Below are 279,908 nucleotides of genomic sequence, written 5' to 3' on the forward strand. Positions count from 1 at the left end.
GCTGCCTGAGGTGCTGGCAGAGATGTCCTGGCTGCTGCCAGCTGCTGCATGGGACAGTGAGGCTGCTCAACCCCACAGGTACCGTGGTGCTGGTCCCGCCTGTGCGCTGAGAGATGGGCTCAGGTGTGGTGGTGTCTCTGCTTGTGCATAGGTGCCTGTTGGGCTGAGCTGAGGTTCACAGGAATGATGAACAAAGGTGATGAACAAATCTTTGGGGTACTTCAAGCTTTTTTTCTCATTTGGGGTGACAAAGGGATGAATTCCTTGGCATTTTAGCTGAAGGCAGCCTGTGTGTTCGTACACTGATGAGAGCAGGTGTAGGAAGGAGCCTGTTCTGTCACACACTTCTGATGCTGCATTTAGGTATTTGACAGGGAGAAGCACTGACCTCAGTGCCTTGTGCTCCACCATCTCCTCTCCCATGGCAGCTGGTAACTGATGTAGAAGTTTCAATTTCTGATTCCCTTTCTCTTTTGAGCAGAAGGTGTTTCCCTCCTGTCAGTGAGGAAAGTGCCTAGCAGTGTCTGTGCAGAGCATGTGCTGTGAGTTATTCTTCTCACCACATTGACCTCATGAGGTTGGCAGTTTGGGGGGTTTTCTGCTGTGGAACGTGGCTGCCATGCTGGGCCTCCTTCCTCCACACTGCAGGCAAGGTGTGCTCTGCTTCCCCTGTGTCCTGGCACAGCCTGACAGACCCCAGGGGGGTGTATGTAAAAGGTGTTGCCTTACAGCTGTTGTCCCATCTCTTTAGGGAAGGGCACTGAATTATGGAGGGAACCCAGTGGATCCTTGACCCTGACTGTTTGGCAGAAACTCCCTTGACTAAACCCTCTGGCCAGCCAGCACTTAGGTGCTGGGGTTTGCATGTGCTGGATGTGCAGTAGTTATGGGGCCTTTCCTGGTGTGGTCCAGGCTCTGGCAGGATCCTAGGATGCTTTGCCAGGGCTGGAGTGTTGTCTCGCTCCTCAGGGCACAACTTCACATTGCTCATCTCCTGGTGGGTGCTGGGGCAAGGTCCAAACCCCGCAGCCCTGGAAGGAGCCCCCTCCTCCCCTGCCCCTGTGTCGGGTGCAGTGCTTGCGTGGCCGTGGGATGAGTCAGCTCACTCTGGTGCTGAGGAAGTGTGGTTGGACTCGGTTGTGTTTTGGTTCAGAGCAGATCAGCTGAGCTGACTCATTTCTGCTCCTTTCTGCTTGTGCTGGTGTGAGTTTCACAGTGGGACACCAACCAGTTCCCATCAGCCTGCACAGACACCTCCCTGGTGTTCCTCTTCCCTCTGTCAGCACGGCAGCGCCCTTTGAAGGCAGCAGCGGGGTAAAGGTAGGAATAGAGGTGGGAAGGGCTGATGCTGCAGATAGTGCAGGATGCCAGGGTCTCCCTCCTCCTCTGCCTCCTTTCTCACCCTGGTCTCACCACACAGGGCTGTGGTGTCGGGTTTGAACCATGTGTTCCTGGCGTGAGCATGACGTGAGCATGTGGGGCAGAGTCCTGGAAGCAGTCGGGTTCCTCAGGGCTCACACTGGAGAATGGGGGGCTTCCTGGGACCCCGGTGTGTGGCTGCCCCATGCACAGCTAATCCCACCAACTTCCAGGGCCTGTGGGTGTCCCTGAGGTGGCAGAGCTCAGGAGCTGCTGTGAGTGCCCTGAGCAGCTCGCTGACTGGAGCTCTGTCCCTGCTGCCTGCATGTGGGCATGTGAGCAGGGACAGCAGTGCCTTGGAGCTGTACGGCAGCAGAGCTCCTCTCAGGTGAGGAGTCTCACTATGCAGCTTCTCATTTTGGTGGCTCTGACCATCTGGGTAATTGTCTTTGTCCTGCCCAATGGGGCTTTAAACATTTTGCCTATATTGTGAAGGATTGGATGTGATCTGCTTTGTCAGTCTTATTTTCCTGAAATAAGTCGAAGTATTTGTTTTCCCTTGGGTGCTATTTGGGCTCTGTACTCTGGCAGTCCTGGAGGTTTTAATTTTACACAACTAGCATTTCAGAAGTTTTAGAGGTTTGTTTTGACTTTGTTTTAATTAAATTGCTGTAACCTGGGGGAAATCTTTGGCCTTAATTTAAATGGAAAGCCTTATTCTGAGTAAATCCAACATCCCTGTCTAGCTGGTGATTGTGCTGTTCAGAGTTTTGACAGGAAAAGTTAAAATTTGACTCCAGGCTTGAAAGTTTGCAATCATTGACTGCAACAGGCGGAGCCGGCTTGGTGGTGTAAGAGGATTACGTTAATCTATTGTTTGGTAAAGAAGTAAGATCTTAATAGATTCTGTTTTATGCAGAAATGGGATAATTATTGGTTGAGAGGTGAAAAGAAAACAGTTGGAAGTAGAAATGGTGCCTGGTGTGGGATCCTGGGCTTGTTGAGGATGTCTGTGCCCCTCTGGGCCTGTGCTTCCTGAGGGATGTGGGACTTGTTCGGGGAGTAGGGAGGATTCAAATTCCCGTGGGGTCTGAGCACTGTCTCCTCCTGGCACAGCCTCTCCACCACACAAACCACAGCTGCCAGGCTGGGTCTGCTGCTAGGTCACAAAAGTCCAGGTGAGCTTGAGTCGTGAAACCCTGGGAAGGGGAGGTGCTCAGGACGGTGCCTCCATGTCCATGGGATCAGTGGAAGAACTTCACCCAAATCAGAGGGAAGCTCAAGGCCATGGATGAGTAATTTCCCAGAGAGGCTCTTGCATCTTAGGAAGAGATCCTTCCCTGGGAGGGTGGGCAGGCCCTGGCACAGGGTGCCCAGAGCAGCTGTGGCTGCCCCTGGATCCCTGGAAGTGTCCAAGGCCAGGCTGGACATTGGGGCTTGGAGCAGCCTGGGACAGTGGAAGGTGTCCCTGCCCATGGCAGGAGTGGGATGGGATGGGCTTTAAGGTCCCTTTCAACCCAAACCATTCTGTGATTCCATGATTCTGTGATTTATCCATAATTCCCTTCCAAGCAGGCCATGCCAGCTGCTAAGAGGGAGCTGGTCAGATGCTCATCCTGCTCATTTGGTTGTGTATGAGGTGATCTCCTATGCCTGGCTGTTAATCTGATTTTGATCCCTCTTCAGCCAGTGGCCACTGGTGCCACCTCCCTGCCCTGGTGAGCCCCAGGAGGGGACACAGCAGCTGTGGGCAGTGCCCAGCAGTCACAGGTAGTTCAGAAAGCTGGGGCACAAGGCTGGGGTGAAGGGAGCAGCAGGGGCTCCCTGAGCAGCCACCACGCTTGTGTACACCCTGGTGTGTACAGGACCGGGAGGAGCGGGTGCAACACACGGTGAAAATGGTGTGCCCGGGATGGCTTTGCCCACGGGCTGGCAGCTGGGCACAACCCCTCTGTCCCTTGTCTGCCTCCTCGTTCTCCGACCACACCACTGCGAGCCTGGCCCCTTTTGGGACGCCTTGGGGGTTGTGTGCCTGCTAAGGAAACCCTTGTAAGAGCCCCCCTGGGTCTGACAGGGGTGCTGGGGGACGCCGTTGTTGGGAGCAGCTGTGGGAGGGCTGCTCCTCCTCGGAGCTCTGCTGTCTGTGGGATGCCGGCAGCTGCATCGATCCGGTCCCTTGGCTCTCCCAGGCTGGAGACTGCTTGCTCCTTATTGATTATCATTTTTTTTTTCTGAAGACTGATGAAGTTTGCTGGGCTCTAATTGCATGAATTATTCTCCTTTCCATTTTCTGAAATCTTTGATCATGTTAATGAGTTTTCCAATTTTTGCTTCGGGTTTTGCCAGGGCTGGCTTTTCAGGGAAAAAGAACAACTGGTGTGCAGTGAGCTGGGTCTGTTCCCAGGCTGCTTGAGTGTGTGGGGATTATACATGTCCCAGTTTGTCCCATGTGGGCAGGATCTGGGGTTTTTTTCCCTTTTCATTTGAAAGAATCATAGAATTAAACCACAGAATTACAGAATGTCTTGACTTGGATGGGACCCATGAGGATCATCCAGTCCAGCTCCTGGCCCTGCACAGACACCCCAACAATCCCACCCTGTGCATCCCTGAGAGGGTTGTCCAAGCGTTCCTGGAGCTCTGGCAGCCTTGGGGCTGAGATCGTTCCCTGGGGATCAAATGAATTTCGGGTGGGTCTCAAGCAGTGTGGGGGGGCAGAGCCAATGTGGCCACTTTTGGGAATGGTTCCGCAGAGGCAGCACCCGTTGCCCATGAGACAGCCCTGCCAGCTCCAAATGTCCTCAGATTATCCTGTCTTTGTTTCTCCTTCGGCTGTGTTTCTTCCCATCACCTCACTGTTGATGTTGTATACTTTCTTCAGTCCTTTTGAACTCAACAAATTATTTTTAGGAGGTATCAACAAATTTTCTCTCTCTTTTTTTTCACTTAGCAAGTATCTAGAAGCCTGTGTGGCTCCTGCAGCTGCCTGTGCTGCTGGCTGCTTTTCCCTGCCCTTATCTCTTCCCTGCAAGCCTGAGCCATGTTTTTGTACAGCCATCAGGGAGCAGCACCCGGGACAGCCCTGCTTTGGGAGGTAATTATCCCTGTGTGCCCGTGATTTAACTGCACAGGGCTGCGAGTGGGGAGAACCTTTTGAAGTGGGATGAAATAACCTGGCAATTTCCATCGATCCGGGGGGTTAAAAAGGGAATTGGATTTCAGGAGCATGCACATCCCACGCTGCTCCAGGCAGGGACAGATGCTCATCAGCTGCTGCAGGTGGATCAGCACCGGTGTCTCTGTGCTGGGGGCTGGTGCTGCCTCTGTGCTGCCCCACTGGATTTGCTGGTGGTTCCACCTCTGCTCCCTGGGTGCTTCTCCGGGAAGGTGAATTTTTGTAGAATCATAGGAAGGACCCACGAGGATCACGAGTCCAACCCCTGGCCCTGCACAGACACCCCAACAACCCCACCCTGGGCATCCCTGGCAGCGCTGTCCAAACGCTCCTGGAGCTCTGGCAGCCTTGGGGCCGTGCCCATTCCCTGGGGAGCCTGGGCAGTGCCCAGCACCCTCTGGGGGAAGAGTCTTTTCCTAATATCCAGCCTGACCCTCCCCTGGCCCAGCTCCAGTCGTTCCCTGTCACAGAGAGCAGAGATCAGAGCTGCCCCTCAGGATGAAGCTGCAGCCCCGGTGAGCTCTCTGCTTCATCTCCTCTTCTCCAGCTGAACAAACCAAGTTCCCTCAGCCTCTCCTCCTACAGCTTCTGCTCCAAACCCTTCCCCATCCTTGTGGTGCAAGGCTCTCCCTGCATGATTCTGTTACTTCCAAGAGAGAGGGTATTTTAATTTAATTCGAGAATGAGGGTATTTTACCTTAATTTGGGCAGCACATCTGGGTTTGCTGCTGGAATTAGAGTAGTTGTGCTAAGTGATACATCGGGTAAATCAGTAAATTGATGTGGCTGGCTCGTGGTAGGTACCGGCACGGAAATGTGTGTGTAATGCAATAGAGCTGGCAATTACTGCAAAGTGCCTGCTTAGGCTGAAATTATTGAACCTCTTGCACACTCTGCACTTTATTACAGCTGTGTTGAGATGTAGCACTTCCCAGAGGGCTTCACAGCTCTGCCAGCAAGTGTGCCTCGCTCCCAGGGCTGTGCTGTTCCCAGGAGTCGGCTCCAGGAGCCTCCAGCCATGCTTCTCCAGGGCTCTGGGCACCAGGGAGGACCTGCAGTGTTGTGCTGCTGTGGGCTCCTGTTTGCACAGAGCATGGGCACATTTAGACTCAAGATGAAATGCTTTGGTGAATTCTGGATGGAATAACTTAGGTTGGAAAAGTCCTCCAAGATCGAGTCCAACTGTTACCTCAGCACTGCCAAGCCCACTCATGTCCCTTCACAGGGAAGAATTCCTTCCCAATATCCCATCCATCCCTGCCCTCTGGCACTGGGAAGCCATTCCCCCTTGTTCTGTCACTCCAAAGTCCCTCTGCAGCTCTCCTGGAGCCCCTTTAGGCCCTGCAAGGGGCTCTGAGCTCTCCCTGGAGCCTTCTCTTGTCCAGGTGAGCACCCCCAGCTCTCCCAGCCTGGCTCCAGAACAGAGGGGCTCCAGCCCTTGGGGCATCTCCGTGGCCTCCTCTGGATTTGGTTTGATGTCTCTTCTGCATTTGTTTCTTAAATCAGTTCATACTTGCCTTTAACATGTTTCTTTGCATGCACATGTTGATAATTGGTTTTGAACATCCTGTGAAATAATGTATTCCAGTTTTATTTTTATAGCTATCCCAAAACATTTGATGGTTCTCTGGTACACTGGGTTAACCAGCAGTGCAAAACAGGGTCTCAGTCACTGTGGGTGTATTTAAAATAGGGTGGAAGAAGTTTATTTCCTAAACACCAAAAATTAGTGCTCAGAATTAAAAAAAAAATAGTGATTATCAAAATTCTTCAGTATTGGCTGAAAGATGTGTCAGGGAGCTGATGTGTGACATCAGTGGCCAGTTTTCAGCAGTTTGGAAAATTCCTGCTCCAAAGCCCTTTGAAGTCCCCATGGTGCTTTCAGGTGCCTTCCCAGGTGCCTTGGAGAAGCTGGTCCCTCCCCAGCTGCACTAAGAGAAGGCTCATGAGAAAGCCTCTTCCACCTGACCTGAGGACACAGATGTTCTTGGGGGATTGGGAAGCTTCCTCTCACCCAGTTTTGGGGCTCTCAGCAGGTATTTGTCCCTTGTGGGGAGAGGACTCTGATGACAACAGATGGAAACTGGGTTACCAGGGCTCCTGCAGTGACATGAGCCCTTTGCCACAGGACATCCTGGGATGAGCAGGCAGCAGTGCCTCCTGCTCCAGGCTCTGATTCTGATGAGCTGCTCAGGCTCCAGCTCCTCCTTTGGCCCATCTGGCAGCTTTTCTAGACTGTTCTGGTGCTGTCACTGCTTAATGTCACACCTCCAGTCTAAGACTCCACTTGTGCATCCTCTGTGTTGCTGGAGTTCTGCTCTCCAGGAATCAGCCAGCCTGGGAAAGGAACAGAGGGAAAGGGAGCCTTAAACCAGTCAAGGTTTCACTTGTAGAGATGGGGTGGCTGCTCTCGCTGTGGCTTCAACCTGTTTTAATTGCTTCCCCCAAACACTGGGAGGTTGGGTACTGGGGAGCATCTCCCGTGCTGTCCTGGCGGAGGGATGAGCTGCTGGAAGCACGGCTGAAGGAGGAGCAGGATGGGCTCTGCATCAGCTGCTGAGTGGCTTTTGGAGATGCAGCTCCCCAGAAGGGCCAGGGCTGGAAAGTGGGTGTGTTTAACTGGTGTTGAGTGGTCTGGGTGTGGAGTGAAACTGGAGCCCTGGAGAAATATAGCTGGGGTCCTCGTGGACTGTGTAGGAGTGGATGGAGGAGCTGTCAGGTCAGAAGAACCCCCTTTTCCTCTTTCCCTGCTTCTGCCTATCCATATTTAAGAAGTGTAATTGGAGCAAAAGCTGCTTGGGGAAGCCACAGAGATGTAACCAGATCTGGTTTGCTCACACTGGGCTCAGGAGCACAGGGGCTGGGGGCTGCAGGGAGTCTGGGAATGGTGCCAGGGCTGGCTGGCTTGTCCCACTGTGCTGGCTGGCCACAGGAGCTGGCAGAGAAGCTTCCTAGTTCACACTTAGGATGCCTGAGCTGTTGGGACGTAGCTGTGATGACTTCTGCCTGAAAAAGCTTTGATGATGTTTGCAAGCTGAGACTGGTGCTGGTTTCCACATCTGCCGTGGCTTCACTGTGTTTGGAGGGCTCTGAAATGGGGAATGTTGGTCTCTAGGGCCCAGGAACGTGTGAGGTGACCCAGCCAGCCAGGCTGTGTTTGACGTGTGGGTGTTTTTCTCCTCCCAAAAGCTGCAGCCAGAGGTGTGAGATGCCTGTGCCAGGGCTGGGTGGTGGCAGCGCAGCTGTGCTCGGCATCCCCCAGGTCCCAGTGCCGCGTGGGTCCTGATTCCTGCTTTAACATCTCCTCCACAGCTCCTCTTAAAAATCAGTTTATGTCTCCGCAAATTAAACTACTGTTTCGCTTATGAAGTGTTTCATGCCACTGATAAGTGGAAGTGGGAAGCTGTCGCATCTCTGAGTGCGTGGCTGCAAACCCCAGCACAGCAGATTGTTAATGTGAAATTAGAGAGTTCAGCAATATCTTGGCAGATTGCCTCTGCTGCCTAATAGGATGCACCGAGCTCCTCTGGGAGCCAGCTGGTGTGACAGCCCTGTCTGAAGGGTTGACCACTCATTCTTTGAGCAAGGAAAAGCCTGAGGGCTGTTCCATGTTCTTGGGGCAAAGGAGACAGCCCTTCCCTTGCCCCAAGCCACCAGCACAAAAGCAGAGACTAACCCAGAGGAGAGATGTGGGAGCTTGTGCTGCCTCTGACCCAGCACTGGTTGTGCTTTCAGCCAGATGGGTCCCAGTCAGCCTGGTCCAGGGTGATGGGGTACGCTGGGGGGCTGTAATCCCGTCTGGAGTATCACTTTTTGGGCACAGATGGAGGTGTTTATGGAGCTGTCTGATCTTTCAGGCATTGGTACCTTCAATGTCACCATCCCCAGCTTATCCAGAGGTTTCATGAAGGTAGCGTTCCCTCCTGTTTGTTTTCAGGTGCTGGCACTTGTTGGGCTCATGGACTAAGCTCTGCAGCCTCGTTGGGAGCCTGACTCCCTGCCAAGAGCTGTGGCTCCTACCTACCCCCCACCGGAGGGGACTGCAGAAATGTGTGGTGTCCCTGGCTGTAGGGCTGTGCCCCATGCAGCTGGAATGCTGGACAAGTCTGGCTGTCGAATCCTCCTGCTGTTTTTACCAGTCTTCCAAATTGCACTTTTGTCCCTAAACAGTTCTGCTTTGCACATGCCAAAGGAGGATCCCTGGGGCAGCACCGCTGCTCCTCTGCCCTCCCAGCAGGTGGTGGGAGGAAGGGGACAAGAGAGGGATTCAAATTAACGCCACTCTTCCTCTCCACTCCTCTTGCTGCCCTGTCCAGCCCCTCTCCTGTTGCCTTGGCATAGCTCGGGAGCAGGTAACATCACCGCTGCCAGGTGACCCCGCTGTCCTCCTCAACTCCAAGGTGTGTGTGCCTCAGCCCAGTTCCCTCCGGGAGAGCCGGTGCTGTGCCGTTTTCCAAGCAGGGAAACAAGAGTTTGTCCCCCTTCTGCCTCTCCTTTTCTGATCTCCCCCTCGGCTGCTTCCCGCTGCCTCCCGCCAGCCCCCTCTGCTCTCCCCCGGCTCCTCCGCTCTCCTCCGGCTCATCTGACCTCCTGTGACGTGTTGCATTTCACCGCGGTCGGTAACGGGGAGCCGATGGCAGATAAGAGGGGGTTCAGTGTTACCGGCTCGCGCTGCGCCGCACAGAGCCAGCCGGCGGATGCTCTGCCCTCGCCACAAACCCATCGATTTGGGGAAGCGCCCTGGACCCCTCCCCGGCTGCGGCGGAGCCCCTCGGAGGGAGAAGGTGGGAGCCGGGGGTGGGTGGCTGTGCGGAGCAGTGCGTGAACAGCTTTATTTCCCCAGCTGCGAGAGGGGAGCAGCCCCCGCTCTCCCTCCCCGTGTGTGCCCGGCAGGGAGAAGGTGGCCGGGGGGCCGTGTGCCTGCCCGGCGGAGGTGCTGGCAGGGTCCCCCACGGCCGCGGAGCCCCCCCGAGCATCGCCAGCCCCCGGCTTTGTGTGCGGGTCTGCGGCGGCTCGCTCTGTTTGCCGGGATGGATGTCAGCGCCCGGAGCGGGGAGCAGGGATGGTGCAAACAAATGATCCCCCCCAAAAAAGCGCGGGCGGGGACGGTGACGGTGACGGGGACTGTGACTCTGCCGGTCACAAGCAGCCGGCGGGGGCGGCCGCCCGGGTGTCCCTGGGCCGTGCTCCGCGGGGCGCACCCGGCTGCTCAGGCATTTAATTCCAAGGGGAAAGCTGAGCCTGAGTCTACAGGAGAAGAAGGAAAATAAGGGAGGAGGGAAGTGGAGGTCAGGAAGGGTTTTCGGCAGCGGATGGCCGTCCCTGGTGGCCAGGGAGCTGCTTGCAGGGGATGGCTCTAAGCAGGGAAATAGCAAGGAATGCAGGTTGCTTATTTTTTAACATGGCACCCACACCAGAGTGATAAAAGGTTGTGCAGGGAGCTTGGGGCTCTGCCAGCTCAGTTACCACCAGTTTCCTTGTTGTTTCCTCTCTTGGAATGGCTAGGAGTCGCCGTCAGACACCCCTTCCCCTGGATATGCTTCACTGACCTGATCTGGCTTTGCTCCATGGGGCTGGAGCAAGGTTTGGGCGGTTTTTTTCTGAAGCCCTTGTTTTTTCTCCGCCCAGCTGGCGTCAGGCGCCGAGGATGCAGAGACAAGTGCTCCTGACTAGGGGAGGGCTGGCAGGAGGATTTCCCTTCGGGTTCGCAGCATCCCCGTGTCTGCTGTCTGCTGTGGAAAGGCTTTGTGCTGGAGCGTGGGGAGCAGAGCTCACAGGTGACCTCTACCTGGATCAGCCTCGCTTGCTTTAAATGCCTGTCCCTCTCCTTGGGCTCAGGTGTTTGGTGACAGGCTGGAAAGTCATGGTAGGTAGGTGCTGCTGGCAGCTGAGGGTGCCTTCTGCTTTGGAAAACAGGGAGGGAGGAAAACTGGTCGACTCTGAATAGCCTTGGGAAGAGCAAGCGGGGATCCTCTCCATGCTGTAAGAACAGACCCTTTGGAAATTCATCCGAGCAGCCGATTTCTTGGGGTTTCTCATCACCTCTGAGATCAAACCCCATCCTCTTCCTCAGCCAAGGGCCATCACAGCCACGCTGGGCCACCTCCTCAGAGGGCAGCTCCTTCACCTGCCCAGTGGCACTCGCCGTGGGGGCTCGCAGACCTGTGCCAGCGCTACCGAGGGACCCTTTCCAGCGAGCACTTTCAATTTTTCCTCTTCCTCCTTCACTCAGCTCTGCAGCATCACATGAAATACATGTGCCACCGCCAACTGCTCTGAGCTGTGACCTGCGCTTGGCTCAGAGAGACAGGACTTAGCACCCTCCAGATCTGAGGGCTCACTGTGCACGCTGTGGACTGTCCAAGTAATTCCTGGCTGAACTCCTGCCCTGTGCTGGGTCCATCCGGCCCCGCTCCCTCCCGGTGCCGAGGGCTGGCGGAGCACGCGGGGCAGCGGGCACGGCCGGGGTGTAGCATGCACGAGGGTGCAGAGGGACACAGGGACGCCAGCGGGAGCCATGGCTTCGTTTGGGAAGCTGACGGAGTATTTCAGCCTGAGGAAGTCGAGGCCAGAGCTGCGCTCCAGGCGCTGGGGCCGGCGGAGCGGGAGCTGTTGCTGTAGTGTCACGGAGTGCAGGTACGAGGTGGCAGTGACCCGACTGTCCTGGTGCCTCCGTGTGTGCCCAGGGGCTGCGGGATGGGATGTGCAATCCTTGGTGCTTTGCTTTCTGTTTACCTCTCTTGGGGCTGGGAGGGGGCTGGGAGCAAGGCAAGGGCTCTGGAAGCATCACCCTGTTCCTGTCTGGGGCTCCCACAGAGCTCATTGCTGCGGGATGTCTCCGGCAGGCTCTGGGACCTCGCATCTGTTTCCATGCCCAGGGCATGTCCCAGGTGTTGGTGGCACATCTTGGGTGTCTGCTGGGTGACCACGTGCACCTGTGCCTGCCTGCCTCTGCCTGGTGCTCTCTGCTGTGCCACTGCACTGTCCCCTCATCAGAGGAGCGAGGTCATTGCACCAAAGTCACCCTTCCCTGCACCTGCCCCGTGCAAAGGCCTCTGCAGGGGCAGCAAGAAGTGGCTTCTCAGGTGAAGTGGCATCTGTGGGTATGAGGTGCTGATGGAGCATCCTGGCATGCAGGAAGGGTCTGGGCAATGGAGAGGGGAGCTCCTCTGGGAGCTTGTTTGGGATATGGACCAATGAGGGGGTCGCAGTGGGGATGGAGAGGGTGGCATTTGGGCTGACTGGAAATCCTCTGGGAGTGTGTGAGTGCTCAGAGTTGGGGGGGGGGGGGGTGCACACATCCTTGTTTTGCGTGTAAACACAGTTACTGTAATTAAGAAAATTGCTCTGTGCCTGGGTGGCTTCTCCTTGGATGTTCTGTGAGGCCTGTAGGACAGGGCTAGCACTCAGTGCTGCTCTGGGCTCTCCCCCATTTGAGTGGGCTCAGCCTGAGCAGCGTGTCCCCAGATCTCCTGCTGACCTGCACACGGTGCCTCCCTGCTGCTGTGGGGTGTAGGTCTGTGTAGGGACACACAGGGCGAAAAATAGCACCAAGCTGTTCACTTACCTTCTTCCCTGGTTGTTGAGCACTTTGTAAAGGTTATTAAAATATCTACGCATTCAAATGAAGTTGGAGCCCCTCCTGCTGCTGCCCGTGTTGCTGCTGAGACAGTGAGACGTGCACAGCCGCCGCCGTCTCCCCTCTTCCCTCGGTGGCTGAAGAAGAGTCTCCTCTTCTCCACTCAGTCGTTTCTCCGGAAACGTTCCTGGCAGAGCCAGGAGCTTTGTTCTGCTCCTTTTTGGCATCGTGGACAGAAACCCTGGTTTCTGCCCTCAGGATTTTGCTGTCCCGGTGTGGAGCTGGGTGTGAGGAAGGTCTGTTGTCCGGCTGCTGCTGAGCACAGGACGTGCCTGGGGTTTGCTGTGTGCAGCCAAGCGTGTGCCAGTGCCTGGCCCGAGGGAGAGGAGGAGGTGCACCCCCATGCACACGGTGCTATGACCATGGACCTTGGGGTTTGGGGTGAGTTGGGTGGTTTCCTCTGTAATGGGAGATGTCATGGCACCTTCCTAGCTCTGGGATGTGAGCCACAAAAGCATTGCAGGTGTGTAGCTCATGTACCAGATTTTCCAGGGGATGCTGGCTGTGGGTGTGGGACTCTGAGCAACCTGCTCTGGTGGAAGGCATCCCTGGCCATGGCAGGGAGGGGAACGGGATGAGCTTTAAGGTCCCTTCCAACCCAAACCATTCTGTGTCCGAGTTGTCCCCTCATGCAGGACTGTGGCTCACTGCCTGTCAGGGCTCAGCTCCTTGTGGGGCTGGTGGACACCCTTCCCCCAAGCAGAGATCCCCTGTGTGCCCCAGTGCTCTGGTGTGGCCCAGCTCGAGTTGCAGGGATCTGTGCCCTCCCTGTTCTGCCCCCTGGGCCATGCAGCTGCTCCGGGGCAGCTCCTCTGGGCTGGATCCAAGTGTGCAGACAGATTTCCTGGTGTCCCTGACCCCCACAGTGACAGGGCTCGAGTGCACCTGTGGATACTGAGCCCATTCCCTTGATTGCCGCAGTTGATTATGAAACTAAAACTAAGGGTTGATTGAAGCGTGGGGTGCTTTGAAATCAGTGTCACTTCTCACCCTGGCTGCTTGAGCTTCTGCCTGTTCCTGCCCCCTCAATGTCTGTATCTTGAGAAGCCCAGGAAATCTCCACGGCTGAGATCCAGAAGCCAACACAATGCAGCTGCTGCAATGTCTGGCCCTGCCCTTGCTCTAGATGGTGCTTCTTCCAGCTCTGTCGAGCAACTTTCTGCTTTTCCTGCATTTCTTCACTCTAATGTGGGCAATTGAAGCACGGAGAGGAGATCCTCAGCTCCCACGTTTCCATGCGTGTGGAGGTACCAGAGATCCTGCACCCCAGCCTCAGCAGGGTGATGTGTAACAGCCCTCAGCACAGCCCTGCCCTGGTCTTGCTCAGGGCAGCCAGGCTCCCACCACTCTTCCCAAGGCTGGATATTCCCCTGGGACCCCGGGGAACAGACGTAGGCAGGTCCTCAGTCGAGAGCATGCACTGACTGGAGTTATTAAATTCTAAATATAGTGGTCCCACGCATTCTCCTAGGACCTAACAGAAATCAGCAGGTGTGCAGTTATGGTTTTAAATAATATTCCTGCATTTTTAAGCTACGCCTCCAGATACAGCAACATGAGTGAGCTGGGATGAGTAAGTCGGCTGGGCTTGAGAATTTGTAGGCTCAGACTTGTGCGCAGAAGCAGAGCCCAGCAGGAGATCATCTCACTGGAGGTGCTTTTGGGCAAAGGTGCTGCTTGCAGGAGCTCTTCAGCCTCCACCCCCACCTGTGGCACAGAGTGTGTCCCGATCTGTACCTCTGTGTTGTGTCAGCTGGAGGCTCCTCCAGCCTGAGCCCTGCTGCAGGAGGGGCTGTGGCACAGCTGTCTTCTGTTATTAAATTGATCACCTGGAGGCCCCAGGTGTGACAAGGTGGGGATCAGGCTGTCCCCTGTGCAGCTGTACTGGGACAGGGACTGGCAGTGTGAGTGAACACCCCCAAGCCCAGCCCAGGGGAGCAAATGATTGATTTGCAGCAACTTTTTTCCATCTAGCAGGAGCAGTGATGGATGAACCAAAAACTCCAGCAGACAGGCACTGGAGCAGGACTGCTTCATGAGGGATGGAAGCCTGGAGCGTCGCAGGGATATGAGGATGTGTCCGCAGAACGGGGTGCAGGTGCCTGTGGGTGAAGCACAGGAGGGGCTGGGGGTGCTTGCTGAGGTCTGAGGGCTTGTTCTTTGTGGCATCTGGTGGTGCCAGCCTTGAGGTGCTCGTGCCCAGCTCTGTGTTGGCTGGAAGGGCACAGAGGATCTGCTCTGGGATGGAGGAGAAATGGAAGGGAAAGGCAAGTTATATTTAATAGCTCTTCTCTCAGTGAGCTATTTGTAAACTGAAAGGTCTGGACAACTGATTTTGGGTTCCCGCAGCTTTTGCAAAGTGGATCAGGACATCACTGTCATGTGAGGGCTGTTGTGCTCTAACTGGGCTGAGAGAATGGCCCTGCTGTGCTGTGAATGAGCCAGGGAGGCTCCAGGGTGGGCTGGAGCTCTCAGGAACAGGATGGCACTTGCCAGGCTGCTGTTTTCTGCCAGGGCTGCTTAGCAGTGAGCCAGGCTGGCAGAGCACTGGGCTGGGACCCTGGGGCCTGCAGGGATTCTGGGAGAACAGGGATCCTGTGCTGGAGTTAACAGGTGTGGGAGAATTTCTCAAGGATGCTCTTGGAGTTGCTCTCAGCCTGGGTGCAATGGGGGAAAGCAGAACTGCCTGAGAATTGCAGGGCTATCAGCAGAGAGGTGACCTGCAACAGTCACTAATTCAGTAAAAAAATCATCAAAAATCCCAATGAAAAGTCATTAAGAATCCCAAGTCTTGTCCAGGGGTGGCTTTTGAGAGAAATTTTCTCCTCTAGGCAGGGACTTGTGGACTGGTTCAGTGGCTTTCACTGTTGGCCCAGGACTGTTCTGGGATAGATCTGCTCCCTGGCTTCAGGAAGTTGATGCCTGTTCCCTCTTTGACAGCTGCACCTCTCCCCTTCTCTGTGGTCCTCAGAGCCCCATATGGTCCCCACAGAGGGGCTTTGATGAGCTCCTCAGGAGATCACTGCCTAGTTATGGAAAAGAAGATATTCAGGATGGGGGACTAGAGGGGGAGACTGGTGCCTGGGGTTGGATGCTGCATCCTGCTCCTGGGGGTCACCTTCAGCCCTGCAGGCAGCAGAGCTGACACCCCCCAAAAACCTGCGGGGTGAAGATCCTACGTCCTCAGCGGCCTCCAGGAGAGGAGCTTTTCCCTGGCTTGGGGTGACCTGTGGTGAAACCCAGGGAAGCTCAGCGTGGGGAAGGGGGAGGAGAGGAGCTTGGCTGTGCTGGGCCTGCAGGGTGTCAGCTTTAGGGTTCCGCTGCCTTTTTTCTCTCAATAGCCGAGTTGGAAGTTGGTGTTAATTAACAATGAATTAGATTATATAAGAATTAAATTACATAAAAATTACAACTTGCTGGGCCTGTTTTTGTCCATGTCATTAGATAATCTGAAGAAGGGGTGCCAGGGTGATGCTTCATCTTTGCACTCCTGGGGGGCAGAGGTGGGTCCAAGTGTTCCTGTTGCTCCCAGGGTCAGAGCCTGTCCCCAGCCTTGTGGGAAGCTGGACCAAGGAGCTGCTCTTTGCCATGGGGAACTGTTACCTCCACTCCTTTGGGGGTCTTTTCCACACCGATGTCCTGATCCATGTCCTCGCTGTGCAGTTTGATGGGCTTTGAGGTGGGGAGGGGTAGTGGGGAATGTTTTCCTGGCAGGATTGTGCTTAGTTGTTTTTGGGTGCTTAAAAATATCTCCTCAGCTCTGGCAGCACGTCTGTGTTCAAGCACACGATTGTGATGGGGGACGGGAGGAACTGGCAAGTTCTGGGGCTGGGAAACTGCACTGAAGGAACAGCTCCTGTGTTAGCAGCACTCAGCACGGGACAGGTAAAGATGGCACGTAAAGATGCCCAAAGGGGCGTCTCTGAGGGGCTCTCCTGCATGGCTGAGAGTTTGACTGACTTTTCCTACTTTGTTTTTTGGCACGTTTTAAACAAAACCTTTCTGCTTCCAAATGACATGTCCATATAGAAAGATACCTGCATTGTAAAGGAGAAAACTGGCAAGGAAATTGGAAGTGTTTTGGGTTAAGCGGGAAGTTTCCACCTGGAATTAGTCACTAAGGTGTTTGTGACGCTTGTACTCCAAGCTCTGCAGCGCTCACACCTCCCTTGCCTGCTGAGATGCCAGCAGGACAATGTGTGTGGCTGCACGGAGTCACATTTTCGCTGTGACAGATCATTGTAACCCATTAACAAATCAATGTCCATCGCTACTGCACGCAGGTGGTCAGTGCTGGTGCTGGAAGTCCTAAATCCAGTGGTAGTGACTCAGGCTGTGCCTGCTTCGTGGAGGTGCTGAGCATCCGCTAATCCTCTAAACTGGAGCAGGCAGCCGAGCCTCAGCGCCTTTGCAGCTCGGCTGGGCAAGAAGGAGGGAAAGAGCTTCAGGGGAACTTCAGCCTCATTGAGCTGGAGGTTGGGAATGTGCTGACAGGTTTTGGGGTGCCTGAGGCTGCTGTGTGTGGGGCTGTCCTCAAGGGCAGCCTGTGTGCTCTTGGGGGAGGCTTGTTTGGAATGATGCTCCAAAGACTGGAGCCCCTCTGCCGTGGAGACAGGCTGAGAGCTGGAGAAGAGAAGGCTCCGAGGAGACCTTAGAGCCCCTTCCAGTGCCTAAAGGGGGATTCTAAAAAGAGGGAGAGGGACTTTTTACATGGGCAGAGAGTGACAGGACAAGGGGGAATGGTTTTAAACTACAAGAGGAGAAATACAGATTAGCTGTTGGGAAGGAATTGTTCCCTGGGAGGGTGGGCAGGCCCTGGCACAGGGTGCCCAGAGCAGCTGGGGCTGCCCCTGGATCCCTGGCAATGTCCAAGGCCAGGTTGGACGGGGCTTAGAGCACCCTGGGCCAGTGGAAGGTGTCCGTGCCCATGGCAGGGGTGGAACTGGATGGGCTTTAAGGTCCCTCCCAAACCCAAACCATTCCATGATTCTGTGCTCTTTCCCACCTGCCTTGTGTGGCTGTACCTAGCGGGGTCACTTGTGCCCTTCAGCTCACACAGGTGCCCCACGTCCCTCTGTGCTGGTGATCTGTGCTGGGCTGTAGGGCTGAGCCTTCCTCCCCTGCCCTCGGTGCCAGCCTTTCTCCAGGCTGTGTCCCCGGTGTCTCATGACGATGACAAGCTGTCAGACGTGAACGGCTGTGAGCAGAGTGGCAGTGCCACGGGAGGAAATGACATTTAGCTTTTGTTGCTTGATTGAGCTGCCTGGGCTTTGTATATTAAACCTAAAGAAGCTTTTTGGCTTTGTTCTCCCCACTGTTTGCAGCACCGTGCCCAGGATCTGTGAGGAGAGGGGGCTTGGGGAGCAGCACGGAGAAGAAATCTTTCTCCCCATCAAACCTGTCCTTGCAAGGGGTTCTCCACTGAACCTTGACTTATCCTGGTTCTCCGTGGTTTCTGTGCACTGGGGGACACCTGGGTGCATTCCCGGTTCCAGCCCCCAGTGATGTGGGCTCAGCTCCAGAGAGCTCCTGGTCTCGCTGTGGGCTGTGGCTCTGTCCCCTCCTGCGCTGTCGGGGTGCAGGGGGAGGTGGTGTGGACAGAGCCAGGGATGCTCTGGGCCTCTGCCTCCTCCTGCTGCTCCGAACCCTGCTCCCACGGCTGTGCGTGGAGGCATGTTGAAGATCTATCCCATAAAAGTGCATGTATGTGTGGCCTGGGAGCTGGCAGGGAAAGCTTCCTGGATCTGACAGACTCAAAAAGCACACCCGAGCTCTCAGGGTCATCTCTTTGGGGTTTGGGCCATGCTTTAGCTAAAGACAAGGTTTGCACCCGGTGTTCTCCCTTTCTGCCTGGCTTCCAGTCTCCTTTGAAAGCCAATCTTTGGGATGGGAGATGAGCTTGGGAGCTGCCTAATTTGTGCACAAGCTGAAGCTCATTTTTGCCTGGATTAGGCAGAAAAAGATGAATGGACACCCTTTATTTTGGAGTGGTAGTTGGATGGGGTAGTGGGAGGAAGGGAATGATACTGGTATTAAGGGGAATTACAGACGGAGCGTGACTGCAGGAGCCGGCTCCTTCAGCAGAAAGCCCTGGCCTGTGAGTCACGCTTTGCTCGAAAGGCTGCTGGATTCCCAGGTCCCACTGTTTTGGCACTGAGTCACAGCTGGGTGGGGGCGCAGGTAGGAAACAGAAGCACCAGCAATCCCCACTGGGATTTGTGCACGGAGATGAGGGAGGAAGTGATTCCAGACAGCGGTGGGAATGTTAACAGCTTCTGAGAGAAGTGCTGGCTGGCACGGGGAAGATTCTGAATGGGCTTGTCCCTGGGTGCCCTCCTCTGCCTGCTCCTGCCTGTGCAGGGCAGTCCCTGGGGGGTGTGGGGACACTGGGCAGCCCCTGGGATGCATGGGCACGTGGGGCAGCCCCTGGGATGTGTGGGGACATCAGGAAGTCCCTGGCGTGTGTGGGGACACCTGTGAGCCCCCAGGGTGCAAGGGGACACTGGGCAGCCCAGCTCCTGGCTTGGGTGGCACAGGTGGCTTTGTCACTCTGCTCCAGGTGGGAGTGGGAGCTGGGGGGGCCGTGCCAGGCACAGGGCAGCTCTGAGGGTGCTGCCTGCCCCATAGCACCTGGGCAATGTCCCGCTGTGTCGGCATCACCTGGGGGTGAGGGGAAGGGGCTTGGTGTCCTCGGCACGTGGGGACAATGGAAGGATGGACGCGTTGGAGCTGTGAGTGCCCGCGGGGCAGTGGCAGAGCCCGGGGGCAGGGAGGAGATGCCACTGGGATTTGCAGGTGGCTGGGCACAGAATATCCTCTGTCCACCCCCTGGTGCAGGAGCCTGGCACCCTCCTGCGGGGCAGTTTGGGTGGGTTATGTCCTTCAAACAGCCCCTCGGTGGGGGAAGAGCCCCTCTAGGAGGAGAGGGCTGCTCCAGGGAGAGCATCCCGGTGATGCTGTCCTGCGGGAGGTGGGCTGGGGCAGCTCCGGGAGAGCTGGGGAGGAGGGGAGAGGGGATATGTGAACAAAAGAGATTTTCTCTGGAGCCAGGAAGAAGCATTTCAAAGAGGAAAGGAAAAAAGGACACTACTGTTGGGAATATTTCAAATGGGAAAACCAGAATTCTTACTTTAATAATTAAAACATTTTTTTTTTTCCTCACAAAAATGCTGTGTTTTTTCCTGTAGGAATAGTTGGCGATTATACAAATTAATGCGAGATATTTTTAGTTTGCATTTTCGGATTTTTTGATGGAAAGAATGCAGACAGGAATAAGCAGCTCCTCCTGGTTCCCCGGCTGTAGCAGCCACTGGTGTGGGGGGAGCAGAGCAGAGCCCCACCCTCGGCAGCCCCTGGGTGTGGGTGCTGCTGCCTGGAGCATCCATGTGCTTCCACAGGTTTTTGGAAGCCACTGGAGCTGGCATTTGTTCCTGTTGGCTGCTTGGATGCTCCGGGCCCTCTGCTGCCTGCCCTGTGTGCAGGATTTCTGTGGCTGTCTCTGGTACATCTATTTTTTGGCTGCAAATCCATGTTTGTAGAAAAACTGGAAAGCTCCAGTGCACTTTTATGTTGCTCTAAAGAACAAATAGATAAAATTTATCTCAGAATCCCAGAATGGTTTGGGCTGGAATGGAGCTTTCAGCTCACCTCGTTCCAACCCCTGGGCAGGGACACCTTTCACTATCCCATCCAAGCTGGCCTTGGACACTTCCAGGGATGGGGCAACCACAGGTTCTTCACTGGGAGAGTGGGAGCTCGTTCCAGCTGAGGATTTTGGGGGACGTTTTTCCTGCAGCAGGGATGTGTTTCCCCTGGCAGAGCCTGGCTCTGCCTTCCTCTGCGGGTGCTGAGCTGCAGCTGCTCGTGGAAGAGGCAGAGCCCCTTTCCCTGGAAGCAATGAAAGAATGTGTGGATGTGGCACTTGAGGACATGGAAAATGGTGGTGCTGCTGGGTTGGGTGTTGGATTTTCTAATCTTAGAGGTCTTTTCCAACCTTGATGATTCTGTGATTCTCCAGACAGCCTGGCAGCTGAGGCTGTGCCAGGGTTCTTGCCTGGAAACAGGAAGTTTTTGGGCTCTGCTGCCTTGCACCCCATGACCAGCCCCCACCCCAGCCCCGTGGGTCGGTTCCTGATGTGCAGCAGGGCCCTGGGGCTGGCTGGGACCCAGACCTGGTTCTGCCCTGGAGGAATCCTGTCCCCGAGTGCCTCTGCCCGGGCTGGGCTTCCTCTGGGCTGTTTGGGGGCTGTTTGCTCCGTTCTTCCCCTCACAAGATGGATAAAATCCATTATCGTGGCCACGAGCAGCTGCTGGCTGTGCTGCTTTTGCCAGAGCTCTGCTCCCAGCTCCCCTCAGCCCCCATTGCTCCTGCACCAAAACCCATCTTTTTAAGGAATTTTACTGGGATACACTGGGAGCATAACGAGTTTTTTCTGTTCAATGAGCTTGTCTCTCTGACCGTGGTGGTGACCCGCCTCTTGTGCTTCAGAGGAAAATGAAAACCAGCCCAAGGCTCTGGTTGAAAGGTGGTGCCCAGGAAGGTTTAAAACAACAACATGACTATGATTGATTATAAATCTGCTTTTTGACCAAAACACATACATAAATAATTATTTTTGCCAGGGATTAATAGTCAGAGATGGATCAGCTCGGCCCCTGTTTGCCTCCAGTGCTGGAAAACTTGGTCATGGTGCAGAAATTACAGGATTTCAAGCAAACCAAGCAGCTCTGCCAGCTGTCTGGAGTGTCTTTCTGTGCCGTAGCACGTCAGGCTCAGGCCTGAAGCATCTCCCCTGTGGTTGTCAGGAGCAGCAGTATCCTTTCCAAGATGATCTCAGCAGCTTTTTGTCTCCTCTGTCGTGTGACTCGGATTTTGAAACAACAGGGGAGACCAGTCCTGTGTCATGAGACTGGGAACGGGACCAGGAGCTGGGGGGTTGTGGTGCGGGAGCATCGCGGCTCCGGTCCTGCTCCAGGGATTCTGTTGGGAATGGAGGGGTGACGGGAGGAGGGCAGGAGGTGGGTGCTGGAGGTGGCTGTGATGCTGGACGCCTTCACATCCTCCCCGGAAGGTGTTTGTAAATGCAAAGGAGGCAGTTACGTTATTTATCTTGTAAATTAGCCAACCTTTTCAAATCGGAGCCGCGATGTTTGTCATCCATTGTGCTCCCTTCGCTTTTGTCTCCGAAAACTTTCAGGGGAGACAGGAGATACATAAACACCGCAGAAGGAGCGCCGGGAGCCAGGGCGCAGCGTCCGCGGCTGTGTCTGCTGAGCCCGGGGAGCCGGAGGTGTTTGCTCAGTCCTGGCCCTGGCAGGTCACCGGAGCGTGGCTCCTGCCGGCTGCCACCGGGGCTCTGCCATCCACAGCCAGAGCTGTTCCTGCCTGCCCTGCTCTGCTCGGGGCCCCTTTCTCTGCCCATTGCTGCGTTCTCCTGCCTCGGGGCTGGCCAGGCGCTGCTGCGTCCCTGGGGGTCACGTCCTGCTTGTGAGCTGACTTTCAGCGTGCAAGATCTTTAGCTTGGGAGCTTCGTTCTGCATCTCAAGCACCCTTCTTTGTAAGCCTCAGACCTATTCCTTCTGGAGAGCGATCCCTGAGCCTCTCATGGAGCATCCCAGATGCCTTTGGCCATCCTCTCTGCTTCATCTGGATGGCGTAGCCTGGCTACAAGCACAGGGACCCTGGGTCAGTCACCACACTGGTCCCTGAGGATGCAGGTCACGCTCTGGAGCTGCCAGGGGGGAGGATGCTCGTCTGCTCCACTGTCGTGCTGGGATTCATTTCACCTTTGTCTGCCATCTCTCCCCATTTATCAGAGAGAACTCCGTGAGCAGGATAAATGTTCGTGTTCCATGAATGTTCCTGTTTCTTTTCCTGGCCCTGGGGAATTTTTGTCTTCAGACTTTTTGTTGTGCAGGTGCAGCTCCAGCAGGTCTGGGCTCTGCCAGAGCCTTCCCAAGCTCCTGGTCCCTGCTCTGCCCCTGTTAATGGGGGGTGACCAGGGCAGCAGGTGGGCAGGGAGTGTGCAGGGCTCCTCTCTCCTGCGGGCTGTGGAGGGGATGGTCTGGTGGCACCACAGGGACAGAGCATGACAGAGAGGGCAGGGTGACCACCTGCAAGGACCCTGTGGGCTGCTCCTGGGCTGGGGGGTGAGGGGAGCACGCCCCTGGATGGGGTTGTCATTCACTGCCTGCAACAGAGCTGGAAAAAAAGGTTCTTTTAACAAAGCAACCAGCATACTTTTGAATGAATGAATGGCAGTGTCTGGCTCCAGTGTATTTCCTTATCCGTTCAACAATTGGATTCCAGTGAATGGTGAAATGGAGGCGTTGCTGCAAAACACAGCCACAGTGCATAGTTTGGGAGTGCTGACGTGAAGGGTTTGTGTTTTTTCACCTCGTTTCCCTGGGGATGGCTTTGCCCAGCTCGGAGTGCCGGGATGGTGTCATGGTGCCAGGGGTGAGTAGCAGCAGCAGGTCTTTAGCACTGGGTAAATACCTTGTGGGAGAGAGGCTGTGGGCAGGGGCTGGTGTGACACCGGCTGTCACACACCCGAGCACTCGGGGCTTTTCAGGCAGCATCTGCCACAAAAAGCACTTCTGGCCCTTTTCAGGGCAGTTTGCTACTTGGCTCCCAACCTCCTGGGTGCTGGGAGCAGGGCTGGGCTTCGGGCACAGGGGGCTCCTAGGGGGAAATGGTGCTGAGTCCTTCTTCAGGCAGCTCTGAAATGCTGAGGGCTGCCCTCAGTACAAGGGGGGTGTGACCTCCTGTCCTGCCCTCCTACACCCCTCCGAATCAAAATGCAGTTTGTAGGGACAGGAGCAATTATTCCCTGGATGCCAGTGGTGTTCAGTGCAGCGCTCGGGCGATGGCCCTGCTGCAGAGATGCTCTGCAAGTCGGAGAGGTGGCAGGAGGAGAAGGTTTTGGAAGCCAGCTGGTGGGAATCGTGGTATTTACCAGCTCGCAGCTGAGCCTGGGAAGGTATTTTTATAGCTTCACACGTTGTTTTTTTCATTTTCTGAACTTGCACGCTGAATGCTGTTTTGGGTTTTGTTTTGCTTTGGAGCTGTCTCACAGTCAGATGAAAGATGCTCTGTTTCAGCTCTCCTTTTCCACTCTTCACACACGAACTCTGGCCAGCCAGAAAGGAAGGTGTTTTGTTTGGGTGTTTTTTGAATGCGAAGGGAAGATTTCTCAGTGATTTTCTCTGGCTTTGTGATCCACAGGGTCACTGGAAATAGTGCCAGTGACTCAGGGGTTTGCTCACAGCTGGTAAGGTTTGCAGAGCAGCTGGTGATTTGAACAGGTGAGGATGCCCTGCGAAGGCTCTGCTCTGCCAAAATCCTTGGGCTTTGGTTTCCAAGGCTACTCTGTGTGTTACCAGTTGATTTCTTCCTCTCACCCTCCTTCCCTAGGCTTCACCAGTGCTGTGTGATCCCCTTAAACTGCATTCCCTGCCCTCCATGGGGTCCTGCCGCTGCTGTGGGCATTGGACTGCACTGAACCACATCCCAGGGGCTGCTGCTTCTGTCCAGAAACAGCTTCTGAGGCACAGCAGCCTCCTGTGCTTCCCCTCTCCTCCCGCTGCTGCCTTCTCCTGCAGAGCCCCTTTGCAGAAACCAGCTGCAGGTAGATGTTGGCTTGTCTCCTGCTGCTGTCAGGATGGGGATGGAGAAGATCCTGGCTCAGATCTCTGCTCAGCCCCGTGACTCACAGCAGAGCTCACACCCGGTGAGCACCCTGCGCTCCTGGGGTGTCAGAGACACACTCGTGCCTTGCCTTGGGCTCTGGGAGCTGGGCTGGCCTGGCAGCAAGTTCTGTGTCTGCCCTGGGCAGGGGCACACAGTGGGGTGAGGCACCAGGGCAGGACAGGATGAATCCTGTGCTGTGGAGCTGTGGGGAAATCTCACAGAATCCCAGAAGGGTTTGGGTTGGAAGGAGCCTTAAACTCATCCAGTGCCACCCCCTGCCATGGGCAGGGACACTTTCCACTGGCCCAGGCTGCTCCAAGCCCCAATGTCCAGCCTGGCCTTGGGCACTGCCAGGGATCCAGGGGCAGCCACAGCTTCTCTGGGCACCCTGTGGCTGTCCCACCCTCCCAGGGAAGAATTCCTTCCCAATCTCCCATCCATCCCTGCCCTCTGGCACTGGGAAGCCATTCCTCCTTGGCCTGCCACTCCAAAGTCCCTCTGCAGCTCTCCTGGAGCCCCTTCAGGCCCTGCAAGGGGCTCTGAGCTCTCCCTGGAGCCTTCTCCTCTCCAGGTGAACACCCCCAGCTCTCCCAGCCTGGCTCCAGAGCAGAGGGGTTCCAGCCCTCAGAGCACCTTTATGGTGTCTCCTGGCCTTGTTCCAGCAGTCCCACATCCATCTTGTGCTGAGGCCCCAGATCTGGATGCACTGCTCCTCCTGCCCTGGCTGTTTAACACCCTTGTTTGCCTTTGCGGCTGTCAGCCCTTTGGAACCTGTGTTCTCACCTTGCCTCTGTCACCTTACACCCAGCTGCACCTCCACAGGCTGTGTCAGGAAGGGATGTGGGTGTTTTGTTGGTTTGTTTGCATTCTGCAGTCATTGTTTCATTGTTTGCACTGCCATGGGGCTCAGGCTGTGCAGGAGGTGCTCCCCCTCCCCACGCCCCGCTTGGAGAGGGGATTTGCTGGGTAATGGCTCCTCCTGGCTTGGATGCATCTCTCATTTTCCCGAATCCAGCTGGAACCCTTGCCGAGTTTTTAAGGTCAGGTTGCTAAGTTACACCTCCTTGGAGGAGTGGGCTGAGAAGTGAGTTACAGGCTGGAGCAGCCACGGGCTAGGAAGATCTGGGAGCGGTGTCCCTCTGCAATAACTGGGCTCTCCTGGTCCCTCTCCCTGGCACCCTCTCAGCCTGTACCACATTCAGCTGTTCTTCCCCAAACCTTCTGCTTTATCAACTTCCTCTGCTCGGTAGATTTAGGGAATTAATTGACTGAGGAGGTAGAGGAGCCCCCTCCAAAGCAGCCCTTTGTCTTCTCTGTCTATTTTTGGTTTGAATTTTGGGGCTGTGAGCTCTCTGGGACACGTGTTGTCCCCATTGGAGCTTGGAAGTGGCCTCACATGTTCCTTACAGGGCATGTGGCCACCACCAAGCCAGAGCTCTGGAGCAGGAGGGCGAGGTCTGGAGGAGCAGCTGCCCTGCTGCTCTGCTCCTTTCCCTCCTTAGCCTTCCTCCCCAGAGTAACCTCCTCCTCCTCTCCTTGCTGTGTTCCACCAGCAGCCTGTCTCTGCGAGGGGATTAGCACAGTGGCTGCTCAGGTTTGTGTCAGAGCTGCTGGGACTGGGGGCTCTGGCAGGATGAAGGCTTCCCTATTCACAGTAATGGGACACCTCTGGAGGGTCACCATCCTCGGGCGTTTCCAGGACACGTGCAGGAGGTTTCCTTGCTTAGTTCCTGGGCAGATAATACAAATCAGTGAGGCTTATTGGGGTCCATTTTGGATCGTGAGAGCAGTGGGTTTAGGGTTATTTTCCCCTCCTGCCGCTCTCTCTGGTGCTGCTGGGGTTCTGCTGGGGCTGCTGTGGTGACTCCCCCATCCTGCCCTGGGAAGCTGCAGACTCTGTGCTCCCTGGGTTGGGCTGGAAGTGCCCTCCGGAGAGCAGCTTTTCCCACACAGAAACCAGCTGGGAGGCTGGAGGTGTGTGCAGTTTGCTCCCAGCTTGCAGGAGCTGGCTGCAGGAGCTGGCTTTTTATTTGCATTAACCTTTTCTCTCTCCCTCTCTCCCTCCCTGCTGTGTGAGCCCTTCCCCTCTCTTTCCTGGGGTTGGAGAAGGACATCACCGTGGGGAAGGTGCTGGACACAGCACGGCTTTGGAGATGAGTTCCACTTCTTTTCCTGCCGCGTTGCTGGGTCAGGGGCTGTGGCGGGGATGGGGGAGCTGGAGCAGCCTCGCACCCTGCCTGGCACGGTCCCTCCTGCCCCACGGCTGTCCCAGAGCTGGGGGCAGGGACCTGGCCCTGCTGATGTTCCCCCAGTTCCCCATCTGGCTGCGGACTGGCAGTGATGGAGCTGTCACTGGGCTCCTGCCTGAGCTCTCACACCCAGCCAGGAGGATTCTTCCACCCATGTCATGACTTGATTATGTGCTCTCCTCCCTACCCAAATGCGAACGGCAGTTAAATATAGGCTGTAAAAGCATCGATGATGGCTTTTCTAATTGAGCTTTACACTCCATCAGGGGTCCTTGCTAATGGAATGTGGCATCCTTGATAGCACCCAGCTGGGACGCCTGCTTGGGAAGCAGACGGAGATGCAATGTGACTTCCCAGTGCTGTCAGGTCCCGCCTGGCAGTGGCTGCTGAGGTTTCTGGAGCTGTGCACACAGCTCTGGTTTGGGCTGGGATAGAGTTAATTTTCTTCCCATAGCTGGTCCAGGGCTGTGTTTTGGATTTAGGATGAGAACAGTGTTGATAACACACTGGTGCTTTGGTTGTTGCTGGGAAATGCTCTCCCTGAGTCAAGGACTTCTCCATTTCCCATGCTCTGCCAGCCAGGAGGTGACAAGGACTGGGAGGGATCACAGCCAGGACAGCTGATCCAAACTGGCCAGAGGGATATTCCAGACCCTGGAATGGCGTGCCCAGTGTGGAAACCGGGGGGGTTGGCCAGGAGAGGTTTATTGCTGCTGTGGAACAGACTGGGATTTTTGGGTGGTGAGAAACTGTATTGGGTACCACTTGTCTATCTGGGATGTGATTCCTCTCTCTCTTTTTCTCATCTCCATTTTCATTACAATAACAACAATAATAATGATAATAATAATAAACACCACCAACAACTGTATTTCAGTTATTACCTCAGCTCCTGGGTTTCACCTTTTCCTGGTTCTCCTCCCCACCCCACTGGGGGGTTGGGATGAACGAGGTGCTGTGTGGTACTTATGTGCCAGCTGTGGTTCAACAATGACAGGTGGGACAGTAAATCCATGGACCTGGATTGTGCTTGGGAATTTGAGTTCACATTTTAGAGCTAAACAGGTTTCCAGTTGCTTTGCTCTTTCTGACAATATAAATCGCTGCCTGAAGATATACAGCTTGAAAATTGCTTCTCTAACAGAGTGAATTCTTCTGTTTTTCTCCCCATGTGACTCTTGTGAGTGGCCCTGTGAGCACAAAAGGAACGGGAGCACTAAAATGCTAATGGGGTTCTGCAGGTGATGGAGCTGTACACAGGTATCCTGGGATTTACATGCACAGAAAAAGGAATGTTTTGAACTCATTTATGCAGCACAGCGATGTGTTAAGCTCTGTCCCTGTTGCCTTGTGCCAGTGAAATATGTTACGATGAGAGGTACAAATGTTCTGCTGGGATGGAAACTGCTTGGGATGCTAATTCTGGCTTTGTATCTCTTGGCACAGCTTGTTTCCATGCTGATCCCACTGAAGCCTGGGGCCTGGGCTGGGCAGGATGGTGCAGAGCGCCTGGCACGGCTGTGGCACTGCTGCTCCAGGCCTGGGGCACTGCTGTCCCTGCCCCACCCCCGGAGTGCAGCCGAGCAGCAGCACCTGGGAATTGAGAGAGAATGTGATTGATTTATAGCAATAAACTGCTGACCTCGTGTCAAAGTGTGCTTCCCACCACTGCTCTGAGGGAGGTGCCTGTCAGGCTGGCAGGGGGTGCCCGGTCCTGCCCTCTGCCCCAGCTGCTCCCCGCGGCCGTGTGCCCCAGGGGTTGGTGTGACCGACCCTGGGAGGTGGCTGCACGGCGCTGTGGCACTGCTCTGGCCCTGTGTCTGCTCTCCTGAGTGACATCAGACGGGCACCACTTGGGAGCTGCTGCCGCGTTCAGAATGGGAGTGAAGAGCCGCGGTGACAAACATCACAGTGACAGGCGGGCACCGAGGGTCAGGAGCTTTGGCATGATAGACTCTGCCTGTGTGACCCTGAGCACTGGAGTGTGAAATAGGATAAAATTTAGTGGTGAAAGGTGCAGGGAGGCAGAGGGGTTGCCCTGCTGTCTGCACCAGGAGCTCAGGTCTGCATGATCACAGGGCTGGAGCCCCTCTGCTCTGGAGCCAGGCTGGGAGAGCTGGGGGTGCTCACCTGGACAAGAGAAGGCTCCAGGGACACCTCAGAGCCCCTTGCAGGGCCTAAAGGGGCTCCAGGAGAGCTGCAGAGGGACTGGGGACAAGGCATGGAGGGACAGGACACAGGGAATGGCTTCCCAGTGCCAGAGGGCAGGGCTGGATGGGAGATTGGGAAGGAATTGTTCCCTGGGAGGGTGGGCAGGCCCTGGCACAGTGTCCAATGCCAGGCTGGACACTGGGGCTTGGAGCAGCCTGGGCCAGTGGAAGGTGTCCCTGCCCATGGCAGGGGTGAAATGAGATGGGCTTTAAGGTCCCTCCCAACCCAAACCACCCTGGGATTCTGTGATGCTCCAGGACAGGTGGAGAATGCTGAGTCCAAGATAAGAGGGAGGACAGTGAGGGGTGTGAAAACATCCATGGGGAAATGAAAGCTAATTTTGTGAGAGGAGACTGGAAAAAACTTGTGTTAATCAGCCTTGAAAAATGCAGGCAGAAAGGGGCTGGGACTTCATTATAATGGAAATTAATCATGGGAGCAAACACCGTAGAGGGACGATAATTATTTAAGCTAAAGGTTAATATTGGCACTAGAACAAATGAGCATAAGCAGTGAAGAATTGAATTTGAGATGGAAATTTGAAGTATCTGTACCAATCATTATGAGATTTGCCCATGGCAGGGGCTTGGAATGTAATCTTTAAGGTCCTTTCTAACCCACAGCATTCTGTGGTCCTACGATTTTGGAACAGCCCCTTGCGCTGTGCTGGGGAGCTCATTCGGGCTCAGCTCTGGGTTCTGTGAAAGCAGGGGACAAGGGACAGCCTTGGGGTGACCCTCAGCACAGGACACCCCACAACAGTGCTGGGCTCTTGTAGATGCTGAAAAGGCTGGCAGAGAAATTTTCCTATATTTTACAGCTGCTTGTGAGAGTCTCCTTTCTCAGGCAAGCTAGCTGTCAACAGTGAAGAGGGTTTTGTAAACCAAGACTTTATCTCACAGGTGCAAACTTGTTATGCATAGTCTTGTTTTCCACACTGAAGAAAATATTTTGAAATAGGCGTTGTAGCATTCAGCCAATCACTCTGGGAGGTGCATGGTGGATGGTATGTTACACTGCTTTTGCGAATAATGCTATATAAACGAGTCTGAAATGAATTAAATAATCCCACTTATCCTGGACTTGTGTGCCGTTCTTCGCGCCGTCCCTGCGGACAGCAGCGACAGGCTCTGCTCCTTTTTATTGCATTTCTGGGAGCCCTGGAGCATGGCCTGGGCCAGTGACATCCCTGAGGCAGGCACCTGAGGACCATGCCTTGGCTCTGGGTTGGAGCAGGAGGAGGGGGACCTGCTCCCCTGCCCCTGCAGGCCTGGGCTGCCTCTGGGCTTTGCAGAGAGGTGGCAGCGCGTGGTCATGCTGACACATGGATGGGTGTGGGTCCTGGCCACCCCTGCAGAGCTGGAGCCCCATCATCAAACTCGGTTAGTTTGGACCTCGCAGAGACCTTGAGTTTATGTTCTACATGTTCTGTGGCACCCTGGGGACCTCTGCAGTCCCTGCTGTATGAGTGTGGCTTTCTGGAGTGTGGGCCTTCCCTAGTACCTGTCCAGTGACCTGTTTTCTACCGCAAATCCCTTTCTGCTGTTGTGGATGATGTTTAATGGGGATTTCACTGTCTCAAAGGAAATTTTTATCCCTTCAGTCTTGAACCACCTGGTTTCTTTATTTGGTTAATTCAGATTATCTGGGAGTTTTGAGGTGGGCTGGGGGCTTGAATTCTTTTTGTGCTGGTTGTGCCTTGCAGCTCAAGATGCAAATCCTAATTACAGTGCCTGGCCAGGGGAGAAGGCTTCCCTGGCACAGCAGCAGCTTTACTAACAGAGGGTGCAGTGTGGTGCTGAGCCAGGTGTACCCAGGTGGGCAAGAGGCCAGTGACACCTGGCTTGTACCAGCAGGCCCAGGGCAGTGACCATCCCCTGTGCTGGGCACTGCTGAGGCACCTCCAGTCCTGGGGTCAGTTCTGGGGTTCTCACAGCAAGACAGACACTGAGGGGATGGAGCAGGTGCAGGGAAGGGAACAGAGCTGGGAAAGGGGCTGGAGCCCCAGGAGCAGCTGAGGGAGCTGGGAAAGGGGCTCAGCCTGGAGCAAAGGAGGCTCAGGGGGGACCTTGTGGCTCTGCACAAGTCCCTGACAGGAGGGGGCAGCCGGGGGGGTCGGGCTCTGCTGCCAGGGAACAGGGACAGGACAAGGAGAAACAGCCTCAAGCTGTGCTGTTAGGGGAGGTTTAGATTGGATCTTGGGGAAAATTTCTTCATGGAGAAGGTATTTGGGTATTGGAACAGGCTGCCCAGGGCAGCGGTAGAGTCACCATTCCTGGAAGTGTTGAAAAGACCTGTGGATGTGGCACTTAGGGACATGGTTTTGTGCGGGGGTAATGGCCGGACTTACTGATCTTAGAGGGCTTTTGCAACCTGAACAATTCCGTGATTCCCTGAAGGGCGCTGTGCTCAGCCAGGGGCTGCGTGTGTGTCACGGCAGGGTCCTGGCCTGGGGAGCCCCTCCCGCCTGCTGACAGCCCGTGCCCTGCGTTCTGTCCCTGCAGGTCTCTGGACAGAAAGCTGCAGCGGCCGCTCCTGGGCAAGTCGCGGACGCTGCCCAGCATCCCGCAGTCGCCGGTGCTGAGCCGGCTGCCCCTGCTCGAGCCCGCAGCCTACAGGGACGAGATGCCGGAGCAGAAGCCCTACAAGAAGCACTCGGCCCCTGAGCACCAGAAAGGCTGCACGGTCCCATCTGCCGGTGAGTGTCGGGGTGAGCACCCACCCCTCTGTGTCTACAGCACCCCAGCAAAGCTGTCCTGCTTCTCCAGGGGTGCAAGTCCAACTCCAGCCTCTGCAGGGTTTCTTCTGCTCTCAAAACAGCCCTTCTTGGGGAACTTTTGGGGTTTTTGCCCCTGGTTGAGTCTTTCTTTAAGCTTGATATTTAAACCTTCCCATCCTTCATATTATGCTGGTGAAAAAGAAGAGTTGGTTGTTGGAAGCCACCCAAGGCGGGGAGGTGATGCTCGGAGCCTTCTGCCTGTGGGTGCTGGGGTGAGATACCACCCTGGGGGCTCCTTGGCCAGTGCAACAGGCCCAGGTGTCTCTTTTCTATGTCACGAAGCAGCTTCAGGGCACTTGGAGCTGGTCTCTACCAGGAGCAGTGGCAGGAGCATCATCCCTGAGCTCTCCCCACAGCCCTGGCCTTGGAGATCTGCAAATGCTCCCAGCCTAGCACTGTGTGTTAGCCTTTGGGTCAGCCCTGAGGATTTTTATCGTGTTCTTCTACTCATGCTGATCCTGATGAAATACTAATGTGGCTGGGCCAGCTGCTCTGAGCAAGTTTATTGGCAAAGCTGCTGATGGCCAAAGCGTTTCAGTGCTTTTGGTGCCAGCAGAATCACACTGGGACTATAAAAGTGATGGGAAAGGGGATTATTAACACTGAAACAAAGATAAGGCCTGAAAGCCAGGGCTGACAGTCCAGTGCTGAATAAAATCCTTATGAAACAGCTCCCTTCAAACAGCACCCTTGGACTTTTTTATCTTTATGGTTTTTTAAAATTATCCCTCTCACAGTCAGATCCCTGTGTTGCCCAGCAGAGCAGCTGTCCAAACCCTGGATTAATTTTGATGCTTTGCAGGCTGCATTTCATCTCCTGGTGCTACTAATTCTCCCAAAAGTTGTGCACAGAGCGGATCTTTGCACATCGCTGAGCCCGTCCTGCTGCTCCCATCGTGACAGAGCTCCTGGGTGTCCTGCAGCACCCGAGCCGCTGCTTCCACGTGTGGGACCTGCGGGTCTTCCTTCAGCCCATCCAATTGTTAGAGTGGGTCTTGGGATGGGAGGAAAGCTGTGGGAAAGCTGTGTAGCCTCCACCACGAAGGACGTGGCAGGCAGGGCTCCCTTGCACACCCACAGGTCCCCAGCTGGTCTGTTGGTGCTTCCAGGGAGCTGTGCTGGAGGTGAAGGGAGGTGGTGGGAGGCTGCTGTAAGACCGTGGGGTGATGGTGCAGGGTGAGTCAGACCCACTGCAAACACCTCATCTTCTGCTGCAGACACCTGCTGTGCTGGGAGTGCAGACAGGCTCGTGCTCCATGGAGCAGCCATCCTGGAGCACATCCTGTGCGCTGTGGGAGTCAGGAGAGCTCTGAGTGCACATAGGAAGTGTTTAAGATCTTACTTTACTCATGGCTGGAAGGGTCTGAGGATGCCAAGAGGAGAAGGAGTAGGAAAATCCTTGGAGACTGGAAGGCTCCCTCCACAGCCAGAGCAGTGGATGAATGAGTGTGTTGTTTTCTGTCCAGATTCTCCCAGGTTCTTTTCCTGGCTCAGTTAGGAACTGCTAATTAGTTACTGATGAAGGCTATCAGGATGCTGTCCTGGAGGAAAAAAAGAAGAGATGGCACTGCTGGCAGGGTAGGATGTGTGGACAGCACGATGGGAGTGGAGCAGCATGTGGTGCTGCAGGTTAATGAGCCCTGGGATGCTGACAAGGAATGCAGGATTCCCATAAGGATTTGTGAATAAGAGCTGGGCTGCTGGGTATCAGGAGGGAGAGAAGTTGGGACAACTTGCCCAGAGCAGCTGTGGCTGCCCCTGGATCCCTGGCAGTGTCCAAGGCCAGGTTGGACAGGGCTTGGAGCAGCCTGGGAGAGTGGAAGGTGTCCCTGCCCATTGCAGGGGTGGGATGAGATGGGCTTTAAGGTGCTTTCCAACCCAAACCATTCCATCATTCTCTGATAAGGTCCTTTCCTTAAAGAAGTGGTGAATTTGCTGTGAGCAGGCACCAGCACTCCCCGTTCAAGGTGGGGGACACATGACCAAAACCAGCTCAGGAGGAGGCTCGTGCACAGGGACATGGCAGGAGCAGGGCTGTCCATGGGAGATGTGATGAGCTCATCTTCAGGGAGAGTTCTCGGCTCTCTGGGGAGGAGCTGCACTCTGGCTCGCTGCTGTTTTGGGGGCCACGAGCAGAGGAATCACCAAGCAAGTTGGCAGAAGTGATTATCTTCATCATGGGTGAGATGTGGCATCCTCATCTGACCACTGGGACGTGTTCCTCAGCCTTTTCCTTTGTGTTCCACGGTTCCAGTATGGCAGAACTGGAGGTGGGATTTGCCGTGGCACTTGATGGGAGGTCACAGGAGGTTTTCCTGTGCACTGCTCCTCTGCAGGTCCTTGTGAGGACACCAAGGCTCCTGGTGGGGAACTGGGGCTCTGAAGATGGGCAGAAGAGCTGGGCCTGTGGCTGCTGAGCCCCCCAGACCCCTTCTTTCCCTTCAAAACAACCTTCCACCTCATTCCATGAGCTCAGGAACTGGCTGGGCTGGTCAGCAGGTCTGGGTTTCCTGCTGGTCTGGTTTTGTTTTTCCTCTGCAGGTCATCCATGACAGTGCTGGTGTGGTCAGCTGGGACAGGCTATGAGCCCTTCCTCTCCATCCTATATCCTTCAACCCCTTGCTGGAGCTGCTCCAGGATTAACCCCAAATCCTTATGGCTACAAGCCCTGAATGTAGAGAGGGGAAACCGAGCACAAATGGAGCTTGATTGAACAGGGACAGTGCCTGCCCTGTCCAAGCCATTATCCCTTGGGTGTCACGCTGCACTCTGCCAGGAGGTCTCACACGTGCTGGTGGCACAGGGAAATGAGCTGCCTGTTGCTTCTCATCCCTTCTTCCCTGTGAAGATTTAGGAGTGCGACTGAGGAAAAGCTCTCCTTTGCTCCCTCTCCTCTTCCTTCTACAGCAGGCAGGGGCTTCTTCTCAGCCTTTGACCACCTGCAGCCCTCAGCTGCAGCCTGCACAGAAAGTCACTGCATGGTTCACAGGCCTGGTCCCTTGCAGTTCCCTCCTCTTGCACCTGGAAGGAGCAGAGCAGTCTGGAGCACTTCCCTGCCTCCAGTCTCCCTTGTCTGACAGGCAGCATGCAGAGCTCTTTGGGAACTGGCTCCATGCCCCGCTGTGGAGCTGGGAAGAAGCTAACTCGTAGCATGGTTGGGGTGAGTTTATTGGGAATTGTGCCTGTGGGAGGAAAAGAAAGAAGCCAGAAGGAAGCAGCTGGATTTGAGCTTAGACCAGGACCTGGAATTAATTTTTCTTCTACTTGTAGAGAGTGTACTGGAGAGGCAGCGGGTCTCTGTCCTTGCTGTCCCCTCCATCCTTGCGTCTCCTCTCCAACACTTCAAATTCAGAAAGGAGAAAGGCTTTGCAGGAATTGTTATTGTTAAGCCCAAGGAGATGGTCGGAAGATCTTCCAGAGGTGCTGATGTTGAGGGCACAGCTCTGAGTGGCAGAGGGGTGAGCAGCTCCAAGACACAAGACCATGAGGATCGTTGGCCTCCGGTCTGTGGGCTTGCTCCCATCCCTGGCATTTCCTCTCCAGGTTGGGTGGGACCCTGAGCAACCTGATCTAGTGAGTGCCATCCCTGCCTGTGGCAGGGGTTGGAATGGGATGAGCTTTTAGTTCCCTTCCAACCCAAACCAGTCTGTGATTCTCTGACTTCTTATCTTCCCCTTCTGACCATTCTGGGCTTGATCATTGATTTACTTGTTTGGTAGCAATGAGGACAAGCTCCTTCAGCAGGTAGAGAAGCTTTTTGGGGTAGACAAGGTCCAGGCTCCCTCCTGTGGTGTCTCCCTGTGCGCAGGGAGGAAGGACCCAGTTTGGTGAGGATCACCCCTTGGGCCGGCCAGGGAGCAGCTGCCTCTGGCGCAGCTCCCGGCCTGCGCTGGGGAATGCAGCTCCTGTAGATGAGACCAAAAGCAGCAAAATCCTTGGGGACCTGGGATCAGTGAGACCAGATGTGGCCCAGCTGCTCTGTGGGATTTGAAACCCAGCTCCTCGTCCTTGGGTGAGGTGTCCTGCACAGAGAGGTGGGTACAGCGGGTGGGTCCTTTCCCTCATTCAGCACACGGCCTTGGCCCTCCCTTGCTCAGGGCAGCAGAGCAGTGGGGGCTGTGTTGGGTGAGCTGTGGGGCTGGGAGGGGACAGTCTCGAGGACACAGGGTGGCACAGGCAGTGGCTGGGCCAGCTCAGGTGAGCAGGGTGGCGGGTTCCTCCTCCCAGGCGCGATTTCCCTGCGTGTCCCCTGTGTCTCCTGGGTCGGTGTTTCCTGCTGCGCTCCAGAGCGATGCTATCTCACAATGGCAGCCTGGATCTGCCTCCGATTGACGTGTTTGTGCATGGAATAATCACAGCTTTCAAACAGCGGTTCCTGTGTTGTGTGAGGTGACATTTGGAGAGCAGCAGCAGCAGCTTATTAAATTGAAAGTAGGGGAGGAAAAATCTACATGATGCTCAGAGTGCTGTGCTCTGGGTTGCCTCTTTCTTGGAATGGTTTGGGTTTAGGTTGGAAGGGACCTTCAAGATCATCCAGTGCCACCCCCTGCCACGGGCAGGGACACCTTCCACTAGCCCAGGCTGCTCCAAGCCCCATCCAACCTGGCCTTGGACATTGCCAGGGATCCAGGGGCAGCCACAGTTGCTCTGGGCACCCTGTGCCAGGGCCTGCCCACCCTCCCAGGGAACAGTTCCTTCCCAATATCCCATCTATCCCTGCCCTTTGGCAGTGTGTGTAGGTGGTTCCTCTGCTGGTGGCTTGTAGTCCAGCCTGTGTCTCATCATATTCCATGTAAACCCCACAGCCTTGCTGGGTAAACTGGACTGCACTGCTGAATTGGGACTTAGGGCCATTATCCACTTTAAACCCCAGAAGTGTTTTGCTCCTCAGCCCTGGTGTAGTGGGATCATGGTTGTTCATGCCCAAAGGTGCTGGTTTTTTCAGAACTGAGAGGTGAAGGACGTTGCATTGGTAAGAGGCTGCAGGAGGGGGAGAGCCTCTGAAGGCAGTCCTGTGAGATGCCCTTTTGGGCTAATAATTGAGCAGAGGCTTTTATTGATTGTTTGTCATGGCTTGAGCAATGATTTTGGCTGAGGGGAGGAGGCAGGGCAAGCTTCAGATGTAAAGAGGATATTGGCAGCAAAAAGCAGGCGGCGTCCGAGCCGAAGGGAAAAGAGTGGAGCAGGGATATTCTGGAAACATCTCCTGTTGTTTTGTTGTTTTTCCCTTTTGTTGCAATGAAACGTGGCCAGTGCTGCCCTGGGATCACCAGCCCTGCCCAGTGCCAACTGTCCTCTGCCACTGCCACCGCTGTCGCAGTGCCAGTGAGGTTTGTCCCCAGGGCTCTCAGCCCTGCACTGCTGCATCCTGTTGCTGCTGGCGACGGGCGGGTGGAGAAGGGAGGTCTGGCTTCTGTCCTTCATGGCACTGTTGATTTGCTCCTGGCTGTGCCAGAAAGGGTTTTGGTTTTTTTTCTCCTGGAGGAGATGGCAGTAAATCCTTTTGTAATTTATAACACTTGTGATACCTCATTTTTCCCATTCACAAAGCAAGACTTCAAGGCCAGGTTGGACAGGGCTTGGAACACCCTGATGAAGCGGAAGGTGTCCCTGCCCACGGCAGGAGGTTGGAACGAGATGAGCTTTAAGCTTCCTTCCAACAAAAAGCATTCCATGGATCTAACTGTATTTGGCTGATTCCTGCCTGGAAGGTGGTGGGGACTGTGGATGCCTGGGGCAGGCAGGGTGGGAGCAGGGGCTGTTGCCCGGGGCAGGGGGTAAGTGGGGATTTGCGGGAGGGACATACCCTCTGAGTGAGTTCCCAGCATCTGTACCCCACAGCTATGAGAAGGGCAGAGGGGGTCCAGGATGCCCACTGAGCATCCCCAGAGCTGGGCTTGAGGGGTAGGACGTGTCTGGGTCGTGCTCTGATGGGGAGGCATCTCCTTCTCCTCCGCAGGGGAGGCCTGGCGGCTGGAGGATGACTGCTCGGAGCCCCCCAGGGCCCCCCAGCTCGGCACGGCGGTGCAGGACGCCCCGTTCAGCTACTTCCGCACCCGCTCCTTCTACATGAGGAAGAGCCTGTCCGTGGACAACCACCTGGGCTCCCTGAGCTACGCCGTGCACCCGGCCGAGAGCAAGGCCGAGCGCGTCAGGACCAAGCTGCGGCGGCAGTTCGTGAGTATCGGCCTCTGGCCCCACACGTTCACACACACGTGGCTTCCCAAAAACACTGACATCTTGGAGAGCTATTTTTGTACCCAACATTAGCAAAACAACAGAAAGAGAGGCTGCTCCAGCGTGCTGGAGCAAGTGGTGGCTGCAGCTCGGCTTTGCCCAGCCCGTGACAGAGCCCCTCTGCTGGGGGGTCCTGTCCCCCCGGCTCCCGATGGGTCCCCACTGGCTCAGGGCAGCTGGTGCTCAGCCAGGTGGAGTGTGGGACGAGGGCCTGGACTCTGGGCACTGCTGTCCAAAGCATGGAACAATGCTGAAAGTAGGAAATGAGTTTTCTTGTCCTCAGCCTCGTGTCCGTGAGGAACTGCACCTTCCCAAAGGTTTGCCCGGGGCCAGCAGTGTCCCTGGGGCAGCTCAGACCTTCCTGGCCCTGCAGAGCTCCTGGTGGCAGGACAGCAGGGACATGGCAGGGCTGCACCGCAGCTGTGGGAGCCTCTGATCAATGTTTAATGGGCTCTGCCTCTTCTCTTTCACAGAGACACCCAACCCCGGGGTTCGGATCTCCTTCCCCCACCTTGTTACCGGCTCGGGGTTGTAATGAGGGCTCAGGTGTCGAGGTGGTGAGGAGCACTCGGTGTTGATTGGCAGTGGCTGAGAGAGCTGGTACAATGGGAACGGAGCCGGGAAAGGGCTGAGGCAGCACAGCTCGCCCTGCCCGGGCTGGGCACAGACACATCTGCTGGGACCCTGCAGTTGCCGCCTTCCTCTGCCCCACAAGAAGGGCTGGTCCCTCCGGGCTCACCCGCACCGGGGTTTCTCCTGGTGTGCCTGGGCAGTGTCCCAGCTGGGCAGGGAGGGGCTGGGGGCTCGCCCTCCCTGCTCGTGCCCGCGCTGTTGGATGCAGCCGCCGCGTTTGCCCGCGGGAGGACAGCCCCGGTCTCGCAGTGTGCCAGGGGCAGCAGTGGGTGCCGTGGGCGAGTCTCTGGGAGCTGGTCACTGTCCCAGCACTGCCAGTGAACCTTCTCTGTGGGAACTGCTGCCTTAGGCTCAGGAAGCGCTCAAAAGCTCAGGGATGGAGATGAGCCCAAGCAGGATGGGGCACCTGATGAGCAGCTGAAAGATGTTGGAGATGTTTAAGATGAGGCGGCCCTGCTGTGGGGTAAGGAATTGTCTGCTTTTTCTCTCTGCCTGGATCTGTGGCTCCAAGCTGTGTGCAGGAGGGCGCTGAGATGTTGGGAACCGTTGTCTTTCAGGGATGTTTTTCCAGTGTCTCTGTGGGAGCTGTTCCCCAGAGCCTCCCTGCTGCAGTGGACATGGGCACAAAAGGTGTGGAAGCACTTGGGTTTTAAGCACAGTGTCCTGGTACCTGCAGAGAACTGGGTTCTGCCCTTCCTGTGGGGCAGCCCCCTGTCCCTCCCTGCTTGGTGCCAGCACCTCTCCGTGCTGTCTGTGCCCGGTTTGATTTGGCCTTTGACTTCCTCAGGTTTTGGGGGCCTTTGGCTTTCCGTGGTGTACCCACAGAGCTGACTGTCAAGGAACAGAGCAGGTTTTTTGTAGGATGTCGGTTTTTTCCTTGCTAAATCATTCCTGGTTTGTTCCAACGGGTAAAAGTTGTTGCTGTAGACTCAGCCATGGGCTCTGACCTTGTGAGACCTGCTGAGAAAAGCAGACTCGCCCTACTGGGAAAGGGCTTCCAGAGGGCCCTTCAGCAGAGGCAGAAAGTGTGGAGGAAGGTGACCTGGCAGCACTTGGCTGAGGCTTGGGCCAGTACAGGACCAGCATTCCTGCCTGGTTTGTAAGTTCAAAGTACAGATCCTGCCAAGCTGGGAAATTATTTCCAAGAACAGTTCTGGGCTCTGTGTCCTCCCAAGGCTGGGGTAGTTAATTTCCATCTCAGTGCTGGAGGTGTTGCAGCTTCCCCTGGGCTCGTGTTGTGCCCTGGCCCTGTGTGATACTGGCTCTGCCCAGCCCTGGCTGGGGGAGGAATCGCTGCCAGGTGGGATCTGCTCTCCTCATGCACGGCACAGCACGTACAGGAGAGAGCATGCTTTGCCTTATCACAGTGGCTCATGTTTTAGGGAAGTCCATGTTTGAAGCCGGATTCATTTTTCTGGGCTGTTGCACTTCCCCAACCTGTGATGTTGATTTCTGGCTTTCCTCTTTGCATGCTGACAGTCTGAGCCACCTTTGCTGTGTGATGCACCTGCTTGGCTTGGTTTTAAATTTCCCCAAAACCAGAATTTTGGGAATTGCTGAGAGAGGGGAGAGGCTCTTGAGGCTTTGGGTGGGACCCTACCGTGGCAGGGGGGATGGTGATGGGGCAGAGCTGTTGCCCACATACCTCCAGTGCCGTGTGGCCACCTCACATCCATGTGATCAGCTGCTGCCTGATGAAGGCTTCGTGCTGGTCATGGGCACCTGAGCTTGTCCAAGGGAGAATTTGCTATAATTTATGTGAAAACACTGGAGTCTGGCTTCCCTGCTCCCCTGGCTGTGACATGCTGGATGCTGCTGGGGCTGCTGAGGCATCTTTCAGTGCAGAGGGAGCAGCTGCAAATCCTGCCTGGCCCCACTCTGGGAGCAGCCCCTCTCCCCGTGCCTGCCCGAGGCCAGCACACCTGCCTTCCTCCCAGAGCTCTGGGGAGGGTGGCATTTCTCCAGCCATGTTGCTGGTGGCATGTGTCTGCTGGGTGATGGATCTGCACGTACAGATTACTGGAATTTGCATAATCTGAATTTTAAATGAATTCCAATTTTTGTGATTGTCAGAACAAGTTTTCTTTCTAATAAGCCTTTCCTTTTAACTCCTCCAAGGCCTGTAGTGCTGTCAGCACTCCTGCCTCGGAGACAGGGGAGCGGCTGATTGCTTTTGACATCTGTCTCTCACTCAGATCCCCTGCCTTGTCCCGGTCACTCCAGCTGTGACAGAGACAACGACCATGGCCAGGCTGGGACTGTGCTCTGAGACCTCAGGCATGTTGTTTAGGGTCACTCGGGGATGGCCAAGGGACTGTTTGGGTTTTGTGCCCAGCTGGCTCCTGATGAGAGCAGCAGGAGCAGGGATGGGACCTTCTGCAGTGTCCCTTGCTGGGGGAGGAGAAGAGAGACATGGCTGAGTTACAGACTGTGCTGATCTCCTTGTCTTCACAGGAAAACTGGTTGTTAAAGGCAGAATTAACCCTGTTAAGCTCAGCATTAGCCTTATGGAGCATTAAAAGAGGTCACCAGGGCTGAGTCACTCTCTGTGGTGGCTGCTGGGACAGTCAGTGCAGATTGTAGCAGGGCTCTGAGGGACTTGTGCTCTTCCCTTTTCCCCATGGGAATTGGAAGTTCTCAGTATCTAGGCCAGTCGTTCCAGCATTGCCCACTCACTCACTTTGTGATGTTATGGCACAGATCCTGCTGCCTCTGGAAGAGCCAGCAATGCCCAGGGTCCCACATGCTGACCCAGCTTGCTTTGAGCTCTCTCTGCTGACCCCTCTGCTGCTCTGATATGATGTGCTGCTCTCTGAGCGAGGAGTCACCCGGTTTGTGCAGTGGGGGTGGGGGAGAGCAGCCCTTGGCATTGCCGTGGCATCCCTGGTGCTGCCCCAGCTGCCCTGACTCTTCTGCTTGCTGTAGTTCCTGCAGGTTTCAAGTAGGTGACTCAAGGTTGTGTTGCTTTCCTGCCTCTGCACTAATTAATTTTACTCTGTACTCTCACGCACTGATTTATTTTTTAATTATTATTATTTGTGCATGGTATTTTTCCAGGCAGCGATTCTGATATGAAATGTCTGTGCCCTGCAGGAAACTCTTAGACTCTGTTTGTCTTGGGAGTTCTACAGATGAGTTGAGCAGAGGAAACCCCTGCCTGACCAAGCGATGATGACAGAGACAAGGTGAATTGGGATAGCAGGGCCTGGCAAGGGAGGCAGTGAGGGGAGGAACTCACTGTGTGGCAGAGATCTGGTCACACCTGGTGCTCACTGGAGCCACTGACAGCACCTGGGCTGGCACAGCTGACAGGTACCTGTCCAGGTTTTCCCATTCCAGTGAACAACGATCAGCCCAGGGATGCCTCCTGTCCCTGGTGGTCACGGCACTGATGTTGGGGAGTGCAGAAACTGCCTCACCCCAGAGCAGCACCAGTCCATGGGGTGTGATTATCCCGGTCTGGGTTTCGGGTGCCAGGTGAGCTGGAGACTAAGTAGGACCTTGGCAGAGCCCATCTGTGCATTATCCCAGTGGTTTGGTCTCGTTCCCAAGTGAGCAGGGACCTCCCAGGTCTGCTGGCTGCAGACAAAATCAATTGTCTCCTGCATGCAGCCGGTGCTGGAGGCTCTGGTGTGATGCTTGTGGTGACAGCGAGGTCATGCTGACCCTGCCATGGATCCCACTGGTGCCAGTGAAATCCCCCTCTCTCCCTGGTGCTGGGACTTCTCTTCTTGTTCTATTTTATTGCTATGAGCCACACGCTCCCATACCTGAATTCAGAAAGGATCAGCAAACACACAGAAGATTCCTGGCTGTGCCTGTAGTTCAGTGTGATAAAAATAAATAAATATATAAAAATAGAATCATAAAATCCCAGGAGGGTTTGGTTTGGAAAGAGCCCTAGAAACTGTCTCATCCCACCCCCTGCCATGGCAGGGACACCTTCCACTAGCCCAGGTTGCTCCAAGCCCCATCCAAGCTGGCCTGGGACACTTCTAGGGATCCAGGGGCAGCCACAGCTGCTCTGGGTTGAATAAATGACCATGTGAGAGGCAGGTCAGCCGTGCTTGGTGAGGAGGTGGAGCAGAGTGATGAGAGTCATCCTGGACCTCCACACACTCTGCCTCAGCTCCCTGAGCAGTGGCAGTGACTGCCTGAGGGAGGTAATTGCAAAGGCAGCTGATGTTTGAGCTCTGTGTATCACTCCTGTGCCCAGCCCTCCTCCCCACACTGTTCACTTGCCGGCTGTTGTTCTCCGAGTATTTACCAGAAAAACCCAAACCTGATAAATAACGTGTTGTTGGAGCCAGAGAGCAACTCATTCCCTGGAGGGCAGTCCCTGGGAGCTGGGAGGAGGCTCCCTGTGAATCACCCCACTTTGCAAATTAGTGTGGGAGTCAACAGGCACAGCAAAGCTCAAAACCAAAATATACCCGGCTTATTTCTCTGGTGAACGTGGTTTTATTTACAACAGCAGCTGGTGACGTCCCAGCTGGTGCTTTGTGGTGCCTCTAGTAAAGCAGGGATGGCTTGGGAAGAGCACAGCGTCTGTGGGACTGCTCTCAGCGTTCCCACACAAAGGCAGATGTCTCCTGTGGGAGGAATTAGGAAGTAGAGGAGCAGTTTGCGGGGAATGCTGCAGGCCAGGCTGGTAGAGAGGAGGTTCTGGTGGGGGTGGGGACAGTGTGAGACATCCCACTTTGTCAAAGCCAGGCTGGGACCAGGTGTCTGTGACAAACACTGTGAGCTGGGGTGGGTGAGGCCTCTCCTGTTCGATGTGAGCAAGGTGGGCCCAGTGCTGGGAAGGTTCAGGGCACAGGGATCTAAAATTAACACACAGAAGATGTGGGATGCTGAGCTTGAAACTGGAAGGGGTTTATTGCTGAGGACCAGACTCTGGGTTTGATTTCAGTGCTGCTGTTGCAGGGTGGGTACTAGTGAGACCAGTGTGTCATTTCCCAAGAAAATATGCAGGCTGGGTTTGGTCCTAACCTGGGCCTTTCCAAATATCTTATGCAAACTCCCATGAAATAATCTCTAGATTCAAAATAGAACAACCACAGTGAGAAACCACCGAGCTCTCCCTGCAAACCCACAGTGTTTGCTCCCTCTGCTGGCTTCGCTCTGGGGAGGAGAGCCTGCATCTACCTGCCAAGGGTTGGGAATGCTGCGGAGCATGGAGCTGGCTTGGGAGGTGGTGGAGGGAGCATCCCACAGGCTGGAAAGAGAGAAGAGCAGCAGCTTCAACCAGCCCCAGTGCAACGTCCTGCACCCAGGTCAGGGCAATCCCAAGCACAAGAGCAGATTGGGCAGGGAATGGATCAAGAGAAGTCCTGAGTAGGACTTAGAGGTGTTGGTGGATGAGGGTTGGACATGTCCCGGTTGTGTGCACCCAGAGCCCCCCTGTGCTGGGTTGAGCCCCCAGTGTGGGCAGCAGGGGAGGGGGGATTCTTTCCCCTCAGGTGAGACCCCACCTGCAGAGCTGCCTCCAGCCCTGGGATCCAACAGCAGAGGGACGTGGAGCTGCTGGAGAGAGTCCAGAGGAGGCCACGGAGATGCCCCAAGGGCTGGAGCCCCCCTCTGCTCTGGAGCCAGGCTGGGAGAGCTGGGGGTGCTCACCTGGACAAGAGAAGGCTCCAGGGAGAGCTCAGAGCCCCTTGCAGGGCCTAAAGGGGCTCCAGGAGAGCTGCAGAGGGACTGGGGACAAGGCATGGAGGGACAGGACACAGGGAATGGCTTCCCAGTGCCAGAGGGCAGGGCTGGATGGGATATTGGGAAGGAATTGTTCCCTGGGAGGGTGGGCAGGCCCTGGCACAGGGTGCCCAGAGCAGCTGTGGCTGCCCCTGGATCCCTGGCAGTGCCCAAGGCCAGGCTGGACACTGGGGCTGGGAGCAGCCTGGGCCAGTGGAAGGTGTCCCTGCCCATGGCAGGGGGTGGGATGAGTTTTAACATTCCTTCCAAATCAGTCGGTTCTATGATGCTATGAAGTTTCCAGCCTCTGATGCGTTACTGTTGATATTTCTGCACGAGGAACATCAAATGCTCAGCGAGCAGCAGGGCTGAGGAGGAGCAGAGCAGAGTCGTTTGCCAACTTCCAATTTTACTCTGCTTCTACAAGCGAGACTCACCAAAAATGTGCACTGTGTCCTTTGGTATGTGAAGTTTGTGTGAAAAAAGAAAATAACCACAGTGATTTCAAATAAGGGAGACACTATTTTGTGAGCTGGAGTATTCCTCCTCCTTGGCAGGACTGGAGTCTCACGTGAAACTCAGAAGATTTTTTGGGTTGGTGCTGCAGCCCTGTATGGGTTCTTGACAGTGCAGGGTGGGCTGGGGATGCTTTGGGCTGCAGCCAGCAATGGCCCAGCTGCCTGGGAACCAAATGCTTTTGGATGGCTCCATCCTGCTGAGCTGAGGGCTTCTGCTGGCACAACCCAGATCAGTGTCTGGTTGGTGTGAGGGGGTGCTTCAGCTTCTCCACCTGCCTTTGGCTGCTTGTCCCCTCCCAACAGCTGGCTGTGATGGTGACAATGGCCACAAGTCTTCTGCCCAGGCCCTTCCTGGCCTCGACATCCAGCCAGAGAGGTCCTGGAAGTTGCACACTCTGGTGGGTCTTTTCACCCTCATTTCTCTTTCTTCTGGGGTTTGCCAGCAAGAATGGTTTTGTGATGGTAGGCCCCTGGATCCAGCCTGGTCACTGGTCACACCAGGTGTACTAAATCCCATCCTCTGCTGCACATGGGGCCTTTTAGTCCACCCACAGACCTTCCTTGTGTTTCCCTGGGAGATCTGTTCCTCTTCTCTTCCTCTCAAGCCCATTGCAGTTGTTTCCCAGGTCTCAGAAAGCAAATCTGGCTGTTGTAGTGTGTCCCCTTACAGCTCAGACCCACAGTGTGCAGCTTTTTTGGTCCTCTTGGTGTGAGGGAGACTGGTGCCCCAGGTTTATGAGCAAAGGGTGCAATCCCCAAATGCCTTTCCTGAGCAACTGGAGCGTGCCAGCCAAGGAACTGCTTTGCCAGCCTGAGATTTAAATCCTTCAGAGCACTTTCCCTACAAGCACATTCCTGCAGGAAGGTGCTTGTGCCTGAAAAAGCCCTTTGGGACACGGCTGTGGCTTCCCAGAGGCTCAAGTGGATTCAGCTGCAGGGCTGGGAGCACTTGAGTGCAGTGGCTGTGTGGAGGTGGCACTTTGCGTGTGCCGGATGCCATCAGCTGCTGCTGCTGCTGCGGAGCCTCTCCGGGTGCAGCCTGCCTGGGACGCGCTGGGTAAATCTCCAGGCAGTTTTTCCTTTAAGAACCGCGGAGCTCGGAGCTGCTGGGCAGTGCTGGAGCGTGGCTGCAGTAGCAGCTGTGTGCTGCAAGAGGTCTCTGCAGCACCGCTCTTCAGGCACCCACCCCGAGCTGCTCCTTCCCTTCCCTTCCCTTCCCTTCCCTTCCCTTCCCTTCCCTTCCCTTCCCTTCCCTTCCCTTCCCTTCCCTTCCCTTCCCTTCCCTTCCCTTCCCTTCCCTTCCCTTCCCTTCCCTTCCCTTCCCTTCCCTTCCCTTCCCTTCCCTTCCCTTCCCTTCCCTTCCCTTCCCTTCCCTTCCCTTCCCTTCCCTTCCCTTCCCTTCCCTTCCCTTCCCTTCCCTTCCCTTCCCTTCCCTTCCCTTCCCTTCCCTTCCCTTCCCTTCCCTTCCCTTCCCTTCCCTTCCCTTCCCTTCCCTTCCCTTCCCTTCCCTTCCCTTCCCTTCCCTTCCCTTCCCTTCCCTTCCCTTCCCTTCCCTTCCCTTCCCTTCCCTTCCCTTCCCTTCCCTTCCCTTCCCTTCCCTTCCCCCCTCTGTGTTTTACCTACCCCTGCTCTCATTACAGAGCTCTGAGTTCTCAGCCTCTGAATCACAGAATCCCAGGGTGGTTTGGGTTGGAAGGGACCTTAAAGCTCATCCAGTGCCACCCCCTGCCATGGGCAGGGACACCTTCCACTGGCCCAGGCTGCTCCAAGCCCCAATGTCCAGCCTGGCCTTGGACACTGCCAGGGATCCAGGGGCAGCCACAGCTGCTCTGGGCACCCTGTGCCAGGGCCTGCCCACCCTCCCAGGGAACAATTCCTTCTCAATATCCCATCTATCCCTGCCCTGTCAGTGGGAAGCCATTCCCCCTTGGCCTGTCACTCCAAGTCCTTGTCCCCAGTCCCTCTCCAGCTCTCTTGTCCCTCACAATTTCCCCTTTCCTTATGCCTGGGAGTCTGCGGGAAACTCCCAAAGCTCCCCACAGCACTGGGGGGTCCCCGTGTCAGCACCCAGCACCCACATCTGACTGTCCATCATTAGTGAGCACTGTCAGGACTCCATGCTCTCCCTGCACATGGAGCCAAGGCTCAGCTCTTTGCTGCTGCCCACTCTCCAGTGTGACCGGTGACCAGGGTGAATGGGGGACATGGCACTGGTGCTCCCGGAGCGTGCTTGTCCTGCTGCAGGTCCCAGCACCTCATGCAGGGTTTGCTGCCAGCTGGGTGCTGCTGATCTCAGCTGGGGCAGGAGGGACTTTGGGGGGATGTTGTCGTCTGTCTCCTTTCCCCTTTGTTGTGCGGTGCCCACGCTGGCACACGGGAACGCATGGGCACCATGAGCCTGTTGGGGCACACACTGGAGCTGGTTCAGCTCCTTGGGGAAGGCTGACAGAGGAAGGTCTGGTTGGGACTGGGGATGGGGAGAGCTCTCTGCCATCCCAGGGGCCCTGGCAGGCTCCCCAGAGCTTCTCGCCCTCTCCAGGAGGCTGTGGGGAAGCCTGACACTTCCCGAGGAGCACGGCGAGGCAGAGGTTCGGGAAGGAGCTGGCAGCGATCTCAAAGGGGACGTTAAGGTTGGAGATTAAGTGGAGCATTTCCGGTGGGAACAGGCTGATGTCTGGGCTCGGGTGTCACCTGGCTTTGACTGCAGCAACAGCCCTGTTGCACTTGGGAAGGATGGAAAAAGAAAGGATCCTGAAACCTAAGAGCTGTGTTGCTATTTGCTTTGGTTCTGGTTTTACTCCAGGAATAGAAACAAAGACGATGGATTTGCATCACCAGGAGCAACTTGAGGAGGGAGGAGGAAGCGATGGGACCTCATTAGTGACAGGAATGTGCTGGCAAGAGGAGGGCCCTGGTGACAGGGAGGCGGTTTGACCTGAGGGTTCCTATTAGCATTTTGTTCATCTGACTTGTGTTTTATTTTTTAATGATGAGATGGTGAGGTTCAGCAACTGAGCCTTATCTCTGTAAGGGAGCGCTTGCAGAGGCAGAGGGTGCCCAGGCTGCTGCACAGAGGAAGGTGCCTTTGGAGGTGCCCCACTTGAATAATTGGGTCTTGATCTCCTGGAAAGAAAAGGAGATTTATCTCTCTCTGCACTGACTGTTCACATGTCACATGTAAAGCTGTTTTTCCTCCTTCCTGCTGCTGCAGTCACACCTCCAGTCTGAGCCCAGTCCCACCAGAGGACTGAGAACAGCCACACTGGGGTGGTAGAAGGGCTGCTGTGAGACCCTCAGACCCTCACCCTGGGGGAGGGAAGGGTGGGATGGGATGGATGCTTTGTCTGTGGAGCTCTTGGCACCCTTTAATGGCAAGGGGAGTGTTTGTTGCCAGCCCGCTGAACCTGTCCTCCTGGAAGCCTCCAGGCAGCCCAGAAGAATGGGACCCAGCACCCAGGAGCAACTGGCAGGGGAGCAGGAAGGCAGAATGATGTTTTTGCAGGAGAGAATTGCCCTGTTTCTTTGGCTGTTACAGAGGTGACTTTCGAAGGTAGAGAGGAGCTTTTCAGAGATGTCCAGCTATCAGCATGACAGCATTCAACATCTGGATGTCCCTGTTCCCTGACAGCAGAAATGTCCAGCCTTGTGATAAGTTTCAGCACTTCAGGACACTTTCAGGGAAGCAGGATGAAACTGCTGTCCTGGAATGACCCAACATGCTCCCAGTGCCCCTGTGGGGTGGTGGGGTCCTGGAAAGACCCCAGTTTCAACTTGGGGCGTTGGCGTCTTGACAGTCTTGTCCAGGCCCCTGTTAGCTCGTGGGGAGGAGAGGGAGGAAACTGATTACTGGAGCAGATCGGGGATGGAGCTTCACGTCAGGAAGCTGCAGGGGACATTGATAAGTCCCTGCTGGACCTGGGCCCTGGTTCAACCCCCGCTGCCTTCCCCCCTGGCAGTCACTGGTGCATGCGGAGGAAGAGCCACGCTCTGGGCTGTGGTACCTGGGCTGGGAGGGAGCTCGTGCCCACTCTGGTTGGGGTTTGTGCTGCTGCCCCTCTGGGGGCTCATTCCCTTTCAATAATTGGCCTCTGCATCTTTGTGGATGGGTTTCTCTTTCAGGCTTGAAAGTCAGCAGGAAATGCAACCTATAGCTCTGCTGACCATCCGGGTTTTGGCCAGATGACCACTCACTGGTTGGTGCTTGTGGCCACCAGGTACCTCTGGTGACATCTGTGGCATTGGCTCTGCAGCAATGTGTTGAACAGTGGGTGGTAGGAGGGAGCATTGGCTGCCCCAGAAGTAGGGAAAACAGAGCCTTAGTGCCTGCTGCTGGCCTGGGAGGGGGTTTGTTCTGACTGCAGCTCTTTGCTTGCTGGGAAAAGGCACCAAGTCCTTTGCGCTGGGATTGAGCCTCGCGATGCTCCAGAAGGAGCACACAATGCACAGTTTCCTGGGAGCCTTTCTGTTGTTGAGCCCATGGGGAGGATTTGGGCAGGAAGCAGGAGGTGTGCTGGAGAGTTCCAGTGGGCTTCAGGTGAATGCAGCCTTTCCCCCCAGAGCCCTGGCTGGTCTGGGGTTCTGGTGTGCTCTTACCAAGAGCCTCAGGGTGACGTTTTGTTCATCTCACTTCTGGAGAGCACTGAACAGGCTGCCCAGAGAGTTTGTGGAGTCTCCCTCGCTGGGGATATTCAAAGCCCACCTGGACACAATCCTGTGCCATGTGCTCTGGGATCACCCTGCTTGAGCAGGCAGGTGGGACCAGATGACCCCTCCAGTGGTCCTTGCAACCTGAACTGTTCTGGAATTCTGTGACCATATTGGTGGTCTGATCCTGCTTTCTCAAGCTTTCTGCATGGAGCCTGTGAGGAGGCACCTTCTCAGGGAGGTACAGCCCTTCTGCCATCCTTCATCTTCTTCCTGAGATGGCACCACCACCAGAGAGCCTTTGGATGTGATTATGCATTGCCTGGAATATCAGCAAAGCTGCTTTGGCACCTGGGAAGCCAAGTGGGCACCCTGCAAACCTTCAACTTGAGTGTCACTGTGAGATAATAACTGCACATTGCCTCTCTGAGTCCTACAGGACATGTGGAGCTGGAGCAGCTGAGCACAGCGTGACCACAGCTCTGTCAGCTGGGCACGTTCTCCTGGAGGTGTTCAACCAACCAAACAAACTGGGTCTGATTCCTGACACATGCAGCAGATCAGAGTGTTTTCCTTACCTACAGTGGCCACGGGCATCCACAGATGATGGCACTGAGCTCTGCGGCTGCGGTGTCTGTCCTCCTCCTGGGGGGTGTCTGTCCTTCTGAGTGGTGTCTGTCCTCCCTCTGGGGGAGGTGTCTGTCCTCCCTCTGGGGGAGGTGTCTGTCCTTCTGAGTGGTGTCTGTCCTCCTCCTGCAGGGTGTCTGTCCTCCTGGGGGGTGTCTGTCCTCCTGGGGGGTGTCTGTCCTCCCTCTGGGGGCGTGTCTGTCCTCCTCTTGGGGATGAGTGTCCTCCCTCTGGGGGGGATGTCTGTCCTCCTTCTGAGTCGTGTCTGTCCTCCCTCTGGGGGGGTGTCTGTCCTCCTTCTGGGGGGGGTCTGTCCTCCCTCCAGGGCAGGTGTCTGTCCAGCCAGGGTCCTGCTTCTGGGTGTCCTGTTTTGGCTCCCAGTGGTGGCTGGGAACGCTGAGCTGCAGCCATCCGTCTGTTTGGGCTGGATTCCCATGGGAATCCTCAGGAACTGTGGTGTGGTGAAATAGATCCACCCCAGCACACGTGCCCGGGGGTACGGATGGACCTGTTTGTTCTTGGGGAGTTCCTTTCAGCTTTGCCAGGCTGAGCCTGCTCCTGTCAGGCCTGCAGCGCTTGAGACAGCGGCAGGCATGGCTCCCTCAGGGTCAGGCTTTGTCCCGCTTTGGGGGAGCTCTCGTGGGAGCAGCCCTGGGCTCTGCTGGGCAGGATGGGCAGTGCTTGGCACGCAGAGTCCCTCTGGTGCTTTTCCCTCCCAGCTGCAGCTGGTTTCAGTTCGCTCTCCTTGTTGTCTGGGTGAGGGTCTCACAACAGCCCAGCTGCCTCCCTTAGGAGAGCATTGGGGAGGCCATGAGAGCCACAGGAGCTCCAAGTGTGCTACAAAGTCTTTATTGGGGAAATCAGTGCCCTTGCTGAGGAAAGGCAGGATTTTCATCCTGGGAAGGAAATAGGTGACAAAGTTGAAAATCCCCTGCATTTGGAGACCTCTTCCAAACAGTGACAAGCCACCTCTTTTCTGTTCAGGCCTCCTTGGCCACAGAAAGGCATTTAGGTCAGCAGCAAAGGCAAATCTTGGCCCAGGGACATGAAGGGTTTTACTGTGCAGGTTCTTTTTGCATAGGGTAGACCTTTATTTAGTCTTGGTTTTGTTCAGCAGTTCCCATCACACACAGACTCACACCCTCACACCCTTGGACGTGTCTCCTTTCTCCAGGACCATCCAACACCCCCACGGGCATCACTCCCCCTTCCCAAAAAGTTATTGTTCCTGGAAAACAGAGCAGCTCTGCTGGAATGTTAATTGGGGGAAGTGAATAACCAGGGCTCCCCTCTGCCTAACCTTCCCCAGCCCCCTCTTAACGAGCAAATTGCATTTATTTAGGCATTGAAGGTCCTGTCTCTCCTCCCCTGGGCAGACTGAAGTGTCCATTGTGCAGCTCTGCCTTGGGATTTGCTGCCATTTGTTCAAGGAATGTTTTTTCAAAGAAAGGCAATTTTTATGGGGGGGGGTCCAACACCCCTTTCTCTCTTGCTGCAGGGAGAGATGAGTTACGGTGGGCAGAGGTGGGCACCAATTTGTCATTGGTGCTGTTCCCAGAGTCACTCAGGCTAAAGGCATGGGAGGCAATGTGAGTATTTCCCTGTCTTTCCTTGTTGAGGCCGTGGAGGAGACAGGGAATGTGAAATCCAGCCTGTGTCTGCAGTGGGAAGCAAATTGATCCTGTGTGGGTGCTCAGGGGGCTGCTCCCTGCCAGCCTGGGTTCCCATCCCGCCTCCTGCCAGCCCAGTCAGCGTGGCACTGGAGGGCTGGCACCGAGCCTGTGCCTTGGGGAGAGCTTTTCCCAGTGAGGATGAGGTTTGAGGCCACCCCCAAAAAGCCACTAACCCGTCCCAGGGGGACTATGGGTTCGTGTCTGTGTTTCTCAGAGGCCAGTGCTCCACTGAGTGCAGCCCTGACAGCCCGTCCAGCCCAGGCTGTGGTTTGTGGCAGAGGTGACAGCTCCCACAGGTGTGCCCAGCTGTGGGCTGGGCTGGGGCACCCCGTGGTGGGAAGGCTGCAGGTCAAGTTTGCCTGCAGGCTTGGAGGTGTGTTTATCCATGAAAGCATCAATATTTTTGTTTTCCTGCTCACTGGGCTTTGGATTCACCAGCTGAACCATTGGAGGGGTTTTAGAATCACAGAATCATGGAAAGGTTTGGGTTGAAAGGGACCTTAAAGCTCATCTTGTTCCACCCCTGCCGTGGCAGGAACACCTTCCACTGGCCCAGGCTGCTCCAAGCCTCATCCAACCTGGCCTTGGACACTGCCAGGGATCCAGGGGCAGCCACAGCTGCTCTGGGCACCCTGTGCCAGGGCCTGCCCACCCTCCCAGGGAACAATTCCTTCCCAATCTCCCATCCATCCCTGCCCTGTGGCACTGGGAAGCCATTCCCTGTGTCCTGTCCTTGCATGCCTCTTCCAAAGCCGTTCTCCAGCCTTCCTGCAGGCCCCTTTAAGTTACTGGAACAGGCTCTGAAGTCTCCTTTTGGTGGTGGCTGTAGGGATGTGGATGCCCTTGGATATCCACCTCATGCTGGTTATGCCCCAGATGTCACAGCCCAGCTGGGCTTGGGCTCGCTACCCCTCCCCATGTGGAGCAAGTGCTTTTCTGAGATGAAACCCTGAAATTTTAGTTACACATGGGATTGGCTGGCAGAGGATCTCTGGTGCTGTTTATTCTGACCCTGAATTTGTCATGCAGGATGTTTGCGTGGTAAATTCCAGTCCCACAGCAGGCTCCTGTGTGGGGCTTGCTGGGAGGGTTATGGCAGAGAGGGGGGTCCTGGCATTGCCATGAGGTGCTTCTGCCCAGAGGACCAAGGCTGATGAGCTGTGGAATCCTGGAGGCTCCAGACTGGCACTGGTGGTACTGGAGGGGAGAGGTTGTTCCTGTCTGGTTCCTTCCATGATAGGGAACTGGCCTTTTTTCTTATGTGCAGTGATTTGTATTGTGTCAGCATTCTGCATTTGGTGGTGTTTGGCGGCCCCAGGATTGACCTGGGAACCTGATGTAATGTTTGGAGGGCGCTTTGCCTCGTGGTCCTGTGGTGGAGGTGGAGGCAAGGGTGTGTCAGGAGCGGGCTGGCCCTGGAGGTGCTCCCCGGAGCTGGGCTGGGGAGAGGGAGAGCACCAGGAATGGTGCTCTGGGGGTCTGGGGAACCTCAAAGCTCAAATATCCCCAGAGAAAAATCAAAAATCAAACATTGTGGGGGAGTCTGCAGAAGGGGATGCAGAAAGTTTGCAAGTTCGAGGGCTCAGGTGAACCCCCTGGAGGAGCTCTCTCCCTCCATGTGCAAACCCGTTTGGGGATCATGGAATGATAAAGATTGGAAAAGCCCTCCAAGATCACTGAGTCCAACTGTTAACCCAGCACCACTGTGTTCACCACTAAGCCGTGTCCTGAGTGCCACATCCACAGACTTTTTAACTTCCCCCAGGGATGGTGACTCCAGCACTGCCCTGGACAGCCTGAGCCAGTGCCTGACCACCCTTTCCATGAAGAAATTATCCCCATTATCCAATCTAAACTTCCTCTGGCTCAGTTTGAGGCCGTTCCCTCTCCTCCTGTCCCTGTTCCTGGGGAGCAGAGCCCGACCCCCACCTGGCTGCCCCCTCCTGTCAGGGACTTGTGCAGAGCCACAAGGTCCCTGAGCAAGAGAAGAGGATGGATCCCTTCCCAGCAAGGGGCAGCTGGGACCCTCCCCTCTGGAGCCTGATTGATGTAGATGCCCTGTTGGGATCCAAGAACTGCACTGCAGTGGGCAGCAAAATGGATTCAATTCTCCCACTGCATGAGAATATGAGCACAGCGTGGCTTTGAAGGTTGATGTGGAGCAGTTTGCAATGACACAGGAAGCTCTTGCTGGGACTGACTGCTGGAGCCATGCCTTGCACAGATTTTGGTCTCCCAGGCTGCCAGGACTGTCCGTGTGTCCAGCCTGATACCCCACCCACAGCCCCAGTGCAGCCTGGCAGCCTGAAGGAGAGGCTGGGTGTGCTCTGGGAGGCTCAAAACCACTTTCTTCCCTGACTGGTTTGGTTATTTTTATTTCTAGAGCTTTGGAAGCACATCACCCTCACCCCATCACTTCTAGGCAAGCGATACTCCAGACCAAATGAATAATTCCACAGCATGGTTAAAGCAGGTAATTCTGCAGAAATAGCACTGGATTGAAAACTGAGACCTCAGCCCAGATCTCTGACACGATGCCCTGCAGGATCTCAGGCCCTTGGAAAGCAAATTCCTTGTGATGTGTGCTGAGTTTTGGCAAGCAGGCCTGGGAGGTGGCGAGCAGTGCACAGCTCCCAGCAGCAGGAGAGTCGTGGTTTGTGCTGGGCTGGTGCTCAGCCCTGTCTTATGCTCGGTCCCTGCCCTTTTCACAGAATCACAGAATATCCTGAGTAGGAAAGGACCCAAAAGGACCATGAGTCCAACCCCTGGCCCAACAACCCCACCCTGGGCATCCCTGGCAGCGCTGTCCAAACACTCCTGGAGCTCTGGCAGCCTCGGGGCCGTGCCCATTGCCTGGGGAGCCTGGGCAGTGCCCAGCACCCTCTGGGGGAAGAACCTTTCCCTGCTCTCCAGCCTGAGCCTGCCCTGGCACAGCTCCAGCCGTTCCCTGGGTCCTGTCCCTGGCACACGGAGCAGAAATTGAAGCTGCCCCTCCACTGCCCCTCCTGAGCAAGCTGTAGACCTGATGAGATTCCTTCTGGACAACCCTCTGGAAGCTCTGGGTAGCTCCTGCTCCCCAGCTCTCTTTCCCACGTGGCACACAGTGCTTTGCACTGATGGGTATCGCTGCCTGCCCCGTGCCCAGTTGCTCACCAGCTTTGGAGCATCTGAGCATGCAGAAAACTCCTGAGAGGCATCAGAAGCAGGTGTTGGATGCTTGGGAAGGGTCCTGAGCCTGCCTGGCAGCAGCAGCCCTTGCAGGACCCCTCTTTAGCAGGGTTGGTGTGTTTGATGTTGAGTGTAGCATCAGCAGTGGCTGCCTGGGCACTGGCACCCCCTCCCTTGGGTGCACCCCCTGCCCTGCAGTGCCATCCCCACACTCTGCCCGGCTGAGGCTGCACAAAGTGAGCAGTTCCCACCTTCTGCATGGATTAAACCCCGTGTTTTCCTTCCCAGATCGAGTGCCTGTGCAGCTCCAGCCCCTCTCTGTCACCCAGCCTCTCCTTCCCTCCAGCCCTTGCCTCTGCCCCTCGTCCCTCTCCTCTGCCCTTTGCTCCCCTCTTGCAGCCGCTGCTTCCCGCTCAGTGCTGGGCAGGCTTTGTCAGAGTAGGGTGAGGTGCAGGCAGCATTCCCATGTCTGGAATTCAATGGGAGAGGCACTGTGGTGGCAGGAGGAGGTGGCAGGTCCTGGCTTTACCCATCCCCTCCTTTTTTCAGTGCACAGGAGGGAGAGCTGCAGCCAAACCAGACCAAATTCTGGGTCTCGGCTGTTGGGTTCGGAGACTCTTTGTTGTTCATGTGTTGCTGATTTGTATATTCATGATTAAACCTGCAGCTGTCCAGTGCTGGGAGGATTTGGGATGAATTAGAATGACAAGAGACATGGTCTTCACAAATAAAGTAATCATTTCTCCCTGCACTTCGCATTCATCCTCTTTCAATGGGTCTCTGTGTGACGCAGATTTGCTGCACTTTGATGCCGGGACTGCTGGGAGGTGTCTGGATCTTGCAGTGCTCTTTATTCCCGTGGCAGCCGTGGGTGCAGTGACGTGGGAGGAAGGGGCAGTGTGTTAAATGCTCTGATAGTTTCTAATGGTGTCAAATTCTGCCATTTAAATTGGGACTTTCATGCTAGAGAAGAATTGAAAGGGGAAGATGGGCGTGAAAATTGCTGCTGTGGGCCTCCGTTCCTCCTCAGCGTCCCTGTCGGGTGCTTGTTGATCAACCTCCCTCCCCATGGTCCCGCTTCCCCTCCCGCTGGAGCTTAATCCCTTGCCGATGGCATCCCTGTGTTGCCATGGTAATTGCCATCTGGCGGGTCGGGCGCTTCACCGCTGCCTGCTGGAGAGTGGGAGCCGGGGTGACCCAGTGGGGAGGTGGCACGGTTCCTGCTGGACCTGTGGTTGCTGCTGTGGTGGCTGGAGGTCAGCACGTGCCCTGCAGCAGCAGGGGACTGGGGTACGGGTGGCATCAGCCGTGATCCCATCTGGCACGTTACAGGTGTGGCTTTGACCTTCTGTTGGTGTCTGAAGTTTAACAGTCAGGAGAGGTGGTGGCAGTGCTGCTGGTGGCAGTGTGGGTGGTCACTCCCTGGCCCCTGTTTTCCATGACCAAGGTGTTCTGCCTCCTCCTGTTCCCAGGAGTTGTACCCTACATCCACGCTGCCATTGCCTTAGGGTGAAGTTCTTCCAGTAAATCACCCATTCTAAAGTTTCCTGAAGTGACTGCAGCTTCGGGTCCTCACCCTCCTGGAGTCTGAGAGTGTGAGCTATTTGCTTTTTGCTGTTTGCTTTAAAAAATCCCCAGAGATGCCTGGGACCTCTCCCTTGGGTGCTGGACAAGTTCCTGGTCCCTTCCTGAGGTGGTGATGGGGGCGGCTGCTCCATTTTCCTGGCGTGGCATGAAGGGTTTGTGTGGGAGTGGTGGCAGAGGGCAGGTGGAACTTGGGATGAGCCTGGCCCAGGGCTGTGCGGTGGTTTAGGAGCCACATTCCCAAGGCTGTGGGCCCTGCCTGCCTGGGGGAGCAGAGGGAAGCAGAGGAGTGCGGGTGTGATGGTACTGAATGTTCTTCCCAAGCTCCACCGAGCAGCGTTGAAGCTCCTCTGGCGTGAGAGGAGGGCTCAGTGGGGACAGTGAGGTTTCTGTGGGTCCCTCTGTAGGGATGGCAGTGTCTGGGAGCTCATCAGGGTGATCTCTGACCCTCCTGTGCTCACCGTGGTGGCAGGGGGCTCGTGGGCATGTCTTGTAGGAGGTTGGTGGTCATGCCTGAAGGCCTGGGCAAGGGCAGCTCTGCCATAGCTGGCACAGACTGTTGTGGCACTGGTGGGTGACAGATAAGTGGTGCAGAGTTGTCTTAGGCACCAGGGCTGGGTGGAAGGAGATCTGCTGGATCATGGTCTTGCTGGTGTCCAAGGCCAGGCTGGACGGGGCTTGGAGCAACCTGGGCTAGTGGAAGGTGTCCCTGCCCATGGCAGGGGTGAGATAAGATGGGCTTTAAGGTCCCTTCCCACCCAAACCATCCTGGGATTCTAAAGTAAAGATGGATAGGGCTGCATGGGAAAGCTGGAAGTCATGTAGTAGGTAGGACAACATGGAAAGTGCTTTTATTTCTGTGCTTTCTAATTGAAAGCCAAACAGATTATAGTTTTACAGTCATCCACCTGATTTAAATGAAGCATAAAACATCACCATTTCCCAATAAAAAGCTGTTGACAAAGTAGCTGCAAAGCTCCCAGGGACAAAAATACTCTTTGAAAGAAATGCAGGGCACACGTTTGGGAGGAGTGGGTTGAGTAAGCCTCCAAGCTGTTTTTTCCCCCTTTAAATAGCACATTTGGAAGATAGGAAAGTAGAAGAAACGTTATTTGATAGTAGGTCTGTTCCTGGAGGGAAGCACATGGAGCACGTGGGGTGTTTGCTGTGCCTGTGGTGCAGAGCTGGAAGGATGTGTGGTGGGGAGGGCTGGGCAGGGCCGAGATCTTCATCCCCCTTTTTAGGCAGCACATGTGTTGTTGTTAGAGGCTGGCTTGGGAAGCCATAAACAGAGCAAAGTTTGCTTCGTTGCCAACCCAGATGAGATAAAATAGTTTTACAGAGATTTATGGGGATAATAAACTATGTAGGGAAGTTTATGACACGTCTAGCTGTGATCAGTGAACCTTTAAAGGGTTTATTGGGCAGGGACGTTGTCTGCCATGGACAAGCCTTGCGTGGTGTTGGAATAGTTGGAATTGTGCTGTTGGCATAAAATATTTTGATTTAAATCATTTATTTGCCTCTTCCCAGAGCCTCTCCATAAATGAGCCTGGCAGAAACTGTGTGCAGGGGGAGGGCTGGTGGTCAGTCACCTCCAAATTTTCATCCAAACGAGAGATGAAGCTGAGGGAGATCAGCTGCAGGAGCACATCACCGAGCCCCTTGTGCAGGACAAGGGTGTGCTGGCTTCTAGTGCTTAAAACAGGGATAAACTGAATTTCTGTCCCTAAGCAATTCATTCAGGGTTTCTGATTGCCTAGATGAGCATGTGTCTCCCTGCAAGTAATCAAATAATACCATAGATAAAGTCCTGGAAAAAAGGCAGGAGTGGAAAACGTGGAGGTTGTGAGAGCACAGGACAGCACTGCTGGGGGAGGAGTCCGAACTGAGCATCTCCTGCTGTGCCCAGGGAGCTCAGATGTGAGAACAGTCTGGGATTCTCCATGTGGGAACCTGGACCTGCGTTGCACAAGAGATCTGAGAGCAAAACCACCGACTCTGGCAAATCTGAGATGACAAATGTGCATGGCTGTGGGAGAAATCCCAACTCCCCTTTTAACAGTACCACCTGGATACTACGGCTTTACGCAGACTTGGTCTACTGCAACCTTGAAGTAAAGGCAGCCTGTGTTGGGTTTTAGGCAGGTTGGGGGTAGAAAAAGCTGCTTTACATTTAAGTTAAGTGACCACAGGAGGTGAGAGGTGGCTTTGGAATGGGTCTGTGTCCTGAGGTTGTCCCAGCTCACTCCTTGCTGCCCACCAGCAAAGTCCCAGTGGGACCCCTGGGCTCTGCAGCAGCCTGGCCACATCAGCTCTCGCCTTCCTCGTCTGTGTTCCATATCCAACAAGCATTAAGTGTCACTAATTGCTTTGATTCTTGCCCACAGCTGGGGGATTTTGTGGGGAATTGTGTTCCTTTCCATCTCTTGCTGTCTGTGTGGAGCAGAAGGGAACTGGGAAGGGAAGAGGCTGCCATGGGAGGGACACGGCTGCCCCTGTCATTGACTGAGCACCTGAGCATTTACCCAGGGCAGAGGGGGTGGGCAGGTCATGGGGATGGACTCAGCCTCTGGTTGTGTTCCCCATCCCCAAATGCAGGCATGTGCCCCCATATCTCCCTCCACTGTTTCACCTCACTTTTCCTTATGCTTGGTGCCTTAGGAAACCTTTTTCTTCCTCTTCTGGATTTTTCAAGCAAGGGAAAGCTGGCCCTGATGTCCCAAACTGGGACAGTGATTTTAGATCACATTGTCATTTCTGCAGAGGGTTTTGCACAGATGGGCCTGTCCCTCTTGCACCCTCTGCTCACCCAAAGCACAGGTCCCCATGGGCACTGATGGCCTGGTTAGTGCTGCCTTCCCATCAGCTGGAGCTTCCCTGCCCTCACGCTGTGCTCCTGGTGCTTGCTGATCTGTAGCTCTGCAGAATTCTTGGTGCCTGCTGCAGGCAGGATGTTTGTTTGTGCTTTTCAAGGAGAATAAGGCATCTGTAGTTCTCTAAGCACAAAATCGATTTACATGAGCAGTTTTCCTCTGCAGCTTTGGGAGGTGAGCTCCGTTCGTGGTCTGCAGGCTGCCTGGAGGCAGAAGCAGAGCTTGCCCGTAGGAGGTTTGGCAGTGCAGGGCACTGGGATGGAGCTGCATCCTCTGAGCCTGGCAGGGCTGAGGCAGGATGGGCTCCACAGGGACAGGCCAGTGTGCAGCTGGGACTCGGGCATTGGCCAAGGGAGACCATGGAATCATAGAATGGATTGGGTTGGAAGGAACCTTAAAGCCCATCCCATCCCACCCCTGCCATGGGCAGGGACACCTTCCACTGGCCCAGGCTGCTCCAAGCCCCAGTGTCCAGCCTGGCCTTGGACACTGCCAGGGATCCAGGGGCAGCCACAGCTGCTCTGGGCACCCTGTGCCAGGGCCTCCCCACCCTCCCAGGGAACAATTCCTTCCCAATCTCCCATCCATCCCTGCCCTCTGGCACTGGGAAGCCATTCCCTGTGTCCTGTCACTATCTACTCGCATGGAAAGTCTCTCTCTCTCCTTTTTATAACCCCCCTTCAGACCCTGCAAGGGGCTCTGAGGTGTCCCTGGAGCCTTCTGTTCTCCAGGTGAGCACCCCCAGCTCTCCCAGCCTGGCTCCAGAGGGGCAGAGGGGCTCCAGCCCTTGGGGCATCTCCGTGGCCTCCTCTGGGCTGGCTCTAACAAGTCCCACACACGGGCACTGAAGGTCTGGCTGGAAAGGCTCTGGGACTAGAAGGCCCCTGATTCTCACTCTAAACTCTGCTTTCTTTTTTTTTTTAAACTTGTCCTTTCAGAGGATTTTCTCTCGCAAATCACGAGGATTGTATGAAATGCCTCCTGTGTGGTGGTCCCTGCAGAGGTTCAGTGTGTGCCCTGTCAGGAAGTGTGGTGGTGGTGGTGGTTTGCTTTGCTCATGTTGTCACGTCTTCCTTCAGTTATGGGATAAATATTAACACCACAACCACCCACTAACTAGGCACTGCCTGCCATGGCTTATCATCCCAGCCTTGGGCTCTTGGAAAAACGTTACAACACCCTTAAGTTTAAAACAAACACACGTGAAACCCAGTCCCTCTGGGTCTATTAGGGCTGACCAGCAAATGTGCATTTCATTACCCAAAATATGCTGGTAGACCCAGCAGAGTGAGTGAGCCAAGGGGCATTAGACCTGCAAAACACTTTGGATAAAATACAGAAAGTGTTTTTTATTTTTCCACCCCTCCCCTTTCTCTTCTTGATTTCTCCTGCCATGAATTCCTGGGTAAAGACTTGCGTTTCTGAGGGAAGCCCGGGCGCCAAGCTGGGAGACAGATTGTGCAGCCCAGGCCCAGGAATGGCAGGAGTGACCCAGTGGGCGGTCAGAGAACACTGTGTTTTATTTTTATTTAGTTTTTCTTCTTAATGGTGTCAGTGCTTGGCTCCAGGTGCCTGGATGGGAGAGTTTCTTGGTGTTGTCCTTCCATGTGGTTCAGAGCCCCCTCAGGGTCCTGCAGTGGGAGCAGAGCTTTGCTGGACTGGCACCCTGGGGGACAGCACAGGGTGTTCCTGCTCCAGTTGGCACAGCAGGGACCTGCATGGCTGGGGACCACAAGCTTGGGTCTGGCTCATCCACCACCAGGAATTCTCTGTTGTCACCTCCGTAAGTGGGAGGGAACAGTTTTAAACTAAAAGAGGAGAGATTTAGATGAGACACTGGGAAGAAATTCTTGGTTGTGAGGGTGGGCAGGCCCTGGCACAGGGTGCCCAGAGAAGCTGTGGCTGCCCCTGGATCCCTGGCAGTGTCCAAGGCCAGGCTGGACATTGGGGCTTGGAGCAACCTGGGATAGTGGAAGGTGTCCCTGCCCATGGCAGGGGGTTGGAGTGAGATGAGTTTTGGGGTCTTTCCCAACCCAACCATTCTGGGATTCTGTGATTTGCATGTGAGCAGCAGGTGTGGCTCCAAGGTCTGCCCCATCCATGCAGAGTGTCTGGGATGGGAACTGGTAACACCCAACCCTCCATTTATCCTGCCTGGTGCAAATTACAGCCATCAGGGCTCCCCTTTCATCCCTTCTTGGTGGGCTTGGCAGCAAAAGCGCCTGCCTTTTCCAGTGGGGTTTTGAAGGCGTTCATTACTTTGCAGTGTTGATGATATCTCCTGGTGCTTGGAAGGATTTTGTCATCCGAGCTGTGCTGCACAAGGATCCTGTGTTGGCCTGATGTGCAGGGGAGGCCGAGGCCCAGCCCATATCCACGGGCTTCGGAGAGCCACACAGCAGAAAGTGTCTAAAGAGCTATCTGCTTTTTGGGGGGGGGAAATATTTTGCCTTTGGATGACTGGCTCGTTGTTCATGTGGAGCAATGATTTTTTATTCAGCAACGTCCACATATCCCACTGCTCTCCCTCCAAGAAAAACACGGCGAGCTGCCTCACCAGTTCCACCAGACTGGTCTCACGGAGCGGAGCCAGCTGGTGGCTCCACGCAGGGAGTGTTATTGCATGTGAGAAGGTGAGTCACCGTGGGCTTCGGGCAGCAGCAGCTCAGGGCATTTTCTCTGGCTGCTTTGGGACAGTTTAACAGAGACATGTCAACTCTGCCCCATTTTTCAGATGGAAAAATAGGTGGGGAGCCCATAGTTGATCAAATTAAAGAAAATTCCTCCATTCCAAGTAATATGAAGAATGGTGGTGGCCACACTCATGAGCTCTACTGTCAGGTCCTTCATCTTTATTTGGTGGTGCTGGGAAAGGTGGAATTTGGTCACAACTGGGCACAGCCTGTAGAAGAGAGCAGCGATGGGAGAGCACCTGGGGACAGCTTCAGGAGAGGCAAAGCAAAAACCACCCCCCAGGTGTGCAAACATCATGGAGGGGTGCAAAGAGCTGAGTATCCCAGTGCCTTCCCATCCCGTGCCAGTGGGAATCAGGCTGGACGGGGCTTGGAGCAGCGTGGTCTATGGAAGGTGTCCCTGCCCATGGCAGGGCTTTGGAATGAGATGAGCTTTAAGTTCCCTTCCAACCCAAACCAGTCTGGGGGTCTGTGATTTTTGGCTTTGCCCTTTGCTCTGGGGGTGAAGGAGATGCTGAGCAGCACCAGGACAGAACAGCCCATCCCTGTGGTGGGCATCAGCCCAGGCCTTTGTCTTCCTCCACAGAGGATGAATCTCTGGAGGGAGAGACTGGCCTGCCAGAGCTCTGAGCCCCTGGGGATGAGCAGCCAGAGTGGGATGGGCTGGGATCTGTGCCAGCATCGCTGGCATGGGCTGTGGGAGAAGCCCACCCTCTGGATCTCATCTTGCAGTCCTGCATGACTGCTGTGAATGGTCCAACCCAAGCACGGGGAGCTGTGCAGGAATCTCTGGTGCCATGTGTGCAGCTGGGTGAGCAGGATGTGTTTTACTGGCTCTGGGCAGAGCTGCTGCTGCTCGGGCGCTGCCTGCCCCGGGGGTGGCTGCAGTGGCTGAGCACTGGGACACTGGTCTTGCACTGGGCTGCAAAGGGTCCCTGCTTGAGCACTGACTGCATTTGTTAGAATGGACTAATTTAATTCAGCATGCAGAGTTCCTGGCATGCTGCTCTTCGATACTCACCTGCAGTGTGCCATAAGGTGCTGATCTGCACACCTTAGCAGGTTTCTCTATTCCAAATTAATCTATTTGACTCACAATACACCTTTCAGTATATACCTTGGTCTAAACCCTCCACACTTCCCAGTGCAGCAAGGTGTGACCTGGTGCAGGTGTCAGTGCTGACCCCGCTGTTGGGCTTGGGTGGCCCCATGTGCTCCTGGTCGTGGCTCAAGCTGTCCCTGAGCTGCCCCAGGGGCTTTGCTGGTGGCAGCAGGAGGTGCTGTGTCCTTCCTTTTGCTTTTAGGATCCTAGGATTTCTAGTGCCAGAATGTTAAGAGGCAGAATTTGTGGTTATTTTTTTCCTGTCTGTGGAGTGGCTGGGCCGAAGTGTACTGGGTGGAAGTGGGAGGAAGAACGGAGACTGGGATGCTGCCCTGAGTTAGTGCAGGTGGAGAGCAGAGCCCAGGGATGGAGGATGTGCTTTGCCTTCCTCTGGAGTGCAGCAGAGGAGCAGCGGTGGGACTGGAGAGGGAGGACAAGTGCAAGGGCCTGTGGGGCTCCGCGAGGGTCCCCAGCAGGGGCTGTGGTTGCTGGGTGCAGCCTCAGCTCTGGGAGCAGCCTTGGTGGGGGAGGGTTTCCCAGTGACCTGTGCTGCAGTGCGGGGAGGAGGTTCTGGGAGCCCCAGCTGGCTGGGGGCAGCCCTTGCTTTGGCTTTGGACATGCTGTGCCTGTTTCTTCCCTTGCTGTCTTCACTCCACTCGTGCTGGACCAACCTTCTCCCTGCTGGCAGAGCCTCCTGATCATGTTCCCAACACCCAGCTTTTTACCCTTTCCTGCACTGGTGGAAACGGAAGGGTTTAACCCCCTAACCCAGTCTGTGCAACAGATGGTCCTTCTTTCTTCTTCTTCTCTCTTTTCACATCCTTCAGACCTCCAACAAGCACCTCCCCTCTGCCAGCCCCTTTTGGAGCGCTGGGAGGAAGATGCCTGTGTTGGGGGCACAGTCCCAGGATGATTTGGGTTGGAAGGGACCTTAAAGCCCATCCAGTTCCACCCCTGCCATGGGCAGGGACACCTTCCACTGTCCCAGGGTGCTCTAAAGCCTTACACTGACAAGGCTTCCCCAGTGCTGGAAGAGCATCACTGTGAAGGGTTGGGCTTGCTGAGGGCAAAGACCCTCCCCTGTGTGACCCAGAGGGCTCAGCAGCACAGCTGTGGGGCTCGTGTGCCCCCTGGGCTCACAGGCTGGCATCCTGCCCCTGGCCATGTAAGCAGGTCAGGGATTTGGAAGTGATTTTTGGAAGCTGGATTCTCCTTTGAGGAGAACACAGCAGCACAGATCTTGGTGGCTTCAGTACATGTTTCTTGGAGAAGCACACAGGCTGCCTGGGCACACAGGCTGCTGTCCCACCGAATTTGATCTTTTTCCTCTAAGAAACAAAGTGGCCTGCTCTAGAGCCTTCCCAAATCTCCTGTTGGGATCAGGAGCCTGTGTTTCCTCTTATTAAAGCAGAAGGGATGTCATTCTCCACGGGCAGAACCACAAGATCTGTTCCTGCACAAGGTGGTGGCTGGGAAATTCCTTCCTGGGTCTCTCCTCCCCAGTGCTGCTGCTTCTCATGTTTTAACCTGGCTGCATCTCCTGCCATCATCCGCTCCTCCCTCCTCTGTGTGGAGAAAATGGACCTGTAGGTGCAACCACAACAAGGAAAGGTAGAGTTGCTGTGGTCTGAGCTGGTTTTTGGGGTTTTCCCAAAGCAAATAATCCTGCTTGGTGGGTAGTGGGTGCCTTGTTACGGTTGCACAAGCTGGGGCAGGATAGAGAAGGGATTTCTTCAAGGGATTTCTTCAAGGGATGCCTGTGGCAAAGACCAGCCTGGAGCCTCTGTCCCCACTCTGAGCTGCCCAGATGTTGTCATTCCTTGTGGGGGAACATGAGCTCAGTATCTTGCCCAGGACCACATGCACAGAGAGTCCAGACTCGCAGTCTCCAGGTGCGCGAGATCCAAGTTTACTCAGCAGCCTGCGCTGCCTGCGGGGAGTTCCCCGTGTGAGTCCAGAGTGGGTTTAGTTAAACACCCTCCCGCAGGAGCTGTGTGTGGGGCTGCTCCTGGGAGCCAGGAGTGTCTGAGCGGGGTGCCTGCCTCTCCAGGGGGGTGTTACCCTACAGAAATAGTTTCCTATAAACAAACAAACAGAGAAAGGGGTTGCTGCTGCGGAACGTCCCTGCACACAGGCTCTGGTGTGGCTGCAAACCCTCGTGTGTGAATGACCTCGCTGACAAGAACAGGGCAGCGGGGCCTGTCTGGGGAGGGGTCTTTGAAGGGAGGATGGGATGGTGGAGCAGGTGGATTCCTCCAGAGCCCACAGTCAGGTATGGAGCCTCCCTCCTCTCCCTGGGGTGGATGGAGGGTTTGTCCATGGTGGGGGTGGGGTCCAGTGGCGGCCCATGCTGACAGCATGGCTCAGACAGAGCCAAGAAGGGAGGAAGGACTTCTGGTGTCCTGCTTTGCTGGCAAGGAGCTGGTTTGTTGGGTTGCTGCTCCTGCTCCCACTGCGCCCTTGCAAGGGAGGTGGCCGTGACTCAGGGCAGGGTCAGGTCTGGGGGCAGCCCAGGGCCAGGAGTGCCTGGGACAGGGAGCTCTGCTCCCAGCTGTGACCATGGCTGTGGGATCAGGAGAGACACAGCTCACGGTGCCCAGAAGGAAGCCTGCTTTGTCTTTAAGAAGCACAGCTGGACTTGAAGAGATCATGGAATCATGGAATGGTTTGGGTTGGAAAGGACCTTAAAGACCATCTCGTTTCACCTCCATGTCATGGGCAGGGACACCTTCCACTGTCCCAGGCTGCTCCAAGCTCCATCCAGCCTGGCCCTGGACACTGCCAGGGATCATGGGGCAGCCACAGCTTCTCTGGGCACCCTGTGCCAGGGCCTGCCCACCCTCCCAGGGAACAATTCCTTCCCAATATCCCATCCAGCCCTGCCCTCTGGCACTGGGAAGCCATTCCCTGTGTCCTGTCCCTCCATGCCTTGTCCAAAGTCCCTCTGCAGCTCTCCTGGAGCCCCTTTAGGCCCTGCAAGGGGCTCTGAGGTGTCCCTGGAGCCTTCTGTTCTCCAGGTGAGCACCCCCAGCTCTCCCAGCCTGGCTCCAGAGGGGCAGAGGGGCTCCAGCCCTTGGGGCATCTCCGTGCCCTGCTCTGGACATCCCCAAAGCTGGAGGCAGCTCTGCAGGTAAGGCCCTTCCAGATGGAGCAGAGGGGCAGAATCCCCCTGTGGCCCTGCTGCCCACGCTGGGGGGGATGCAGAGTGGGGCTGCTTCCAAAGGGTGAAGTGCAGATTCCTGGGTCGGGAGCCTGGCTGCTCCTGTGCTTCCCCTGCTCAATGCAGGTGTTTGTGCCAGTGCCAAATGGAAATGCTGGCCCTGCCTGGTACCCGAGGGCAGTGCCTGGGCACTGGTGCAGGAGAGCTGTTTCCCAACCCAGAGCCCAGAGAGCCGGGATGTCCTGGTGGTTCCTCCCAAAAGGGAATGAAATCGCTTTTCCTCCCGAAATTGCTGGTGAAGCCCAGCAGCTGTTTGGCTAAACCAGGGCACGAAGGGCAGGGCCTGCTGGGGATGGCTCTGGGCTCTGCTGGGGGAGTTGGAGAGGGGTTTGGAAGAGGAACGGTGGGAAGAGAGCAGGGAAAGGAGAAAGGGGGTTCAGAGTGCATGAGTCCCTGGGGCAGGAGGAGTAGGAGGAGCACCCCACGTTTGGGACGCCCATGGAGGGGCTTCCCATCGCTTCTCTAGTGCCACTCATCACTGCATCTTTCAGAACCGTGAGGGGGCTTATAAAAATGAGGGAGAGGAACTTTTTGTATGGGCAGATAGTGACAGGACAAGGGAGAATGGCTTCCCACTGCCAGAGGGCAGGGCTGGATGGGATATTGGGAAGGAATCCTTCACATGAGGGTGGGGAGGCCCTGGCACAGGGTGCCCAGAGCAGCTGTGCATCCCTGGAAGTGTCCCAGGCCAGGCTGGACGGGGCTTGAAGCAGCCTGGGCTAGTGGAAGGTGTCCCTGCCCATGGCAGGGGTGGGATGAGATGGGCTTTAAGGTCCTTTCCAACCCAAACCATTCCATGATTCTATCTCAGCTGTTGGGAGCTGGCAACTCGAAAGTGCCCCATCCCCTCCCAGCTGGTTCAGACCGTGCTCCATGAGCGGAGCTGTCACAGCAGCCCAGCCCCTCTGCTGGCACAGGGATACAGCTGGGCCCTCTCTCAGCTCCAAGCTCGCTGCAGAGTCCTTTATCCCCGTTTGCCACTTGTGTGTCTGTACACTGGGGAGCACTCTTGCCTCTCCCTGCACGTCCCACACGGGATGCTCAGAGTGTGTGCAGCTCACTCCGGAGGCATGGGGACACTTTCCCATCAGTGGCGTTGCTTTTCTCCTGCTCTTCACAGACTTGGTTAGAAGCAGTTTTGTGGGCGAGCCACAGTTTCAGGTTGCAATTTGTTTGTCAGTGGCTCTGTGGGCTGAAATTCCTCCATTAAATGGTTTTCCCTGGCTGTGTGTGTTTCAGGGCAGAGGGAAGAGCTGATGCTCAGGTGGGCTGGGAGCTGTGCACCTGTATGCTCACAGGGGGGTTGAAGATCCCTTACCCAGAGCAACTGCTTGATTTCAGGACTCCGGGTGCTCAGTGGGAACAAGCAAAGAGGCACTTGGACTGTCCTGCTTTTTCTTTCCCCCTTTCTCAAAAGAGACCAGAAGGAAGAGAGGGTTAGATGACCACAAGTGTGCTCAAGTGGTTGTGGAGCAAAGGCACCCCTTTGGAAGAGCTGGCACAGATCCATGTTCTTTGCTGGAGCTGCAGGGCCTGGCGGTGCTCAGTGCTCGACACAGCAAAGCTGTCCCTGCCTCTCACACTGCCCCTTCCTGAGCTGCCCCCAGGGCCCTGTTTCAGAGGTGACCATCCCACAGCAAGCCTGAGTCTGAGCTGGGTTTTGGCTGGCAACCACCCCCCTGCCCAAGTGGCGAAAGGCGGGTGCTGGGCTGCGTTCCCCAGGCTGCTCCCAGCCCAGAGGGTGCTCCAGGTTTGTTTTCCTTTCATGGCTCTGCTTTTCTGCCACAGTGAAGGGAGAAATGCAGTGCATGGGTTGTGCTGATTGGTTTGGCTCAGCAGAGGACTGTTCCTCAAGCTGGGCACTGCTCTGCCCAGGGGACAGGGACCTGTCCTTCTCTGTGCCTGCGTGGGTGCGTGGCAGCTGCTTGACCCTGGTGCCACCAAAGGCATGGGATTAGAGGGCTCTGGTCTGCTGGGAGTGAGCTGGGACCAGAGCTCAGCCTGGCGTGCTGAGCCTGTGGGTATCTGCCACCAAAAATGTTTCTTTGGAGCACCAGGAGTGGGGCGGGTCGCTCTTTTTGATGTGTTTCTTCCAAGCACATGCCAGGGATGTGGACTTGCAGAGTCTTGGGCAGTGGGGAGAAGGGGGTGAGGTGCTTTTCCCTTTGCCAGTGCCATTGGTGGCAGAAGGGCCACCTCCCATGCCCAGCTGCTGGTGCTGGCAGTGTGGGGAGGAGCCATGCGGTTTGGGCTGCCCTGAGTGGGATACAGGGGTCTGGAGACGGGATGCTCTCTGTTCCTGGAGTTTTCCAAATACCATTCAGCTTTCAGGGTGGTTCTGGGAGATGAGAAACTTCCCCAGTATCAGCACAGTCAGCTTGGGTGCTTGCAGAGGGGGTGGGAGAGGAGGGGTCTCCTCGGGAGAGGTCTCCTTGGCAAGGCCTTGGCTCTCCTGTGCTTCCCAAGCTCTGGCAGCCCTCTCTCTTCCCACCACATTCACTGATTGCTGCGTTTGAACCCCCTGTTCTTCAGCCCCTACCTTTTGGGGAACACCCAGTGATGGGTCCTTGACAGGGGCTGGGGGCAGAGGGACTCCGTGGGGCTCGGTGGAAGCTGAGCGTGGATGTGTGGGACACAAAACACGCTGCAAGCCCCAAGAGCTCCGACTGCGATGTTCAGAGCTGTCATAAGCTGATCAAAGCCAGATTAGCTGCATCCATCAGAGATCTTAAAGGGTCCTTCTCACTTCTGTGGACTTTGTTATGAGGCCATGACTGCCACCTCCTTGTCTGGTCCGGGAGGAGGAAACGCTGAGCTGAGGGGAGCAAGGGGTGGGAATGAGAGCCGTGGGGAAAGCGCTGGTGGTCCCGCTCCGAGGTGTTCCCGGCGGCCCGGGGGAGCAGCACGGTGTTAAATGTCATTTTAATGGGGACAGCAGCCCCCTAAATGCAGCAAAACGCAACATGAGATGAATCAAAGCTGCGTTAATGGTGGAAAACGTCCATGGCTTTTAAAAATGAATATTGCTGTGGGACTCGGGTCACAGGAGACCCCGAAGGGTTGGCCCTTGGCTTGGCCCAAGAGAATGGGAGAAAAGCTCCCGGTTGCAGGAATGTCTCTGCTGAAGTTAGGGTGGTGGGGCAGAGGAGGGAGGGAAAGGAGCAGTTACACAGGATTTGCTTAAAGGATACTCTACCCTGGGATCAGCAACGATGGAGGAAAGGGAGCAGGGAGAGGGGAGGGAGAATCTTTCTATCACCGTAGTTGTGGGGGGTAAAGGGAAAGCCAGACCTTCCCCCTCCTTTGGAGTACCCCATCCCATGGATATAAACACTGGCTTTAAAAGGAGAATAAAAAATAATGAGGACATGGATAGATGGTTTCTTTTTATCTCTACAACTGAAGAGATAAATGTGACATTAATTATGTGACACAGCTTTGAAAATCATTATGTATCTCTGTTTTTTTTTAAAGGGGGTTTCAGATTTCTGTCTGGGACTAATAAAGAAGGACAATTTAAAAAAAAAAAACAACTTTAAAGATGATCTGTAGAGAGAGTTTGTTGTCTTAATTTTCCCTTCTGTAGATGAAGCTTGTTCAGCTCTCCTGTCTCTTGCGTGGCGTGAGCGCGGGTGTGCAGGAGCTGCGAGGGAGGGGAGAGCAGGAGGGTGAGTTTAATAGGACAGTTTGTGCTTTGGGATGGGTGGGGCTGAGATTGGACCATGGGAGGGGGAAGCATTGAACTCTGCACCCCTCTGCCCCCAGGAGAGAGGAAATGACCGCAGTCAGCAGCACTCAGTGAGTTTGTAATGTCCTGTCGAGGTCTGCAGGCAGCTGCCTCCGGAGCTGGGTTGGGATAGGGCAGGGATGAGGTTGGGGAGCTTTGTGATGGCATTTGAAGTGGTGGTTGTAGCATCCTACAATCATTTAGGTTGGAAAAGCCCTTTAAGATCAAGTCCAGCCATAAACACAGGACTGCAAGGCCACCACTAAACCATGTCCCCAAGTGCCACCTTATCACAGAATCATCACAGAATCCCAGGGCAGTTTGTGTTGGAAGGGACCTTAAAGCCCATCCCATCCCACCCCTGCCATGGGCAGGGACACCTTCCACTGTCCCAGGCTGCTCCAAGCCCCAATGTCCAGCCTGGCCTTGGACACTGCCAGGGATCCAGGGGCAGCCACAGCTGCTCTGGGCACCCTGTGCCAGGGCCTGCCCACCCTCCCAGGGAACAATTCCTTCCCAATATCCCATCCAGCCCTGCCCTCTGGCACTGGGAAGCCATTCCCTGTGTCCTGTCCCTCCATGCCTTGTCCCCAGTCCCTCTGCAGCTCTCCTGGAGCCCCTTTAGGCCCTGCAAGGGGCTCTGAGGTCTCCCTGGAGCCTTCTGTTCTCCAGGTGAGCACCCCCAGCTCTCCCAGCCTGGCTCCAGAGCAGAGGGGCTCCAGCCCTTGGAGCATCTCTGTGGCCTCCTCTGGACTCACTTTCCTGGGGCCTCAGATCTGGAGGCAGCTCTGCAGGTGGGGTCTCACCTGAGGGGTCAGAGGGGCAGAATCCCCCCCCTCAGCCCAGCACAGGGGGCTCTGGGTGCACATGGCCACTTTCTCATAGCCACTTTCTCATCCATCAGCCCCCCAAGTCCTCCTGCTCAGGGTTCCTCTCAATCCATTCTCTGCCCAGGCTGTTCTTGTGCTTGGGGTTGCTCCAACCCTTGCCACAGGCACTGCGCAGTGCCGGGGATTCAGGTTGCAGGGACCAGCACATTTCATGAGCTGGAGCTCAGGATCTGTGACCTGTGTCTCTGCAGGGCTTGAGCTTACACAGCATGGTGCTGCCCAAAAACCAGCCCACCCCAAGGTTTACCGAAACTTCACTGAGGTGGAGCTTGGATCCCACTGTATCCTGCTCCACACCTGCAGCAGCCTGTACACGGGGAGTTATTGTTTCAGAGGGCAAAGCTTCCCAAAGCTTGGGACTGGCTTGAAATCTTGCCACTGCTGTTTTGGTGAGGAACCTGCTGCCCTGTGCTCCTTGTATGGGGCTGGGGGAGCCGTGGGGCACTGCAGGTCCTGCTCCATTGCCCAGGGATGTGGGAGCTCTGACCCTCCTGCCCAGGGTGCCCCCCAGGCACCCATGGCCCTGCACCACTGCTCACCTGTGCAGCCAATGCAACTCTTCAGCCTGGCATGAGCGCTGCCTTGAACCTGTCCTGGTGGGATCTTCCTGTCCCCTTTCTCCATCTCTCCATGGATGGGCATTTCTACTGGGCAAGCAGACACCTGGGCAAGGAGCAGAGAGGGCTCTCTGGTCACTGCTGCCCATCAAAGCCCATCCTGTGGCAAAGGGTCACTGCCTCTGTGGTTGCCATTGGGTGCAGGGTGATGGGGGCACAGACAGGACAACGTCACGGTCACCGCAGGGAAAGGCAGCAGGGAAACACCCCTGTGAGAAAACAGGGAGGTTCCTGCTGGTGTCAGTGCCCTCCCCTCCAGCACCAAATAAATTCTGGAAACACATCCCAGAGAAATGCAGCCCTGAGTTTGGGTGGTTTGAGTGTCTAGAGTACATGGTGGCTTTGGGATTTTTATAACATTCATCTGCACGCTGGATGATGAAAGGCTAATAACTCCCGGATGGGAGCTCTCCAGGGAATTCCATCTTGCTACCAGAGATGGGCTCCAGGGAAAAGCCGGGCAGCTCAGAGCCCTTCTCCAGGGGGGATTTTTCTCCTGCCTCATGCATGGTGGCCAGGAGTCTGATGCAGCCGAGCCTGTTCCACCTTGGCATCTTCCCAAGGCAGGATGGTGCCCTGCTCCTCCTCCTCCTCCTCCTCCACCCTGATGGGTGGTGGCCGGGCCGCTGGAGGACCTGCAGGATTATGTCACCCTGTGCGGTGGCTCCCGCTGTGTGGTGGCTGTGCCCGGCCGCGGTGGCCCCGCGTCACCTCCAGCGCAGGCCCTGCTAATATTTGCTTTATGACACATCTCTGATAGCGCTCGGTGTGTGCTCAGCCAGTGCCTCGAGCTCAGCAGCGCCGGCAGGACGTCGGACCAACAATAACAAAAATAAATCACTCCACACTTGCCGTCGGGTGTGTGTTTAGTGGTTACTGTGCACGAGCCCCCGGGAGAGCCCGATGTGTTTATTGGGGCCAGCCCTGCCCCTGCCAGCGCTGCCCCCGCGCCGGGGCTGCTGCACCCCCCGAGGCTCGGTCACGCCGGGCTGCAGCAGAGCCCAGGGCACCCCTCCGGCTGCTGTCAGCAGCTCCGTAAATCGTGGAGCTCTCCGTGCCCTCGCCCAGCGTGGACCTGAACTTTCCTTGGAACGCAGGGGATTGGCAGAGCCCACCCAGAAGGTTTTGCTGAGGGGAAGGGGGCGGCCCAGGGACACCCAGCCATGTCCCTTCTCCTGCGTTGCCTCCCCAGCCTCTTCCCAGATGGAATTTTAAACACTCCAACCCCAGTGGCCGCCTTTCAGCTCCAAGGTTTTCTGAAGAAGTGGAAGTGTGTGAGCTGCAGGGTCGTTCTTCCCACTGCCCTTCCCTGCACGCGCTGTCTCCAGCCTGTGCTCCGTGGCAGCTCGTGCTGAACCTGCTGTTCAGCTTAAAACCCTCAGCCCTACCAGTGCCCTTGTCCCTGGGCCAGCTGCCCGTGCCACGGGGGCTTCCAGGGCCCCTCTCCTGCTGGAGGATGCTCTCTGCATGCCTTCACTCCTCTTACACTCACCTGGGCAAAATCCCTGTTCCCAGTGTGCCAAACTGGCACTTTTTTAAAGGACCTGGCAGTATATTTTTCCTCCAGTAGAACTGGGCATGGTGGGAGATTATAGAACCCCCTTGAAATGCAGAAACCTGTGTGCCCTAAATCCTCTGTTGCTTTGGGACACATGGATGGGGAGGTCTGGGAGAAGAGGTAGGACATGGCCATTCCTGTGGGCAGCACCTCCACTGGGAAAGGCTCTGGCGTCTCCTAGGGGAGAGCTCATCTGTGGTAGTGCTTGGGCTGCAGGGGCTGAACCTTTCCACATGGTGACGATTTTCTCTGTTGTTAAGATCTGGTGTGTTTTTCCTCCCATTAAGGATACAGACAAAATTGTTCTTCAGTTTCTTTGCCATGCATGGGACGAGTCCCAGTGCTCACACCAATTCCCTACCCTGTTTCTTCTTGGCTAAAGCCCTTTTTGCCAGCTTGTGGTCTGCCGCTTCCAGTACCCAACCCTTTGGCTCATGGTGTCGTGTCAAGTAATGTGTTTCTGAGGAAGTCACCTCCAGGTGCCTGTGTGTCCTGGGACACCTGGCTGTGACCCCCATGGCACACGTGGGGCTGTGATCCCATAGCACACGTGGGGCTGTGACCCCATGGCACACGTGGGGCTGTGATCCCATGGCACTCCTGGCTGTGACCCCATGGCACACGTGGGGCTGTGACCGCATGGCACATGGACACACCACCTCACGTGTCCTTCTTGCCCAGAGATCAGGGTGTTACTCTGGGCTTGAGCTCTGCTGCTCCCAGTGCTCTGAGCTGCTGGGATCCTGGAGGAAGCTGCAAAGGCCTTTTTGCTCTCCATGCCCCTCCTGTGTTCCCCACTGGGCTGAGGAGGGGGCAGCCCCAGCCCTGATAATGCTCTCAAGCTGTTGGTGGTAGCTGTGCCTGTGCCCGGAGCTGCCTGCAGACAGGACATGTCCCTTTTTGGTTTCCAGCTGGGTGTGGATGAACCCCTGTGTATCCAGAGGGAATTCCCACCAGCTCCCAGCCTGGTAGCTGCAACAGAGGGTGGGCAAAACAAACCCATACCTTCTCCATGCTGGTCCCCAGGTGGGCACTGGTGGAGCTGGGCACGGGCACATCCCTGGTGCTTGCAGGGCAGGCCAGGGCTCAGCCAGGCTCTGCTTCACCCCACCATGGCCCCCAGACATGCTGTGACTGCCCACCCAGGCCTGGAAAAGCACTGAGGGTCGGGACAGCCTGGGAGGGAACGCCCGTGCACGTGGGGTGTTGAAGCCCACAGGCCAGGTGTGCAGGGAGCAGGCAGCAGGCTGCATGGCCAGCTCAGGCCAGCTCTGCTGGTAGCCCTGGGCAGCCACTGGGCTGCTGAGGGCTGCAGAGCTGTCTCCACGCTCCCACGCCAAGCTCGTGGCAGCTGTGCTGGTGGCCAGCCTGGAGCTGCTGCCCACTTTGCTGGGGTGGAGCAATGCTGGAGCGTGAGCAATGATCCAGAGCAAACCAGGACTTGGCTCTTCTGCCTGCAGTGAGTCTCTGGCCTGATCTTGCTCTACGCTCTGCAAAGTCTTTTTTCCGCCAGGACACCCCTCAGGAGGGAATGCAGGAATGGTTTGCACTGTTTTAAGCTCAGTACAGTGTTAGGACCCGGCTTAATGCAAAACTTCTGAGGGTGTTTTACCCACCATGGCACCAGCTGATCTTCTGAGTCAAAGTCTTTGTTCCTCTGCTAACCTTCATCATAGTGGAGATTGTCACCTGCCTTCGTTGAGCCCCAGTGGGACCTTGCTGTAAGATCTTGCTTTAAGGTACACTGCCAGGACACGGGGGAATGGCTTTAAGCTGAAGCAGGAGCGATTTAGACCAGATGTTGGAGTGAATTGTTCCCTGCGAGGGTGGGAAGGCCCTGGCACAGGGTGCCCAGAGCAGCTGTGGCTGCCCCTGGATCCCTGGCAGTGTCCAAGGCCAGGTTGGACACTGGGGCTTGGAGCAGCCTGGGAGTGTGGAAGGTGTCCCTGCCCATGGCAGGGGTGGGACGAGATGAGTTTAAGGTCCCTTCAACCGAAACCCTCCTGGGGTTCTCTGATCTCCTGAGGGTCCACCAGAGGAGAGAGTGGGGATGGAGAGGGCGCATTCACCTGGGCAGTGCAGGGCAGTCGTTTGCTCGTGGGCAGCTGCCACACAGGCCCCCTCCCCCAGGTGGGCAACATCACCGTGAGGGACCAGCTCAGGGACAGGAAACGCACCCTAAGGAGGATTTGCTTGTGGGAACATCTTGCTCTGGGGTCGAGGCAGAGGTTGCCTCAGGAGCCCAGTGGATGAGGAGGTGGCCGTGGCCTCCAAAGCCCCCGGGAGCCCCATGGAGTCACCTTTGAACGTGGCTGGTCCTTGCTTCCCTTGGGCCTGGCTGTCCACACCAGTGATGGGTTTTCCAGCATCTCCTCCTCTTGGCAGCTCAGCCTGGATCATGCCGTGGGCTGGGCCTGCCCTGCTGCTTACATGGATCCTCCGTCTTTGCTCCGAGGCCTTGACAGGGCGGGCAGGGGCTTTTCCCCAGCAGCCTGTGGAAGCCAATGCCAAGGTTTCTCTTGTCATCAGTGCATTTCAGGTAAGAGCTGGAATTGCTGCTCAGCACTGTAAACCTCAGCTCTCTGCTCCCGAGCCTGAGCCTGCCTGCCTCGGACTGGGAATGCCGTGGAACATCTGCATGTCCTGATTGCTGCAGGGCTGCTCCTGAGCCCTGTGCTCAGGTGTCTTTACAGGAGCACGGTGCCAGCCCACCAGCAGCGAGGCTGGCTGGCTTTGGAAGCAGTCTGTGCCCTGGCATCTGGCAGTGCAGCTGCTTAGAGTCACTGAACGCTGCACTGAGTGGGTCCTTCACCTCTGGAGTGGCAGAGCTCATGCCAAGGGGCAGGAGGCTGGGCAGCCCCAGCCACGGAGGAATGTTGTGCTGTGCACAAAGGGCAGCAGCAGGCACAAGATCTTCATCTGGTAGGAAAAGCAGCCCCTGCCATGGCAGAGAGCATTATTCCAAGATCCAGCAGTCTCTGAGGTGTCTCTGGAGCCAACCCACGCGGTGTCTGCGTGGCTGGGGGCAGGGATGCTGCGGGATCTGCATGGTTTGTGCTGAATGGGTCCTGCCATTGTAGGAGATCCGGCCTTCAGCTGCGCCTGCTCAGCTCTGGAGCCTCTGGCTCCATCCCCAAGCCATGGGCTGATTCCCAGAGTGACCCTGCCCTCATCCTTATGGACCTACACGGTAGCTCCAGGCTTGATCCTGCCCCTGACTGTGTCTTGGTGTCCCAGCATGACCTCAGAGATGCCCCATCCCACCAATTCACTCGTTACCTGGACTCCTGCTTGAACCTGGCCATGACCTGCAGGTCTTCCCTGCTTCTCCCAGGGGAGTGATGGTCCTGCCATGAGGTCCCCCCAATCCCTGGCCCCTGCTGCACCCCAACACTTCCCACTGAGGTTGGGAGCAAGTTGGAAGTGTTGCCTGGGGCTGGCAGCAGCCTCACGAGCATCTGCTTCACAGAAAGCTGTGAAACCACAGAGCTTTGGAGGGATCACCCTCAAAACACTTCCAGAATCTCCAGTGTTGTGGGAGAGAAGGTTCTCATGCTGGGTCGTGGCAAGGTCTGCCCCCCAGGAAAGATGTCGCAGGTTTGCTCTGCCCCTACCCCCGCCTGCAGCTGTGCTGGGCACGGAGCCTGGACACAGCTGACCAGAGAGCAGCACTGAGGGGCAGCTGGAGCAGGGTGTTCTCCACACCAGACATGGTCCCACCTCCTCGAGGTGCAAGAGAGAGCCAGGCCACCCACGGAAACACACGGGCACCTAAAGGCTGCATGGAACTCCGTGGATGGCTCCGAGATACCTGCTGCCTACTGCATCCTGACAGGACCTGCTCTTGCCTCTCGCCTTGGAAGGGAGCAGGAATGCTGCTGGAGAGGCATGGACTGATCCTGCTGGATGCAGGTCTGGAGTATTCTGGCCACTCTAGGCCTTGCAGCTGACAGAACATCCCAGGGAGCACAGCTGACAGACAGGCATTGGGATCTGCAGATCCCACCTGAGCTCTCAGGGCCGCTCCCCTTTGGCCAAGAGCTCGGGAGCACGAAGCAAAGAGCTGGGGGTCCAAAGGAAAGCAGACACTGCTGAACTCATCGTGGCTTTATGGAAGGAGCCTGTCCTTGCTGGGGAGCCCAGGCACAGGCAGGGTGCCCAGGGCCCCGCACTGTCACCCTGCAGAAGGTGCTGCTGATGCAGGACAGAGCTCTCCCTTGGGTGTCTGGGGTGTGTGGAGAGGAGGACTTTGTTCTCCACTGTGATGAAGGACCGGACCATCCTGCTCCCTTCCACCTGCCTGGGGTAGAGGGAACTGCTCTGTCCTCCGTGGCCACTCCAGCACTCCTGGAACAGCAAGTCCTGAGTGTGCACACCCAGGGCAGGCTGGTATCTGCTCTGCTTTAAAAATAACCCTTGTGGAGCTCTGTTCCCACAGTCTCCTTGGGAGAGGAATTTGCTACTAATGTGCCTGTGAAATGAACTGAGTGGTTTTTTTACTCCCCATCATTTATATGAATGTGGCAATGACAAGCAGGAAGGTTTGGTTCCCTCGGGAGCAGATCTTTGCGATGGCACAAGTGCTGATCAAGGAGTGGGAAGAAATCAGTCCCTGGAGTTCTGCCTCTGCAGGAAGAAATCGATGAATCTGTGCCTCTGACGTGACAACAGGAACCCCAGACCTCCAGAGACACCCCTGTGCTCTGCCACACGCCCTGTGGTGGGGCTGCACTTGCACATATGTGCAGGTCACAGCTCTGCTCAGGGGGTGTCCTCAGCTGGGTGTTGGTTTTACACTAGAAACATGGATTTTTGCCTCTTTTTTTCCTTTGCTTTTTTTTCCTCTTCAATAACTGAGAAAGACCCATAAGATTTTTTCGTTTGTTTGTTTTGCTTCTAGGTTTAAAGAATGAAAAGTCTTCATTTTTAAAAGTCTCTTTATTCCTTAAATTGGTTCTTTAGGTCTTTAAGAAAGATCCAAAGGATCAGGTTTTCCCTCCTATTCGGTGCCTCATTCCAGTTGGGATGCTGCATCTCTTGGTGGTTTTTAAATGCTCCAGGATTAAGCCAGGAGTGGAGATGGAGGTGGTTAAAAGACATCTCACCTGTGGGGAGGTTCAGCAGGTGAGGTGTCCTTCAGCCAGGCAGTGACTCTCACGCTCTTGCATGTTTCCTGGTCCAGGACTTTCACCAAAGGCCTGGAAAGTGCTGGATTCTGGTTTCCAAAGGCACAGGAGAAAGGTTTCTCCCTTCAGCTGCTCCGTTGCTGCAGGACACAGTGGCCCTGTGGTCCCAGCGCTCCTGATGTGCTCCCACCCGGCGTGGGGCTGGACCCTTGGGGTCACTGCTGGCCTCAGCCAGCTGAGCAAGGTGTGCACTGGCTCTTGGTTTGTTGGGTGTCCTTGGGACCAGGAAGCTTTACCTGAGGAGAGGTGGTGTTTTAAACCAGCTGTGCTCATCCAAAGGTTTCTGGGAGCAGCAGGTAGGGGTATCCCCCTCGGTCAGAGCAGGAGAGATGTCTCTCAGCTGGCTCTTGGGCCGGCTGCCAGAATCCACCTGAGGGCTTCTCTGTCCATCCCGGGATGAGCACTCTGGGTGTCTCGTGGTGCTCCTTGTCTGGGAGGGAGGGAGAGCCGCCGGCTGGCACGGACACAGCTCCTGTCTGTGTTCTGTCCAGTCCTGACTGCAGGGGTCACTTCTGTGTTTGTGGGGTTTTCTGACATTTTCATGCTGGGTTTCGTGGCCTTCAGCTGCTCTGTTGGAGGCAGCTCCTGTGGGCTCTTCTCAACACAGCCCAAGCACTTTCTGCCTCCTTCTGCCCAGCCAAGAGCAGGGCATTACCAGACACCTTCATCCCATAGGAAGTGCCTCCCTCTCAACCCCTGGGGGTTTGCATGCCCTTGTTGCTTTCTCGGGTGCCTGTCTCTGCAAACAGGCTCTGCTTCACCCAGCTGGCTCACCCCTGGGACAAGCAGAGAGCACTTTTTTGGGAATGCCAGCATGAGCCGCAGGCTCTGTGCTTGAGTCACCTCTTTCCTGGTGGGCCACAAGGTCTGCTCTGCATGTAGCTGTTTCCTTTCTGCATCCCTGGGATTTTTGGTGTGTTTTTGGACTTGTCAAGGCCCTTGGGGTACCCTGGCTGTTAACCATTACCTGTATTTGGGCAGGAGTGGTGTGTGGGCAGGAATGAGTGGCCACCCTGAAGGTGCCTTGGCTCCTGTGGCTGAGATACAGCAGCTCAGGCAAGCCGGCATTGCCACTTCTACATTTCTTTAGCATTCAGCCCAGGGAGACCCAGATTTTAATTTAGGCACATCACTGGCCACCCTCAAGCTGCTGAACCCTGCAGGGCTGTCACCTCACCCCTCCCTACGTGTGGTGATGACTCTGCCTGTGCCCTCATTGCTCACGCAGAAGATTTGCTCTGCAATTTGTTTTGTTGCAGTAGCTCTTGCTCGTAATTACAGGGAGCCTGTAATCAAAGCAGAAGTGTCACAAGCCCTGTTGCTGCTCTTGCCTGTGACAAGCAGCAAGGGCAGCAAGGCAGCTTCCATGCCCCACCCCCCTGGAAGTGTTCAAGGCTAGGCTGGACGGGGTCTGGGGCAATGTGGAAGGTGTCCCTGCCCACGGCAGAGGGTAGAATGAGATGAACTCAAAGGTCCCTTCCAACCCAAAGCAGTCTGTGATTCTGGGATTCTGTTTCCGCTTTCCTTTGCTGGTCAATGAGAAGTGCAGGAAGATCCCTTCTCCTGCAGGCTCTGCTGGATCTGGGTTGTTGGCACCAGCTGGAAGCCAGGCACACACCTTTCCCAGGGTGCTCCCCCCTAGTGCCTTTGCAAGGGCGTACACAACCCCTGGGTGAGAAGAAAACCCCATTTCCCTGTTAAATGGAGCGTGCAGATGTGTGAGTGCAGATGCTGCACGTCCTGCTGCCATGTCCTGCAGCTCCCCAGCATTTGGGGTTAGAGTGTTTGATGGGTTCATTCAGCCTGGAGTTCCCATCCCAGTCTCAGCTGCTGGATTGCCCAGTGCTCACCAATGTGTGGGGATACCCAAAACCATCTTGCTGCGAAGGTGGAGAACCAAATTTACCCAGCCAGCCCAAGTCTGGTGTGTGAAAGCAACGTGTACTCAGCTATGCTCTGCCTGTTGCCCCTGGCTATCAGCCTGCCTTGCCTTCCTCTGATGATGCCTCTGATACGGGGGAAAATGGGAATGGAAATAATGGCTTGTTACCAGTTGTACACAAACAAAACTTGACTGCTGGGTAGCTGCAAGATAATGACCAAAATTTGGTGCTGGTATCGCATGGAAGCATCTTGCTGTCGTAGATAAGGATCGGAGACAGCACCTCCCTGCCTCTGGCACCGGGATCTCTTCAGCTCAGCTTGCAAGGTACAAGGCTTATCTCAATATTAAAACTGATAACGATGAGTGTTTCTTAAATCCTCCCAACTTCAAACACGCTCGTGGTTTGTAGTGCTGCAGTGCCTTTCAGCTGAGCCAGCTCCAAGCTGTCAGCAAGGAGGGAAGCAGAGAGCCCTTGTCCTCCTTGGGGCAGGAGGCAGCTCTGGAGCAGGGGTGGGACCTGCTCAGCAAACCCACGCAGGGCTGGGGATGGGACCCCTCTGCTCCTGCTGTGTAGGGCTCGAGTATCCTCCACTTGTAACACAGCAGGAGTGGAGTCATTGGATAGGGGCAGGTGAAATAATTCCAGACTGAAGTAGAAATGATGGGTCCAGCCTTCCAGGGCCTAAAGGGGCTCCAGGAGAGCTGCAGAGGGACTGGGGACAGGGATGAAGGGACAGGACACAAGGAATGGCTTCCCACTGCCAGAGGGCAGGGCTGGATGGGATATTGGGGAGGAATTGTTCCCTGGGAGGGTGGGGAGGCCCTGGCACAGGGTGCCCAGAGCAGCTGTGGCTGCCCCTGGATCCCTGGCAGTGTCCAAGGCCATGAACAGCATGGGCCAGTGGAAGGTGTCCCTGCAATGGGGTTGGAACCAGATGATCTTGAAGGTCCCTTTCAACTCACCCCATTCTGTGATTAGTGTTGTGCTCTGGGTGTAGATTTATCCTTGCTTCCCAGAGGTGCAGCTGGTCAGGAAAAGGCTCCTGAGGATGCTCTGCTGTCTGCCCAGTGACAGGGCTGAGGCTCAGGGGCTCTCATTGCCCAGGGTGGGCTCTGCAGGTGCTCGTTTGTCCCTCCTTACACAGGCTGCCTCCCTGCTGGGGATGCTGCGTGGGGTAATGAGGTGGAGGTGGATCAGAGTAAGACCTGCCTGGCCTCCCTGTTGCAGGCAAATGGATTTTTCAGCTCCCAACAGTTTGTCGTGACTGTTGGGACACCCCCATACTTTCTCCTGCTCTGTGGGTGCCAGAAAAAGCTTTGTCTAAAGCAGCTTCCCATCAGGGAAGGATGGGTTTCAGCACAGCCTCAAGCACCAGGCTGCAGCAGGACTGAGTTTTGCATTTATTTTTCATCTTCACTGAGCATTTGCTCAGATTCTTCTCTGAGGTTATCAGACAGTAACTGCTACCTTTTCCAAAATGGGATCACAGCCCTGTTTTGAATGTCATGGAATGTCTGGTGCTTCCAGCCTGTTCCACCCCAAACAGCAGCTGCTGGGAGCCCCAAAATGAAGGGGGACAGGATGACAGAGGGCTGGTTCTGGAGGGGAACTCTCCTCCTGTAGGTAAGTGCTTTGAAACCCATGCTGGATACCAGGAAATTCCCCACCTCCCTTAGTCTGGGCCTTCATGAAAGCCAGTGATGGTTTTGCTCCACAGGGAGCACCTGCAGCCAGCAGGGTCGGGGTTGTCCCTGCAGCAGCTGTGAGTCCTGGGTGGCTGGAACGTCCCCACAGGCCTGGGACTGGAGCTCTGCAGTGTTTTCCCTGTGTGGAGGGTTTTCCCAGCCCGTGCCCTGTGCTGTGCTGCGAGGGGCTGGCCAGGAGCAGGGCCTGGAGCCAGGGAGGTGACAGCAGGTGCCCAGGGATGGGACAGGGCCAGACAGCTGCTGTGGAAGTAAAGGCAGGGAAATGTGCTCCTGCCTGCTGGGCACCCACCCCTCCTGCCCCAAATACCCCGAAAATGAGCTGGTCCTCAATGCTCGAGGTGGGGGTGGAGCAGTGCTGCAGCACCCAGCCAGGAGCCTGGATCATTTCAGGCTTGTTTTGTGTTTCCCAGATACTGTTCAGTGGAGATTCCCAAAGGACATTTCAAATAATGGGCAATTTTTCCTTTTACTGCCCCTTTCAGGCTACAAAATGCTGTTTTCCTTTTTCACTGAAGCAGTCTTGGGCACATGGAAGCTACTTGGCCTCTGCAGACACACACAGTGCAGCTGAGGCTGGGAGAGGATTCATTTAAGAGTCCCAGGCTTGAGTTCTCCTTTTTATGCTGTTTCTGCCAGATTTGGGTCTACAATTCTCCACAAAAGGTAGCCAAGGCACAACAAACGTGCAGTTAGATGGTGCATGCAAGCAGACTGGGTGATGGGTCCCAGCCAAGCTCCAAATCTGCTCCTGATGCCAGGGTTTATGGATTGCTGTTAATCTGAGAGGTAGCTTTGTACACTTAATAGGTGTGTGATTGATCCTGGTGCCAGGAGGTTGGCCATTCTCATCAGGTCATTCTTTATTTATAACCTAAAGCAGCTGGAAGTTTCCTCCTGGAGGGAGCGGAGGTCCCGGAGCCGCACTGGCAGGGACACGGCAGGGTAGGTCCTTCTGCTGTCACCAGCCGGCTGTGAGCTGGCCTCAGGGTGAGTCCTGGAGCCGGGGTGGCTGGAGCTGGCATCTCCCTCCCTCTGGCAGGGGGAAGGAGCAGAGAAGCAGCTCTGGAGAAGGACCTGCAGCTCCTCTCAGCCCACGGCCTCTCTTGCAAGGAGAGGCTGTGCTGGGAGAGACGGCGCTCGGGGTGGAGAGGGACTCCCCTCCCTCTCTCACCCAGCCCCTTCCCACCCACCCATCCATCAGTTCAAAAATAGCTGGGGGGGTATTTTTAATCCCCAAAGCCTCGGGCTGGTGGTGAGACTGGTTGGGAAGGGGAGGGAGCGATGTGCCTGAGCGTGCACTCAGTTCAATTAACCAGTGCCGTGTCAAACAGCACCAAGCTCCTCATCCCCCTGCCCGGGCTCAATTAGCTCTCCCTTTAATGAGAGCCTGCCTCTTGCCTCACTCAGCTAATTAAAGAGCCCATGCCAGTAAGCCGTGGCACCAGGTTGACGGTGGGGAGCTTTTCTGAGCAGGATGTGAAGGGAAGAGGGATCACGCTGGCAGCAGCTGCTTGGCTGGGGGCCCTGTGGATTCAGCTCACCCCCACCGAGCTACTGGAAATGGAATATCAGGTTTTAAACCCCGGTTATAAATACGAGTGCGGGAGCTGATGCAACCCTGGCAGACGAGAGCGAGGTGTTTGGAAACAGGAGACTGCTGGCAGGGAAGGCAGAGCTGCCCCACTCCCCCACACCGGCTGGGAAAGCTGCTGAGGGGGTCCCTGCCACCCCCTGCTCCCACCCCCCGGACCGACCTGGGGCCTCAGTGAGGGAATAGGCCGGGGTAATTAGTGGGCTTCATTTGCTCTTGGGTCTCTCTCCCCCTCTAATGAGTTATTCAGCTGGAGAAGAGAAATCGCTGGTGAGACCTTAGAGCCTCTTCCAGTTCCTAAAGGAGCTGTAAGGGAGCTGGTGAGGAGCTTTGGACAAGGAAAAGGTACTGGAAGTGATGAGATAAGTTTCTGAAGCACTTGGGACATCTTGGTTCCCCCCTCCAAGAGCAGATCTGTGCCGAGGTGGGTCAGAGAGGGGCTGGGTGGGAAGCTGAGGGAGGAGTGTTTACAGAGTGGTTTGGATTGACAGGGACCTTCCAGACCATCTCATGCCACCCCCCTGCCATGGGCAGGGACACCTTCCACTATCCCAGGGTGCTCCAAGCCCCATCAACCTTTCCCCACAGGAGAGCTGTTCCATCCTTCGGCTGTTCTAGGACATGCTGAGCCCTGGCAGCACCCACGGGTGTTTTCTGGTTGAGGTCTGGTCTCAGAGCTCTGTCTGCAGCTGACTCATCATCTGCAGGGATTTGGGAGTGGAAGTACCAAGCCAAGTCCACCTCTGCTCCCTGCATCTGTGGCTGCCCCAGAAATCCTGTTCCCATTAATAGAAAAAATGTCCTGCTCTGAGTGGGGCAAATGGGGGTCCCAGTGATTTAGTTGGGGTGAGGCCCTTGCACTGCAGTCTGTCAGCTGGTTCACAGCAATGCCTGCAATTCGTTAGGAATAGACCTTTGTTTGGATTCAGGAAAGAATTTTGCACCTGCTGAGGAATATTTCAGGCTGGTATAGAAGAAGCACAGCAAAGACTCTCGAGAATAATAAACTCTGTAGGTTTCAGAAGAATGTCTTGAGCAGCCTAATGGTTTGATACCTGTGAAGTTCCTTGCAGGACTTTGCCACCAGGCATTTATCAGGTGTCAGAGAGTGATGGGAAGCAGGGGAGGGCAGGGCAGGGAGAATCAGAAGTTTTGGGTGTGGGGGCTGCTCTTGGCTCTGTGCCCACACCTGCTGTGTTCTGCACCTTTCCATCTTGCCGATTTTCCTTTTCAGCAGTAGTTTTGTTCCTTGCCTGTGGCACCAGCCCACGGCTCTGTAGAGGATAAAATGCAGCCCCCGCTCTGCTCCTGCAGCCTGAGCCCTGCTCCTCACCTTCCAAAGCATCCTGTACCTTCATCCCTAAGCTCTGGGATGCTTTGGCCAGGTTTGGATGTGTCTGCAAGGGGCAGAGCCGCTGTTTCTGCAGCTCCTGGCTGATGAGGAGATATTGGTGCATCCCTGCAGCCCCTGCACCCTCGTTCCCTCTGGGGCTGCAAATCCCTGCTGTTACGGGTGAGGCCTGTGCAGTCACTCCGGGATTTCAAGCCCAGCACCACGTCCGTCGCTCTCCTCCGAGCCCGGTCGGGAGCCCGGCGCGTCCAGCAGCGGTGCCTGCAGCCGGAGGGATGCGGTGCGAGCGGGGATGCGGCGGCGAAATCCTTCTCGTGCACCCGCCTGTGGAGTCCTTTAGATGTCGCGCTGGAGCAGCGAGTCCCCCGTGAGCCCTCGGCCTCCTCCTCCTCCTCCTCCTCCTCCTCCTCCTCCCGCTCGCCTCCAGCCTGGCCGCGGGAGACTCCGGTAACTCTGTCTGCCGGCGCCTGGCTCCGGACGAGTCACGCGGAGCCGTGACTGCCACATCGCCTGGCACGTACGGAAAGGGCTGGCACGGCTCTAGTCTGTGGCTTGGAAATAGCTTGGAGATGTGTTGGGATCTTTGGGATCTCATGGGGTCTCCCAGGGTGCTGCCTGGTGCCGCTTGCCCCACCCGTGCGGGGCTCCCGCTGCTCCCCGCTCTCCCGGCAAAGGGATAAATCACCGTCCCTGCGGGAGCCGGCCGGGTGTCCGGTTACCCCGGGCTCCGAGGCATCCTCCTCGCAGGGCCGGGGCTGTCTCACATGCCGACGCTTTGCTCAGGGCTCTTGGCCGGCTTTGGGGAAAATCTCGCTTCACTGGCGGTGACACGGTGTGGGCAACGTTTTGGGGAACGTTGAGACCTCCTGGGACAGGAACGCGCATCTCCTGTTGCTCCATGTCCCGGGCACTGGTGATCAAGCAGAAATGCAGCTCTGCCGTGGGATGCAGGATTGGAAGGGGTCAAAAGGAGGAGCTACCCCCGCTCTGCATCTGCTCCTACCCCTCTCCCCCAGGGCAGGCCGGCTGTGACCTCTGCCGTGTCTCACTGCCCCTGGGATTTTTGTCCCACTGTGGTGTTACCTCTCAGCTTTCCACTTTCTTGGCCTAATTTTTCATTTTCTTGTTCCTTTTGCAGTCTGAGCCTTGGTCCCTTCTCCTCCCACTGCCAGCTCTCTGCCCACCCCTGGGTCCCGAGCCAGCTCCTGGGTCAAGCTTCCCCATGGAAGGGGAGAGCCCTGCCTGGAGGAGAAGATGGAAGCTCCAGGGGAATATGGGGGGGTGTGTCCAAGAGAGCCACAGCCCAGTGCAGCACCTCTTTGAACAGAGCTGTCCAGGTGTAAAGTATCCTTCTGCTGGCACATTAAATTGCATTTCCAGTCCTCTTCGGGGGCCTGTCCAACCAGAGGAGGACAGGTTATGCACCCAAACTCTTGTGGTCAGCCTGCATTTTGTCTTGGCTAAGCTGTTTTTGGGCTGGCTCATTTTGTTCCTGCCCTGGCATTTCCAGGGTGAGTGACATCAGAGGCTCCCTGAGCCGAGCCACTGGAGAGGGAGGGATTTGGTTGTGGAGCACTTGTGGAAAGATTGGATCATTCAGTTCAAAGGTAGAAGATCCTGCTTCTCTAGAGGCAGTTCAAAAAAGCTTGGAATTGCTTCCAAAACTCCAATTACCTGACCTTGGGCATGAATGCTGTGCCCCCTGTAAGGCACCCCTGCCAGGCTCTGAGAGGGATCTCATCCCAGCAGGATGCAGCCCAGCCCTCAGGACATGCTGGGGTGCCGCACGTTTGAGGGGCTGAATCTGCTCCTCGTGACCCGATAGCCCTTGGAGCTCCCTGGTTTGCAGCAGTCCCTGTGCCAGGTGCAATGCAGCTTGAATTCCTGCCTTGCAGGTCTGAGCTCTTCCTCCACCTGTGGTGGCTTTGCCCATCCTTGGTTCCCACCAGGAGATGGATACAGGGAAGCTGCTTTCTGGAGGAGACACCTTGAGGTGTGGAAGGGGCAGGCATTTGACTTTCACTTGTAGGTGGTCCTCAGAAAAGCCACCACGGGCGGGGGGTGTCAGTGCCTGAGCAGTGACAAACGTGTCCTCTGTGAGCCAAGCTGGCCACCTGGACCCCCTGGATGCCTGCCCTGTGGGGCACGGCCAATCCTCCACCAAAGGCCAAGTCCTGCTCCTGCTCTGTGGGACTTTTACCATCCGTTTCAGCAGACAGCAAGTTCTGAGCTGATGCATTTGGGAGAGGGAGGAACAGAAGATACGGTTCTCCTGTGGGTCGCTTGCTGCTTGGGAGAAGGAAGCTGTGTTGGGCTGCTGGATGGCTCCCAGGGAGAGGGGAGCTCCATGGATTTCAGCTCCTTTCCGCAAGGCCGACTACGGTGCAAGGAGAGGGCAGAGGCAAGGAGAGGAATTGCATGGGTGCAGTGCTGTGAGGAATGGTGCAACACCTCACGGTGTCCAGCGTGCTCCCAGAGCTGGCGCGCGATCCCTCCCAGTGCTGCGGGTGCATGAGGCACCACCAGCAGCCAGGACGTGGGTGGAACGGGGAAGAGAAGCAGGTTCAGTGCTAGGCAGGTGGGAGCACAGATGCCTCTCCCCTCCTTTTCTTTCCCCCTGACTTTATAGTATTTTATGGGGTTTGTCCCCAGCCCCTCTGCAGCCCTGCACGGGGAGGCTGCAGCACCGGGCACAGCTCGCAGGGCTTTGGGACCCGCGCGCTCCCAGGGTGCAGCGCGCGATCCGTGGGAAACGTGGGATGGTGGCAGGAGGGCAAGGGGAAAGGAGCAGGAGGAGAAGGGTGTCCCCCTGAGCCCCCCCGTCCCACCGAGCGTGCGGTGAATTCCTGCTGGCTGGGCTCATGTGAGAGCATTATCCCCAGGATGAGCTCATGCGTGAAGCGCGCGGGTTATCCGTGCGATTCCGGGTGCTGGGGCACCGCTGGCGGATTCCCTGGAGTTATGTGCAGTTGCCATTTCCACGCATTCCTGGGTTAACAGCCGATCGGGTTTCGCTGTTCACATCCCCATTGAGCGCTCAGGGCCGCGGCTCCGACGCTGGTGATGGAGCAAAATCCCTTGGCTGTCTGGCTTCTGCTTTCCCAAACCTGGCCTTCCCCCTTCCTCTTCCTTGATCTGCTCCAGGCCCTCCCTCCTCTCTCCCGTGGCATTGACCACATGGCAGGTTCTCCATCCCCTTCCTCATTTCGAGCTGAGCTTTAGTGTGTGATGCTGCTAGGAGTTGGTTGGGGCCATAGCTGTGTGGGATGCTTGGAGAGCTCCCGTCCCCTCACTGGAGTGTGGATCAGGCTGGCAATGAGCCAACGCACCCATCAGAACCCTTGCTCTGCGCCAGCGCGGTGTCCTGGCAGCAAAGCAGAGTCTGGAGCAGGGTAATAGGCCCCTGTCCCTTTGTTTCTGTTTCCTCACTCATGGGAGGACCTCAGGGAAGGTGGACAGCTGAGGAAGGAGGCCTGGCTGTGTTCAACCAAGAGACTTGGCTCTCAGTTTATCATTCAGTCTCCACTGGATCAGTGATGGGACCAGCCCTGGAAGGTTTGTGACTACAGTGGAGGGTCAGGTCATCTCAACCACACCACCCAGGCCATGAGAGGGTCTGCCAGGCTCTGGGGCATCTGCACGTGGCTGTCGGGCCACCTGTGGCAAGGGATGCTCTTTGGCTTGCTCAGCTCTTGGCTCTTTTCCTGGTGAGGAAGGGGCAGGGGAGCCAGCAGGGCCGTAGTTGCAGAAAATGAGCTCTTCCAGGCTTGGTGGGTGTCCGTGTGCTGTAAGAGGCTCGGGGCTGGCACCAGGTTGGGCTGTGTCCCAGCCCACAGCTCGCTGTGACAGTCAGGGTGGTGGCCCCTCACCTGCACCCATCCAAGGGAGAATTCTGGGAGAGCCCAGGTGTGTCTCCCAAGGGTGAAGCCAATGCACGTGGATCAATGTCCATCTCATTAGCAGCGTTACCAAAGTAGCTGGAGCCTGTTCCTCTGCTTCCCAAGGTCATCCCAGCTTTGAGAGGCAACATCTGCATGGGAGCTCATGGCTATGCTGGCATCTGCCCTGTAACTTCAGGGGCTGAATTTGCTGCCAGTCCATAGCACAGATGACTGTGCAAGCCTTGGAGTGACCTTCAAAGCCAGGGCCAGGCAGGGAGACCACAGAGGTGATGATGGGGAGATACCACTGCTCAGATTTCCCTGGTTCCAAGTCAGGGAGTGAGGTGGGTGAGGAAGGAGCTTGATCACCAAAATGGGTTTCCACCCTGAATCCAAGGGCCTGCAATACCAGGGTGGAATCGGCTCATCCCTTGGGACTCTGCAGGGCAGTGCTTGGAAAGAGAACTGGGGGAGGGCTGGACCAGCTGGAGACCAGGTGAGCTTTCTGCTCTGCTGAAAGCTGAAGGTGTTGGCTGAGCCTCGGCGGGTCAGGCAGGTACTCAGCAAGTGCAAGTGTTGGTGCTGCTCTCGGAGTCCTGAGCCCGTCCCCTCCTTCCTACTCACCTCTGCAAGGATGGGAACTGTATCCCAGTACAGCGGGGAAGAGCTGCTTTGGATGCTCTAGGAAGTAGCCTTTTAAAAGAAAAATACTGCATGAATCACCCTTTTCTGGAGAGTTCTGTGCTGCCAGTTTGTTAGGACGTGAGCAAGAGGCATTTATAACAGCAGCCTCAAATAAATTGCTGAAACTGTCTGTGTGAATGGGGCAGAGGACTAAACTCAGAGACTGATTTTATTGCTTTTCCATCTTCTGTGCCTTAAAAAGCAAAAGGTGGAGTGACGTGAATAGATATAAAACATGGTAATGGCTGAATTTGGAAAAATCTTAGAAAAAACTGGAAGGACACGGTTGTGATCACAGCAAACGTGTGTGCTGCCTTCTCCTGCGCCGTGTGGGTACAGGCCCTGGCGTGGCCCTGCCCTCCTGGTGAGGGGCTGGGCTGACACGTTATTTTAGAAGGTATTTTATGTACATCCTAGCTGTGCATTGCAGCTCTGTTACTGTTGTTACAAGAACCTTTTTAATTTCCTGCCTTTTTGTTTCCTGTGCAACCTTGGGATGCTGTAAGCGAAGTTCCCTTTGTGAATGTCTGTGTGTGGAGAGAGGGAGGGCCGGACATGAATGGTTGGAGGGGAGATGCTCCCCTGCTTGGGGAGAGGGACTGGGGGAGATGGGGGAACACTGGGCTCTCACACTGGAGCGATGGAGGGGAGCGACGCGGAAAGAAAACACAGCCGAGGATCAAACACAGGAGTGTGCAGCGAGCTGTGCTGGTTCAAACCTTCTCCTTGTTCAGCAGCAGTGAGGTGAAGGGTGTTGACATATTAAGTGGTGGCAATTAGGCCGGGAGTTAACACCTTATTAAGCGAGACTGGGGGCAGTTGGCACCTCCAAGCCTGCGAGTCTGCAGGCTCGGCAGGGACACAGCGAGGAGAGAATCGTTCCGATCATTGGGGCTGTGCCGGTCGTTTCTGAGATCCATAAAACTCTTCTGGCTTCTGGATGAGGCAGCAAACCCTCGGCAAACCCAAGGGTGGAATGGAAGGCTTTGGGACCAGCTCCGGAGTCGTGGCACTCACACCCTCCCTCGGGCCAGCTTTGCCATGGCAGCTCAGGGCAGGCGCTGCCTCGCCTCAGGTTTTCCATCGGGATTGCCAGCACCATTCCCACATCCTGTGCCCACTGAACTTTGGGGCTCAGGCTTCCTGGGGGTTGGGTGGAGGAGTGTGACCTCTCCTTGCCCTGCGTGAGCCCAGCTGGTGACGGAGCGCGGTGTGCCCGCACCCGCCTGTGCTCCAGCATGCCCAGGCACAGGGATGTCGCTGCAGGGGCAGCAGGCTCCGGGGATGTCCATCCCCCCTGCCCCACTGCAGCTGCTCAGCCCCGCCAAAGGAACCGGCTGGCTCGGGGGTTTTGTGCTTCAGAGCCCTTTGCTACCAGCTTTGCCAGGACGCTGCAGCCAGCGGGAGCTGCTTCCCAGCCCATCAGCCATTCCTGGGCTTGCTGGAGGTGGCAGCCGGGGGGAAGGGCACATTGCTCAGTGCCTGCGAGAGGGAGAGGAGACACCAGTCCGCGAAATGCAGTAAATCCTGTCATGTGGCACTTTGCATCATGATTACTGGGATGCACATCCATAAGGGCCTTTCAGGAGACCCAGGCCATGTACTTGCCAATTGGCATTTACTGGCCTTGTTTGTCCTGCTCCTCATTCAGCCCATTTGAGAAACTCCGGGGCTGCTGTTGGGCTTTCTTGCATTGTTGCCCTGTTTGGAGGATGAAACCCTGGCCAGTCTCAGGCGTGGCTATAGGGATGCCCTTGGAGTCCCTTGGTGTGAAGCAGGACATGGCCCATGGGGCTGGGGATACTTTGGAGCTGGCTGCTCTTCCAGCTGGGCATGGTGCAGGAGGAGTTGTGCCTGCCAGGACATCCCAGGACATGGCAAGGAGAGTTGATTTTCCTACACTGGTGTTGGCTGGCATTCCCAGACACAGCTGGGGAACGCTCATCTGACTTCTGAGATCGCTTCCAACCCCCTTCCTTGCAGATTCCTTCGATGGGGTGACCGCATGGCCTGGGGATGGGGCGAGGTCAGTTCCTGCTTGGACAACCTGGGTGCTGCTCTGCTCCAGCCTCTGCTGACCTCGCTGGTGGAGTCAGCATCCCTGGGAGTGTTCAGAAAACATGTGGCTATGGCATTTGGGGACAAGGTTCAGGGGCCGCCTGGCAGTCCTTGGTTAGTGGTAGGACTCGATGACCTTAGAGGGCTTTTCCAACCGTAATGATTCCATGGTTCTGTGATCTCCACACCATCCCCTGCCTTTTCCCTGCTTCCTCCACTTCTCCCCATGCTTGGGCAGGGGGTAGGTTTGCCGGCCTCTGTGGGCTGTGATGTCACTGCTGTCACCGTGGCGTGGCAGGCTGATGTCACAGCGCCGCGATCCGAAGGAGGAGGGGCTGCGGGGCAGCCACTGAACTGAACCGGGACGGAGCAATGTCAAAGCCGAGCGGCGTCAGAGCTGCTCCGCTGTCAGTGCCATGGCTGGCAGTGTTTGCTTTCATGTGACAGCTGCTCCCAAAGGCTGGCGGCTCTCCAGGAGCCCGGGCGGGGTGAGTGGTGTGGCCGGTCCGCCGGCAGCATGCCCTGCCCTTCAGAGAGACAGGCTCCGTGCTGTGGACAAGAGGCATTTTTGTGGTTCTTGTGGTTCCCTGTGTTTTTGGGGAGAGGGGAGGAGGCGACTGGAGCACAGACTCTCGGCCTGAGCATGCTCTGGGTCAGGCAGGCGGCCCTGGGGGGTTTGCAGTGGCTGGCACGGTGCCAGCAGCCTAGGGTGATGCTCTGGGTCCCCAGGGGCTGCACCCACGTCCCCAGTGCTGCCGGCAGAAAGGGAGCTGTGTGCTGCCCAGTGCCAGGGCTCCTGTGCTCACTGTGCCCACCCTGCAAGCAATGGCATGGGGTGCTAGCCCCTGCCTTGCCCGCTGGGCCAGGGGAAGAGCCCAGGGTAGCCCAGGACATCGAGGCTTTGCTGTGGCCTGGGGTTTCCATGTCTGCTGCTTTGGCACGGGGCTGTGTGAAGGCATCTTTTACCCTGACAGCAAACCCATGGTGACAGCTACCGCGAGGGGTGAGATTAAAACCAGATGCACCCCTCTCTCAAACGCCAGCAAAGCCAGAAACAGCCCTCTGGGGACGGATAGTCTGGGAAGGGCTTGGATGTGCTGCCCCTGCTTGGCCCTGGAGCCCAGCGGAGTGCCCAGGTCAGGGAGTGCCCAGCCGGGGCTGCCGGGCAGGAGTGGGCACTGCAGGGCCCTCACCCAAGAGGCAGCGCGGCCTGGAGCACGTGCGGCCGTGGCTAATGAGAAAAGACATCGTTAATTAGAACAAGGCAGCGCGTCGTATGTGTGGCGCCGGCTTTGAAAGGGCTTTGCGTGTTGTCTTCGTTAGGGGTGTGAGAATGCAGCTCATTCGTTTTTTCTCTCTGTACAAATTAAGGACACATTTCACCCATCAGGAGATGAAATAAAATATGAGCAGGGAGGGAGCGTGCCTGGCGAGCTCCCTGTGCCCGTCAGCCTCCTCTGCCCCGTGCGGGGCCGGCCCCGTGCTGTGCAGGTGCTGCCGGGCCCTGCCTGCCCTGGCAGCAGTGTCTGCTGCCCTACCTGCCGTCACGAGGGGCCTCATGACCTTCCCAGCTCACCTGGGGTGGGCAGGGGGACAAGGTGCAGTTTGGGGCTCCCATAGGCTTGGCAGGGTGGAGATGCCCATGGCTGGAGCAGCTGGTGGAACCTGAAGCCCTCAAGATGCTCCGGCCTCGTGGCAGACCAAGGTCTGCACCATGGTGGGATTCCTCTCCCCAGTGCAGGCCATAGGGATGACACTCCTTAAATTATTTTAAAATCTTCTTTTCCAAGTGCTGGACTTGACCTCCCCAGAGAAGCACCATCACCACCGTGGGGTCTGGAGTGAAGGATGAGGTGTGGGCTGGAGGAAGACACAGAATAAAATACAGCTGTTCCTGTGAACTGTTGTGATGGTAGTGCTCTGCAATTAATGGTTCCAAGGGCCACAGAGATGCTCCGAGGGCTGGAGCCCCTCTGCTCTGGAGCCAGGCTGGGAGAGCTGGGAGTGCTCACCTGGACAAGAGAAGGCTCCAGGGACACCTCAGAGCCCCTTGCAGGGCCTAAAGGGGCTCCAGGAGAGCTGCAGAGGGACTGGGGACAGGGATGGAGGGACAGGACACAGGGAATGGCTTCCCAGTGCCAGAGGGCAGGGCTGGATGGGATATTGGGCAGGAATTGCTGTCTGTGAGGGTGGGCAGGCCCTGGCACAGGGTGCCCAGAGCAGCTGTGGCTGCCCCTGGATCCCTGGCAGTGTCCAAGGCCAGGCTGGACATTGGGGCTGGGAGCAGCCTGGGCCAGTGGAAGGTGTCCCTGCTCATGGCAGGGGGTGGGATGGGATGAGCTTTAAAGTCCCTTCCAACACAAACGGCCCTGGGATTCTGTGAAATTGGCACAGACAGCTGCCAGCCCCGGCTCCGTGGGAACCTCAGCACTCAGAGCCGGCAGGGAGGTGCTGGGCAGAGCACTGGGCTCTGCTGGGGGAGGCTCTGCAGCCAGCACAGCTGGGGAGGTCCGGCCGGTCTGGGGACACGGGGCTGGCCAAGCAGCCAGGAAGAGACTCCAGTCCCCAGCACCACTGTCCCCTCCTCATTTCAACCATAGAGCATCAGAACTGCCGAAGCCTGAGAAAAAAACCCCAGGGCAGCCATCCCTCCCCCCTCAGTAATCCATTCCCTGAGCTGGATTTAGGGATTCACTGTGGCATTAAATGCAAATAACAGACGAGTCGGTTTCGCCCCAAATGGGGGAGGAAAACGAGTCTGGGAAAAGAGTTTGTGTGCGGTAACGTAACCGTAGCTCGGAGGGGCCCACGGCTCCATGCTCTGGGTGTCTCTGCGTGCCTCTAGTTTCCCCCTAATACTCGTGGACTGCTGGCTTGTAACGTGACGACTTTTCAACGTCAATAATGTATTGAATAACACTGTCAGAAACGGGGCACGCGTTAACTCTTTCTCTAGGCTGCAGCTTGCTGTGGGAGCCTCTGCAGAAGAGCTGCGGTCCCATGGGCAGGGCTGGGGGTATTCACACCCAGCCCTGGGGGATTTCTCATCCCAGGATTGTTCCCTGTGCCCCAGGCACAGGGACAAGAACGGTGGGAACCTGGTCCCTCCCCATCTGATGATAGCCTGGCTTCGGGGTGCAGAGCGTGGCACATTTTACCGCAGAACTTTCGAATTAGTTAGGAATTTATCAATTAAGTCACGTTAACTGACAAGGCATTGCTTGCTGTTAAATTTGGCACATCTCTGATTTTTTTCCCTGTCCTGGTGACTGAGGAGCAGCTTTTAGCATTTCCAGAGTGGATGTTCCCCACATGGGAAGTGCCTCTGCCTCTCAGCTGTACCAACCCAGCTGGGACCACTTCCCACCTCAGACTGGTACATGCTCCTGCCCTGTCCTTGGTGGCATTTCCAGCTCACCAGGACAGCATTTCCTTTTTCCCATTCCTTGGTGAATGTCATTTTTTTCCCATCGTGGAAAAAATCCATCCCTGCTATGGCCAGCAGGCAGCAGTTGCTGTGGAAGCCATTAAGCACAGAATCACAGAGTCATAGAACCACTAAGTTTGGAAAAGACCTTTAAGATAATCAAGTCCAACCATAAATGCAGCGCTGCCAAGTCCCAAGTGCCACATCCACACAGCCTTTAAATCCCTCAGGGGATGGGGACTCCACCACTGCCCAGGGCAGCTGTGCCAGTGCCTGACCACCCTTTCTGTTAAGAAATTTCCCCAATATCCAACCTAAACCTCTCCTGGTGTAAGTTGAGGCCATTCCCTCTCATCCTGTCCCTGTTCCCTGCGAGCAGAGCCCGACCCCCCCGGCTGCCCCCTCCTGTCAGGGACTTGTGCAGAGCCACAAGGTCCCCCCTGAGCCTCCTTTGCTCCAGGCTGAGCCCCTTTCCCAGCTCCCTCAGCCGCTCCTGGTGCTCCAGCCCCTTCCCCAGCTCTGTTCCCTTCCCTGCACCTGCTCCATCCCCTCAGTGTCTATCTTGCTGTGAGAACCCCAGAACTGACCCCAGAACTGGAGGTGCCTCAGCAGTGTCCAGCACAGGAGATGGTCACTGCCCTGGGCCTGTGGCCACACTATGGCTGATCCAAGCCAGGTGCCATTGACCTTCTTGCCCACCTGGGCACACCTGGCTCAGGTTCAGCTGCTGTCACCAGCACCCCCGGGGCCTTTCCTGCCAGGCACATTCCAGCCACTCTGCCCCAAGCCCGGAGCTGCAGGGGTTTGTGGTGACCCAAGTGCAGGACCTGGCACTGAGCCTTGTTGAACCTCCTACAATGGGGCTTGACCCAGTGGTCCAACTGTTGTAATTGTTGAATCTGTGCTCCTCTAATGCAAGCAGAGAATTTCAGCTTTGGTGTTTGCAGCAGACCCCAGGCAGGGGGATACCCAGGCTGGCAGCCCCTCCCCTGCTCACCCCGCTCTCACCCCATGCTCACTCGGCTCACACTCAGCTGCAGAGCAGCAGTGCCAGGGTTTGCCCTGGGGTGATCAAAGTTGAGTTTCACAGCTCTGCTCACTGCGTGTGGGTCTGAAAAAACCTGTTATGGTGAGGGCACTGTGCTCACACTCCTCTCCTGCCAACCCCAGAGTCCCTTGGCACAATGGACTGATGTGCCCACATTGATCCACATGGGCCAGCCCAGCACTGTCCCCTTTGCCCTGTCCAGGCTGGTGCTTTGCAGGGTGCCTTAACACCATGGGCTTGTGGGCTTTGAGCTTTGCTTGAGCAAGCCTTTGCTTCCCGAGCTGGCTCAGAGTGGTTTGGGATTTGCAGCTCTGGGGCTGCTGTTGAGGAGGAGGAGTGAGAGAACAGTTTGGGGGGTGTTGGGCAGCCAGCCAAGGTAAACCCCAGCCACCCCTGGCAGCTGGGGCTCCTCACTGCTCCCTGCCACTTTTCCTGCTTGGGGACAGGCTCAGCACGTCCCTGTGTCCCAGTGCTTTGGAGAGTGAGCCTGCCTTCCAGTTGCATTCCACTGTGCCCTGTAGCAGACTGGGATGGCATGGGACGGTGGATTTGGACGCTTGCTGACAGCAGAGGAGCTGTGCCGCCCTCCTGACACCATCCCATGGCTACCAGCCCTGCCGTGGGGTGGTGTGGAGAGCAGGAGCCTCTGAGAGGGGGACTGACAGGGATGCCACCGGCTCGTTGGGGTGACACAAACAGGGCTCACTTCAATCCTCATGTAGCCATTTACTTAAGAGTTGGACTCAATAATCCCTGTGGGTCCCTTCCAACTCAGAATACTGGGTGAATCTGTGTCCACTATGCAGCCTCGAGGTGTGATTCCCTCCTTTCTACCCGGGCCATGCTTGCTGTGCTCACACCATGTAGGGGACAGCCTCCAGATCATTTTTCACATTCCTTGGAAAGCCCCGCAGCTCCCGATGTGGCCGCGGGGTCACACGAACATGACTGGTGTTATCCCTGCAGCTGCACTGTCCTTCCTTTCGCTGCTGTTCTCGGGGAAGTTTCTAAGGAGGGACACCCTGGCTCCGTGTCGATGGAGCCCAGCGGTGCTTCCCCAGCTCCTCCAGCAGCAGCAGCAGTGATTTCCATCAGCCAGGAGCAGACAGTGCTCCTGTGCGATCACTGCGTGCCCCAGTGCCACCGCTTCGCTCCACGGTGTCACCCCACGGTGTCACCCCACGGTGTCACCCCACATGCCCTGCTCTCCCAAGGGCTGTTGGCGGAGGAGGGGGGGGCTTTGGGAACACTGCTGGAAGTTGGGAACCGGCTGGGAATAGCTGCTTTCCAGCCAATGCAACTTTGGCTATGTGCTGGGGGACACCCCCTCCTCCTGCTTGGCCTCAAGGAGAAGAGGGAATCAAAAAAAAAAAAAAGGAAAATGTTGGTTTTGTTTTGGCTGGGGAGCTGGAGCCACAAGGAATGTCGGGAAGCCACAGCTCGGGTTACCCTGTTCCAGCACACGGCATGGTGCTCTGGCGAGGCGGCACAAGGGGCTTCTCCCTCCCTGCCTCGCTGAGACGGGGAACAAAGCTCAGTCCTGGCCTGCAGGAGCTCTTGGGAAGAGGGATCGCTGCTGGGAAGTGGCAGTGGACAGGCAGGGTGGGGTTGCTCGCTCCAGGTGGCAAACAGGGCTCTCTTGAGAAAAGAGACCCATGCAGGTGGCACTGGGAGAGCAGCACTCTCCCCACTGTCTGATGTGACACACACCCTAAAATAGCCAGGGCTCTCTTTTGGCTCGTGGTTTTGAGGGATTTGGCTATGGGTCAAGCCTCCCAAGGAAAGCAGAGCTACATGGAGCAGCGCTCAGACAGGAGATGTTCGCCAGTGGATGTGTAGGCGATCTGAGCCTCCCAAAGAACCACCCTGGAGTCAGTGCCTCCTGGAGTGATGGTTGTGCTTCTGGACACCCTACACCGGGCTCCCTGACCAGAGCCTGAGCTTGTACTAATCAGGACCCTTGGAGATCATATAGGTGGGCACTGGGACCACAGGACATGGGAACCTTCAGCTTTGGATGTTGTCCCCCGTGGTGCAGGGACCTCACCTGACCAAACAAAGGGCTGAGGGCACTTGGTCCGTTCAGCTGGAGGGTACTGAGGTCAGACCTCATTAGTGGCTGCAGCTTCATCCCGAGGGGCAGCTCTGATCTCTGCTCTCTGTGACAAGGAACAGCACCCGGGGAGCGGCTGGAGCTGTGTCAGGGCAGGGTCAGGCTGGATATCAGGGAAAGGTTCTTCCCCCAGAGGGTGCTGGGCACTGCCCAGGCTCCCCAGGGAATGGGCACAGCCCCGAGGCTGCCAGAGCTCCAGGAGCATTTGGACAGCACTGCCAGGGATGCCCAGGGTGGGGTTGTTGGGGTGTCTGTGCAGGGCAGGAGCTGGATTGATGATCCCTGTGGATCTCTTCCCACTCAGGACATTCTGTGGTTCTATGATTTTATGGAATGCTCAGAGACCAGCTACATGCAGGATCAATGAGAGCTCGTGCACAGCCTCAGATATCCCAGTGGGTCTTTTCTGTTGAAGAACCAGTATTTGACCCAGGACAAGAAACCTGTTTTTCTGGAGTGTGTCTGAGCACAGGGGAGCAGGGCAGGGGCAGCAATAGTTGTCCCTGGTCCAGAGCCCTGCATGTTCACAATGCAGAGCCTTGAGCTGAGGGGCTGGTTCAGTGCCAGAGGTTAGAGGAGGGTTGTACACTAAACACTGTAGGATTTTTCCATCATGATAACCTTAATCCAGTGTGGATCACCTGTGGCACATCTCTGGGGCAGGTGAGATGTGTAGCTGTGTGACCCAGGGCAGGAGAAGCACTGAGCTCTTGTGCTGATGTGCAGGGACAGTGTGTCTCCATCCAGGTAGGCTGTGATGTGGAGAGGGACCTCGTGTTGCAGGTCTGGGCTGTGTCACACACAGGACGTGGTGTGACATGGCAGGTGGCAGCAGGGACATGCCGTGGGACAGCTCTCACTGTGCAGTGCGTTGCTGGAGGGCAGTGGGAGTTTGCAGATGGGAACAGGACCCCATCTGCTGCTGCCTGTGGTGGGTGAGCAGGCAGGGGAAGGTGGAAGCACAAGCAGGGGCCCAGGAAAGTCTCCTGAGCTGTGGGATGTGGCACCTGTCCTGGGAATGCCCCTTGTGCCATGGAGAGCTTTTGGAGCATGACAGCAGGGACCTGAAAGCCCTTTTTCAGGAATGGAGAAGCAAATTGTTTTATCCTTTGGTCTCCAAAACCATCCACTTTGGAGGGGACAGCTTGAGAGGAAGGAAGGAAGAAAGAGCTGAAACCAGAGCAGGAAGTTCCTGAAAGGCGAGAGCAGCCTTCATCCCGATGTGCTGAGCTCTCCTCTCCGGCTCATCAACTGAGCACTGAGAGGTGCTAAATCTGAGCTGCAAACTCTCCTGCAGTTCACATCCTCCCTCCCGGTAATAAATCCAGCCGTGGCCATTGCTGAGTTCCTTATGTGGCTCTTCTGAGTTTACCATATCCTCTGACCTTCATTTTTGAGGGTCTGTCCTGACTCTTCACCACCGCGTGGTCCCCTCGGATCTGCAGGGGATGGCACGCGCCCCTGCAGGGGAGGCTGAGGGTGCAAGCAGGGTGAAAGCACAGAAGCTGTGAGCTCCTGGGGGGAGCAGAGCACATGGGGCCGAGTGCTGCAGGCTCTCTTGGCTCCTTGGGTGCTGTGTGTGAGCACGGGGCAGGGGACACAGCCTCCCGCAGCGCTGACCCGTCAGCACCAGGCACGGGGCGGGAGCCAGCCACCAACAGGACTCAGTGCAGGGACCCTGCGCCTGGGGGCTTGGGATGTGCTCTGGGATGTGCCCTGTGGGGAGAGGGGGATCTGGACAAAACCATTCAGCACACAAGTGTCCTGGGTGGGGAGGACACTGGAGACATTCACAGTGCCCAGGCTGGGTGAAAGGGCCCTTTGGCCAGCGAGGTGTGGTGTGGCAGGATGGCACCGTGGCCATGGAGGTGGCAGGACAGCTCTGTGGCCATCGAGGTGCAGGGTGGCAGGATGGCACCGTGGGCAGGGTCCCCACTGCCAGTGTCCCTTGCTGTGGCGCCAGCAGGGAGCTGAGCTGAGCTGAGCTGAGCTGAGCTGTGGCTCTGGCCTGGCCGATGCCTCACAGCGTTTCTTGCTGATTCAAGGGCAGGCAGGTGGGGGCACTGGCTGGGCTGGGAAGTTTTGATAAAGATAGCATGGTTTGCAGCCCAGGGATTAGGCTGGGGCTGGATGTGCTCCGTGTAAGTGCTCCCGAGCATGTGCCTTTCCCAGTATTTCCCAAGGCCGGAGCTACTGTTGAGTGACTGTGGAATTAAAGTATCGTTTGCAGTTCTACATTCCAGAGCGGTGTCGGGTTTTGGCAGAGGGCAGGCTCCGTGTGTGCTGCGCTTCCCTGGCCTGCAAGCCCCCAAATGTCCCAGAGGCCATGCACGGTGCTTTGGTCCCTGTGAGCTCCTGCTCAGGGAGCTGTGGGAGAGCCAAAGGAGGGAGCCCGGCCTCCCAGCAGCTTGGCTGGACAGCCAGCTACCTCCAGTCTAACACTTCCAACCCAAAACCTTCACCTCAGCAGCATCGATTCCTTTTCCCAGGATTCTGAACCACGGGAAGATTGGAATCCAAACACACACGAAGTGCCCGTGGTTTCAGACAGTTCTCCCCAGCATCAGGCGGGTGCCTGTCTCCAGAAAGGCTGCCCACAAATGTAATGAAATCCCAGGCTAAACCCAGTTAATTCCGGCAAAAAGAAAGAGGGAAGTTGTTGTTTTGCAGCAACTGATCCATGTGCTGCCCCTTGGGGGCAGTGGGATGGCAGTGGGGCTGTGGGAGGGCTGTGGGATGGCAGTGGGGCTGTGCGGGATGGCAGTGGGGCTGTGTGGGATGGCTGTGGGGCTGTGTGGGATGGCTGTGGGGCTGTGGGATGGCTGTGGGGCTGTGGGATGGCAGTGGGGCTGTGTGGGATGGCAGTGGGGCTGTGTGGGATGGCAGTGGGGCTGTGGGAGGGCTGTGGGATGGCTGTGGGGCTGTGTGGGATGGCAGTGGGGCTGTGGGTTTAGGTGCTTGCCTCCATCTGCACACCGGGGTTAAACAAACAGCAGCTCGGGATTTAGGCGGCCGTGGAGGGGGGATCTCGGGGAGTTTTCAGGCTGGGATGAGTTAGGCTGGGCTGTGTTGCTGGGGTTGGGGTGGGATGGCACCCACAGGCTGGTTTGCTTCTGCTGTGGAGGAAACTGAGGCGGGGGGGAGGAGGGATGGGATTTGCCTGTCCCAACAGAGACGTGGTGGTGCCTGGGCTGGGTGTCCGGAGTGCCATGGAGGTGATGGAGGGAAATGGGCATCACCAGAGCGCCGTTGGCTGGTGTGGGTGGGGGTGTGGAGCAGGGGAGGAGCAGGTTTGGGTACCCCCATGTTGCCATGGACTGGAGAAGATGCCTCTGGTGCAGGCATGGAGAGGAGGATGGGCCTGGTGATGTTTCCCAAGTGACGTGACAAACATCCAGCAGGAGCAGAAGGTGGCATTTGGCTCTGTCGTGAGCCCTGTGTGTGTTGGGTTGTCCAACTCCATGAGGGCTTGGCCGGCCCCACCTCAGCTTCGAGTGAGGATGTCCTGGTTGTTGTGGAAGGAAACTTGCAACGGGGCCTCTGTGGAGGCTCTTAGAGCCCTTCTGTCTCCTTATCCCACATATCCGTGGTGCCCACCTGGGCCCTTCTCTGTTCCGCCCTGAAGTTTTTCTTGGAAACACTCAAACTCGGCAGGATGTGGCCCGGAGCCCCAGCTGGAGGACTGGATTGGTGGAAAAGGTGCTCCTTTCCTTCTTGGGAACCTTGGGGTTGCAAGGATACAAAGAGAACATTTGAAGCAGGCAAACACTTGTGTTTGTGCTGGAGCAGCTCCCGAGGCCTCCCATACCCCGTGGGAGCCATTTGTAGATCCCAAAATGCAGTTGTAGGTTGTGAGGCTCTTGTGAAGCGTTGATTGAAAGTGAGATTAACTCACTCTAAATGAGCAGTGGTTTCTGTCTGAAGGAGGGGAAAGAGGAAAGCCCAGCCCTGTCCAGTGGAGATGGATGTGTTGGGAGCAGATGTCTTGCTCTCCTCCACTGGACAAGGGAGCCGCCTCCAGAGGTTTCCTCCTCACTCCTCATGTTCTCTGAGTTCTCCAGAATGAGACAGCACACATCAGGTGTGGAGCTCCTCCCATGGCATTGTGGGGCACTGGGCAATATTGCAGCAGCTCTCCAAGGCTGATGGGAGATGGAGACATCCTTAATCACCATATCCCCCAGACAGGCACCTCTGCCATTTCCTTAATCAGCTGCGTGGCTTTGAAGCAGCCCAGATGGTATCTCCTGGGCCTGCCTGCCCTGCTGCTGGGGCTCCTGCATGGGAGGGATGTGGTGAGGGTGGGGAGGTCGTTGGTGTATTTGTATATATACAAATACAGACACAGCAGTGCTTGGGGAAGGAAATGAAATCCAGCTGGACTTTCCTCCTCAAATTTGGGAGGTGATAGAGTGTTTTTGATGACAAGGTTACTTCACAAGCGTCCTCCCAAGAGATTCATGTCCTGTCCTTGCAGCCTCTGTGGAGGCAGCCTCTGCCTGGCTGGCACTGAACTGCTCTGAACTGCTTCCCTCTGGTTGAGGGTCTTGGATCTCTGCTGCTTGGACTCTCTTGGACTTCTTTGGTGAAGAAAAAGGAAACAAAGACTTCTTCTTCTTCCCCAGAGCAGCTGTGGCTGCCCCTGGATCCCTGGCAGTGTCCAAGGCCAGGTTGGACGGGGCTTGGAGCAGCCTGGGCCAGTGGAAGGTGTCCCTGTCCATGGCAGGGGATGGAATGGGTTGAGCTTTAAGGTCCCTTCCAACCCAAATCATCCTGGGATTCTGTGACTCCCAGAGACTCCTGTTTTTAGAAACATCGAATAGCATCGAGGTTTTCCTCCAAAAACATCTTTTCCATGTGGATATTTAGAGCCCCCCTTGTGCATAGCACAGTGTCTTGTCAGACACGGGGAATGTTTTCTTACCCCTTGGTGTGTCATTCATGGCAGGATGATGATTCACTCTTGGGACATGATTTTGGCGAAGAGCTTTGGCTATCTCCAAGCCCATCCAGCAGTTCCCTTGGGATGCTCCCTCTGTGCCTCTCTCTGGAGCACCGCAAGCCCAGGTCTGACCCACCAGGGTCCCTCTGAGGAAGCCCATGAGCTCATAGCCCAGGGCTGCCCTGGCTGTGCTGGGTGCTGAGCACACGTTCCAGGCTCTTGACTCATTTCCCAGGACTGAAGCACGCAGCCCACGGTCTAACCCCGACTTCCCCAGCGTGCCTGAGGCTGTGAGGGAAACAACAGAAAGAAAGGACCCTCTTGGCTTCCCTCTCTTGGTATTTTTCTCAGTGTTTGTAGACATTCTTGCCGTTTCTATTCTGAAATTGTTTTCTTGTGCACTCCACGTGGGTCTGTACTGCTATATTTAATACTTTGCTAGTATCAGATTTTGCTTTCAAGGTCTTTCAAAACAAAACCAATAAAAATAAACCCTCTTTCAGGAGGTCACTGAGGTGGAATGGCTTTTTCCCAAGCGCTGACATGCTTTGGACTTTCCCCTGCTCCCTGTCCAAGCTTATTCCCCCTTGCCTAGAGGCTCTTTTCCCCCATCAGCTGTCCCTGTGCCCAGAGGTGAAGGAAGCACATGCTGTGTGTACTGTGTGTGTCCAGGGCTGCCTGTAGCAGAGGGCATGGAGGACGCTTGTGCAGGGCAGTGACAGAAACATCTGTCCTCAGTCTGCTGCTCCTGCAGGACTTGTGCTCCCAGGGCCCTTGGTTCTGGGAGCTCACTGCTCCCTTGGCCTGACAGCATCTCTTTGTTTTTAACATCCAAGTTTCGGACCACTGTGGCAAACAGGGTGCCCAGAGAAGCTGTGGCTGCCCCATCCCTGGCAGTGGCCTAGGTCAGGGTGGATGGGGCTTGGAGCAACCTGAGCTATGGAAGGTGTCCTGGCCTGTGGGAGGGGGTTGGAATGGGATGAGTTTTAAGATCCTTCCAACACAAATCATTACATGGTTCTATGAAAGCTGTCTCCAGCTTCTTCCAGGCACTGTTGTTTCTGCTGAGGGAACTGGTGGGTGCGATGGACCACTGAACTGCCCCAGCTGGCCAGCCCAAGCAGAAAGGATGCCATTCACAATCCCAACTGGAACTGTCCCATCAGAAGTCCCCTGGCCCACTGCTCCAGAACTTCTGCCTTGAAGCTGGGGCACAGCAGCTCTGGAAAGGTCCTGCTGATGTCGTGGCCCGCAGGAATGCACCTGTGGTACCCCGATCCCTGGGAGGACGATGGTGGTCTTGGCTCCCCGTGTGGCCGTGCGAGTTGCTGGGCACTGTGCAAGTGACTGTGCTGGATTCTGAATTTTCCAAAGTTGGGTGACGTAGGAACCGAGGCTCCCACTGCTCTGTTTTATTTTTATTAGCCAAGCCATTTAACCAGCAGAATTGTTTGCAGAAGCAAAGCACTTTGGTCCCTGAATCGTTGAGCTTCCGCTTTCCATCCGCTCTCGGTAGGACAGCGATCATGTGCTAAATCCCAATTAATCATTAAGAAGATATTTGAGGTTTAACAGCTATGTTATAAGATACAGTTTTTACTGGTTTCGACCTCAGTTAAATATGTTTTTAATAGTGGATGGTATTTAATTAAACATAAAATAACAGAGGCTTATTAAATCTAGAGAGACCTTTCCTAGTGATGGATATTGAATGTTAAGTAAATATCACTTGGTCATTAGAAGCATATTCAGAGTGGTTTCACAGCTATGTAATAGGCAGGTATCTGATTACCCATCTGCCCAGGTCCAATGAATAAGCTCTTAATAATCAATTGCCACTCATTTAATATATCATAATAACTGTCCTATTAGACCTGAATTAGATCCTTGTAAGAGCAAACAGAGGCAGCCTGGTGCTTGCTGGGATTTTGAGCGGATTTAGTTTTATTCCAGGTTGATGGTTCATTGAGATTGGGGTGGCTGGAGATTCGATGACACTGGGCTGGATGATGGACAGGGAGGTTTCCCGTTGTGCTCGTGTGGGACCTGCCCAGCACCACCCCACTGCGGCCAGCCCAGAGTGGGGCACGGCGGGTGGAGGGGCTGCTGGCAGCGCTCAGGGCTGGCACCACCCGTCTGGGGTGCAGAGGCTCCCAGAGCTGCACTGGGGGGTTGGTGGTTGTGGGGTGATGCTGTGACTCCTGGTGTGTCCTTTGGGCCCTTCTGGGCCCTTCTCTAGGGCAGAAGGATGTTACACCAGGCTGGAAGGAAGGAGATCAGTGCTGCCACATGTTCCCATCAACCTGCAGAACTTGCTGCCATGCAGCACCTTCAAAGCCCAGTCATTAGCTGGTGTCAGGGGAGGTTGAGACTCGTCTGGGGGTGATATGATCAGAAAGAGGCACTTAGGGCACAGTGATGCTGGTAATTCAGGGCTGTGTTTAAGGACAGACCAGCAGCTGGCCCTGTTTCTCAAGGTGATTCCCATCTCTCTGCTTCATGAATCCAGGTTCTAGGCCCTTGTTTCTCCAAGTTTTTGTGTCCTGTGTATCAGCAAAGTACTTTCCAGGTTGCCAAGTGTGTGACTTGTGGGTGGACACGGACCCTAAGAGGACTTGAGACACTCCCTCCCAACCACAGGAAGCAGGATGTTGAGTGCGGGAGGCTTTTGCTTCATTTTGAGGTGAAATATGATTCATTTTGCAAGGCCCAGCTAGTGGTGGCTGTTCACGTTGCTGTATGGCAGGAGCTGTTCTGGGGTGGCAAAAGGGGGCTGGCACACCTGGCTAGAGTGGGACTTCCTCCTTACCTGGGAGAGATGGAGAACGCTGGCAGCCTGGCAGCTAGAGATGATCTGGAGGGTTTGAGAAGGGTGGTTGTGACTTGCCCTGAGACAGAACTTTCTCCAGGAATTACTGTTCCCCTCATCCTTCAAAATCCCAGCTTGTACTTTTGGAGGAAGTGGTAGACCTGGACTGTGAGTTTGGGAGCTGTGGGAATAGCATAAGTTTGGGTTGGAAAGACCTTAAAGCTCATCTCATTCGACCTCCCTGCCGTGGGCAGGGACACCTTCCACTATCCCAGGCTGCTCCAAGCCCCGTCCAACCTGGCCTTGGACACTTCCAGGGATGAGGAAGGCTTGGGATATCTGTGTGCAGCACACATGCAGCCCAGCCAGGGCGGGAGGAACAACCAGACCACGTCATCCGATTAAGGTTGAGCATAAAAAATGATAAATACAGAGGTGGCAGCTTTTAAGCAGGAAGAAAACTGCTGCTGCCGAGCGCAGCGCCCCTGCGAGAGGCTGGGCTTGGATTTCTGCTGGGGGGAAGCTGGAGCCCAGAGCACTGCTTTTCTGGGACTCCGTGGGTAGCCCTATTAGCTTGCTTACAGCAACAGTGCTTTTTTGATTTCTCCGTGCTGCTGCATTTCACAGGCCACAAGTTTCGCTCGCTGCCGTTGTTCCCCTGCGCAGCAGCACTGACTCAGCGCTGGAACAACGCGCGAGGCAGCCGGAGCCCGGTGATTCAGCTGCCGGCTCAGAGGATGAGCCCGGCTCCTCTGCTCGCTTATTAATCTCTGCTAGTGCGTGAGTCAGGCTCTCCTCGCCCCCGGGCAGGAAAGCAGCCGTGGTGGGATTTAACCAGGGAGCCGGGAAGGGGCCCAGGGAGGGTGACAGGCAGGGGCTGCTGCCGTGGCCAGCCGGTGCTGCCGGCTCCGAGCCATCCAGCGTGTGCACAGGGGACGTGGCTGTGCCGGCACCGAGGGCATCTCTGGACAGTTCCATCCTAACAATCGCCTGTCTCGCCAGCTCAGAGGTCTTGCTGCCTTCCCAAGGATTTCCCTGGGTGGTTTGCAAGGCGGGCTCATGGCCAAACCTGCTTCGTGCAGCCTGTGCCCTCCTGCTGCTTGTCACAGGTTTGGAGGCAGAGAGGTGGCTGTGCCCTGCTCACCCCTCTTGGGTCCTATTCCCACCCTGGAGCCCTCCAGCAGCCTGCAGGTGTGCCCTGACACCCATCCTCCTTGGCCAGTGTTGGGCAGTGTTCCCTGCGTGCTGCATCCCTTGGCAGGAGCCGTGGGAGCTGTAGGACAGCACTGAGCCCAAGCAGGTTCATCCCATGTGCAGCAGTGCTACAGAGCGGGGATCCCTGTGTCCTGGCAGGACCCAGGCCTGGATTGCTGCAGGATACCAGACCTCCAGGATCAGCCCCGGCCCCAGGACAGCCCAGTCACGGCTGTGCCAATTAGCAGCAGCACAAGCCTGTGAGAGCAGGCAGGCTCCAGCCTGGCAGGAGGTGAAGCTGTGAGAGCAAAGCTGTCGGAGCACCCAGGTGCTGCCTTGGGCTTGGCTCTGGCCAGGCAGGCGGTGGAGAACCTTCAGGAATTCCTGCAGCCTCCGGCAGAAACACACCTGGGGCTGGGAGACAGGAAAAGTCACCACGGCTGTTGTGCCCCCTCATCCATAGGGTGGGTGCCGGGGCTGCCATACCCGCCCAGCAGCTGTGGGGTGGGCTGGGGGCACAGGGGCAGCCCCACATGGCAAGCCCTGGACGAGGGGCACTGCAGCCTGACCCTGGGGGTTCACTCTGCCCTCTCACTTTGTTCTCCACCCTCCTCACACAGCCCTGAGCCGACCCAGCCGCCTTGGCCGGGCTCCCCAGGGCCAGCACAGCCATAAAACCCTCTAATCCGAACAGGCTGGGGCAGAGCCGCCCGCTGCCATCGGGACAGCTCTCTGTGTGTGGTTCCCATTTAGTGCAGATTTATTTCCTCTGGGTCGCCGGCTCTGCTGTTGCTCACTCCTTGGCTCTGCTTCTGGGAGCATCCAGCATTTACCTTCTTGCAGCGAGAGCTTTGGGGGACTGTAACTTCATTGTACGTGTCAATTAGGAAAACACCCTCAGGAATTTCCTTTCTGATGCTGCCTGGCTCTACAATAACCTCTGTCTCCGTGGCTGCCGGCTCCCCAGAGCCCGTCCCGCCAGAGCAAACCGACGGGGAGCTGGGAGCAGGCTCGGCTCCGCAGACGCCTCCAGCTCCTGTTCCAGCTCCCTCTGAGCGCCGAGCCCCATCTCGTTTCCACTTCTCCGCACTCCTCACTCCCTCTCTGGGCGCTGGAGTTTGGAGTTGTTTTGGAAACCGCTGCGACTCCGGCATGACGTCACCAGGGCTCTGTAGTATCTCTGTCTCCATCCTAGTTAGGCGCTTCCTGCTCCCTGGCTCTCGCTCCAGCTCGCCTGGCGTGTCTATGCTCTTTCTTCTTCTCCACAATTCCCCAGGGATTTTTTTTCAACTCTCCCCCCCCCCCCCCCCCCCCCCCCAATCTCTTACACAGCGGTTTTGTCTTTCCCTTTTCTTTTTTTTTTTTTCCCCTCCTCTCCAAAAAGGGCCTTTTTGCCCCAAAAATGGCTTTGCTAATTCCTTTTTTTCTTTAGCAGGCGGCCATGCCCACTCTGCTGCTGCTGCTGCTGGGAATCCCGAGGCGTTGGGATGCTCCTGGTCAGCTCATTCCCGAGGGCAGGGGACAGGGGACAGGCAGGGGAGCAGGTGGTCCCCAGCCCCAGCAGTGCCGTGGTGGCATCAGGCAGGGTCTGTGAAGGGAGTTTTCTGCTGCCCCTCTTGTGCCAGCTGCAGGGCTGCACGTCCCCTCTCCTCCCTCAGCTCCTCTCCCACCATCCCATCTCAGCCCAGCTTTTCAGGCACAGCAAATCCATTGCTTTACCCCACATCCCCAGCCAGAGCTCCTTGTGCTCTGACACCTCACTCCCCATCAGCATCCATCCTGTTCCTGCTGTGAGTACCCATGTCCGTGTGCCACCCCGGGACCAGCCCGTGATTCCCAGCACCGCTGGCTCCTGCCTGGAAAAGCATATGCGTGGTTTCATCATGACTCTCTAGTGAGTGTTCACCAAGCACGAACGAAATACGATTTATTTCTTTAATTTCTTCCCTCACCACTGCTGAAATGCTGCCTGATTGCAGGCAGACCCCCCAGGGCCATGGCTTTCCTCCCTCCTCCTGCTTGTTCATCCCGACCCCCAGCCAAAGCAGCACGGGGCTGTGCTTCCCCTGGGAGCAGTCCTGGGAACAGCACTATTAAACACAAATGACAAATACGTGTATGATACGTGTGCGTGGGAGGCTCTGTGTGTGTGTGTGTGTATATATATATTTGCAAGGCCATGTAGTGATGGGACACGGGGGAATGGCTTTGAACTGAGAGAGAGTAGGGTTAGATGGGAGATTGGGAAGAAATTGTTCCCCGTGAGGGTGGGCAGGCCCTGGCACAGGGTGCCCAGAGAAGCTGTGGCTGCCCCTGGATCCCTGGCAGTGCCCAAGGCCAGGTTGGACGGGGCTTGGAGCAGCCTGGGACAGTGGAAGGTGTCCCTGCCCATGGCAGGGGGTGGGAATGAGATGGGCTTTGAGGTCTCTTCCAACCCAAGCCATCCCATGATCCCATGATCCCATGATGCCATGATCCCATGATTCCATGATATGCACCTGACCTCCCCCTGCCCTGCAGGAGCTGGGCAGTGCCGCACCTGCCCATAATGACTGGGTAAACTGAGGCACATGGGCTGAGTGCCAGGAGGGCCATGTGATCACAGCCCTGTTGTGACACACACCATTAGTTTTCTGTCCCTGGGTGTGCCTGTGGCTTGTCAGGTCACTTAATCCCTGGAGTATCTTCTAAATGTTATTTGGATTAAAGTTGAATTTGGGCAGTGGCTGTCCCTGGCTGTGTGAACATGCAGTGCCCGGGACTGAAACCCCAGTGAAGAGCAGAGGCTTTAACACAAACTCCTGGTGAGCTTCTGGCCTTTTCTGGAGAGAATGGGGTCTGGATGCAGGAGTGTCTTTATCCCAGTTCAGCCAGTTCTTCCTCACCCTTTTCCCTCCTCGCTCTTCCCAAAGATCTATGCTCACATTTATTTCTAAGTCACTCTCTCCACCTGTGGTCAGCGAGATTTGGGTGCTGTTCACTTGCCACAAGCTTGTGCTGGACCAGAGGCTCCTGCATCCTCCCTGGCATGCCCATCTGCCACGTGTCCCTCAGATACACAGGCAGACCAGTGGGAAGTGACCGGGGAGCTCCTTGCAGTGCTGCTGCCTCTGGGCAGTGGATGGACAGGACTGGGGGTTCTGGTTGTCCTGCTTAGCAGGGAGGTGGGAGGGCTTTTATGGGACAGACCGTGGGAGTGGGGAACACAGGACCCTGCTGAGGGCACAAACCCCTCCTGAGGTCCGAGGCTGCTGTTTTCAAAGCACAGGGAAGCTGGGGTGAGTCTGTGCTGAGCGTTGATCTGGCAGGGCCTGTGCTGCTGGGCAGGGCTGGCAGTCACACTGGCATAAGGCAAGGGAGCGATGGCTTCACTGGCTTCTGTGGGATGGGAACAATGCCATTGGCTGCTCGTGGAACATGGAGGGGTTTGTGGGGAGAGGAGCTGTAAGTTTGCTGTACCTTATACCAGCAGTTCCTATCAGCAGCATGGGCTTGGTGTCTGCTGGAGCTGGGAATTCCCAGCTTTGCCCTTTGGATGGGGGTTCTGGGCTTTCATTGTGATCACACCCAAGAAGTCAGAGAGGAAGCGAGTGTTTGGTGAGAGCCACAGCCCATCACCCTGTGCCCCACTGCCACCCCGGCTGGGCCTCTCCGGGGAGCGGCTCCACCCTGAGCCCAGGGGTTAGGCTTCTCCTGCAGCTGCTGCCCAGGGCCCTCCCCTGCACTGCCCAGTGCCCCAGCACCCACATCTCGAGTGTGCCTGCCAGAGATTGTCCCGTGGGTTTTCACCAGTAACCTTTGGGTGTGGATGTGGCATTAAAGGATCACTTTGTCTTTGCAAATGGTGGGCTCGTGCAAGCTTTTGGGGTGGCCACCCCAGCCCCACAGACCTGTCTGTGCTGGGAAGGAGCCACGGGACTGGGGATTGGGCCACTGGAATGATGCAGGGACCCTAGGGAATACTTACACCCTTGTTTTCCAGGGACGGGTTGGTGTCATTTCGTCTCCCTCCATCGGGTGGTTTGGGATCGTCACGCTGCCGGGGCGTGCAGGATGCTCCTCTTCAGGCAGGAGTTGGCAGGGATGGGTAACTTTGCCTCTGAACAGACATTTCCATGGAAGTTGCCTCGAGGTCTGTCATTGCTGCTTACCTGGGACAGCCGCAGAGGCCTGTAATTGTTGGGAGAGGCTGTGGGCGGCCGGATAGGAATCTTGGAATAGGCTGCTGCCCTCCCGGCAGGGAGAGCCCGGCCACCCAGGAGGGAGAGGAGGAGGACAAGGAGGAGAGAAGAAGAAGGAAGAAGAAGAGAAAGATAGGGAAGAAGCAGGGACCTCTGTGCAGCTCTGAGTACTACAGAGATGGTGAGTGATTTCACATCAGACTAGGGGGGTACCAAAGAGATTTGCTGGGAAAAAGCAGAAATGAATTCAAGGCAGTTGTTTTTTTCACGGGGTTCATAAAGACTTTGTGGCTCTGGCTGTGGTGAAGGCCAGATGGGCCCAGCATGCATCCTGGGGGACTGCTGCCCTGTGGAGTGCAGAGGTGAGCTCTGCACAGACCCCTGTGTGTGGGAGGATGTGCCAGAGGAGGGGCTGTGCCCGACAAGGGACACGCCAGAGGGGTGATCTCTCCAGTGGCATTGCAGCAGCTGGCCCTGAGCTGCTGTGGCTCTGAGCCATGGCTAAATGGGGTGTGGGCTTGGCCCAATCCTTACCCTAGTTTTGGAGGGTTCCCATGCCCTCCGACCCGGAGCTGGCAGGAGCCGGTGGGATGGGGTGAGCACGAGGACATGGCAGGAGCCGCAGGGTGGGACCGGGAGTAGGTGCCACAAGGAAGGGCTGTGGGCGGCACGGGGAGGAGCAGGAGCCCTGCCCAGCCCTGAAAGCCCCAGCGGGTTGGAGATGTGCCTTTTGCACGCAGGATGTGTCACCTGCCTCCCGAGCGGCCGCTGCCTTTCGGCACAGCCCTTCCGAGTCGCCTCGGCTGCCGCGGGAGGATGCCCTGCCTCAATGTAAGAGCCTCTCTCCGTGCGCGTTGCCTTGCCTGGGGATGCTGGGCTGGGCTGCCCTCCTACAGCAGCACAGCTCAGCTGGAGCTGGCTGGGGTTTTCTGGGGACCAGGTGGGCCCCGTCTCCCTGGTTTCCACGAGGACTGTCACCGTGCTGTCCCTCAGGTGACAGCGTGCTGCCCCCGAGATCCTTCGTGGGGCTGGGCCTCTCTGGGCTCTCCCATCACGCCGCTGTCCCACAGGCATTCCTTAGGCTTGTTTGGTTATGGATTGAAACTGGTTCCCAGGTCCTGAGTGGTGGAGGAGAAGGGTTTGGGTGCCAGAGGGGCCAGGCAGCAGTGTGTGGCACCAGCTCTCGTGCTGGGTGGCCGCAGGGAGGTGGACTTGGAGCTCTGGATCATGGCCCCTTGGCAGAGCTGGTTTGGAAGCTTTTCAGGAGAGGGGTGCTGGGGCTGAAAGCTCTGCACAGCTCTGACCTGACCCACTGTGAGACAGCACATGGTTTTATAAAACAAGATGTGGGTGTGACGTGGTGTGAGCTCTCTGCCAGGATTTACCAAGGCTGTCCTATGTCGTGGACATCCCTTCTGCTCCATCTGCAGATGCAGTTGGATGTGAGCCCTGTGGCAGTGTTTGCCTAGAGCTCTGCTGTGCAGCACTTGGCCAGGCTGACAGCGTCAAACCTCCTCTGCCTGCAGGAACAAATGCTTTGTAGTGGTGTGGGGCACCCCAGGGACCCTGCTGTGCCCCAGGCCTTGCAGCCTCAGCCTGGGGACAGGAGGGCACCAGTGGGGCTGGGGACGCCTCTCCCTGGGCACAACTGCCCCCGTCTTGGCAGGATGTTGGATGAGTCTCTGAGTCCAGTCATTGAAAACACCATTTTCTGGAGGCCCCAGAAGGCAAAAATAAATAAAAGGCTGTTGTGTGATAGATTCTGGTGATACTCAACCGGCTGTGTGATGTAGGGGTCACTGGGCCCTGCAGTGAGGCATTGGGCTGCTGTCCCTTCACCTGGGCATGCACCCTGGCACGGAGCTGCTGTCCTGTACCTGCTGTCGTGTGGGGACTGTCCCAACCAGGCAGTGCAACAGGCACAGGTGCTGGAGCAGGTTCTCAAATTCTGAATAAATTTGGAAGGTCTTCCAAGCTCCAAAGGGTTTGTCATTTGTGTTCTCAGTCTCACATGCCTGGTAAAGCTCCCGGAGCCTTCACGCTGAGTCCAGAGAGGGGTGGAAGGTGGGTGCTCCCTCACACGCACTCCCTTCTCTGTGCTGACAGCAGGACTGCCAATAAAACAACTTCCTGTTGTCTGTGGTGGTTCGATGTGCCACTCTGAGAGCATGTGGAGCTCATCCAGCCCCACCTCCCCGGAGCGGTGTGGGAGCATGACGTGTGGCTTCTTGTGACCAGTAAACAGCATTTGGGGAAAGAAAAGAAAACCAGAAAGGTTGGTTTGTTATTCTTAGTGATAGATGAAAGAGCTGTCAGCTCCATCTTGAAATCATGAATCCCTGGGTATTCCTGGGACAGGGCAAAGGAATGCATCCTGCAGTATTTTTTCACTTGGAACGACCATTTGGCTCTTCTTGGCCTGAAAAGTTAAGCTTGGGCTGAGTAACAAATTAATGCCGTCTCTTAGTCACTGTCTGGCCGGGATGGAAACACTTCTCTGACCTGGTTTATCTGCATATCCATCCTGATGGCTTGGACAGGGCTCGCTGTTGGCTGCCGGCTCCTTTCCAGGGCGCTGCCGGCTCCGGCGCCGGTGCCACGCGGTGCTGATGGTGCAGGGGGAGCTCAGATGTGGTGCTGCTGGTCCTCGTCAGGGTCTCAGGGCATGAGCAGAGGTGCTTTCTAGAAGGTTCTTATTTTTCAGGTTTTATCTTTTGGTTTTGTTTTGTAATGATTTTTATTGGATTGGCAGAGCTGGAGGAAATAATTTCTTCTTCAGGCTGCTTCTTCGTAGAATCGTGGAATGGTTTGGGTTGGAAGGAAGCTTAAAGCTCGCGTTGTACCAACCCCCTGCCGTGGGCAGGGACACCCTCCCCTAGACCAGGGTGCTCCAAGCCCCGTCCAAAGTGGCCTTGGACACTTCCAGGGAGAGGGACCTGGAAGCTTCACACCAGTGACAAGGGGGGTCTGTCCCCGGCCCTTGACTGGTTTAAAAACTGATGAAAGATAGGCTGTAGCCCTCATTTCCATGTCCTGGCCCAGATTTCCATCTCCTAGCTGTCCTTCCCATCTTCTCACCTGCTGCTATAAGCAGTGGCTCCACAGGACTGGTGGGAGGAATATGGAGCTGCTGGGGCACTCCCTGGATCTTCTGCGTAGGAATTCCAAACAGGAAAGGAAACTTGGAAGGCTAGCACCTGCACTTTGGGCATTGTTTGGCAGTTCAGGCAAGGAACCAGCTCGTTGTGCAGTTTCAAACACCACAACATGTTCCTGGGGGCTCGGGAGTAGGTGGCCTGACTCAGGGTCACGTCCTGCATCCCGTGTTTGTGTCACCTGCCCCTCGCTGCTGTGCCTGAGCCCACAGCAGTGCCATGTGCTGATGCTAACAGCATTCCCAACGCTGTGTTGCATCTGCAGAAATCCAGGAAAAAGGAGGGGTTTTATCCACCTCGGATCCAGTGCAGGGTAGGGGGAGCTTGAGGCTGCCCGTGTGGGGGTTCCTGCATGGGTGGGTGCTGTGGTCAGCACCTGCATCCCAGTCTGGGACTGGAACATCTCCACAGGGGTCAGAGGACCCTGAGAGGACCGTGCCTGGTGCTAGCCCTGCCCCGAGCCATCCTCACTCCCCTGCTACTCAGGGAAAAGCCTGAGCAAGATGGGCTGAAAATTAATTTACAAACCCCCAAGGAAGAGAGGATTTCCTAGTGCCGGCCAAGAAACGTGACACTGAGCAAATAGTAGAAAATAAAACAAAAATGAAGTTTGCATTGGATCTGGAAACGGACATTTAATGTGCAGCATCGATGGTGTCTGCGTGCAGAAATCTCCATTTCAGCTCGGGTCTCACAACGCAGAAGTCCCTGTAAATGATATTCCTGTGTGCACGTTCTGGAGCCCTGTGCCATGTCGTTAACAGAGCGCTCCTTCTGGGAGAACATTCTTCCCTCATTTTCTATCCCCATACATTAAATTGATAGTTTGGGGGATTACTGCTCTTTCCAAGCTCACATGGGTGGAGTCCCCTTTATATGGCCATGCTGGTATGTAGTGAATTTGAATTGGCGCAGCAGAAAACTGGAAAATTTGGAACAGATAACTGTCTCCTATCTTTATATGGGAACATCAGAGTTCCTAGCTTTATTCTGGGGTTCTTGCCATTCCAAATATAATTTATTCTTTTATATAACTGTTTTCATATGATACACTCTGAAGAGCGGATAATGGTTTGGGGAGGATATAATCTTTTTTTTCCCCCTCCAAGGCTGTCTTCCCAATTAATGAGATTGAGAACACGTTCCAAAAATCTATTTTTCCCCTCCGGGCTTTTTCTAATGTACTCAATTTATTCTGTAGTGTGTCTTGTGCTTCCTTTATGGAGTTTGATTCCTAACGGTGGTGGTTGGCTGGCTGGAGCCTGTGTAAGTGCTCAGGGTACAGATGCAGTTGCAGGAGCAGTGAGGGACTGGCTGTCCCAGCCCCTTTCCACTTGGGACTTGGGGACATGGCAAGGTCGTTGTTGTCCCCACCTTATTGCTGACCTCAGTCTTACTCCCAGGCAGGGTGGCTTTGTGGGAAGCTGTGTGCTTTGTGGGGATGGAGGGGTATCCTCGTCCCCTGGCTCCTTCCCCTCTCCTGTCTGGATGAGAAGTGGGTGGCCAGGACTGAACCAGTGCCTCCATCCCTCAGGAAAGGCTGTTCCAAGAGAAACGTGTAAAGCTCCAGGGGCTCTTTCTTCTTAAAGCCTCACCTGTAACCAAAATAGATAAAGTTCTTGTCAATTTTTCTCTGCTCACGTTGGTGATGCTCCCAAAAACCTGTGGCATGTTATCCTAGAATCATGGAATGGTTTGGGATGGAAGGGACCCATCTCAAAGGGACCTTGAAGCCCATCTCCTTCCACCCCCTGCTGTGGGCAGGGACACCTTCCACTGTCCCAGGGTGCTCCAAGCCCCGTCCAACCTGGCACTTCCAGGGATGGGGCGGCCACAGCTTCATGTGAATTTCGGAGAGCTTGCTGCTCCAGAATGGGTTGGTTCATACCATACAAGCCCTATTTAAAAAAACAAACACTTTTAACTTGAGAGTAAAAGTGAATTTTTAGGCCTAGAGGAGTTACCTTGGGCCAGGGATGGTGGCAAAGGGGTGCTCAGAACAGACCTTGCAGTGTTACCCAGGTAGTGAGGTGGGTCCCGCTATGTCTGAGCAGTGGGTTTGCTCTGGATTGGTGCAGCTCAGGTTCTCCCTACACGTCACATCTCTCCCTGTTCTGACCAAAGTACATTTTAGCTCCTGTTGGCTTGGGGTAAAGCTGAGGCAACACCCCAGGAACGTGTTGTAGCCTTTTGTAGCACGTGGCTTGCCCAGCCCCATCAGCTCCCCGGGGATGAGCAGTGCAGGAGGAGCAGGTTTCCTGTGCATTGGGCTCAGTGCTGGCTACTGAGGAGGAAGAGGAGGGTGATGGAGAGGCCAGCTGTGAGCAGCAGCCTTGTTTCGTGGTAGGCATGCCATTCTGCAAACAGCCCTGCTCTTCCTCCAGGGCTAGGAGCAGTTAAGATCATTTTGTGGTGGCAGTCACGTTCCCAGGAGTGGGGATTCACACTGACACTGTTTGAGTCAGGTGTTGTGTGACCTTGGGGAGCCACTTTCAGGGCCAAAAGCATGAGAGAGCTGCTCTCCAATGGTGTTTTGAACTGTGGGTGGATGTTGCTGTCCAGAGAAGCTGTGGCTGCCCCTGGATCCCAGGACGTGTTCTGGGCCAGGCTTGGAGCACGCTGGGCTAGTGGAAGGTGTCCCTGCCCAGGGCAGGGGTGGGATGGGATGAGATTTAAGGTTCCTTCCAACCCATTCCAGCACTGTAGGATTTTGTGTCTCATGTGAGGGCTGGGTTCTGTTTGGTTCCTGCTGCTCCATTTGTGTCCCTGCAGGTCTCGTGGCTGTTAGTAACTTGGGGGCGGGTGACCAGCCAGGTCCCCCGGATCCCTGCTCTGCTCAGATCCTCCCCCTTTTCCCACGTGTGCTACCCCAGGAGTGGTTTGATGACAGAGGGCACTTCCTGAGGGTGTTGTGCTTTGTTGATCCTGGTCCCACTCACTGAGACAAAGGCATTGCTGCCTGCTCAGGGGCCTCTGGTGCTGCCCAGGCTCCCCTGTGGGCAGCAAACCCCAGGTAGTGGAGGTGGGGACACCCCGCTGTGTCCGCTGACATCTGGTGCCTTGTCCCTGCCGAGGGGCTGAGGCTGCCGGAGGAGGGGGACATTCCCATGAACTTGGTTTTCCAGGCAGACTGGAGGGGTTCCCCCAGACCCAGTGCCGGGGGTGTCTGAAGGCAGCAGGAGAGACAAGGGGGATGCAGAGTTCTGTCCAAGAAGAGGTGAGGTGGCTGGAAGGACAGCAGGGATGGGATGGGACCAATGGCCTGGCTCTGCAGTGGGGTAGGATGGGGGTGTGGTGGCCAGCCTGCCCCCTGCCCGGGTATCCCTGGGGGTCAGGGCCCTTGGACACCCCCTGACACAGTGTCCTGGAGACCCTCACCCTTGTGCTAGTTCCCGTGGGTGCCTCAGGGAAAGGTCTTTCCCAGCCCGAGCTGCAGCCCTGGCTCCTTTGTCAGAGGCTGCAGCGACAGTGGAGCAACCAGCAGGGAGGGGACGGGATGGGAAGGGAGGAGAGGAGAGCAGAGGGAAGAGGAGGGCAGGGAGGGCACCCTCGCTTGCTCCCCACGCTGTAATTAGCCGGGCTGGAAGGCAGAGCTGCTGTCAGGCTGCTGACACCCAGCCAGGCTGCGGGAGCGCGGGGCCGCGTGTGAAGAGCACACTGCAGGACAGGGTGTAATTAATTAGCTGCAGGCCCTGGGAGCTGGGAGCTGACTACTCAGATCCAGCTTCTTTTCCTGCCTTTTTTGTTTTTTGATGCAGTGAGGAAAGATAGAACTTCACCTATAAACATGTGGGAGGATGGAAGTGTCCAAGGCTAGGCTGGACGGGGCTTGGAGCAACCTGCTCTAGCAGAAGGTGTCCCTGCCCATGGCAGGGGGTGGAATGGGATGAGCTTTAAGGTCTCTTCCAACCCAGACCATTCTGTGCCTCTATGACCTGGTGTGCCCAAAGATTGAAAAATAGCAAAACCATTTGTAAGTACCAGGCAGCACATGAATGCAATTATGAGATCAGGCAGCTGGAATCCCCAAAATGAGGCAAAATAAAAAAACCCACCAGGTTTTAGCAGGAACACAGGCCCGGCCACGCTCCCCTCCAGCGCGTGCTGTGCTCAGGGCTTCCCGCTATAAATAGCAGCGAGTTCAGCTCCACAGCTCAGCCCTGATCCTGCAAACACTTAAACCCAAGCACAGCTCCTTCCCGATGTGCTCCAAGCTGCTGTAATAGTTTGCAGGCTGTAATCATGGAAAAGAAGGACAAATAAGGTGGAGAAGGGAGAGTGTGCAGCCCCGCGGTGGTGCTGGCCATGGGTGACTGTGCAGCCCCGTGTCTGCGGCTCTCCCGGCACCTCCCGCATCCTCCCTGCCACTCCAGAGGGTTGGATGGATGACAACACGGAGCCAAGGTGCCCAGGCCTGTGCGTGCCTGTCACCCTGGGTGCTGTGGAGCTGGCAGGTTTACAAGGTCCCCTGGTTTTGCCAGCAATTTTTGACAAGTTCTTCCATCCAGAGAAGCAGCAAGTGCAGGGTCGGGCTGTGCCGGCCTCAGCAGGGCTCCGGGAGCTCCTTCCACAGGGAGCTTCCAACACAGAGCCTGTGCGTGCCTGCGTGGCTGTCTGTGTATGAATGAATTCCTAAAGGCATGCAGCAGTACAATAGCAGCGGGGAAAGCAAAGTTTCCTGGATGAGCTCTCAGTAAAGAAATGCTTTGAAGCTTGGGTCAGCCTTAGCGTGGTGTGAGCTGCAAGGGGTTTGCAGGTGAGCCCCCCTTGGCATGGGGAGCGTGGCTGGGAGGAGGCTCAGTGGGGGAAAGCCGGGCTGGGAAGATGCTGTGAGGGGTGGGAAGGCAAGGATGGAGTGCAAACAGGCTTGTTTAATGGGGGTGCTGGCAGATGCTCCTGAGCGCTCTTGCTTTTCCTCCCACAAGAAGGCAGGTTGGGGTGGAGCTGGTCCTCCGTACATGGCTGATGAAGAGCCCCAGGTCACTGTGAGGGTCTGTGCTGCAGCCAGCCCGGCTGTGTGGGTGTAACTGCTGAGGGAAGGAGGTGGTGGGAGGCGGGGGTCACTGGCGTGGCTTGTGGGACCAGGGCCTGGCTCCTTCCTCCTGCTCCAACACAGATCCCTGCTCCCCTGAGCAGTGCACCTGTAGGGGTGAGCTCCGAGTGGAGGAGAAGGAAGAGGAGCAGAATTAATGATGTTGGGAAATTCGACACTGTTCTAGCTTGGCCTGGCCCTGAAGAGTGCACAACATGCTGGCAGGGTCAGGCTGAGCTGCAGAGACGTGCTTTGGAGTGAGGGGCCGGTGATGGGGCTGCTGTCCTGGAGGGCCCATCCCATCACTGTCCTGGGGCTCAGGGGGAGGCTGGGTGGTGATCACAGAATCATGGAATACCCTGGAATGGACCCTCAGGGATGGGACCCAAGTTGGACCCAAGAGTTGGACCCAAGTCCAGCTCCTGGCCCTGCACAGACACCCCAACAACCCCACCCTGGGCATCCCTGGCAGTGCTGTCCAAATGCTCCTGGAGCTCTGGCAGCCTCGGGGCCGTGCCCGTTGCCTGGGGAGCCTGGGCAGTGCCCAGCACCCTCTGGGTGGTCACCCCATTTTCCAAAGAACCAGGTTTACGTTTGTGTTTCAGGCCCTATAAAAACAGCCAAGTGTCCCCTCCTGGCTCCCAGCTGTGGGGTGGCTGAGCAGCCAGAGTCAACACTGAACCTCCACGGAGCTGAGCTGGAGCAGGCTGGTGCCCAGCTGGTCGCAGAAGGACGTCCTGGCATTGTGGGGTGCTGGGCTCAGGGTGGTGTCTGAGCAAGGCTGTGGCATCAGGGAGACACTGAAACGGTGTCCCTGGTGGGTCTGTGGTGTCCTGGGCAGGGACAGCTGCTGCAGGACACCAGGAGCTCCCCAGCTCCCAGGTGTGGGCTTTGCTGCTCTGCTGAGGGGTGCCTGCAGGGACTTGGTCCTGTTCTCTGGATTACTTCGGTGTACCGCTTGTGCATAGCCATGGTTCCTTTCTCCTTCCCCCCTCAGTGGTCCAAATCCCCTTTTCTCTGCTTTCCAGCTTGTTTTTCACCTCCCATTGGACTCAAAGCCCAGCTCGGATGTGCATCTCTGCCCCGTGTGCGTGCACAGGGACAGGGCTGTTTGCAGGCGAGTGTGAGAGCTGCGTCAGGCCCCGCTCTGAGCTGCCTGTGATGAGGTACCTGTGGAAGAATGAATGTGCTGGAGCCATTGGCATCCTCCCCTGGCTGGGTCAGGTCTGGGGGGTTCGCCACCCTCTCCTCAGAGCCTTTGAGGTCGAGGCAGGAGGAGGCAGGATCACGATGGTGAGAGGCTGGGGCTGGCACACGCTGGTGGCTCACACCCCTCCCCACAGTGCCACTGGTGCTCTGGCCTTGCCAGAACACCATCCTCCAGCAAAGACCCTTCTATGGTTCCCAGTGGCTTGTGTCCTCTTCCCTCCTTCCCTTGAGCCAGCCCTTCCCATCTGAGCAGCACTGCCCACCCCACCTGACCCTTCCCCTGCCACCCGATTTGTTTTGCTGTGTCACCCACCCTTTATTCGACACCCCTGTTCTCCATTGCTTGTTCTCCGTACTTCAGCACACAGGCAGGATCTGCTCCCCACCCAGGATGGCCTTTGGGGGTGCAAAGCTGCCCCCAGCCTGATGGCCTAGAGCTCCCTCCAGGCTGGGACCCACATTGAAGGCAGGAGTTATCACTGATTTTCAGCTCAGCAATCTGGTTCATCCAGCCTGAAATTCAGGTTTTAGGATTTGAGGGTTCATCTGGCCTCAGTTGATGTTTTGGGGCTGCTTGGGGCTGTATTAGCTCGGGGCCCTGGCAGTGCCGGGGCTGGGTGAGGGGGGCAGTGTTGGGGCAGGTGATGGCAGGTGGGATGGCTGCTGGAGTCCACAGAGGGAGGCAGCATTCCCGGAGCCCTCTGGCTCCTCAGCCAGCCCTTGCCAGAGGGAGATGGGGTGCATGGAGTGCCCAGCCTGGGGCTGCTCCAGCCCTTGCCTGGGGGCATGCTGTGAGCTGGGCTGGGGGCTGCCATCTCCTTCCTCCTCCTCCCAAACAACCACTCACATCCCAGGCTCTGAATTTTATTCCCCTTCCGACAGTCAGGCATCACCTCCCGATTACTCATAACTGCAGCATGTTGCAGATACACGGAGTTTGAGGAATGGCTGGGCCTGGGAGCAGAACCACCAGGATCCAGGGGGACAGCTGGGGTGGGGAGGACAGGCTGTGCAGCTGTGGTCCCCAAGCCCTACCTTGCCCTGCCCTGGGGGCCAAGCACCTCCTGCCCAAGCCCAAATCCCCCTGAAATCTGCCCAGCCCAGCTCCAAGTGCAGCTCAGGGACGCTGAGGTGAGCAGGTGACAATGGCAGTGTGGCAGCACAGCCTGCAGCCAGTGATGGCTCATGAGTTCGTTTTGCAGAATCCTCTTCTAGCATGGAAAAATTGCTCATCCCTCAGTTTTCCTCTGGTTTGTTTGTGTGGGCATTGATTACGCTGGGAGTTACTGAGCCAGGTTTTATTGGAATGACTTAGAAAGCTGCTACCTGTGAGCAGCCACTGGTCTTTGGGGATTATTTTGGTGTAGTTGCAAAATAATTGCATGAGGCTTCTTCAGCCTTGCTAATAACTTTGTTCTCCCAGGGACACTGCCTAGAAAAAAGATGAGCCGAGATTATGCTTGGCAACATTTACGAGAGGAAAAAGTACAACAGAATTGATGTCTGCTGGCGGGAAGAAATAAATAAAACAATACCTCTGTCTTAGCCCTGCCATGAGCATCCTTGTTTCCAACCCCAGGTCTGAATTTTGGAATTCAGCACACTCCTTTTCCTTTAAATCGCTCATCATTTCTGTCTGCAGCATGCTGTGCTAATTCTGACCGGGGACCAGCAGGGCTGGCTCTGGAGATGAGCTGGCCTAGGGAATCTGGGCTGCCTGCTTATCTGCATTGTGTAACTCACAAAATTATTTACTGAGTGCCCGGAAAGTGAAATTAAACGAACAAATTCAAGCACCCCTGTTGGCCCAGATTTGTGGAATCAAGGAGTGGTTTGGGTTGGAAAGGACTTTAGAGCTCATCCCATCTCACTCCCTGCCATGAGCAGGGACACCTTCCACTATCCCTGGTTTCTCCAAGCCCCATCCAACCTGGCCTTGGACACTTCCTGGGGACCCAGGGGCGTTCATCATCTGGGACAGCACCCCTGTGTCACACCTTCCTCTCCTCACCCTGCTGGCAGCAGGACCGTGGGCACGGGAGGGATGGAGGGGGTATCCTGGGAGCTTTTGGTGGCTGCCCTGGCCAGTGCCAAGTGCCAGGGCAGCAGGGGCTGCTCCTGCCCCACAGGTGCCTCTGTGCTGCCCATCCCCATGGTCCCTTGCCTCAGTGTCTCAGGAGGAAAGGGTGGAGATGGGTCCAAGCCTCACTTGAGGTGTTTGTTTTAGGAAGACAGGCTGATAAAAGTTATTTCATTAAGGAACTTAAGCTGTGCTTCCTCAGCCCTGAGTCATCAGTGAAGTGAGCAAGCGAGGAGCAGCAGTGGGTCCCGCCGGAGGGTGACTCACGCTTCAGCTCGGGGCTCACAGGGACTCTGAACTGGCTGATGCCCCTCTCCCTCTGTCTCAGCGTGGCCAGGGGCTCCCTGCACCCTGAGCAGCAGCAGGAGGGACCCGGGGCCCTGTGAGGGTTGATTTGGGAGCTGAGCCACGCTGTAGCTGTGCCTCTCTGCCATCCCCAGCTCTGCGCTGATGCACAGGAGCCACGAGCAGTCACTGCTGAGACCATCCCAGAGCAGAGAATGCACACAGGCCGGTGTTTGAGCTCCTACTGTTTATTTGCATTGATAGAAGCCTGCAGGTCCCCTCTCAGTCCAGGAGGAATTGATCTTTCCTCCCAGAAGGCACAGGAGAACAGCAGGCCACCTTTTTCCCCTCTGCCTCTTTCAGTTCCCAGGCTTCAAGAAGAGAAAAGCCAGTCCCAGCTCCCAGTAAGGTGAGGACCTGTGCCCTCTGCACTGGTTTGTTCAGCGAGGGCTGTAAAACCTGCTCCATCCCTCCCACCTGGAGGTGTTGAAACTCTGTTCAAGCCCAGTGCCAGGACATTTTTCCTAAGATCCAGGATGTGTGTTCCCTTTCCCTGTGACCCTGCTTCCCTACATCCCACCCTTCCCTTGGCTGCTTTCCCGTAGCTTCCCCTCCTGTGGATGTGGCTGAGACTGCGATACCCGGTGGGACTGAGGTGGCACTGGTGGCACTGTCCAGTCCTGCTGCTGCTGTCCCTTTGTGTGTGACTCTCCAGCGGGCAGTGCCCACGGCCAGTCCTGCCCACAGCCTCCCATCACCCATTCCCTGCGTGATCCCTCATGAACCTCTTCAAGCCATCACTGATCCCTGGTGGGGAGGATCTTCCCAGGCTGGGCTCTGAGCTCTCTCAGTGCTCCAGTTCCTACCAGGCTGTTGTGATGTCCCTGCCCTTGGAAAGGCCTCCAGCAAACTCTGCTCCATTCACTGGTGATGATTGTGCTTTCCTGGGCACTCTCCCAGAGCCCTCTGGATGTGTGGCCACCTTGGTTTTGTGCTTGCTCAGGAGGGAAAAATGCAGCGTGGTGGGATTGACCTGTGCAGCTCCATCTGCCTGCTGGGCTTGGTCCTGTTCTCTTCTGGAAAGGGAGTAAGGAGGCAAAGGGCTGTGCAGGGGCAATATGGGGAAACTGAGGCACAAAATGGGAAGAAATGGCTCGAGGCCAGACCTTGGGGTGGTGGTACAGCCAGGAGCTGATTCACAGCTCCTGGTCTTGCCCCAGGCCCAATTCCTTGGACATGCTGCCGGAATTCTGCTTTTCCTCCTTATTTGCTATTCTCTTCATGAGCTTTAAAATCAGCAATTTTGGCTCATCATCGCTGTAATCACTGCCCAATTTATTGTTGGGTTTTTTAATCTCTCTGAAAAGTTAGTTCTTCATTGTTTTATCCCAGATATCTAAAATCCTGGTTTTCCACTGGCTATGGCATTGATGGGAGCTTTTCCCATGGACCTCAACCGTGGCTGGGTGGAGGGTCTGACTGTGTGGGGTGCAGGCTTTCCAGATGTTGTTTCAGCAGTGTTGAGAACGCAGTTTGCAAGTGATTTCTCCTTAAATATCAGCAGTTCTTCATGATCCCCACAAGCACAGAGAGCAGAAGGAACTGAATTTGTCGAGGCTCATGAACTTTGTTGCAACCGATCCATAGTTTGGGAAGTATCACTTAGGGTTTTGGGTGCCAAGTTTGAAGAAGTAAGGAAATACCATATGGGAATGCTGTGCTGGAAGGAGTGGAGCTGTTCCTGGGTGTGCTGTGGGCTTGCAGGACAGCTCCCATCGCTCAGGTCCCATCACTCACCCTGAGCAGTTACTGCTGTGCTCATTTTGCGGCTGCCTCAGGAATGCATGGAGTGGTTTGGGAGATCTGGGGATCTGGAGATCTCTCAGCCCAATCCCCTGCTCAGTGCAGCATCACCTACCCTGGCTTGTCCTGGACAGCCAGGACCATGTCCAGTGGGTCTTGGATGTCTCCAAGGATGGAGACTCCACCACCTACCTGGGCAGGTTGTGCCAGTGTTGGATCAGGCCAGTTTGGTGTCTGGCCATTGATTTGTGGGGCTTTGCTGCAGCTTCTTGCTGCTCAGAGGAGCAGCAGGGACAGCCAGGGGCTGTCCCCATCTCCGTCGCTTGGGGTGCTCAGAGCTCTTGCATGTTGACAGTCGGCACAAGGGCAGGTGACATCCTAGAACCACAGAACCACAGGATCTCCTGAGCTGGAAGGGACCCACAGGGATCATCCAGTCCCGCCCTGGCCCTGCACAGACACCCCAACAACCCCACCCTGGGCATCCCTGGCAGTGCTGTCCAAACGCTCCTGGAGCTCTGGCAGCCTCGGGGCCGTGCCCATTCCCTGGGGAGCCTGGGCAGTGCCCAGCACCCTCTGGGGGAAGGACCTTTCCCTGCTCTCCAGCCTGAGCCTGCCCTGGCACAGCTCCATGTCAGTCCCAATGAGCTTCCCACCCCAAAGGAAGCTGCTCCTTGTGTGCTCTCAGCTGTGCCCCAAGACCTCAGTGTGCCCTGGGCTGAGCACGAGGATGTCACACATGCAGACCCATGTACCCTGTGCCATGGGATGGCTGCAGCCTCCCCACTGTGCTGGTGACCAGCCAACATCTCCGTGCCATGGAGAGGGTCACCCACCACTGAAACACATCCCTACCTTGCTGGCTTGGCCAGAGCCTCCTTTTGGTTATGTTTTGGTGACAGTGGATCCCTGCCTGCTTAAAAGCTGGGGTCCTCCTCTCCCTGCTGGCTTTGGTGGGAGCTCTCTTTGGTTTTGGCCGGTGAGGGGAAGCTTTGGGATTGCTCTTGTGGCCCTGATTAGCATTCGGCCCCGCTGCTCCCGCTGTTTCGAGTTGGAGCTCGCCATTGCCTGGCAACCACAGAGCAAAACTACAACAGCCGCCCCGGAGCCCGAGCGGCTCCCGCGAGCCTGCACGCACCGGCACACGGGGCCAGGGCCAGGGCCACCCCACCTGCTGCTCACCGCCCCCCACCCCACAAGGTGCAAGGACAAGGATCATCCCCAGGACGAGGAGAAGGAGAAGGAGAAGGAGAAGGAGAAGGAGAAGGAGAAGGAGAAGGAGAAGGAGAAGGAGAAGGAGAAGGAGAAGGAGAAGGAGAAGGAGAAGGAGAAGGAGGCTGTGGTGGTGCAACGGCTTTGGTGACACCCAGGTCTGGTGGGTCTGTGTCTGTCTGTCCCGGTGCCGCCTGCCACGAGCATCCCACTGTGTTGGGCCTGCCCTGCACACCCCGTGGTGCAGGTACCGTTCTGGGCTCAGGGAGCTCGTGTCACTTACTGGGGCCTCGGAGCAGGGCTGGGGGCTGGTCCCTGCTGTGGGTGCCTCTGGGACAAGGTGTGTTGGGGTGAGACTGGGATGTGTGTGGGGTACACGGCCCCATCAGGCGTGAGGAGCGGCGCAGACTCTGTGTGTGTGCCGTGCACACTCCTGGCCACGCACCCCAGCTGGGCTCTGTGCGGTGCCCATCGCCCCCAGCATCCCCACGGGCAGGCTCGGCCTGACTGGGGTGTCACAGGAGACCCTGGCACAGCCCATCTGTGGTGCTCTCAGACTCCATCGTGCTGGGGGTGGAGTTGGAGGCACTTGGGAACCTGAGCGAGCATCGGGGCTGTCTCTGCTTCCCAGTTTTGCACGTGCTTGGGGCCTGATGTGGTTTTCTTGGCAGAAGAATTTTGTTTTCCCGCTCCTGGCAGGAACTGTGGGCCTGGGGCTCAGCCCCTGACCAGAGGGTCTCTGCAGCAGTGGTGGCTCAGCCCCTCCACCAAACCCTGCACTTTGTCATCTTTCCAGCTGGGCAGACTTGAAAGGACTTGAGTCCCCTCCTGACACAAGGTGCCACACTTCTGCAGGTGACAGGAGACAGACATGCCTGAGTACACTGAGTTCAGATCTAATGCATCCTCTCACCTCTAGTTTAACTCTCCGTCTTTACATCCTTGGCTGCTGTGGGCTCTGCCTATGGCTGGAGGTCCAAGCTGTCCTGTCTAGCCGGCCCAGCCAGACCCATCGGGCAGGGAAATAACAGACATGTGCCTTTCACTGCTTCCCCACACGTCCCCATCAGTGATACTTGCTTGGCAAAGGGTTAAAAAGAGAAATCTGTCTTTTGTGTTTTGCAGAGCCTGGGGTCCGCGGACAAGAAGGACTTTTACCAGCCAAAGTAAGTGCCAGTAGCAGTGGTGAGTAATTGCATGGAAATTCCCGGCTGGTCCATCTTACCCAGCAGCTCCATGGCTTGCTAAGATTAGACACTTCAGTGTACAAGAATAGCTGCTGCAATTACACAAGTGAGGATAACAGTGGAAGGGCTGTCAGTCATCCTGGCTTCGGGGCATATGCAAATCCTTCCATCAGGTCAGAAGCAGCCGTGACAGCTTGACTGAGCCTGGGGGACAGAGCTGGGAGCGGGGGGCACACGGGTGACCTTTCCCACCTCTGGCTCCCTCTGCTCCTGGTTTGCACAGCTGAGCTGCTGTGGAGAATCGAAGGGTTCCGCTGTGTGTCACACGGGCTGGTCTCGGAGCGCGTCTCCCCCAGCCGTGTATTGACGGTGGTGCCTGTTGTCTTCCACCCGCTGTGCTTGGTACAGCACTGCCAGCTGCAGGGGGAGAGGAGGGCAGGGGGTTTTATAGAGCCATGGACATGCAAAAGTTACTGCAAACCACTCCACCAACACAGGCAGCTGGTTACTCGGCGTGTGGAGTAGGTAACAGAACCTCGCCACAGCACGGCACCTTCCAGGCAAGAAGGTTGTGCTTGCTGGAAGGACAGGTTTGTTCCCATCATCATTTGGATAATGGCACACTCTGTTAAAAGCCCTCCTGAGAGGCTGGGTTGTGCCCTGGCACTGAATTATGTGTTGTGCTGCTGAGCACATCACCTGTGGGACCTTGTGTTGCTTCTGCTTTGCTTGGGGAAGTGAAGGCCTTCAGGTTATGACCTTTATTCTGGGAAAAAAAAATAGGTGGATTTGAAGTTGTGGGACAGTGCTCTGATGGGCAGGACTGTCAGGGGAGCATGGCTTTGGAAAATTCAGAAGGACTTGGGCTGAGGAAATTTCTCCTCCAAAGCTCACTGTCCTTCTGCTCTTGCTCACTCTTTGCTGCTTTCCCAAGCATTCCTGCAGCGCTACATCCCAGAAGTGCCAGCACCGTGGCAGCATCCTTGGTCCAAGTTAGGCTTGGCCTTGGAGGGAGCATGTCCAGGGGTGGCAGGCTGTGCCAGGGAATGCTGTATGGAACTGCCTGCTCGCTGTCTGTGGTGGGAGAGCAAGTGTGGAGTGTGTGTGTGTTCCTCTGACGGCCCTTCCCCTCCTGCCAGTCCATCCATGAGGTTTTGAGGTACAGATCTCCCGCTGGGTTGCCCCAATATGCAGTGGAAAGCACACAGGGAGGTGTAGGGAAGGTGGATCTCTGCTGTGGGAAATCAGAGGTGCCCAGAATGGAGCTATGGGATGTTCTTCAGTTGTCTCCTGACTCCACTTTATGCCACTGAGAGCTTTTAAAACTCAGTGCTGGTTTCTAGGTCCGTACTGAAAGCCTGATTTGGGGAGCTCCTCTGCCTGCTCACCCGAAGGCAGTGCGGCTCATCAGCTTCCCAAGACCGCAGGCAGAGAAAGACTTCTGGAAATACAGCCAGAGCCATTTCCCAGGCTGGGTAATCCCACCCGGCTTTCTGGGAGATCAGAGGAATATCACAGGAGGTTATGGAGTCACCGCGGGTGCCACAACAACACGAGCGCACGTTTGGCAAAGAACTCATGGCTGTGCTTTTGTGACCTCTCCCAGCAGCTGTCCAAGATTTCAGTGCTCCCGACTCTAGTGCTGTGCTTGTGAGGAGTCTGTGTTTTGACAAGCAGGTTTATAACACATTGAAACATCTCCCATGTCTCTGTTCCAGCTGAAGCTTTGGGGAGGCTTGAAGTAGGAGATTTGGAGGAAATATGTAAAGAGCTCTTACTGTTCAGATTTCCTGCCGTTTCCTGTGGTTTTGGCGGTTGGTAGCAACAGTTTGTGGTGCTGCATTTATAACTCATCTCCTCTGAGAAATGAGGAATGTTTCTCTACCTTGAGTGGGAGAGCATGGGCTTCCCATCTCGCTGAAGGTGTGGAGCTGCTGGGTCAGAGTGGGGGGTGCTGGTGCAGAGCTCCTGCAGACACAGGATGTTTTACGGGTGTTTGTTTCCCTGTGCCACAAGCCCATGGCCCCTCCGTGGTCTGGCCCAGCAGCTGTGCCTTGGCTGATCATACCCCTGTGACCTTGGTTAACACCCAGCCCGTTTCTGCTCCTCAGTGGCTGTTTTGGGCTTGGGATGGGTCAGTTTGTGGCCATGATGTGGCCTGGTAGCACTGCCCCCATCCCATCTGGCTTTTTGATCCACCAGCTGATGCCACACTGTGTCTGTTGCAACCCGTCTGCAAGGCTGGACCAGGTGCTCTCCATGGAGCCCTTCAGTTTCTGGCAGGGCTGGAGCTGGTCTTCCTCAGCAGAGAAAGGATGCTGGAAGATGCCAGCGGTCTGGTGGCCCCGCCAAGGACTTGAGACAGCTCAGCTCTTCGGCAGCAGCTCCACAGCCCAGATTCACAATTCTCTGAGCCCTGGGCAAGGCTGTGGCGAGCAGCCAGAGCGTGGGAAGCAGCGGGTTGCCAGAGCTGAGCCAAGCTGTGGTGGTTCCTGGACACATCTGTGCAGTGAGGCTGGTGAGCTGAGAGAAGTCTGGCAGTGTGTAGCTGGTCCTGCAGCTCCCATGTGCCAGAGCAAACTCGACTATGCTTCTGCTTTTCCTTTTCTGGCTTCTGAGGCATTGGCTCACCTGCCACCAAAGCCCTGAGCTGTGGGAGCAGGGTCAGAGCCACCCTGCTCTTGTGTCAGGGCTCTCCCACAGCAGTTCAGTTTCAGTTGGTCCTGAAAGCAGAAAAAGGAGACACACATGCCAGAAATCTCAGCAGCGAGTTTTGTCACTGCTCGTGCTGGCAGTGACTCCTGCTCCGTTCCTGCCATGTTCAGCTTTCTCTAATCAGGTGCCCTTCTCCTCAGTGGACATCAGATACTGCATCTGCTGAATTTCCTTGTGCTCCCAGAGTGACTCCTTTCCTTCCTTTGTTGCCTCTTCCCTTCAGAAATGGAAATGCTGTCCTCACCTCACAGTTCCCGTCAGTTGGGTGTTTCCTGAGCTCTTGGAATATCCCAGTGCTGATCAGGGGCATGGAGACGTGTCCACCCTCACCCATCAGCCTCTGTTGGCCCTTCCCCTCCTGCCAGTCCATCCATGAGGTTTTGAGGTACAGATCTCCCGCTGGGTTGCCCCAATATGCAGTGGAAAGCACACAGGGAGGTGTAGGGAAGGTGGATCTCTGCTGTGAGAAGTCAGAGGTGCCCAGAATGGAGCTACTGGAGCTGAAACGCTGCTGCTGCCCACTCTGGGGGAAGCCCTTCTGCTTCCAAGGGCTTCAGTGGTGGTGCTTGTGGATATTCCTGCAAGAGCTGGGTCTCCTGGTTTTCAGTCTGGGAGGTAGCGTTCCCTCTTCCCACGGTAAATGGAAGATTGCAGCATGAGTCGAGAACGCTGAAACGTTCATCTTAAGAAAAGTTACATCCATTGAGAACTGACAGGGGTAGAGACCAGCCAAGGAAGAGCCAGCACAGGCACATAAAGAGCTCCCATAGCTGAAATACCTGAGAGAGGAACCTGGCGTGTTGGGAATGGCCACAGGTCCAGCTGGGAGTCAACATCTGCACAGGTATCCTCACCTGCACCGGCTGCTCCGGCTGTCCCACGTGAACAGGTACAGGTGCCTTCCTGTGCTTCCAAAACAGTGTGTTCAGATGTCAGAATGGTTTATCCTGACCTAGTAACTCCCATCTGATGCAGCCTGGGCACGTGCCTCCCCCACTGCAACCTGGGCTGCAGCCCTGCTCTGCCTGGGCTCTGACCAGAGTTTGTAGGGACTGGGGAAGAAACATGGGGTGTATCAGTCCAGCCCCAGAGCTGCTCACTCCTTTGTCACCCCACTTTTGGAAGTGCTGTAATGCTGCCAGAATATCCAGGCTGCCACAGGTCCTTCCAGACTTCTAACACAGGGTCCTGACTTCTCTGTCAAGGCAATTTCCTGAGCAAGGAGCCACTGCCTGAGGACCCAGGGACAAGGACACTGTGCTCAGAGACAGGAATAGGCTTTCCTGGGACAGGAGGTAATAAGTCTCCTGGCAGGGCTGGGTGGAAGTGTCTTGACAGGAACTGAGGTTGTCCGGTGTGTTTGCTAATTGCCCCAGGCACATATTTGCTCTTCAGTGTCAGGAACTGATTTTCTTTAAAGCAGAAAGAAATGCTGGTAGTGATGACACCCATAAACCCCCTAGCAAATGCAGACTGAAATACCTGGGCTTAATAAAGTGTCACTGCTGTGGGAGCTGCCCTCATCCCCCCACGCCGCCTCCGGTGCCGAAGGCGATGCTCAGCTGTCAGGGAGCCGTCACTCGGGAGCAGGGAATGTCTGCCAGGCTCTTTGAGGTGTCAGGAGAGACACAGCTGTAGTGACACAAAATGCTCTCCATTGATCCGCTCCTGCTGTCCCTGGGGATGGTGTGGCTGTGCAGAAGAGACCGGCTGTCTCGGAGCCCAATCCTGCAGCAGCAGCATCCCACAGCCCTTTCGGGCAGGCACCTCGTGGCTCTGTCTCCATCTCGGATTAAAGGCTGCCCCTGCCCTCTGTCCTCCAGCCTCAGATGTGCAAACACACGAGGAACCTTTGAAACCACCTCCCAGAAAGCAGCAGTTTGCTTTGCCTCGCAGTCATTACACAGAGCTGTCTCCACAGCTAATTCTTTGTCACCTGGCCCTTGCAACAGAACATTTAATCTCCCAGACTCCAATCTTGCCATGCCAGCACTTAGATGAAAGTGTTTCCTTGCTGAATCATTATCTCATAAAACGCTGGTGGCTTTAAGGCTCTAGGAATCAGTATTTACATTTTGGAAGCATTAAGGACCATCACAATAAGCACAATGTGTTCCTAAGCCAGGTTTTCATTTCAGTACCTCCTTCCCTCAGACATTATTGCTGTGGTAATGGTGATAATCACACACATATAGGCTGCGTTTGACTTCTGTGGTGGCTGGGAGTTGTTCAGCTGGGAGCTCAGGTTCCAAGTGCTGAGCAGAGGGAGGAGGACACACATGGGAAGTGCAGAGGAAGAGATGGTGCCAGTGACACCAGGGAGCTGTGGGGTAGGAGAAGCAATGCCAAGACCACCTCACCATACTGAAGGATACTCACTGGGATACTCAATGCTGCAAGAAACTGTCCCAGAGCCACCTACACGAGTTTGGAGAGTGCTCCCAGGTTTGGTTGTAGGAAAGGATGAAGCACCATCACCAACATCTCTGGTGGCAGTGGGATGGCAGAGCCATGGATGGTGGAAGAGAAGTGTTGAGGTCTGTGGGGTGGGTGCTCCTCGGGCAGGTGCAGGTTGGAAGCTGAAGGGGAGTGTAGCCCTCCAGAAGGGATCATGAACACGGGCTCCTCAAATCCAACCCCAAGTCCTGGCTAAGGCAAATATCCGGAGAGTTGAGGAGTGATCTCCTTTACACACAACGTAATTAAAGAAGATGCTGGTGCTGGCTGAGGTATCCTGGCAGTGGGGCTGAGGCACTGAAACTGTACAGCAAATGTATCAAATATTTCCCCTGGAGTTTGGCCAGTGGATTCAGTCTGAGCTCCAGGCAGGTGGAGAGGCTTTAATCCTCTTGGAGGGCAGAGGAAGGAAGGGAATCCTGGAAAGGCACTTTGGAGAAATGGAGTCATTCAACAAATGCCAGTCTGGGAATGGAGAGCAGAGCTGACCCAGAGCAGCCTGGGAGCTGGGAGTTAGGAGAAGCAGGAATGAGCAGTGGGAAGTAGCGGGGAGCTGGGGCTTGGCAGAGGTGGGAATGAACTGGGGGTATCTCATGGCATGGCAGAGGGTTGCTCTGGACCTTTGCAGTGGGTGCAGGAGCTCAGCTCAGAGCAGCCAGGTCCAGGCTGTTCCTCTGGGCTGTAGGGAATGGGACACAGCCCCGAGGAGGAGCGGTGCTGGCAGGGCTCCGACGGGAGCCCAGGCGTGGAGGAGCCATCACCCTGCTGGTTTGCACTGTGGCCTCTGGGCTCCCTGCCCAGGCTGACACTGCTGTTTGCTTGGGAAGCTGGAAACTGGTACCAGTTTGTACCCGGGGAAGGGAGCAGGGCCCCTGTGGAAGGCCTGGCCATGCTGCTCCTGTCCCCTCCCCAGGGCAGCCCTGCTGTGTGCCCGGCAGGTCCTGCTGAAGGCCGTGCTTTGGTCAGGTCAGGATGAACACGGCTCTCATCCATTTTCTCTTTTATGGCCCCTTGGGTGGGAGTACTCACCCAGGCATGATCCTGTGAGGATCATGGTGGGAGGGTCTGCACACAGCAGGTCCAGAGGAGGCCACAGAGATGCTTTATGGGCTGGGCCCTCTGCTCTGGAGCCAGCCTGGGAGAGCTGGGGGTGTTCAGCCTGGAGAAGAGAAGGCTCCAGGGACACTTCATTTCAGCCTTCCAGTACTTAAAGGAGCTTATTAAAGAAAGGGAGAGTGACTTTTCTACAAGGACAGACAGTGATAGGACAAAGGGGAATGGTTCTAAAGTAAAAGAAGAGAGATTTAGATGGGTATTGGGAAGGAATTGTTCCCTGGGAGGGTGGGCAGGCCCTGGCACAGGGTGCCCAGAGCAGCTGTGGCTGCCCCTGGATCCCTGGCAGTGCCCAAGGCCAGGTTGAACAGGGCTTGGAGCAGCCTGGGACAGTGGAAGATGTCCCTGCCCATGGCAGGGTGCTGAAACGAGATGGGCTTTAAGGTCCTTTCCAACCCAAACTGTTCTGGATCCATGGTTTTTCAGGACACAGATGCCCTGGATGGGCATCAGGACCCCTGAAAACCAGAATTAAATACCTTGGCCCAAGAAAGGTTTGGACAAGGATTTGGTCTTAGTGGTCCCTGGAGCCCAAGGGACAGCAGGAGGAGTTGTTGGGGCTGGCTGAACTATCCACCCTGCACTGGGTGCACAGGCCACGGGACCACTGGACCAACCCTAGGCCCTGTGCCCGCTCTCCCCTGGGAATGGCCCTCCTACACCTGGGATAAAATAAAGTTTGGGATTTCATTGCTTCTCTGCAGCTTGTAACGTGTTAAGCGAGGTTGCAGTGTAGGCTCTTACTCTGCCAGTTGTCATAGAAACTTGCAGGGCTTTTTTCCCTGATCCCCCCAGCCCCTTTCTTTATACCAAAGCAGGGTTGGATTTTGTGCCCCCTGTAATTTCAGTTCCAGTCCAATTGAAAACCTTCCTGGCCCTGGTTCCCTGTCTGCAGCACTGCCACACAAGGGCTTGAAGGCTTTCTGTCGTGCTTCCTGTTGTCCCGGCTGAAGGGTGTGTGTTCCCTGCACTGTGCACTTCCCCGCAGCACTGAGGGCATTCTGTCCCCGTGAAATGCCAGCAGGGATTGGGGCTCAGCCCTTGTCCCCCTGCGGTGCCTCTGGGCAGCACAAGGCTCCTTGCTCACCATGGGGTCCCTCTCCTTGCTGCTTTTTCCAGAAGCAGGGAGCAGAGTGGGCACTGGGGCTCCCCAGGCCACTGGTGGGGACATTGGGGTGGCATCTGCCTGCCCTGCTGGTCTGAGCCCAGGGCTGCCTTCCCCTCTGGTGATGGGAGGACGATGCTGCCAGCTCAGCTCTCAGGCTGGCACAGGAGCCACCTAAGCACCAGCTGCAGCCCTGCCACGATTGCGGCGCCTGGCATTAATCATGGAAAGGGAATCAAGCGTAGGAAGATGGGCATTTTTTAACAAATCACCAAGCCCGCATTCTCCCCTAAGCAAGAGAGCAAAATGTTTGCTGCAGTGAGTCAACACAGAGATGCTTCAGCCATGGGAGGTGCCGCTCCCACCCACAGCCATCGGTCCCAAACACACCGGGTAGAAAAGGGGGACGTGGGGAGAGGAGTTTCCTGAGCTGCTCAGCCAGCAATCCCTGCTGGGCTCTCTCCAGGACAGAGGGAGCCTTTCCCTCATGCTTTGCTTCTGGCACAAGACTCGATGGGGACTCCTCAGAGGTAGCTGGACTTGTAGCTCAGAACTTCGTCTTTGAGGAGCTCGGTGCCACCCCAGCTCCTCATTGCTCCAAGGCCGGGACTCTCTCATGGAATCCCAGAATGGTTTGGGTTGGAAGGAACCTGAAAACTCACCCAGTCCCACCCCTGCCATGGGCAGGGACACCTCCCACTGTCCCTGCTTGCTCCAGGCCCCATCCAACCTGGCCTTGGACACTGCCAGGGATCCAGGGGCAGCCCCAGCTGCTCTGGGCACCCTGTGCCAGGGCCTGCCCACCCTCCCAGGGAACAATTCCTTCCTAGCATTTACTCCAAACCTGCTCTCTGTCAGTTTAAAGCCATTAAACACCCCTCCTGAGCCTTCATCCTGGTGCATGGCAGGAGTCAGCCCTGGAGCTCCAGCTGTCTGCTGGGATTCAGGTCTATTGGATCACTCCTTTGGCCTCGGATGTGCTGCAGGGATATAAATTGCCCACAAGCTCCTGGAGAGGTTTTGGTTGCCTTCTGAGAGTTATCTAATTCTCTGAGCACTCCTGAGATGTATCTAATCCTGACCCAAAACTCACTAAAATTTGCTGGGCTCCACTTCCAAGTCCCTGCCTCCTGGCACACCTCACTGATAAAAGCAGTTGGCACCACTCTGGTTTTTGGTGGGTGGCAGATTTTTATCAATAAACTCAATATAGCTCAAATCTTTTGCAGCACGATATTTTCTCCAGCCCTCAGATCAATTTTGTGACTCATCCCTCCAGGCTCTGCTGTTTTAGTGTCCCCCTTAAACGTGGACACCTTAATTGCAGGAGTGGCAGTGGCAGTCCCAGCAGTGCAGTACGTGCCGCTCTCCTGCTCTCCCCCAAGAACTGCATCAGCTTTTTTCATCACAGCATCACATTAGAGCCTTGTGCTGGGCTGCTCACCCGTGGTGACCCCTGACCCTTCCTGGAGGCTCCCTCTTGTCTGGGCTCCAGTTCCTGTTCAGAAATAACGGCCTGAAATCCCTCTCCAGAGCTGCATCATCCCGTGCTGGGCTGCATTATCATGTACAGTGTTTGAATGGGCTCAGCATTACCAGGCAGCCCACATTTCCCTCTCTCCTCATCAATATTTACCATTACATCAATCTTCCTGTCATCCGCTAATTTTTTGAGTGAGGATTTTTTATTTTCATGGCGATCATCGATGAAAGTATCGACTGGCGTGTTCCCCATGGAGCCTCGCTAACGATTCCCCATTGACACCTCCTGTGTGAGACCTGTCAGCCGGCTCTAAATCTATTTAAAGTGCTTGATTGGGGCTGCACAGCCCCATCTCCTGAAATCAGAGCATCAGGGAGCACTGAGAGCTCTGCCTGCGCAGCCGGGACGTGCGCAGGGCCCGTTCCTGGAAGCGAGTGTTCATTACAGGGTGACATCAGGCTCATTTGACAAGATCTCTTCCACCACGACACACCGACTGACTTTAATTAGAACTTACATCCTTTAATTATTTCTTAATTCAATTCCAGATGAGCCCTGCCTTCTGGGCCCTAGATCAGGCTGACCGCTTGGTTGGTAACTAGGTCACCCTTACTGCCGGGTGGTGATGTTGGGGGGAAGGAGCCGTTTCCATCTGGATGTGGCAGCCTGAACTTTGCTCAAAACAAGCAGCAAAGCCCAAAAACCTCTCCCCAGCTTTTGGGTACGTGTTGGCTGAGCTGTTGGTGCTGGTTGGTGCTGTTTGGCCACATTCGATGTAAGCATGGATGCTAATGATTTAGGAGAGCTTCATCTCTCCTAGGAATTCATTTACTCGCATTTTTTTCCCAAACATAGAATAAATATGGACTATGTTTTCCTTTTCTGCACCGTTTGAGCAGTCCTACAGACCCTGCTTTACAGTAGCCCCGGTGTTCCTTAAAACCAGACCCTTGTTTGGCTCCCACTGCAGATTTTCCATGTCCAGCCATGCATTTCCCCCTTCTTTAATTTCCCTAATGATTTTCCTATCTGTTGTAATTTTTCATTTGTATTGACCACTCTATTCTGCGCTCCATGGCAGGAGGTTGGAACTAGGTGGAACCCAGACCCTTCTGTGATTCCATGATTTTCCTGCTGGCTCTGTGAGTCTCCCAGTGTGCAGCTCTGAGACCCAAATCCCTGCTAGCACATTATTTCTTATCCATTGGGAACATGCATTGAAGGCCGAGCTCCTGCAGCTGGCTCAGGTACGATGTGCTGTGCCTCGTCCCAGTCCTGGGTGAGAAGGTAAATATGTCTTTATTCAAGCACTGACTGCTAAAAGATCTGTAATTCCAAAGGAAAATGTATAATGGTGTGTATTGTGAGTGTGCAGTGCCCTCCTCTTCACTCCCCGCCACCCTCCCACGCAGGCACTGCTGATCACGTAGAGCAGCGGAGCAGTTCCAGGAGTGTTGAGTGCCTTCAATTTCTGCTCACGAGGGAAAATTTCCCGTTCCTCATTCTGCTTTCTCCACCTCGCTGCCTCATCCCAAGAGCTTTGCCCCTCAGCACAGCACGAGCAGGGCTCTGGTACGGTTTCTTGGAACAGCCACGGATTAATCTGGGTTTTTATTCAAGTGCTGTTGTGATATTTTCTCTCTGTGCTCCCACCTGCAGTGCCAGATCGACAGCTGGGCCATGGAACCAGAGAATCCCACAAGGCTTTGGGCTGGAGGGGACCTTAAAGATCATCTGGTTCTACCCCTGCCGTGGGCAGGGACACCTTCCCCTATCCCAGCTATCTCCAAGCCCCATTCTTTGAACGCTTCCAGGGATGGGGCAGCCCCAGGTTCTGCGAGCAATCAGCCGGATCTCCGGGAGCTCCTCTTTCCCTGGGAGGGATAATCAGGCAGGATTGGGCTGTGCTGGGCAGGCTGTGGGGAGATGTGGAGATGGTGCTAATTTGCACAGGGAAAAGTGTGACTAAGGGTGTTAAAGGAGGAAAACGTGCTGTCTTTCCTGCATCCTGACAAAGCCGTGTGCGTGGAGGGGTGATCCAAGGATTTCAGCTTTCCTACAGGTTTCTGGCATTGACACACACAGGATTTAGGGTAGTGTGGTGGTTGTGCCCTGGGAAGGGATGAGGGTGAGGGTGCTCACTTGTCTCTTCAGGCTTAGGACATCATGTGAAAGGGTGCCACAACCAGCATTCCAACTAATTTATGGGGAAATTAATCCTTCTCTCCCCCTGGACTGCACAGGGAGCCTGGGCAGACAGTGCAGAGCTCTGCCATCAGTGCTGCCACTGCTGGCTTCAGCACATCCTGAATGTAGGATGAGCTCATAATCATCACTGAAGAATCATGGAATCCCAGAATGGTTTGGGTTGGAAGGAGTCTTAAAGCTCATCCAGTTCTACCCCCTGCCATGGCAGGGACACCTTCCACTGTCCCAGGCTGCTCCAAGCCCCAATGTCCAACCTGGCCTTGGACACTGCCAGGGATCCAGGGGCAGCCACAGCTGCTCTGGGCACCCTGTGCCAGGGCCTGGAACAATGAATAACCGTATTTACACCTAAATTAAAGACTTGACTGGATCAAGCTGTGGACAGCCCAGGCAGGCTGACTTCAGACAGACTTTGGGGCATTTTACTGAGAGATTGTGGGAGATCAGCTCAACCCCCAGCCACAGGAAAACACCACCTTGTCCCACAGTAAATGGAAATGCGTGCCATGCTTCGAGGAAATGGGCTGGAGAAGCAGATGAAAGGAACTCTAGGACCTGCAAATTCCCATTTTTAGATGTGAAATAGAAAAGCCTTCCCAATGAATGCTTCAAGAACACCTCTGGAGCTGACAGTTCTCAAGCAGGGTCTGTTGGAGGTTTTCCTTTGCAGTTTGAGGTAGGAAAGAAAAAGCGCCCAGGGAGAGAAAGCTCAGCTGCACTCATTGTCCGCTCGGATGGCAGAAGTGCTTTGTTTTCCAGAAGTGCTTATTACTCATGCAGTGTCTCACCAGGCAGCTGGAACACAGCTCCAGCGTGGGGCTGCTCCTGCCGTGGGCTCTGCCGTGAGGCTGTGCCGTGGCTTTTCCCTCCTCGTGGGACATCCCACCAGAGCCAGCAGTGGTGCTCGGTGCCTGCCTTTGGCACCACTGCCAGGCATGCTTGGGGCATCTTTTCCCCACGATGTCCCCCTTTTGTCCCTCTGGATCCTGGGCCACCGTCTGGCAGATGTGGGGGCTTAGTGCTGCTGGTCCTGAGGGTGCTCCCAGCAGTGATGTTCCTGGAGGAGGCACAGCACAAGAGCTGCTGTCCCCTCTGCTGTACGCAGTGTCTTCTCTGCCTGCCTCGGGTCCCACTTGTGCCAGATCCCTACTGTGCAATTTGTCCACTTGGCTTTGCCATTTCCATCCCAACAGAAGGGTTCTGAGGATGAGGAGGACTCTGCTTCTGGGCTCAGGTTTCTCTGTTCTCTCACCTCCCCTCAGCTGGAGAGTGTTGCTGAAAACTGTGGTGTGAACCAGAAACCAGACTCAGGCTCCCAGCCAGTTTCTAGACACCTCAGACTAGTTTCTAGCCATCTCAGACTGGTTTCTCACCATCTTGGCCTTGCTGCTGTAAATCAATGGCTTCATGAGCCATGAAGCTGACTTCTGAAGGCTGGGAGGAGGAGCGTGGCTGCTGCTGAAGACATTGGTTCTGCTTCGTTGAGAGTGTCCTGTGGAGCCAGTCCCACCTTTCCTTGGGATTTTGTTGGCTGGCTGGAGCCCCCTGGGCTGTCCCCAGGAGGCACCAGGTGCATCCTTGCAGCACGATGGACCCCACCTTCTCCCAGCAGAGCCTGGCCCTGGGGGATGTCCTGCCCCGCGGGGACACCGGAGGGGCTGTCAGCCACAGCGAATGAGAAACTGTCAATATTTGTACACAAAGGCCACGCTGAAATCCCTGTCCCAGTCCAGACATCAGAGGTGTCAGTTTTGATTTCCCAAACACAGAGAGGGCCCTTTCAGCCCCAGCCTGCTCAGACACTGCAGCTTTAATGTCCAAGCACCCAGCATGTTTCCACTCCCCTCAAATGCATCAATCAGGTCTCGGTGAGGCTCTGAAAGAGCCAGTTTGTTAAACAAACACACTTAGTGTAAAAAGTTTATTCCAGTTAATTGGGACTTCATTGCAATGGAAACAAATTACCCAGCTGTCATCTGCCAAGGCAAACAGCAGCGGGGGAGCGGGGGTCCTGGCCAGGCGGGAGACAAACAGCCATCTCAGGCAACCTTATTTATGGCCTTTTTATGTATTTCTGTATTTATTTGGACATTCCTGAGCTGGAGAGCTGGGCTGTTGCCGAGCTGCATGCCCCAGCACTTGCACAGTGCAAGTTATCTGCCTCTGGGGCTCCTGGGCAGAGAGCTGGCACTGACCCGGGTGGGCATTGCCATGGGGACCCCCGGGCTGGGGTCTGTGTCCCTGGGTAGGTCCCTCCAGGCATGTCCAGGGCTCTTGCTCCACAGCCAGAGAGGAGGTGCTGGATGGGAATGTCAGGGCGAGCTGCTGGAGGCTGGGGACGTGAGGGATGTGAGGGTCCCTGCAGGGAGCAGTGGGGCAGGGAGGCACCCGGGAGGGCAGGGGCTGGTGGCCACTGGGAACTTTGGCCCCGTGCTTCCATAGCTCCTTGCCCTCGCAGGGGTGCCCTGTGTTGGCATCCACCCCCCGTGCCCCGCTCCGGTCCTGGGAATTACCCTTCCGGCAGGAGGGCTGGGAGCACTGCCTGATGAGGGTCCCGCTCATCCCCAGCTCGTTTGATTAACAAACACCCTGTCGACACCCTTTTGCCCCTCTTAGGGTTTTTGTCGCAAACGAGGGAGCAGGGAGCTGGGATGGGGCAGCCGGGAGGCAGGCAGGGAGCTGGGATGGGGCAGCCGGGAGGCAGGCAGGGAGCGGGGCTCGGCGGAGCGCCCGGGAGCCGGGCAGGATGGGGAAGTGACAGATAAAGCCGCGGGATTAGCGGCGTGCGCGGTGTCAGGAGAGCAGCATCCCCTTCCTGCGGCGTTCGTCACCCGAGCTGAGCCGGGCTGGGGAGGCGAGGGCAGGACATCGAATTACCGCCTCCCCTGCTCCTGTCCCTGCTCCTGGGTGGCCTGTCCTTGCCTCGTGTCCCTCCGGCTCTGCCCTTCGGATCCAGGGGCTGTGCCATGGCTGGGGTGGGGACAGACCGAGGATGTTGTCCCGGACCATGGGTGGGTGCAGCCCTCCATGGCACATCTCTGCTTGGCTGGGGACGTGTCACCCCGCTGTAGACGGCAGCATGGGGGGGTGGGATGGCACGAGCATGGGGGCTCTCCCAATCCTCTTTGGGATGCATTCTTCCCTGCTGGCCTTGGGGACGTGGAGTACAGGAGCGGGTCTCTGCCCGTGTGCTGCGACCTTCCAGCGGGCTGGGAATTCTCTTGTGTGCCTGGTGAAGAAACCCAGGGCTCTTCCACCCTGCTGACTTACCATAGTCACATCCAGGCCGCATTCTTCTGGTCTTGTGAAGTCCTACAATTCACATTGGAATTTCACATTGCAACTGAGTTGCCATCCAGAGCCTTTTATCCACTTTCCAAGAGTGTTCCTGTTACCTTACAGCTGTGAGATCACTGTGGCCCCCACTCTGTCTGTGATGGCACATGTCCAGGGGTGGAAGGCCTGGATTGGGATATGCATCCTTGGAGGGGTCTGGAAGGGGGAAAATAGCACTGGTAGATACAGAGATGAGTCCTGAGATCAGACTGATCTTGCCAGAGGGGTGTGGGAAAGGTGGTGACCAGAACTGGAAAGGACACGAGATTTGGCTCCATTTCTGGAGCTTGGAATGGAGTGGAGGAGGGATTGAGGAGTTTGGCTCGAGCACCTTGGCTCCTTGGAGTCAGCTGGCCCATCTCGAGAGGCAATCTGAAAACACAGAGGTAAGAAAGTGGGGAAACAATGCCATGCTTCCCTGTGTGGGAGCTGGTGTCTGTTGGAGGCAGTCAGAGGCAGCAATGCCCCCTCAGTCCCACATTCCTGTGCCCCTACTCTCTGCAGGATCCTTGGTGGGCAGGGCCAGGGCACAGGGTGCCAGGCTTCTCCCTCCTCCACCTGGCAACCCTCTATTACTAGGGATTTTAGCTTTCTGTTTCTAGATTGATTTGTTGGTGGTGGTTATTTTTAGCTCCTCCAGTGCCTTGCAGATTCCTCGAGGGATTCTTTCTTTGCCTCTCCCTCCCACAGGTTTGTTTGTAATGGAGCCGCGTTGATTTGAGCCGCAAGCAAGAGGTTCCAGCGCCGGCGGGGGCTGGACTGCCACGCTCAGGGAGCAGATCTCCCTCTGTGGTTTGACTCAGCTTGATGTGTCCATGGGGTGCTTCCCTGTGCTGGGAAGGAGCATCCCTCCCCCCTACAGCTGCTGGTGCGGACACTGAGCAGTCCCCACCCAAAATCACTGCCAGAGCACACTGGGTGGCTCCTTGTCCCCTTGCTCCTCTCAGCACTGCCCTCCCCGAGAGCTCTCTCTTTTCACTACCCATGGGGAGAAATTCAGGTCAGCGTCACCATGCGTGGAAACAAACCCCAGGGTCCTCCTGCAGCTCCACAGCCAGGCTGGATGGAAACTTTTCAGCATATTTTAAAGCCCAGCACAAAGTAATTCAAAACAAGTTGCGGGTGTATTTTGGACTCTGGCAGAGCTGTTGTTGTCGCCTCGCTTGGCCCACTGGCTGTCCCAGACAAGGGCTCACTTTGAGCATACCCTTCTGCTGAGCAGGGGGGCAATGTTTTCATTCCTAATTTAGAGCATCCGTCCCACCAGGGTCCAGCCCCGTCTCCCGCTGAGCCCAGCACAGCCAAGAGCCCGGGGCTTACCTGTCACCACCAGCTCCAGGGCTGCATTAATGTTCCCTAGAAAATGTGACTCTCTTTGGGCTCAGCTGCTTCTGCTCACCCTGGGTTGGCGCTTGGTGGGGCCTGTGTGAAGGTACAGTTTGTGCTCTGTTTTTTCCAGGATTTTTTCTTATTTTGTAGAGCAGAGTGAGCTGTGCTTGTTTTTGAACACCCAAAGTATAGGTTGATAGTATAGGTTTGCTGTTTTTCCTGGGGAGAGGAAGCCCTGGGAGGTCCCACTCAGGTAGGGCTTTGGTGGTGGCATCTCCATCTCATCCAGGGAAGTGTTTTTCTGGAGCACTGATCTCCACAGGCTGCCCTTACCTGGGACATGAGCACATGCTGAAGGGTTTCATTGGACTTGCTCCTGTAAAAGCAGTCCCTGCAGTGGCCAAGGAGACGAAGCCTGAAAACCACTCAAGTGTTCAAGCAAACCGTTCAAGCAAACCTGAAAGCCACTTGCAAGGCCACAAACATCATGGTGTGGCAGCTCCTCTTCCTCTCTGTGGACAAACCAGCTCCAAGGAGGCGTGAAGAGAGAGGACACCAGGGCCACACGTCCTCAAGGAATGTGCTGAAAGAAAAGACAGGGATCTGTGGCTACATGGTGCTCTTAGTGGCTTGCAAAGCCCTGGTTCAGCTATCACCTAACTGCTTTCCATCAGGATCGGGCGCTGGCTGGCTGAAATCATACCCAGAACTAGCAGAGGGCCTTGGGATACCTCTGTGATGAGCCTAATGTCAGACTCTGCTTTAATGGAGCAACCTGGTGCTGGAGGTGAAGGTTTTGGAACGTGGACCCAGAATCCACAGTGAGCTTTCTTCTCTCTTGGCTGATTTCCTTGGGGTTGAACTGCAGCTTTTCTAGGGTTGAAGTTGTCATTGAGGTTTTCCTGATCTTTAATTTTATAATGTTCATTAGCACAGTTCCTGTCAAAGAACAGCACGTTCCCTCCCTGTGCTCGCTGTCTCCCCGGTTAATAACCCTTTGCTGCTTTGGCTCTTTTGGAAAAAGACACAGGAGCTTTGGGAACGACTCCTGGTGTAATAGACAGACGTCAGCATTGTCAGTCAGATCTGAAAAGCAGCGTTAATTCAAAGGGAAATGACTGCAGAAGGCCCAGGGTACCTGTTGGGCAGCATTGAGCCAACCTGTCTCAAACCATGGCAGTGCCTGTGTGTTCCTCCAGCTGCTGAGGGGTGCTCTGAACCCAGATGGTTGCTTTTCCATTCAGGAATGGCCCCTAGCAGCAGCTTCCTGCTCCTCCCTTCTCTCCCTGGGGTTCTGCTTTGAAGATATCCATTGCTGAGGCTCGTGGTGCAATGCAAATTCTCTGTCAGGTTTGGGCAGTGCAGAAGAAGACCTGAGATGCAAGAGGTGGGTGTAGGAGGCACATGCTGTGCTTTGGTTGGGCTTGGCTGGGAGGTAGTCCTGTTTTCTGAGCGTCAGCTCTGCTCCTGAAGTCCCCATCTTCCTCAGCTGGGTTTTATCAGCTCCAAGGAACAGAACAAGGGCTCCAAAGTGAGGTTTGAAATGAGCAGGGACAGCCACTGCAAGAGCACAGTGCAGAGCTCCTGCCTTGGGAGAGGTGGAGCAGGTGCTGGCATTGCACCCCAGATGCTCGGCCCAGGGCCTGGGGGTGTTTCCTGGAGTGTGGGAGCCTTGGAAAGGGAACTGGCTGTGTCCACGAGGTGGTTTCAGCCAATCTGGATTTAGTTCCAGGGGAGATCAGGATTGCCATGTGAGTTTGGCAGCCAAGGAAAAGGAAGCAAGAGTCACCAGCATGATGTCCTAAATCTTGGTAGGTCTTCAGCTTACGTGCCCTGGCCTTGACCATTTCAGGGTGCCCTTTCCACTGCTTGTGAAGGCACAGCTGGCCCAGAAACATTCCAGATGCTCTTCTCCAGAGCAGAGGTCTCAGCTCTGCAAAACCAAGGTGTCCTTCTGCAGAACCTCCAGAAACTCAACTCTGGGCTGCACTGGCCTGCGCACCTGCTGCCTCATCACACCGGATTGGTGCTGAGGAGTTGGAAGCCCATGCCCTGTGACAGCCTGGATGGAGTGGCAGTGAGGTGTGAAGAGTGCTGTGTCCTGGGGACCTGCCTCCTGTGGTGTTGTCACCCCATGGGCAGTGTTTGGCAGGCACCAACAGGTGGTTTTGGCAAGTACGTGCAACATGTTCTGCTCTGGAGCGGGAAGATGCCACAGCTGGAGAGCATTCCATGGAATAGCATCCATGGAATAGCATTCCATGAAATAGCATCTGTGGAGTAGCATCTCTGGAGTAGCATCCATGGAATAGCATCCATGGAAAAGCATCCGTGGAGTAGCGTCCATGGAGTAGCATCCGTGGAGTAGCGTCCATGGAGTAGCATCTGTGGAGTAGCATCTGTGGAGTAACATCCATGGAGTAGCATCCATGGAATAGCATCCGTGGAGTAGCATCCATGGAGTAGCATCCATGGAATAGCATCCGTGGAGTAGCATCCATGCTGCTATTGCCAGTGTGAATGCTCCGCCTCCTCTTCGTTCTTCAGGGCTACAGGTTTTCTCCAAGGACAAACTCTCCTGTGGTTTATCTTTGCTTTCCAAGTGTCTGAAAGCACTCTCAAGGCCTTCAGGCTCGCAGCAGCCGGCAGAGCACACCATGCTGGGGTCGGTTGTGTCAGCTGGTGCTGGTGTGGGTTTGTCCCCACGCTCAGTGTCGTGGTGCCTTGGTGGGCAGGTGGTGTCCAGCATCAGAGAGGGCCTCGCACAGCCACGGGGCAGTCTCGTGCTCTGGCCTGTGAAGCCCAAGCCCACGATACAAGGCAGGTAGTGAGAAGGTCACCTTCTCATGTCTCCAGCACTGGCTTTACCCAGGTTGTGGTCTTTGCTGCAGGAGTCCATGGTTGGAAATGAAAGCATCTCCTGCATCACTCCACGCTCAGTCCAGGATGGTACACAGCCTCTCACATCTCTGTCCCCCACCATTGCCCCTGCACCCGAGGGTGTTTCAGGTGTGGGAGTGCTGATGGGCAGTGCCTCATCTGGAGGGTGCCACGTGCTGCTGGTTCTCCCGCTGGGAGGTGACTCTTGCCTGAAGAGTGTCTTGTGTTGGAATAAAGTGCCTTTCAGCAGCCTGGCTGGCACAGCTGTCCTTCATGGGCTCAGAGGAAATGGGCCTGGAGGTGATTTAATGGTGCAGTGTGGACAGCTGGCTTCTGAGGAGTTCAGCTCCCCATGGGTGTTCAAACAGCAAAGGCCAATCCTTGCGGCGCTTGGGGATAGGGGGATAATAAGAGTTAATGGGGAAACTGAGGCACGGAGGTTTCAGCTCACAGGCGAGGCCATGCTCCAGCCCCGTTCCCAGCCCTGGAGATGTCTTTGGCCCGTCCCTCTTGGCCTCTGCTGCAGTGCATCCCTCTTCCCAGCCACCAACATGTGGTTTTTGGGTTGCCCTTCCCCGGGTGCCTCTCGCTCTCCCCCACTGTGGTGCCGGAGTCCCTCGTGCCCCGGGCGCCAAGGAGCTCTTCGCTCACTTGGCTGCACAACTGGGCTCAGCATCCCAGAAATTCAGGCTTTCGTGCGGGAGCCAATAGTCACACAACCTCCATCCAGAAACCATCATTATCGGCTGCTTGCTTTTTTCTTGGTTTCTTTGAACTACAGCTCCCAGGATGCCTGAAGATATGCAGACATCCCGAAGACAGTGGTTTCCCATAAACTTTTGGGGTTTCATGCTTTGCAAGCAGGAATGTTTTTATTGCATCGCAAATCCCTTCAAGTTCCTCAAACCTCCGTGGCAGCCGCGGGGGCCGGAGCCGGACGCGGGGGAGGCACGCCAAGGGCTTTTCTCTCCTGCATTTTTCCTCTTCTTGCAAGAGGGACCTTTGTAACTCCCTGTCATGGCTTTTCAAGGGAAATTTTGGACGGGGAGGAAGTTTGAAGAAGCCATGGTTAGTCTGTAGGGATGCGTTTCCCATTCTCCTGGCCCTGTTATTTCAAGGGCTGCTAAGCAGCATCCGGCATCCCCATGCACACTGAAGTGCCTTGGGCAAGGTGGGGAGGGGTTTTCACTGAGCTGGGAAGAACTGGAATGCAGGGAAGAGAAAAAGATGCAGATTCCTGCACCAGTGCAATGAGCCCAGGAGACTGGGGTTTAATTCCTGATGTGCTCACAAGTCCTAAGGGAAAACCAGAGAGGGACGTTCTTTTTTAGTGTGGACAGATGTGGCTGGAACTGCAGCCTGGAGGGTCCCCACGTCCCAGCCCCCAGCCAGATCCACCCAGGGGCCAGGGCACAAGTTCCACAGGTGCCCCCGCAGCTCTGCATCTTCCTGCAGCCCATCCTGGGACCAGGAGGTGCTGGTAGCGGAGGGGGGTTTGTGGTGTGGGCCCAGCTGTCCCTAATAATCACTTACTCTGTGTAGGAGAGGAGCCACAGAGGGCAGGGTAGCGCTGTGGTAACATGGTGGCGTTTTATGGTGGTGTTCTTCTGACCATTAAAATACTTCAATGAGTTTTTCCTGCCTGGTGCTGGTGCACACCAGTGTTACATCCCATAATCAGACTTGTGGTATTTTGCCCTTCTCCTTTTTCCCTTTGGTTGGCCAACATCCTCCATAGGCTGGGGTTTTATAGGTCTTAATTTCTTTGATAGATCTTTACCAGTTTGAGGAACTTTGTGAGTGAAACACAGAGGTACTGGGTGCCCTTGGGGGTCACCAGAACCCCCAACTACCCAGATCCTGCAGAGGCAGCAGAGCCATGGGCCAGGCTGGGTGTGTCGTGGATCACAGAGTGGTTGGGGTTGGAAGGCACCTCTGGAGATCATCTTGCCCAGCCCCTGCTAAATCACAACATCACCTACAGCAGGTTGCACAGGATGGTGTCCAGGTGTGTTTTTAATATATCTGGAGAAGGAGACTCCCCAGCCCCTCTGGGCAGCCTCTTCCAGTGCTCCATCACCCAAAGGGACACGTCCTGGCCCTGCTTTGTGCCGTTGCTGAGCACTGAGGCCAGTGGGGTGCTGAGGGCTCCATTTCTGGGCAGCTGTCCTGGTGCCTCTGAGGTCTTCTCCCATCCTTCCCCCTCACTCTAGGCCTGTGCGAGCCCACCTGGAGACACAACACAGCAGTGTGCCCAGACACAGCCAGCTCCCGTCACCTGCCCGTGCCCATGGCGGCAGCGGTGGCAGGCGGTGTGGTCTGCCGGAGCAGATGGGTGCCAGCCAGCAGCCGAAGCCATGGAGGCTCTGCGGCCGGCTCGCGTAACCACATCACTGCTCCCCGCTCTTGGACGGGCCCGGCCGCCCGGCAGCCCAGAATAACAAGCTTTTCCATTCCTGTGCGCAGCGTGGGACGCGGGGCCATGGAAAACAAGAGGCGGCTCCAGCGCCAGGGCTGCGCTCAGACTAAACACGGGCGCATCCCCCGGGGTGTCTGTCCTGCGCGGGCCGGGGGCTGCAGGCCGGGGTGGCCGGGGCGGCACGCGGGGAGCCCAGCACGGCAGGGTGCTGCCTCACTCACCGTGGGTGGGCTCAGCTGGTGTGAGCAGAGCGAGGTGAAGGTCCCAGGAGGACTGAGCCCCTCAGGAACCTCCTCACCTGTCCCTGCTGATTGCACACGAACGAAGAGATTGGTTGGGTTTTGTCCTTTTCTTTCTGTTCCCTGGTATCTTTTTAATTAGGGTAAAAGCGGTAATTGGTAGTAGGGGAATTCTGAAAACCGGGCTCCTGGCAAGACAGGAGCAAGTCTGCACGTTCCTCTGACTTGGCACGCAGACAATCCATCATGCTCACACAGCCCGCTTGGAAGAGCCCAAGATCTCCGTCCTGCTGCTCAGGAAGGAGTGATAGATATCTTCATTAAAAACAAGCACAGAGGGAGATGGTAGAATTCTTGAAAACAAGTAAAATGATGGGGATTTTGCCCAAGGAAAGGAATTCTTGACCATGTTGTTTTGTAGGTTTTATTTATTTGTTGTCTGTATATGGATGGATTTTTGGGTTTAAAGTAGACTTAATTTTGGGGGTGAAACAGGCTGGGATGTGCCAGACATGAAATGGTCCTTGTCAATGATCTGGTTCATGGCTGGGAGTCAGAAAAAGATCTTTGTTTACACACAATCATAAGGTCATGGAATGGTTTGCATTGAAAAGGACCTCAAAGCCCATCCCATTCCAGCCCCTGCCATGAGCAGGGACACCTCCCACTGGCCCAGGCTGCTCCAAGCCCCGTCCAACCTGGCCTTGGACACTGCCAGGGATCCAGGGGCAGCCACAGCTGCTCTGGGCACCCTGTGCCAGGGCCTGCCCACCCTCCCAGGGAACAATTCCTTCCCAATATCCCATCCAGCCCTGCCCTCTGGCAGTGGGAAGCCATTCCCTGTGTCCTGTCCCTCCATGCCTTGTCCCCAGTCCCTCTGCAGCTCTCCTGGAGCCCCTTTAGGCCCTGCAAGGGGCTCTGAGGTGTCCCTGGAGCCTTCTGTTCTCCAGGTGAACACCCTCAGCTCTCCCAGCCTGGCTCCAGAGCAGAGGGGCTCCAGCCCTCGGGGCATCTCCATGGCCTCCCCTGGGCTCTCTCCAGCAGCTCCAGGTCCCTCTGCTGTTGGCCCCAGGGCTGGGGCAGCTCTGCAGGTGGGGTCTCACCTGAGGGGGCAGAGGGACAGAGTCCCCCCCTCCCCTGCTGCCCACGCTGGGGCTCAGCCCAGCACAGGGGGGCTCTGGGTGCTCACGGCTGGGGCACCTCCAGCTCTCAGCCAGCAGCACCCCCAAGTCCTTCTCTTCTTTTCACCTGTTTTACAGCACCAAATGGCAACACCAGGATCTTAATGTGACAGTGTGACAGGTGTGCAGATCACAGCCTAAATATTGCTTACAATCTGGAGAGAGAGGAAACTTCTGATCATCTTACATTGTCCTCAGGATCCCATCTCTTCCCAGTCCTGCAGCCCTTTTTCAGGCCACATTCCTACCCCTGGGCTCTCAGCAGCACATCCCACTGCCTCCTTGCTGTGTCCACCCTTGGGACGCCTCCTGGCTTGTATCCACATGGGGATGGGTTTCCAGCTGGAAGGTGCCTGCTCAGGGAGGAGATGATTGTGGTACAGGTCCAGTCCCCACAGTGGCACAGGCATGCTGGGGTGCAGAATGACTCACCAGGCTGTGGCACATGTGCCCAGCATCTCTGTCACAGCACAGATGTTGGTCAGAGAGGGGACAGTTGTTATTGTCAAAATGCAAATGAATAAAATTATTGTTTTGAGAGAGAATTTTTAGGGGAAGGACATGCAAATTTACCTTCCATTCAGATTGTGCATTAGTATTAAAATGCAATGTTTGAAAGCCAAAACAAAGGAACATTTTAATTTGGGACTCATCAGATGGTTCCTTCTGCTTGGATTAGCATCATATACTTTGCATCAAATGCTCTAAGTTTGACAAAACTCTGGTTTTCAAAGAAAACAAAAAGATGCTCTAAAAATGCCAGCCATTTCCAGGGACTCTGGCTGCTGTCAGCTGTCCTGAAGTGACTGGCCTGGTGCTGAACACGGGACAGGCCGATGGGAATGGACTTTGTGGAATTCAAATGGGATATGTGCTTGGGCTCCCTCCTGGATGCTGCTTTAATCTGGCTTCTAAATAGCTTAGAAGAGATTGGATATTAAGAAATTAAGGAAATAAATAAATTTTCTTTGCTGGAAGAAATGGAAGGGTGCTCAGGCACTGGGCAGGTGGTCAGGCATTGGAACAGGCTGCCCCAGGGCAGTGCTGGAGTCACCATCTCTGGAAGGATTGAAGAATAGTATGGATGTGTCACTTGGGGACATGGGTTAGTGGTGGCCTTGGCAGTGCTGGGGGAATGGTCAGATTTGATGGCCTGAGAGGACTTTTCCAACCTTTACAATTCCATGAAAAGCCAGGCCAGGGTTCTGCTCCGAGGCACGGGACCCCACAGGCCTGGTGGGACCAGAGCTCACCTGGAGGGTGCAGACAGCCCTCACCATCGGGGGGGGGGGAATGGGTGGGTGCAGGGCCAGGAGCTGCCCCCAGATGACTCTGGGGGGCTGTGCTGAGGGATGGGTTGTGTTTCTCTCCTTGGCTTTCCATGTAAACACCCTCCAAAGAACACTTGCCTCTCCACAGCACTCGGAAGCAGCTGTGCTGCTTATTTAAGCACACGGTGAGGTATCTCCGTCCCGCTCCCCCTGCTTCCCTTCTCCTTCTTCCTTGGAATACCGACCTGCCTCATGTTGCAGACCAGAAATAGAGACTGGCCACTGACTTGCTAATTGTAATGCAGCCTGATAATGCCAGCTATAATTAGATCAAGGTATCCAAGTGCTTTTGCTGGCAGACGTTTTTGTGACCCTGTTATCATACTTTAAATAGAGGATCCCGTCTGCTCTGCCTGGCTTCTGGCTGCAGAGCCAGGTCCTGCCGAGTCCAGCTTGGCCCTTCCCAGGGAAGCCAGCCCAGCATCAGTCCTGGTGGCTGCATCTGCTCAGCTTGTGCAGAGCCAGGCTTGGCACAGCAGTGCTCACTGACAGGCTTTGAGCACTGATTCTGCCCCCCAATATCTGGCAAATGTCAGTGGCCACTGAGACTTCTGTTGTTATAAAAATCCCTTCCCCAAGCCCTCAGTGGCCACAGCTGTGTTGGGCCAATGAAAGGGGCTGCTCTGGGCTGTGGTTTTCAGGAGGTTGCACTCTGACCCATCTTTCCTTTACTGGTTTAGGGTAATCAAAGCAGTGGCTCGTGTCGAACTGAGCTGTGGCAGGGGGAGGAATGGTTCAGGGTCTCAGGATCAACTTGTCCAGAGCTGCAGCCTCGTATCCCAGGGCTGTCAGACATCTCTCCTTGTTCCCTTTTGATGAGCCCTCTACATTCTTTCTTTACCCTCTCATGCAAGTCCTGTCACTCTTTCCCCATCTGCAGCATCCCCAGGGTCCCTCTCCCTGGCCTTGGGAAGCCTCAGGCTGCTGCCCAGCTGTCCTGCCCTTGAGCACCCTCCTTGCTGGGTCAGAACAGGCATCCCCACTCTGCTGTGTCCCACCAGGCAGGGTGCTTTGGGTGTGCAGCCGTGTCCTCAGCAGGTGGGTGAGCCGGGGCCCTCACAGAGCTCATCCCCTCAGCACTGCATGAACCTTTGGCTCCTTCTCTGCAGCACCACCCTACCCTGGCACATCATGCAGATCCCCAGCCCTCTGGGATAACTCATGCAAGAGTTTGGTTGGGTGGATATGCCCGAATTCATCCCTTGCTCTCAGTGTGGCTGCCCACAGCCGCTCTGACATGCTGTCTGATCTGTCCTGAGCTTGTCAGGGAGGGAACTGAGACCCCCTTGAGCACCAGTGTGCCCGGGGGAGGGGGAGAGGTGTCCTAATGTCATATCCTGAGGGCAGATCTGGGGCTGTCACAGCAGCAGAGCTCACCAGCTAATCATGGCTGAGTCAGCCTGAGAAGTGGGACACTGAAATCCCAAAGGAAAACCAGGGACTTGGAGAAACTGGATAAGCCAATGCCCCATCCTTTGGGTAGGAGCCAAACCTCCTGAGATGTTCTGCTGCCTTGCTAGCCCAGCTGAGCTCCTGTGCTGTTCCGTGGGGAAGGTACCTCATGCTGTGTTCTGGCAGGACATCATCCCAGATTCCCTTTTCATAGAGTCACAGAAGTCATGGGATGGTTTGGGTTGGATGGGACCTTCAAGATAACGTTGTTCCACCCCTCTGCCATGGGCAGGGACACCTTCCACTGTCCCAGGTTGCTCCAAGCCTCGTCCAGCCTGGCCTTGGACACTGCCAGGGATCCAGGGGCAGCCACAGCTTCTCTGGGCACCCTGTGCCAGGGCCTCACCACACTATAAGCAAAGAATTTCTTCCAAACACCTAATCTAAAACTCTCCTCTTTTACTTTAAGACTGTTTCTCCTCATCCTATCACGACGAAAAGTACCCAAGTAAAAGCCTACTCTGCCTCTTTTTTAATCCTGGGCAGTACCTGGGGAGTGGGGGGTGTGTGGGGGTTGAGCCTCCAGAGGTGCAGCAGAAGGGCAGTGTCCCATACAGACACTGGGATCATCAGCAGAAGCCCTGGGTGGGTGACCCCAGCAGGGCAGCCCTGGCCATGTGCAATCAGCGTCTGTCCCCAAGCTGAGGAAACACGTGGGGGTTCCTCAGGCAGGGTCCTCAGCGTTTCCCAGCTCACCTGGAGCTAGGGTTTGGGCTTGGGAAGCCCCTGTGGGCATTGTCCTGTGTCAGTCCCCGAAACAGTGACGGAAGAGCTCAGTCTGTGGTTTGTGCCCCAGCCATGGACACTGCTCATGGATTTGGGAGGTTGAGCAGGAGGGATGTCAGCAGAGTGGAGCATGAGGCTCGCCAGACTGCCTGCATGCTCACCCACGAGTCCATGAAGGTTGGAGACCAGTGGCCCAAACCACTTTCCCGAGTGGTGAGGGCAGGGGCAGGACAGCCTGGTGGCGTGGGGGGTCTTGGGACTTGCTCCTCCAAAGCTCACCTGGGGTTTGGTGGGACACAGAGTAGTTTTCAGCATCCCTACCTCTGCTTTCTCCCCTTCTCAGTGGGAACAGGTAGTGAGGCAGGGCCACGCAGGGTGACAGGGGCTCATGGGGACGCCAGCAGGGTTTGGTGGCATGTCATTGCATCAGGGGTGCCACAGCACACCCAGAGCAAGTGGAGGTGAGGCATCGCTGCCTTGTGCCTGGTGGTCCCTCCGTGGCTGAGCCTGGTACTCCTCACTGGAGTCTGATCCCGTGCACCTGAGCCTGGTTCTCCTTGGCTGAGCCCTGTGTCCCTCGGCCGAGCCCGGTCCCCCCATCTGAGCCCGCACAGGCTCCTGGTTATGTAAAGCCACGCCAAGCGCAACCAGGAGATTCTTCAGTGTCGGAATCTGAGTCACATGGGGCTGTTTTATTTCCCCCTCTGCTAATCTCGTTTCTATAGAAACAAGATTGGGAGAAAAAAAAAATAAAAGAAAAAAAGAGCCAAGCACAGAGCAAACGAGAAACCTGAGGTGATGGGTGAGGGAAGCGGAGGTGGCAGCTGAGGAGGTCAGGCGACGTGGATGGGAGCAGGGGACCCTGTTCAGGATGGGAGTGTGCACAGAGGGGACGGGGACTCTCCCGAGGAGACACTCTGGGATGAGCTGCTGCTCTGGCAGTGGGTGAGCAGAGCGCCAGGAGCGAAGGGAGCAGAGGCTGTGCAGGTGAGTGAGCATCATTCGCGCGGCTCGCGGGCATCTGTCCCTGTCCCTGCAGGGCACAGCCGGGCACGGCTCTCTGGGGTCCTGGCCCTGGCTGCTGCTTTGGAGACACTCTCGTGCTGGGACCGTGGTCAGTGGGAAGCGTGCCCCCGGTGAGCGGGGCTTGCCGGAGCGGTGTGCGCAGCCAGCGCTCGCCTGGAGGCTGACTGCATGTCCGTGAGTCTGTCCTTCGCAAACCCTCTCTCTCCCGAAAGACTGCTCCCCGCTTGGGAAGAACCTTTCCAGCTTTGGTTATTTTCCCTCTGTTTTACCCTAACTGTACCTGTGCAAATAAGACGCTGACAGGAGCCAAACCCCGCAGCCGCAGGGAGCGCAGGGCTGTGCGCTGCCAGGGCTGTGCGCTGCCAGGGCTGTGTGCCCCCAGCACCGCTCGCCACAGGCACAGCCGCCTTCCCCAGCCCGGCTGCAGCCGGGATGCCCGTGGGGATAAGCCCGGCTCAAGGCTCTTTGTGCAGTGGCTGCTCCCCAAGGAGGGAGGACCAGCTGGAACGCTGCTTGCTTGCCTGGGCTGCCTACAGCCCCTGGCTCATCCCGGGGCTGCTGCCTGTGCTGATGGAAGAGACTGGGAGCTGCCTGCCCGCATCTGGGTTAGTTCAGAGCCATAGACAGGCACGTGCTGGCTCCCGAGTCTCGGGCTGAGGAGTGTGCAACAAGTGGGAGCTGCTCCTGCCTGGGTGTGCTGTCTTGTGGGAGGGATGGCTGGTGCCCGTGTGGTGGGGAGGGCTTTGGCCGGGTGCTTTGGGGGAGCAGAGGTGTTGCTGGTGCTTGTCATCCTGTGCCGGAGCCTGGGCTGGCACTCCGGTGACCTCGGTCATCCCTCACCCGTGGCTCAGTGCCTGCACGGCCGCCGGTGTCCCCACGGCTCCGGCCATGGCAGAGCCGTGCTGTGCCAGCAGGGGCTGAGGCACCCGGGCTCCTGCGGGCACACGCTCGCCCCGGCGGCTGCAAACTGCCAAAAGGCTTTTAGCGGATCACCAGAGGGAGGGAGGGAGGGATGCGGAGCCGAGGGATCAGGATTTTGCTTGTCATCGCTTCCCAGTTGTGGTGTGGGGGATGCGGCGGTGATTGCGAGCCCCCGGCCGGATTCACGCCTGTGCGCGGCGGGTGAAGCCGGAGGGACGGATCCAGTCCCCGAGTATTTCTGTACTGAGCTTCGGGAAATGTCACTGCTCATCCGCCTGCCTGGCCAGCGAGGGGGTGGAGGGCGGCGCTTCAGCCCCTTGTCCTCATCGCAGGGCAGCTGAGGCATTTGTGTGCGGGGGGCCGTGTCCGGTGCCGGCTCAGCGAGCTGCCGGAGGCACGGGCAGGATGGGGACGGGCTGCCAGCCCAGCATGGCCGTGCTCACGGCGTTCCCACTGCCTCGGCAGGCTGGGGCTTTGGCAGTCACCCCTGCGGGGTTGGACTCCCGGAAAACCTGTGGGGTGAAGGGATGGACGCAGACTCGTGTCGCACAGCGCATCGTGGCATTGGGAGCTGTGCCCTGTGCTGGGCTAGATCCTTCTCCCTTGGCCAGGCTGGGGTCCAAGCGCTGCCCTGGGCACTCTGCTCATCCCAGCTGGACTCTCCTGGGCTCTCAGCACACGCCAGGCTGGGGACAGCACTGTCCCTGCCCCCCTTTAGCAGCAGCCTCTACCTGTCCCTGCCTGCTCTGCTCAGGGTGCTGGGTGCCATGGCTGGTGCCAAGGGGGAGTTTGCTGTGCCAGACCCTGCCCCTCCCTGGGCCTGAAGCAGTGGGTTTAGGGAGGCTTGCATCGCTGTGCCACAGTGAAGGTCCTGCCCTCTGGGAACGCCAGCTCCGATCTGTCCAGAGCTCTGGAGGGAAGGGCTGAGGATGGGTATGGCTGCAAGAGCCTTCAGCACTGATAATTATTTCTGGGAAAAGATGCCGTGTTCTGACTTAAATGCTGACATGGGACTCTGAACATGTGTAATCTGGCTGACAGATGGCAAGTCATAGAGGTGTGATTTATGATACAGCACAGTAGCTGAACAACCTTCTCTGGTTGTCAGGAGACAATTCTTCCCGGCACTGCGGTTGGCGTTCCAATTGATGGCTTTTCCCACGTGTCCCCTTGGTGTGTGGGGACTGCCCTGGCAGGTGCCAGCTGTGTCCGCCGAGCCCCGACTGTTTGGCTGCTGAGCTGCTGCAGAGATACCGCTTCTGATGGAGGGCTGGGCAGGTGAGCCCGGGTCCTGCCCGGCCAGACCTGGAGCAGCGCCGTGCAGTGGCAGGGCTGGGGGAGCAGTGGGGCCTTGTCCCCCTCCCATGGCTGGGATGAAGCTGGCTCAAGGTGACAGTGGCACCTGGGGCTGCCTGTTCCTCAGACCAGCACTTGTGGGGCTGAGTGTGTAGTCCTGATGGGGGAAGGCACCGAAATCTTGCCCATGGGATAAGAGCACAAGGGGAAGGATGGCACAGGGAGCCTGCCTTACCTGTGTGCCCGCTCCATGCCCTGCTCCTACCTTAAAATCCCTAACGCTGATCCTTCTCAAGGGACAGGCACATCTATTACTGTTTGGAAAGCCCTTGGGAAGTAACAGTGTGGTCTCAACAGCTTCCCCCTCCCTGTGCTAGAGGCTCACCCCCTCTGCCACCCACAGAGCCCAGACCCGGCACAGTGCCCAGCGCCGTGGGAGCACCCCAGCCCTGGGCACACCGGGACCTGGGAGCATCCCGACCCTGCCCCCAGGGGCCGGAGTAACCCAGCACGGGAGCTCAGAGGGGCTGAGCCAGCAGCAGGGCCCTGCTGGGGCGAGGGCAGCGGGTCGGCCGCGCTCGCGGCGCAGTCACGGCAGAGCAGGTATGATTCATTCCCCTTCTGCAGCACGGTTTATGTAAAGCAGCTCTGTATAAATCGCCAGATGATCTGTAATGTGCTCCTGGCTTCTAATTAGTGATGCTTCTGCTGAAGCTTTGGGGTCTGGCAGAGGTGGGGGAGGCTGGTTCATGGCTGGGTGAGCTGCTATCGGCTCTCAGGGGGGAGGTGTCGGGCTGTCAGAGCCGTCACAGCCATTCCTTTACCTGGGCTGTGGCTGCTGGAGGTGGTGGCCGGCAGGTCTGGGGGGTGCAATCAGCACCCCAAGATTCTTGGTCAGCTTCTGACACACATGGACTGGCTTGTCTGTCCTGCATCAGGCAGGTCTGAGCAGCACCTGCCCTGGGCTGGAGAGCCCCTTTCTCCCTGTGCCTTCCCTTTGATGCCATGGCTAGGGACTCACAGCAAGGCCACACGTTCCTGAGCACCCAGCTGGCTTCTCCAGCCCCACCAGCCCCCCCTGCCCCCAGGACTAACTCTCCTCCATCCCTAACCCTGATGACATGTGGCATATTGCCCTGTTTTCCCCCACCAGCTCTTCTTGACAGATGCTGTTGGCTTTGTCCGGTTTGAAGGATGCAGGGGCTGCTCCTGCTGTGCTTGGGCAGGTGCATACATCTGGGTAAAGCTCCTGGCTGTGTAACTCTCCCCGTGGTAGTCACTGCAAGGGCCACCACCGGCACCACAGAGGCACCTGTCACAGGGGCTGCTGCTGCCTTCCTGCATCCGTGCAGGGCATTTGGGATTTCCCAGCCCCTCATCCCTGCTGGAGACCAGTTTGGGAGGGGTGGCTGTAGTGGTGCAAGGGGTGTGGTGGAGGTGGGGTGAGCACAGCAGACAGGGCAGCATTCTGCAGGCAGTCCCCAAATCCCAGGAGATAAACACCCCCAGCACCCTTTCAGCTGGGGCTGGAGCCCTCATCCAGGCAGGGTGGCAGGAGCTCCTCCTGGGCGGGTGGGAAGGGGCAGGAACAGCCCAATGCCACTGAGGAGGTGCTCTAGGGAGCCAGCAGCACCTGTTCCCACTGCCCAGCCCCATTCCTGGGTCAGCCCTGCTCATCCTGCTGTCCACGCTGTGCCTGGGGCTTCTACAGAGCATTGCTGTCAATGCCCACCTCTCACCCCTCCCTAAATGGGATCTTCTCCATTCCAGCTGAGCTCTGACACCAGATCAGAGGAGAGTGAGGTGCTGGGGATGGTGTTGGTGCCGGGCTCTGCTCTGTGGGCACCAGGATCACTCCTCTTCATCGCCTCTTCCTCTGGCTGTGAGCAGGGGAAAGCTGGGGTTTGGGTTTCTTGTTGGGTTTCTTTTAAGGCAAACCTCATCCTTTACATCAAAGTAGGATTTTTTCTCAAGAATGTAAAGAATGACCCTGGAAGGTCTGAACAGCTCTTTGCCGGCGGGGACTGGAGAGACAAGAGCCCTCTCCAGAAAGCTGTCTCCACCCCATCCCCAGCAACAGCAATTCATAAGCCAAAAAATAAATCAATAACCAGTTAATGAATTGAAGATGTCTGTGTTTAAAATGTATTGGGGAAAAAACTGTTAGCTGGTCCGGGCTGGCCTAATTATAGCGAGGAAAGGCAGGGAGCTCTCAGTTCTGAGAAATACCGTCTCTTTTTCTCTTTCTTCGGAGGTATTTTGTTTGGTTGAGGCAGAGGAGAGGAGAGGACAGGAGAGGAGAGGATTGGCTTTAGCAATGTGTGTAGGATCAAAGTTCCCCCCAGCTCTGTCCCCTGGGACCTCTGTCAAATCACTCCTGTCCCCTCCCCTGCCCAGCCCGGGGCTGGCTGAGCGGTGGGAGCAGGTTGTGCTGGCACATTAGAGGAGGAGAGGAGGCAGTGGCTGTGACAGTGAGTGTGGCAGGGCTGGCACACGGCCCCAGTGCCACCAGCCTGGTCGTGTGCCCAAGTCTGGGTGTCCCAGCTCCCCAGGCCGGTCCTCCCTCGCTCCACGCCGGCAGCAGGGCTGCGGTGCCGTGCTCAGCCCAGGCTGGGGGTGCCAGCCCTGGCACGGGGGGCTCTGGGCGCTCCGTGTGCCAGAGGGAAGCGAGGGCTGAGGGTCTGTGCGGGGCAGGCGCCTCCCCAGCCAGTGTCAGCCGGTGTGCCCGTGTGCCACGGGGCTGGGAGGCAGTGCAGGTGTGCCCTGTGCCAGCAGCTCTCCTCTGGGCAGGGCTGGGATGGGGCGGGATGTGCAGCGCGTTCCCGGAGCCCGCGGGTGTGCTTTTCCCAGGTCCCGGGGGCTGCGAGCGATGCTGGAGCAGCCCACCTGGTGGGAAGGGGCTTTGTCAGCACAGACGGGTCCTTCAGCTGAATCCATTTGCTCCCACACATTTCTGTTTCCTCCTCCAAAACCTTTCCGCTGTGGGCTGATTTCCACGTCAATCCTCCTCAGGGAAGCTGTTCCGGTGTTTGGGAGCCCCGGCTGGGAGGCCACAGGGGCTCCAGGGTTTCTCTGAAGGAATGAGTGGCCTCTGCTTTGGTTCTCTCCCCCGATGTGTCCCTGGCTGTTTCTCCGGCGCTGGCTGCCCTGTTGGAGTTTGGGGAGGAACGCACAGCCTGGGGAGGTGATTTTGCTGCACAGGGAGCAGGACCTGGCGCTCTCAGCCTGCCAGACTGCAGCTCCAGTTTGGCTAACAAGGACCTGTGCTGGTCCTGGCCAGCTGAGCAATTCCCAGCCTGCTGCTGCTCCTCCACTTCCCACCCCCAGCACTGGTGCCCTCCGTCCCGGTGCCGCTGACCGCTGCGAGCCCCGTCCTTGCAGCGCTGAGCACCTCCCGTGCTGTGCCGTGCCCTGGGTGTGCCGCTGGAGCCGGGCTGCAGTGCCATTAACGCCTTTCCTCTCCCCTCCCCAGGTCGGAGAGCAGCCTCGCTAGGTTTGCCCACCGCTTGTCGGTGAAGCAGAAGCAGGAGAAGAGAAGGAAAGCTGAGCATGGCTCGGCCGAGCTGTCTGCCTTCCGGCCCAGGTCTCTGAGCATTGAATGGTAAGAGCTGCAGGACAGGGCTGGGGGAAGGAGCTCCTGCCTCTCCAGTCGCCCTCCTGTCCCCTCTCCCCACTGCTGCCACTGTCGAAGTCATGTCCCATGGGACAGCATCCCTTCAAACCCCTCCACCTGCTGCAGAGGCTCCCCAAGGTATCAGCCCAAACATCCCCAGCTGAAGATCTGGCAGGGCTCATGTGGGTCATGGAAGTGTCTGCTGAGCTGGGGCACACGAGCACACAGCCTCTGGCAACTCCCACCACTGGCTCCTTCCCTTCCCTTCCCTTCCCTTCCCTTCCCTTCCCTTCCCTTCCCTTCCCTTCCCTTCCCTTCCCTTCCCTTCCCTTCCCTTCCCTTCCCTTCCCTTCCCTTCCCTCCCCTCCCCACAAGGAGCAGGAATAAGGAGCTGTAGGGAATGGGAGCTGCTGGAGGATGCATCCCCTGGTCCCTCCCTGCCCAGTGCACCTCTATGGGATCAGCCAGAGCTGAAAGCCGCAGTGGGATGGCCTCAGCCAGAGTGGGAGCTCTGGGATCTGCAGGGACATTTCCAGGGGCTCCTCTCTGTCACTGTGCCCAGTGAGAAGGTCCCAGGCTGTCCCAGCTGTCTGGGGCAGCCCCGTGTTCCCATCCCAGAGGGATGCAGGGCTCCCTCCTTCCCCGCTGCTGCGGTGCCTGGGGCCCCTCGTGTGAGCACAGGTCTCAGAGAGCTGTCCCCACTCGAGCAGGGAGCCGTTCATCCTGGGTTTCTGAGCTCTGATGCAACAGTCTTGGAAGCAGATCACAGCCAGCCATCCCAGCCTTAGAGGTGACCTGCTAAGGATATTTAAAAGAGCTGGAAATTGCATTTCTTTCTGCTTCCTTAGATGGATAAAGGAGGGTAAAACTTAAAAAGAATAAAAAAAAAAAAAAGAAAAAAGAAAAAAATGAAATGCTTAGAAATTGCAAGAATGTCAAGTTTGGTTTTCAATTTCCCTGCTTTTTTTGGAGATCTTTCTGGCATTTATTTTGTGTTCTAACACTTCAGTGTGAGGCTGTGGAACCTTCCTCAAAGGCTTCTTCTATCTGTGAGGTTCCTTGATCATCAAAGCTCACCAGGTATTAATGAACCAGACAAAGAATTCAGGATATTTGGGGACAGACTGCTTTCTTCTCCACTTACAGAACTTTCTTCCCTTTGCTGGGCAGTTGTCATGAGGAAACCTGGTCTGCAATTACTCTCAATCTCCCAAAGAGACAAATATGTGAATTTGTAATGTAGCAAATAGGGGAACAAGCAAAGAGCTCATTAAAAACAATCAGAGTTTGTCTTTATTCATAACAAAGAAGCATGAGAAGCCAGTAAATCTCTTTCCTCTCGAAATGTCTCTTTGAAGGCCCTGGGTCCCGGTTTAGCCCTGTTGGGGGATATTTGTGGTACATTTTCCCTTACTCCATAGCATTTTCCTGGGGGAAACCATCTGTCTTGCATTTGGCAAACCACCTTGTGCAGCAGCACTCGCAGCAGTGGTAGACGATGCTCTTTTAGAGGGATCTTGTAAAGCAGCCTGGGAAGGAGCTCTGGGTGAGGAGGGAGCGCCTTTGCCTTTGGTTTGCTGTGTGCCATTGCGCGGGAGCTCGGGGCCCTGAGGCTGGGAGAGACGGACCTGATGTCATCCCCACCCTGCAGGGACACAGGCACAGCCAGGCAGGGCTCCCACCCTGTCCTGGGGGTTTCATCCACGGCTGGAGACACTTTGAGCTGGATCAGACATCACCCTGCAGCCAGGGTCGGGCTGCTGGAGCTCAGGTGCTGGCAGGGCACAGAGGAGGGGTCACCCCAGAGGGTCGCAGTGACGAGGGGTGGCGGCGGGCTGAGGACCCTGCCTGCTGCCTGCTCCCACCCATCTCACATGCACAGGTCCTCAGAGAGGCATTCAGAGATTTTTCCAGCCTCCTCTGCAGCCGTGACCTGCTAAGGGATCTCCCAGCCCATGGTGTGAAGCAGCTTTTCTGTGTTCCTGTACATCACCAGGGATCTGTGCTCATCACAGCGGGATCAGCTCCTCAGTTAGTCACTCCAAACCATCCTGGGCTGCAGGTGAGGCTGCTCCTCAGTGCTCTGGCTGATGGGAAACTTGGCTCCTATCCTGGCAAATCTACAGGTGCCTAGTTTGTCTTGCAGAGCAAATACCTACCTGCATCCAATCTATTTACAACCCAGGGTTACCACTGCCTCCTTTCACCTGGCTCTGCACAGAGGTGAGCACCCACACTGTGTGTGACATGTTTGGCTCATCCTACATGGGTTGGAGTGGCATGGAAGAGCAATGAACCATGTTCTCCCAAATCAGCATCTTCTGAGAATCCTGCCCATCTTAACCCCAAGGCTTGAAGGCAAGGGACAGCTTCTCAACCTGCTGTTACCTGTTGCCAAGGAGGGGGTAGAAAAGCACAACATCATCTGTGCTCTTTGCTTTGAAAAGCTGGGTGTCAGTCTGGGGCAGGGATTAGTGTTTCCTGCTTGAAATTCCTATCAAAGCATTGTCAGTACAACCCATCTCCACACAGGGCAAGCTGAGCCAGTTTTCCAGTGTTCCCAGTTACTCAGGTGCTCAGGTAGGGGTGGATGGAGCTGAGGTAGAAGAGAAGGAGCTGTACAGGGTCACAGAGTCTGCCTGACACTGTGTTCCTGCACGGAGCACAGCCAGGTAGGACAGGACACAGATGCCTTCATCTCCCCTTAGCCCTTCTCCAGTGCCAGGGGCCCTGGGCCAGGAGGTGCAGTTGTTTGCTGCCACAATGAATGAGGGGCTGGACGCCCTGTGCTGCCGACTGCCCAGCCCAGGGATGCTCCCAGGGCAGGTCTCACAGTGCGTGCGTCCATCTGAACGCATCTCCCTGGCTCGGTGGCTGGGACACGCTGGTGGGCCGTGCTCCCCCGGGCACAAGGCAGCTCTATTCCCATGGCACGTGTTCCTGTGCTGCACCAGGCCGGCGGAGCACGGCCCTGCTCCCCAGCCCGGCCAGCAGCGAGCGAGGCCCCGTTAGTTCCACTTATTAAAAACAAAATTGCTGGGGGGAAGGGAGAGAAGGCAGAGAAAAAGTGAAGTATTGAGGAAACACTTCTTTCATTCATTCGTTGTTTACTGAAATAAATACTTCATTATTAGGCCTTTTTTAGGGTATTTTTTTTAAAGCCAGCGCCACAAAGTCCCCAGTGTTCGGGCCTGTGAATGTGCCGGATCACCTCAGCCCATGTCTCCCTGTGCCGGTGTCCTGCTGCCAGGAGGTGCTGGAGAGGAGCTTTCCCAGTCTTTGGGAGAAACCTGGGGGCTGCACATGTCTGGTTTTGCCCAGGTTTGCTGATTCCCTTCTCCTCTTTGCTGGATGGTCACCAAGGCAGCTCGTGCTCCAAATGAGGCAAAACCTGGTAACTGAGGCAAGGAAGGATTTGGGATTTCGTTTATTAAAGCTCTGCTTCCTGTGGTCTCTGGTCCTAATCTGGCTCCCAAGCACAAACACCACAAGGCTACTAAAGCTCTCTTGGCTTGAAGCCCTCCACGTTCTGCTGTTGGGGTGAAGGTGGTGAAAGCTGGTGATTCCCATGGAGACCTCACACTGTCCTACAGCAATGTCAAGACCCCACCAATCCCTGTTCTCCCCACTTAGAGTGAGCTGAGGCCTCCTCTCCTCCAGTGCCTGTTACCTGAGATGAGCTCCACATTTATCTTCCCACTTAAGTGAGCCCTAATCCAATAGAAGGGCTGCGATCCCTGGCTTGCTCTGTGTGTGCAGAGCTGGGAGTCTCTGTTCCCTCTCGCATCCTCTCAGCTCCATGGCACATTGGGAGTTTCAGCCCTGGCAGGTTCGTCCCTCTGGAATGCTTTTGTCCCTTCCTTTTCCTCTCTAGCTCTAGCTCTGGTTTTCCTTCTGCTATTTGCTCCCGGGTTTGCCTTCCCCCACACTCCTTTTGCCATACTCACCACGTGCTCACCCTGATTTCCCTCTTGTTTTCTTCTTCATTGCTTACTCACTGCTCGTTCTCTTTGGGCTCCTCGAGTTTTCCCTGTCAGACAGCCTCCCTATGCTCCGTGGTCGGAATAGCCTATTCCCATGGCGGCTCAGGAAAAATGCAGCGCATTCCTCCCTCCCGCCATGCCGTTATCTCGGTTCTGCTCCTTGGCTGCCCACCACGAGGCTGCAGCCGTGCTGGCAGCAGCGCGTCTGTGCTTGGCGACAGGCGGCTGCCGGGCTGGGCCCTGCCTGCGGCTTGTTTCCCTGCCTGACCCTCGGCACGGCGCTGGGTCCCAGCTCCTGGCTGCTGAGAGCTGGGATGCGCGGGGAGCAGACCCCACGGGCCCAGGTGGAAGGTGCCAGGTGAGCAGGAGCCCCCGGACACGGGAACTTCGCTGGCACCGTCTGGTTGGTGGAGGTGGCACACGCGACTGCTGCCGTGCTCTGCCTCCTGCTTGGCTTCGGTTCTGAAGCAGAAGGTTTTTAAGGGAACTGTTTTCATGGAAGTTATTTAAAATGTCCTAGTGTAATATTTCCCCTCTGAGTGGTCTTGAGCGGTGTGGAGGTTCTCCCTGTACGGCTGGGCCTGGAATCCCTGCTGTGGAATCCCTAGCATTGCTGCAGTGGGCAAGCAGACAGGTGACCTGTCCCTATCCATGAGGTCCTCCCCTCCTGGCACCAAGTGCCGTGGTCCTGGTGGAGCTGCACGGCTCTGGGGAGGTGCCAAGCTGCCGACTGATCCACCCCACTGTGCCTGATGCAGTGCATGGGAGTGCTGCTATTGCGCTGCTCACTGAGAGCCTGGTGCTGTTCCCACAGCTGTCCACGGTCGTGTGGGACTGTCCCCAGAACTCTCTGTGTGACATTTGTCCCTTTGCCAGAGTCAGCCAGCACAAAGTGAGTTGTCATCAACATTTTTGGAGGCAAAGAGTAGCAGCACCATAAAGACGGCGGGCTCAGAGCTCCTCCAGGTTTCACAGCCCTACTCGAGCTGTCTCACTCCAGAGAAGCCTTGGAGCTCTTTCTCTTCCCAGACCAGGAAGCTCTTAGCCTGAGTGAGGGACAACAAGGAAAAGGAGGCCCTGAGCCTGCCAGTGGAAGGGGAGGAATGCAAGAGCCTGGGAGCTGTGGGGGCATGTGGGAGCAAGGAGATGCTCTGGGCAGGCTGAGCTGCAGGCACCGCTTTGGCAGCACTTTCTGTGGGTGAGCCAACCTTGCCGCCAGTGTCACCTCCCCCGTCCCGCCGGTGCCAGCCTCGGATCCGAGGTGACACACAGCCCCCAGCTCGGCTGTGCCGAGCACAGGTCCCGGCCGGGCCGGCGCGGTGTTGAAACGAAACGCGAGGCGCTTTGTCTCAACTGGGAGCGCTTTAAGCCCTCGCTCGGGAACAATGGCCAAGCTATGGGGTCATTTGTTCTGGTATTTCAGCAGCTCCTCATGATTTATGGGATGTTTTGTTCTGCTGCTTGTCTTAGCTTCCCCCTCTCCACCCTCCCCGTCTCCATCCCTTCTCCATTTCAGCTCCTCCTCCCCCTGTTCCCAATTCCCCTAATAGCTGTGGAGCCTCTGTGCCTTATGAAGTCATGGTATCTGTGACTTATTGAATTAGCCGGGTGGGAGCTGGACTTCCACACCGCGCCGGGCTCTGCCAGGGTGTCCGGGCTGCCGGGGAGCCGGCCCGCAGCAGGGCCCCTTGCCCGGGGCTCCGTGCAGCCGGAGCTTCCCCCTGTGTGGCAGATGGATGTTGCCATCAGCAGGACGATGCAAAGTTGCTTTAGAGGCAGTAAAAGTGATCAAGAGGAGCTGCAGCCCAAGCGAACAAGGAGGGCTCTGTCTGCAGAGCCACCCTTGTGCCAGGGGCTCTGCTGGCTGTCCTGGTGCTGCCATCCCTCCCAGCACACCTCTCCGGGAGTGAGGTGGGTGCCAGTTAGGGAGCCCCAGAGTTCCTCGTGCTGAACTACACATGGAGCAATGTGGTTCAAGGGCTTGGTTGTGTGCCCAGCAGCCTGGGCATGGCCATGGCCAGTGCCTCTGGATGTACGGGGGGAGCAGGGGGCCACATCCCCCTCCCCAGAGGGGGACAATGATTTAACAGTGACTGTGAGGGGACACGCAGAGGGGGTGGGGAGGAGCGAGCCCTCCAAACATCTCCCTGACGGTCAGGTTAACCTCAGGAAAACATTGCAAAGGAATAATTTACTTGTGGACGATCACTTTTTATCCTCATTTGCTGAGTTGCCTGCAGGCGGGCAGAGGCTGGAGGGCAACTGCTGGTCCCGGTGGGACTGAGGTGGTGCTGCAGGCACTCCTTAGCCCGGAGGGGGCTGTGGCAGAGGAACCGTGCTCCCTGCAGCTCCGCTTCTGCTGCCTCGTGCTGCCGGCGGGGAGCCGGGAGCATCCTGACCTGTGGGTGCAGATGGGAATAGAAAGGTCTTGTGCCTCCCCTCCTGATGCCACAAGCCTCTGCGAGCCCAGCTTTCCTCCTCTTCTCAGGAGAGGCAGCTCAGCTTGTGATTGTGCTGAGGGTGGAGAGCTTGGGAGCAGAGCAAGGCCTGGACCCTCTGTGCTGCTGTGGGCACCGGCTCCAGCAGGTCCAGCCCTCATCTCCATTTGTTTCTCATGTCACTGCAGTGGGAGAAATTGAGCCCTCTGGGAAAGCAACAGAAGGAAAACATTCAGAGAAGACTGATGTCCAGGTTCTCCCTGTCTGGGACCAGAGCCCTCAGCCACATCCCTTCCTCTCTGAGAGCATAGGCAACAAATAACATTTAAAAGACAAATATAAAATATTGTGCTGATTTGGTGCTCTGGCCACTTCCCTCTGCTGGTAGCTGATACCTCCAGTAAGATTATTTCTCAGTCCATTACCCTCAGCGCACTTTAATTTCTCTCAAAAAGCCCAGTTGCCTGATATTTTTTGTTTTATTGTCATCATCACTCTGCCATTTCCCGTGGCCAGGATCTGCAAAGCAGGATGGATGCCTTGGTCCCTGCTGAAGAGTGTGGAGGATGCTCTTCATCCTGCAGGATCTCCACTGGTTCTTGTCCATGCCTAGAAGGTGCCAGTGGGTTTCCACAGCAGGCAGTCCAAGTCCCATGGATGTACTGAGGGAATTGCAGAGATGTCACAATCCTTGGCATGGAAGGGAATCCTCCTGGGTATCTCAATCTCAGTGCAAGTCAAGCCTTTCCACACCACCTGGTATTCCCATGGAATCATAGGAAGGTTTAGGTTGGAAGAGACCTTAAAGCCCATCCCATCCCACTCCTGCCATGGGCAGGGACACCTTCCACTGGCCCAGGCTGCTCCAAGCCCCAATGTCCAACCTGGCCTTGGACACTGCCAGGGATCCAGGGGCAGCCCCAGCTGCTCTGGGCACCCTGTGCCAGGGCCTCCCCACCCTCACAGGGAACAATTCCTTCCCAATATCCAGCCTAAACCTTTTGGTGTGAAGCCGTTCCCCCCTATTCATCACTACATGGTGCCAGTGCACCGAATTTGGAGGGTCTTTGCTTTCCCAGTCCCCTTATCCAGCGCACAGAAGTATCTCAGTATATTTCTTTTAATGGGAATATCCATAATAGTCCTGGTTTCTTACTGCTGGTCAGGTCATCTCCAGCCATGACCCTCCTTCTCCATGAGGCAGTTTGGACTTGGGGAAAGGCAGTGTGGAGGAGTTGCGTGTCCGGAGCAGCTCCAGCAAGGGCAGCAGCTCGCTCCAGTTCTGGAATGCCAGGCTGCACTTCGCTCCATCCCCGGGAGCAGATGGGATCACTGCTCCTGCTGCTGATGCTGCTGGAGACACGGGATCCAGAAACACAGAAGTGTGGACATATCCAGATAGTCCCGACAGCTGGCGTTTCCAAGGTATTCCAGTACCTCTAATCCCTCCTTGTCCCTTGAACAGTTGCTGTTGGGCAGGTTTCCTCTCCTCTTAGTTTCCTCTGGCAGAGACAATTCCGCCTGCCAGGGCTTCAGCAACCTCCTGTTTATCTTCCTGGAGAGTGTCTCACAGTGCCAGGTCAGTATTGGATCTACTGGCTGGGATGCTGGCAGGATGGGCAGCGCTCTGTGGGGAGGCCAGGCAGGAGGGAGGAGTCAGCCCAGGACACTGGGGCAAGGAGGACCATGTCCTTGGATGTGCTGGGAGCTCTTCCCACCTTTGATGGAGTCTTCCTGCACACTGACTCTTCCCCATGCCTCATGCTCACCCTTCCTCTGTGGGCTGGATGCTTTTCAGGGAAGTTGTGAGCCCAGGTGGCCTCCACATCTGCTGAGCCTCATGCCTGGTGGAGATCAGAGAGAGAAGCTATGTTCCCTTCCTCTCCTGACTTCCGCATTTCCTCCCTTTCTCCTCAAAATTGAACTATTCATCCATCTACCCCAGCAGTTCCCCCCGCCCAGGGACATTCCTCTCCCTGTCTCACTTTGCCTTTGTTGCCTTTATTTTCCTGCTAACAGGGAAGGTCAGACAGGCGTGAAGATCTTCTGCCACAAGGAACTGCTGGGCAATGTGGAGGAGAATTTTCCACATTGGCAGTGCCAGATAGTGCAGATCTGACAGATTTCAGGCCAGGAAAAGGCAAGGTTCATGCCTTGCCTTGTCCAAAGTGGAACTGGACACCTGGGGGCAGCTGCCAGTGTCACCCTGAGAACCTGCATGTGGTCTCCACTGCCCATGGTGCAGAGGTTCACCCGGGCCCCCTCCAGGGGTGTTCAGAGTCTGGTTTCCATCCAAGGAGTGTCCCAACAGGGCCTGCCAGGGCTCATCAGGCAGTAACTGGGAGACAAATCTCCTGCCTGTAGTCAGGGTTGGGTTCTTACCAATGGTTTCATACAATCACAGAATCATGGAATGGGCTTTGTTTCGCCTATCCCTGCCCTGGAGAAGAGGTCTGAGCTCTCCTGAGCCTTCAATCACAGAATCATGGAATGGTTTGGGTTGGAAGTGGCCTTCAAGATCACCTCATTCCACCCCCTGCCATGGGCAGGGACATCTTCCACTAGCCCAGCTTGCTCCAAGCCCCATCCAACCTGGCCTTGGACACTTCCAGGGAGCTGGGGGCAGCCACAGCTTCTCTGGGCACCCTGTGCCAGGGCCTTACCTCCCTTTCAGGGAAGAGTTTCTTCCTAATACCCAATCTAAATTTGCCTTCCTTCAGCCTAAAATCATTCCCTCTTGTCCTATCATTTCCTATCCTTGCAAAAATTGCCTCTGCTCCCTTTGGGCACTGGGAAGGGCTTTAGGGTGTCCCAGGAGTCTTCTCCAGGTGAACACCCCCAGCTCTCTGTCTGTCTCTAGAGCAGAGGGGCTTCAGCCCTTGGAGCATCTCCGTGGCCTCCTCTGGAATCTCTCCAACAAGTCTATGTCTGTCTTGTGTTGTGTTCTTGATTTGCTGTAAAAAGCTGTTTTTCCTGAGCTTTGGAAAATGAACGCATGACCTTACATAGTGTTTGTTAAGCATGGCCACAGAGCAGCTGCTGGGATGAGCAGAGCTCTGAGGAACATCTCTTCTTGGTGTTATCAGGATGGGCTCTGGCCCACTGCCCTGAAAGGAGCCACCATCACCTTGGCTGGGACTCTGGCTTGTTGAGCTGTGTCTCCATACAAACCCTGCAGGTTTCTGAATGCGGGGCTGTTGAGTCCCCTGAGAGGGCAGGGGCTGCAGGATGACCTGGCACCGTGGTTACTCACCTCTTCCCCTGGTCTTGCTTCTCCTCTCCACCCCCAGACCCCACATTTAAGGTCAGAACCCAAACTGACTGACCAGATCTTCTGAGCTTCACCCACTGCAGAAAGGTACCTGTGGTACCTGGCTTCTCCTGGCCCTCTGAGCAGCTGAGGACAAGAGCTGGCCCTCCTTGTCCCTCAGCTTCTCACTCTTTAAAAGGAGCATGGCAGCATTGACGTCCTTTTCCAGGCACTTGGGCATTCCTGCCCATGGAGAGGCACTGGAACTAGATGATCTTTGAGGTCCTTTCCAACCCAAACCATTCCAGGATCATGAGATTCTATGAGAGCTGCTGGTGAAGGAGCTGCTGTTGCTCTAGGACATCTGGCATCCCCCAGACCCGCAGATGACCTATGGGCTTGCTCTGAGCTCCAGGCTGGCAGGTCAGGTTTTTCTGGTAGGCTTTGTACATCAGCTTGTGCTGGCACTGAAGCTAAAAGCACCAAGGTCAAGGTTTCTGTACTGGAAGTGGTGTCCAGAGAGGCTGAAACTTCTGCCCAGGGAGCAGGTACTAAAACAGTGTCTTTTTTCATCTCCAAACGGTGTTCTCATTGCTCAGCATCTTCACTGGGCAGGAGGAGGCGGTTACTGTGGTCAGAGGCAGTGACAGGAGCAGAGGCAATCTGGGGAGATCCAGGTAGGTGTAAGCTTAACCCAAATTCTTGTGCATTTAAATGTCACTGTGCCCTGCAGTTGTAGGGAGATCACTGCCCCTGTGTGCTGCAGCCATCAGCCTCTGCAGGCCTGGCCTGGATCAGAGCACACAAGTCACGAAGGAGTGACCGATCAGAGACTCCTGGGGGGATCAGTCCCCGCTGTCCCATGCCAGGGACCAGCCGCACGGGCAGAGGCACTGGCTGAGCCTGGGCTGGGTTGTGGTACCGGGAGGGGCTGCTCTGCCTCCAGATCTCCTTGGGAAGTGGGACTGGGTGAAGACAAGGGCTTACTGGTGCAGATTCTTCGAGGTCTGGCATGTGCCTGTGTCCCCATCCTCCTGCTCCATCCTCCCTGCCCGAGCCGGGCTCCAGAGCCAAGTCCTGCTGTGCCTGCAGGTCTGTGCAGGCAGGCGACCTGGATTGGGTTTCCTGTGCCCTGAAATCCCACAAAGCACTGAGCCAAATCCTGGGAAGCAAGAAGGCTGCTTCTGGACACAGATAAGCTGCTGTGACATTTAGGCAGTGCTCCTGCTGTCCCTGTCTGTGCCTGGTGTCCCAAGTGGGGTCTGAGGGAACCTCAGCTGTGAGCACGCTCCTGGAGCTCTGTGAGCGAGGAGCTGGAATTCCCGGCAGAGCACCCGCCTGATCTCTTTGCAAGTGGAAGATGGATGCTGCCAAGAGATCCCATCCTCCCAGCGCAGTCCTGGCCCTGCTCTGCTCCGGTCATGAGCTCTGGAAGGTTCATGGCAGGCAGGGAAGTTTTGCTTGTGGAGCAGAGCTCAACTCGGGTGAACTTCACATGAACTCGGGAAGTTTCTTTGGCTGTTTTCTTTCCTGATGATGCAGGCAGGTCAGGATCAGGATGCTGCACGGCACAGGGACCCAAGGCTGCCTTCCTTGTGCGCCAGCATGATTCCTTCATCCTTCTGAAGCACAGGGGCAGCTCTGATCTCTGCTCTCTGTGACAGGGACAGGACCCAGGGAACGGCTGGAGCTGTGCCAGGGCAGCGTCAGGCTGGAGATCAGGGAAAGGTTCTTCCCCAGAGGGTGCTGGGCACTGCCCAGGCTCCCCAGGGAATGGGCACAGCCCCGAGGCTGCCAGAGCTCCAGGAGTGTTGGGACAGCGCTGCCAGGGATGCCCAGGGTGGGGTTGTTGGGGTGTCTGTGCAGGGCCAGGAGCTGCACTGGATGATCCTGTGGGTCCCTTCCAGCTCAGGCTGCTCCAGCATTCTGTAATTCTCAGTGTCCAGGCAGAAACACCAGCAGAGAGATGGAGCTGCTGCTGTGTTATGCTGGGACTGTGCTGCTGTAACTTTTGCCCTCCCTGGTCCCAGGGGATGGAGGGCACCCCATTGCAGCCCCAGGGCCTTAGTGGCGTGCTCAGGGTCACCCAGAGGGTTTATGAGAGAGTTAAATCCCCCTTCTCATGATGCTCCCATGCTTTACCTGCAGATCACTCTTGCTACCTCCCTTGTCTGCATTCAGACTGATGCCTTTTCCTGCTCTTAAAATCAAGAGTCAAACACGGTTAGAAGGGAAAAAGGGATTTTACCTTGGTATTTATTTTAAGGATCCTTAGGTGCACACGTCCAGGTGGAATGCACCTCCATGCCAACTGCAATGCACCCTCCAAAAGATCTGGTATATCATTATAGGTGTTACTAATTAGCAGATCTATCAAAGATTCCCCAATGAGAGGCTTGAATGAGCCCCCCTCCCCAAGGAGCCTTCCCCTGGATGGTTCTATCTTAGTTTCCAGAATGTGCTCTGGAGAGGACCTTGGGGTCTGGGGCACACTGATCCCTAGCTATGAAGCTTCTGAGATGTTGAGTCTCTCAGCTTGACAAACAAGTCTAAGAATGTAGGCAAAAAGCACCAAGAATACAGAAGTTATAAAAGGGTATAACAGGGGTATAAAAGAAAAGGCAAAAAATCTTCATGGCATCAAGACCACAGAAAAACTGGGGTAATGGAGCAAGGGAGGCCCTCAGGGCTGAGGGTTGCTTGGATCCGTGATGGGAAGGTGTGATTGCAGCCTGAGCCACCCCTGTTAATGCAGGGACAAGCCGTGGGTGGCATCCTGGGCCAGCACGTGGCAGGATGCAGTGGGCACAGTGGGGTTTTCCAGGTCTGTGAGCATCCTGGTCCTGAGGAAGCTCTTGCAGCACGTGAGAAAAGCAGGGTGAGGAGCGTGGTGGGAAGAGCTGGGTGTCTGAGGAGCGTGAGGGCATCCCCAGCCTTCATCTCACTGTTCAGGGGATGAGGAGGGGGAGGAAGGAGGCAGCAGCACCCACCATGTGTTGGGGCCTCCAGCTCTGTGAGATGTTTCCCAGCCCCTCAGTGACAGAGGGGCCCAAGCTGGCTGTGTGTGGCTCAAAGGTCCTGCTTGGTGTAGCTGTGCGAGCAGGGATGTCCCAAGGGCTTTGGGACATCTTGGAGGTGCTGTCTCCTCTCACCCCCCCCGCCACCTCCCATCTCCAGGGCCACCTGCAGTCGTTGGCATCTGCCACCTTTGCTCTTTTGAGCTGCAGGAAGTCATCCCTGTGAGCTGCATGGGGGGACAAGGAGGGCACAGCTAGAGCCAGCAGACCCCCTTGGTAAGGCTGTACAGCACTTCCCAGTGGAAGTTTGCTTGCTCTTACCTTTGCCAGGCTTTAACTGTTTGGGCTGGATTTTTCCATGCTTTTCTGCCTCAGGCTGAGCTTTCTCCTTTTTTTTTTCTTTATTTTTCCCAGTTTTCAGCAGAAGTTTGGGGGGAAATGAATTTCTTTTTTTTTTTTTTCTGTCCTGTCTCTTTCTTTGAGGGCTTCTGGTGTCTCCACTCTTTGAAAAAGAGACTTGAAATTTGGCAGGGATGTTGCATTCCTGCATGGAATTGCTCAAATGGTTAGCCACTGGAAAGCATGGCTGGGCGTGCCTGGAGGAGCTCTTCAGGGGCCAGCTGCTGGTGTCCCCATTTGCAAAGGGACTGTGGCCACTCTGTGTCCTCCTGTCCCTTTCTCGAGGGACACCTCCTTACCCACACAAGTCCAGGTCAGGAGTGGTGGCTGAAGGAGCTGTTTCCCAGGAACAAGTCTCAAAAGCACTTTCCCAAGACACCGTTGTCTTTGTCCCATTTCCCATGCGTGGCACTGGCTGTGGGTGTCACCTGCCTCTCACCCTCAGCAGAGACAAGGAGCAGAGCTCAGGCCAGCTTGGGCAGTGCCTTGTGAGGGGAGGAGAAGCTGAGGAAATGCTTCTGTCATGTGAGACCTGGGAAAGGGTGTTTGTAGACCTGCCTGTCCCATGGGTGAGCTCGGCAGCGTCACGCCCATGCATGGAGGGACGGAATCACATCACCATTACGGCTGGGAAGGACCTTCCAGGCCATCAAGTCCAGGCTAAGCAGGTCCTGGTAGCTGGGGGTTTGACCTGGTGATCCCTATGGTTTTCAAAGTTGCTCTTTTATATTAGCATGGAATTTTTTTCTATTTGCTGTCCTGAGGGCTTTGAAATTCCTCCACAAACTCCGTTATCTTCATCTGGGGTTTCTTCCCTTGATGGCATCTCAGAGCTTTCTGCAGACAGAGAAGTGACACATGAGCTGGGGAAGCTCTGGTGTGATGAAGGAGCAGGCAAACCCCAGCTGGAGGGAGGCCCTGCTGGTGGTTACTGTCCCCAGTTAGTGCTCGGGCACTCGTGGGGTGTTTTCTAGCAAAGCGGTGGAAAAAACTGGCTTCTCCTCTTGGACTGCAGGCTTTGGACTCTGACTCCATGGAGATGCTGTTGTAGCTGGGTGGCAGTGACCCGGCCCCTCTGCTGTTGCTCATGAGTTGGGTGGTGCTGGCATGAGACCAGCCCCAGGGCAACGTGGTGGGGTGGTCAGAGAAGACCCCAGGGGGTGCTGGGCAGGGAGCTGATCTGGAGCAAGCTGGGAGCAAATCCCGGCAGGAAGCTGTGCCAGGAGAGGGGTTTGCCCGGCTGGGCCATGCTGGGCCAGGGAGATCCCAGTGGGGGTGGCTGTTCCTGGTAGCCGTGCCAGGGACAGTCTGTGGGCAGTGGCCGGCGTGCCCGGCACTGCCGGCTGGCTCCTGCTGGGCGCCTTCCAGCGGGAAATGGGTTTCTGGCCGCAGTAACATTTACCAGCTGGGCAGCAGCTCTGGAGCTGGGCGTGTGCGTTTGTCTGCTCTTCCATTGTGCCTGGGCCGTTGTCTCCTCCTCCCCGCCGAGATCAATGGCTGTGGGCTCCCTTTTGTAACCCCTTTGGGCGCAGCTCTGGAAATCTTCAGCCTGGTTTCCATCGGAATGCTGGGCCCATCTAGCTGGATGGCTTGGGTGGGACAATGGGCTGGAGGTGGGTTTCCACCAGAAGGAACATGCCAGTGATGGACTGGAGGACTGGGAAGTACAGGTGGGGTGTAGGCGGCTGAGGATGGAGGCCAGCCATAGGCATGGGGGAGTGAGCTCAGGGGACCTCCAGAAGACCTTCTTGGGCCATTTTGCTGCCATTCGATGGTTTTGGAGAAGAGGTGGTTTGCGCTGGGAGGCGCGTCCCGGTGGCACGTCCTTCCCTGTGGCACCAGGTGGCGCAGGAGGTTAAAGGATTTGGTGCTTCTCTGCGGGCCTGGGCGCAAATGGATTGCCTCCCACTGCTGTGATGAGCCTGCAGGTCTCAGCCCCCAGCACGCGTAGCTGCGCCCCCATGCCGGGTGACTGCAGCTCCAGGGCGAGGCGGTGGGGATGGGGCTCCCTGGAGCCCTGTTTCCAGCAGAACCAGGAGCTGAGCCAACCTTTGAAGCGTAGTGGGGGGCCTGAGTGCGGAACCCCCCCATGCCAGGAAAGGGCACAGTGATGCGGAGGAGCCACACTCCGGGGAGAGCCCTGGTGGGTGTCAGGGGAGTGAGGAGACAGCGGAACCCTGGGGTGAGGCCATGACAGAACACACAACATCCCTCTGGCACGAGCTCAAGCCGTCCTGGGCACAGACGGGTGAGTGCTTCTTCCCGGCTCCTGGAAGGTCCCAGCCATCTCACTGGGGTGCAGGTCCGTGGCAGCAGCCCTCAGAGCAGCTGGGACACTGCCATCCCAGCCCCCTTCCACCTCCCATTGGAACAACCTCTGGCCCCAAGGGCTCTGCCAGCCACCTGCCCTGCTCCCCCCCAGAAGTGGGTGTCAGGACCCAAGGAAGGGGACAGGACCAGGCTCGGGTGAGTGTGCCCTTACATCCCTTCTCACTCCTCCCGGCATGCCACCTGTGCCCTGGGCATCTCCGTGCTGAGCGTCCACCTTCTGCTCTTGTTGGATGCAAAGTGGGCCCCTGTGAACCCAGAGGGATATTTTTTCTGCCTCCTTTTGCCTTCAGTGATCTTTGAGCCCGGTCGTCGTATGACTCAGCTCCTGCATTTGATCCCCTGGAGCAGGGTTTGCACACATGCAGCTGTGGCAGGAGCACTGCTCGTTCCTGGCAGGCCAGGCTGGGATAGGGTTTCCTCCTGACACGGGGCAGCGAGTCCCCACAGCTCATCTGCTTCCCCATGTGGAAGTCTGATTGAACCAGGGCAGTGTTAGTGGCTTGGAGGTGTCTCCCAGAGCTCTGCTGACCTGCTGCAGCATCTGGGCTTGTGAGATCCTGGCAGGGTGGGAGTGGAGCAGAGCAGGTGCTCTCCGGTCCCTCTGTCTGCCTGTCCACCCATCCCCGGGAAGGTCTGGCTGGTTGCTGGTGCTGGAAGCATCAGGCACGTTTGGGTGTGGGGCTGAGCAGCGCTTCTGGCAGTCGCTGTGGGACACGGTCAGCAGAAGGTGACACCAACACAGTTCCCATGGAGGGCAGTCTGGGCACTGACCTTTAGGTCCTGCCCGTTCTTGCTGCCTGTTCCCTGCGAGCAGCTCCGGTCTGGAGGCATCTCCTGACTCAGCAAGGAGCAGCCAGCAGTGGTGCTGAGCTCCCTCTGGGGTGCTGGGCTCCCTTTCCTCGGGGGCCAGGCAAGCACAAGGTCACAAACCCCTGCAGAGGTTTGCAGGGAACAGGGGTTTGCCGACTGCAGGGGTTTGCTGAGCACGGATATTTGCAGAATGTGGGCTGTCAGGGGGCAGAGGCTTACAGGGGGCAGGGGTTTACAGGGGACAGGGGTTTTTAGGGGACAGGGGTTTGAAGGGGGACAGGGGTTTGAAGGGGACAGGGGTTTGCAGGGGACGGGTTTGAAGGGGACAGGGATTTGCAACAGACAGGGATTTGAAGGGGATATGGGTTTGCAGGGGACGGGGATTTTCAGGGGATGGGATTTTCAGGGGACGAGGGTTTTGCAGGGGACAGGGGTTTTTAGGGGACAGGGATTTGCAGGGGACAGGGGTTTGAAGGGGACAGGGATTTGCAGGGGACAGGGGTTTTCAGGGGACAGGGGTTTTCAGGGGACAGGGGTTTTTAGGGTACAGGGATTTGAAGGGCCAGGGTTTTCAGGGGACGAGGGTTTGAAGGGGGCAGGGGTTTTCAGGGGACAGGGGTTTGAAGGGGACAGAAGTTTGCAGGGGCTTGCAGGGGGCAGGAGTTCACAGGGAACAGAAATTTGCAGGGAACAGGGATTCGCAGGGTGGCTGCAAGCCCCCACCGAGCCAGGCCCCAGGGCTGTGCGCTTGGCTCTTGGCAGCAGAGTTCTGGCTCTGTCTGCCTCCTCCCTGACAGTGCCAGGGTTTTTGGGTGGTCACAGGGCTGTGATCACCACCAACAGTGCCTGTTGTGTCGTGGGTACCTGGCACCGGGCTGACCACACTGGGCTTCCCCAGGAACTTTGGTCGTGGCTCGGGGCAGCCTGTCCTGCTCTGTCCTGTCTCCATCAGGTTCCAGTTAAAACCGAATGCATTCTCCAGCCTAAGCTGCACAGCCGTTTGAGCCCTTCCAAAAATGAAACAAATACCCACGGACTGCAATTCGAATTGCAGCTCAATTAGGGCTTGTTCCCAATGCGATCATAAAACCTCCAGTACGAAAACAAACAACCCAACCAAACCACATCCAAGCCTGACAGCATCCTCTGGAATGCCTTTAAAATAACAAGGAGGGCAGAGGAAGATGAAAGCAGTGTGGCCAGTGGGAAGAAGGCTCTTTGGCCCCGAGGGGCAGCCCGGAGGTGGCCTGAGCAGGTGTGGGGCAGGGCAGTTTGGGATGGGGAGAGCACAGAAGCGATGGCTGTGATGGAGACGGGCTCGATGGCTACCGTGGAGATGTGGGCCGGTGTGGAAGTGATGAGCGCGATGGAAATGGGGCAGCCTGGGGCCCAGGGCTGGGCTGCTCCCTGCAGGGTTTCACAGGGCAAGGAAGAGCGAGCTGTAGAGGTGGCTTGGAGCGCCGTGGTTGTTCTCGGAGAGGCTGCGATGTGCGAGCAGGGCGGGGGGAGCGCGGGGCCGGGCCGGACCCGGCGGCTGGAATGCGTGTCCCGCGTAACCCTGGCTTGCACCGCGTCCAGCCAGTCTGGTGCCGCGGTTCGGGTTTCACGGCGGACTTTAAACCCGGCCATATTTAGCGTGAGCCTCGCTGGCCTGTCAGGGAGGGGAAGCCGCAGCACAACTAATAAAAACAGCCAAACAAAAACAATGTAATTAAAGAGACTCAGCACTGTGTGTTCCCATAGCAAGAACATTTACCCAAGACTTCCTTGCTCAGATACTTAATGTCAGGCAGCAATTAAAGGCTGGCTTTGTGGCGAGGCGGCGGGGAAGGTTTGCCCTGGCCGGGAGGTAGGAGCCCCGGGCTGAGCCATCCCCGGTGCCTGTGCCGCTGGGGAGGGACCGGCGGCTTTGGGCACCGGGAGGTGCCCCAGGGACACGTGCGGGTCACACAGGGATGCCGCATCCCGAGAGCAGCTCCCGAACCCCTCCAGCCAGAGATGCCCTCAGTCCGTAATGCACAGACCCACTCAGCTCCATCCCCGCAGAAATTTGGTAGCACAGAAGCAGAGAAGTGGATTTTCTGTGGATTTTCTAGGTAGGAGCCTCCGGGCAGGACGTGCAGGAGCTCTGCTAGGGTAAATCCTTGTGAAAACAGTAAAATCAGCAGAGCTGGGCCGAGCGTGGAAGCTTCCAGCATCTCCTTCCTGACCCAGATCTGTGGATGGAAACTGTGTGAGCCTCTGAAATGTTGAATCTCCTCACTCAAGGGATGGTTTGGGGTGCCTGGAGCCAGGCTAGGATGCCAGGAGCCAGGCTGTGCCCGCTGGTGCCCCCTTCGCTGCAGCCCAAGGTGGTGCTCATGGGCTGGTGGTTTTGGCAGCATCAGCTGCCTTGGCTGGGGAGCCAGTCTCCGTGCCATGTCCTCAGCACAGTCCCCAAGGAGAGGTGCCCCCACGCCCTGGCAGTGCTGCGTGAGGTGCGTGTGCAGGAGGGATGCCCGTGCTTGGCACGGCCGGGACAGCGGCACTGTGTGACGGCAGCGTGTGCCTGACAGCAGTCCTGACCGTGATGGCAGAGGTCACAGGGACACATCTGCAAATGAAAGTCTGATTTGGGGTATGTTTTAATGGGGATTGAACCACAAGATCCTTCTGGTCTCACTTTTAAGCAGTGATCAGGAGGCCTAATTAAAAAAATAAGGAAAAGCAAGAAGCGGCAGCATTATTGTGTTGCAGCAGAGTTTGCTCAAGCGTCTCCGCTCCCTTCCTCCCCAAAGGCACTGCTGGGCCTGCAGCAGTGGGGTGTTTTATGGGATACTGTCAGCGAGTGATCTACTTGGTTGGCTCCGAACCTCTCTTGGAGTCCTGAAGTCTCCGTCTTTCCCGAATTCAGCCTGTGATTTAAGAGGGAGATGCAGTAGGGATGAGCCCTTCAGGGAGGCTCTTTCCTGCTGTGCCAGACCGGGGGACGTGGCTGAGCCTCAGGAGGACACTGCCGACCCCCAGCCAGCCCTGTGGTGTGGGATGTTGTGTGTCCAGCCTGTGAAAGTCCCTTCTGCCACAGCTGAGTGAGGACTGGACCTGGGGGGTCCTTGCCATGCTCTCCCAGCACAAGTGTTCCCCAAAGGGTGCTAAACCTTCTGATTTGGGGAGTAGCCTGGATGGCACGGGGGGATGCTCTGAGGGGAATGCTCCTCTTCATCCCCTGCAGAGGCGCAGGGCGCTGGGCACTGCTGGATATTGCAGATCCCACCCAGGATGTGCTTTTCATGTGGGTCACGAGCTGCTGGGAGGCAGATTTCCACTCCAGAGCCCACTGCACCCCGGTGGGCTGTGTGTCCACAGAGGTGTTCTCTGCTGCCATGGGCCATGAGCTCCTCAGGCAGCACAGGCACACCGTGCTGTGCCCGGCGTGGGGACAGCAGGGACGATGTGCTGCCGTTGATGCTCAGGAGGCTCTGCACCAACCCAGGGGCCTGACACCACGCTGAGCTCCTCTGAGCATTGGGGTCTAACAGCACTGGGCTTCTGGAGCTCCAACAAAAATGTCCTGGCAGGAGCAGCATCTATATAAGTTAGTTGTTATTGCTAAACAAAAGAGGCATGCTCGCTTCAGCTCCACTCAAAACAAAACCCAGCAGATTTGCCAAATGGGGAGAAAAGAGAAAAGCTGGAGGAAGCAAACAAACAAACAAACAAACAAACAAAGTCTGCTTTGGTGCCTTTCCCTGGACCCAGGTTTCAATAAGCAAGTGCATTTTCTAGGCACACAGATGTTTCCATGGAGCAGGAGTGTTTTGCTCTGTGTCTGCATGGCCAGGTCACTGCACAGCACCTAAATGCCTTGGTGGTTTGCACATCCCAGGGTGGGTAACTGCTGTGCCTGCTGCTCCATGAGCCCTCCTGCCTTGCAGGGATGCTGATCATGGCATTTGGTCCTAGTTTTGAGCGTGCTTTTTGGTGGGTTATGAAATCCCACTCTTTGGAAGGGCTGCCCTACTCATGTTCCATTTTTAATCCAGCCTCTGTTTTGCCAGTCATGAAAACTTGCTTATGCTTGGGCAAAAAGAGTGGAAAATGCAAGTGCATCGGCAGCTCCTCTTCGTGCCGGACACGGCACTTTTTGTTCCTGTGCCCATGGTGTAGAGGAGCTGCTCTGAGTGTTGGTCTCTGCTGTCGAGTGTTGGTGCCTGAGTGTCCATGGCCACAGCTGTGAACTCTTGCTGCACAGGGATGAGCATGGCCCTGGGCGTGGGCCAGGCCGAGTGTGCTCAGGAGCGGAGAGACCTCTCACACTCGGATTTCTCTCTCAGAAACACCCGTGTGTTGATGCTGCCACTTGATCTCATAGGATCATACAACCATGGAACAGCTCAAGTTGGAAGAGACCTTAAAGCCCACCCTGTCCCACCCCTGCCATGGGCAGGGACACCTTCCACTGTCCCAGGCTGCTCCAAGCCCCAACGTCCAGCCTGGCCTTGGACACTGCCAGGGATCCAGGGGCAGCCACAGCTGCTCTGGGCACCCTGTGCCAGGGCCTGCCCACTCCCATAGGGAACAATTCCTTCCCAATATCCCATCCAGCTCTGCTCTCTGGCAGAGGGAAGCCATTCCCTGTGTCCTGTCCCTCCATCCCTGTCCCCAGTCCCTCTGCAGCTCTCCTGGAGCCCCTTTAGGCCCTGGAAGGGGCTCTGAGGTGTCCCTGGAGCCTTCTGTTCTCCAGGTGAACACCCTCAGCTCCCCCAGCCTGGCTCCAGAGCAGAGGGGCTCCAGCCCTTGGGGCATTTCCGTGGCCTCCTCTGGACTCACTTTCCTGTGCTGGGAGCCCAGATCTGGAGGCATCTCTGCAGGTGAGGTCTCACCTGAGGGGGACAGAGGGGCAGAATCCCCCCTTGCCCTGCTGCCCGTGCTTGGTGCTGTCACCTCTTGCTGCGAGCTCCCTGATGGGGTGAGCTTGGCTGGGTTGGGTTGTGTCCCCCTGGTAGCTGGTTTTTAGGCTTCTGACCTTTGCCTGTTCCAACCTTGGATCCCCCTGTGGACTGGAGTGTGACATCTTGTGCTAATGTACCACTGACATCCACGTGGCTGTGAGGCTTCAGCAAACTCTGCAAGGGCCCAGTCTTTCTTCTGCTCCCAATACCACCCCTTGTCCTTTGAAAGCCATCAGCACCTTCAATCCCCCATCCTTCAGGCTCCCTTTTTCTCGTGCACAGAACTCTGCTGCTTCCTTGCTTGCTGCATCGGGCTGGGAATGGTGGGAGCAGCTCCCCGCAGTGACAGCCACCCACGCTGCCCCCGGACCGGAGCGCAGTGCTGACCTCGTGTCTGCTGCTGTGCCTGGAACCTGCCCTCTCCCTGCCACCTTGGGCAGCACCCGGGGGCTCACCCTCCCCACAGCCAGTCTGGTGGGCAGCAGGGACCAGGCAGCCCCGGGATGTGGCTGGAAGGTCACTGCCACCAGCAGCAGCTCCACTTGCACAGGAGCTGCTGCTGGTGAGAGGGGGTGTGGGATGGCCACCATGGTCCCCACCAGCCACATCGCAGAATCATGGACTGTTCTGGGTTGGAAGGGACCTTAAAGTTCATCCCATCCCACCCCTGCCCTGGCAGGGACACCTTCCACTGGCCCAGGCTGCTCCAAGCCCCGTCCAACCTGGCCTTGCACACTGCCAGGGATCCAGGGGCAGCCACAGTTGCTCTGGGCACCCTGTGCCAGGGCCTGCCCACTGTCATGATAAAAAATTTCTTCCTTATGTCTGGCCTGGTGACCTGTGGGCAGGGTGGTCATTCCCCTTGGCCTGTCCAGGTACCCCTGGGCTCGGGGGGGGCAGGGCTCTCACAGCCAGCCGGGCTCTGGGCTCTGTCATGGGGCAGAGCAGCCGTGCCTGTCGGGGACTGGTTCTCAGCTGGAGACTCGGAGGGGCTACGCCCTTCAACAAAATGCACTTAAAATCAAGGAATTGCAACAATTAGTAACACTTTTTACTAGGCCAAGATCTGCAGTGCTGCAAACATTAACATTCCGAATATTCATAAACCATATTATAAGCTACCCAGTGGATTTGCTTGTGTTTGATGCTGGAGGAAGGAAAAAATGAAGGTGCCTTATGCTCATCCGTCCTCATGTACTTTTAGAAAAAACAAAAGCACCTCTATTGCTTTGGTTTCCTGAGACAGAATCATAGATAGAATAACTAAGGTTGGCAGAGATGTTTAGGATCATCAAATCCAACGATTAACCCAGCACTGCCAAGGCCACCACTAAACAATGTCCCCAAGTGCCACATCCACATGACTTTTCAATCCTCCCAGGGGTGGTGACCCCAGCACTGCCCTGGGCAGCTGTGCCAGTGCCTGACCACCCTTCCCATGAAGGAATTTCCCCAAATCCAGCCTAAACCTCCCCTGGCCAAGCCTGAGGCCGTTCCCTCTCCTCCTGTCCCTGTTCCCTGGCAGCAGAGCCCGACCCCCCCCGGCTGCCCCCTCCTGTCAGGGACTTGTGCAGAGCCACAAGGTCCCCCCTGAGCCTCCTTTGCTCCAGGCTGAGCCCCTTTCCCAGCTCCCTCAGCTGCTCCTGGTGCTCCAGCCCCTTCCTCAGCTCCGTTCCCTTCCCTGGACATGCTCCAGCCCCTCAAGGTTTTTCTTGTCATGAGAGGCCCAGAACTGACCCCCAATGGATCTGACACATCCTTCCACAGAACCTCAGCCCTTTGCATGGAGAGGGTGATGGAGTTTGCTGGTGTGTGGATTCATGGCACTGCAAACCTGATGTCCACATCACCTCCCTGATGGTCACAAACACATCCCCCATGGCCAGAGAGCTGAGCTGCTGGGGCAGGCAAAGCACCCAGCCCCTGCTTGCAGACCATAGGACAATAATTAGCAACAAGAACCAATTGTGGCTGGGATAAATTTAGTTTGGCTGCACTGAGACTCTTCAGGCAGAGGAGGTGGGATCTGCTCCCACACCTCCCTGCAGGATGGGGCTTTACCATGGGTGAGCTGGTGTTGGCAGGTCAGCCCCTGAGGGTAGGACATCTGTGGGTGTTGTTTTCAGCTATCAGTTGCTCCAGGGCAAAGTTTAGCTCTAGAGAAATCAAGACCATTTCACTGAGTCCAGATGACTCATAACCACAGGCCAGGAAACTCTTTTATCTCGGGGGCAGCTGGTTTAATATACATAGATGTTCACTCCTGAGCACTGAATAATTTCCATCTCTTTACTTCTCATTAAAAGCAAATCTGAGGAGGGAAAGCAGTGAGAAATTTGTCTGTGTCTCTGTTTCTGCCATCTCTGAGAGAGCTTCCTCCCAGCTGTGCATTCTGCTTGCACTGGGTCATTTGCCGTGTATTTTAATTGGCAGGAAAAAGGACTTTTGCTCCAAAGCACCACTCCATTTTAAACCCTAATTCTGCAGGCACGAATGGAGCAGGGATCTGTTACAGCAGGGTCTGCTCCAGCTCCCGTAGAGTGAAGAGCATTCCGTGTGGGAGAGCATTGTTGCCTCCTTGGAAGAAGGGGATCTGCAGTGGAATTTATGCATCTTGTTGATGAGCCTGCTGAAAGAGCCACCCTCACCTCTGAGCAGCAGCTGGAGATGGGGAGAGGAGGACTTGGGCAGCAGGGAACTCTTAAACACAAGAAAAAGGGCAAGGTTTTGCTGGAGAACGTCTCGAGCCAGTTTTCTTTCCCAAATATGCCAGGGAGTGCTTTGCATCTTGGGCTTTGCTGGAGGGTCAGGAGCTGCCTTCCTGTCTCTTCCTGCCAGAACAGCGCTGCCTGCTCAGGCCACAGGTGGCTTTTCTCTCATCTCTCTGCACCAGTGGCAGCAGAGCTGTGCTGCTGTTCCACCCCTGTGCCCTCTGGGGTCCTGTACCTGCCCTCTGTAGAAGGCTGCGTGTGCCGTGTGCGAGCCCTTGGCACGAGGAGCCCTTGGAGAGGCCATGCCAGGAGCTGCTCCCTGTCCACAAGGACACATGGTGTGCTCAGGGTGAGGACTCCATGTCCTGGAGACCACAGGACTGGTTTTCCAGCCCTTCCTTGTGTTGTGCAGGTCTCTCCCACCATGGTGACACCCTCCTGGGTGCTGATCCCTTCCTCCCCACCAGGACCAGTAGGACTCTGCTGCTCAAAACTCACCCACTCCCACATGGCTGCTCGGAGGTATTTTGCCACCTGAAGTGACAAAACACCTGTCTGCTTTTGCAAATGGGCCTTAGGTTGGTGTGGTTGCTGCTCAGTCTGATCCATGAAGCCCCGTGTTCAGATAATGTCCATTCCTGGAGCAGCCCAGGGCAGCAACTTGACACCATGGCTTGGGCCACACTGGAGACCTCTAAATCCAGGCTGGAGCTGGTGAGATGAATGATTGCCAGGAGCCAACCTCCGCAGCATTTTCCACTCTTAAATATCACAGTAATAAAAGGTAAAATCATTAAAGTCCTCCTGCAGCCCACTGTGCCTCATCTGAAATGAGGACTACAAAGGGCACTGAGCGAGGGGGTTATTAATATCCTGTCCCACGATGATGGCTTTATAAACATCCTTACCGCAGGCACAGCCTCGCTGGAGTGCTTTGGCACGACCTTCAGCCAAATGCCATGCTTTCATCACACTTGGTATTTAACCAATAAAGCGGTGGGGGAAGACCTTGCCCCTAAATATCTGACCTTGTACACGGGGGGATGGGGTCAAAAGGGAGAGAAACCGTGTGGAGTGTAGCTGTGCTAAATGCTCCTCAGACCTGGTGCTCCCCTGGGAACTGCGCCAGAGCTCTGGCAAGAAGGGGATCAGATGTTTGACACAGTGGAAACCCTCCGTGCTGTAGGGGATGACTCATGGGCAAAAGCCCCACACAGCAACAAGGCCACTCTCACACCAAAGCAGGGAACTTTGTCTGGTGGGATGAGGTCTTGATGGAGGCAGGAGGGTCCTGGCTGCAGGGAGAGGGACAGCTCCCACTCTGGGGAGCCCCAGAAAAGACACCAGCTTTCCTTGTGACTTGTAGATATTGAAAATAAGAATCAAAATCCCGTCCCAGTGGCAGGCCGTTGGAACTAGATGGTCTTCAAGGTCCCTTCCAACCCAAACCAGTCTGAGATTCTATAATCAGAGAGGAGAAATGATTTTGTAGGTTAATGGATGGAGAAGGTAAGGAGCAGCTGTGAAGCCTGGATCTCTTGGTGACCAAAAGACTGAGGTCAATGGTCCCCATCAGGACCTGGCATTGTCCAGATGCCATTAGAAATGGCCTTTCATCTGTTCCCTGCTCCCACTTCACTTCCAGAGGGTGCCCTTCGCTGGGATAACAGCCCCAAGAAAAGTCACGTGCCAAAGAGGGCTGAGGGATGGTGGTAAGTGCAGGACACAGTTCCTGTGGAAGGGTGGGTGTGGAGAGGGTACACAAGGCTATTCCAAGCCAGCGGTAATGGACAGCACTCACCCAGCATGGGGCTGGGGGCTGCTGGCCCCTGCAGCCTCCACTGCACTCTGAGGGTGTGGGCATGCCCAGATGGGGAAGTCCATCTCTATAGGAGCTGGATGGTGGAACTGGGCATGTGGAGATACTGCCCTGGTGAGATGGATCCAGACCAGTTGTAGAGCTCAGCAGCCTGAGGTCGTTTTGGGCATCCCAGCTTGTGTCTGGAAGGAAATGTCTTACCTGCAGGGATCATACAAGCCCTTTGGTGCACCTGCAGGGCCAGTGGCAGGAGTGAGGAGGAGGAACAGATCTGCCTCAGCTGAAAACAGATGGGTCAGGGCATTGCTGGCACCGGCATCCACCTTGCAGCTGCTCATGTGGGTGCTGCCCAGGAGAGCTCTGCTCTTCTGATTCCTGTCTTGGTCCCGACAATACAGATGTGCCTCTGCCTTTCTGGCACATCCTCCATGCCTCATTTCTCTCCTGGCTTTTTCCCAGGTCATCCTCCCCTAAAATGACGCAGCAGATGCGGGACCTGCAGCTGGCGCAGGCCAGGAAGCCGCCGGGCCCTTCCTCACCAAACGCGGCCAAGAGGCTCTACCGAAACCTGTCCGGGAAATTCCGCGTCAACTACACCTCCTTCGACGAGGGCAGCCTGGTGGGACGGGGCGAGAAGGAGAAGCTCCGCAAGTCCTACCTGGTCAGTGCCTGCTGGCTCCCTCCAGATGGGGACAGAGGGTCCCTGTGTGGGTGATGCTGGAACCTGGGTGGGAGCACAAGAATGTGTTAAGTGAAGCTGTGGCAAGTTGAGTTGGAGGTGGTCCAGGTGTTGGCTTGGCATCATCCAGATGTGTCTGCAAAGAGCTGATGCTCCCAAGCCTTTGGGATGAGGGCACCCTCTCCCTGATTGGGTTCATGGGGTGCTAGTGAGGGTCCAGGGTGTTTGGTGAGAGGGAGGAGGGTGCCCCATGCTCAGCCCAGCTGCATTTCTCTTTTCACCTAGTTCCAGAGCAATGCTGCCCTCTTTGAGGCCGTGGAGCTGCAGGACCTTGACAGGGTGCAGGAGCTGCTGAAGCACTACAGCCCTGAGGAGCTGGACCTCAACACCCCCAACAGCGAGGGGCTCCTGCCCCTGGACATCGCCATCATGACCAACAATGCTCCCATCGCCAGGGCCCTGCTGCAGGCAGGAGCAAAGGAGAGCCCCCACTGTGAGTTGGGGCAGGGAGCTGTGCCGTGCCCATCACCTGGGTGTCCAGCGTGGTGCAGTGGGACACCACAGGCATTGGGTGCAGGTGGGGAGGCGATCACTGGGCTCTGGGAGACTGGGGCAGGCTGCAGCAGGGCTCGAGGGGAACCGTGCACTCGAGTGCACCCCGGGACCAGGACATGCAGGGGAGGAATGGGGTCACAGGGTGGGGATTCATTGCCAGCGGAGGCAGAGCTTGCCCTAACCACCTTCTCCTCCCTCCCCTCCTGGGCCCTACGGCCATGCCCGCCCACCCACAGTCGTGAGCCTGGAAAGCCGCTCGCTGCACCTCTCCACGCTGGTGCGGGAAGCAGAGCAGCGCGTCAACGAGCTGATGGCACAGGTGGTGAACGAGGCGCCCAACGCTGACTGCTCCGAGAAGGAGAAGCAGCTCAAGGCCTGGGAGTGGCGGTTCCGGCTGTACAAGCGCATGAAGGCAGGGTTTGAGCATGCCCGTGAGTGACCGCAGGAGGGCTGGGGCTGGGGGGCTGCCCCTGCACCGGGGCAAGGAGTGGGGCTGTGCATGGCACCAGCACCCATCAGAGGGTCCCTGCACCCTGTGGCCAGGGCTTGCAGTATGGGTGCATGGAGGGGAGAACATGTTCCACTCGGGGAGTATGTCCCTGGCACCGGGGAGAGGCCCAAGAGAGACAGAGGGGGGTTCAGAGCAACCATCCTCGCTGTAGCAGTCCCTGCACTCTCTGTCCCCAGGAGTGCCAGATGCCCCCAGCAGCGTCCACCTCTCTGTGGCCAGCAGCTCCTCATTGCAGGTGACCTTCTGGGAGCCCCTGAGTGTCAACTCAGCTGTTGTCACCAAGTACAAAGGTAAGGACCAGGATCCCCGCAGCAGGGCAGGGTCACACAGCCACAGCAGGTGCCTTGCGCCCCGTGGCAACACAGCAGTGCCATGGGCGGTGCTGCCAAGCCCCAGTCAGGATAGTTTTATGCTGGAGCACAGAAGCAGCCAGGGCTGCTGGACAGCCTGGCCACCACCCAAATGCTCTGAGCTAGACCAAACATCATCATGCACCAAGGCAAACCTTGGGGTGTCACTTGTTGGTTGCCCCCTCATCCTGCACACTGGGAGGACTTTGTTGTCCTGCACCCCTCACCCACTTAAACCAGATATTTTTGTCTTCTGGAAGAATTTCTTCCATCCCCCACTTCTGAGACACCAGTTGAAGGTGCTGACCCCATCTGACGTGGCTTGGTGAGGACAGCAGCTCCCCATGGCGTTCCCCCCACCATGCATCACCTTTTCCCCTGCCTTCACTCCGCTGCCTGCAGCTGCTGTGCTGTCTGCAGTCCCCCTGCAGCTGCTGCCTGTGACACGCTGCCCCAGCCCTGGTGGCCTGTCCCCACTCCAGGGCCACACGGCACCTTGGGGTCTCTCTCCTTGCAGTGGAGTGGAGCTGCTCCCCGACCTTCTCGCCCCTGCTGGGAGAAGCCGTGATCGACAAGCTGAAGGATCTGCACTTCACCATCCAGGGGCTGGTGTCGGTGAGTGCCAGGGTGCCCACAGCGGGCAGGGCTCGGTGGGGAGAGCCCACAGCTGGGAAAAGCCACAGGCCATAGTGCAGCCCCTGGGGAGGGGATCAGGCACTGGCGCAGGCTGCCCGTGGCAGTGGGGGAGTCATCATCCCTGGAAGTATTCGAAGGACATGTATTTGGCACTTGGGGACATGGTTTAGTGGTGGCCTTGGCAGTGGTTGGACTCAGTGATCTTAGATGCCTTTTCCAACTTTAATGATTCTTTGTTTCTACGATCATTCCGAGCAGGAACAATAGGATTGTGCCACGCTGCGTGCCATGGGCACAGCCTGGGCAGAGCCAAGAGCGTGGGGCTGGGAGAGGCATCTGTCTGTCCCCGCACGGCCGCAGCCACTGACAGCGGGGGACGTCCCTGCCAGGGTGCCTGGGGACTCGGCAGTGACAGGCAGAATGGGCCCATTCACCCAACGCCTGATTTATCCTCTGTCCCCCACCCCACTCCTGTCTCCACCCAGGCTCTTCCTGGGCAATAAATCAGTGGCTCATTCCTCTGCCACCTGCACAGTCCAACCCCTCGCCCCAGCCCCGATGTCACCGAGAGGGTGGACCAGCCCCATCTCCATCTTCGGGAGCTCAGCAAGGTCATGGCTGGTGGAACTGTGGCTTCCTGCTGTTTTATCTCCCTGAGAACCACAAGAGCCATGCTGCCTGTCAGCTGTCCCCTGGGCCAGCGGTGGGATGGAGCTCAGGGTGGGAAGGAGGGCACACGCTGGGATAAATGGGGTCACCCTTACCAGGGGTAGGCAGGCAGGGACCACCGACTGGAGGAGCAGAGAGCAGCCTTGGGGAGGTGCGAGGGGCTCAGGCATGGCAGCAGTGCCGAGCTCAGGAGCGCTGTCAGGGCCGAGCTGCCCTCAGGAGGGGCTCGAGCAGAGCCCAGAGCTGCGTCGCTGCAAGGAGCTGCTCCGAGCCCATCAATCACACTCTCAGAGCTGCTTCACAGGCTCCTGTCGCCTCCATGAGTGCCTGGAGGCCTGGCAACATCTGGCAGCTTGACTGGGCTTTAATCAGAGGCTTTAATCACTGTCACTGTGCTACAAGCCCTTGACAGTGCTGGGCCAGCTCCCTGTCTCCAGGGGCCGGATCCTTACACATGCCAGGGGATCGCCAGCACCCCAATCTACAGCAGCACTGAGTCTTTTGGGCTGGAGCGTCTCTGGCGAGGGGCATTTGCAATGTCCAATCCTTCCTCTGTGTGCCCCAAACGCACCCAGCAGGGCCACAGGGATTCCCTTGTGTCTGATAACAAGGACTGGGTACAGGAGGGGAGGTGAGAGCCAGTGACCCGGGCTGTGGGCTCCCAGTTTAGTGCTCCTCGGGGTGTCCTGGAGCAGGGGGCTGGGTGAATCCTCCTTGCCTTGCCTGCCAAGCCGGGGGAGGCAGGGGTGTGCTGAGTGTGCCGCTCTCCTTGCAGGGCACGACGTGCCACGTCCGGGTGTCTGCCTACAACATGAAGGGCTGGGGTCCCCCGCAAGCCTCCACGCCCCCCTTCGCCATCCCTTCCAGTGAGTACCCCCAGGAACACCCCCATGGGAGCCAGCGCAGGGCAGGGGGGGACAGGGCAGCTCCCTGTGCCATCCGGGGGTCCCTCTCACTGCTGGGATGGGAGTGAGGGGACCCAGGGCCAAGGCAGAATTTGGAGTCTCAGGCCAGGCAGGGAGGCTGTGCCTGGGGGTCTGGGGTGCTGCCTCCAGCCAACACGTGCTTTGCCAAATAGGGATTTTTCAGCCTTGCATTATCCCTGCCACCTGGGAAAGGCTGAGCCATTTCAGGTCACCTGGATCAGCCCATCCCAAGGAGGAAGCCAGGAGGTGGCTCAGAGCCAGGACTCAGAGTGGCCCCGTCCTGGGTGGCAGTGGCCTCCCACTCCATGCCACCACATGGTCTCTCCCCTCCAGACCCAAGCACCTGCATTCCCTGGCATCGAGCTGGGATGGGGGTCACGAGCCCCAGCAGAGACCAGTTCTGGGCTGTCAGCACTCTCCTCCCCATGCTGGCCCCAGGAAAAGTGTCAGGAAACAGCCACCCAATGTCACACAAGGCACCCCGGGGTGCTGTGTGGAGAAGGGCCAGGAGGACTGGGCTGGAAGGAGCAGCTCAAAGGGTGAAGTTCAGGACTGAGGGGGCTCTAGAATGGCCTCTGCCACTTGTCACCAGTCCCAAAACAGGTGCCTGTGTGGTGTCCCATGGGATTAGTGCTGGGAACGAGTAAGGAGCAGCCCAAGGACTGCTTGTCCCAAGGACCAGGCCATGGAAGCACATCCTGTACCAGCATGCTGCAGCCACCCAGGGAGCAGTGAGGGCACCGGGGACAGGTGGGGCTGAACAGTGACGGGTCAGAGACATGCAGCACCAAGCACAGCTCTGGCTGCAGATCCACAGAGCACTGAAATCACCAAAAATCCATTTGCATGTCTAGGAATGCACACAGCAAGGGCACAGCAGTCCACTACCCTGGCTTTATCATGTCCCTGTCATGTTTGCAACCACTTTAAAGCCCATTTGCTGCCTCACACAGGTCACATTCCCTGTGACCAAGATCCAGGTGGCATCAATTGAGTGTGGCTGAAGTGAATCAGACAGGAGTGGGGTTTATTTATTTTTATTGCCACTACTATTTCTCCCTTCAGTAGAGATCCCTCCCTGGCCCAGCAGAATATAGTCAGGCACCTCCCTGGGTGTTTTTAAAGCTACTAAAAATAGCGGCAAGTTCTAGCCAAAGTTAACAGAGCTGAACTTTCCATGGAAAACAGCAGCGGGCAGGACACAGGGGGTGTTTGAAGCAATTAATACAAAGTTGAGGGAGAAGAGCCGGCACCTCCCCGGCCCCGCTCATGGTCCTGCTGCCGTCCCACAGCGGGTAGAGCTGGCTGGAGTTTATTTATGTGTTTGTCGAGGTAAGCCCAGCTCCCAGCGCTCATCTGGAGCAACTGGGGAAGACCTGGAGGAAGAGACTGGAAAGAATTTTATTTTTTAAGGCCAGTGAAGTTTCAGCAGCAACAGACAGAACCTTGTTCCTTCCCCCTGCTGTGCCCCTGCCACGCTGTGGGAAGGCCGGTGGGCACAGGGTGCTGTGCTGAGCTCGCTGTTCCTGGGAAGAGTGGCACAAAACTGGGGATCTGCCAGCACACCCAGAGGTGCCCAGCACCCACAGCTGCTGCCATGCCCAGATGATGTGGGAGGAGGGGATGGGAGCCCCATTTCCCCCAGGGTGCCGGGGGTGACGCTGGTCTGTCCCCCACAGACTGGCGGGAGTACGACGGCCGGGCGCCGCGCCGGAGGGGACAGGCTGAAGCTCTGGACCATCTGCTGGGCCAGGTGAAGACCGTCCACCAGCACTGCATCTGCCACGGTGAGCCCACAGCACGGTGCTCCAGGGAGGCTGGGGGGTGCAGCTGAGTCCCCCAGGGCTGTGGTGGGATCCACGGAGCTGGGGTGGTGCAAGAGTAGGTCTGTGCCATGGATGAGCGGAGCAGGGACACAGCTCAGGCAGTGGGACCTTGGCAGAGCCTTCCCAACCGGTTGGCATCAGCTCTTCATCTCCTGCTGCAGCATCCTCTGCTCTCTGCTCCACAGAGCCCTGCAAGAACCAGCCCCAGAGCAGAAAGCATTCGGTGTCCAAGAGCCTCAAGCACCTCTTCCACCCTGGCAGCAAGTTCCTCAAGACACTGAAGCGGTGAGAGGCTGGTGCACAGGGTTGGTGAGAGCCCCTGTCCCAGCAGGGCTGCCCAGCCTGAGAGCTGGGCCTGCACATTGGGGGCTGGGCGTGCTCAGAGTGGGCTCTGCACCAGGAGTGAGCTGGTGCTGTCAGTGGAGATGAGTCCCATGGCCCAAAGGTTCTCTTGGTGTCTCCATTTGGACTGGCCAAGCTGTGCTGGTGCTCAGATCCCTGTGCCACCTCTGAGGGTCACCTGGCACCCCAGCTTGTCCAGACACACTGTCCCCTGGACAGCGTGGCCCCACGTCTGTGCCGCGTGCTGCAGCATCAGTGGCCATGGTGTCTGCTGCGACATGCTGGGTTCCTGCTCCCGTACCAGCCACAAGCCTCACCTGCCACGGGCTGTTGGAGAGGAGTGGAGACCTGGGGCAGGGCGTCTCCTCTTCCCTCAGGAAGGAGATCCTTTGGGAGATGGAGCTGGCAGCTGGGGGTGACACTGAAGGCTGTCCTCCCTCCATGCAGGGGCCTCTACCTGACAGCCATCTTCTACAAGGACGACAACATCCTGGTGACCCATGAAGACCAGATCCCTGTGGTGGAGATTGATGACACCTACTCCTGCCTGCTCATGCAGGATTTCCTCTGGTTCACCAAGGTGGGTGGCCAAGGGACCCTGTGCTTGGGCAGAGGGCCAGGAGTGCCAGGGTGACCCAGCAGGCATCAGGCACCACCGCCGCCCCTCCAACCCAGACACAGGGGCTTGGCAGTGCAGGCAGCCCATGGACTTGCTGCTCGCTGGGGTTCAGCACGAACCAGGAAACTTCCAGGGAATGGCATTTCATCCCAGCCCCTGGAAGGCCAAAGATGGGTGACAGAGCAGTGCTGCACTGGGCAGGCACTGCCTCTCCACAGGGATGTCGGTGGCTGTTGAGCTGCTTCCCCTCAGCATCCTGCCATGGCACCTCTGCCTCCTCCGGAGGGTGCACAGGGAGCTGCTGCCAGCACCTGCACTGTCAGCAGACTTAGGGAAAGGGCATGTGGGCAGCTCAGGGCCAAAATAGTTTGCTGGGTGGTCCTTATCTGCTGATAGAGAGTGCTTTCTTCTGCCTCCCCACCTTGGCCAGCTTGCATTCAAACCTCAGGTTTCAGTCCTAGATGAAGAAGGTGTGAGTGGACGTGGCTCAGGGCTGCCCTTGGGTGCAGGCTCCGGAGGCACCTCAGTGCCTGTGGCACAGGGATTTATTTGCAGCCCTGCTGAGAGGTGCTGCATGCTCACACACATTCCTAACCCAACTCAAACAGAGAGGCAAACCATTTCCCCAGAACCCCCTGGCGTGGCCCAGCAGCAGCAGCGCTGACTCTGTGGTGTGTGCAGGTGTCCTGTATGTGGGACGAGATCCTGTGGCTGCGGCAGTGTGTCACCGTGTCCCAGTCCTCCTGCTCCTGCATCCTGCAGACGCGCTTCAAGATGCTGCTGGCCATCTCACAGATGCAGGTGAGGGTCGGCCTGGGTGGGGAGCAAACACTTTAAGTGGGGCGCTGGAGGCTGAGCTCCTTTGGGAGCAGCACACGGATGTTCACAGCCGGGATAAACCCAGGACCTGCTGGCCATGGCCGTGGGTTCCCGCCTCTTCCTCCCTGGCAGGACGCCGGCCGTGGGACAATGAGGTGCTGGGTGTCATGGCAGTCCCATGCAGAGGGGCTGGGGACCATCAGGGTGCTTTGCTGGGCAGACTGGTTTCCAGCAGGCAGCTGCAGGCACATCCCAGCTGCGCAGACCCACTGTGCCTCCGGGATGTCCCCTGACCCTCTGCTTTCTCCTGCCTTCCCACCCCATCGCACAGGGGCTGCTGGGCATCCAGGACCTGGGGCAGGTCTTCTTCGAGCCCATCAAAGACAAACAGGGCAACATCCTCATCGTCACCCTGAAGGAGGTGAAGACCAACCAGACCTTCGAGAGCGTGCGCTGGGTTCCCATCTGCAAGCTGCAGACCAGCCGCAAGTCCGTGTCCTCCCCGGAGGAGCCCACTGCTCTGGACACGCTGCTCATCTCTGTGCAGGTGTGTCTTGGTGCTGTGGGGCAGGGATTGCAGCGGGCTCCCCTGGGAACCACCAGTGCTCCCTGCTGCCCCCCATCCTGGAAAGGTCACAGCAGAGGGGGAGCAGAGCTCAGCAGCCTCCAAAAATCCTGTTGTTTCAAGGGGAGGCATCAGGCTGGTGCCAGATTCACCCTGGCAGCGCCAGCTTGTCTCACTGTGCCGCTCCCCTTCTCCAGCCGGACTGGCTGTGCCGTGGCACCAGCACGAGCCCTGCTGTGAGGAGTGGCTCAGTCCAGCAGTGCCTTTGTCCCCAGGACAAGCTGGCTTACCACCAGCGGAGCAGCCATGCCCTCTCCCCGGGCCTCTACCTGGGCTACTTGAAGCTGTGCAGCGCCGTGGACCAGATCCGAGTGCTGGTGCCAGAGCGGCTCCCCAACATCCTGTGCCACGTCAAGATTCGCTCCAACCCCAACATCTCCAGGTGGGATTTGCAGGGCTGCTCAGCTGGGGCAGCCAGGCTGCTCTGCCCCACCCAGGCTAGCACCACCCAACACCTCCCGCTTCAGCAGCAGCGCAATATTCCCTCTTATCCCTGCCATGCAACGCTCTCAGGCACAGGGTGGGATTGTTAAGGTGTCCAGTGTGGGGTCAGGAGCTGAACTCGACAGTCCTTGTGGATCCCATCCCACTCAGGATATTCTGTGATTCTGATTCAGCCTGGAGCAAACCAAGTTCTCTCTCTACCTCCACCTCTCCCACATCCCTGGGGATGCTGCACTGTCTGGGAGAGGAACAGCCAAGCAAACACAGTTCTCAGAGAGATTGTGTTCACATCCACCTGAGCTGCTCCCTCCTTCACCTGTCTGTCTCTGACCTCCAGGGAGGAGTGGGAGTGGCTGCAGAAGATGGCCAGCGTGGAGGAGCCTGTTCCCACAGAGCCAGAGGCTGACACATCCCAGAACCCCCTGTTTCAGGAGCTCCAAGTGGCCATCAAAAAGCTGATGACCCTGGTGAACATCCCGTTGCAAGAGGTAGAGGCAGGAGCCAAGGTCTGGGGCGGAGGGAGGGGACAGGGCTGTGAGCATGGTGCTAGTGGTTGCAGCAGGCAGGGAACTGCATGCCCAGCCCTCCTTGTGGGGCTGGAGCACCCAGATTTTAGTCCTGTGCAAGCAGAAGGTGAGTGTTGGGTCTGCCAGCCCAGGGACAGTGTCCACAGGAGCTGTTTGTCCTTCCCACACGGTACCCCCAAAGCAACAATGGTGAATCTGAGTTTGTTACTGCTGCCATGTGCTCTGGTCCTGGGCAGCACGAGACCAGCCCAGCTCTGCCCTTCCAAAGCAGGCTGGTCCCTGGCCAGTGCTGGGCTGGAACTGCAGCCCCTGGGGCCAGACTGCATGAGGAGAAACCTTCTTCCACCATGCCAGGTATCTGCTGGGAAGGAACCCACCAGCCCCAATGACAGGCATGTGCTTCTGGCTGGGCAGCTGGGAGGGCACCTCCCTGTGCATCACTGAGCCATTGCTGGTGGCACTTCTCTGACACCCTGCCATGGTGACTTTGACCAGAAGTTTTGAGACTTTTAGGAAAAATCAGAGAAGTGATGAGATGATGCAGATTATACCAAAAGCAAGGAGCCTCTGGTTGTGTGCTGAGGCTGCAGTGTCCCCTGGCTGCAGGTGGTCCCTGACGACTCCTCTGTGCATGAGGGCTGGGCAGAGGGCCCACCAGGTGATGTGTACAGCTGTTACCTGCACTGTCTTCTTGCAGGCCAAAGACTTCCGTCTGTACAGCCAAGAGGTGCTGGACTTTGGGGATCAGGTCTCCTTCCTGCTGCTGCTGCCTCCATCAGACGACGTCTGCACTGCTCCGGGCCAGAACAACCCCTACACCCCTCGCTCCGGCTTCCTCACACTGCCGCTGCAGATCTTTGAGCTGGGTGAGGAGAGGGAATGCCAAAACCCAACCTTGCTGGTCCCCTTGTCCTCTGAGGCCTCCTGAGAGCTGGGCAGGGCGCTGGGCTGGAGTTCCCTCACTCCCTGTAGAGGAGGGGTGGAAGGGTATACAGAGGGCTGTCCAGGTGGACTAATGCACAGTGTTGCCTCCACATCTTGAGTCATAGGGAGGAGCCTGTAGGGCACCCACAGCATGGGACCTCATGGTTTCCACCCCTCCCCTTGTTTCCTCTCCCCAGTCCACTTCTTCACGTACGACCGGGAGTTCATCACGCAGTACTGCCAGGTGTCCGCCCTGCTGGAGCTGGAGTCTCTCCTCTCCCAGCAGAGCCTCAGGGAGGCTTTCTCTGATGCTGAGCTCTCCACCGCCAAGCAGAGGCACCAGCAGGTTCAGGACTACATCCAGGTATGGGGTGGGAGCCAGGCTCGACAGTGCCCCAGACCTGCCAGGTCAGTGAGCAGCAGCATCTGCACCAGGGCTGTCCCCTGGCCTCGGTGGCCCTGGGGGTTTCTCTGGTGTGGCTGATGGGAAGCAGCAGGCCGGGCTTTCACAGAGTCATGGAATGGTTTGGGTTGGAACAGACATTAAACCTCATTCAGTTCCACATTCCACTGGCCCAGACTGCTCCAAGACCTGTCCGACCTGGCCTTGGACACTGCCAGGGATCCAGGGGCAGCCACAGCTGCTCTGGGCACCCTGTGCCAGGGCCTGCCCACCCTCCCAGGGAACAATTCCTTCCCAATATCCCATCCAGCCCTGCCCTCTGGCACTGGGAAGCCATTCCCTCTTGTCCTGTCCCTCCAGGGCCCTGTCCCTCATCCCCTTCCAGCCCTCCTGGTTCTCCTTTAGGCCCTGGAAGGGGCTCTGAGGTGTCCCTGGAGCCTTCTCTTCTCCAGGCTGCAGTTGCTTTATCTGGCAACTTCTTACTGCAATGATCACATTAAAAATCCTGAGGAGAGAGCCAAAGGCTCCTGCTCTGCACGTGCCCTCCTTGCTAGAAAAGGGCCTGCAAGTGCATTTTGGAATGGCCTTGCAAAGGAGCATCCCACACTGCCCCTGTCGCAGCACCTCAGGCAGGTCCTGCTGAACCAGCAGCTGCATCCTCCCCCTACCTGAGAGCACTTCCTTTGCATTTCCTGGCTCAGGGATTCCCCCAAAGCTCTGTGTGTGTGCAGAGTCCGTGTTTTGCCGTGGCACCCTCTTGTTGCTGTCGTTTGCTGTGTGAAAGGGCTCCTCCGTTTCCTCTGTTGGCAGCAAATGGAGGAGATCTGGCGAGAGATGCGCTGGATCATGGATGCCCTGCAGCACGCCCGCTACAAGCAGCCCTCCTGTGGGGTCTCTCTCAGCGGCTTCCTCAGCGAGGCCGGGGGGCCAATGAAGGAGAAAACCCGATCCTCCTCGTCCCACCTTGACTACCTTCCGTCCCCGGTGCCCTCACCAGAGACCAGCCGCAAGCTCAACTCTGGTAAGGACCCGGCTGTGCCCGGCTCCTGGCTGTGCCCGGCTCCTGGCTGTGCCCGGCGGGCTCAGGGGCTGCCCGTGCTCGGTGGGTCAGGGGTGGCTGCTCCCGAGGTGCCGGCAGGGCTGGAGCCGGGAGCACGGGCAGGGCGGCGAGTGTCAGCGGGCAGGACCCGCTCCGCCCGTGCCGTGGCGAGCGCAGCTCAGGGCTGCCACAAAGGGGCAAACCTCAGAGGCTTCCGTGGATTCCACCTCAGCCGGGGTTGCCCACGCTCAGGCTGAGCCCCTCTTTGCTTTTCGCACCCCTCGCAGACTCGCATGGGCTGTCGGATGAGGAAGGCTCCTCGGAGGTGTTCCTGGCCACCGACAGCGACTACGACTCCAGCCGGGCGCAGAGCCCGAAGGAGCTCGACCTGGTGTACTCCTCCTCCTCGGGGCCCGAGTGCTGCAGCCGGAGGGTCGCCCGCACCCTGCGGGACAGTGCCCCGGATGTCCTGCAGAGCCACGAGCTCAAGACCCCACCCCCAGTGCCGCCACCGCCAGAGGAGCCCCGGCCACCGCCCGAGCTCTACGACAGCGACTTCGTCCTGCCCAGCCGGCAGATTGAGCTGCTGCGCATCACGGAGAAGCGGCAGGCGTACTGCGTCCGGACCAGCAGCCTGGACTTCCCCAAGCCCCACTGCCCCGCCCCGAGAAAGTCCTGCCCCGGCTCCGTGGACAGCTCCCCGACGGAGAGCAGGACCGCGGGCCACTGCGGCCAGCTCAGGCTGGGGACTGGCTCCACGCCCAGCCCCGAGCGCCGCCAGGGCGGACAGGGCTCCGAGCCCGTCTGCCGGACGCGCTCGGATGAGTGGACTCAGAACTTGCCAGAGCAGCAGCCAGAGCAGCCCGGGGGCTTGGGCGATCAAGGGAAGAAGCTGGGCTCTGTCACCTTGAGGGTCTGCCCTCAGTACGAAACGGGACTCTCCAAAGAGACCAGTGTCAAGGTACCGGAGCCTGTAACGGGTGGCAGAGCCCTCTGTCATGCCCAGAGGGATGGGGCTGGCAGGATGGGGGCATAGGCAGCAAGGCTCGTGTGCCCCACACCTGGCACTGCCCTCCCCATCCTCCACCGTCCCAGGGTGAGGTCCCCTGGAGACCCACAGCACTCTTGCCCTGACTCCCTCTGTCCCTGCTGTAGTGATGGGGCTCCTGGCAGGACAGGGTGTGTCTGGAGGGGCGACGGCCGCTGCTGCAGAAGGAGAGAGCCAGGGCTGCACATAGCAGGTTTTGGGGACAAGGCAGTGGTGCCAAAGTTCGGCTCTTGGTCTGTGGCTCAGCAGGTGACAGTAGGTTGGTGCCAGCCAGTGTGGGCAGGCAGAGCAAAGGACACATTTGTGGGTTTCCCTTGCCACGGGCTGGTGTTCAAACACATCATCCTTCCCAGCCAAAATTCAGCTGCCACCCCTGCCCTGGCCGTGGTCCTCCTACAGCCCCCCCTTCCCGGGTGTGTGCTCCCTGCTCCAGCCTTCCCCGTTAGCGAAGGGAGACCCGGAGCCTTTTGTCTCCAGCCTGTGGCAACTCCAGTGGCAGAAGCCACGTCAGTTCCAGATGGAGGAGCAGGCAGAGCTCTTTCCACGCTCCTTCGGCTTCAGCTGGAGCAGTTGTGTGACATGACTCCTCTCCATGAGGGCCTTGCTGCCGAGGGCTGAGCCCCCAGCTCTGACCACTCACACCTACTCCAGGTGGGATCCCCCATGGAGGGCATCCCCCAGGACACACATATTGGGCAGGTCCCCCTCTGGCTTTGTGGCCTCCTTTGGTCCTAGGCATGGAGATCCTTCCCCTGTTGAAATTTCTCTTCCGAGACATTCCTGGTGCCCAGGACTGAGGATGATGGAGCAGAAAATCATTAAATCATGGACTGGTTTGGGTTGAAAGCAACCCTAAAGGAATGGCAGAAGAAGAACAGAGCCAACAGGCTGATTGGTTTATTGCTGGGGAGGTTTGATAGCCAGTTGTCTCTGCACCCGCCAGGACATCCTAGCAGAGACAACTCTGCCTTGCAGGATTATTTTCCATTTGAGGAATGCCCATGGATTTCTGTGGAGCTGAAGCGCAGCCCTCGGGTTCTTGGCGGGCTGCCCACGCAGCTTTTGAAGTTGCAAAGCTCTGGACACGCCTGCTTGAAAGCGTTTTACGATGTTCTCCTTGAAGAAAGGCGAGTTCAAAGGCACGGCTCCTCGGCTGGTGTAAATCAGCTGAGCCCTGCCATGGCTGTTCAGGGCTGGCAGCGCTCACGTGGGCCCAGGGCTGGGACCACCCCGCCGGGGCAGCGCTCCTGGCACTCCGCAAGCCCTCACAGATGTGCCAAAGGAAACGCTGCCTTGCCTGGGTGAGGATGGATGTCCTGCCTTTGGGCCTTTGAAGCTAAGCAGCAGCTCCTGGCGTTAGCTGCCCAGGGCCCTGATGAGCTCATTTTCTTGAGAGGATTTGGATTCAGAGGGCTGTCCCCAAGGAAGCGGAGGGCAAGGGTAGCTGTTGGTGGGAGAACCCCAACCTTCTGCACAGGATGAAATTTAGTGCCACGTTCCAAAGAGGTTCCTGTTCAGTTTGGCAGAGCTGTTGTGGTCCAGCTGGTCTGAGGGTGTGGACCCTGCTCACAAGAGGGACTTCACACAGATCTCTCCATGGTGCCAGGAATACGACAGGGACTGTCCCTCTCCAGCTACAGGTGGTGAGGTGGTGGGACAGCCTGAGCGGAGCTGTAGGTGACACATGCAGGGGTTGAGTGGCAAGGGCTTGAAGAGAGCAGTGGAGGCAGGAGAGCAGTCCTGGCATGCTGGGACACTCCCTGGGCATTCCCTCCGTGTGGTGTGCCCGTGGCTCTGTGCCAGGCTGCTGCCACCTGCTCACGGGCACCACTGGGGCAGCTGTTCCTCCACCCTCACCATTCCTCCACGCCATGTGCTGCCTTCGGCCCCTGGTCCTGCTCATTCCTCCCCCTTACCATCCCTTTCTCCCGCCTCTCTCTCTCCGCAGCTGCACATCACCGGCCAGACACCTGCCAGGGAGCTGGTGAAGCTGGTGGTGCTGGAGATGAACAGCATCTCGCGGGACGTGCTGGGTGGCTCAGCCGCCGTCTGCTACGGCGAGGAGCAGCTGGAGCACTTCGGACTGGTGTTCGCTGCCGACGAGAGCGAGCGGTGGCTCCCCGATGACTTCCTGCCTCTGTCCCTGCACACCAGCCAGCCCGAGGGGCGGTTCTACGTCCGCATCAAGGAGACGTCCCCGCTGCTGCTCCAGTACGGGCCGGCGACCACCGTATGAGAGGAGGAGAGCCCACGGGACGGCACGGAGACCTCGGCTTGCAGAGAGCAGACAGCTCGTCTCTGATGCTTCCTCCTTCCACAGACACCCTCTCATCAGGCGTCCGCGGGGTGGAATGGGATCATACTGGGTTGTGTGTTATTTGTTTGTGCTATTTTTTAAATTTTTTTTTTTAACCAAAGAGACATCGAGACTCAGTTTTTCTGACTGGAGAAGAGGAGGGTGGAGTGCGGAGACCTCAGAGCTCAGGAGGAATCTCTGCAGGAATGGAATTTTTGAAAGTAAACATTTTTAAGGAGAAAGAGGGGGGGGAGAGAGAGAGAGGAAAAAATATTACAAGAAGAAGCAGCAATACATTTATTTTTTTCCCTTTCTTTTTTTTCTGAAGAACCTTGTTTGGGATTCACTGAAGGCAAAGCCACAGAGGATTGCTGGGGAGGGCTGTGGTGCCAGTGAGGAGAGGGCACAAGCCACCAGGACAACCCTGGGAAGGGTGTTTTCCTATCTGCCCTCCTTTCACTGCACCTGGAGAAATGATTCTTGCACACAGTTCTTGGAACAAAATTATATTAGTATTTTTATTCTGAAAAAACGTCAATAATCATTGTGCCAGAGCCACTGGAGCTGGGTAAAGGTGAAGATCCTCTGACTTGTGTCCAAGGCTAAAGAAACCCATGCAGCCAGCCCCCTGCACTCGCAGATGTGTCAGTACCACACTAGAGGTTTGCTATAGGGCATCTCCTGCAACCCCCTGGGCTTCCCTGTCCCCCTGGGTGCCGTTTTGTTCTGGTGATTGTGCTTCTCTTGTACGTCCTACAGCATGACATTTTGTTAGCCACTAGGTCTCCTGTTAACAAGGTTACTTTTCTGATCTCCTGTGGTCCATAGTAAAGACGACTGCTGCTGACTGCATATCACTTGTCCTTCTTGTGGCTCGGTGCGTAGCATTCCATCATCCATCCCCCAAACCAGCCCCAATTCCAAGGGCTGGCCTCCTCTTTCCCAGGAGTGTTTAGTGGGATGCTTTCCACGCCGAGCAGCGTTACATTGACACACAGATCACACGTGTGGGAGCAAAGTACAAGTGAAAAATGCTCTTCTGGGCTTCATTGCTCCGATAAGATAAGCCTGGGCATGCCAAGGCATCACCTCCACGGGGTGGTGGAACCCCAGAGCCGTAGGGCTGGATGCCTTGGTCTGGTCCTGCAGCCTCCACAGAGGGAAGAACCCCAGGAGAGGAGCAGGGATGGCAGTGAGAGCTCACGGCTGTGTCACAGCTGGCACAAACACTGCAGGCAAGGTGCCGGTCTGGCACTCCTTGGCAAGGTGAGGCTCCTGATGCTGATGCCCCTGCAGCAGCCACCTCGCTGCCCTTCTCCTGGCATGGAGGGGTCAGGGCTGGGCAGCAGCCCCCGTCGCTGGGTGCCAGGGCGCAGGAGGGGCTCTGTGGGCATCCACATGGGTCGGCTGTCGCTCTGCAGAGGTTCCTCATTCCTCACCTTGCGGCAGCCAGTGTGGCACGGGCAGGGATGTATCCCAGCACGAACCCTTCCTGCCCCACGTCAGAGCCACTGTGGAGGGGAGGATCCTGTGCCAGCCCCTCAGCTGGTGCAAATCAACCAGCACCACATTGACGTCACTGCAGGCACCGCCATGGGATGTGGAGGCGAGCGACAAAGGAACATTTTAAAGGCACTTCTCCCATCTCCTCTCTCCTTTGCTTGTCTTCTGCCTCAAGTTAAAACCAATCCCACTCTCCCAGGTCAAGGAAGAAATGGGTTGGTGAGTGTAGATGTTCCCGTGGTGTTTGTCCTTGTTGGGCATCCACAGGCACTGACATCCCAAAGAGGCAGGAGCTGCAGGGTGGCCCTGCCCTTTGCGTGTGTCACCTACGGATGCTCAGAGCCTGAGGCAGGGCAGAGGGAAGGCACAACTGGTGGAAAACTAAGTGGCTTTTTGGAAGTCAGAGTGAATTGAGTGTTAGATCAGGGCTATGTACAGAAAGCTACATCTGTGTCCCTGATGCTCCTCAGCATGGAGCCGTGCAACTCCCGATGCCCTTTTATTTGACCCCAGAAGGGAAAAAGACCTCCCCTTTCCTTAAGAAAGCCCTGCTCCATCAAGAGAGATGGAGCCATGACCCAAAGCCAGGCACTGGTCTTTGGGGTGGGCCTGGGACCCTCTGCAGCTGGGGGCTGGTTGCCCCGACCTCTGTGCAGAGCTGTGCCCATGGAAGGGTCTCGGTGGCCGTGCAAAGCTCTCTGCAGGAGCTGCTCTGACCACACAGCAGCTTGGATCCCTTGGCTGCAGGGAACAGGGGGGGACCTCCTCCCCTTGCCTGGGAGAGGAAGAGGGAAGGAGCAGGGGCCTGGTAGGAGCAGAGTTGGATGCAAAGTGGGAAGGGCAGGAGTTGCACAGCTGTTGTGTGGGAAGCCTCACAGCCAGGGGCACGGGGATGTGTGATGTCCTGATGTAACACACTCCTCACAGAATCACAGAAGATTTAGGGTTGGGAGGGACCCCCGGAGATCACACAGTCCAACCCCCTGCCCAGGCAGGGTCACCCGGAGCAGGTGACACTGGAACACATCCAGGTGGGTTTCGAATGTCTTGAGAGAGAAGAAGCACCAGACCCTCCCTGGGCAGCTGTTCCAGGGCTTTGCCACCGTCCATGGAAAGAAGTTCTTCCTACTGTTGAGGTGGAACTTCATGTGGTTTTGTTTTATGGTCATTACTCCTCCTGTCCCTGAGCTCCACTAAAAAGTCTGGCACCATCCTCTTGGCACCTGCCTTGGAGATGTTTGTATGGATTGATGGGATCCCCTCTCAGTCTTCTCTTCTCCAGACTGACCAGGCACAGCCCCCCAGTGTCTCCTCACAAGGAGGTGCTCCAGACCCCTCATCATCTTTGTGGCCTCTGCTGCACAACATTCCTTGAAGAATGGCACTTGCAAGGTGGTTGCCTCTTTCCACTTTCTCCTTCTCTCCCTGGGTGGTTTCATGGGCACATCCCAATGTTTTCTTTCTGAACAGGCTGTTGAGCCTTCAGATGCTCTCCTGCTCTTCCCCACAGTCAAGGAACGGGAGTAGAAAGCAGCAGGCTCTGTCTGTGGCAGTTTTTAAGGCTTCCATCTCAGTGCTGGGGCTGTGGGAGCCACGGTGGCTCTTTGAGGTGGTGTGACGAGGTGTGGGGTGAGGGGCAGCCAGGGCACTCAACCCCGGCGGCAGCAGGATTCAGGGTTAGCCCTGGTAGGTCTCCTTGCACTGGTGCAGGGGACTGGTGAAGGGGTTTTCTCTGTTGGCACTCGCTCTGGCCATGTGCACCATGGCACAGGTGAGGGAGGGGAATCCCCAAAGCACCTGAGCTCAGCCCTGCTCTCTCCCGTCATGGAAGCTGGGAGAGGCATCGTTTCGCTTGTAGCATCCCTTTCCTCCAGTATTTAATGAGCAAAGCAGGTGGGAATCCCGGAGGGCTGGGGAACAGACCTGTGTCACCCAGCACTGCCAGACATGGGCACTGCCAGTACCCAGGCACAGAGACACCTGTACGTGTACGTGCACTCCCCTTTGTGCCAGGCACCCGCCTGAACCCAGGTGAGCACCTCTAGTGCTTGCTAACCCCTCTGCACTGGTATCATGGAATCAGGGAATCGCTCAGGTTGGAAAATCGCTCTAGGATCATGGAGTCCAACCTTTCATCCAGCACTGCCAGGGCCACCACTAACCCATGCTCCCAAGTACCACATCACATGGCTCTTAAATCTCTCCAAGCTGCCCTGGGCAGCTGTGCCAGTGCCTGACCACCCTTCCCATGAAGAGATTTCCCCAATATCCAACCTAAACCTCCCCTGGCCCAGCCTGAGGCCGTTCCCTCTCCTCCTGTCCCTGTTCCCTGGCAGCAGAGCCCGACCCCCCCGGCTGCCCCCTCCTGTCAGGGACTTGTGCAGAGCCACAAGGTCCCCCCTGAGCCTCCTTTGCTCCAGGCTGAGCCCCTTTCCCAGCTCCCTCAGCCGCTCCTGGTGCTCCAGCCCCTTCCCCAGCTCTGTTCCCTTCTCTGGACATGCTCCAGCCCCTCAATGTCCTTCCTGTCATGAGGGCCCCAGGACTGCCCCCAGGATTTGGGTTGTGGCCTCACCAGTGGCCCAGCACAGAGGCACTGTCACCATGCAGGTCCTTCTGGACACACTGACACCACCCCAACACCCTGCACACGACAATCCCACATCCTGGAGATGTGCATCCTTAAAAATCCCATCTGGGCTGCAGTGGGTCTGAGTTCCTCTGGGAGGTGGGAAGAAGCAGTGGACACCACAGGGGGATGCATTTCCCAGCTTCCCTTGGAGGCAGGGGACATTCTACTCTTCCAGGTGCCATGGAGCACCAAGAGATGATGCCGCAGAACAATTCGTACTTTTTGAGGGTTTTTTGTCTCTTTGTCATCATCATTTCTATTGGCACATAAATGCGGATCAGTGCATTGGTTTTTGCTCCTGGGCACAGAGAAGCAAAGTATGAACCTGTCCGGGTGGACAAAGAGGTCTCCTCCCTTCACTTGGAGGCAGGCCCAGGTCCAGGATCACAGCAAGGGAAACCAGAGTTCTTCCGTGCAGCTTGATGGGAATGTGTTCATTTCCACTGCCAAAGGAGCCATGCCTCAGTGGTATCCTGCTCACATCGTGTGAATTCATAGAAATAAACCCGAATTGTGGCACTGAATTTCCTCCCCAAAATCAGGAGCTTGTTGGCATCAGTTCTGAAGTATCTGATTTGCTTTTCTCCCATCCAAAGGGAGTTGCTCAGTTTATCTGACATGAATCCAGGTTTGCGCTTCCCAAAGTTTGCTCTCTGAGTCTGAGACATGGGGGTATTTTGTTCAGGGGTTTTTTTAGGTTTTTTTGAGGTTTTTTGAGTTTTTCTTTACTCCTCACCTCTATTTATTCTTTTTTTTTGCCTGGGACACTTCTTCTTTCCTTAGTTCTGGTTATAGGGGATGGCTGAAGAGCTGCTGTGATGGCACAGAGGTGAGACGCTCCGAATCCTCCTCGCTGAAGGCAGTGAAAGCCTTTGTCCCCTCAAACAGGAGTGAGAACATGAGCAGCCATCCAAAAGAGCGTGGAAGTTCCAGGGCTATCCCAGCACATGCAATTACTGAGTTAATTAGTTCTCTGTCATCTGTAGGAACTCTGAGCAGTGGCAGGGGCTGTTTGCCCCCGGAGCTTATGAGCAGCGTTGCTGTGTGACTGAAAGGTGCTGTGATGGGATTTGTGCTGCTGAAACGAGGGGTTGCAGGGTGCCCACACCTTCTGTCCCCTGCCCAGGTGCCCACAGAAGATGCAGCTCTGCAGAGCAAAACCCTGTTGGCCTGAGGCTCGTGTCCAGGAGCCTTTGCTCAGGATCTCAGTCTTCCCTGGAAACCACACACTGGTCTGCTCTGTGCGCTGTGGGCAAAACCACTTCCCATGTGGAACCGGGCTGGACAGCACGGATTTTAGAGCAAGATTGAAATTTCCCAACCACAAAGACACTTGGGCTGGAGGAGATGAGAGTCTGGGTAGCATTAGCACCATCAGAAAGCTCCGGATGACTTTGGTGTGTCTAGGATTTTTTGGCTTGAGGTTCTCCAAACCCACGTACGGACCAGGCAGGAAACAGCTCTTTCCATCCCAAGAAAATTCCTGGGACACAGGGAAGTCTTCTGTTCCCAAAGCAACCTGAAAAACAAAATGCTGTGAAAACAGGAACTGAGAATACAAAGATACAAATTCATGAGGAAGCAGCAGTGCATTATTTTATTTTATTTCTACTTAAAAAGGAAAAGCAAACCAGGTTTTTTTTCACCCTAACTCACTTTCATTGAAACATGGAAACAAACCAGTGACTATCTACAAGTTTATTCTAACTCAAGAATTTTGGAGGATACCTTCTGTTGAAACCAAGAACCCTTTATGAACATTTATATTATGGGTAAAATTGCATTTTTTGGTGGGAGGAAGAAAGAAAAACCCAACAGATAATGTGTTCAGACAATGTTTTTGTATCAGTATTCCCTCAAGCCCCAGTTTAATGCCATAGATCATAAACCACATGCTCAAAGCTGAGTGTGCACTTTCTGTCTCAGGCTTCAAAGAACATTTGAAGATGCAAATGTGCTTGTCCTGAAGTAGTTTAATTTGATCTGCACATGAAGATAGCAACAAATTATGATTCTGCTCTTCTTTCTTTGATAGTTTTTAAACTGATGAAGTGCAGTCCTCGACTTCACAGAATCCCAGGATGGTTCAGGTTGGAAGGAACCCTAAAGCTCATCCCATCCCACCCCCTGCCATGGGCAGGGACACCTTCCACTGGCCCAGGCTGCTCCAAGCCCCATCCAGCCTGGCCTTGGACACTGCCAGGGATCCAGGGGCAGCCACAGCGGCACTGGGCACCCTGTGCCAGGGCCTGCCCACCCTCCCAGGGAACAATTCCTTCCCAATATCCCATCCAGCCCTGCCCTCTGGCACTGGGAAGCCATTCCCTGTGTCCTGTCCCTCCATGCCTTGTCCCAGTCCCTCTGCAGCTCTCCTGGAGCCCCTTTAGGCCCTGCAAAGGGCTCTGAGGTGTCCCTGGAGCCTTCTCTTGTCCAGGTGAGCACCCCCAGCTCTCCCAGCCTGGCTCCAGAGCAGAGGGGCTCCAGCCCTTGGGGCATCTCCGTGGCCTCCTCTGGAGTTGTTCCAGCAGTTCCACATCCTCCTTATGCCAAGGACCCCAGACCTGGAGGCAGCTCTGTAGGTGGGGTCTCACCTAAAGAGCTGAAGATGCAGCCCAGGACACAGCTGACTCTCTGGGCTGTGAGCACATGTCCAGCCTCTCAGTCACCAGTTTCCCCACCTTCCACCTGTGTCAGCCCCCAGGACACCCCAGGCTGGAGCTGGCTGCCCAGCCTGCTGAGGATCACAGCAGTTCCTCCGTCGCGGCGCTCTTTGCTGTGGCAGGAATAGCTGTGCGTGCTGCTCTGGGCCCAGGCACATTCTTCTCTCCACCAAAGCCCCGTGTGGAGCCAGCCACAGCCAAACCACAACAGAGCACTCTGCAAACAAATGTCACCGCTCCTGCTGCAGTTGTACAGGAGCCATCACCACGCTGCTATCGGTTAACGTGACTCCCAGTGTTTTCCCTTAACACAGCTGGTTTCCAACAACTCCTCAACACTGGAAATCAAATGCACTAGGTGCCAGGTCGTGGAAATCCATCCCCCGGAGCCCCTGGCCATGATGCGTGGAGAAGGAGGCAGAGAAGGGTGAGGTGTCCTGGAAGGGATTAGAGTGTGTGCTGTGGTTCACAGGTGAGTGATGTGGTGGGACAGAGTGCTGTGGCCACAGGTGTTCTGATATTCCCTATTCCCAGTCCCAGCTCTGCTGCTCCTGCTCCTCCACGAGCAGCCACTCAGTAAAGAATCTGTACTAAGAACAAACCCAGCCTGGTGCCATCCACTGATGCAAGGCTCAGCAGGTCACAGATGGAGGTTTCCATACAAGAGCACGGCAGAGATGAGGTCCCTGCTGGATTGTCACTCTCACAAAGGTTTGCCCTGCAATTTCACAATTAAACTGGAATCAGGTGCCAAAGTCTGCTAAATTTATCTTAAAGGACATGGGAAATGAGCTACTAATTATAGATCCATGTATCTGGATCTGTGGGCAGGCCCTGGCACAGGGTGCCCAGAGCAGCTGGGGCTGCCCCTGGATCCCTGGCAGTGCCCAAGGCCAGGTTGGACACTGGGGCTTGGAGCAGCCTGGGCTAGTGGAAGGTGTCCCTGCCATGGCAGGTGGGGGAGGGGGCGTGTGGAACAAAATGAGCTTTAAGGCCTTTCCAACCCAAACCGATCTGTGGTTCCATGATTTTATGGTATCTTTAAAGAATAGGTCCCTTGGGTGACTTTTAGTAGAACAGCCCCAAGTACCGTATGTGTTTGGGCACAGAAGCAAGGGACAGAGAACATTCCGAGGTGCCACTGCTATCCCTGTAAAACATGACTCTGGATCTCACTCCAAGGATGGCAGACAGGCCCTGGTCATTCCCAATTTATCCTCTTGCAGGAGCTGCCTGGTCCTGCTACCCTGGCTGTTGCAAGCATCAAGTGAGAAACCACGGTGAGGTGGTGGTGCCCAGTACACCCTGACCAGGAAGAAGGGTGGGAAGAGAGAGGTGGATGGGCTGCCTGCGTGGTGGGACCCTGTGCTGCCAGGTTTCACCAGGGGGTTCAGATTTCTTGGTGTCTAACGAAGGGGAAGAGCCTGATGTGGGGTCAGCGGTCTAGGCTGAGAACTGAGCATGGATGATCGGTGCACCCAAGCTCTCTCAGCGATTTCAGTCCCAGGTTTCATTGTTTTGATTGAAAATGGACACATACCTTTCTGCCCCAGGCTGAAACACAAATATTTGTAGTGGGTCTGGGATGTAGGACTGGCTGGCTCAGAGCCAGCTGGTGCCATTGCTGCCATGCAAGCAGAGATGGAGGCCTGCTAGCAAAAGGCTGTGGTCCCTTGCTGGTCACCCCTGAGGGCACAAGGCTGTGCATGGTGATCCTGACAGGCAGTTTGGACACTGCCAGGGGCTGGGATTCCTGAATGCCCATAGTTTAAGTAAATTAGAAGGAGAAGACACAATGCAGAGTCTCTAAGAAACACCAGTCTGGACAATTTTGTAGTGGTGTTTCCTTCCAGATGGCTTTCCCAACCTTCCTGCTTTGCTGGGTTAACTGAAGGTCAAGTCTCAGTGAAGTCAACTGGAGAGTTGCCCCGGGCACTGGTGGGACCGGGGTTTGGCCTGGGAGCACGCTGCTGGGCATGGGGAGGGGATTTGCCACTACAGCCTCTCCTAGCAAGTGCACAGGCAGCAGGTCCCCCCATGGCTTGGGTGCTGTTTTCTGGTCTGCATGGTGATGAGCAGCTGAGCAGGGACACTCGCTCCCTCCGTCGGCAGCTCTCTCCCATTTCCACGTGTGGCTGGTACACGACAGACCAAGCCCTTTTTGATTTGTCATCAATTCTGGGTGACTTCACGAAGCCAAGCTCTGTTGCGCTGTCATGCTCTGGCTGGAAGTGGCTTTGAACGGGTGTTTAATGAAGATGTTAATTGATAGCACGTGGGGAGGAATCTGAGCTGCTCTGAGCTGTCTCGGAGCTCCTCAGATCCCAGAGCCATCATCCCCTTCAAAACAGAACAGAAGAAGAGTTATTACAAAACAAATCATGTTTGTATAGGCGCTTAAAAAAATAGTCCTCTCCAGCTCTGTTAAGCTCATGTTACTGGCAGGGCTGAACTGGAGAGACCATGTGGGCCACGGAGCGCCTTCAGCAAATTAAACCAGCATCCAAAGGAGAAACGAGGCACTGCAGTCCAGATCCCGTCCAGACTGCAGCAACGCAGCGCGACACCCAGGGGCTGCAGGTCCCACTCTGCTTGGCCAGGGGCCTGCTCCTGGAAATGTCCATCCCTGGAGGAAGGGGGACTTCTGCCCACGGGGAGCCCTTGCTTTCCTGTTGAGGACCCTCAGCCCCAGCGCTTCGGGGAGCTGGAGGTTGTTCAGCGCTCGGCTCCGGCGTTCTGGCAGCCATGGCTCATGCAGACTCCGTCCTCTCTGCCCAGACGTGCGCTAAGGAGCTGGAGCTCCGTCCTTCCGGACGTGTATTTTCTCTCAGCTGACGGTGCGCATCCGGCTCTGGCCACAGCTGGAGAGGTCCTCTTCCCGACAGGGCTGGGGCTGCCTACTGGCCACCAACTGCAACCCCACTGTTCTTCTCCGTGACTTTGTGTAGAAAGTGCTCCTATTCCTCACCTGGTCCAAGTTACCTGCACCCCCTTTCGCTGCCCAGCACACTGCAGGGAGACTGGGCAGGATGCAATATTTTGAGACCTCTTCCCATCCGACAAATTGGATTGGAATTGGCTGGTGGACTGAGAAGTTATTAGGAACAGACACCCCCAGACAATGCGATTGCACAAGCTTCATTTCCTTAGAAAAGCAGGCCAACAGCGCAGGAGTCTGTCAAGTAAACATGTTGATTCCAGGGTCTTTCGGCGCTGCTCGCAGGAAGGAGCACAGCGCTGGCGCCCGGCCTGCACCTCCAAATGCTGCCTCTCGCTCAGGGACGCCTGGACGCAGCTCGTCTGTCGGAGGACTGGCAGTGTTGGAGCGGAGGGTGTGCTGCTTGTGGCTCTTGGCAATGGCCAACAGCCCAAATCTTTCCCAAGGCAGGCAGGGTGGATGATGTGGGGTGAGCCACTGACTGTTCTGGGATACCAGTGGGGCTGGACCAGAAGCATTAGACTCCAGCCCTGCCCAGAAGGGGGTGAGTACAGAACGTCGTGGTGTTCATATCCAGAGCCATCCATCCTTCACACTCAGGAAGGTGCAGGAGGATGAGATCTCCCCATGGTGTACGGTCCCTGCAGTGCAGCCTCTCTGGATTCCAGCTTGCCTTCCGGCTGCGGCTCAGAGCTGGGTACCTTGGGGCTTTCCTTCTCCCTTTCTTTCCCCCAGCCACTTATCCCTGTGCTTCCCAGCCCCTGGAGTTACAGCCTCCCTGAAGCCAGGCTGGAGGAAGATCTCTTGCAACACTGGAATGCTCTGCAGTCATTACCTCCCTCCCTAGAAATTTTTGGGGTCAGAGGACATAAGTCTCAGTAATCGTCCAACAACGTCAATGGAGCTCCGTTGATTTACACCAGCTGAGGATCAAACCCCTCCCTTTCCTCTCCCATATTTAAGATATTTTCCAGACTTCAGACATATACAGAGGAGGGAGTTGATGGCTCCTGGGCTGTTGAAGAGGTTCCAGCTTTGGTCATGGCCTGGAGTAACAGGAATAAGGTGGCTACCCTGGCTCTGCCTCTGCATGGAAAAGCTGTGCTCCTGCGGTGTGCTGGCCCTCGAGCTGGCACACTGGCTGGGGCAGGCATTAGGGGGCACACACATGCTGAAGGTCTCTTCAGGCTGAGATGCGGCTCTGCCACCATTTCTCTCATGGCCAGCACCAGCATGGCCAGAACTAATTGCCATTGCTGCTCCATAGTGTGCTATGGACCCCACAGCTTCAGTTCTTCATTTCTGCAGCCAGCCACAACAAAACCCAGCCCACTGAAACCTTGCACGATCCACCTTGGGGCTCAACACATCCCTCCTCAAGCCTTTGCCAAGCAGGACATCACTGTCACAGGGCCGCCGGCGTCGGAGCAGCTGTGCTGAGTTCAGGATGCACCACCAGGGACCGGAAAACCCAGACACCTTGAGCACAGCCCTGTCTAAGAACAGGAAAAAACCACCCATGAGTCTTGAGGCAGCATCAGTTTGGATAACAGTGACAGTCTGTAACAGTGAAAGTTCATTCTGAGCCCAGTGTTTTGGTCTGGGCAGCTGGGCCAGTCCTGAGGGGAAGCGCCATTAATGTTGCTGATAGCTGGATCCAATTTATAAGGCGCTCAGCAGAGACAATCATCAGGGAAGGAGACAAATAATCTTCAGGCAATTAAATTTAATTGTTCCATCTGAAGATTATTTATCTCCCTGCCTGATGAATGTCTCCTCGAAGCGCCTAATAAATTGGATCCAGCTATCACTGATAGTGGCTGCTTTTCCCTGGCAGCGGTGAAGGGTGTGGAGAGCAGAGCAGCGCTCAGCTCTGTGTGTTGCTTATGATCTGTCACCTCAGAACATCTTTTTAGCAGACTTGAAAGTGTCCACAGGCTTTATCCATACCCAGCACTGGTGCAGAGAGCTTGGCAGTCCTGGGCTGGGTCGTGCGAAAGCTCCCAGACCAAGGGACTGGGTGGAATGAGGTCCTGTTTGGATCGGTATTGGGCTATAATGTGAGGCATCAGGGAGGATTTTTGAGTCCCTCTGTCTGTCTGTCTCTGCTTCATTTGCTTCTGGTCTGGCTGTGTCTGGAAAGGGACAGGGAGGAAGAAGGGGAGGAAGCTCTGCCGGCAGGAGGTGGGTGAGAGGTGACATGCTGCAGCCCAGGGTTTCGGACAAGGGTCTCCCGTGGGATCGTGGAGCGTGGCATCACTCCTGGAAACCCCCCTGGCTTCTCCATCCCTGCCAGAGAACACCTCACGCCTGGAGCAGGTTAGGTTAGAGCTGGCACAAGACCTGTTTCTTTTATCCAGCTTCTCTTCCCATTGCAAACACAGGATGTGCCTTTGAAGTCATCCCTTTCTCATGGCTTTGCTTGTTTGTAACCCACGTGGAAACGGGTCTGCATTGCCTGGAGAACCCAAGACATCCATCCAACAGACCCAGGTGAATTAAATGAAGTCTCAGAAAGCAGTGCAGTCAGGAAATCTTATCGGGAAGGGGGAAGGCTCATCGGTGAGGAGTGTGTGGAGCTCCTCTCTCCAGAGACAAAGAGCAGCAGTGGAGCAGGTGTTGCTCTGGCTGCTCTGATTCCAGGAGACAGGACAGGTGACCTTCGTTCACCATCATTACCCACCCGGACAGTGAATTCCATCTGTGCTCAGAGAATCATAGAAGTGTTAGGGTGGGAAAAGCACTCTAAGATCATCAAGTCCAATCCTCAACCCAGCACTACCAAGGCACCACTAAACCATGTCCACATGTTCCCAGAGCTCCTTACAGACTTGTAAGGTCTGTAAGGTCACTCGAGCTGTGAGCCCCTGTCCTGCCTGCAGCCCGTTATCAGAACGGACTGCAGGCTGGGAGTGACAGCGAAATCTTGGGAGTCTGTGGGTGTTCTGAGGGACTGTGTGCCTTTCTACAATCGTGTCTCTATTCACCATCCAAACGTTGAATAGTTCAGTAGTATTTAATTAGCATACAATAACTGTCCCATTGAATTTGATGGAATACATAATTTTGGAATGCTATTTGCAGTGCTAGTTTTCTTACAGAAATCCATGTGTCAGAGCTTTATCCATTATTATAGTCTTTAAAATAGGCAGATGTGCCTTTCATGGCCAACTGCATGTTTTATTAATGGGCTAGAACTATCAGATGTATTGTAAATCACGGGACACAGCCACCAGTCTGCTGCTTCTCTCCTCCAGGGTCCCAAGGCTAGGGAGATTAATTGCCTGAGCAGCTCGTACGGAGCCGTGGGGCATGTGCTCACTTCCCTGCTCTCAGAGCAGGTTCTCCTGGCCTGTGGTAGCCCTCTCTGCCCTGTCATCGCTGCCTGTCCGCCTGGCCACAAACATGGCATGCAAACCTCCAGCTGGCACATGCAAACTTTCACATTTATATATAGATAATAAAATCAACATGGGCTGCTCTGCTCCTCCAATTCCCTCTTCTCTCTCCTCTTCTTCATCTTTCACCTGCCCCTCTCCTCTCCACCCTCCAAAGTCAAGGGCAGGAGCAGGGCACCTGGGACCTCTCCAACAGAGCCAAATTCCCCAGGTCACTTCTTTATCGAAGCCCTCACACATTGTGCATGTTGCACACAAAGGTGTCCTGTCTCACTCAAGCCAACAGAGCAGCATCTCAGCATCTCTCTTCATTAGAATATTCATTAACAATTCAAATTCTCTTTTGGTGGGATTGGAAATAGTGCATGGGTGATTGCTCCATGGGAAATAACCCGGAAAGGCACATGGGATATGCCGAGAGTGAAAGCTGGAGTCAGGCTAAAGGTTTAGTGGAAAAGCTCTTGGCAAAGCCACACTGGCCACAGTCGGACCCGCCCAGGGACCCCCAGGCGTGTGACAGGGCTAATGAGGGCCCATCATCCGAGTGAAAGGACTGTGCCCAAGGACATCCCAGCCAAAGGCTCCGTACAGTGTTTCCATCTTCCTGGCACGTCTGGGTCTCGGCAGGAGCTGCCTCCTGCCCTCCACACGCTCCCTAAGGATGCTCCCAGCAGCCATTCCCAAGACAGGGGCTCTGCTGCTCTGCTCCAGCTTGAGTTGTCCCTGTGGAAACACCAGCAGAGCGCCCAGATCATCTTCTGCAGACAAGCCTGGCATGTTTTACACAGGGCTGGGCCAAAAATACCCTTTTGCTGCTATCAGGGAGCACAGCCGGGGCCAGGCTCACCAGAGAGGTGAACTGCAGCACCACACACATCTAGCCCTTGGCAGGATGCTGTCTGTCACCACATTTTATCTGGATTAGGAGTGAGGCCACAGTCCTTGAGGGCTGTTCCTGAGTTAGGCTTGGAGGCCCTCATTCTGCCCAGGAAGGTGTTCTCCATGGCTGGCTCCAGAGAGGTGTGAAGGACCAGCCTTTGGCTCCTGCCTGGAGCTTCCCCAAAGCATCCACGGGCAGGAAAAGGGATGGGAGAAGGCTGAAGAAGGTTGGAAAGCACTCAAAGATTTGGGAATAGCAGGACCATGGGCAATGGGAGACATGGAGGGTGCAGACAAGGAAGACAGCAAGGAGGAGGGAACACAGGGTTGTGCATGACCATCTCTGCTTTGTGCATCTGTAACGACAGCACTGGACGTGAGCGCAATGCTAAAATCCTGGCTCGGTGCGTAATACTCCACTGGGGACAGATGTCCTCCCTTGTTTTGTACACTGTAAATGCAGTATCGGTCCCAAACCCAAATGATTCCCCCCATCCAGCATTGTCCCCCCTCCCATCAGCTGCAAATGGCACAGATGGCTGGAAAAAAAGAATAGCTATTTAAAAAAAAAAAAACAAAACCAACAAAAAAAACCCACCCACCCCAACCCTGTTATTTCTGCATTTTTTCTGCGTGAGGACACTTCCTTCCTTCCAGGAGAAATCAATCCAGTACCAAAGTGTTAACCGCTTCCCAGCCACCTCCTCCAAACAAGGTGAAGTTGGGCTGGTCCCTGGCAAATGTGGCACCTTGCCATGCTCCCAGGCTGCCCCCAGCTCCTGAATCACCCCTCGTTCCCCGGGAAGAAGGATGGAGGGGGCTGGTGTCACAGCCAAAGTCATGGGGAGCCTTCAGGAGGCCGTGCGGGTTGCTGGAGGTGCTGGATGGAGAAGGCTCCAGCCGTGCAGCAGAGCAGGAGAGGGTGAGGGAGCTCAGCCCGGCTGTCTGAGCAGTTGGCGTCCCAGAGGATCAGAGGCAGGATGAGTCCTTGGCAGGGACAGCCCGCGAGCAGCTCAGAGGAACTGCAGGCCAGCAGCCCACGTCCTCATGGGACCGCGGTGCGCTGGAAGGACAAACCTCCTGCGGTGCCAGGGACAGGCTGAGCATTACCTGCTCCAGCCTGGGGCCTCCTCACCCACACAACAGACCCTGAGACAGACTCTGGGGCCTCCTGTCAGATGTGTTTAGGAGCTTGAGAAGGGATGTGGAGTGCAGAGCTGGCTTGGATGCTCTGTGCCCAGTGCTTGCTGGTACAAGTTCACAAGCCTGTGTTGCTCATGGGGATCTCAGAGTCCCTCTGGCCATGCCCCAAGAGATTCAAACTCTCTGCTGGATGTTCAGTCTGCCTCATGTAGAAAGCCCCTGCCAAGGATCCCTTGCCTTGTACAGCTAGGTTTCCACATGGAGGAAGCCCAGACGCCCAGACCTGCCCAGGCTCTTCTTCAGGACCTGCAGCCCTGGTGTTGTGGTTTAACCCCAGCCAAGACCAGGACATCCAGTCAGGGCCAGGAGCTGCACAGGAGGGAGGAGATGATGTGATGCCATGGGCAAGCAAGGCCAAGGGGCAGTCAGAGGAACTGGCACCCCCGGGGCAGAAGGATGCAGCAGGATGTGTGGGCAGTGCCAGCAGCGCCATGCTCAGGGGTCTCCTGCACAGGGAGGAGCAGAGAGGTACCAGCAAAGGTCCATCAACACACAAAACACATCTGACGTCAACTCCAAACTTCTCCATTTGAAGAGCAGTGTGAAAACAAAGTGCTCCCCCAGGCTTTGAAAAGCCAGCTCATGATTTAGGGAGAAGAGCAGATCCCCTTGTCATCCTGGAGCTGTGGGGAAGTGGAGAGAGGGCCTCAGCCCTTGGGTCCCACTTGGATTGCCCACGATGGGGATGGGGTCCCTCAGCATCTGAAGAACAAGAAACTTGCTTCCATGGGACTCTGGAGGTGGTGCTGCTTGGGTTCTGTGTCCCCAAGCCCAAGAGCTGCTGCTCTGTGCTCTGAGGTGTCTGGTGGTGACAGCCTGGGCTGACCCCGCTGTGCAGAGGACATGCTCCTCCCAAATGTCTCTAGACACCGTTTTACAGGAAAGTCCAGCAAAACACTTGAGTTTTGCTGGTGGAAGAGCAGTTGGCAAAGGGCTGCTGCCTGCAGAGCTCCTCAGCCCCTGCCTGCAGGAGGCTGCACATAGGAAGCCCACAGTGGCAGAGATCCAAGAGGGAGGAAACCCCCACTGAGCTTCCGCTGGTGCCCAGAGGGAGCCAAGGGATGCAGAGGGGAGGATCAGGGCAGACGGGTGGGAATGGAGAGTGCTGCAGGGCCCTCCACCATGGCCATCCTGTTTGGGCCATGTGCAGCTCCTTTGGTGAGATCCCTGTGCCAGGAGAGCTACCTTACTGGGATTCCCCATCCATTCCCTCAGCCAGCCCCTGTCCTGTCCCTCGTCAGCTGCCCTTGGAGCATTGCCTTGGCTAAAGGGACAGTGTCTCTGTCTGGCTGCCCCCTTGGGAAGTTGTGGGAAATGGGAGAGGACAGGCAGCTTGGGAGGAGCAGCCTGGCTGTGGGAATGAGTGAGGATCAGGAGGGATCAAGCCAGGCAGTGGAGATCGGGTGGCTGGGAGGAGTGGAGGCAGGGGCTGTGTGATCTGAGCCGAGGAGGGGCTCCTCTCCATGGGACAGAGCCGAGGGCTCACGAGCTGGAGCTGCCGAAGGGCTGTGTTGGGGCTGGGGGGACAGACCGAGGTGCACTCAGGGGCTTTGTGTGCACAGCCCGCACAACAGCTGCCGACAGTATGGTTGGCTCCAAAGCTGGTGTTGACAGTCCTTCACTTTTATGGGAACTAAATTTACCCAGACACACGCAAAATAAAAAAAAAAAAAAAAAAAAAAAAAAAGGAATGAAAAAGATGGAGGGGTTGGAATTAAAATAAATTGCAGCAGCGCCAGCATCTGCTGCTTTGTGGTGCAGTCTGGGTTACGGAGAGGGGAGGAGAAGTCCCCAAAAAGGAGTAGCACTGGTGTTTACTGCAGCCCCGAAACATCCCCCATTTGTGAGCTGAGTGTGTTTTCACCGTGTTGCCTCAGGAATGTTTGACATCCAAGATGCCAAAGAAATGTACCCGCTGGGTGGAAAATGAAAGCCCAGGGGTTCTCCATCAGTGGGTTAGCGGGGCAAAAATGCTCTGTTATCAGAGAGGAGCTCTACCAGCAGCAGAGAGGCTCCGACAGGAAAAAGATGTGATGGTACTTGAAGATTTTACCTCCTTCCTTTTCAGATGCCCTAGAGCTTTTGCTTAAATGTTTGATTATTCTTTCATGTCTTTTCGCTTCCCTCCTGTCCTCTCAGGCCACAGGTGTGCAGAGTGGTGTTGGTGTTTTCCTTTGGTTGGTTTGGTTCCTGTATTTGGCGTCTGGTCTCCTCCAGGTGTGAGGCAGCAGACCCAACACGCACAAGATGCGACTGTCCATTCAGTTGGCTGCAAAGAATTCCGGGTTGGGCTTCCAGGGGGGTTCTTTTAAAGGTGGAGATGCTCTGGAAGATGCTCTACCATTAAAAAGTGTGCGGTGCCATGTGGGCACGCCTGCCGACACTGCGAGGGCAGAGAGCCTGAGCTGCGCCCCGCGGGGGCCGCGCCCTCCTGTCTCCATCAGCAAGGACGGCGGCGTGGCAGGCTGTGGCACCACCACACCTGTGCTCCCGAGGCACGCTCAGCCCAGCTGGTGCCGAGGTACATCCTTTGTCCAGAGTGGTTTGGAAGGGCAGGGATGTTGGCAGGTCACAGTGGGTCTGGTGCTAGCTTGGCACAGCCAGGAGAGGGTCCTGGCGTGAACAACATCCTTGCCGCTGCGGGAGCCGCTGCAGCATTGCCCAGCTCCTGAGAGTGCAAGTGCCTCTCTGCAGTAACACAGGCCAGGCCAGGACTTTCTGCACAAGAGGAAAAAAGTTCTTATTTTTAAATATCACCGCCACTTTCATGGACGTTCAGCACTGCAAACAAACGGTGCAGCCAGGGTTTGCAGAGGCTGCTGTCAGCAGGGCTGGGCTACCGGCCCCCCACCGCTGCTGCTGGGCTCTGCGATTTAACTGGTGCCCAAACAGAGGAGCCAAGGAAAAGGTTTTGATGGCTTCACGTGTGGCTGGAGCGGAAGAAAAGCAGCACAAGTGGGCACAGACTTCCAAAGTTCAGGAGAACATTATTTTTAGCTGCCTGCTGTCTCATTTTTCCAGATGACAAGTGCGCCGCTCTCTCTAAAAATTGAATTCTTCTTGTGTGTTTTTCGGTTGACCCCTAATTTTCTAATGAAAAAGAAGATGCTGAAAACAATTACTCACTTTTTAAAAATTGGAGCCAACAGTTTCTTTTGCTTCGTTCAGCTGTGATGTGACCAAGGCCAGAAGTTATGCTCTGGGTGGAGGTTGGAAACCAGGGTGGTTGGCACTGATATGGCATTTAGTGGGTGTGTAAAATGAGTGAAAATTATACCAATCAGTGAGTTATTCTCTGAGGAGGAAGTGCAGCCTCTGAGATGAGCTCTGAAGTCAATAGGAAATGCTGTCCATCCCACCAGCACCGAACTGTGCTGGGGACACAGCTCTCGATGCATGAGAGCTTGTCCAGCCTGCAGTCACTGCTCCTGTTCCACATGCTCCTCTGGCGGGCATGAGCAGCTCCTCACTGCTCTTCTGCCCAGCTTTCTGAGGCACCACAGCTCGTCTCACTGCTCTGTGGCACCAAGAGGTCTGGCCTGAGCTGCCCATGGGGGTTTCATGTGTTATTCCTCTTGCAGTAGCCAGCTGGAAGGATCATGGTGACTCCAGTAATGCCACCAGTGCAGCAAGGATGGCTTGAAGCAAACGCAAGGCAGATGTGGTATAGGGTGATGGGTGCTTCATGTTCCTTTTGTGGGTGGGAACCGCTGCTCTGCACAGCCAGGGAGAAAATCTGGTGGCAAAGCCAGTCACTGATACACATAGTCCATAGCATTTTAATATTCCCATCTTCTTCACAAGCTGCTGAAGGCTGGCCACACTGATGAAGGCCTGCTTTCATCTCCCTGGCAGTAGTCAGTGCAGGCAGCACCCATAGTGATGTTTTCCCACTAAATCCCCAGCTGCTGGAGTTGTGTGATGCTCTTACAAGGAAAGGCTGAGGGAGCTGGGGCTGTTCAGCCTGGAGAAGAGACACAGCTGAGAGGGGCCCTCATCCCTGGGTGTCCCTGTGTGCAGGGAGGGCTCCAAGCAGGGCCCAGGCTCTGCTCCGGGGCCCAGCAATGGCACCGGAGGCAAAGGCAGAAACTGATGCCCAGGACGTTGCACCTGAACATGAGGAAGAGCTTTCCTGTGCACTGGAACAGGTTATCCAGAGAGGAGGTGGAGCCTCCCTCACTGGAGATATTCCAGAACCGTCTGGACACAGCTCTGTGCCCTGTGCTCTGGGATGACCCTGCTGGAGCAGGGAGGTGGCACCAGATGAGCCACTGTGGGCCCTTCCAGCCTGACCCGCTCTGTCAGTCGGTGATCCTGCGATTCTGTGATGCAACAACCATTTCTGTTTTCACTGGATAGTGTCCCAGGCCTGCCAGTAGTGGAGAAAACTGGTCCATCGAGAGAGAAATGCACAGAACCCAGTGGTGTGTAATTACTGCCTAAAACTGGAGCCCTGTTTCTGGGTGGTCAAGTGGATCAGTGTCACTGCTGGTAGTACCACTGTCTGCCAACCCAGAGCAACTCCCAAAACCCAGTGTGGCTGGTGTGGTTATGGTGAGGATCCCTGAACATCCCTCTGGCCACAGAAAGGCCGGCTTGGCTCTCACAGCCCCTGCAAAGCAGCTCCAGAGCTCACATGCGAACTGGGCTGTGCTGAGCGTACACAACTAAAGCCTCCATCCCCTTGGCATCCCGGGAGCGCAGCGGATGCTCAGGGGCTCCAGTGTCCGGTCCGGCCACCACGGACATCCCCGGGCTGTTCGCGCCGTCCGGCCCCGTTCACACACGGCCGTGGCCGGAGCGCTGGGAGGTTCGGGCAGCCCGGAGGCGCAGGCACGCTCCTCCGCGGGACTTCAAAGCGGGCTCCTTTGTGTGTGTGCGTGTTTGTTCCCCTCCCCTCAGTACGGCTGCTCTGATCGATGTGACATCACCTAGAGACGACGCGGGGGGACCAGACCCCGCCATTGTCCCCGGGCTGGGAGGCGATGTCCGTCTCCTAGGAGGTGGGAGCTGGGGCTCGCAGGCATGCTTTCATCTCGCTGACCTGCCCCGCTTGGCGAGAGGGTTCTTCCCAAGGCACCGGCCTGGGGAGAGGCGTCCCCACTGCACAGCAGAAGGGACACGAGTGAGAGACAGACACGCTCACAATGTTTAAAGACATCATTAACGCCCCCGTCCTGGAAGCCCGCACTTGCCAGCTATACCCATCTGTTGCTTTTCATTAAAAGAGAGCCCGATCCTTTCGGAGAGGGGTGTGGAGGGGTGTGGGGGTGTGCTCGGCCCCTCCTCGGCACCCTCCATCCCTGCACCCGCCGAGAAGGGGGACGGGAGGCAGCTGTGGCTGGGATCCATCCCAGGCACACGGGGAGAAACAAGAGAGCCTCCGAGTTATCCGAGGGCGGAAGGGAGGAGTGACCATCCTGCTTGGATCCCACAGACTGGCACCTTCCCAGACCGGGAGAGAGAAGGCATCCCGAGGCTGGATGGCAGAGGAGGAAGACTCCACCAGGAAGGTGATGGGGGAAGGCTGAGGAACCCGTTGCTTTCTGCAAGGGCCAAAAACGTGCAGCTGACCACTTTTTAGCTCTCTGGGGCCGTGGATTTTTGGCCCACCTTAGGCAGGTCCAGAAACCCCTGGATTTCTTGTGCTGTAGCAAGAGTGCAGGGGACATCAAGAGGCAGATCCCCTCATACCCCTTTCCTGCCTGCCATGGAGGAAATCCCCCAAATCAGCCGGTGAGAGGGGTTCCCCTCACCTTCCACCCACAGAGAGACAGGCAGGGGAGTGGGACTAAGGACTTCCAGGAGCTGGCTGGAAGGGAGGAGCAAGCACTCTCTGCCCCACAGGCAGGAGGAGAGGACACAGACACAATGCCTCCCTCCACCTGGGTGACAGCCACGGCCCAGCAAGGCACCAGCAAGGCACAGGCTAAGTGCCTTTCTAATGTCTGGTCCTTTCCTTGGCTGTCCACTGCTGGCAGCTTTCTGGGAGCAGCTGGCCAGGATGGCCCCATCATCCCCCAGCTGAACAGAGAGACATCAACACCCTGTGCAGTGCCTGGATTCCCCCTGGAAGGTGTTGGGGCAGGGACCATTCCCCTGAGAGCAGAGCACCCAGTGATACCAACCAGTCCTAATTTTGGGCAAAGAGAGTGAGGAGGTGATGGAACTGGGCTTCCCGGTGCCTCTGGGGGCTCCCAGCCAGGTGCAGTCTGCAGCAGGCAGCTGGTGGCAGGAACCCCCCTACAATGCCACAGCACTCCTCTTCCGTGCCCCACAGCCCCAAGGAGAGGGAGAACCTTTCAAGAGAACCAGGGATCCCAGCCGTGTTTGACCCTGGGGCTTTGCAGAGCGCATCTCTGGCCATAGTGGGAGACACTCTTGTCCCCACCCAGTCTGATACAAATGTGGAAGGTGTCTGCAGGAGAACATTTGTCACCCGGGTTGGAGCCAGGGACATGTGACTGGTGCTGTCTGCCTCCAGAAGATGCTGGGTGGTGAGGGGCCCCCGCTAAGAGCACGGAGCCAAATGCCCCCCTCATACCTGCTGAGGCTCTGCTGGCTGTGGGGCTGCGCTGTGCAGGGGAGCATGAAGGTGACAGAGCACACAGTGTCTCGGGATGCTGCACCCACCCACCCAACGCGGGGAACGGGACAGCAGGGCTGGGATCTGCTGTGGGCAAGAGCCCAGGGTTCTGCTGTTAACATGGGTGCACGTGAGGAGATGGATGAAAAGGGGAAAAGGACAGTGGTTTGAAATCACAAATGCAAAGGGGTTCCTGTTCTTGCCATGCTTACCTGGGACCATCCTTAAAGACCTGCTACCACTGCTGGCACATTTCCCCATTTCCCCCACCTGACTTGCCATGGCATCTTCACCGGGGGCAGGAAGATGGGGTCAGGCTTTGGCAGTCTTTGGGTCAAAGCTCCCCTTGATACTAAGCCATGAACACATAATGCTCTCAACACAATGATGGGCTTCATGGTAATGACCGAGGCCATCTCCTGTGGGCACCAGGGCCAAGCTGAGGACACCTCTTCACACTTCCAACCCCACAGTCTCTCCCAGAAACTCGTGCCAAGGACAGGCAACTGCTCAAAGCAGGCATGGCAGGGCCGTTCAGGCTCACACCAGAAGAAGGAAAGCAGAAATATTTCCATGCCATCCCAACAGGGGCTCCAGCAAGGCTTGGCCATGTGGGCCAGCATCCCAAGGAGGGCTCCAGAAAATGTACCCATTTTGCAGTGACTCAGAGCAGAGTGGGGTTTTAGCCCCGTGCTGAAGCAGCCTGCCTGCACAGCCATGCAAGGAGAAGCTCCAGGAAAAGGTCTGTCCCAAAGCCCACATCCTCTGGCCATGCAGCCCCGTGGCCAGAGGGTCTCAGTGCCTGACATGTGATGGTGGAAACAGTGGTGGGATGCCCACCCTGGGCAGTGACAGGGCTCTGCCAGGCAGAGGCTGGACATCTGCACCTTGCACCATGCTGGGAAGACCTCGGCATGTGCCTTTCACCACCTCTTGGAGACACCGGGCATCCCTGCCTGGCAGAATATTGGGAAGATAAATTACTCAGGGACAAGGCTCACATCACCCTTCACCTTGCAGAGAATGCCCAGAGCTGGCACACGGGGGAGTTCAAGGAGGGAAAGAGTCTCTTGCACGACCCAGGGGTGGGGGGCCTAGAGAGCTGAAGTGAGGTCCCCAGCAGCTGTGACAGCGTGTGCAGCTCAGCTCTGGGAAGGGGCAAACGGAGCTTCCTTCCGAGGGACAGCACAGGGGCAGCTCCAATCTCTGCTCTGTCCTGTGGGACAGGACCCAGGGAACGGCTGGAGCTGTGTCAGGGAAGGTTTAGGTTGGGTATCAGGAAAAGGTCCTTCCTCCAGAGGGTGGTTGGGCACCGAACAGGCTCCCAGGGAATGGCCACGGCCCCGTCGTCCAGGAGTGTTTGGACAATGATTTCAGGCACAGAGTGGGTCCCTTCCAAATCAGGGTGTTCTGTGATTCTATGGTTTTTCTCTGGATCTGTCCTTCGCAATCCAGCCCTGGCATGCCACTCTGCCTGGACATGCTGGCCTGGCAGTGAGCCCCAAAATGCCCCTCTCTTGCCTCTTCTGCCTCCACAGCTCAGTGCTGCCCAGTGCTGAAGGAGCAGGGCAGGGTGGAGGGAGCTGAATTGCTCCCCTGGCCAGTCTCTCCCATCAGTGCCTGCTGCCTCAACAAACCCAGGCTGCCCCATGGGGAGCAGGACACAGGCTGGGGGCTCTCTGATCTTCCACCCTGCGTCTGCCTTCCTGGACCACCCCAAAACACTCGCACTTTGCACCCACATGGCGAGCTGGGGCTGCTCCCCCCCCGGCAGCTTGCGAGGGGGTGGCCCAAGCCCAGCTGAGCTTGCACCTCTCTGAGGCATTTTGCACCTACTCCCCACGCAGGCAGAGCCCGGGGTGCAGCGGGACCCCTCCTTACAGGACAGCAGGGAGCTCTCGGAACAGAGCAGTCCTGCATTTACAGACCAAGGCAAAGTCAATCAGCCTTATTTGCTGTTGGGATTAACTGGTAGGGGAAGCTGATCTTGGAAAGGACTGGACTTAATTATCAGCCCGTCGTTAGCTGGCAGGCTATCTCCTCAGCCGGGAAGCACCGAGCTGCTGCCATCGGGCACTTCTAACGAGGTGGGCAGGAGTTTACCTGGAAGATTTACAGTTCCTGATGGGCAGTGCAATTCTCCGTGGTGTGAGGGAACTGAGCAATTGCTGTTAGGTGATCTGGCAAGGAAGAGAGAGAGGGCACCTGAACGTGGCACTGGAGAGGCTGCTGCACGTGCAGTGTGGAGAAGGAGGTGATCCGGGTTCAAAGTGCATTGTCCAGGGCAGGGAACAGAGATGGGAAGGGGCTGGAGCCCCAGGAGCAGCTGAGGGAGCTGGGAAAGGGGCTCAGCCTGGAGCAAAGGAGGCTCAGGGGGGACCTTGTGGCTCTGCACAAGTCCCTGACAGGAGGGGGCAGCCGGGGGGGTCGGGCTCTGCTGCCAGGGAACAGGGACAGGAGGAGAGGGAACGGCCTCAGGCTGGGCCAGGGGAGGCTCAGGGTGGATATTGGGAAAATTCCTTCATGGGAAGGGTGGTCAGGCACTGGCACAGCTGCCCAGGGCAGTGCTGGGGTCACCATCCCTGGGAGGATTTAAAAGCCGTGTGGGTGTGGCACTTGGGGACAGCGGTCAGTGGTGGCCATGGCAGTGGTGGGGGAATGGTTGGGCTCCATGATCCCAGAGGGCTTTTCCAGCCTCACCAGTGCCATGACTATGATTTCTAGCCAGAGTATGCTTAGATGAACATCTCACATCCTGAGAAGAGTGAGCTGTGTGAACACTGTTCACACTGGTGGCCTCAGCTGGCCTTCTCTGGGCACAGGGCAGCAGCAAGCCCAGGCAACTTGCCATCTTCTGAAGGCCTGGCCTGAGAGGGTCAGAAGCTTCGAACCATTGCCCTGCTGCTGCCCTTTGCCTGCCTCCCCCAGCTCTGCTCCAACCTGGCATGCACGGGATGAGGTCTGCTCTCAGACATGAGTGTGTGGGACACAGCTGAGCACCCCCACTGTGCTGGAGCACCAAGCTTGGCACTGGGCTCTCTGGGGACACGGACTTTCTGTGAGTTGCTTGGAGGAAGGAAGCATTTTTTCTGTCCTTCCCAGAAGGACACAAGGCTATGGAGGTGTGGGAAGCCTTGCTTCAGTGGTAGGAACATGAGGGCCTGAGTGAGGTGCCTTAAGGCTGGACCCTGCTGGTAAAGGCATAGAGGAAAACTTGCAGCCTGATTTACCATGGCAGCAGCAAGGAACTGCCTCTGCAGATCCAGCCTGGAGCAGGTCAGGCACAAGCCTGGCGGGCCTGGCTGAGTATGTGTGGGTCAGCATGAGTGGGGCCAGCGTTCTGCAGGTGATGCAAAATGGCCCCATGGCACCGTGGGCTCTTCCCACCTGGTCAGCAATCTCCTGTGATGTCCCACACCTGGGCGACTGGCATGGCTGGTGATCTGATGTCACAAAGATACCAAAATAATGAGCTTTATCCTCAGGAGTTTATCCAGAGTGGTAGGTGCTTTTGACATGGCTGCTGTGAGAAAATTACTGTCAATGGCTGATTCCTGGGGATTGGCTTTTCTTTTTTTTCCAGCCAGAAGAACATAAGTGAGACTCAGGCTCTGGGGAGCACCTGAGCACCCCGACACTCTGTCTCTCTGAGCCAGTGGGGTTTCTCAGTTTGCTGCCACTGGGACACGTGCTGTGCCGTGTCACTGCCCTCACCCTGCGCAGCAGGAGGAGTTCAGCAGGCAGGGATCAGGAGAAGTCCCTTGTTTTGCTTGGCTTGAAGAAGGAGGTCTTGTAGCAAGGGAAATAGGAGCAGTGGAATGACTGCTTGAGTAAGAGGGTGGCACACAGGCAAAGGAGCTGATGTCAAGGCACTGGGGGCTGTGGGAGTCTTCCCCCAGCTTGGCTGGGCTTTGATGGAGGGGCAGACGAGTGGCCAGGGGCACTGGCAGAGCCCGAGAGGCTGTGCTGGCAGAACACGAGCTGCTGCCCTAGGACGTGATGATTTCTCTGGGTTGTGATTCCCAGCAGGATCCAGAGCCCCAGCCCTTCCAGCAATAGTCTCTCCTCTCCTCTCCTCTCCTCTCCTCTCCTCTCCTCTCCTCTCCTCTCCTCTCCTCTCCTCTCCTCTCCTCTCCTCTCCTCTCCTCTCCTCTCCTCTCCTCTCCTCTCCTCTCCTCTCCTCTCCTCTCCTCTCCTCTCCTCTCCTCTCCTCTCCTCTCCTCTCCTCTCCTCTCCTCTCCTCTCCTCTCCTCTCCTCTCCTCTCCTCTCCTCTCCTCTCCTCTCCTCTCCTCTCCTCTCCTCTCCTCTCCTCTCCTCTCCTCTCCTCTCCTCATCCTGTATCTCCTGAGTTTCTCTTTTGGACCTTTCTGTGTTTCCTGTCCCCCCTGCCCACTCCCTGCCCTCCTGGGCCCAGAGGCAGTGTGGAGGGGTTGACTGCTCTGCAGTGATCCAGCACCTTAGTCTAGAGCTCTGGCACTGCTGCCTGCCCTTCCCAGACTAAATTGTATCTGCACTTCAGGAAAATACAAAACCCCTCTTCCATGCTGTCTCTAGAACTGGCTTTAAAAAGGATTACACATCAATACCCAGGCACCCTGCTCCCCACCCTCCGCCACCATTGTTCTTTCCAAGGCGCTCCTCTCGCTTTGATGATGATCACTGGCAGAGTTTCAAAACGATGTATTATAAAATCTTAAAAAAAAAAAAAATCCAGTTGCCATAACGTAATGCAGATTTTTGTCACCGCTCCACGGCTTCTGCTTTCAATTTCCAGTGAGGGGGAGAGACTCGGTCGCAGTCAGATGGAGACCAGCTCGCATCCCCGCTCCGTGGGCCCCCAGGCAAAATCCCTGGAATTTGTTCCTTACTGTTTGAAGGCAGAGAGGAGGGAGGAGAGTGCAGAGGAGAGAGGGGGAAGAAAAGAAGGTGCCAGTCCCCAGGGAAGACGGCCACAAACCCAAACTGTGCCCCAGGTGGACGTGCATCTCTGGAGCTCACACCTGAGCAGGGATGGAAAATTCTCAGAGAAGCAGTTTTCCATGGAGAGGCTGGGAGTACCATCCTGCAAGGTTTTGAGCAGTGATGCAAAGTGTCAGCCTGGCTTTAGGTTCCTGCTGTCTGTCTGTCCATCCTGCCTTGAAAAGCATCTGACGGAGGGGTTGAGCTTTCGTCCCACCAAGCACCTGCTCCTGGGAGCAGCTGAGCATCAGCCCAGTGGTGTCCTCCTGGCTGGGAACTGGGCCATCCTCCCAGGCTGTAAGGCTGCAGGCAGGACAGGCAGGGGGAACACAGGGGTACTGCTGCCCACAAAACCCTCATCCTGCCCTGGGTGCAAGGGCCGAGAGAGGCCCAGCCTGCCCCCATGGCTGCTGTGCCCTGATGCAGGCAGGTGAGAGAGGGCAAACCAACCTCTGCCAGGTAAAATTCCAGCTCCAACATTGGCTGCCTGTCACCTATCCTGTGGACTGTCATCCTGCCAAGAGCTGCTGCCAGGAGCCAAGCAGGCTCAGGGATCAAGGCAAAAGGCAACCAGGGTACTCCGGCACACGGCACCATGGCATTCATTGTCCAGTTTATCCTTCATCTCCTGTCTCAAAAAAAGCTTTTGCAGCTGCAGAGGTTTGGGAGGGTGCTGGGATACTATTCCCAAGCATAAAAAGACCTGGGACGCTTCCAGAAGAGCAGTGACAGCAGGGCTCTAATCCATGGGCTGCAGGCTCCCCCTCAGGTGGACTTTCCCCAGGCTTGCAGCCCAAGCTGCCACACGTTACCACTGCCATGGTGGGAGGGATGGAATGCAGCTCTCCAAGTGAGGCATGCCTCAAATTTTTGGAGAAAAGGAGCTGTTTCTGAATAGTTGAGAAGTTTCCAGCATTCATATCACAATGCTGTGAGAGCAGCGCTCGCTCTGAAGCAGGCAGCGAGCGCCAGCCCTTGTCACGGAGCAAAGGGACACAGGGGTGCCCACAGCTTGGGGGCATCTTCTGCCGTAGCCGGGGTGGATTTGGGCCCAGTGCATCAGGAGCTTCTTGGGCTACAGAGGTTCCCTGGGCACCAAAAGCAATGTGCCCCCTCTGTGACTTCTCCTTCACTGGTGGCACTGTGCACCTGACCAGACTGCGCCTGCTGAAGGGGAAACACCCTGAAGCTTAAGGCTGTCCTGAGGGACCCTCACTTCTCCTGCCTCCAGAACAGACCCCACCAGACTTCCAGTTTCCCAAACGGGAGCTGCATCCAGTGACTGGGAAACCCAACCAGACTGGGGAGAATGGGGGAATATTGTGACTCCACTCTTGGAGAACATCCATTTGCAGAGGCTTCTGGTTTTGGGAGAGTTGGCAATCTTCCACTGAGAAATGGTAACTCAACCTGTAGCATGTGAATGTGGGTACAAGTCATCTCCAAGTCCAACATCTTCATCTGTGGAAGCCTTCCACAAATTTTCCTGGGGACAGCAGCACAGCTGGGTCTTGGTGCTCACAAACAGCTTCAGCATAGGAGCACTGGGGCATCCCCTGACGGATTTAGCTGTGGATAGCAAGTAGATACCAAAAAACATTTGAAAACAAAATATAATCCCTCCTTCCATTGCAGGTGTCAAGCAAGCCCTGGTGGGAGCTGTCAGCGCTCCCTGTAGGCCAGGAGTGTCCCACACCAGTCCCCTGTGGCTGTCACCTCTGGGGGCTGCCATCTCCGGATGGCTGTTACCTGGAAGGTCAGGCCGCACTCTTGTTTCCTGGGTTTGTGCCAAGGACCACAGAAAACCATCCAGCCTGGCCACAGCTGCTGTTGTCCCCGATCTGTGCTCCTCTGTGCCCCAGGCCCCTGCAGGCCCTCCAGCTTGCCCTGTCCCCAGTGCTGATCTCATGGGTGGGTGGGAGGTGACTCAGTGGGGAGCATCAGCTGCACAGCGCTGGCTCTCAGAGCTGTCCCCGTGTCTGATCCTTAAAGGGAGCATTTTTCACAGAGTTATGAGCCTGTGCAAACAGGGCTTTATAAGGCAGCATCACTAATATGGAGCATAACCTCCCTACCCACAAACATCCTGATAGCCTTTCTGGTGTGAGTTTGGCTTTGTACGCCAAGCCAATCTGATCAGGAAAATCCTGGGGAGAAAACAAACAAGGAGCCTGGGGAGGAGGCTGGAAGTCGCTTTCCAGAGTCAGAGCAGATGTTGTTTAGTAGACAATGATGCCACAGATGTGCCTTGGCTGGCTGATCTGCAGGGACTCAGCAGCCTGGCCACGGGGCAGAGGGGGCTTTGTCCCCATGGTCCTGCCTGCCCCAGCCCTGTTTCAGCCTCCCTTCACTCAGCAGCCACTGGGACAGGCTTCAGGAGTGTGAAGGAGATGGGGGAGCCCCCTATGTCACCCTCAGTCACCCCTCCTTCCCCCTCACCGGGCCATAGGATGGCATTTCAGGGTCAGCTGCTTTTGTCCCCGTGCTGGTGCCAAAGGTTGTGGAAAACCCTTTTTCCGAGCTTGGCAGTGCCCTGCTCCTCCCAGCCACAATGTCTGCAGCTCCACGCAGGGGGGAGAGGCTGAAGCTCCAGGGAAAGGACTCCTTTTTCAAAAAATTTATTTTCCTTCCATTTCTCAGTACCGCCACAGCCGTGTCCGTCCTGTCCCGTCCCCCCCCCAATAATGAGCTGTTGTCTTGTGCAGCATTGAGAGCTAAGTAAGCATGAAAAATTGGAACAATAAAGAAGTAGTTCTGGGACAGCAAAGCCCCTTGTTTGACAAGGCTAATTCCACACCCCCCAGCCTCATTTTCTTTCAGCCACCTTCCCCCTCCTTGCTCCTCCTTTATTAAATGAACTGGCTTTTATTGGGGTGGAAGCTGGGTTTCCTTTTCCCCTCTCGCCTCCCCCTCTGTTCACATGTAATTTGGAGAGTTAATCTCCTCAGGCAGGAAATGTTGTTTCTTTCACTCTTTCTCTCTGGCAATTTCCATTTGGCTCTTTTAATTGGGGCCCAGACCAAGGAAATGGCCACACCACAGAGCCTGAGCAGGAAGAGGGCTGGTTCTCCTGAGGGGCCCTGAGCATCCCCTCCCACTGCCCCAGCTCGCACGATTGCCTTGGGCAGATGTGCCCTTTGGCCAGGGATGGGAGTGCCCAGCTCCCCTTGGCCACCTGGGCACCCTGGTTGGACTGGGGAAAGTTGGGCTGGAGATGTTGGTTGGCATTTCTGCTTCTCCTCTAAATTCTTCTCCCTGCTTTAGGTCAAGTCACCCAAAGGTTTCAAGATGTAGCATCACCCAGGACCATCTCCCCCAGCTCTCCCCAGTATGGAGGCACTTGGCTGATGATATTTTCCATGGAATCCCTTTGAAAGACATGACGTTGTAAAACCTCACGGAAATTCTCCAGATTTTTCTTTATGCTTTCCCTCCATCTACTTCTAAGGAAAATAATCCAGTTTTAATGAAAAATCGAGAGCTATGTTCCCCCCCCAACCCTCTCTCTGTCTCAACCCTTTAGCTGAAGGGGATTTACCATTGGTGAGTGTGTGGGGCATGTGGCCCAGTGCGGGCATTGTCTTGGGTGGTGCCAGTGGATCCAACCCATGGCACAGGAAACCGGGATGGATGGTGCTGTGAGACCTGACAGCTCCACATCCCCCAGGTCATGGAGTTAGAGGGTCACCACAGAGCCCTGGAATAGTTTGTGTTGGAAGGGACCTTAGAGACCACCCCCTGCCCTGGGCAGGGACACCTTCCACTACCCCAGGGAGCTCCAAGCCCCAGTGTCCAACCAGGCCTTGGACACTTCCAGGAACAAGGACTTCTTTCAGAAAGGAGAAGTGAAATTGCAATCCACGCTTCACTTGAAGGCAGGGCAAGACCATGTTGAGCTTTTTTTGTAGAATACCCCAGGAATCTACTGGAAACTCATGGGGAAACCCCTCCCTAGAGCAGAGTAAAGCTGGGCAGAGGCAAAGTCTGCAGCAGCCTCAAGGTGCTGGGAAGCACAAAGCTTGTGATGGAAACAGCTGCTGGAGCCCTGCCTGCTGCTCAGAGCAGAGTCCTGTTCCCACCATGTCTTAGGATGGTGAGGAGCACTAGGAACAAATCTTCGTGCCTTCTGCACCAGCCTGGGCTCCTCTGCAGAGCCAGGACCAGGGAGATGGAATATAGCTGCTTCCAGGCAGGGCTGAGAAGTTCTGGAGATCCCAGCCTCCTCCTAACCACAGTTTGGCCTGAATGGTCCCAGCTCTCCAGCAGCAAAAAGCTTTTGGATTGCTCTCTGGGACCATTCATCACTCCCAGCAGGGCAGTGATTCCTGCTGGGAGGCTCATCCTTGGTGGATACCCCCAACCCTCCACAGAAAACCTCTGCGATGGACTGGGGCTGCCCATTCATCACCTGCCATCACCCATGGGACTCAATCCAGTGCAGGTGGCATCAGTGTCCTGCAGCAGTGGGGACGTGGAGGAGCCTGTGCACACTCCCTGGCTCCAGGCAGTACCTGGGAAGAAGCAGCTCAGTGGGCTGCACTCAGTCCTGCTGCAGGAGCAGCATCCCTCGCTGCACTGCGCCCCATGAACAGGCTGTGGCCATGGGAGGACCTTGGGTGGACTTCTGAGTGTGCCATGCATGGCAGAGATGGAAAAAGTGGGGGAGTTTGGGAATACCTAACCAGCTCCTTGGCATGAATTGCTGCTGTCCTGGATAGAGCAAAGTCTTGCTGGTCCGCAGTGGGTGAGCGTCCAGCCCCTGGAGTGGGAGGTCCGGTGGCTGAGGACAGGGATACCTGGAATGGCGATGTCCTCACTCCAATGTGAACCCAGACATGTTCATACCCAGGGTATATGAGCCCTCCAGGAACTGGAGGGAGGGAAGGAGTCTGGCACAGCAGGCAGAAGTCACTACCTGCTCTTTCCTCCCTCACCTTGGGGATGCTCTTAGTGCAATGAGGACCTGAGTCTCCAGGAAGCTCAGCTCCCACAAGAACCCCAAAGGGACAGACTTCTGGAAGAGTGTTTAAAGCAGTATGAGGAATCCTGCTCTTCTCCATGCCCCATGCCTCTGCATGGGAACCCAGCAGCAGTGCCCAGCTTTGCCTGGTGCTGTGCCTGGGTCATGGCTCAGCGCTCCAGCCTTGGGAAGTCGGTTTTGGAGAGATGCGATGGTTTGTGCATGTATCCTGCCTGCAGGAACACTCATGGAATTCCTTGTGCTCAGGACCGCTGTATTTCACCTCGTGCATCTTGATGTCACCTGGGTGGACATGGTTCCTTTTATCCAAAGCAAATTAAATGCCAGCAGCATCCCCTTGGGCCGGCCAAAATTCCTGGCTCCCCTTCCAGGGAATCTTCAACCCTTCACCTCCAGGTAGGAGGTCTCGTGGCAGGCTCAGGTCAGGCTGTGAGAAGCAGGGAGAGACAGCATGCCCTGCTCAAAGCCCCCTGCGCTGGGCAGGGTGAGCACCAGCCTCCCCAGGGCTGAACCCTGCATGCCAGCATCCAGTCGCAAGCAGGGACCTGGGCTCTTCAGGCCTGTCCGGGAGAGGTGGCTCACGGCTCAGGGCTTGGACTGTAAGAGGCAGCGGGGAGCTCACAGGCACAGCGCTGGGACAGGGACAGAGCAGCTGTCCAGGGAGGCATAGGGGGGACACAGAGCTGCTGGGCACCAGCAGGGCCTTAGATGCTGCCCGTGTGTGGTAGGGAAGGGACACAGGGGAGGAAAACCTGCAGCAGAGCTTCTCCTCCCGGAGCCCTGGGCAGGGCATCCCTGCTGCGGGGGACCGGGGGCATTGCCCTAGTGCGTGAGGGACATGGGCCGATGGGTCTGGCCCGGCTCATCGCCGCAGAGGGCAGCGAGGAGAGGGTTAACCCTGGCCCGGGTCCTCGCTCTTGCAGGAGATGCTGCCACGCTCCCCAGCTCACCGCCTGCCGCCTTCCCCTCCCTCCCCGCTGCCCCTCGGAGCTCTGAATAGGGAATTAGCTTTGCCTGCGTTTAGACCTCTTAATTAGCTATTCTTTTTGCTGGGCTGGGGAAGAGGAGGGGCAGAGGAGACCCCCGGCCCCCAGCTGAGCCCTGGTCCCGCTCCTGGAGCAGCACAAAGGGGCCCAGCGGGCAGAGCCATCGGAGGGCGCTGGGGACGCCAGGACCTGTCAAAGCTTGTTTCCCACCTTCCAGAGCCAGCCTTTTCTGTCCCAGCCAGGAGACAGCCTGCCTTAATTGGGCTGAAAATCTAATCATTTGTACCTCCGGGCCTGGGAAGGGGGCAGGGGCGGGTACGCAGGGCCTGGAGCGGGTGAGGGAGGAGGGACGAGGGGGAAGCATGTAATGGGGAAAGGCAGGATGGAGATGGGGCAGAAGAGGGGTGAGCAGAGTCGTAGAAACGTTCTTGGAGGAGCTGAGAGGACAGAAAATTTAGGTTTTTAAGAAGTTAATTAAAAGTTACTCCTTTGAAAAAGGAAAAATAAAAAGTGAGCAACTAAAGAGTGACAGGGAAAAAGCAACAGCGCACGTGTTAGCCACTTTTCCTGACCTCCATCTGCTCTGACAATGCAACCAAGGCCCCTGTAATCCTCACCTGTCCCAGCAGCATCCAGAGTCTGAGATGTCCATGAGCCGTGGGTGTGTCTGCGTGGCCCTGCTCCCATCCCAGCACTGCTTTCTTACCGTGGCTTTGGCACTGCTCTCTTGTCCCTTGGGTGCTGCAGACTCACCTCTCCCACCTCAAAAGAACACGGGTGAGCCTTGCACCTGTGAGAAGAGCAGGGAACCCAGGAATGGCCATGAGTCTGCTGCCATCACTCTCCATCCCAGGTCACTGGCTGCTGCAGCTGCTGGGCTCCTGCTTCCCTCCAGCGCAAGGTTCCCAAAGGCCCGGCTGCCTGTGGGCAGGGGATAGGGTGGGGAGGTGCCAGCCATTGTGCTGAGCTGTGCTCAGCTCAGTCCCCAAGGCCTGGCCACCCACCTGGCAGGTATAAGCCGGGTTTGTGGAGTGGGGACCAGTCCCAGCCCCACCACAAGCTGCCAGTGCTGCTCCCGTGCGTGCACCACCTACACCCTTCCTGCTTCAAACACCTTCGTGCAGCTGCTGTGTCCTCCCTATGTTCAGGCTGACTGTTTTCAGGCAGCGTCGTTGGGGCAGCACTGGAGGACAAGCCTGTGAGCACATGAGGCCATCCAGTCACTCGTGTCTTTTCTCAGTCTCTTCAGTACTGGATGTTTCACAAATACTCTCAAGCCACACCTCTCTAACCACCCTCTGTACAAGGTGGCAACATTTCACGTCTCCAAAATAACCCACACAAGTCCAGATTCTGCCTGTTCACAGCCCCTCTCTGTTTTATATAAAGAAACAGTATTTTCCCCACAGTTTCTTCCTCAGCTGCTCCAAGCTTTGGGCCTAATTCCTCAAGAGAGTGTCCTATTAATTTGTCATCTTTTCTTTTCCTGATGATCTATGAAAAACCAAAAACAAATCCCAAAGTCAAAGTCTTTATCAGAATTTTATTCCTTTGCTTTCCGTAAAGGCTCCTGCCCTTCATGCCTGTGCCAGGGAGGGTGGAGGGAACTCCTGGGAGAAGAGGCTGTGCCCCATCCTCTGCCCCAGCCTGTGCACGTGCGTGGCACCATGGCCAGCCCAGCATTCTCATGCTCCCTGCCCAGCACTCTGAACCAGAGCACAGGCACCATCACAGGGGTCAGGCTGACCACAGGGTACAACCAGACAAGCAGCTAGACTGAGGCACCAGAGCAGCTCTGCATCCGGGAGGGATGGATACGTTGGCAAGGCATTGCTGTCTGACACAGCACGGGCCTTGATTGCGGACTCCTTCATGGAATCACACAATCCCTAAGGTTGGAAAAGTCCTCTAAGACCACTGAGTCCAACCATTAACCCCATCACTGCCAAGGCCACCACTGACCTGTTCCCAAGTCCCATATCTACATCGGTTTTGGAACACTTACAGGAATGGGGAGTCCACCACTGCCCTGGGCAGCCAGTTCCAATGCCTGGCCACATGTCCAGTGAGGAAATTTTCCCCATTATTTCCCCATTATTTCCCCATTATTCTGGCACAACTTGAGGAATTTTCCTCTCCTCCTGTCCCTCTTCCCTGCAAGCAGAGCCCGACCCCCCCCCCCGGCTGCCCCCTCCTGTCAGGGACTTGTGCAGAGCCACAAGGTCCCCCCTGAGCCTCCTTTGCTCCAGGCTCAGCCCCTTTCCCAGCTCCCTCAGCCGCTCCTGGGGCTCCAGCCCCTACCCAGCTCTGTTCCCTTCTCTGGACACGCTCCAGTGTGTCTGTCCATCCAGGCCAAGGGATTCTGTACAGATAGAGAGAAGGCATCAAGAGTGGAGACTCCAGCCAAAAGAACAGACAGCAGAGCAAGATTCCTGAAACTGAGCCTGCTGCAGTCCAGTGGACCTGAAAAACCTCTGCAGTATAGGAAAGAGGACAGGGTGCCAGGGAAGAAGAGAGATGAGAGGCCTGGAGAAATCCCTGGGGTGTGCAAAGACCCAGTGGGGATGGAGAGGAGCAGCGATGTGAGCTGGGGCCCGCAGTGTGGTGTGAGGTGGCTTCCCACTGCCAGGACCACAGCCCTGCTGTCAGCCCCACGGCACATCTGGGTCACCTGCCCTGGGAGTCTGCCAGGATGGGATGTGGTCTCAGCAGGCAGTGACAGAGCACCAGGATTGGTTCTGCACCAGCTGCACCCCGAGGCTGCTGGTAAGACACCTGCAGAGACAGAGACTTTATTGCTGGCATTTGGGAAGAGCACGTGCTCAGCAGTACCAATCTCAGTGGGGCAGGCAGGGATTGGACTTGGTGCTCATCCACCCCAAGAGCTCCCCAGAGTGTAAGGACAGGACAATCTCAAAGGGTTCATGGGCTTGTGGATGGATCAGGGCACAGAGGGCCAGGAACTGCTCACCTGCAGCAGCAGCAGCATCTCTGGGTGATTGTGTACAACAGGAACGGTTTGAGCCCTGGTTTCAGAGGTTTGGGAGAGGCAGCTCAGAAGCAATGCAGAAGAGCACACAGATGGGACCGGGCAGGGTGCCAGGACCCCCAAAACTCCCACTGCCATCCTTTGCACACAGAGAGCAGCGGAATGGGCTGGGTCAGCCAAGGTAGCTCAGTCCCAGCCAGCAACGGTGGCAAATTGCAGGCAGATAGAAGCAGGAGCTCTGCCCTTGTGATACCCTTCCATTTTCCAGCAATTGATGCCTTAGTGACTTCCTGAGGCAGGAGTGGTATGCGTGTAACAGACCACGAGTCTGCCCTCAGTGAATTTGTCTAATCTCATTTCAAAGCCGTGTGTATTTTTAGCCCGCGCGGCATCCTGCGGCCATGAGCTCCACAATTTAATTACACGTGGCGTAGGATAGTAATGCCTTTGGTCTGCGTGGAACCCAGCGCCGGCTCCTTTCATTCATAACTTCTCCCTGTAACCCCAGCTTCCTGATTCCACTGGAAATTAGTCAGCAAAATGCTGGGACTCCTGTGACTGGCATCCTTTTAGCTGGAGGAGTCTTCGGAGGCAGGCAGCCAGGGCTGACCTCGGTGGAACACATGGGGAGTTACAGAATCACAGAATCTCCCGAGTCTGAAGGGACCCACAGGGATCATCCAGTCCAACTCCCAGCCCTGCACAGACACCCCAACAACCCCACCCTGGGCATCCCTGGCAGCGCTGTCCAAACGCTCCTGGAGCTCTGGCAGCCTCGGGGCCGTGCCCATTGCCTGGGGAGCCTGGGCAGTGCCCAGCACCCTCTGGGGGAAGAGCCTTTCCCTGATATCTGACCTGACCCTGCCCTGGCACAGCTCCATGCCAGTCCCTTGGGAGTGGCATGAAGCTTGTCCCGGTTGAAAGCGAACAGGATGCTTATGCCCAATGCAGATGGAGGGTCTTGGAGGGTCTGGGCTGGGTGACAGTCCTTGCCAGCCTGCTGCAGCAGGGAGTGGATCTGAGAGACCTGTGTGGGGCCTAGGAGCGTGAAATCAGGAGTTTTGTGGGCACTGAGGTTCCCGGGGCAGCTTGTGTCTCCAGTTGGAGATGGGAAGCTTGAGACAAGGAGTCAATGGGTGTCTGACACCAGAGTGAGGCCTTGAGGCAAAGCAGGGTCACAGTAAGAAGAGAAGCAGATGGGCTGTGGAGGGGCTGGAGCTGAGCAGAGCTGTAGCAGCAAAACTTGGAGCATCCTGGTTTCCCTGGAGTGGGGATGCCTGGAAGAGGACAGCAAGTGTACCCTCAGGGCTTGTTCTGCTCACAGTCTGGTCCAGGGGGTTGCTTTGGGACCTCCAGACAGTGTGTGTGTTCATATGAGACCAACTGTTGATAGCTGAGAGCCAGAGAAGCTGTGGCTGTCCCTGGATCCCTGGAAGCATTCAACACCCGGTTGGATGGGGCTTGGAGCAGCCCAGGATAGTGGGGAGTGTCCGTGTCCCTGGCGGGGGGTGGGACTGGGTGAGCTTTAAGGTCCCTTCAACCCAAGCCAGCCGGGGTTGGAAGTGGTTCTGTGGTTAACACAGGTGTGAACACCCCTCGCTAGCATCGCTGCTGGTGTATCCAGCTGCAGCCTCTCGTGAGCCAGCCTCCGAACAGCGCTGCTTGAATAACCAGCGTCCAAATCTTCCCAGCTAAGCTGAAGAGTTACCAAACGAGACAGACAAGGTGATGAGCTACAGAATAAGATACTTAATTTTAGTAGATTGTCCCATTCAGCACACCCACAAAGCCTGGCTCCAGCCAGCTCCAGCACGGCCGGTCTCTAGCCGGGTCCAGTCAGTGCTCCTGGCACAGGAACAAGCATCGGGTTTATGTCGTCTCTGACTTGTGCTACTATTGCTTCTGGCTTGGTGCAGGAGTCAAGAGTGCAAGAACACAGCAGGAACCCTGGTGGTGACTAGGAGGGAATGGGACAAGGACTGTGGATGTCTGAAGGCACTGAGAAGTACAGCTGTAAGTTTGACTTGGTTAATTGAAGTTGGCTTGAATAACAAGGAACGTCCTTTGGTGCAGAACGCCAATAAATGATTCCTCGCTGGAAAAGACTGCCAACCCCCTGCTGTGAGCTGGAGCAGCTTCAGGTCTGGGCTGTGTATCAGCATGGAGGGAAGGGCAGGATATGCTCCTGCAGCAAGTGCTGCCTTCCTCACTCCTCTCCAGCAAGGAACTCACATCCTCTCTGTCTGCACCACCCTGCCTTCCAAGCCCTCAGACGCCACATGCTGCAAGGGGTCACCTCTCATACCCCTTCCTCACCTCCACTCTCCAAATCATATTCCCTGTAGGCAGCCACATGCTGGAGCGGGAGAATCTAGACAGTGCTGAATCAAACTTTTTAGAGGAATATTACATTGCATGTTTTGTTAAATTCAGGTTCAGGCAATCAAGACTTGTCTTGAATTTAGATCAAATTAAGAATAGAGTTTCCTCTGTTCCTGACCAGCTGGGGAAGCAGAGCTGGGACTCCACTCCACCACTCCATGTGGGTGCTAGAGGAAAGCCCAGTCACGAAGCTGCAGGTGCAGTTGTCCCTCCCTGTTCACTTCCAGCCTCTTGCAACCAGTGCTTGTGTCCCCTCTCCTGTGGTGCATGTCCTGGCCCCATGGCTCCCTGCAGTGGCTGGCTCCATGTGCAGGGTCTGCACGAGAGTCACTCCCACTGCTTGCTGAAACAGGGGGTGCAGAGGAAGCCCTGCCTGCCAAGGAACCCATCGGGAACCAGCCGGTGCTGGGGCTTCTCCCCTCCTCTGGCCACCCTACAGGCAGGCACTGCCCTCTCTGCCTGGCAGTGTCTGTCCCCAGCTGAGAGCCCCGGTCTCAGAGGGCTCTGAGGGAGATGATCCAGTGTTTTGTGAAGAGCTCACTGTTTCTCCAGGGAGACCCCACAGGCCACGGAGGGCCCATTCAGGGTGGCATGAACAGAAGGGATTTCTCTCCTGAGTGGGAAGGCACTGAAGAGCCCATTCTCACATTGAAGCAGACACTTCACAGCTATCCCCAGCTTGATGTTTTCCTTCTCATGTTATTCCCTCCCTCTGCTCCTTCTTTGCTGATGCCCTCTGAAATGTCCATCAGGACAAAGATCACGTCAAAGACCCACAAGCTTCTGGATGCGAACTGGCAGCTTTTGCAACCATTTTCATGGGCTGGGGGGAGTGAGATGTCGCAGGGCAGAGCAGCAGCTCCACACACCCACCAGGGGCTGGAGCCAGGCTCAGCTCCGCTGCTCCTGCAATTGAACTCCTTTGCCGCCAACTTTCCAGCCAGAGCGAATGACTGACAGAGACTGATGGTGTCTCTGCCTGTGTGTAATCTTAGAGCCGCCTGGATTTGGGAAATCTCTTTCATTGCTTTAAAAAAATAAGCAAGCGACTAGACTGAAGGGTCCCGATTAACTGGGAAAATCTGGGCGAAAATGCAAATGCCGTCTCAGGTTCTGGCCCTGCAAGCCACGCCGGCTGTCCCAGGAGGGCAACGAAGCCCAGCTCAGACAGCAGCACCCAAGGCACAGCCCAAGCCCTGACCACTGCCATGTCAAGAGGTCCTGAACGTGGAGCTGGAGCTCCCATCTGAGCCGTCTTGTCTGGAGAAGTCTTGGGATGAGGGAGCACCTCGTGGGCACTGGGATGTGCTGCTGCTCCTGCAAGCCCTCCCTGCCCTCTCTGGCCATGCTCTGGGATGCTCGTTGCCTCTGTCCACAACAGCTGCTCTTCTGCGGGCGTCGCGCTCCTCAGGCCCTGCAGGGACAGCAAGAACCAGTCAGAGATGACGTTATTGCATTGAATTGTTATTCACAGGCTGGCTTTCTCAAACAGGAATTTAGGGAGGATTTGGCACTCATCCCCTGGCTGTGCCAGCGCCCTCCCTGCCAGGTCCCTGAGTCACCTGGCTCCGTGTTTATCTCCCTACATCTCCACAGCATCTCACGGACAAGTGTGCTGGTTAAACCATGACAACAAGTGAAGCTGGAGCTGAATCAAGAGAAAACAAATAGAGTGGCAGAACACAGCTGAGAGGAGGCTGCATGGGTGCAATATAAACTGCCCCAGGGATTTGACCAAAGCCCAAGGAAAGCTGGAAAGCTGTCGTTCCCACAGATTTTGAAGCAGGTAGCAGGACTTCCAGCCTGCACACAGGAAAGCTGGGATGCTGCTCTGTGTCTTGAGTTAGAAAGCCTTTGTCAAATGTATAACCTTGTCTCCTGTGGCTGAAATAAATTGGATCTTCAGACTGGAGGAAGAAATTCTGGGTGGACCATGTGCAACAGGCAAGATTCCTGTTCCTTGTCTGGGAACAAGGCTGTGGGAGAAAACCGAATGCAGGAGGCTGCTCAGAGCTGGTGTGACCTCCAGCACTGGGCTGCAGAGGATGCGCTGAGTTGGTACCAGTTTCCATTCTTAGACTGTGAAAAGGGTGAAAAGGGTGAAAAGGGTGAAAAGGGTGAAAAGGGTGAAAAGGGTGAAAAGAAATCTCTTCCATGAGGAGAATCTCCTGAACACCAGCAGCCCTGCTCTGCCCCTCCTGGCTTTGGGATGGGCCTTGTTGAGGGATGAGGTGGCTCAGTGCTAATCACTTGCAGGGGCACAGCCAACTTCCATGGGATTTAACCAGAAGAGGAATTTTCCCTCCGGCTGCTGGTGAGAAGTCAACTCTGCCGGCATTGTGGAGCAGAAGGAATGGACCGGAGGGAGACACGGCTGGATATCAGGGAAAGGTTCTTCCCCAGAGGGTGCTGGGCACTGCCCAGGCTCCCCAGGGAATGGGCACGGCCCCGAGGCTGCCAGAGCTCCAGGAGTGTTTGGACAGCGCTGCCAGGGATGGCCAGGGTGGGGTTGTTGGGGTGTCTGTGCAGGGCCAGGGGTTGGGCTCAATGATCCCTTTGGATCATTCCCATTCAGGAGATTCCATGATTCTATGAAAAGTGACCTCCTCAGGGACAGCACGAGGCCACATGCTGACATAGGATCCTGTTTTCCATCCTGTGTCAGCTCATGCCTCCTGCTGTTTTCCATTAGCTTCTCCTGGGCAGGGACCCATGTCACTGCAGTGAGAAATGTCCCTCCTGGAGCTACGTGAAACTGGAGGAAGCAGACCCAGGGACCCCAGAACTTATCCTTGTCCCTTGTAGAGGAGAAGCATCAGGATTTGCAGTACTAACCCCTGAACACACTCCAGGATTGCTCTGGCCTCCACAGACCTTGGTTTAGTGGTCACTTGGCCCAGATCCTCGAAGTTGCTGAGGTTCCCTGACTCCTGGTGATTTAAGCTGTCAGACCCTCCTAGCCCTTCCCTCCTCTGATGCTTTGATGATGGAGGGGAGCAGTGCTGGAAGGAGGAGACGCCTCTCCTTGGGAGAATCTCTGGGATGTAGCTTCCCAAAGCTAGTGAGAAGGTTGGAGTGGCTCTGTAGGAAAGACCCAGCAAAGGCTGTGCATGTGTGTGAGCTTGGAGTGAGCTGCTCTGAGACCCCACAGTGTCCTGGAGCAAGGGGCACAGGTCACCCACTGTGCCAGCTGGCAAGGCAGTCCCACAGGCAGCACCCCAGCACAGTTATGGGAGCACATGTCTGCCTCTTGAGGCCACCCACCAGGGCAATACTTGAAGAAGAAAAAATCAAAGAAGGCAAAAATTTCATTAAATGTTAAAAAGACCTTGAAAAAAAAAAAGATGTAAAAAATTCGCCCATGCACATTTGCCTTCAGTGCCACTCCCAAGACAGGGAAAGATGGGGTGTGCTTGGGGTGCCAGACTGGGGAGCAGCTGCAGTTGCAGAGGCAGATGGAGCGCGGCAGGTCACCCAGGTGCCACAGAACCCCAGCACGAGGTGTCCCAGGTAGCAGTGTGCTGGGAGCTGCGAAGGGAATAGCGCTGAGGGCAGGCGACCGAACCTCTGGATATTCCCTGTGCACCCTGTCCAGGCTGTCAGCTAAGCTGGAGCATCCTGAGGTCCCTCCAACACACATCAGTCACAGCCACAAGCTGGCATCCTTGGGAGCATCACTGCTGGTGCTCCTTCGGCCTCAAGCTGGCTGTGATGGGGTCACCGTGGTGGGATCACCATGGTGGGAGAGGGGCCTGCACCCAGGTGGGGGCCTGGAGCAGTTGGTTTGGGGAAGGGATCGAGGGCAGGCTGGGACCAACCTGGCAGAGCCCTGCAGGAGGGAGAGCTTCAGCCAGCACTGAGGGCAGGTGAGAAGAGGCAGCAGAAAGAAAGTGCTGTGTCCTTCAGCAGCGTTTGCTGGGGGACGGCTGTTTGGATGGGAAGTGGGCGGGGGGTGGGCTGTAGCTGGATCTTTGGTCCAGCTGCTGTTGGAGGAGGGTCCTTAGAGATTCCCATTCATGTTGGGCAGTGGCTGGATGTGTTGTGCAGGGCTGTGGCTTGCTAGTGGACCTGCAAGTGCCAGGCTAATGGTTGAACTCAATGATCCTAGAGGCCCTTTCCAACATTAATAATTCTGTGATTCTATGCCCTGTTTATCTGCCTGGCAAGAGTTCTCAACACTGGCCACCAGGTCTTCCTGTATTGCAGAGGGCCAAAAGGCTTGTCTGAGCAGAAAGGAAGAGGTGGCAAACTTTTCAAAGCCTGGTGTCACCAGGCTGGCCTGGGGCTGGTCATCTGTCTTTGGTTTCCGCACATTCTCCCTGGGCTGTGCCTCAGGAGTGCCCGAGCCAGAGTGCTCCCCAGCATGGCCACCTTTAGTGGCAGGCTGTGTCCCCAAGGCTTGCTCCGGCCCTTTATTCAGGACATTTTCAAAAAATAGCTGCCCTGAGCAGTTCTCTCTGCCCTGAGCTGGTGTTGACAGCAACTGCCACGTACAACATGACGTGGCAGCATTGCTCTGTGTCAACACATGTGGTGACAGATGTATGCCAAGCGGGTAGAAACCTCAGAGCTCCACGTTGTTGTTTCTTAATGTTGGCAGATGTCCAGGGATCATTCCTGGTCTCTGCACCGAGCAGCATTCCTCCAGGTCCCCTGGGAGAGGAGAGCTCACCCTGCAGAGTTTTAGAGGGCTCCATCCTGATATCCCAGCTTTTTCCAAGCCCCCGGGATGTGTGGTGGATGCTTTGGGCTGAGGCGGGTCAGGAAGGTCACACTGCTGCACCAGGGACTTTCCTTCTGCAGATTCCCTCGCTGGAGGGTGAGATCTCCTTCCCACAAGCACAGGACCACAACGACTGATGCCTGAGAATATTTACAGTGGGAATGAGAGCAGAGCTGCTGATGGCTGCAGTGAACCAGCCTGCTGCTTCCCACCTGCCTGACATCCACCTGGTCAGTACAGCCCATCGGCTCATGAGTGCTCTAATCACCAGGCATGGGTTGAGACCAACCAAACTTCAGAGCAGCCTTCTCCACCACCTTGGGCATCACCTCTCCCAGCTGTCCAGGCTATAGGCTGTAGTAAATCAGATGTAACCAACTCCAGGCTGTAAGAGAGGAGGGAGGAAACCACCACCTTGGACTTCTTCCCGTGTAATGGTGATAGGGCAGGTTTTTCAAAATCATTTGTAACATCAGGCACTACTGAAAATGTGCCAGAAACTGGACTGACTGCTAGCTGGAACTGGTAGGGTAATTTTAGAGGTCTCACGAACAACAGAGAAATGGGGCATTGAAGTGAGTGGCATCAGGTGTGGCAGATGCAGGTGCTGCAGCCAGTGCAGAGAGCGGGCAGCACAGCCCAGAGGCTGAAGGACCAGCTCAAGGCAGCTGAAGTGAAATGGAAGGTACAGCTCCACTAAACACAGGGAGATACCAGGCCTGGTGTCTGACAAGAAATAAGTTTGGACACAAATGATAGAGTCATAGATTCCTTTAGGTTGGAAAAGCCCCCTAAGATAATTGAGTCCAACCATCACCCCAGCACTGCCAAGGCCACCACTAAACCATGTCCCCAAGTGCCACATCCATATGTCTTTTGAACACTTGCAGGGATAGTGACCACTGGAAAGGGGTGAGGCAGAGAGGGATAGAGCACAAAATCATGATGCCAAGAGGGAGAAAGTCACAAGGAGCTTGAAAAACAGAAAAGCATGTTATGATAAAGACATAAAGGGATGTCAAGAAGCTCAGAATAGCAAAACCACCCTATTTGATACATAGAGAAAATGTATTTCTGAGCATTAATGTTAATCCCTTAACCTACAGGTAATCTCCTCCTCGGAGCTTCAGGGGGGATTGGGTTTTTTTCCATCAGCATTTTGGAGCTTCAAGGGGCATTGGTTTTTTTCCATCAGCTTTTTGGAACATCTGAACTCAGTGCAGGGTGAGTGCTGACCTCCCAGGCGTGGCTGGAGGGTTCTGCTGGGACACTGTTAGCTTGGCTTTCAGAGAACACCTTCGCCAGATGCTCCTTCCTGGTCCCACTGGGGAAGGGCAGCCCTGGGCAGCCAGTGCGGGGGTTGCTGGGGCTGGTGGCCCAAGGCTGAGGAGGAGACAGTGGGGGTGAGCTGGGCATGTCCAAGACCTACATGGATTTTAGCAGAAGGTGACTGGGGCCACCTTCTTGCCATCCCATATCTCATGCCATCCCATTCTCCTGAAGCGAAACGTGAGCTGGTGAGTAACTTCATTAAAACCAGGACTATGGAACTCCTTACATAAATTAAACTTCAGTAGGTCTGTGACGAACATGAGGGACACTCTGTGTGTCTGTGTGTCCGTGTCCTGTTCATCTGACCCTTACGGTGACACTTTTTCCCCAGGAGAATTTGCCCAATTAAAGACTCATTGCGCAGAGGTGCCAAGTCACCGCCAGCCCCGGCGGCTCTGTGGCCTTCGCTGTCCCTGTCACCTTCACCAGGATTTGGGGCCAGCCAGCTGCTCTCAGGCTCCGAATGTGTCCTGCTCGCAGCAGACAGCAGGAGCCGGCCAGCCCCTGAGCTGCTGCTGAGGCTGCCCCTGGAGCCCTGCCAGCCACTTGCCGTGGCAGACTTTGAGAACTGCTCCTTTAGACTCACTGATGAAAGCAGGGTAATGTATTTCTACTGGAAAATAAACATATCTCTAATGAAAACCCGGTGCACCATCCGGGTTTTTTTGTTCTTTAAGTGAAAATTAGGGCTTTTGTCTTGTCAGACCCAAGCCTTTTCTCATATTTGCCATGCCAGCCCATCAGCATTATTTCTCAAGCATAAAGAGATCCTGGAAAACTTAAGCACACAGAAAGCAGCAGGAAAAATACAACCAAAAGAGACAATGTGCTTTTGGCTGGGAGTTGTGCTCTTCTCTCCTCTTCTCTTTCCCTCTTCTCTTTTCTTCTTCTCTTTTTCTCTTCTCCTCTCCCTCTCTTCAATTCTCTTCAATCCTCTTCAATTCTCTCCTCTCAGTTTCATCCTCCCAAGTGTGGTCTTTCTGCGCTCCTGCTTTTGGCAAGGGACTTTTCCAAGGTTTCAGGTGTGGATATGAAGTTTCTGTGCCCACAGTTGAAGGAATAGAAATGACTTTGTAACAAACACAGTTTCACTCAGTATCTTTACATCTGGATTTCAGTTAAATTAGTGCTGCCCAACACAAGCTAAAAGATAAAACACTTTGTCAGATGAAAAACTTTGTTGCTAAGAGCGTATCACTGATGCTTTGCTCCTGCTTGGAGTTTACTTGCTTACAGCCTTCCAGGGAAAACAGTCTCAAACATGAAATAAAGATGCCCTTTTACTTTGTCACAAGTATTTTTTTTGTCACAAAATTTTCCAGGTCTTCATTAGCTGGAAAAAAGATGCCAGATAAGGAAAAGAAGCAAAAATAAGCAGCTGGTAACCATTTTAGCCTTCAGAAAATGCCTTTAACATCACATCTTTCTTCTTACATAGAATTATTTTGATAAGGCTTTTCTGTATGGGATATGTACCCTTTCCAACTTGAAATCCTTTACTTAAGGGCTAGATTTGGGAGCTGGGCTGTGTGCCCATGGGGAGCAGTAAGAGTGAAGGGATATGTGAATGTATAGCACTGCTCAGCCTCTTGGTCCAGGCAGGCAGGAAGGGAAGGGAGAAGGGAGAAGGGGGAAGGGGGAAGGGGGAAGGGAGAAGGGAGAAGGGAGAAGGGAGAAGGGAGAAGGGAGAAGGGAGAAGGGAGAAGGGAGAAGGGAGAAGGGAGAAGGGAGAAGGGAGAAGGGAGAAGGGAGAAGGGAGAAGGGAGAAGGGAAGGGAAGGGAAGGGAAGGGAAGGGAAGGGAAGGGAAGGGAAGGGAAGGGAAGGGAAGGGAAGGGAAGGGGAGACTTTGGCTCTCATGGTGGACCTTGAAGACAGAATGAAGCCTTAAATTTCCTGCCTAGGGTCTTGTCTTCATTCCCCCTTTCCCCCTTGGGAAGTTCAGAAGAAGGCCAAGTGAAATGCTTCACAGTGGCTAGCACAAGAGCAGGGCAGTTAGCTGCAGTCTTCCAAGCCCCCTGCAGACATTGGTGCCTTCTCCCTCACTAACCCTGGGACATGGTTCCAGGAATCTTGCCTCCAGAAGGGGAAATCTTCTCCAGCCCACCCTGGAGAGCCTCTCCTCTCCCACAGGCGGACCTATTGAAGCAAGGTGAGGGTGGCCAGAGCAAAGATATCTTCACCTGGGGTGGGATGATTAAGAAGCATGTTTATAAAGTCCAGGAGACAGCTGAAGGAGTTAAGTGACTCGAGTGCTTTTGGGATCCTTCAGGATGAAAAATGCTGTATACATGTTGGATTTTATTATTACAATTACAGTCAGATGTTAATCCCCTCACCAGGATTTTACTCAGGCAGCAGTGCCAACAGCAGTACATCTTGCTGAGTAATTGCCCCCTTCCCGACTCTTGGGTGTCTCTGCCCTGAGCTGCTTCTCATTTCTGTGTTTGCTTTAGTTCTGACACTGCTGAGAGCGCTGTGTTTTCCCACCCAGCAGCGAGCAATGGCAGAGCACATCTTGCACGTTCAGGTTGCCTTCACTTCAAGCACTGCATGTGCTTTGGGGTCAGAAAATAGATAAATGGGAATGTTTTACTGATAATATTCAGCCCCAGGGGATAGCAATACCCATCTCTTTTGTGAACTGTTGAGAGCTAATGCTGAAAAGACTGGGAAATGGTACAGTTTCATGGCTCTAATTGTAGAGTGTGTGTGAGCCAAATGAAGAAAAGCTCCAAGTTCAGCAAACCAAGCTGGGATGGTGGAAGCAGAAATACAGAGCCAAGGAAGAAAGGCTAGATACATTGAAACTCCTGCACACTGTAAATTACTGGGATGCACTGGGATCAGCTCCCGCTCTGGCGCAGCAGCTCTGTGTCCCCAAAGTCCAGCAGATGCTCTATGCTGGAGTCTATGCAGACTCAGGGCTGGATGTCCAGCCTCTCTAATTTCGGGGGATTTGGTTTTGTTTCCTGTCTGAACCCAACATTTGGGATTTCTGGGAGGATGAAGAGACAGAAGCCTGGGGCAGATGCTCTGTCACTTAGTCTACTAAGTGAAGCCAGCTCTGCACAGCCCCCAGCATGTGCCAGCAGGATGCTCTGGGCTGACCTGTCGCTGCAGCCCCTCACTTTGCTAGGTCAGAAGCACACTGCAATGAGAAACCAGCCCCACGATCCACGTCAGTCCCTGCGCACCCTGCCTTGGCTCCGGTGGGTAACTGGTTATCTCATGGCTTTGGGAGAGAGTGACTGGCATCGGCAGGAATGTTCTTACACACTGTCAGCCTGGAGGAACCAGCTGTGTGTCCAATTTCTGGACATGGTTCAAGTGTGAGCTCAGTGCTCAGCAATGTGGAGGTAAAGGAGGTGAGGAGGGTTTGGGGTTTCGCAGTGTTGACACACACCAGGCTGGCAGACTCTGTGCCTCAAAGGCTGTGGGTCCAGCTGTTCTCCAAAAAAAAAATGATGTAGCCCCACAGGGCTGAGAAGGGGGTGAAGGAAGAGCGGCTGTTTTAGCCTGGCTGGTTATCACACCGTGTTGCAGTGAGGGATGCAGGGATGCTTTCCCTCGAGTGAGAGTGGTGCTCCTGGAAGGCTGCGGACTCCCTTGCAGAGGGTGCCGAGATGCTGGCGCCGGAGTGGTCCCACTCTGGTGTGCTGTCCCAGAGGGGCTCTAAGGACATGATACCCTATTCTACTAAAGCTCTGCGCAAAGCTGGAAGGGGGTTTGATGGCAGCTGGGCTGCTGTGGAGAAGCAGACGCGGTGGGGCAGCAAAGCAGCTGCGGAAGGCAGAGGCAGAGCGAGGGTCCCGCTGCCCGGGGGTCTGTGCGGTGCCCGGACCCCGGGCTGGTGCAGACGGGGAACGCCAGGAGCAGGCAGTGCCCCGCTGCTCCGGGGCCATCGGCCCCCGCTCCGCGCCGTGCCCGCTGCTGGGCTGACGGCTCCCGGCAGCCCGGGGCCCGGGGCCGCAGGTGGGACGCGGCTCCGGGGAGGGGGTGGGCGGCTCCGGGGGGTGGCGGCAGGACCCGGCTGTCACTCAGCGCGCGGTGAAAGTGACAGGGGGGGCGGGGCGGCCGCGCGTCGGGCGCGTATTTAACTTGGGCGGCAGCGGCGGCGCGGCAGAGCGCGGCGGGCGGGCGGCGGCGGCGGGCGGGACACCGCGACACCCGGCGACACCGAGCCGAGCGACACCGAGCCGAGTCCCCGTCTGGCCGGGCTGCACCGCACCGCGCCGAGCCGAGCCGGCAGCGCAGGGCACGGAGCGAAGCCGCGGCTGGATGCGCTGAGCGCGGTGGGGACGACCGGGTCCCCGGAGCACCGGCAGCAGCAGCAGCAGCGGCAGCAGCATGGGCCGCCGGGGCTTCTGAGCGGCGGCCGAGTCCGCCCCTGCCCGTCCCCGCCGAGGAGCCGCCAGGGAATCGGGACGCGCCGCCTCGCCGGTGCCGGGGACACCCTCCGGCCCCCCAGCCCCACCACGCCGAGGATGCCCCGGGGGCCCGCGGGCCGCCCCCGCCGCTCGCCATGAGGAGGAACCCGGCCGGGCCGCGGGCGCTGCTGCCGCCGCCCGCCGCCGCCTGAGCCCCGTGCCCCGGCCGTGCCCGCGCAGGGGCCGCCCGAGCGCCCCGGCGCCGTGACCCTCCTCCCGCCCCCTCGCCCGGCGCGCCCGGCTATAAAGGAGGGTTTTATTCTCGGGCTCCGGTCTCACGCCAAACCCTGTCACACCGTCTAGACGAGCTGTCGTGGGGCTCGGCCCAGCTGTCACCATGGCGATGGAGACGAGTCCGCTGTGAATTTTGGGGGGGAGCGAGCGAGCGAGAGCGGCGGCGGCGGCAGAGGAGGAGGAGGAGGAAGAAGGCTCGGCCGCCGCCGTGCCCTGCCCTCCCCCGCGGGGGAGGCTCGGACCCCCCGGCGCTGCCGACCGCGGCTGGAGCCGGCCCGGCGGGGAGCCCCGGGAGCCAGCGGCCGCGGGCGCGGGGCGAGCCTCAGATGCGGCTGTCACACAACCCCGGCCGGGCTATTTAAAGTAACGGGCCCCGCCGGACACTGGTGTCTCTGCCTATTTATGAGCCCCCGGGAGCCGGCGGGCGCCGCCGGGCAGCGCTAGGAGCCGAGCCCGCCGGGAGCAGCGCCGGGGCCCGCCCGGAGCATGACGGCGATCCGGGCGCTGCTGCTCTGCCTCTGCCTGGGGCTGCCGGCGGGCGGGCAGCCCTTCCTGCGCCTGCGACCCTCACCCAGCGACAACCTGCCCGTCAAGGACATCGTGGAGCACCCAGACCCCGAGTACGACCCCAAGGAGCAGGATCTGGACGAGAGGACGCTGAGGAAGAAGCTGGGCAGCCATTTCGACCCCGGCTTCATGGCCGTGGCCGTGCCGGGGCCGGCCAACGCCTCGGGCGCCGCGGCGGCGGCGGGGCGGGGGCGGGCGGCGCTGCCGGCCGAGCTGCGGCGGCTGGAGCTGGGGCCGCCCCGGGGCCCGCGCCTGCGGCTGGGCAAGAAGGCGCGGCGGAAGGTGCTGCAGTGGCTGTGGGCGCACACCCACTGCCCCGTCCTCTACGCCTGGAAGGACCTGGGGGTGCGCTTCTGGCCGCGCTACATCAAGGAAGGCAACTGCCTGGCCGAGAAGTCCTGCTCGCTGCCCGAGGGCATGTTCTGCAAGCCCGTCAAGTCGGTCACCAAGACCTTCCTGCGCTGGCACTGCCAGGGCTGGTCCAGTCAGAAGTACTGCACCTGGATCCCCGTGCAGTACCCGCTCATCTCCGAGTGCAAGTGCTCCTGCTAAGCCTCCCCGGCCCCTTGCACTGCCGCCCTCCTCCGGATCACTTTAGGGGGGGAGGTTTTCGGGTGGGTTTTTTTTTTGGTGGGTGGGTTTTTTTGGGATAGTTTTTTGGGGGGGTTGGTTTTATTTTTTTCGCACCCCCCAGAGCGAAGTGGGAGAAGATGAACCGCTTTGGGTCTTTTTTTTTTTTTTTTTTTTTTTTTCTGGTTAATTTTTGGGGGATTTTTGTTTGGTTGGTTTTTTGTTGTTTGATTTTTTGTTGTTAATTTTTTTTTTGTTATTTTTTTCCCTTGGACTTCTTTTAATGTTATTTTATTCAAAAGGGGGAAAAGCGAACCCAGGAACTGCAGGGCAGGCCAAAGGCACAGTAAAGCACTACAATCAGATGTCTATTTTTATACGTATATAGCCTTCTAACAAAAGGAAAATTAAAAAAAAAACTTTAAAAAAAAGGAAAAAAAACTACCAGCCGTGTAAATAGAGAGATTTTAAAGGAAAAGGGGGGGGGGGGGAAATCGCAGCTGTTTTTTTATTATTATTATAATTATTATTGTTATTATTATTATTTTAAAGACATAGGACCACATTTTAAACCCATCCCCACAGAATGCCGAAGGGAAGGGCAGAAATTTCTTGTAAAGGTGTTTTTATCAAAGAGAAAAGAGGCAGGGGTTGTAAAAAAAGAAAAACAAGAACCGCAGCATCCCTGAACGGTTGTTTCTCTGTGCTGTATTTTTTTTGTCTTCAGACCTTGTCACTGATGTTTGAACTAATTTGCCAAGCTCTCTAGGGTTTTTTAAGTGTATAACAATTAATTAAGAAGGAAATTTTAAAGAAAAGTACAAATCTATGAAAGAGTGGAATTGTTTTGTTGTGTGGGAATACATATAGTCGTGTAGAGATGTTAAAGGAAATTTTCTGTGTACAGTTTATTTATTTTTAACGTTTGTGTATAGGGAAAAAAAAAAAAAGCTAGAGATTATGCCAGAAACTATTGGAAATGTTTACTTGAATATTCCTTTAAAAACATATCAATGTAAATATGAGCTATCACTGATCAAAACATTTTTAGCAATAAACTCTATCTTTGAAGAAAAACCCCGTGCTGCACTCCAGCTCCCTGGGAGACCAGCGGAGACTCGGATTCTTGCTCAGAGCAGGTGATGAGTAAAGGGTTTTGCCTGGGCCACGCTGGTGCAAATCACAAAATGCCCCAAAAGTCGGGACAGCTCCATCGGTTTCTGTCTCTCCAGGATCCCGCTCTGGGATTTCGTTGCCTGTATAACCTGTTGGGGAGAAAGAAAAACACCGACGGGAGAGAAATGTCTCGTAACGCGTAAAAGAGCTCCGAAGTCCCGGACTGGAGGTGTCATCTGAAGTCCTTGCGAGATTCCATGCTCTGCGGCTCTTGGATTCGGCTCTCCTGCTGGCAGCGGTCGAGGTTACTGCCCCGGCCATCAAAGCGCCTGACACAGCTTGGCAGCCCCGCGTGTGTCGGAACAAATGCTTTTTCTCGGCTGCCGGTACTAGCAAAGGAGGGAAGGATGGAGACGCGCCCTGCGCCCTGCCCTGCTGCCGCACGGAGCCCCGGGCCCGGCACCGCTGCCCGCGGCGTCGCTGGGGGTGTGCGGGGCTCAGCAGAGCCTGCGGTGCGGTGGAGCGCCCTCAGCTCGTGTGCGGGGCCAGCGGAGCTCGTGGAGCCAGGGCAAGGCAGAAACGGGACGGCTCCACTCGGGCAGGCTCCGACAGCCGGGCTGGGGAGGAGCCCAGCACCGGGGAGCGGGGCACGGGTAGTGCGAGCCCACTGCCGACGGAGATCTGTCTGTCTGCCTGTCTGTCTGCCGGTCTGTCACAGGGCTTGGAGCGGGGCCCTGACGGGCTGCCAGGCCATTCCCCTGCGTGTTCTGCGTCGGCTGCTGGTGCTGGAGGGGAAGGTCTGGCCATTCCCTCTGGTGTCTGAAACGTGCCCGGCATCCCTGAGGAACAAACTGCAGCCGAAGGCCCCGGCCAGTGAGGAGATGCTCTCCCCCAAGGCGGCCGCGGAGCAGCAAGGAGACCCTGCCCCCTCCAGCTTGGCATGCGGCACAGGAGAGCGGCATGACACCAAGCCCACGGGAAGGCATCAGGACCCTCCAAGGGGTCTGGCTCCTATCCCTCCATCGTCGTCTGAGGAGACTGAGGTCCATCAAGTCCCATGAAGCAGGCCTGCAGAGCCTGGAGGTCACACACAGATTGAAGTTGAAACAGAGCTGTTGAGATGGGCATGGTGGGGACAAGGCACGCGGGACAGGGACATCCAGTAGCCCACATCCCTGCAGAGCCCTGCAGCCATCCCCTCATCCCCACGTGAGGAGGCAGGTTGGCCTTTCCACACATCCACCATAGGGATCCGGGAAGGGGGGATGCAGACCGCAGGGTGAAAAGGAGACCTCGGCAAAGACAATGTGCAAAACATCAGGGGCATTTCGGAGAGAAAGGGGAAAGCTCATTTTGCAAGAGGAACAACATCTGTGGTGTGGGGGCCGAACATCTGTAGGAGGGAGCATGGGGGGAAGGCATTCTGGGAAAATATTTCTGACATAATCCCAACAGTATCTGGTGTGTTGGGATTTGGTTACAAATGGCCCTCTAACGTCTTTGTGCGTTTTGTTCTGCTGGTTCCAGGGGCACACAGAGACCCCTGCTTTGTGCTAACCTGGGAAATAAACCATTCGCTGGGCTCAATGGCTGAGTTCAGTTGCGCGGGGAAGTGGGGGTTGGGAAAGGGGAAGGCGAGATTTGTGTGAACTCAGCGAAAACCAGCCTAAGAGCCTCCATGCCATGTGCTGGAGGGAGGAGGGGGGCTGCCTCCGTCTCTGGGGAGATCTCAGTGGTCCCGCTTGAGATGATGGCTTGTCTGGAGGTGAAAGCATGAGAGCCGAGAGCTAAGGCGCTCGGTGAGGGCCAGGGCTGGGGAGCAGAGGGCAGCCCCGTGGGGCATGTGCCAGCCCACCCGGCCCTGCCTTGCAGTCTGCCACAGCGCTGGACCACGGTCACCTCGTGCTGATGCACGGTTCCCTCGTGCCAAGGAGCTTGGCTGCCCCGGGAGGCGGTGAGTCGGATGTGTGACGGCGGGGCCATGGGCGTGATGGCTCAGCTCAACTGCCGAGCCTCAAAGGAGAGGAAGACAAAGGGGAACAAGGCTGGTTCTTTGGTGCGGTTATTTCATTGTCTCCCCAAGCTGCTTGTGATTAAGGGATGAGCTGCAGGGGGAAGGGGGCAGAACAGGCAGAACCGGCAGAACCCCGAGATGATGAGGTGGGTGCCAGCTTCTGAAGGCCTTTCCCCTTGTGTTCTGGGGTCACGGCCTGGGAAAAGGGCTGGAGCACTGAGGGTGGCTGCCATCCTCTAACTCAGGTCCCGCCTGCCATTACACTGCCAAAAGCCATGCACAGCCGTGGACACTCACTGACAGGGCTGTGCGCCCACGCTCCTGGGCACCCAGCTGCTCCTCCACTCGCCCGCTGTTGGCAGGGGAACCGTGCCCATGCCCTGTGAAGCCGCAGTGAGCCTCATGCTTTGCAGTGTCCCTTCTCCATACTGAGCGTCCACGCTTAAGCAGGAGGTGGTTAGCTGGAGGATCAGCCCTTCTTCCGTTGGGCAGGGCAGAGCACGTGTGATGGAGGAAGTTCCATGGGACCCAATGGATGCTCCATGTCCTGCAGGCACATGTCCCTTGGCATGGCGGGAAAGCAAAGGCAGCTTTCCTCTCCAGAGCCAGCACTGGCCAGAGCTCACCTGCTCCAACACCACATGCTGTTCAGGGGCTCCCTTGGCTGGATCTCTTCCTTGTAGTCCCTACAAAGCTTGGCTGAAGCAAAGAACCCCTCTCTGAGGTCTGCAGAGGTCTCCATCTCTTCCTTCTGAATGTCAAGGCCCTTCTATTGCTTGGTGAATTGCTCTCCCACGCACGAACCCCGGATTTAGATTGTCCTGTTTCTCTTGGAAGAGAGAATGAGTTCAGGATGGCTCCTGACATTTGATTCAATGGGATGAAGTCACCTTTCCACTCCTCTTTCACATCCCAGTTCGGTTTTAACCAGCAGCAGGTTAACTCTTTTGTCTCCATTGGCAAAGGGTATTTCATATTTCATCCCCAATTTCTGCCCCGCCTCTCCCTGTTTAGCTCGTGTCCCCTCAGCTAAGGCCGGTGCCCAGGAATGCAGCTTCTGTCAGCGTGCCGGCTCTGCCAGGGTAACTCAGATTCACGGGGGTAGAGTTCGCAGATATTTAGTGCCAGCTCTGGAGATATCTGACTCAGGCCCAGGTGATGACCTAAGCCCATCACTCATCATTCCTAGAAAGGCAGACGAATGGGCTGGAGGCAGTAATTGGCCTCCTCACACTTTAAAGCCCAAACTAAACTTTTTCTCAACATGCAAAATTGTGTTCCTCTCCTCCTCCATCCTGAGCATTTGCTGTCCCTCACCTTTGCAGCCTGTCATGGCCACCAGGAGCTATCAGGGAAAGCCAGACTCTCTGCACACCCTGCTTGGTCTAGCAGCAGGTCATTGGTGAGCTCATCCTGCTGACCACTGCTGGTCAGGAGCTCCAGCTGAGCTGGAGCCACTTCCTCAGGCACCCCCAGCTCCTTGTTCATCACCACAATGAAAATCAAGCCACAATGCTGAGGTTAATAGTGCCGAGGTGCACAGTGCTCAATGATCTCAGAGGTCTTTTCCAACCTCAGTGATCCTGTGCTGACCATAGGTGTGCCCTGAGGGCTCGTCTCACCATCTCCTCAGGGCTACGAGGTACAAGGGTGGGAGTTCTGCTCCCTCTATGCAAGACATACCTCAGGATGCCTTCCCACTCCTTTGCAGTTCTCCTTCGCTATGTCCATGGAAAGCAAACCCAACCACATGCCCAGTTGCTGCTGGGCAGAGCAGGACCCTGACCCCTCTCCATGAGGGAGTGTAGGGTTTTACTCCTGGCACTCCAGAGGTGTCAGAAGGGCTGCTGGCTCATCTGCAAAGGCCGGGCATGAGCCTCCCCTCCCCCTTGGTGATTAAAACCAAACATTAACAGCAGCAGCATCCCAGGGACATGGCTGCTCCTCGGCATTAGCTGTTTGGTATTCTGCCTAAAAGTGTCAGACACCCCATCAAGGAGAAGGGACAGCGTCATGTGGCGCCGGGAGCCCAATCGGAGAGGCAGAGCCACGAAGAGCAAATCAGGAGGAGCTGGGAGGCAGTGCTTGCAAACCGGCCATTGGCTAAAATGGCCCTTTCAGGAGGACAGTGAATGAATCCATTCACAAAAAAACAGGGCCTGTTTGCAAACAGCAAAACGGTCTACATATTTTATTTCTTTCCTCTGGATGAGTCTGGCCCAAACCCTGAAACAGATGTGTGGGATGTGGCTGTTGCAGCCATATCCAAGCCCACCAGTGAATTTCAGTGGACTGATTCTGCCCCTCTCTTTGTAGGCCTCACCATTCCTCCCAAGGAGTTTCAATTACCTGTCCAAAGAACCTTGGCCTCCTACCGGGCACCCTGGAGCAGGACACAGACCAGCAAGGGCCCATGGCCCCCTGCTGGGATCACACCGATATCCTAAAAAGGGAGGGGAGTCCTCACAAGCCCATGGTCGCAGCGATATGACAGAGCAGGTGATGGGAAAGGCTCCTTCTTGTATCTGGAAGCTGGGAGTGAAGGGTGTGCAGATATGGGACATGGTCAGCCATGTCCCGGGTGCTTTGCCACCTGTGAACATGGTCCATGGAAACCTCTGATTTCCCCACGCTGGAGAATGAGACCAAGGTGCCCAGCCAAGCCCACTGACCCTTGACCCTGACTTTAGGTAAGATCTGGACCTTTCCCCAGGGGAAGTCTTGCATGCCACTAAAAGAAGCTGAGGCTTTGGCGCCGGTGCTGCCAGAGCTGCTGTGGGTCGGCAGCAGGGACCCTGGGGCTCCCAGGATGCAGCTCCCACCCAAGGAGCGGCAGCACGGCCAGTGCTCATTGCAGCTCCGGTGTCTCAGCGTTGGCTGCTTCGGAGGCAGCCTTTGGGGAGGTATCAGGAGGCAGAGTGGAGCAGCAGGAAGGCTGAGAAGGGAAGTAAAGGCTGCAGTCCTGGGTGCCATGGCAGGACCGCCTTTGGAGAGCCAGCTCTGAGTCTGGGGTGGGAAATAGAACAGTGCCAGAGAAAAAAGTTCCTTGTCATGGATGCTGGATCATGTACAGGTGTTCAAGTCCCTAAGCTTCTTGGAGGGTTGTGCAAGAGCCGTCAGATCCCCTCTGAGACTGGCTGTGTCCTCAAGCATTGTCTGGTCTGTTTCCATCACATTTGCTGCCAAAAGACACTTTCTCTCCAGGAGATGGTACTAACAAAGGACTTGGCTCAGTTTATCTACTTTATTGGGACAGAGACCATATTTCATCCTGGAGCCGAGATTAAGCACTGAGCTGCACTTGGTGTTCTGCTCTTTGACCATATTTTAGGAAAGAGCCTACTTTTGTCTCCTCCCTTCCCACCCGGGAGCTGCAGCCCCCAATCCTCTTGGACACCTGTTTGAGCCAGCAGAGGCAGCATGTGGGTCAAGGCATAGCCATGAAGCTGGATGAAGAAGGACACTAATACAGGACGTGGTGATGGTGTTTGTGACATCGTGGTACCCAACAGAGCTGAATTGTACCAGGAGGTGCCCTCTGCCCAGGCTGCTGGACCGGGCTGGGACGTGGCTTCTCAGCGGGAACACGGGTGCTTTTCCTGCTGCCGGACACTGCACTGGGAGCCCCAGCGTGGGGTGATGAAGAGACCACTGGCCAGACACAGCATGGCACTGCCCCCCGTCCTCACGGAGCCCCACGGGGGTGCTGTCCGCGCTGCCGCGGCCCCACCCGAGAGTGCTGCCCCGGCCCTGCCGTGAGCGCGGCCCCGACACCAACACCGGCTCCGGCCCCAACACCGACACTGGTCCCACCATCGACACCATCCGCAACACCGACACCATCCGCAACACCGACACCGGCCCCAACACCGACACCGGCCCCGACACCGACACCGGCCCCAACACCGACACCGGCCCCAACACCGACACCAGCCCCGACACCAACACCGGCCCCAACACCGACACCAGCCCCAACACCGGCCCCGGCCCCAACACCGACACCAGCCCCAACACCGACACCAGCCCCAACACCGACATTGGTCCCAACACCGACACCAGCCCCAACACCGGCCCCGGCCCCAACACCGACACCAGCCCCAACACCGACATTGGTCCCAACACCGACACCAGCCCCAACACCGGCCCCGGCCCCAACACCGACACCAGCCCCAACACCGACACCAGCCCCAACACCGACATTGGTCCCAACACCGACACCAGCCCCAACACTGGCCCCGGCCCCAACACCGACACCAGCCCCAACACCGACATTGGTCCCAACACCGACACCAGCCCCAACACCGACACCAGCCCCAACACCGGCCCCGGCCCCAACACCGACACCAGCCCCAACACCGACACCAGCCCCAACACCGGCCCCGGCCCCAACACCGGCCCCGGCCCCAACACCGACACCAGCCCCAACACCGACATTGGTCCCAACACCGACACCAGCCCCAACACCGACATTGGTCCCAACACCGGCCCCGGCCCCAACACCGGCCCCGGCCCCAACACCGACACCAGCCCCAACACCGACACCAGCCCCAACACCGACATTGGTCCCAACACCGGCCCCGGTCCCGGCCCCGGCCCCGCGCTGACCCGGGAGGGCGGCGCCACCTGGCGGCCGCGAGGGGCAGGCGGGACCCGCCCGGCCCGGCCCGGCCCCGCTGGGTCCTGCGGGGTCCCGGCACCGCCACAGGGCTCGGAGCCCCGAGGGTCCCGGTACCCAGAACAGGGCTCGGAGCACCTCGAGGTGCCTCCATTGGAGGCGGGGGGGAACGCACCACCACAAGCATCCGGCCATGGGACGTGAAAGAGCCTCTGCCAGGTGCCCTGGGGAAGGCGCAGGGCGGTGGTGCCCGGGAGGAGTTCGTCCCTCCGAGGGAGCTGTGCCGTCCTGCGGAGCAGCCGGGGCGCGCAGGGCCGGAGCTTTGTGCCCGGGTGCGATGGCACGTGTTGGACACGCAGCAGCTTTCCAGGAATTCCAGCTTTGCAGCAGCCAGTGCTGACCCTGGGGTCCCCTTTGGGCCACCCCAGTGTGGCAGGAGCCTCTTTTTCCTCTGGAGGCTGCAGCAACAGCAGCAGACAGACACAAGAAATCCAAAGTCCTCCATGACTCTCCTCTGGGCTGAAGCAAATTTGTTCTTCATGAGGAGATTTAGCATGCCTGGAATATAAAGGCTTCCCACGGGGGCTGACAGAGCATCCATCCATCCTCCCAAAGGGAGCACTGGAAGAAGCACAACCAAAGATACCCTGCATAGAAGAAAGGACATACCCTCCATGAATGCTCCGAGTGAAGTGGGATTCAGCCAGGACCCTCTACCCCTATTCCATACAGGCCTAGTCTCTGTACACAGTTGTTGTCCTGGGCCAGGTCCAACCCTGTTGTCCAGCTCAGTTACTTCAATAACACTTCAAATTGCTTAACAAATACCACACAAATGTTTAAACCCTGAGAATTTGTACTCTGGGTTCAAAATGTGATTTATCTTCATCTGTGCCTGCGAGATTTATCAGCCCAAATTAAGGGAATGGCTGTTCTCTTTAAAGTGTGGTTCTAGTCAGAAAAACCAACTGGAGTCTCCTCTCAGTGAGTCAAACACATGGCCAAACCAGAAGGGAAAAACTGAGAAACGTTTTTCTAAAAACATCCTTGTGTTTTTTGGTCAGAAATTTTTGAAGTGTAGCTGAATTTAGAAACATTCAACCAACTGTAGTGAGACAGGAACCAGGAAAGGAATTGTGAAAATTCAGTCAGGTTTTTTCCCCTCTCTTCTTCATCCAAATTTTATATTTTTATGCCATTTTTCATCAAAAAGTGCTAGCAGGGACTATGTGGCACATCTGCTTAAGAAAGATCGTTTGCAAACCTCCTCCCCTGTGTAGTGTGGGCAGGAGGTGACTCTGTGGATGCCCTTACAGGAGAATAAGAGCTCTTGTTCACATGCTCTGGGCAAACCTGCTGAAACATGGGATGTGAGGACTTAATTCTGGGCATAGAGGAGTGCACTGGTAAATAAGGCACTAATTCCTGCTAACGAACCCCGTGGAGTTGCAGTTCCAACCATCGCTGCCCTGCTTCTTCCTTTCCTCTTCTGTGGCACTGAGCTCCAAGGGGGGCTCTGCTCTGCCCTGGGAGCTGTTGGAGCACAGCCAGGGAATCCCCAGGCCATGGATTCAGAGAACATGGAGCTTGTCCTCTCTTAAAAGCTCTTCAATTCAATCTCTGAGGTGCAGGCCATGATCAGAAGGACAAGTCCGAAAAAACCCCAACCTCCAACAGGCAGAGCAGATGGAGAAACACAAAATGAGCCATTGAGTAGCTGCCACTAGGATCCAGAGAGACCAGCTTTGGCACCATCTGCCATTAAGCCAGTGCCATGCTGTTAAATGCACCTCATCTGGAGGTGGGAAGGCATGAAAGATGGGTGCAGAGACAAATGCCAGAAGGAAACAGCCCCATGAACTGCATTTGCCATTGGCAGGAAATTTTTGTAGATCAAACTTACCTTGAAACTATATTATTTTTCTGCCTGTGCAATTTCCCATCAAATTAAATTGTAGGGAAAAGGTCATGATGGGGATTTTAGAGATTTCCCCCAGACAGCACCCGAGCCTTGTCAAAAGGCTCTGGTTTGAACCCATAGATGCTGTGGATTCAGATTGGGCTGCCAAAAAAGAACCAGAAGTTCCTTTCAGGCCAGATGGTGGATGTGATCCTTTCCCAGTAAGTGTGAGGAGAATGTTTTAATCCTCATCAACTTCCCTGGGTCAGTAGGTATTTCTCTCCTCAACAAACTAATTTGTATTTAAGCCTTTTCTGTTCAGTACTTGAAGGCAGATAACAAAAGGATTTTCCTGCCTGTAACAGTGTGCTGTCAGACAGTTCTGGCTATAGCTCTCACCTTGGACATACAGCAAAGAAATCTGACCTTTAATGCTCACTGTCTTTGAAGCTAGGAGGGTCCTGATTTCAATCTCAGCAGCAAAGGGCACATCTAAGTCTTGATTTAAAAGGTCTGAAATTACTCTCATCATCTCCCCTGGCTGCTTGTCTCATCCAGCCAGTCTCACCTCATCCTGCCTCACCTGGAGTCAGGCACAGGCAGCTGGATCCCATATGCAGGGCTGTCCTGGGCAGCCCACCAGTGATCATCAGGGCCAGATGTCCTGGGCTGGGGGCTTGAGGGGCACTGTTCCCCTTTAGTAGCTGTGTCACACAGCATGGCCATGACATGGTCATGCTGTGTGGGGTCCCCCTGATCCAGCCTGGTTGCCATCCACCCCAGCTGTGCAGGAAGGCACACAGGAGGAGCAGGAAGAAGCCCCAGGACTGAGGTTCCCAAACCTGAGCCAGACCCATGAGGAGACATGGACCCCAGGAAACACCCTGGTTTCCCTGACACCACCAGCAATACATTCTGCAGCCAAAGAGCTGAGAGGAACCCAGCCCAAGCTGTGTGGCACCAGTGACCCCTGCTAGCAGCCCTGCCTGGGCGCTGAGCCTCTGGCACCGTGCTGTCCCTGCCTCACACACCACTTGGCACGCAGGCACCAAAGGGCTGCGAGGATGTGCAGGGACCTGTCTGAGGGGCGAGCCCCAAACCCTTTTGAGGAAGAAGAGCTGATAAGCCATCGACTGGCAGATGGTTGCCAGTGAGCAGAGTCCCCAAACCATTGATGCTTCTGGCATTTGGAGTGCAATCTGCTCTCCACCAGACAGCATTAGCCGGTGGCGTGGGAGGTTTTTCCCATGTGGGAGGATGGTTTACAAGTGCTAAAGTTGCTCCTGGTGCTGCCAGCATCTCTGAGAGACCAAGTGAAAAAAAACCAGAGCCATGATATCTGTTATCTCATGATCTCTCCTGTGCAGGCAGGCACATCGGGACAGATGTGGATGATTTCGATCTTACCAAAAAGAAGACGTTTCCTCCTTACAGGATGCATCAGCTTGGCTACTGCTCAATGGGCTCTGGTAATCACTTCAGCACCACAGCCCTGTGCCTCCAGTCAGGCTGTGCAGGCACCTCCCCAGGACTCCTGGGGCTTGTCATAGGGCTGGCCCTGGGGTGGCTCTTTGCCCTTGGCTTTGCTCAGCATCTCCAGGCCTTTCCTAAAGAGGAACTGCTGGAAGTGTGAATTTCCTTGCCTCGGGACTGCTCACTGGAGCACATGCACTTCCAGAACCAGTGGAAAAAGGCACAAGGTCCTATCCCTTTGTAGGTGCAAGCCCTGCCTCCTTCTCCTTGCCGTGCTCCCCTGTGGGAATCTGCAGCTCTCCCATGCCTCCTGGTTAGGAGTAAAGCTGTGGGGCCACGAGGCCCTCTGCTTTCGGCTCCATGCACACAGGCAGGTTTTTCTCCTGCCTGTGCTGGTTCTGCCTCTGGAGCAGACAGTCTGATGAGCTGTTTGGGTGTTTGAGGCCTGATCCTGGACCACAACTTTCCCAGGTCTGAGCCGCTTTTGAGACATCTGCCTCCCAGGGCTGAGGAGAGGTTCTCAGGCCTGCTCAGAAGAAAAGCGTCGCTGCCTGCTTGGCACCAGAGCTTGGACGGGAATTCTCTTGTTTTTCATGAGCAGGCTGAGCGGTCAGCACATACCATGAGCAACAGTCAGAGGAGCAATAAATAGCCAGACCAGAAGGAGACAACCTGTTCAGACTGGACCGCTCATCCCCTGTGCCGGCGGGATGACTGCTGCTCTGCGTCAGGGTCTCATGAGAGCCGGCCACAGGAAGCCTCTGTCCCAGCCCAGCCTGCCCCGGGTGCATCCTCCAGGCACAGCCATCCCTAGTGCTCCAACCAGCCTGTCCCAGGACGTGGCAGGCAGTGTCAGGGTTGTCTGTGTGGGATGTCTCACTCCTGCTCCTAGAGCTGTGCCAGAAGGCAGATGCCAACACTGCTGGCTGGCTGTGGGACTGGTCCTCCAGGGCTGGTTCCCATTTGGGATCACACCCAACCTTATTCCTGTGTCCCAATGAAAGTCCCAGTTTTTCTCGTTCTCCAGGAAAAGGAGCACTTTGTAAACATTAAGGTTCAGTAACACATCCCAGAAAACTCTGTTTCCCAAATGATGTTCCTTTGTGATCTTACTCCACCCCATGGCTTTGGGGTACAGGAAAGGTCCCAAATAGCCAGTGAAAGCCCATTGCTTGCCATTTTCCTTTCTCCCCTGTAAGGTCTGCAAGAGAAGCAGGCATGAAGGTTGTTCCTACTGCTCCAGGTCACCTCGTGCCAAGCATCCAATATGAAATGGCCTGGGGTTGTGAAGTGCTCTGAACCTGAAAAGTGCTAACTAAGAAAATGAAGCCCAACACGAGTGTTATTAATAAATGCCAGCCGCTGTTATATAACTCCTAATCATGAACCGCGTCTTTCGGCCCCCATTGTTCCATTGTCAGGCCCTATTATCTGGGAACTCTTACCCACCGACCACAAGAAATAGCCTGGGCTCTGCGGGTTTGCAAACTTTGTTGTTGGAAAGCTTTTCATGCAATTGTTTTTGCTTTGCGCTGTTGCCTTCCTCATTGTACAGATGTGGGTGTGTATCGCAGCCCACACCCTCTGCCTTTTGCCTCAGGATAACTTCGAAAATGAGCTGATCCATCTCAGCGAGTGTTTTTCCTAAGAATTCTCTTTAAAAACAACAACATTCAAACAAACAAAAAAAACAACCCTCATTTTCCTGAAGTGAAACTTGTGCTGGGGAAAGATGCTGGCCTGCAATCTCAGCAGAATAAAGACTGTGCTGTATCCTCAGAAGAGTCTCCCTGCAGGACCAGCAGTGCCTGAGCCCAGGCCTAAAGAAAGGAGGCAGTGTGGGGTACGTGGGTCTCTGGAACTCAGGTGGAGCAGGGCAGATTGGGGCTTGCAGGGCTGGGCTACTGCTCCCCCCCACCAGACCCCGAGCTTTCAGCCACCCCACCTCGGTGCTTCTTGTCCTCATCTCAAGATGGGTTTCTGCGTGGTGGTTCTACCTGGGAGTCCACATGAAGCTCATCCAGCACTAGAGCAAGCTTGTAAGAAAGTCTCAGCTCTCCTTTCGAGCTACTTCAGGCCCCTGTAAAGGTTTCCATGCCCCAATAAGTGTGTGGATCTTCGAGGCCCTTTCCCACTGGTCAGTGTAAGGTACAGCAGCATGGGAAGCTCTGCAGGCTGGTCACAGCTTGCCAGGGTAGAAGCCCTGACATTTCACAGGGCTCAGGCCAGGACCAGCCACACTGAAAAATACCTTTCTGGTCAAAATATAACACTTTGCTGAACTTCATCTCATTTAGAAGAGAAACTTTAAATCAAAACCAGAAAATGCCAGGCAAAGAGCTTTTGGTGTTCAGTTTTGAAGGCCTGTATTTTCTCTACCAATATGTTTTTGAAAATTGTGAGACTGGAAAGCCTGAAATGACACAAAAAGCTAAAAATAGTAACAATACCCAACCAAGTCATTGGTGTTTCTCAATAAGCTGCAATGCAAACTTTGATGCTGGCTTGGGCAGGTTTTGTTACTTTTCTGACCAGGGCCCATTATTAGGGTTGTAAACATTCCCAACCAAAATGGTTTGGGAGCCACCAACCCATTCGTGAATGGTTTTCCCTGTAGCTCATCCAGTGCCTCACACCTTTGAGTAGTGGCAACCTGTAAGTGCAGTGATGCTCTTGGGATGGGGATGGAGCTGAGGAGCACTCACAGCATGACCCCAGCGTGGTCCCCAAGCTGGGATGGTGACCTCGGGGCACCCTCCCTCACCATCTGCAGAGATGGGCTCTGGGACACTGGTCACAGGACTGTCCTTGGTGGCTGGATATCCTCCCAACACAGGTCTGAGCTGTCCCAGTGGTCCATTCTCTGGCCCATTCTGGGTTTTGCAGCAAAGGGCAGGCGCAGAACATACGTGGCCACCACTGGGCATCTTCTCACCTCCTTCTGCCCAGCCATTCCCAGCGCTTTCCCTTTAAGAGGGAGCAAGACACGAGGCACAGAGGTTGTGTGTGCTGTGCAGGGAGCTGGGGCAACCCAGGAGACCACTCTCCTGGGATCTCTGGATGGCAGAGACATCTACCTAACAATTGAGGGAATACTTTCCATCCAAAGAATCCATCTCGTGGTCCCCTCTTCATTTGTGACACAAGGGAAAATGTGAAGCAGCCAAGATGCATGAATCACTGTCCCAAACAACATATAATGAACTCATAAAATCAAAGGCAGGGTTAGTTTCAACCCGTGCTGCCAGAGCTCCTTGGACATTGTCTGGAATGAATTTAAGTTGTTACAAAACTCTCTGTGTGTTTCTCTTCCCCCCAACCCCCCAAACCGTCCTTCTCTCCCTCTTCACACCATGTTTTCCTATGAGCTTCTTTCCCTTCCCTCCCTCCCTCCCACCTCTCCTCTCCTGCCTTCCTTCTCTCACTGTTCACCCTGGTCCCTCCTTCCCAGCCCTTTGTTCCAGCCCTTCCTCTCAATCCCCCTTCTTCCCCTAGCCATCTGGCTGCCAGCCAGGTACCACCACCACCTTTCAGAAAGACTCATTTTCAGGACAGCTTCAGACAAAGGCCTTTAGTTGATTCAGGAAGGCCTGTGCCACCTGCTCTGACATGGCTACACCAAGGGACCCCCTGGGCTCTTCCCTCACTGGGAGCTCAGCCCCAGATCATCAGCAGAGGCAGCGGAGGGATGACCTCCCCACACAATCCGGAGGACTGGAGAAGTGCAGACGCGTGCATTTGACCATATGCTCACGCTTCTGCTGCCTCACAGGAATTCACAGAATCACAGAATCTCCTGAGATGGAAATGGCCCCCAAACATGGAGTCCAGCTCCCGGCCCTGCACAGGACACCCCAACGTTCCCACCATGTGGCTGAGAGCGTTGTCCAAACACTCCAGGAGCTCTGGCAAGTTTGAGGCTGTGAATTGCCTTCATCCCTACGGGCCTGCCCATGTGCCTGCACTCCCAAAGAGGACAAGGAAGCAGGCACTTCAATCCCACCACCACTTCAAAAAACAGGGATTTGTTTATATCACAGTAGCTGCTGCTGCTTGCAACTGGGCAGGCTCTGGAGACTGGAGCTGCTGGAGGCAAGTTTGAGCAGCAGCAAGCCCTGCTGCCTTGGAGACATGGGCTGCAACTCATGGTCCCAGCAGCAGGCTGGGGCCCCCAACCCTCGGGCAACCAAGGGCCCCCCATGCCGTGCCCAGCTGAGCAGCAGAAGCACAGCCCAAGCTGCTGAGGCTCTCTGGAATCCCAGCCCAAATCTACCCAAACACTGAATTGGTTTGGAGCAAACGACGCCAGCCAAACCTCAACCCCAGCCATGCCAGAGGCAGCCTAGCAAGCTGCTCCCGGCTCACGCAGGACAGCCTCCATCTGCCAGGCAAGTTTGTGGACCTCCTCCCCTGGTGTCTCGCTGGGAACACCCCTGAAGCACCAGGCACACGCTGTGCTCCGATTGCAACATCGTTCTGCGGCGGACGCCTGCTCCTCGAATGCTGCGGACGAGGTGTTATCTGCCAGCCGGCAGGGCTCACATTCCTCCGGTGCGAGAGAGCACCGCCCAAGTCCTTCCGATCCCGGCACAAGGATTGGAGCCGGGAAACCGGAGCAGACGGAAGCAGGGTCCTCAGCACATGAGGATGCTGAGGTAGCTGATGAGGTTCATTAAAAGAGCCCCTTGTGCTAAAGCTAAACTTTGCTTCTGACTTCAGGGCCCTGAACAGCACTTGGGCCCCTGGAAAACAGCTCTTAAAATTCAGGTGAGATGTTTCTCAGGAGAAACCCTCACTCTGCATCCACATAATCCCGCTCAGCAGAGGTGCTGCTGGCGGGCAGCTGTGCATCCTTGAGAGGCGCCGTTGCCCCGAGAGCATCCCGAGGCTCCTGCCGTGGCACAAGGCGTGCGAGACACGCACAGCATCCTCCCACTTGTGACAAGCACAGCATCCTTCCCCCGATGGCAACAGGGCAGGCGCAGCATCCTCCTCCCCATGGGAACACACACTCAACTCAGCGCCCGCGTGGGACCGGCTTATCCCGCTGCTCCGATCCGCCCGCTCCCGGCTGCCGGAGCCTCTCCCCGGCGAAGAGCGAGCGGCCGCAGCTGCGGGGGAGCGGCTCCACCTCGCGGCCGCCGGGCCGGGCCGGGCCGGGCCGGGATCGCACCCGCCGCTCCCCGGGGCTCGACGGTCCCGCGGCTGCTGCGATCGCGCCCTTGGGGACACGCGTGTCCCTTTGCCTGCCGTGGGGAAGGAACATGCCGGTGCCGTAGCGGTCACTGCAGAGCACAGACGGGAGCGTAAGGTGTGGGGGTGACATTCTTGAGCCGTCTGCGCACACAGCCACGGCAGTGATGCGGGAATGGAAGCAGTTAAAGATGAACCAAAGCGTGTTCAGGAGAGGGCCAGGCTTAGGTCTTGCAGCTCAGGAAGCTGATGAGAGAGAAAGAGGCACAAAATCAGTTCCTGACCCCAGCTGCTTGCTGGATAGGGGGACACGCTCATCACATTCGGCATTGGCCAGGAATGTTTTCACTGTGAGCAGGAACATGCAAGTCCCTCTGCCATGGGCTAAAAGTAGCAACAGGGGGACAACATAGAGCTGAAGATGTGCTAGAAGAGCAGGAGCTGGACTGCCTGCAGACCTGCCACTTCCCGGGCGAATGGAGCGTGTTTGGGGGCCGTCTTGCACATTGTCCTTGGCCTCTGCAGCGTCTTTCTACAGCATCCCCCAGCCCAAGACCGTGAATGGCAACGACACCAGAACATGGCCTCAGCACACACTGCTGCAGGCTCTCTCCAGCCTTGCCCGGCTCCACCTTGCTAGAGGACTGCAGTCCCCTGGGCTGCCCCACCTTGGCCTGGGGCTGAAGCTCCAGCACTGTGCCTGACCTGTGTGATGTTCACGCTGGGGTGAGCAGGGGCAGGGCAGGGCAAAGCCCACACACTGTCAGTGCAGTGGTTCTGTGTGTTATATGCAGTTACATGCTGGGGTTTGTTGGTTCCTTTTCCCCAAGCCACACTCACTGCGCACCTTTCAACAAAGAGACCCTGTCTCCACCAGGGTGACCTGCCCCTATTGACCTTTCTGGGTGGCAGAGAAGAGCTGTTGTGGTGCAGAGCAGGGCTGCTGGTCCCCGGGGAGGGCCTGTTTGGGCTGTCCCCATATCCCCACAGTGCTCAAACCCTGGATGCTGCCAGCATCTGGACCCCAGGCTGGGGAGGCAGCCCAGGACATCTCTGTTCCCTGGCTGTGCAGAGCAAGAGGAGGGACCCAAATGCACCATGGACGCACGGGGCCTGCAGGAAGGCTGGTGGTGAGCACGAGAGTCAGGGTGGAGGGAACAGACCCCCAAGGACTGCTGAGGCTCAGATGAGCCCCAAGCCACTGGTGTGACAGAGCATGGCAGCATGCCTTGGGCAAAGCACACCCCATGAGGAGGGTATCTGTACCTCCCTGCAAGGCCACATTTCAGTTCCTGGGAACAGCTGCTGTGACCTGCACTCCAGAAGAAACCATGTGTGGGAACAGACTCTGAGCACAGGGTGGGAAGGGAGATGTGCCTGTCAGGAGACTGATAGTCCCAAAAGGGAGGCAGGTGAGGTGCCCTCGGAAGAGTAAATAGCACAGAAAGAAGGGAAACATGATAATTATGGAGTCATCCTAAAGATGACCCAGTGGCTGAAATGGGATCCCTCTCTCTTACTGCACTGGGAGAGGGGCCTGTGGGACCAGGCAAAGGAAAGAGTCCTCCCTTCTGGCAGCAAACCTCTTCCTTCTCCAGTGAGGAGGTTAAAGAACGACGTGGGGAGGCAGCAGGTAGGGTCTCTTCCCTGCTTGTCTGGGAACACGAGCCTCCACCCCAAGGAGCCGTTCCGACACACCGGGATGGGGCCGGTGCTGCCCGCTCTCCTTCCTCGGCGGGGCTGGGCGCTGGATTACAGCTGGAATCCTCTGGCAAGCGAGCGAGCCGCGGGGTGCCGGGCCCCGCTGTCACCGCGCATCCCGCGCCCGTCGCCGGCGGCCGAGCCCGGCCCCGGTGCGGAGCGGGGACCCCGCGCTGGAGCGGCGGGGCCGGCAGGGGGCGCGCGAGCGCCGCGCACCGACCAAGGGAGGCCCGGGGGTGTCCGGGGGCTCAGAGCGGTGTCCGGGGGCTCGGGGGGTGTCCGGGGGCTCGGGGGGTGTCCGGGGGCTCAGAGCGGTGTCCGGGGGCTCAGAGGGGTGTCCGGGGGCTCGGGGGGTGTCCGGGGGCTCAGAGGGGTGTCCGGGGGCTCAGGGGGGTGTCTGGGGGCTCGGGGGTGTCCGGGGGCTCAGAGGGGTGTCCGGGGGCTCGGGGGGTGTCCGGGGGCTCAGAGGGGTGTCCGGGGGCTCAGAGGGGTGTCCGGGGGCTCGGGGGGTGTCCGGGGACTCAGGAGGTGTCCGGGGGCTCGGGGGTGTCCGGGGGCTCAGAGGGGGTGTCCGGGGGCTCGGGGGTGTCCGGGGACTCAGAGGGGTGTCCGGGGACTCGGGGGTGTCCTGGGGCCCGGGGGTGTCTGGGGGCTCAGAGGGGTGTCCGGGGACTCGGGGGGTGTCTGGGGGCTCGGGGATTTTCGGGAGCTCAGAGGGGTGTCCAGGGACTCGGGGGTGTCCGGGAGCTCGGGGGGGTGTCTGGGGGCTCGGGGGTGTCTGGGGGCTCAGAGGGGGTGTCCGGGGGCTCGGGGATGTTCGGGAGCTCAGAGGGGTGTCCAGGGGCTCAGAGGGGTGTCCGGAGGCTCAGAGGGGTGATTTGGGGCTCGGGGGTGTCCAGTGCTGGGTCCAAGCCGCTCTGTGGGCAGAAGGCAATGGCCAGGAGAGTCCTCTGCAGGGCTGGGCTGGCTTTGATTGTGTGCTGCAAGGGGAGGGAAGGGGGGGCGAGGTACAGAGGGCAGGAGGGGGCATCAGCCTGGGGGACAGATGGCTCCAGGAAGGCTTTAGAGACCCTTCCAATTCCTAAAGCAGCTCCAACAGAGCTGGAGAGGGACTTTGCAGTGACAGGACAAGGGGGAATGGCTTCCCACTGCCAGAGGGCAGGGTTAGATGGGGTATTGGGAAGGAATTCTTCCCTGTGAGGGTGGTGAGGGCCTGGCACAGGGTGCCCAGACAAGCTGTGGCTGGACTGTCCCTGAAAGTGCTCAAGTTTGAATGGGGGCCTGAGCAATTTGGTCTAGTGAAAGATATCCCTGCTGTGCGATTGGACTGGAGGATCTTTTAAGGTCCCTCCAACCCATTCTACAACTCTGTATCTGCCCCAGCTGACTTGGTGCCGGTGCTTTTGCTCCAACAGCTTGTGGATGTCTGTGTCCTTTCAGCAATCCTTTGTTGACTGGGAGGCCTGGCTGGCACCAAGTGCTGTGCCTTCATGAGGCACAGGGAGCAGGAATGGATACAGAATGGGAGCTTGCAACGGACAGAGCTTCCTGCAGACAGCGGGGTGACAAACCACACAGCGTGCTTGCCTTCTCCTCCTCCCAGCCCTGACAGATCTACCCAGGAAGGCAGTGAGCACTGGGTGATGTCAGCATGCTGAGGAACACCAACAGGGTCTCACAGTCTGATTCCTGCCTCAGTGAGTGTTCCATCCCTGCTAATGTCTGTAGCACTCCCATTTGCCAAACCCCGATTCACATCTTTCTCTCAGGCTCTCCATCCTGCAAAGAGGGAACAGGGGAAACAGGGATTCAGGAAACAGCTTCTGTCCATCTCAGCTGGGCTTTCACTGATGTGAGGCCTGTGGACAGCAGTCCCCAAACTTTTCCATACAGTGGCCAGGACTTCTAACATCATGTTTGGGTCACAGGATGGTGGGGGTCCAATGGGTGTGAAAACAGCAGCACTGAGGTTGTGATGATGCAGCCCCCCCCCAAGCTCAGCACCACCCTGGAGCAGCCAGGCCAGGCTGGCTCAGTATCACAGCTCATGTTCATGGTTGTCCTTGTGTTTCCTGGTGAGGAAAAAGCCTTCCAGTCCATCCCTTGGACAATTCCTGCTTTGTGTCATTTCGGGATCTTCTAGCCATGCCCCATTGTGCCCTACTGCCTTCATCATCCCAGCCTGTCCCTGGTGCCACTCACACTGTCCTGACAACCCTGGCCCTTGCTCTGCCCTGCAGTCTGATCTGATCCCACACAAAGCAAACACTGGTCCTGCACTTGCTTCTCATCTGGGATCTGCATTGGGGCTGCTTTTGTGGCTTCTGTCTTGACTGTCCAGCTCTCCAAATGCACAAGTGACCCTGAGAGAGACAGGGGGGCTACGACACCTGTAGCACTGGACTTGGAGCCTTGATGTTCCCCTGCTCATGGCCTGGGTCTCCTCTGTCCTGTCACCTGGTGGCTTTACCCTTGTTTATCCACGTCCCTGCTGCTGGAATAGGGGGAGAAACATGTTTAGTGCAACAAGGCAGAGAGCAGCAAACAGCAATTCCCTTGGGGCTGGCAGCCAGCTGGGGTCTGCTCCTTCAGCGAGCATCTGCCAGCCGGCTGGGAGAGCTGCTCCTGCAACCTGCTGCCCCAGAGCAACAGGATGTGGGTAACCGGGAGTCCCCCGGGAGTGGGGTGATGGTGGGTGGGGGCTTTGAACGTAACGGGTGGGCACTGTGCTGGCACCTTGCCCTTCTTCCCACCTCCCGTGCTGTCTTCAGTCCTCACATCCATTGCAAGGGCTTTTACAAGAGGATGTTCCCCAGGCCAAACTGGCAGATGTGGGGGCTGCAGGGCTGTGAATGCAGCCCCAGAGCAGGAGGGAATACAGGTCCGGGTTTCCTGCTCTCCTCCACCGCCTCGCACAAACTGATTAAATTAGTTTCACCTTTTTCGTGCCCCGCTCGCAGGTGGCCTGGGGATAGCGGAGCAGCCCCCCGGGACCAGGCCGGAGGCAGCTGTGCTGGGCACGGAAGTGCCCCGCTTCTCTCTCTCCCTACCCAAAAAACAGGGCGACTGTGGTGCAACAGCGCGTGAAAAGTCCCTGCACCACGGGATGGAGCGGAGACTCCAGCCTCCTCCATAAGAGGAGCTGCTCCCTCCTGGTAAATGCCTCATTTGCTTTGCGAGGCAGAGGGAGAATAACCAGCTGCATTGACCGCGGCACCGCTGAGCTCTCGGCGTGGTGGGCTCCGGCCCGCAGCCACCCGCACTCCGCGGGGATGGACCCGCTGCGGGCCGAGCGAACTCCCGGGATGCGGCGGGGCTGGCCGGGAGGCAGGTGGGACCGCGGCCACCGGGACCCCCGCGGCGCTGGCCGGCGGGAGGGCTCGGGGCGGCCCCGCTTCCCGCCCGGCTCCGGCCCTGCCCGCTGGGCTGCCGGCGGGGCGGAGGGCGGAGGCAGGGCTGGCAGCGGCGGCGGGCGGCGCACACGCACACACCTCCCTGCATGTGATTAAATGGCTCGAAATCTGCTTCTGATTTCCTCGGGGAGGTGACTTTTCCCTTCTTTTCAACCCGGGATTTATTGGAGCCTTTTTACTCCGCGTCCAGGCGGCGGTTGGGGCTCAGTTTCTCCAATTCTTGCTTTTCTTTTCGGTTTGGTTTTTGGTGGTTTTTTTTTTTTTTTTTTAAGGGGTGTTTTTCTTTTCCCTTTCCTCTCCCTTTCGCCCTCCCCTGCCGCCTCCCCCCTCCCTCCCGCAGCCGAAGCAGCCGCGGGCGGTACGGTGGAGCGGGCGGGAGCGTGGCCGGCTGCGGGCACGGCGCTGGGACCCGCCCGCACCGCCGGGAGCAGCGCTCCCGCTTTCCACTATTTCGCTTTATTTTGTCCCCGACGCACAATTCCCTGGAAATTTGTTATCATTGCTTTCCCCCCACCACCCTTTTCTTCACTTTTTTTCCTTTCTTCGTGCTGCGGCCAGCACCGGGAAGGAGCTACCCCTGCCCGCCGTCCGCCCCGCCGCGGCCCCGGCTCCTCTCGCCGCCGCTCCCGGACCTGTCGCCCAGACCGGCCCCGCTACCTGCCCGGCCGCGGTAAGCTGCGCTCCCAACTTCCCGGCGCTCCGGGCTCCCGCTCTCCTCCCCGCCGCTCCCTCCCTCGTTGCTTTTTATTCCTCCCTCTCCCCCCGCACTCACCCTCCCTTTATTTCCCTTTCCATCCTTTCACCGCCGAGAACGGGACGTCCCCGCGGTGGGGCCGCCCGCCCGCCGCCGAGCCCCGCTCCCGTCCCCGGGCGGCTCCGGCCGCCGCCGCTCAGCGCTCCGGCCCGGCTCGGCCCGGCCCGGCTCGCTGCCACCGCCCCGCAGAGCCGGCTCGGGGGTTCTCGGCGCTGTACGGGGCCCCGCAGTGCCGCAGCCCGGCGGAGTCCCGGCCCTGCTCAGTGCGGGTGCGGTGCGGGCAGCGGCGGGAGCCCTGCCAGGCCGAGCCCGCGGTGCCAGCCCCGGCTGACCGGGCACGAGGCACGCACGCCGCTCCCACCGAGGCCCTTCTCCGCCTGTGGAGGGCTCCGCCGCACAAAGCCACCTTGACGGGTGGCATCGCTCTTGTCACCATCCCAGGCTTGGGTCCATCACTGGTCCCCTCCCAGCACGGCTGCCCCAAGAGACCTCCCTGCGGGGTGGCTCAGAGGGTCGGTTCCCTTTGGAAACGGCTCCCGTGGGATGTGTTCAGCTCCATTGCGGTTGTGGGGCCAGGCTGGGTGAGACCCTCGGCACCCCCAGCACCCGGCCCTGAGCCACGGCTGGGGTAAGAGCTCTGGCTAGCAAACGTGCGAGCAGGCGGCTTCACGGGAAGAAGGGAAGCTGGGCTGCGTTTGGTGGGTTTGCTTTTGCTTTCCTCTCTTGGAGCTGCTGAAGCCTCATTTCCTCAAAACGCCATCCTACCCACAGCTTCCCTGGCCCACTGGAGAGTGTGTGGGTGGAAATACCTTTCTTGGGATAAGGACTAACTGGTGTGATGGGGACGTGGTGCTTGGCAGGCTGCTGCGTCGCCAAGCACGGTGGGTGAGGAAGGCCCCGTGGGCAGGAGCACGAGCTCCTCTGGCAGTGCAGTGGTCCTGCTGGCTTGATGCTCATCTGGGCAGCACTTGGGCAGGCATACTCCTCTCTCAGGGAGCTCATCCCATGAACGTATGGGATGTAAGCCAGGCTGAGCATCCCCACCTCCATCCGTGCTGTTTGTGTTGGACCTGCAGCCAGGCTGAGACAATACTGAGCGTAGACCTGGATGTGCACATCCTGCATGGCTGGAAATGCCACAGATCCTTCTTCCCTGGCCAACTTTGCTGTTGCCCGTCTCTCAGAGCCAGGAGAGGCTAGAGCCGTCTGTAACTGGTGGAGAGGGATGTGGCTTCAGCTGTGTGCTGGAAACACTCTCCAAGGTGTTTGGATGGATGGAGGGCAACTTTTTTTCTCTTTTTCTGCAATATCCCATTTACAAAACAGAGGGAGCTGCTGTGCTGTTCTGACACCTGTTTGGAGCGGGCTGATGAGGGGACAAGAGATCCAGCAGTCCCAGAGCAGGGTGGGCTGCAAGGATCCCAACACCCCTTCCTCTTCCACCTGTGTGTGGAAGGAAGGTAAGTCCCTGCAGAGAAGAGGGCAGGTGTAATGCCAGATTGGGAAGGAGCTGATGTGTGTCTGCAGGCTCTGGAAGAGAGAAGCCTGGCCTAGGGAAGCAGCTGAGTGCAAGATGCTCACCAGAAATGCAAGGTGCTAGGCGTCAAGGCTGAGGAGCGTTTCCTCTGCTCTCTGAACACCAGAACGATGGTGTCTTCAGTCTGCATTGGACAGAATGGAGGTCCCACCTTGGCTGGCTGCTGGCAGAGGTGTGACTCCGAGAGGGGGTTTCCCCAGGCCTGAAGAAGGAGGGGAGCATCAATGCACACCTTGGGGCGTGTGCTGAGATGTCTTCAGCAGGGAAGCAGCCCACCGTGTCAAGGGTGTTGAGGCAGCACCTCTGCCCCGTTCCCCCACCCTGGTTAGTCAGGCCCTGCTCCATAAGGAAGCAATTATTTTGTGCCCCTTCGAGCCCCTCCCTGAGCCTGCGCAGGACACTTGTGCTCGGTATGGAAACGCGACAGATTTTCCATATTCCGCTTTGCCCCGTGATGTTTAAAAACGTACGTGACAGCTTCTTCCTAATGCTGCAGGCTTGGCTGGCACTCAAGCAATAACAGACTGTGGGACACCAGGGGCATGAAATATCGTACCAATAGCCAGAGTGGGGGTAAAAAAAATGAGATGTCAAAGTGCAGTGTGTTTCCAGCCTGTTGTTGTGAGCCATCCTCTGCCCGATGTGAGAGATCTTTCAAAGCCGGCCAAATGTTGTCATCTCTGAATACCATTTTAAATATTCATCCAGACTATTTTCAACATCTGTGCCCGGCATGTTGTGAAAATGCAATGAGGGATGTTATGGAAACCAGACCACTTTATTCTCATATGGAGTAGATAGGGGTGGAAGCAATGAGGACTTCTGGACTGGAACTGTGAGTCCCTTGCATCCACTGGGAGTAGTGGGAGGAAAACCCTCTGCACCTTGAGGGATGCTGCTGAGACCATGCAATAGAGCCAAGCACTGTGGTAGAAATGCACAAAGGGGTTCAGGAGACTGAGGTGGGGTTAGAGTCGGGTAAAACAACGAACTGGTCAAGATGTAGTAGAGGTTAATAAATCGGGCAGAAAAAAAATCATAGAACACCCTGAGTTTGAAGGGAACCACAAGGACCATCGAGTGCAAACGCATCCAGGCAGTGCTTGCTTGCCCTGCTCCAAATGCCTCCTTGAGCTGCTGCTGCATTGGGAGCTTTAGGAGATCTCCAGTTTGCACTAGCTGGGAGACGCAAGAGCATTGCAGCAAAATGGATTCAGGTCTGCCTCACATGGGTGATACTATGCTGAAGTCTCCTCTCCCGGGAGCGGGGCCACCTCCGCCCAGGGCCAGCGGTGATAGGAGTGGGCACGGGGGGCCCAGCAGGACACTCATGCTGGGTGTTGGTCCCTCCTTCCTGTGGTCAGCGTGGCTTATGAGTTATTGAAACTGGTGAGCAGGGATGTGTCCGAGCATCCTGCATTTGACAGCTCCATGTAGTAGAGTAGCCTGGGGACTGTTTGCTTTATGGTGGATTTATTTTTTCTTTTATTTTTTGGTTGTTTTCGATAACCTTGGAAATCTGGGCTCCGTTTCTGCCTTTTGTAACATCAGGCTGCAACTAATTCAAGCCAGGCCAGATCCTGACCACAGGTATGCCAGTGTAAATTTGAATGGAGTTGCTTACGTCTTGGTTTGGCCCGGTGTGAATGGAGTTACTTCGGGCTGATGCCAAAGCACTGAGGTCAGAATCTGGCCCATCCTTTCCTGTGTGCAGTGTAATTTGTACGCGTCTCCTGGCACCGCCGGGGGATCGGATGGCTTGTGTAATTCTGGCTCCGACCTGCCAAGAGTGCATTGCAATATCCATCACCTGCAGTGCCTGCTGCAGGAAGATGCTGCTGTGTAATTGCCCCCCTGAGCTGTGCGTGCAGGGGGCTGAGAGCCCAAGGGGCTGCGTGGAGTGGGCAGCCCTGCGGATGTGGGGCTGTAAGCACTCAGAAGCTTCTGATACTTAAATATCAGGAGAAATGAGGAAGCTTGTAAAGGAAAGTGAGGCATCTCCTCTGTGCCATTAGCCATGTCCCAAGTGGGCACCGGTTGCTCCATTAGCGGCTGGGAAGGCGATTAGCACTCCCAGCCACACCGCATCCCTCCAGCCCCTCCCAGCACACGCTCCCTCCCTCTGGAAAGCTGAGCCGGACCAGTACCTTGGCTCTGTGGAGTTTTTCCTTTCACTTTAAATACTTCTCGGCTGTGTTTTTATATCCCAGAAACACATGGAATGATTTATCCATGGCCGGAGCAGAGTTTGGGCCTGATTCTGTTTGTTGGGTGGAGGAATTAAGCTTCCCCCAGCTGGCATCGGCATGGTGGGAGAGGGACCTGGGTATCCAGGGACGCTGGCAGCCTCCCAGGATGGATCTTGTTCATAGGCTGGGGCAGAGCTGCAGGGGGTTTGCTCCCACAGCATGTATGGCAAGGGAGTGCAGATGCCCTCACTACAAAGGGCCTGTAACAAGGTGAAAATGTGCAGGTTGTAGTAGCAGATATACCCTGGTTAAGGGTATGTTCTGGTCACTCATGCCTGGTTTCAGCTTGTCTGAGCACATCATTCCTGTTCTGCTTTGGGTCCTGTCCAACCTTCCCCCCCAGAGGGCATCTGAGGTGCTGGTGAGCTTTACTGGGGATGACACAGTTCAGGAACGAGCAGTCCTCCTGGACCAGTCTTAGCAAAGAGTCTTTGTTGTTGGCCCCCCTCAAGTACTCAGGTTCTTTGGTCCTTGCCCAGGAATCTCTGCCTCCTGATCCATGGCTTTTGCTGTGCGTATTTGTACCCCATGTGGGTGGGTGGCTCCGTCCCTGCCCCACGCTGGCACCCAGGACCTTATCTCCGTGCACAGGGCGATGCAGCACCTCACGGCAACCAGCCGTTCCCATCTCAACCAGTTCCAAGTAAGGCCACGTCTTTTCCTCGAGTGAAGCAAGTCCCCCCCACACCCTGCTGTCCTGGCCTGGAGGAGAAACGCTGCTGGCTGCACCATGGCAGCAGCACTGGTGCAGGGGCACCAGCCTGGGGGAGCAGCACGGGTTCCTGGCAGGAGAGCAGCACCATTCCCCTGTCATTCCTTGGGCTTTTCCCCTCCCCTTCCAGGGCAGTGCTGGCTGCTCAGCTTTAGCCACCACCTGCCCTCTAAGCCCACATTTTTCCAACAGCAAAGCACCACTCGTGCCTTCCCCTCCACTTTAATTAGAGAAGGCTGCTCCTGTGCTGCAAAGGTCCTGGGATCAAATCTGGTTAATAACCCGCTTCCCTCCCTGCCCTGTGTTGTTCCACCTAATCCTGTAATTACTTCAGCAAAGTTGCTGTGGCCCCGACTGCCAGGTGGTGATCCTGGGCCTGCTGCAGGCACCAGCATCCACATTGTGGGAAGCTTGCTCTCCTTGCCCTGCCTCACCTGCTGCACTTGCCTCATCCATTCGATTTTGGGGACCAAGCACCTACCCGACGGCTCAGCAGCGGGAGACCTGGAGCTCCAGGCACACATCTGCACCCAGCATCACCCTTGGTAGCACTGCCTCCTGGAAAGACGATGGAAAAGGAGCCCACGGTGAGCTGGAGCATCGCCCTGACAAGTCTCCCACAAGGCAGGGAAACACTGCTGGGCGCTCTGGGAAGCGTGTGGTTGTAGAGAGAAGGGGTGTGGAGGTGTTGGATGTGGAAGCTAATTTTTTTTTTAAAGCACTTCTGAAGCGCTCCGGCGGCGTGACTTCCTTCCAAGCCGCACGGCTGTTAGCATTCCCGGAGTGGAGGAGTGAGGAAATCGCCCACCTCAAAAATGCAGCCGCTTCTGGGGAGGAGCTGGGAGGGCGGCCGCTTCCTCGGGAAGGGTGAGCCCCGCCGCCGCATGCCCCCGGGGCACGGGTGCTGGCAGCCACCCGAGAGCCTCGCTGGGGACACCTTCGGGATGCTGTCCCTGGGAAAGGCACCCCATTGCTCACGTCCCTCCTCATGCCAGACCCAGGAGCGTGCTGGGCTGGATTCGCCACCCAGGGCTCATCCCAATTCTCTCTGCTTAGTCAGCAATGTCTCCATTTGATCTGAACCGGGGGCAGCAAAGATGGGAAGTGGAAAGGGGGGGGCAGATGGGGGCCAGGGAGAGAAATACCCACTCCCAGGCCTCTCTGGCAGCTTGCCGGCAGTCCCGGGGTCATGCTGAATATGCATAAAAGGGAGCAGATTGCAGCTTGCCCTCCTCTCCAATACGGAGGTGAGGCCCACGGAGACCACTGGCCCCAGCTCTCTTTCAGTGGGATAATGGGGTGAGCTGAGCACGGAGCGTGCGTGCCTGTGTGTGGTCCTGCAGATGATAATGATTTCCACTCATGCCCTGCCTCCGCAGCCTGATGTGCTGCTGGGCGAGCCTTGGCTCTCCGATGGCTGCTCCCCAGCAGCAGAGCCACCAAAACTTTGGCACTGAATCTCAGGGACTTGTGCCTTGGTAAGGCTGGCAGGAGGGACAAATCTTCCCTTGGGGGCAGGGAGGGTGTGCAGGAGGTGCTCACACTCCCGTGTAGGCCTAAACCAGTAGTAACCTGGTCCTGGGTTCTAGACCTGCTGCTCCAGTGCCCGTAACAGCTTCACCTGTGGCCTCTCTTCTGGCTACCAGAGACGCTGGTGCTGTTGCTTTCCCCTGGGCAAGGGTTTCCCCACACCTTTATGTCTTACCAGACAGGACATTAAAAGGCCTTTGCTTGAGCATGTCCCTACTCCTGTCACCATGGTGCCACACAGCAGAGAGGGGTGGAGGAGACCCTTTGTTGGCAGGGTTTAGTAGATGCCTTGCTCCATACAGCCTGATTCTCCCTGGGGTGGATGGATGCAGCTGCTGAGGACCCCTGGGGGTTTCTCCTCTCTCCTCCTGGCGCAGAGGTTTTCCCACAGGGTTGTCTCCCTGCTAGTGCTGCCCTGTGGGTGGTGGGATGGGAGGTGATGGCTGCAGCACCTGATTGTGTGCCATCTGTGGGATGTGCAGTGGCAGGGGGACAATGACAGGGAGAGGGCTGGCAGCACCACAGGGCCAAAGGTGTTGTGCTGGCTTCTGCAAGTACATGCACAGCCGGGTCTTGCTGGCCATTGAGAGGGGTCCATCAGCACCTTGCAGCCCCTTTGCTGGGTGGGAATACAGGAGCAGGGCTCTGCCAGTGGGCTGGCAGGGGCTCGTGCCCACTGTGCACTGCTCAGCAGCAGGCAGGGGCTGGGGATCACCCTGTCAGGATTGTGTTGGGGGATTAACCAGCTGCAGCCTCTGCTCAACAAGCAGATACAGGGATCTGGCAGCAGCCATGGCTTCATCTCCTGCCCAGGAGGCAGCTGCTGCAGTGGGGCTGGGAGTCCCAGTGGGGCCCTGTGGGCTGCCTGTGGCGGGGGATGCTCTTCACTGCCTGGTGCCCGTGGCATGGCACCGCCTCTGCATCCCTGCAGTCTCTAACCTTGCAGCCACACTCCTCAAGTAGCGTGTTCTCGATGCTCTGGGCACTCCAGGGACAGAATCCTATGTCTTGCTGGCAGTCAAGTCACCAAGCCACTGGCTGATGTGTCCCCAAAAGGCTCTGCAGCACTGTGGTAAAGCTGGAACTGTGCTGCTGGGGCGATGCAGGGACCACCAAGGGAGCTGCCAAATTTTCACATCTTTTTCCACCAGCAGAGGATTAAGCAGTGAGGAAACAGCACAGAAGTGGCAAGGGCAGGTTTTGCCGTGGAGGAGATGTGCCAGGATGGGCTGAGACCCCTGTCCCTGTTGCTCCTGTGGCAGGCACAGGCTCTGGCTGCTGGGCTGACCATGGCTGGGCAGGGAGGAGCTTCCCCTCATTAGTGGTTTGGCAGCCTGGAGAGGCAGTTTTCTTCCACAGTCACGGCTCCTTTTCCTTTGCAAAATGGAATAACAAACCAAAAACAAGGTCCTGA

At 56.4% G+C, this 279,908-nt stretch overlaps 2 protein-coding genes across 2 annotated transcripts; both read left to right on the forward strand.

Annotated features, from left to right (window-relative positions):
• Positions 1 to 11,051: 11,051 nt before the first annotated feature.
• On the forward strand, positions 11,052 to 201,147 carry LOC309578971 (ankyrin repeat and fibronectin type-III domain-containing protein 1-like; the record flags this gene model as incomplete). Its single annotated transcript, XM_082291954.1, has 23 exons — positions 11,052 to 11,170; positions 30,830 to 31,023; positions 37,064 to 37,281; positions 126,521 to 126,561; positions 159,272 to 159,400; positions 185,561 to 185,762; positions 186,066 to 186,273; positions 186,572 to 186,766; positions 187,023 to 187,136; positions 187,714 to 187,811; positions 189,277 to 189,367; positions 191,107 to 191,214; positions 191,439 to 191,538; positions 192,043 to 192,175; positions 192,896 to 193,015; positions 193,365 to 193,580; positions 193,874 to 194,040; positions 194,440 to 194,590; positions 195,327 to 195,495; positions 195,751 to 195,917; positions 196,767 to 196,977; positions 197,283 to 197,956; positions 199,992 to 201,147. The coding sequence occupies 23 exons, from the start codon at positions 11,052 to 11,054 to the stop codon at positions 200,277 to 200,279; spliced, it is 4,113 nt and encodes a 1,370-aa protein (XP_082148080.1). The 3' UTR covers positions 200,280 to 201,147.
• A 47,475-nt stretch (positions 201,148 to 248,622) lies between these two features.
• LOC309578969 (noggin-2-like) lies at positions 248,623 to 252,990 on the forward strand. The gene has a single exon (XM_082291951.1). It carries the CDS (start codon positions 249,637 to 249,639, stop codon positions 250,267 to 250,269), a length of 633 nt encoding a protein of 210 aa, XP_082148077.1. The 5' UTR covers positions 248,623 to 249,636; the 3' UTR covers positions 250,270 to 252,990.
• Positions 252,991 to 279,908: the final 26,918 nt, after the last annotated feature.

The sequence above is a fragment of the Coloeus monedula genome (genome assembly GCF_965178545.1).
Source record: "Coloeus monedula genome assembly, chromosome: 16".
In the NCBI taxonomy this organism is placed as follows: domain Eukaryota; kingdom Metazoa; phylum Chordata; class Aves; order Passeriformes; family Corvidae; genus Coloeus; species Coloeus monedula.

Excerpts from the sequence above, each read along its gene's own strand:
- LOC309578969 (XM_082291951.1), top strand. The coding sequence starts at position 249,637 with ATGACGGCGATCCGGGCGCTGCTGCTCTGCCTCTGCCTGGGGCTGCCG.